This window comes from Bidens hawaiensis, unplaced genomic scaffold (genome assembly GCF_021521415.1).
Source record: "Bidens hawaiensis isolate Kalapana, Puna unplaced genomic scaffold, B.hawaiensis_p1.1 tig00017684_1, whole genome shotgun sequence".
NCBI classification, from domain to species: Eukaryota; Viridiplantae; Streptophyta; class Magnoliopsida; order Asterales; family Asteraceae; genus Bidens; species Bidens hawaiensis.
In genome coordinates, this window is record NW_027492672.1 from 1 (window position 1) to 288,358 (window position 288,358).

Genomic DNA, 288,358 nt, shown 5'->3' on the forward strand with positions numbered 1-288,358 from the left:
GACTCACCAAACGTAAACACATACGAAGTAAATATTGAATAACTCTTAATATATTATAGAGGAAATTTATTATATATCTTCTAATGCTATGAAACCTCTAGTTATCGAATGGATGACATCAATTTCTTTGTTGAAATCAACGTACAACCAAGTTGAAAAAGTAAAGCCCGTGATTAGAATAAATATGAAATATTTATTGAATGTTATTGTTTAAATTCTTCTATTTATATGATGGAAGTGTCTATTATTCGTTCACTCATATTTCTATTTAAAGAAACGATGGCATTCCTTCGAATTCTAGACATGAGGCATTCTAATTCCTAAATTGGCCACGTCTCATGTTTTTTTTTTTCATTTTTTGTAAGTTTGGTATTTTATTTAATTAATTGGTATTTGCTAGTTTGTTACAAGTTATGTAAAATTTCCTTATCTTTCTTAAGCCGATATATTTATTCAAATTGATTCTTCATATCTAAATTTGTTAAGAACTTAAGAGTTACTTTACCTTTTCAACTGCCAGAGTTACTAGCCGTTCGGTGTGCTTTCACGTTGCAAAACGTTAAGTTGATGTGGACCTTGTTAGTGGACTTTAGACCACTCCTCCACGATGTTAAAAGGCATTAAAAATGCAAATGGGTTTAAAGGGTTAACGAGAGATGATGGAGGTTAAACAATTGTATTCTACTATTCTTTTTATCTTTACCATTTGTTTTAATTTAAATTAAATGTATACTATTCACTGTTGCATTTTATTTTTTTATTTCCTTTAAATTTTAAGTCTTTTTATGTGTTTATTTTATTTTATTATCAACTTTTATTTAACGTAAGAGATTAATGAAATATTAATATTATTATTTATTATTTATCATTGTTTTTTAAATTAAATGTCTAATATTATAATTAAAGAATGTGGGTGAGGTAGGCGTTGAGAAAGTTAAATAATTTCTTTAGGGTGATTTGGACTTGTGGAGTGAAAGAGAGAATATAAGTGATGCGGAGGTGAACTTAAGAGCGATTAGAGTATACTTTATGATCAGGCCTGACCCAAAGCATGTGCAAGGTAGACCACTGTGTAAAGCCCACGATGTCAAGAGGCTCATATGTATATGTTTTTAATAAAGCATAACATGTATTTATAAAACAACATAAAGACATATAAAATCTACTTGGTGTAGCGGTAAGATGTGGGTATGAAAGCTGCAGCGCTCAGGCTTGAGTCCTTTTTACACTTATGTTTTTTTATTAAAAGTGGCTAAATTTTGGGTTGGACTTCATCAAATAAAAGTGTAAAACCACGCTCAATATTAAAAGTAACCTATTCAAACTTAACTGTACTTTTTTTAATAACTAATTAAAAAATTAATTAATTATGTTTAATTTTTTAGACCTATTTTATAACTCTTGCAGGGTTCACGATGATCATTGAGCTCTTGGACAGCCACTACTAGAAAATTGGGAAATTGCAACCAAAATTTGCTACCGAAAAAAACGATAGCAATTTTAGCGACCGATTTAGCAAATTTGCACCAAAAAAGCCTAGTTACTTGAAACGGTAGCTAAGTGGTCGAAATTTTTGCAACAATTTATTTTCGGTGGCTAAGCGGTCGGAGTTTTAGCAATCGAGTGGCTAAGCGGTCGGAGATTTTGCAACCGTATCTAGGCGGTCGGAGTTTTAGCAACCGAGTGGCTCGGCAGTCGGAGTTTTTGCAACCGTATCTAGGCGGTCGGTGTTTTAGCAATTGAGTGGCTTGGTGGTCGGATTTTTTGCAACCGTATCTAGGCGGTCGGAGTTTTAGCAACCGAGTGGCTAAGCGGTGGGAGTTTTTGCAAATCGGAGCTTTTACAATTGTTTATTTTCGATTGCAAATTTGTGAGATATCGTGTGTATTAGTTACGACTGTCTTACCGGTAGCAATATGGAAAAAAGTAATCATATTAAAAACTTTGATGGCCAGATTATTCTAGCTGTTGATACTTAACAAGATCCAATTTTGACCGTATTTAAGCATATTACACGGTCAGCGTCTCACACTCGTCTTCTCTCTCTCTCTCTACAATCCACCCCCAAATCTGCAATCTAGGGTTACACCATCACTCGTCTTCACTTCATCAATTTCCACATTCACTCGCCGGAGAACAAGCCTATGCCGGCACTCAACTCCACCATGACTGAGGGCAAATTCATCTCGTGGATCAAATCAGATATGGTTGATATGCATGCTCAAACGTTTTAGGATGGAATCCTTCTGTTATTGTTGATACAAACGGTGAGTCTGCGCAGTTTCACCACCGGATCCAGCAACGGTATCGGTTGCCGGAGATGGACAGAGAAAGATTGTCCAATGCTGTTGATTCCGATTTCCAATCCTAATTTCAGGTCGATTCTGATCCTAATTAGAGTTATAAAAGGTTCGTCAATTCAAATTGTGCAGCGATTAGAGTTATGTAATGTTAATTAACTTTTTCATTTTATGCTAATTTGTGTTTTATGCTGTTGTTTCAATTAGGTTTTACTTATATTTGACCTCAACTTAATCTATAATTGCGTGTTTTAATTATTTTATCTCTTAAGACTGATTAGCTTTGAATTTTAGGTCAATTCGTTCCACAAGTTGATTTAATTGATGTGTTTCTCACTAGATTTAGGTTTGAATACTTTATATGTTCGGTGTATACAACTGCTTTGATGCACGCTTTAATTGGTTATTTGTTGAAGCACATGATAAGTCTGTATACAACTGCTTTGATGGTTAATTAGCGAAGTTGTGGTTGTGATTTAAGTCTGTAACTGATTTGTTTTGCTTATCTTATAAGTTATATGTTGCATGTTTGATGTTGAGTTAGCCGCTTGTATTTAGATTATATAACTAATCATATAAAGAAAGTGACTAGTGATGGACTGATCAATGGCTGGTCAGTTTTGATATTATAGGTTTGTGTGATTATGTGAATTCTACAAGTGTGTTTGTCTATGGATTTACTTTAATGCACAATTTATTTGATTATTTGTTGATTCAGGATATTGATTATTTGTAATGTTTGGTTGGATGTGTAGTTTGTTTTTGGATTATGATCAATAATGATTTTCTTTTTATTTTGCAGGTACCTTCATCGAAACCTTGGTTTATATTATGTACTTGGACGGTTCTGTTCTTGACGGTTGTTATCCATAAATTATTGAATTTGCATATGACATTGCTTGGAGGCCATCAACATTCATCGCCTATTGCATTTGCGAGTTTGTGATGGTGATATCTTAACTTGTCGTGTTACTTTAAATAGGCAGTATATTTTATTTAAACATGTTATTTAGCCAAGTGATAAAGAAGCATGCATTGCTGCCATATATGTAGTGCATTTTAGTTCAGGTACAGTAGTATTAAATATAAATATATATATTTTTTTTATTTACAACTGGCTGAAATTAGGATGTTATTTCAGCTTGAGCTAATTGTGTGCATTTTAGTTCAAGTATGGGTCAAAACTATTTTGAATACTATTTTAGTACATTTTTTTAATTATTATATAGTTATATTATTGTCTCATTTGCAAATTTGTTTTGATATTACTAAGAATAATCAGAGTTGATATGATGTGGCACTCAAGATGATTGGTCTACCAACATAAACTCAATTTACGAGTGGTGCCCGTTTGTTACAAAAGATGATCTAATTCAACAGGTTTGTTTTGAGTTCATTTAATTACTTGTAGTATATCAGCTTTCGTTAGAAAGATAATCACTTATAACTTATTGGCCTGAGTTCATTTAAGATTGGCTCGACTCGAGCTTTTAACGAGTTAATATTGAGTAGGTTTGTTTAATGACTTGTAGTATATCAACTTCCATTAAAAAGATAATCATGTATAACTTATTGGTTGGAGCTTGTTTAAGTTATAATACTTTATGTTTGTATGTCATTGATGAACTTTTATATTACTTTTATTTATATTTTCTTGTTTTGTGGCTCATGAAATACACATATTTGCTTGATAAAAAACTCTATTAGTTGTAACTGGTGCTGACTTAGACAAATATTTTTTAGGTATGGAATAATCAAAAGCCGCCATTAGTATACCTTCTTGACAGTATTGTGAAGAATATTGGCAGAGATTAAATCAAATACTTTGCTTCCCTAAAGGTTAGATTTTTAGACACAAGTAGTGCCTTCAACTATATTTTGTAGGCTTTTAGTGCTGTATTTGTGTAAATTTTGTTAATCATACCCTTTTAATTTCATTCTGTGTGATTCATATTAGGTGACACTACTAGAAAGCTAGGCATTATTTTAGTTTTTTGTTGATTTCGTTCTAATCATCGATCTCGCTAACGATTTAATCTTAGATTTATGTTAGGGTGTTGATTAGGCCACATATCTTAGTTTTTCGTTTCACTTGGTTCTAATACCTGATCTCTGTGATGATTTAAATCCAGATTTATTAGCTTCTTAAGCTTTATTTTATGATTTTTTTCCTTTTTTCTTTTTTTTAAGAAAGTTGGTTGTATATCTTAGTTTATATGATTCACTGTTATTTGTGTTATGTGATATGCTGCCTATTGAAATTCGATGCGTTTAATATCAGATTTAGTAGTTTTATTTTTTTTTTTGCTGAAATTAGGTCAGTTATCTTCATTTATATGATTCTGCTTTCAGATTTTGGCTGTTCGTGTTTACTAGTGTCCTTAGTCTATACTGTTCTTTTTTAGTTCATATTCGTACAGCAAGCGACCAACCGTACAGTCTCCGGAAGTTCAAATTACGAATGTTCTATGCATCGGATATTCAACAACCAAACATTGAAGTATGATTTTTTTTTTTGGTACAATTTCGTCTTCTTAGTCGTTATTTGGTTTATACTTGGCCTAGGATTTCTTGATGCTAAGGTGCTACTGTGTTGTATGGATGTAGCAGACTCATGTTGCAACCACTCTTTAACAACCTCCTACAAGGCCTGTGTAAGCATTCTTTTCTATGCCTAATAAAAACATTAAATAAGGGGTTTTTAATATGATACTTTACAACAGTTCAGGTCTTTGTTAAAAACAAATTGTAACTTTTTAAATCTTGATGATATGGTTTTGATATAGGCAATTCTTATGAACATGTCTAATACAAGCAGAACATGGCACGTTGTGGTGGGTAACAGGTTCAGTTAATAGTTATTATTATGTATAACATGCCTGCATTAAACTTGTAGGTCCTTAGTTCTCACCCAATAAATCATTATCTTGTAAACTTGTTAGAAAGAAATCATGTTTCCCAACATTTGGTAACAAAGAGTTCAACACCAAAAGCAGCGAAGTGCTACTGAGTTGATTTCTATAGGTAGCAAACAACATTTTTTTAGATATTTTGGACAGTTGACTTTTTAAAAGTCAAACTATCACTTTAATGTTTATAATAATAATCAGTTTAGAATTAAAGGTGTGCTTAGTAACTGGTTGTTTGGATTACAAGTCGTTTCAGACAAGTTGCAAGCGGGTTGATTAGATTTTATTTTGACATGGGTCAATTTTTTTTTTTTGCCAAGTTTGGGCTATCTGAAAATTTGTTTAAGTTTTATTATGACATGGATCAATATTTTATTTTCTCATATACAAGGGTATGGCGGGTTGGGTCTCGTGGTTTGGCCCGTTTACAACTCATTTATAACTTGTTTATTACATCCCGTTTATAGTTTGATTATAAGTCAAAGATTCATTCCCGGTTTACAACTCATTTAAGCTCTTTATCTCTGACCCGTTATCAATTGTTTTGTAGACTGAAAAGTTGCACTTGGTTATTAAGGAGCTTGTGAATGAAAAAGAAGAAGTGCGGAGAAAGATGCAACTCTTAACAGGGATGACTAAAGCTATATTATAATCTATGGTTCGATAGGCAATTTCAATATTTTGAAGCTGCGTTAACACACTTTATTTTGAACATTTGGATGTGTATTTGGATTATATTAGACACTTTAATTTGGGTTATTTTTGGAATATTTTTGGATTTTTTTTTTTTTGATAAAATGGCCGGACAAAACACAACTGACCAGTAATAGTTGGTCAATAAAAAAACATTAAGTAGTTCAAAGAGGTCCAAAAGGTCCAAATTGGCAGGTAAAACATTAAGCAGTTCAAAAAGGTCCAAAAGGTCCAAATTGACAGGTAAAACATTAAGCAGTTCAAAGAGGTCCAAAATGGCAGGTATGCAATGGTTTGCAACTGCATTGTGACAGTTGGCAAGACTTGCGACCGCAGCAGCGGTTGCAAGATTTGCGACGGCAGCAGTGGTCACAAGATTTGCGACGGCTTAATGGTTGGTCGCAAAAAGTAACAGCAGTCGCAAAATGGTCGCAACAGAGCAATTGCGACCTGCAGTTTTCCCACCGCATTTTCAGTTGCAAAACGGTCGGAACAGGGCAATTGCGACCGTTTTGCGACCGGAAAGATGGTGGCAAATGCCTAGTTTTCTAGCAGTGAGCGCTGCTCATGGCCTAACAATATAATTTGTAAAGGCGTTTTAATTATTAAAATCAAAATATTTATTATATATATTTAATTATTAAATTCACTCCACATTGATGTAAGTGCCATACAAACATATGAACACCATATCGTTTTCCATCTTCCTACGTTTCTTATAAAACTTTATCTATATATATGCAACGAAGGTTCTCAAATTTAGTATACTATAGCATGTTTGGTTGAATGAAATGGAATGAAGGAAGAATAGAATGAGAGAAGGAATGGAATGGACAAAGGAATGAAATGGATCATTACCATTCCTTTGTCTTGTTTGGTTAACATATGAAAATGAAATGAATAATTACTTTTTGTTGTTTGGTATCCGAAAAAAAATTTATGAATGAAATAAAAATAATAAAATTATTCCTATCCCAAAATATATATTTTTTTAAAAAAATAAAATAAAAATTTGAAATGGCGACGGTGGTGGTAGCTCTGGAGATGAAAATGGTGGTGGCGGTGGCGACGGTGGTGGTGGTGGCGGTCAGGCGGCGTGGGTGGTGGTTGTGGTGGTGGTGGTCAAGCGATGGTAGCATTAGTAGTGATGGTGGTGGTAGGGTGGTGGTGGCCAGGCAGTGATAGTGGTGGTGGCGGTAATGGTCGGGTAGCGACGGTGGCAATGGTTTTCGTAGTTATGGCGACGATGGTGGCGGTGGTAGCTTTGGTGGTAAGGTGGTGGTGCTGGAGAAGGTGGTGATGGCGACGGTGGCGGTCAGGTGGTGGTGGCGGCGACGGTGGCGGCGGAGGAGGTGGTGGTGGTGACGGTGGCGGTGGTGGTCAGATGATGGTGGTGGCGGTGGTTGTTAGATGATGGTGTTGTTGAGAAAGTAGGTTGAAAGAGAAATGGAATGAAAAAAAAGAAGGGAGGTGGGAAGGAATGGTTTTGATGGAATGAGATTCCATGTGTAATGAATGATTTCATTCCATTGTGCAACCAAACACTTCTTATTTCATTCCCACATAATGTATCATTCCATTCCGCATTTCATTACTGCATAACAAACGCTACCTATATGTCTTTGAAGTTTTTGAATAGTGCATTCAATATGTTTTCTAGCAATGTTGTTTTTGTAATTCAACAAAGATAACCCATTTATATTTGTATTTATGATTGATAGTACCCAACCTATGCTTAATTTTGGTATTTGAATATATGTATATGATGAAAGTATAAATATGTTAGATACACACGTTTACTACAATAAACAACTTGATAGCATGTTTATTGTTACGATATTGGATATGTTACAACCTTTTATGTGCTAGGTGGAGAATGAAACCACTAGAGTTGGTAAAGAACCTATGATCACTCTCACTACAGGGTTAAGAACGTCACATTAATATTATTGGATGGTTACTGTCGGCAAATGATAACATTCATAGAGAAAGATAAAGACGTTCATGTTGTTATTATTTGTAATTTTATATTTAACAGTATAACTATAATAGTAATTAAAAAATTAAATCATATGTATATTTATTCTTAGGGGATCGGAGTGTAGCAAATGCTTATAGTGTTACCCATTTATCATTGGTGGCATTGAAGATATACTTTCATTCAAGAAGATGCTATCTTTCCTTTAGCATGGACTTTTAGTTAAGAGAGTTTGGTGAAGGAGAGCTATTGTGGGTAGAATGCAATGACATATACTTTGAAATTTGAATGGCTTCAATGAAGGATTAATCTTGAATTATTAGTAAAGTTAAAGGTTTATTTAATTATGTTTTAATTTAGGTATTTGAATTATAATAGGTTTAGGAAAAGTATGTCTTGGAGAGCAAGTTTAATAAGTCTATAAATATGGTCTAGTTTATTAGTTTTGTTGAAAGAGAGTTGAGAGAGAGTTGGGAGAGAGTCAATAAGTCTCATCTCCATGTATGTTTGATAAGTTCGTGAAGTTCGTTTGTTATGTTCGTTTGATTATATGAAAAGAGTCGTCGAGGGTTGTCACCCCAATATCTCGTGTTCGTTTGTTTGATAAGTTAGTTTGATATGATTATTTGATCCGTCTGGGCCAACATTCAACGGGACATGTCATATGACTATAAGAGAGTTGCGCCTATTCAGGGTTTTCGGTTCGATATATGTATATACATATTATATGTCTACTCAATCTGTAAACTTTTCAAATAAAGATCAAGAGGTTTTTGATTATTATATGATATGAAATACTATTATGAAATTGTGTCGATTATTTGTATTCACCAACAGTCATGATCATTATCTGTATTCATCAACACTTATGCTGACGCATTCTTTTAAAAGCATTTTTTAGGTGATTGTATAGAAGGTTAGAATGATGGAGTCATAAAGCTCAAGAATAGATGGACATATACTGAATGGACATAGACTTCTAGATATCATGACCCTCGATATTTAATTAAACCCGTGTACGAGTTTTTGAAGAAACATGCATGATGTATTTTCAAGATGTTAAATCTTGTTTTGTAATAACTAGTATTGCTTATAATATGAAATCATACTTTAAATCCAACTGTTAAGTTTTCTCCTACTATTCCGTTGCATATGAAGTCGCATGCTCAAGCATGAGAAACTAGGGTGTACACGATATTAATGTATTGGTTACCTACTCAAGTTAATCTTGATTAAAGATGTATGGAGACTATGGAGCATTTATCCATTTGGAGACTATGGAGCATTTACTTGGTGATCGTGAAGTGGTTCGGATGCTATAGATTTCGGTTGATTCTAGGTCAAATATTATCATGTCTCCAGTTTCTAAGAAACCCTCCAGCTACCTTCAATATGGGTTGGATGGGGTTCATAGGAAGAGTCAAAAGAAAGGTGTTGAAGCTATATTGTTTACTACTTGGTCGATGATATGGTAGTTTATGAGTGAGACTTTGTTTAGGCCTATAACACTTAAAAGGAAGAGTGGTTTTTGAAGACATTATCTTTTACTCTTTCTTGTGGATTGCTATTAGGAGGAAACAAATTAATTAGAATTGCTGATTGCATCAAAGTGGTTAAAATTCCCTCTAATGTATTTGTAATTGCAATTTTTTTCGGGCTAGTTTCTTGCTTGCCGTTTTCTTTAAATAAAATAACCGCCTTTAATTTCAATAACAAAAAAACACGACTTTATCTCTGATTAACCCTCATGTTATCGGTACCATAACATTATTTTCGACACCGTTGAGTCAATAAAGATCATTTACAATGAGAATGGTTGTCATGATTTGTTTTTTTTAACTCATAAGCTGACTTTGCTTACTGTCTCTTAAGGCTATAACTTCAAATTTCAACTCAGATCTAGTTATATGTTTGTCTTTGAATGGCATAGTTCCCTTTTCAATGGCGCACACATTTCCACTATATATTTGGTATGCTCTATCATCTGACTAGCTTCTGAATCTAACCGATTGACAACCAAGTCTAAAAAACCATATAAACTCCTTATGACCATTGTGTACTCTACTTGATCATGTGTTGCAACACTAATGCACAGGGGTGAAGTATAATGAGGGCCAGGGGTGCCCCCCCCCCCTGTTTTTTCGTGCGTTAGTGTAAATTTAGCCGTTTTTCGTCCGAAATATTTTATGCGTAGTGTAAATTTGCCTGTTTTCGACCAAAAATTTAAGCCCCCCCCCCCTCGTTTATGAAATTTTTTATACATTTTGAGTTAGACCCCCCCCCCCCCCCCGGCGTTCACGTCCAAGCTTCGCCACTGCTAATGCAGATTACCAAAATCCTTATTGGCAAACTTTCCAGCTTCTCGTTATAAAATGCAAGTCACGCTCACATGTAATTAAGCGCAACTAGATAAAGTTAATCTAACGTGTAGTAGGGGTGGTGAAAGGTTCTCCTTATTTAAACGTGTAAGAATAAATATATATATTATATATTTATAAATATAGCTATCATTATCATTTATATTTTATTAGATCAAAATATTAATTATACCTTATCATATATTAGTTTGGTAATTGTTGATGGGCCATATTACTCTTACTAACTAATAAAGGGTTTCCCCTTGGGTGTATGTATAGAGAGATAAATATTAACATCATAACCCAATAACACACACATAACAATTTTGTGTGTCTCCTCTCTCCTAAACCGGGTTTCTCTCAAGAACCCTAACAATCCTTAACTATACATCTTAAAGGGGAACTTGATCAAGCTGACAACTATGTCGTCTACATCCATACCCTGCTGTGATTACTACTCTTCATGCTGTAACAGGTTCATAGGTTTATTTTTATTCATGTTTTTATTACTTACATGAAGAACTGATCAACATGTGGTATCAGAGTGATGCTGATTAATCAGTCATTCATGTTTTCCCTAAATCTGGAATTGAATCAGAAGACATGGAATAAAACTTGATAAACCCTAATTTTTTCAGTTTCTTTTTCATGTTCTATTACGAAAACAATATATGAAACTGTTTAAAATTGCTAAAAATCATATTTAATAAACCCTAATATTTTCGAAATCTGTTAAAATCATGTTTAAAGATTTCGAGTACAGTTTTTGTATATGTTTAATAATTAAAATTTTCAACGATGTTCTTCGTGTTTATCATAATTTTTTTGAAAATTATAACATATTTTGGTCCAAACCTGGATTAAAATCTGTTAAAGTTATTTTAGGGATATAATTTTTCAAATCTTGAATTAATTAAAAGTTTTGGTATTTTTTTTTAAAAGATTTGAATCTCATTAAAATATAAAATAGATATAACTGTTAATCCTTAAAAGATTTAAACCAAATCTTATTATTATCCTTTTAGTTTTCGAAATCTGTTTAGGGATCAACTAGTTTACGGAATTATTTGTATGGGTTTTATAACTTTTTTTGTGTTTTCAATTTAATTAGGATAATATTAAATTTTGAATTTTAGAGTTCTCGGATTTTAAATTATATCGCCTTATACGGATTTTTTTTTGGAATGGTTTTCCAATCTTCTTCCCGCAAACACGCTAATTTTCTGAAAACTCATTACTTTACCCAAAAACCCATAATACTCGAAAACATATTAACCAAGAACCCCTGTCATCCGAAAACTATAATTTACCCGAAAACGTTATTTCTCGAAATCCTTAATTTTACCTAGAAAGTTGTTACTATTAACTCATTAAAATGTTTTGTAGATACTTAAATATTATAAAATTTTTACAAAACATAAAGGCTTAACTTGAATGAACTTTTGATGTATCACTTCCGCCCAAAGATGATGAGTTACATTTACCATATCATTCAAGTCTAACTGAAAGCTTTTGTTAGTTTTTGCCTAACATAATATAAATGTCTCACTTCTGCCCAAAGGTGATGTGTTACATTTTTATTCAGCAAAACTAGCATATGCATAATTAAAATAATTGTCTCACTTCTGCCCAAAGGTGACGTGTTACAATTATTTTGCACACATACTAAAATAAAATTTAATTTTGCCCAAATGTGATTTATTTTTGGTTTAAGTAGAAATTTTAAATATAGTCTATTAGTTTGATGTTAATAATAGACATATCACATCTTCAATAAAATATAATGATCCTCACATTAATGATCCTTCATTAATCTAATGATCATAAATTTTAATATATATTATCTTAATATCCCATAACATTACTCACTATAATTTTCTTCTCTAAATAGCTATCTCATCCAAATCATCCACTCTAATCTTAATACACAATTGAATTTTGTCTCATAAAGAATTTTAATAACATTTAGCTCTTCTCAATTTTAATTATCCATTAAGACATGATATGACTATCCTACTGCTCTTTCTAATAACAATAATTCCATTGAAAACTAGAGCCTAACAAATGGAATGAGTCAATCATAATGTCTATTACGATAATGATAATCAAGAGCTTATATAAATAAATGCTATCACTAGATTTATTCTTGATTTAGTTTTTCCTAAGACTAATCAAAATAACTTCCAAGATTCATGCACTCCTTAAAAATTCTAACTATAAGGTTAATGGTATTATTGAATACATCATAATGTACAATCATGACCCATAAATTAAGGGCTTACACATGATATTAAGTACAATATTCTAGTACATTGCATACTCAAATTTTCAATAGTACAATTTGGTGCCTTAAGAATCAACTATAACACTCAGAAGTACAAAAGGAAAATGAGTGTGTTGATTAGCAACATATGTACAAGAAAAGAAACGTCTGGTACTGGAAATAAGATGTTATTCAACTCACTACCACTAAAACCAAAAAAATGATAATTCTAAAGTTCATAGACAAAATGCAAGTATTACTTCAGCTCTAAGTTCTCTAAGGAGAAGTCTCATTGCAAAAAATATGCCATTAGATTAGGTATAAGCAACAAGACTATTCATAATTAAAAAGAATAACTTGCTAAAATTGATAGTTGTTTATTAATGATATTTAAGTCTGCTAATCCTAATATTCCCATTAACACATGATTGGTTGAGTCTAGTTCTATATGTTTACCCGAAATTAACAAATAATTAACATCAGTGTTAGTGACAAATTTAAATGTTAAGGTTATTAGAACCATGATTAACTGTCTTCTAATTACGCTTTATGATACCTTAAATATTTTGGAGATTAATCCGAATTTAGTATCAATACTTAAGCTACATTATGACAGTTATGAGGTTTGCATAGCCAACATAAAGTCACTCTTACCTTAAACTCTCATATTATTTGTTACCAATATCCGGATTGAAACATTTATAAAATAGAACAGGATGATACTATATACTTCATAACTTTTGTTATCATGCAAATAAAAATTTAACAAAAGACAAATGAGACCAATAAAATTCATCCATTAAAACCAAATTTCATGAGAAATCATGACATGGTTGATGAGGGTGATTTTTCATAATCTCATTCTTAGTGATTTTAAATCATGTGTTAGATGTCCTAAACATTATTTGGCTTAAGAAATATATATGGGTCCACCAGAAGTAATATTTCACGTACATTCGTGGAACTTATTCAAACGGAATATTCAGACATAATTCTTTTATCATTTAAAAAGCTATTTACTTGTATCTAATCTGACTTCTATAGTCCATGGCTTTAAAGAGATCCATTCATATATACATAATACGATTTCTTCTAAATATGTCCCTAACTTTATTATGACATCTGGACGTTAATGAAATCAAATCAAGTCTAACATATATATGAGAAATTCCCACATCACATACATTATTGAAACTCCTTATGTAGTTTTTCTAGAGATATTAAAGATTAGTGGGAGCCTTAAGTGTCTCAATCATAACTTACAAGATTTGCAAGAGGTGGGGGAGTGAAAACTTAATATTATCTCAATTGCACCTCTTGTACAAGACACGGCTCCATCACAACATTATTTCATCAAAACTTATCTCTTTAGAAACTCCTTATGTTTGATCTGCTAATCACAACATTACAAAAGTTTCATTGTTGCTTAAACGTGAGAAAATTCAGATTTCTTACTAAAATAATCCTCACAAGAGAAACTACGACGAGTTACATCATTAACGTTTTCTCTACTAGAATCTATTGGTCTTTTAATATCGACCCTAAGCATGCTAATTTCCCAAAGGTTTCTAAGGTCAGTGGAAGCAGTAAAAGTCCTTATCATGACTTGTTAAAAGTACAAGATGCGGGGGAAAGAGAGTCATTAAATTTTACTCTAAATTTAACTCCAGTTACACCTCTTGTACACCACACTGCACCAACTCTTACACACTTAGAATCATGAAAATGATAGCAACCTAACCAAGAGCTAATCCTTAAAACCGAAACTTTTAAAATTACCCAATAATCAACTCAGGAGGCCATCTAAGTTTTAAAGCCTACAAAAATTGATGATTATGTAACCTCCCTAACTAAAGTTGAAATGGATGTTAGAAAGTTTAATGATACTAACCATTATAATTAAACATTTAGCATCAATCATAATTGACTCCGTAAGTCAGGCTAACGTTTTAAGATTTGGTAGAATCACCTAAGAGTGTTCATAACTAAACTAAATTACAATACGAAATGTTAAGACAGTAAGAAGCACGATTGATTGTTAAAGGTTATATTCAAGGAGAAACAATTATTAAAAACAATCTTCTTACCTATATTACAAAAGATTTCTTTAAGTATCATTATTGTTCTAGTAGCTTATAATAGTTAAGAGCTACATTAGATTAAAACAATTTTCCCTAACAATCGGCTTACATACTTATTTGTTCATAAAACAACCTAAAGTTATAAACTGAAGGTCAAAGAACATTTAGTCTATAAGTCAATAAAATCCATATATGGGTTAGTGCAAACATCAAAGTGTGATGAAATCTTTATACAATTATTTTCATCAAAAATTAAGTGGATTAATGTATCTACCTCAAGATGAGTGGAGCAACTAAAAACAAACTTGTCCTTATATAAATGATATTCTTCTGACAAGTATATATTACATAAGTCAAAGTATTATTCACACACTTTGATATTATAGATCTCAGAGATATTCCTTACACATGTAACAAACAGTACTGCTCTACTTTAGAGGATAATAGGAACACGTAGATTATTTCCTTATGCTTCATTAAGTAGAAGCCTTATATAAGTTCAAGTCTATACTCGTTTAGATATTACTCAAAATTGCAACACACTAGATATGTCTAGATTAATGTGAAGCACCTAAAAGAGTACTAAGATATCTTTAAAAGAAACGAAAGACTTAATTTAAAAGAAGAAGTGAGAATTCAAACCGGTAGATTACTCTAAACTTTGTCATATTCAAAGATAAGAAAATGTAATTTTCGGGATATATTCTTATGTCAGTAGACAAATCTATCTCATGGAGGAGTCATAATGAACTGATAACAACAATCTAAGTCATAACGACATAATATGCTGATTAATTACAACGTTGTTGTCAATAAATGTTGTTGAACATTTATTAGTGAACTCATAAGTTTTATTAAACTCCATATAAATTATATATTGAAGACTTATTGTGATAAAGTCAGCTAGCATGTTTTCGCAAACAGTAACAGTTTGAGAGGTGTTGCATTAAATTTTGATATGAAATTAATTATTCGCTTATGAACGAATTAAGGAATCTAAATTTTCGTATCGAATACATTCATGATATGCTTAAGGATCCGATAACTAAAAGTCCCACCCAAAAATATTATGAAAGTGCTTAAAATAGTGACGGGTTATTGATGACTATGCGCAACTGCATATCATACTATGAATGATTAAATATTAAATTTCCTTATCAGTTTTGATTTGTATGTCTCTTAATATGTTCTGCATGCATAATGACATATAGACAAATTATTATACAAATCAAACGTTTAAAGGGCTTACTTGAAAATTTTGATCATAACTATTTAGGTTTTAAATAAGGACTGCAGTATGATTAATGGGGGTCTTGAGGTGATGTTCAATTCAATGACTGTATTTCTCTGCTCCAGTTTAAGTTTAAAGCTAAAATGAGTGTTAACTCCTGATCAGGCTTATCTAATACTCATAATAAATGATTACTCGGCCAAGTGAGAGAATGTAAGAATACATATATATATATATATATATATATATATAGGGTAAGGATCCAAAGAGAACCCTTTGCAAATTGAGAACTTTGAGAACCATTTTGGACCACTAAAAACATCTTTAAAAAAAATATTTAAAAAAATCATAAAATAAAAAATAATAAAAATTTTAAAAAAGTAAAAAAACCAAAATTCTTATATTTCATTCCGGTTTCATTAAAAAAATATAAAAAATTGAAAAAAACAAAAAAAAAATGTTGTATTATACACATATGTATAATTTTATATAATCTTTAGTTACGTAATATACACATATGTACAGAATCATTTATCAAAAATTATGCACATGTGTACATAAAAAACATGTAAATGTACATATATGTATATATTATACATATGTGTATATAACTTAGCTAAACCGAGGTTTTTTTTTTATAAAACTGGGATGATAAAATAAGAATTTTTGTTTTTTTACTTTTTTGATTTTTGTGTTTTTTTTTATTTTATGATTTTTTTTATTTATAGGTTTTTTGTGGTCCAAAATGGTTCTCATAGTTTTCAATTTCAAAAAGGTTCTCTCATGATCCTGATCCTATATATATATATATATATATATATATATATATATATATATATATATATATATATATATATATATATATTATATTTATTAATATGACCATTATTATCATTTATATTATATTAGATCAAAATATTAATTATACCTTATCATATATTAGTTTGGTAATTGTTGATGGGTCATATTACCCTTACTAACTAATGAAGGGTTTCCCATTTGATGTATATAGAGAGAGATAAATAATAACATCATAACCCAAGCACACACACATAACAATTTTGTGTGCCTCCTCTCTCCTAAACCGGGTTTCTCTCAAAAACACTAACCATCCTTAACTATACATCCTAAAGGGAAATTCGATCAAGCTGACAACTATGTCGTCTACATCCATACCCTGCTGTGATTACTACTCTCCATGCTGTAACAGGTTCATATGTTTATTTTTATTCATGTTTTTATTACTTACATGAAGAACTGATCAACAAAACGCGCTAAGAAAGGTTCTCAATTGCCGTATGTACACACTACACACCCTAGATGGCTCCCCCCACATTTTTTGCGCTTTGATTAAGTTTGTATAACTTCACTTATGACGCCTTATAGATACCTATAGAACGTATCTAATTAACCATATCTATGTAAATAAAGCAATGGACAATATTTAAGAATTATACATCCATAGAGCTTAGCATTCGGTTCAGAAACGATCGAACATTATACAAGGAAACAATATGAGTTTTGCAACCGTAACACAAGGACTATGCCTTATATTTTGCCATTAAAAGACGAGTTATTTGCAACGGTATCATGTTTTTGCTCATAAACGTGGTCCAGGGAGAGCTCGGGGCCTGTCCCACTCGGTCACAATGTGGTCACGAGTAATCTCTCTGAGTGAGGTGCAACCGCTTAGTGCCATGGTAAGCTCGAATTCATCACGTAACATCTGGAGCACTTTCCTCACTCCAGCTTCACCTTCAGCCGCCAGTGAAAACACCACAGGTCGCCCGATCTGAAAATTGCACAACATCGTTAGAGATTAAAGATTGTAAGATGTTTTAGAAAATAATAGATAATATTCACTTTGACATATCATTTGACTAAAGTTGCTTACTTTGCAAACACTATGGTGTTTTATATGCATTATCTTAAGAAAAGTATACTTGAGGGCCAAAACATTAATACTTGATATGTTTAGTTACTTACAAATATGCCAGAAGCTCCAAGAGCAAGTGCCTTGAAAACATCAGTTCCACGGCGTACACCACCGTCCAGGAACACCGGTACACGGCCTTGTGCGGCTTTCACGACCTCTTCCAAAGCACTGATTGTAGCCGGAACGTAATCCAGCTGGCGGGCTCCATGGTTCGAGACAATAATACCAGCTGCTCCAGCTTGAATAGCTAGCCTTGCTGTACATTGATCACCATTCTAAGCATTAGTTTAACGAAATCGTAAAACAAATGTAAAACAGAACTACAAGGGTTTTTGAATATTGTTCTTACTGTCCTCAGCAGTGATGACACCCTTAACGAGGATTGGCATTGAGGTAATGGTTTGTAGCCACTTCACATCCTGCAACCACACACGAGCTACAAAAGTTACTACTTTCAGGCGCGAGGGGTGTAAACGAGACAAGTCGCTCAATGCTCATATACTACTCGAGGCTGCTCGCTAAAAGCTTGAATTAATCCGGGCTTAAACAAATTCTAGCCTAAAATAAGCTATTTTACTAAACGAGTACTCCAAGCCCGAGCTTCACTTATCAAGCTGAGTAGACTCACGAGGGTAAACAAGTCTATTTTTTTATATAATTTTTATTTAATCTAATAAATATATATATACATAATAATAATAATTATATATAAATTGTTACTAAAGAATACATATAAACTAATAAATAAATAATCAAGCCGAGCTTTAAAAATTACTCGCAAGCCAAGCTTGAGATCTCATAAACTAAACAAGTGAGCTCAAGCCTAGGCAATCTCAGGCTCAACTTGGCTCGTTTACATCCTAGTGAGATCAAGAATAAAATGTTCGTAAAAATATACCTTCCAGCTCAGGGTGCGGTCAATCTGACCAGCAACATAAGAAGCTAACCCAGAATCATTAGCCTGCATTGCAAAGTAACAAATAAGATTAACATATAAGAGTCTCATAATATGTAGTTAGTTTAACTGGACTTACTTCATCCATCTTGCCAAGGTCCAAACCCTCAAAGTTCTTCAATGTCAAGAATGGTGGTAAGGTGAACCTGTTTTTGATGTCAGCTTCACGGCGCCCGAGCCTAGGTGTATCAACAGTAAGAGCAATAGCCTTGAAACCAGCTCTTTCGGCTCTTCGCACAAGTTGTGCAACCACATTCCTGTCCTTGTAGACCTGATATCAAGATCAACAACGTTAATTTGTATATTATTAAGAATATAAAACAGGTGAAAATATAGTGTGAGCATATAGGTTGGGTTGGTTAGTTGGTTTGTTTATGGGATAAAACCGAATATGTATAGACTTAACTAACCAATCGGTTTCAGTTAAAAACGGCTACATTATTTCACTTATTAGAAAAGATGGTTATTAACCGAATATTATATCTTGACATAAAATATTAGTAAGTCTTTCAGTTTATAAAAAAAAAATAAGGGAAAATCACTATACAAAACCTTTTCTACATATATTGTTTATAAAAAAGTAAAAAATATAAATGTTGGTTTTAATGTCATTTTTCAAAACCGAACCATAAAAGTCGATTATAGAAAAGATCATAACCGAACCACCAGTTTATTAATCAGTTTGTAATTTCGATTCGATTTTTTCGGTTATTTGATTTTTGTCCAGGAAATAGTAGTTATACTCACATAAAGCTGGAAGAAACGGATTCCAGGTCCAGTTGAAGCAACCTCCTCAACACTTGATGTTGCCCACGAAGACAAAGTCTAAAAAGTGGACAAAGAATTAGCACATGCACACGTATACTTCCCTGTTGTAAACCTTATAATGGTCCAGTGAGGCCTTTATGTGTCTTGAGCCCAGTAATATTATGTCCGTTTTATTATTTGATCAAAAGCAGGCCCAAATTAACAAGTTGTAGAACGGGTTATGCCCAATCCAAAATGCCCAGTCAACTTAGCATATTATTAAATATTTAAATCTTATCTAAAATCAGCTTATTTTTAATAACAAATTAACAATATTTTTTTTCAACTAAAATTAATCCTTCGAACCGGACACTTATTTCAACCTACCGTCTCACTTTTAGATGGATAAGAACCATATCTTTAGACTACTAGGTCATGGGTTGTAAGCTTGTATAATATATTTTGGTTTTTTAAACTATTTGAGCCTCTTAAAAAAAAGGAAATTACTTTATGCAATGAATATTTGATTTTCAAATTTAAAAAATTTAAATTCAATAAAAAAAAAGTGTGATATCGATTTAAATTCTAATAACAATTAAATATACTCAAATAAGATTTTAATACCCCAAGCTATATTTATTTGCCAATAATAACTAATAGTGACAATTTAAACTTAATAAATATAACTTTCCCTTCGGTTATCAAAGGCAATCATAATCATCATAAATTTACACTCATGAGTATTTCAAGCGGAAATAGGCAAACGTATTTTCCACTGCGCAAAATATTTTAAATGGAAAAAATGCAAATCGATGATATTACGAAAGTGAAAGTTTCCTATGTTACCGGTTAAATTGTCAATGGTCTTAGTTTACTTTGATTTAATAAATATAAGCAAAAACTAGGACCACTTTTGACTTCTTGCCACTGCCATATAAAACTATAAAATACGAACCATAATAGTTCCAGCTGCAGATGCAGCTCTTGCTGTTGCATATTCACCTTCATTCAAACACAAAGAAACAATATTAATAGGAAAACAAAAACAAAGAAACCTCCATGTTCTAATAACATGGTTCATTGAATTTGAAAACATTAACAACACCAAACAAATGTTTTAATCATATGTTTACCTTCAGGGTGAGCCATCTTCTGCATGGCTGTTGGAGCAATCATAATCGGCATCGATAGTTTGAATCCCAAAATCGTGGTAGTCATGTCTATCTTGCTCACATCAATAAGAATCCGCGGCCTAAACCTGTTTCATCAATAAAAACAACAACTTTAAATTCCGGTACGTGTGTATGTATGCGCGTGCATGTAAATATAATATAAACCGAGCTTACAATATTCTTGAAAAAGCATTTCGGTTCTCTTCGAGAGTCCACTGATCCTCAGCACCGGACGCATAGTAATCGTAGACCATCTTCGGCAACTTCTCCTTGGCAATAGCCTGATACTCGGTGACATTCGTGACCTCGGCCATTTTTCTTAATTACCCTAGTAACAAAAACTTGATGTCACGTAAGAAATACAAGACTACTCAAACCTTATATATATAACTAAAAATAGAACTTAAGCATACACAATGAAGAAATAATAGAATTAAGATTGAGCTTGATGAACACTAACCTTTTGGGGAGTTGGAGTGAGTTAGATAACAAATAAAGATAAGTAACAAATATGAAATTATTATTATTATTGGAAATAAAAGACAAAGACATATGGATAAAGTGATAGAAATTAGACAAGAGTGTGTACCCAAAAAATCAAGAAAAATAAAATAAAAAATCAAGAAATGTGGATGAAGGAGATGAGTAATATGAGGTGAGAAATGGAAACTAATCCGATTGAAGGGGAGGTGAGGGGCAATTGGGTGGCTCTCATCCACTTGGTTTACTGTGTGTCACACAATTTTTCTTCATTATCATCTTAATAAGTTAATATTAGTTATTCAAGATTATTGATACCATGTCACATTGTCTTGTACTGTTGGAATAAAGTTACCTTCTCTTTCTCTCTCTAAAAGTCACCATGTTTCTTTCTTTCTTTCTTTCTTTGTGTACCTAAGTCTATATAGTTAACAGGATAACGATTGGTATTAACAAAATATTGAATGCTATATGTTTATACATATAAAGTTAATCCTCATGTACAATAATAAATCTTTGTGGCTTTAAGAGGTAGACGTACGTAGATTTTAACTAGGGAGAAAATCGCTAAATTAACATGGATGATTGTAACCCCTTGACGAAGATGCAAACATATTGAGAGTTTCATGAAAAATGAATACGCAACAATTGCCAATAAGTACCACTTTCCCTTAACAAAATGAATGTCAACATAATGTTTTCTGTGTTTTGATGTTGCATAACATTAAAATTATCGTAGTAGCTAAACAGTAGATGAACGAATTGAGGTAAAGGATAACAAAGCTGAAGAAGTACGTAAATTGAATATTCATTTGTATGTGGGCGTTTAACCCATGTTGCTTTTTTATATATTGCTGCTTAACCCGTAATAATTTATTTTCTTCTATACGGTGGTTTAACCCAAGGTGACTCCTTCTATAGAGTCGTTTAACCCTAATGGTTTCTTGTATACATGTGTTTAGCCTTTAACGTCTCCTGGTGTACTGACAATGAAACCTGAAACAAATTAGGGTATTGAATTACTTTTGAAATTTTCAGGTTTGGGACGGGAATAGAATTTGTAAAATGCTCAATTACTTATTACCCGATTAAAAATTATTATTTATTATTTTGGTGGGAACTGTTAGATGGATTTGATGTATCATATGAAACTTGAAGCATTACTTATTCAGTTACTAGGTTAGATACCTGTGTACAACACGGGTTTAACAAATTTATTTTTATAAACATTTGAAATATAAATAATAATGAGTCTTCATAAACAAATTTGAGTATTAAATATAAAAGGTACAAACATACATTCTGGTTAAATAATATATATTTTTAATAACACATGTATCACAAAACATGCAAAATATTAATGATCGAACAAAAAATAAATATTTGTTAAAAAATTAAGTTGAATAATAAATACAATAATGCGTAATCAACCCAAGTCTAGAATATTGAATTAGTTGGTCTTCTAAAATGGAACTGTACTTCGTCCCTAAAAATTTGTGCAATTTTTAGATTCGTTTGCCAACAGAAGATTTTCTAAGCATTCTACACATCTTGGGTTTTGCATTGTTGTTAGGCAGTGCGGGCCTATAAATAAAGTAGTAAGAATTCTCTTAGAGGTGTTCTTCAAACTTAGGAAAGTAAGTTTTGAACACGCTTACTTCATTCCTGAAAATTTAACCTAGTTGTGATAGCTGAATATTAAATAAATAAAAAATAATGTTAAATATTTACAGGGTCGTCTCAACGTGCCCGGAGACCTAAACCGAGACAAAAATTTGAGGCCCTTTTGAATAACGATTTTTTTGCTTTCCATTTGATAATTTTTAACCCAAAAACCATATCAAACATATAAATCTAACCGCATGCCGTAAATCTTAGATAAATAAAATTAAATTGTTTAAATCACAATATGAATGGATTATTGTGGCCAACTAAGTATTCTTTACTTTTTTTGTGTTCTATTATAATACTAAATCCTTAAACTTATGGTGGTCCTAGGAATGTGGAGGCCTAAGGCTATTGCCTTACTTGGCTAACCCTAGAGCCGGCATTGAATATTTAGCTCCTCATCATTAAAATCATTTCAATTTACCAAATTTCGTTAGCACATTTGTTGTTTTGTTTTATCTGTTGTTTCTCAATTTAATCAAAAAATTTTTTTTGCTCCATTACGTATTAGAGACATTGATAAAAGAATTAATTACATAATTTGATGTGTATGGTAATTAATAAAATATTACAAAATATGATGATCAATGTAGGAAAACAGAAAAACATACTTGGATGGTAAAAATGTTTTACCAAAAGATGCAGAAGAGTTAATCATGTATGTTTTTTTCATCACGTTATGGTATTTATAACATTATAGAATTATGAATCATTTAATGAGTTAATCGGTAATTTGGAAAGAGAACAATTATTTTGAGTATCAATCAATCAATTTATTTTTAAAAGATTACGTGCAATTTAAAAAAATATCTTTAATTTGATTAAAATGTCAAAGGTATGCAATTAACATTAATACTTGAAATTTAAAATTCAAATATAATATGAGGTGTAATTAGAAATATTTAAATCTTTGTTGAATCTTTTTAATTTAAAGAAGTATAATTATGGCGTAAATTACGGAAATAACATAATTAGGAGTTTATGTTTAAATAAGTAAGATATATTGTATGTTTAAATTAGTTGACTCTAATTAATAAGTAGAATGACAAAATATTAAATTATAATAGCTATTTATATATGGTATATATTCTGTTAATTGGGTCGGGTATGAATGTAAACCGAGTTTGTAAAATGAGTGTGGTGGGAGGCGAGAAATTAAGAGGAATGGTGGGCTAGATAGAGAACATGTGACATAAGGAAACCTTTATTTATTAATTAGTATAGATTTGTCAAACTTGTTATTACAACTATTTGTTGTAAGTGATTATTTATTGGCAACATTTTATGGTAATCAATTTTGGAATTGATTAATAGTTGCTTACTCAATGTAATTGACTAGTTATAATTTGTCAAAACCCGATAGATAACCAACTGAATTTTGGTTGGAGATACCCAACACGTATTTTTGATAAACTAACGGATATACCTGAAACCCACATGTTTACCCGATACCCGACGGGTTTGGGATGGGCTTTACTAACTGAGCATGAGTTTGGGAATGCCTGAATTCGTCCAAAACCCAATCCATTGCCATCACTATTAACTTAGCAGCTTAAATAATACTAATTCCATCCTATTAAAATTGTCCACATTTTTTTGTTATTATTTGTTCCATTACAAATGTTCACTTTCAAAATTTATTAGGCAATTTTCAAGTTTACCATTAAACACGCACAACTAACATTAATAAACAATATTTATGGATTCAATTTTCAAGGATATTATTGTCATTTGGTAAGAAAAAAAATAATTTAATCTACATTAAATTTTCAAACTAAGACATTTTAACCGGGACGGGGATTATGTTTTAAAAAGAAAATAATATTTTTTTAATTAATATTTGATATTTGAATTTACGTGTATTTCAGTTTAGACCGCCAACTTCCCAACTGATTCAACTCATTCAAAATCTGTGTGTCTGTTATAAACCAATTCAATAAGTCAAAACTACCCATAAACTTTTGGACATTTAACGAATCAATAAAATTGATGAGTTGTAAGCAAAACTAATGATGGGGCGATCGAAATATGAACAGAATTATATGGAGTGTTCTTGGAGCATTGATTGCAATTTTACTCGGCATTATCCGAATAATAATTCTTTCCTCCTCGGTTCTCCATGCCGTTGTTCTCAGGTTTGTTTTTATTTACTATTACTCTATGCTGTTATATACATGTATATAAAACTAGTAGCTGTAACTGTAATTTAATTGAAAATTTTGAGATTCAAGTGTTTTGAACAAGATTATTGTCAAATGTGCCCTAGGTTAGAACATGTATACATGTCTATCTGCATGCTATTAATCTTTTGATTTGCGAATTAAGTTTCTTGTGATTTTAGGGAAATTTAGAGATACTAGCCTCAACCAAATTAACCATTCGGGTTTCGGTGCAGTTTATTCTGTTAGTTTTTTGGTTTTCGCTTCGGTTTTGGTTAATAACCAATATCAAACTTGGGCTAAAAACTTTACTTTAATATACATGAAATTTGGATATAAGTACATAAAATGGTGGTATATATACAAGAAATGATGGTACAAAGCATGAAATACATGAAATAAAGGTACAAAAACTAGAAATATATGAAAATATGAAATGTTCGATTTGGTTCAGTTAATTTTGGTTAACCAAGGGTACAGAAAATAACCGATAACAGCTTTTCGGTTAATTCGGTTATCGGTTAATTTCGGTATGGTTATTGCTCACCCCTACTTGGAATCCACTTCTGAGTTTGATTTGGATAAGCATTAATAATATTTTTTTTCTTTTTCTCAGTTGTTCTTTGAGCAGGATGCTCGTAGCTATATAGGCGTTGTTGAGGACTGTTGTGATTATGAGACTGTTAAAGAGTGTTAATGGAGCTGTTTTACACCCTTTGTTGCAAGAACTAGTTACTACTCCTTTCTTCCGGTATTATAAGGTATATTTTATACTAAAGATGATGTCAGTTTTCAAAAGGTTGGGTCGATAATGAAGGAATATATATGTTTCGATTGTTTTCAAAATATGTGGGCTCGTTTTATTTGCGTAGTTGTGATCTTTACGGTTTCATTTGTGATAGGTTAAGCTATGGTGTGATTGTCCCTTTTGGCCAAATGATGACATGTGCATATTGATTCATTGCAGTGTAGGTGAATGTCCAAAGGATGATCTTATATGTCAGGAGGGAAATCCAGAGGCTGCTGTTGATCATACTATAGATGCTAAAACATTTAGACTTGACAATAGTGGATAATCCATGTGATGATGAAACTGATACAGGCCATTGATCATTGGGTATATATAAGTTTGTTGCACTTGAGAACTCTTTAATATTGATTGAAATTCTTTAAAATACAGGTGATATGACATGTAAATTTGCAACTGAATCCCGAACGGTACACAGGTTGCACAGGACCACCAGCCAGAAGAATATGGGATGCTGTATATTCTGAAATTTGTCCAAAATGTAAGCACGTGTTCTAATTTTTTACCACTTTTTGGTTTCAGTTAGGCTATGCGAAATGCCATTTATGGAGTTGCAGTCTATAAACAAGTTACCGTATTCCAAACAAGATTTATACCACAGTAATTACGTGAAAAACTGTTTTTCTCTATATCATTTGTCGCTTCAAATTCAGTTGTTTTGGTAGTTGTTCAATAACGAAACCCATAAAGAAACAAGTAAACTGTTTAGTTATTTCATCAAGGAGATAATCAGTAGCTAATATGCAAGTGCTTAGTGATTTCATGTTTCAGTGTACACCATAAACAAAAAAGTAAACTGGACACATCTACTTGAAGTTGAAGTATATTTGTATGCTCGTTTTTTAAAAGTTCGTTTAATGGTAATAAAAATAACTCCTTGAAATCATGTTTTTGTGCAGATTCATCAGGAGATAGCTGCCCAGAGAAGAAAGTGCTATACAAGTTAATATCTGGCCTCCATTCCTCAATTTCGGTCCACATAGCTATTGATTATCTCCTAAATGAGACAAACAATCAGGTTCGTGACCCGTAAGGCTACATGTACTTACAAGATTCAGTTAAAATACAGTCCATTACTTAACACTGCTTAACTAATTATTTTCTGGTTGCAATTTAGTGGGGTCCAAATCTTCAGTTGATGTATGATCGTGTCTTGAAACATCCTGACCGTGTTCAAAACCTATACTTCACACTCCCCTCTTTGTTCACAGAGCTTTAACTACGGTGAACTTTCTTTTGTACCTTTACCAAGAAAAACTTCATTAAATTTTCTCTCATTTTTTGTTTCTTCTCTATATCACAGGCAGCCCCATACTTGGAGGAGGCCCATTATAGCTATGGTAACCATCTTGAAGATCTGAAAGCCCGTTCCTTGATCTGACAAATACTTCACAATCCTAAATTACAAGCTGCGTGCACTCTTCCGTTTGATGAGGCTAAACTTTGGCAAGGCCAAAGTGGACCCGAATTGAAGAAATCTATCCAGAAGCAGTTCAGAAACATAAGGTTTCCCTCTTATGCAACAGGTCAAACCCGAACCGGACCGGACCTGAAAACCATGAAAACTCAAACCCGAGGACTGGACATTTATTGTGTGGGTCGGTACGGGTTGTGTGGTTGTGCCAGGCCAGAACTCAGTCTCTGGTTGGACCGAAATAGTTGGTTTCTGCATACATACAATATGTCAATATAAATATGATATATGGTTTCTGCTAAAATCTTTACATTATATATACATACAATATATGGTTTCCGCCAGAATCATTACGGTATATACATACCATATATCATATATGGGGAGAGTTCATGAGAACTGATAAAACTACTACCAACCAATTTGTATTGTAATTTTTTTTTTCAAATATGTGGCTCATGAAACTACAAATGTGCATCTCATACGAGGTACATATAAGTAGCTTTTGAGCCTATATATTTGTAACTCGCAAACTACATGTATATATTTTTTTATTTTTTTGGCAGATTTTATTAAGATATAAAAAGAATGAAAAAAAAATCTTGTTTAAAAGTGGTTTTCTCAAAGTTTTATCGTATCTTTTAAGTTTTCTCATGATCCCTTCTCTACAATATACATATAGTACAGACACACACACACCAAGCATAATTGTCAAATTTAGTCAATTATTTAAGTAAACTTAATCATCATAAGCTATCACTGCATAAAGGATTAAACATCATCTCCAAAAATTAGTATAGTAAATCCGGGTTGGTCTCGGTCTGGTTCGGGTCTGTTTTTATCTTTTGTTTATAAATTCTTGCCCTTAAGGAAAAATATAATCAAGATGCTGTCTTCCTGTTTGTAACCAAAACTTATACATGTTACGGTGCCCTTATGGATTGTGTAGGGTGTGAAAAGTGTCGACTGTGGGGAAAACTTCAGGTTCGTGGCCTTGGGATTGCACTAGAAATCTTGTCCTCTGTTGATGATAAAAGACAGTCATATTAGTCTGTGATACAGTCATATTAGTCTGTGAGTATCACCTACCTAGTATCAAAGGTTTTCATGAATCAAAGTTTCATTGTTTTTTCTCCTTGAGATCTATATTTATGTTTTACTGGATCACAGCTGCAACTGCAAATGAAGTAATAGCATTGGTGAATCTGCTCAATCGGCTATCAGAGTCACTTAAATCAGTCACGGATATGGGTTCTTCTGCTGATATGGATGTCGAACATTCTGCAAAAGCCAGCCAGTTTGATTCAAAGACAGCGAGAATCATGGATGGATTTGGCAATTTCAGCCTGTTTATAGGTATATAACCCGAGTTTAAGTTATTTATTTTCTTCTAGCGGGTAAAATGAGTAAGAAAGATTCAGTTAAAATGAAAATCGGACACGTTAGTATTCCAATGCATAAAACATCCTAATAATTTCAATAAACATGTTACATTGCTATTGTAAGTTTTATGCATTGCTACCAATTTTGATAGAAAAAACATGTCAAATGACGAATGTCTAGAGTTTAAAAATTCAGTAAGGCCTTTGATAAGTTAAAATTGTTTAATTTTTCAAAAATTTTAAGGGCATTGTCGCCATTTTATACGTTTTCTTGATTAATATTGGTATAAATGACAAACATATATGGATGAGTATATGATAGTTATAAATAACTAGCTTAAAAAAGTTGAATACTTGAGTGACCTCCTTTACATTATCCTTTATTTTAAATTCCATAAAAAGACAAAAAGTGTTTGTGCGAGGGTCCAACTCGACCCTTACCCACACTAAAAGCTATACATTCTAAACCGCATCAGTTTTGACAACACAACTTGCCAATGAGTCTGTTTTTACGACCTCTAAACTTTGGCTTCGGGTGCTCATGGTCTTGACTATTAACTTCTTTAAGTTCCTTTTCAGGTTGAAGAATGTGCCGACCTCACCGCTATTTTGTACATAAAATGCTCTCAATTTTTGAATCAGCCTAAACCAGAGATGAGAGAAAAATTAAGTAAAGGGATACATATATAGAATGTGAATATAGGGGGGGAACAACACATTTAAAGCTGATATGGACTTTAATGGTTTCAAAACTGTGGACATGTAACATGTTTTTTGACCTTTTTTCTTACTTTTGAGTAAGAAAAAAGAAGTTTAATGTTCAACTTTAACATACATTGTAGTGTAGAAGTAGGACCAAACAGCAACAGATTAAGCAAACCTCTAATGCAAGCCCAAACCTTCCTTCTTAAAGACTTAAAAGTATTTGGCTTTTAAGTCATGCTAATGTAGACTCTTAAAACTTAAGGAGTCTTGTATTGGTGTATATCTGTCAATATGAACATGTCTAGACTTTTGGACATGTGAGGCATCATGTGATTGGAAGCAAGATCTTATATACCAAATGTACAAGTACACATCATAGCATAAAATCATTTCAAATAAGTCATTGAACTATATAATTGGTATCATTTTGTACTAAACACTACAAAAAAATATATATATGTAACCAACTCATATTAAATACATGATATCTTTTGTTTAATTAAGTTAATTCAAGAGCATTTTAGACATTTAGTTCCTAATTATTTGATAGAATAAGTTACAATTATATCGTTACAATCCAATGTATATATTATATATATGAAAGATTTGTCCGAAATCTATTGTGAATTTAGGTGAGGACAGTCATTTGTCAGCTATGCGTTATGAGAGTTGTGAAATATGAGATGTGAGTTCATCATGTATGTGGCATGTAGAGAGTGAAAATTTCACATTTCAAATTCAAAATGATGTTTTATGATGGGACAAAAGTGAAATATGGCTGTAGAATGAGATGGAGTTATATGACTGACGTCTACATAGCATGGGCTCATGCTCGCTAGCCTTCTCACACCTTTCCCCCCGGGGTGTGACATGTTCCAGTTCCTTGACACTTACATGGCATGCATGTGCTCACACCCACCCACATATGCCATAAATCATAATACATGGCCTAAAAGGTATAGAAGAAAACATGTAAATAGCCATTTTAAATGAAAAACATATTTAACTTTCTTATAATTATTTTAACCAGTAAAAATACTAACATGTCTATTTGTAAACGTACATATACTTATAAAAAATCATCTCAAGACAAAAATCTCATGATCCAGTTCTAAAACCATGAGAATCCACCTGTAATTTTCATCAAGCGTCAAAATATGTTTTTCAAGTGACGAGTAAAATTGAATAATCATAAACGAATAACCAATATGTAAACAAATTTAAGTGACATCAGGAGAGAAGGTTTCTTTGAAGACGTGGGAAGAACCCGAGAACCAAGGGCTATACCGTTCAGGAGAAACAGTCTAGGGATTTCAAACCGGGGTCGACCGCAAACTGATCTTCGACCATCCAATCATAACGTAACATTCTTAAAAATAAAAAGAAAAAAATAAAATCATTATCAGTCTCACAGTAACCAAAATCAAAATTAAAAATGAGCTATTACTCTTCCGCAATTCATCCTCTCGTCCACCCACTCCAGCTGCAAGGTATACCTAACCCTAATTCTCTAATCATACTCTATACCTCTTAATTCATATCCTAATCGGTCTTTATTCAATCTCAAGTTATTCAATTCAACCTGAATCGCTCAATTACTGAATCACGAACTAAACCCTAGGCTGTACCCTTTATTGTTTCATTTTAGGCCAAAAGTCGGTGGATTTGTACTTTGTGCATTCTCGAGTTAAAATCGTTTCTGTTTGTTTATCAGTTTTACCTTGTGTGTGCTGTAATTCATTGAATTTAGGGATATTTTGATTGCCGCACGAGTTTGAATGTTTAAAGCGCGAATTCCGAACTTAGAGAATCGTTATGGACTTTGCTAGTTAACCTGTAAATGCTATGAATATGCAAAAGTCAGTCGAATTGTGAGTTATTGTAATTCTGAGTTAAAATTGTTTCATTTTGTTTATCAATTTTACCTTGTGTAGCTTCAGTTGGAACTGGATACTGGCATACTGTAATATATATTGAATTTAGGTATGTATTAATTGTTGCATCGGCTCGAATTATTTAAAGCGGGGATTCTGAAATTAGAGAATCATTATGAATGAAGTTTGCTAGTTAATCGGTGGTATTGTGCATTCTTGTAATTCGGAGTTAAAATTGTTTCATTTTGTCTGTCAGTTTTACCTTGTGTAGCTTCAGTTGGAACTAGATACTGTATTCCATTGAATTTGGGGATATTTTTATTGCACTCGGTATCGGTGCTATAGCGGTTTCGGACCTGGAGCAGAATATCATTAAAAATATCGGTACCGATAATATCGGCGATATTTGACCGTTATATCACTGATTTTCCCCCGATATCAGTTTTTTAAGTGTTAATTGTCAAATTTTAGTGTTTAATGTTAGTGTTTTTAGTCTTAATCAATTCCTACTTGCTACAATTGTTAGTGTTTTGCTAAAGGTTAATTTTTTAATGGTAGGAGAGTATACTGAATTGTTAGTGTTTAAATGACTATATATTTATAAATTTTGCTTGATATTAAAATTATCGACATCCCACCGTGATAATCTATATCTCAAATATCGGTCCTTTGACCGATATCTGATATTTTTTTGCATGAACTGCATAGTGTATCAGTTTGAATATTTAAAGCGCGATTTCTGAAATTAGAAAATCGTTATGGACTTTGCTACTTAACTGTGCATGCTATGACTATGCAAAAATCGGTGGAATAGTGCATTCTTGTAATTTAGAGTTTAAATTGTTTCAATCTGTTTATCAGTTTTATCTTGTGTAGCTTTAGTTGGAACTGGATACTGTAACCTGTTGAATTGAGGGATGTCTTAATTGTTGCATTAGTTTGAATATTTAAAGCGTGGGTTCCAAAATTAAAGAATCGTTATGAAGTTTGCTTAGTTAACTTGTGAATGCTATGAAATGGAAACATTTTTTAATATATCAAAATTTTTATCAGTTCTGCAGGGGCATCATCGCCTGCTGTTGCCACTAATGCTGGCAGTGCAGATTGGTTGGGTCATGGCCAAGGATCCAAAGTAGGTTCTGTGTCTCGAATTGGCTCACAGCCCATGTGGATTTCATTGAGTGCGAGTGTTGGTGGTTCAGCTTTGGGCTCGTCTCAGCCTTCTTGTAGACCATGGGAGAGGGGTGATCTTTTGAGGAGACTGTCTACATTTAAGCCTGCAAATTGGTTTGGAAAGCCTAAGGTTTGACGTATATTATTAATCTACTTAACATGTCCATGTGTTCAACATGCATTGCTGGAACTTTTTATAGATCAAATGACCTGTTTTTATACATTTTGTAATATGTTCAAGCATTCAACATGCATTACCTTTTTATATGATTATATCTTGTATTACCACTTTAAGTTTTAAAGTTTATGCTTGAATTCCATTAGATGCTTTATTGTAGTTTTATCTCTCATGCAGGCCGCTAGTTCACTTGCCTGTGCAAGAAGAGGTTGGGTAAATGTTGATGTTGATAAAATTGAATGTGAGTCTTGTTGTGCTACCCTCAAATACGTTGCACCAGATTCATGGACTCCTACAAAAGGTCAAATTTGCTACAATTTATCATAATTTTGTATCCTGTTTTTCATAATTCGTATATCATATGCTGTTAGCAGGTGATAATGTTGGAGAAGAATTTAGCAATCAGCTTGATGAAGGACACAAAGTGATTTGCCCATGGAGAGGAAACAGCTGTGCTGAAAGCTTAGTTCAGTTTCCTCCAACTCCACCATCAGCCTTGATTGGTGGTTATAAGGACCGTTTTGATGGATTGTTCCAATTTCTCTACCTACCAATTGTGGCTGCTTCTACAGTTGACCAGATGAGGGTCTCTAGAGGTTCTGAAATTGACCGCTTTTTGGTTCAACCGCATGCTTTTGTCACAGGGGAATCGTGTTTTAAAGCAGACATAGCATCTGGTTCAGATAATACCAAAGAAGAGGTGTTATTCTTATATTCACGTGTAAGTTGCATGCCTCACTTACTACCTAGATAAACTGATTACTAAGTAAATGGGTTGAAGTTGTGACCTCTGGTAAATTATCATCATTTGTGAGCTTTATTTTTGTTTTACTGATCGATAATCATCTGTGTGTAGGCTCAGAAATTGATAAGCCTATGTGGATGGGAGCCGACATGGGTTAGAAATGTTCAAGACTGTGAAGAACATTCTGCTCAATCGGCAAGAAACGGATGTTCTTACAGTCCCATTACCGATTTTGCACCACCAGAAGACCGACTTCCTATCAAAAAAACATTATCCAAAAAGGGTCCTGATAAGAATGAACAATTGAGAGCTAGATCGCCTTTGCTCGAATGTAGCTTATGTGGGGCCACTGTCAGAATCCTGGACTTTTTGACTGTCAATCGTCCTGCTCGCTTTGCTGCTAATATTAATGATGTTCCTGAAACAAGCAAAAAGATGGCTTTGACCCGTGGAGTAAGTGCAGCTAGTGGAATTAATGGATGGGTTGCCACTGACCCAATGGAAAAAGATCAAAATGACCTTGATGAAGCAGCAACCACAGGGGAAGGAAAGTCAATGTCAAATATTGGAGTTGACTTAGATCTTACAATGGGTGGTGGGTTTTCTGGTGGAACTACGCAGAAAACCGTGGTACCTGAGCAATATGAAGATGTAAACATCGGGAAAGATCTTATTATTGGGCAGCCCACCAGTAGCGAGGTTGGTGATCGGGCAGCATCTTATGAATCCCGAGGTCCTAGTACCCGCAAAAGAAATCTAGACGAAGGTGGGAGCACTGTCGATAGGCCGCCACATGTCACAATGCAACAAGCAGATAGTGTTGAAGGGATTGTCATTGACCGTGATGGTGATGAAGTCAATGACAGTAAACAGTCATCTGGTCCTTCTAAACGTGTGTGTGAGCGTGAGTCTCATGTTTTTGAATCGCATAGACGAGACTCATCCGGTGCGGGCCCTAGCCAAACCTTATATTTTGATATTGAACAAGATGTTCACTTTCATACATCTGCTATCGATTCCACGCGGGCTTCTTCTGTTATTGCAATGGATATGGTTTATCATGTTGATGATAATGATTCAATGGAAAGTGTTGAAAATCGTCCTGGAGATTTTGATGATGTTGATATTAATGATCCTTCTACTTCAGCTTTTAAAAGTCCTGATTTAAACGACCCGTCAGATTTGAATTTGAGTAATCAAGCCCAACAGAGTATCTGTCCCGCTTCGGTTCGGGCCCCGGGTGAGATCGGGCTTAGCAGCACGAATGACGAGGAAGTATTGAATACAGATACCGCCACCGAGCACCGGCGGGATGGTGGTCCAAGCCTTGCGATTAATGGCGGGAGTGTTGGAATGGGGGCTAGCCATGAAGCAGAAATCCATGGTGTTGAAGGCTCGGTTCATAGGACCGAGAGTGTTGTTGGGGATATGGAGCCGGTGGCTGAAGTTACAGAAAACCAAGGGCAAAATGGGGAATTTGCTATGGATCCTGGAGTGATGGGTGATTTTGTGCCCGAAGAAATGGATCAAGATCTGATGTCAAGGTCTGTTGGAAGAGCAGATAGCGGGTCAAAGATTGTTGGGTCAACTAAGGCGGAATCGGTTGAAAGTGGTGAGAAGACTAGTAATATGAATGTTTTAGGGCATGAGCAGAGTGCACACCCGTCTCTTTCTTGTAATGCGGTTTTGTGTTCTGGGATTGAAGCATCAAAGGATGAGGTGACACAGGGTGGAAAGTCTTCCCCAACTGATGAAGGCGGATTCACAAGTTATGCGGTTGCCAATGGGATAGGTAGGTTCACTTTGTCTTTATTTTCCACGCACATATACACATCTGTATGCTCTTTATCCAACTGCACGTATATTAAATATGCACTTTGCCAGCTGTCAACTGTTCTTTAAGACAACTTTGTTACTGTTAAATGGTTTAAATGTTAGTGGTATTTTTGTTTAGGCCCTCCAAATGGAGAAAGCAACTTTGAAGAAGCTGTGGAGTTTGATCCAATTAAGCATCATAATTTCTTCTGTCCTTGGGTCAATGGGAATGTTGCTGCAGCTGGTGTTACCAAAAGTATCAGTTCAAGTTCCAGTGCTGGTGCTTTAGCCCTTTGTGGATGGCAACTGACCTTAGATGCTTTGGATGGCTTCCAAACGCTTGACCCAAATCAGACAGTTGAATCTGAATCTGCTGCTTCGTTGTACAAGGTGTGCCAATTTTAGCCTCATTTTTATAAATATTATACTTGTGTAGGTTGAAGTTCATTACAGAACACTAAATTATTGCAAGAACAAAAAGAACAAATTTAGATCGTGTAATTTTTAAATAAATGTTATATTATTATTTTTTTTAAATTCTACTTCTTACATACATATTTGTTTGTATCTTTATGTACATAAAAAAGCATCAAACTATTTTTTTGTATATGCTTTTAATTTTTTTTAACAATTTATCTACACTTGTGTAGGTTATATACATAAACGATACTAGTTCATTTTTTTTTCTATTTCAGGATAGACGATAGACATTGGATTTCTATCATTTTCTTTTATTTTAACATTTTTAAAACTGGAAAATGAAGGATTCATTTTGTTTTACGTGTTCTCACAATATTTAGTGTTATGTGTAGATCCCTCCCGTACTTGTGTATTGATAGATGTCTTCGTTTATTTATAAAGATGATAATTTTAGCTTGTTTATATATGAAGTTTAGTTTACTTGCTATTTTTCAGTGTAGTGTTTTAATTTAGGAAAATTGGATTTTAATCATCCAAACTATTAACTATTGGCCAATAATAATCCCAACTAACAATATGAATGGTAAATTGTTAATAATCCCAACTTTCAGTTTCGTTACACCTATAACAATCTCAGTCTAATAGTGTTAACTCCGTTAGTTATTTCTTTTAAGTGAATGTGATAATGACCGAATTACCCTTTACATTAAATAATTATAAACAAAAATAAGAAATTGAATATATTTTGGGATCACTTTTGATAACTAAAAATCAATAAAGATTACAATAAATAGCCTGAAATCCACCCACCGGATCTCCTCATCGGAACGCCGTCGGCCATCCATCTGCACCAAAACTGGCCACCGCCACCTGAAACCTGCAACAACTCCACGGTGCGCCCCCAGTGTACTACTTCTTCATCAACAACAGCACTACAACATACATAAAGATTTCCACATAATCCATTCTCTCAATTCGTTAATTAAATCACAAATTGGAGACAAATTGAGTAGTTTATTTTTCTGATTTAGATTAAAAAATGTATCAATCTGAAATTAAAACTGGAATTGAAGTTAAAAATGTATTTTCTCATATCTACCGGCGATTTCCACTGTCATCTATAATTTTTTTCCGGCAAACACATCTATGACGTCACCTTTCTCTCCTCCCAGCGGCTGGTAGTCCTGGTGTTGTTGCAGGTGGGTGGCCGGTGTTGGTGCAGCTGGCCGGCCGACTGCGGTCGGCGGTTTTGTTTTGCAGTCTTTTCGATGAGGAGATCCAATGAGTGGATTTGGGGCTGTTTATTGTGTCAATATTCTTATTTAGTTATAAAAAGTGATTATTTATTATTTATATAATGTAAAGGGAAATATTGTCATTTTAACATTCACTCAAAAGAAATAACCAATGGAATCAACACTGTTAGACTGAGATTGTTATGGGTAATGAAACTGTAAATTGGGATTATTACTGGCCACATTGTTAGTTGGGATTATTAGTGGCCAATAGTTAATAGTTTAGATTATTAAAATCCAATTTTCCTTTACTTTAAAGGTTTGGCAAATGGGCGGTTTGGCTTCAACAAGTATTTCTTTGTTCGGGTCTGGGATGATCTAAACATTGTTCTTAATTAATGTGTTAAGTATGTATCTAAAATATACTTAGTTAATTGGTGAATTTCTGATTTTCGTGTTCTTGAGAAATGGAAGTATAGTTGGTAGTTGGATGTATTTTTGCAAATATGTTAGTTGTGTAAAAACAAAGTGCTAATTATTCATACCTCTACCTGTTGATTGGACTGGTAACCTGGCATGAATTTTTGCAGGATGATCGTCAAATTTCGGGTCGAAAGCACATGGCACAACACTCTCTCAGCAAAAGCCATGGCCAGAACTGAAACTGCCATTAATCTGGTAATTTTTATTATATATCCATTTCACAACTTCAGGACCCCCCCCCCCCCCCCCCAAACCACGAGATTAGAGGTGACAAAATGGTATGGTTGAGTAAAGGGTAAAAAACGGATTATTCTACAAATTATTTATAAATAGTTGGTGTGTCAAATACGATTATAAATTTATAATGTATATTATATTAGTAACAGACTAATTATTTAATTTTGTCAATAAAATTATACTTCGTATCTCAAAAACACTTTCTGGTGACTTTCAGCCATTGTGACCGTTTTCCCTTCTAGATATTTTGTTTTCCCTTTTTCTTATTTTGGTATCTTATCAGTTTAGCATTCATTTTATATGCATATTTGCAGTGCAGCCAAACATCTCTGGTCGTGTTACAAGAAGTTCAAGTGTTGCCTTTTTCTTGGAGTATGTACCTAGACCCCTATAAAAAGAAGTTAAATGGTCTACATTGCACTTCTATCTATTTCAAACTTGTGTTCCTTGTTGCTTATAGTAGTTTATAATAAAGTGTTTAAAAACGCGATAGGAATTTACAGAAAGATATGGAGTCTTTTATATTTTGTATGTAGGAATGACATTGTTAAGATGCTAGACATACATTTGAAGTTTGAATCATCTCCCAGTCCAACTTCATATGGAAATTGTACCAATGGTTGTTCATTTCTATATACCTATTGTTCGGTCCGTTTGAGGGACTAGTTTTGAGACCGAGTTCTGGTGGTTGTCTACAGTCTAGTCCCTGATATTTTGATCAACGATCAATGGGTAGGTTAAGTAATGGTAGTTTTTTTTATTTATGGGTGAAAAAGAGTTATTTTCAGTAATAATTTAATATTGTGTTAATTGTCAGCACGTCAATTTTGTTAAAAAGTTATATATTACAACAATATTCTAATTTTTTAATAAAGTTATTTGATATGATTAAAGCTTTAAGAATATAGTTTTACGTTTAAGACTTTCTTTTCATTTTACATGTTTCAGCTTAGGTTGTTCCATTCGGTTTTACTCGTTTAGTCTAAACTTAATGTGGATTGACCGATGATTTCTTATTGGAAATCTCATGAAATTTAAACGTAAATGCTCGATTGTTGTAGGTCAGTAATAAAATTGTGCTGAGAAATTTTGATGAGTATATCTTGTTATAAGGCATAAGACAAAGATTGCATAAAGAAAACTAAAAGATTCTAGCAAAGTTTACTGGTATTCTTATGTTCTTGGTATCAACATAATATCGTCTATGGTTGAGGTATGCAAAACCTGAGTTCAAGTTGCATTGGTAAAGCTAAAGAGCCGACTCGAGACTCCATCATACCTGATAAAGTTATTATATGTTTGATTTTGGTTTTAGTTTTAGATCCTACTTAATGAGTTATCAACTGATCGATATTAACCAAGCCTTACCTATCACTGTCAGCATTAACCGAGCTGAGTTCCTATCTAGCCGAGCCAGGCTAAGCATTGAGACAGACCGAGTTCCTACCCATTACGAGCCTATCTTCAGCTCAATATTACTTACCCGCCTGTTTGGTGGAAAAATAAGTTGGAAAGTGAATTTTATGGTGTGGTGACTTCTGTCTGGTGGTTCAAATCTAACCCAAATCTCTTTATAGGAGTTATTTTAAATTGTAAAAATAATTCCATCCAAAAAAACCATAGATTTGACAACAAATATGTACCCGGCGTGAATTGAACACGCAGCCTTCTTTCCAAGTCAGACGCTCACCCATTGCGCCATTTAACTCTTATATCAGTAAACGAATGCTGCACTTCCTTGTATGCATAGCTAGATTGTACACCCTGGATATACAATTGTACATATGTTGTAGACAAACTAAATGATCGTTTTAGCATTTGGAAAATTATGGAACAAAAAAACCGATGAAAACGTTTCCTAAAATAAAAATCTTAATTCATCATAGACTGTTTAAACCTGAAAAATAGTTTTTGCCCGAGAATTAGTTATATATTCAAAATTATTGGCCAACGGGTAGCTTAGTACTTGGTGTGGTGACCGGTATCTAATGTGTGACAAGTAAGGCAAGTTTAAGGGGGGTGTTTGGGATTCCTTATCTAATATAAAGACGAGCTTTGATAAAATCGATAAACCCGTGCCTAAATGTTAATGCTGTTGAATTATTAATTCAAAACACAACTAATGATTTGGTTTTGTGATATTATGATCCCTTTGCAAAAAAAAATGTAATAAAAGATTTTAATCGGACCTTTCAAAATATGTTTGATGTATACTTGTCAAAATATGGTTCCACGACACCTATACATGAATCCGTGTCATCCACGGGTGCGGGTTCTAGTAGGCCGGGAAACCCGTTGAGTAGTTTTATTCAAAATTTAAGACACGACAATAAATAGTAAACGTGTTCGAGGTAACATTTCAAATAGCGAGTTCAGTAGGTATAGCATAACATATTTCTTTTCTGTTATGGGTCTCGAGGAATTGACCAATTTTGATATATTAGCTTGGTGGAAAGAAAAGGAAACACAGTTTTTGACTCACGATTGAAAGTCTAGTAGCGTTTACATCGTAGAGGAAGTCACCGGAAATTTGGCCGGAAAGTCGCAAGAAAAGTCACAGGAATTGTTGGCTGGAAAAGTTCATTGGAAAAAGTCATCGGAAAAGTCAATGGGAAAGTCGCTGGAAAAGCGGTCACGGTCAATCAATTGTACTTTTCAACATTGAAAACACTATAAAAAACACAATGAAGAAAATACAATTATATAACACAATTTGTAAAAAAAACCCACTAACTTTTTTTAAAATTTTTATATAACAATACGTTACTCATATTAAAAATAACAAAACGCTTGTTATTATAGTAATTTCTTTTTTGTTAAAAATGTCGAATAAAAAGTTAAGGACGTTTTGAAACGACGAGACAATTGTCATGTGTCTTGCATGTGGAGAGAGAAAATAAACAAATGTGTTATCCTCCTAAACTAATCTCAACCATCAAAGTATAAAATCAATGGACAATACTGTTTTTTTATCCTTTTGACAAAACCAATACTTTTTATTATAACATAACCCTTAATATTATGGATTATATAATTTGTTGGGTTATGTTATGTTGTCTTTTTTTTTTTTTGTAATATTTGATATCTAACTTTTAGAACCATTTACATTGTTTTTGTTATGGCTTATGGTTAATCGACTTGCTATAACCTTCAAACGTGATTAACTGAAAACCGATATAATGGATCAGTTATGGTTATCTATTAACCGTTATATCGGTTATTGCTGTGAGTTGGATCCAAACCGATCCATATGCACCCCTAATCAAAAGAGTAAATAGTTGTGATCAAATAAGTAATTTCATATTTGACCAGTTACAAATTTAGTCAGGGTTGAACTTGCAAACCCTATGAAACTTAAGGGTCTTCATTACTTCTTGTCTCTCTCTATATATATATAATAATATTTGTCCCAAAGGAATTTAATCTTCCATTAATCAATCAAACCCTAGGGCTCGCTATCACCATCACCGCAGGTAACAAAAATACCTAAATGTTGAAACTATGTTGGTATACATACGTACATACATACATACATACATGTGTAATAAAAGAATCCCCTGTTTTATTTTGTAATTTGCAGTAACCAATGGATCCAGCACCAGAACCAGTTACTTACATTTGTGGAGGTCTGTTTCTTTTTTATTTTTTTTAATTACTCTTTATGTTTGTGTATTTTGATATTCTTGATTTCTTTCACTGTCTGTCTGTAATTACTTGAGTTTATATACATATACATGTGTGTGTGATGTAGATTGTGGTCATGAGAATACTTTGAAGGTTGGTGATGTGATTCAATGCCGAGAGTGCGGTTACCGTATTCTCTACAAGAAGCGAACTCGCCGAAGTAATTATCTTTCAAATCTTTTTTTTTAATGGGTAATTTTGGTTAAGTAGCTTTAAATTTTGGCCAGCCTCACAGCCCGCTTGTAAAAGCTTGAGCTAGCTCGTCTATCTTAGCGAGCTGAAATGTTTAATTGCTTGGCTTGTAAAAGCTCGAGCTAGCACGTTTGTTTATAAGTTTTTAAATTTTGTACTTTCTTACACATATTGATATATATGAATTATGAAACAGAAAAAATGGTATTTTAAACGTATGCCTAATGCAGAATTTATAAACAACATATATTTAATGTATTAAAATTTGGGTTGTATAAACAACATATTTAAGTTTGGGCTTTAATTTAATTTTGTCAACGAGCCAGCTAATGAGCGAGCCAGTGAACCAGCTTAACTTGGCCGGGTGCACATTTACCAACGAGCCTAGAACTGATAGTTTTATGAACCACCCTAGTCTTACCTGGTTCCATTGGCTAACATGGCATTGGTGGAATGTCGTGAGGTAACTGGTAACAGGTTCTTACGGTTAACCAAAAAAAAGTGTGGTTTAATGACACAAAATGCATTACTTTTGAAAATGAGACCTTGTTTGTTAGAAAGAAGTGAATAATTGTTGTTTGTATCCCTCATAAGTGTACACATATATGCTCTTCCACTTGTATTTTTTATCACTTAGGAGAACTAAATAGATGAACTCATTCACTAGATACCTACTATATAGTTTTACTTAATTCACAGTCACAGACACAGACACAGACACAGACACAGACACATAGCCAGTTAGAATTTAAATTGCCATTGGCTTAAAGTTGGTTACAACTCGGTGATCCTTAATTTTTAACTTCATTTATGAAAATTTGTTACTGTCTTTACAAGCACAAGAATTTGGTGTTTGCTGGATTTGTTATAGGCACAATATTTTGTATTTACCAGCCTCTTGTATGATTCTAAATCTATGTAGTTTGCATCATCTTTTTATCTATCACATGCCAAAAGTATTCTTAATTCCTTGATTATCTGCTGCAGTTGTGCAGTATGAAGCCCGTTGAAGAACACGCTGCAAGTGAAGCTCACATTGGCATCATCAGTTATGATTGGATTGTCTTGTAATAAGTGTGAAATTTGGATATTTAATTGTGAATAATCAAACTTGTCTGTTTGAAATGTTTGAAGATCCTATGTTAACAGACAGAAGTTATAAGGTATAGCACTGAAATTCGACGATTACCAATTACGCAACATTGTTTCATTTGCTCAAACATTTTGCTTTATAAAATCAAAATCATATTAACTTTCTTTTAAAACGAGGGATGAGATTTTTTTACTGAAAGCTGTACCCCATGTATTCGGTATGGATATCGGTACCAAAAATTTAGGTTTTCAGTACAAACAAGGATATCAATATCGGTATGTTGGTATTTTGTATCTGTTAGGAATACGTTGAAGTTTATTGGGAAATATCCGTATTGATATCTAATAAAATGGGTCCAACCAACTTTTTAAATCATAAAACAATGAGACTTCATCGAGATTTCTGTTGATGATACAATAAACAAAGAAAAGGAGAGGGGGGAAATGGAAAGGTGATTGGTGAAGATTTAACGAATATCTTAACATTTTTGTTGTTTTGGCTTATTTTGTACAATCATTTTTATAAGTTTTATGGGAGATTTAGTATATTCTGATATTATGTTACTTGATTACGAATGAATTTGATATTTTATTTTGGTATTAAGTTTTATTGGTTTTAATTTTGGTTTTGCTTGTGATATTAGTAATAACGGTACCCGTACCAATATAGCCAATTTGGTACCCGTCAGCCGTTGCATACTGGTACTGGTACCGGAACCTAGACCGATTCAACTAATTTGTTATTCGTACTAGTACCAGTATTAGTACCATGACCATTGGAGATTTGAAAAATTACACACACACACAAGCGGTACAAAAGCAGGTATCATACCAATATATTGTGTTGATACTCATACCTTTAATCCCTACTTCTAGTTTTACACCTTACCAATTTATGAGAACACGTAGGGGTGCCAATCGTATCGCGTTGACAGGTTGAGATTCTTTAACTCTAATCCAACCCGTATATTTGTGTCATGTTGACCCATTTGAATTTGTGTCGTGTATCGGATCAACCATTTTATGTTTATTTATGAATATGAGTAATACCTAGTGATTTTAGTAACAATTTTAACAATTAAATACTATTTTTCATAGGAAAACAACATTTAGTTATTTATGAAATATCTAATTGTTTTTGTGTATATATATCTCTATCTCAATTAACAAATTTGGGTTTACATATTTAGCTAAAGATAAGAGCAAACAAATAAAATAATAAATAATTAAAGAATAGACCGTTAGAGTTAGTACTAATAAAATAAAAAGGTTGGAAACTAAGAGCAGATAAAAGTAATTTAAAAAAAAAATTAAAAATGAATAGATATATGTAAATTAAAAATCTAAGTATTTAACTTTAAAATTTAATAACTCGAATCTCTAGAATTAAAATATTAACTACTCTAAAATTCTTAAACATGCTAATGGGTCAACCCACTTTTTAACAGGTCGTGTCAGCCGACCCAAACCTATATTTTATCTTGTCAGGTTCGGGTCGTATTAAGAATGGACCCCTTAACTGAACACCATATACACCTTATACCACTAGCCCTAGATTTGCTAAAAGCACTTTGATAATCATATTAACAGAACAATTAGTATCAAAGGCATCACAAAATTAACAAAACAAAAAATGATTATTTTGATAAACGAATGCGTCACAAAATTTAATTTTATCAAGAAATTCCAAGTTTCTTTTTTAAGACACAGGAGAATTCATAAACCAAATGATTTTGCGGGTCAGGCGGCCTCGCATACTCAGTTGGGCTCTTCTTTAACCCATCCGAGTTCCAATAAAAACCGGAGAATGGTTATTTGGCAACCCGGTTAACAACAATGTCTAGACAAGCCTTTAATTCTCTACACTAACATCATGTAGACATGTAGAGAGCTTATTCTGGATACTACAAATTAATTTAAAACAAAATTTATGACAAGTGTTAAGGTTTATCAAAACCTTGTTACAATTCATACACTAGAAATCTCAAAAAACAATATTGATTTCTAAACCTAGAAATAAATATCCGTGCCAAATGTACATGCACATTATATAATTAAACGACAAACATATGGTAAATGATATCACAGATCATCATGCTGCTTCAGCAAAAGCTTCAGGTGCATCGGCCCTGCACATGCACGTAGCAAATTAGATAATGAAAATAAGAAATAATTACCATTTAAGGATTAAAAAGTTTCACTTCATTTATTTACCTCTGAAATCCTTCTCCAACTTCCATTCTTAAAAAGTTCCCAATTTTCACTGGGGTTCCCACTTCCTTGGATAGTTCACTCAACAATGTCTGCAAGAGATTGAATATTATAAAAATTCAATCACATTAATTTTAGTTTTAATATATAAACGCCAGATAACATACCTTCACATTGATAGTGTCGTTTACAATAAACTTTTGCTCCATTAAAACAACTTCCTCAAAATACTTCCTTAACCGACCTTCAACCATCTTCTCTATTGCCGCTTGGGGCCTACCCGAACTTTCAGCCTGGTAAAATAAAATAATAATCAAACATTTAGATGCAAATATAATAATAACAATAATAGTAAAATACACGGATGGTTCCTGTGGTTTGGTCCAAAATTTGGATTTCGTCCCTAAAGTTTAAAAGTTACAAAGTTACAGATTTAGTCCCCAACCAGTCAACCACCTAATTTACATTCATAAATGGTCCCCAAGTAAGATAAAATCATAAGATTACTATTTTACCCTTTTTTTAAAGTTACACTTTGATCCTTTACTATTTTACTCTTTTAACAGTTACAGTTTAACCACTACACTTCGACGCATTCAGACACTATCTTAGATAGCCTGTTCTATTACCATTAATAATATTATGATTATTTTAATAATTCAAAATCAGAAGTACAGCAAGTTTGAAGAAATTTCACCTGAGATTTGAGAATTTCACGTTCATTCTGAACCGCATCAGAAGAAACATGTTCTTTTGTTAGAAATAAAGGCTTTGCAGCCACCACATGCATTGCCAATTCTGAACCGACACGTTTAACAGCATCCAGTGGAGCATTTTCATCCTCAACTTCAAGTGACAAAATTCCAGCAATACGTCCCAACCCTAGAATAATAATAACATCAAGATTTAATTTTTAGTGATTTGCTGAGTTTCTTGAAAAGCCTTCATTAATTCAATATTTAAAAATGATAATCTTTACCAGGATGAGGACAAGTATGAAGATATGTAGATATCACACCAGTATTAGAAAGTGGCACTGCAAAACCCCTTCTAAGTTTCACATTCTCACCCATCATTGCAGCCACTTCTGTAATTGCATTCTGAACTGTTGTTTCTCCACTTAACTTAGGATGGTCAAAATTGATCTTCAAATTCTGCACATGATGTGCCATTAACCATAAGTTTTATAGCCCAATCACTTAAAACTAACAGGAACTAAAAGCCTCTGAGATGTGTATACGCTTGAGCTTTGGCTCAATTCATATGAACTCGTATGCAATAAAAAAACAAAGCCTTGAGATGGAATCATAAATAAACTATGCTGAAACAAGTAGCCAAGAGGCTAAGATCAACGAGCCAAATAACACCACCTGACATAATTACATATACTTAATGAGACCGGCATACATTATCATCCCCAATATCTCATAATATGCATGGAGCCTAACACCAAAATCTCAACTCCTAAGTCCCAGCATATGCTCAATAACTCAAAAACAACTCATAAAGTTGTGAACTTGATACTTTAAACACAAAGCTAATGTTGTTTCCTTATTGATTCTATTATCTGCTTTTAAATATCATAAATCCATGCAAAACATTTCACCATATTATTAAAAATCTAATTTTGTAAAAGAAAAACCACTCATTCATCGGCATTCCCTTATTAAGTTCAATGGAAATAAGAAATTTAAGAAGCTGCTTTAACTTTACTCAGAATTCTAGATAAGTGCTAAACTTTATAACCTAGCATAACTAAAGCAACTTATGAGCTTGTAAGCAAACCATGAACTAAGGAAAGTCAGAAAACAAATCAGGGTATAGAACTAGGATTAATGTACATCACATGCCTTTCCATCCGATGATTCAATGAAAGTTGCAACAATTTTCATCTTGAATTGTCCCATGAAAATAACATTTCCTCTAGGCAAATTTCAAACATCCAGTAATTTATTTGTCTGTTACTATAATTTGATTGTTTTATGCTATTGTTGTCCACTAAATTAATGTTCAAAACTTCAAATGTTTCAATCTCATGAGATAGAGAGAGTACAAAGTTAGATTTAGATGTATTTTACATATATTGCATTATTAAGGCATACTGACGATCAATAATACATAAATATCTCTATTGTCTCGAACTCAAGCCAACTAAATTTAAACAACATTCGGATGGATTTCATGTAAATAAAGGGCAAACACAATATATTCAAACTAAAAAGATCAAAAAAATTTGATCACATGATGATCAAATCTGAACGGCAAGTCAAATCTCTTACCTCTAAACCTTGAAGTCCAATAGAGAACGGACCGGTCACTTGTTCTGAAGCTTCAGTAGACAGTGCCAATTTGGCCAAAGACGAAGCCTGCAAAGACAATCATTTACATAATCACTTCCAAAACACGCATCCAAAGACATTTATTAAAAAAAAACAGTTTAATAAGACTGACCAGGTACTGAAATATTTCATTTCTTGCAACAAAATCGGTTTCACAGTTAAGCTCAATAACAACCGCCTTTTTATCATTCTGTGACAACGCAAGTAAACCCTCGGCTGCGGCTCGAGACGCCTTTTTCGATGCAAGTGCCACTCCTCTTTTCCTCAGTTCCTTTTGAGCATCCTCTGTTAACATAATCATCATTATATATTCATAAAAAAATAAAAACCGAGATAAAATAAATAAAACAATATTTTTATTTTATTTTTTTTTACCTAAATTCCAGTTGCAGTCGATAAGAGCAGACTTGACTTGTTTAATAGGAGCACTAGTTCTTTCTCTTAACTTCTTAATCAGACTCATATGATCCGAAGGCGAAACCTCACTTGAATACGTTCGTGTAGAGTAACCGTATTCGGAATGTATAGGGACACTCACTCGCCTACATAGAGTCTCAATTGACCGTTTTGCCCCTCTGGAAAGCATCATTTTGTAAAACTGCATATCACGATTTACAGTACTCAATAATAGAGAAATGATATATAAATGTTTCATTACAAATAACATGATAAACCTAATTAGCAGAAACATGAGAGTATGTAGCACTTAGTTTTTTGAAATGATATTCTACAAGTTAACAACCTAAAGAGCACGTGGCTGATAAGATCTAATACGAACAAATTAACATATATGATATGTTGTTATAAAATGAGAGAATTATATTATAATAATAATAATAATACCTGGAGATCGGAGATGAGAATTAAGGAAGGAGGTTTAAGAGAGGTGTGCCGGTGGCCGGAGAAAGTATGTGCGTCAAGTGATTAGAGATTTTGGGGGCTTGATGGGCCTCATGTGGGCTAACTGGGCTTGGGACTGGGCTTTAGTATAATTGATTAGTCGTTGTTTAATTAATAAGTAAGCTTAAGCACAATTATGAAAATCTGAATTTGGAGTTGGATAACGTTTAATAACTTTATTTCTTACTTTCTTCTCTTAACTTTTAAGTTTCGAGTTAAACTGATAAGTCCCTTACTCGACGAAGAAGGTTGAGAGTTTATAAGGTTAGTAAATTCTTTTTTCCTAAGTGCGTCTGTAGTGGGGTGTCGTTCCACTGCCAAATAGGCTTGGAATTTCCTTAACACTACTACGGCTTTTTGTAAATGGGTCGTTTCGTGGCCCATGTCGTTCATGTGGAAAAGGGGTTGCACATGTTTCCCTTATTCACCCTTTGTATTTAATTAAGTGAGGCAATAGCATATTTTCCTTTATTTAAATTTGTTTAACTAATTTTTAACATTATTTAATCATTATTATAAGACGTTCAAGTGCGAAGCACTCTCAACGCTAATGTTGAGTCACTTCTTGTCTTCTCAAGCTAAGAAAAATCAAGCTTAGGCCACCAGTAATGAGAGTTTAATTCTGATATGTGAGACCACAAAATGCCAAACACACAACCCTTATGTCGCTATACGGCTTTATCATTCCATGGCGTTATTGTAACAACGCTTAATTGACCAAATATTTGACCAATAAATGAATATTAGCACAGTGACTGTTGTGAACACTAAAAGTTATTATTTTTTTAAACTTCTTTTTGTTTTATATAAATTACATCAAAAATCAATTCACACTTCTCAAAATTACAGCAATTCATCTTAAAAATTTCTCTCATAGTGCTAAAAAATGGAAGAATATTATTTATCGTCATCAACGACGACTAGTGATGATGGTACGTCTTTGGATTCGCATGAGATTGACGAGACACTCAAAAGTGCGATTGAACTCATGGTAGAGTTTATGGCCACATGAGATGGACAACTGAATATGATTAGTTTTTTAATATTTTCAAGATTTTTATTATTATTATTTATGTGCTTTTTTAAAAAATGTTAATGAAATATTTTATGTGTAAATGTCAATGAATGTGACATCAATTTTTTTTTATCTTTTATATTTATTTAAAAATATTTGAATAATAAAAAATAAAAAAAGGAAAAATAAAAAAAATAATTGGGTAACGAGGGAAGAAACATTAACCATTAAACATCTTTTTGCCTAAAATAAGCTATGTTGAGTTGGCACTATGTGACGAAAATGACTTTGATCACTTTATAAGACATTAATCATTACTCATGGCCTTAGTAACATGTTAAAAATTTCTTGGAGTTGTCAAGTCAACATGAACACATTCCGAAGTCGGGTGAAAAGCTTCATATGTACGTTTAGAACATACACTTTGGTATTAATCTTCCCCCTTATAAATAATCTACTCTGTTAGCACGGTAGATATTAACCATGTACAATCTTACCATTAAGGTAGTCGTCATTTATTTACTTCTCATAAGTTATCACCTTATACAATAATATGTATGCCCTCTAAAATAGGTAGTGGCCACCTTTCACAACGATCTTCTCTTTAAGACGGTAGAAATCACATATATACGAATGTTTATCAAGTTTAATGATGATATTATAACTTGATATCTTCTTGAGATGAATATTTAATTGGGTATAATTACTCAAGAATTCCTTTTTATTACCACATTGACAAAACCATTGAAAGTTTCTTGGAACTTGCATGGATGATTGAAAGTTGCATGAGAAATAATGACAAGGGGTAACTGAAGTAACAACAATTGGTCCATGGGTAGCAATTATGATAAGCAACAAATATGCTGCTGTCACTAGTAATTGTGATGAACTGATCGGAACTGGGCTATCCGCAACAACTTTTTTATGAGTAGCAACTTGGCTATCAACCCTCTATGTATGTGTGCATCAGCATCAAGTTGAGCCATCCAATCCTCAACACTATAAAGAACTGAGTTGTTGCTAAAGGAGATCCTACTTATGATTTTCTTGTTTACAACATATTAATGATAACTGATCGAGTAACTGCTTATAACCCTTTTAACCGGAAATTAAACCTACAACATAAAAGCAAGAAAGAATTTGTGTAATTTTCAATTCATATTGTATTTTTCTATGTGCTTACATGTCATATTTATAGACTAGCAAATTAACAAGCTAACTGAATCATTCATTAACAAATTATATCCTCGTCACCTCAAGTTATTGAACCTGAGATCTACAACCAACTTTAAGGTGACAAAACGTGGAAATGAACACATTAACAATACCATAAAGATTCATGATTCTAACAGCTGATCGATCGGGTATGAAACATGTACCCGACTGGAATGTGATGATGCAACTCAAGTATGGTTATTGAGGGTCATCTTCTGCAACGACCAGAATAAACGAATTCAGTTTAGTAAAAGGAAACCGACTTGTAACAATTGTTTATCATAACTCGAAATGCACTGAGAAACTCACGTATAGATACAGGATCTATATGTACAAAGAAACTTGCAGCAACAATCATATAACAAAACAAGAGCATTAATCCTTTGAAGTAATTTGATGTTCCCTCCTGCAAGTTCAGTCAAAACTAGTCAATATGTTGAAAATAATCAAACAAAGGGTAGGTGTTCAAGAGAATATTAGACATCTAACAAATAGTCAAACTATGTAGGTCAAATTTTGCAATATTCATGAGAAGGAATAATATTTTTAATATTCAAACCTGCAGCATGAAGGCTACGACCAGAACCGTCATAAAAAGAGTGGCCGTCTCAAAAGGTTCAAAATCAAGGTCCATCGGGTGTCCGATTATCCATCCAACAACCACACAAATTGGCATCTGTAAATGAATACATTAACAATGGTGATGAACATTTTAGTCATTGTATTCAACACTTGCCAAAGTTTTAAACACATATTTTAATGGAAAAATATTGCAAAAATATGACCATTTAACAGAGATTAGTATGATAGTATCATTATTATTAAATACTGAAATCACTAATATACTTTATGAACACCTACCACAAACATGGATATTTGTGTTGATGATCCAATCGCTACTCCTAAAGATATGTCCTACAAAAGTAATCAAATTTATAGTAGAAAAGATTAAAATTGTCACCTCTGATTTTAATCAAACTAACAAGTAAAAAATATCAAACTAACAAGACAAAAACACTTACAAATTTGTCTTTCACTGCAAACATAATAGCGCTCGCATGTTCTGCTGCATTTCCAACAATAGGAAGCAGAATAACACTAATGAATGCTACCGGGACATCCATCGCAACAGATGCACCCTGGAACACAGAATCATTGTATGCTAAAATAGGTTAAAATGCCACCTCTGATTATATATTTATAATCAAACTAACAAGATTTGAACCTCTACTGCATTAACCAAGTATTCTGAGAGAATTGAAATGAATAGAGTCAAAAAGCCAAGCCAAATAATCGATTCCCACTTTGAAATATCTGCAAATTCTTCGTTATCTGAACTCGATGTCGGAGTATCCTGATATTTTTAACAATTAACAGAAAGTATAAACATATTGCACGATGCTATACTTTTAGTCTTTATGTAGGTGATCTGTACCTCTTTAAGTGATGCATAATCTTGCTTCTGATTTGTAAGCAGAAAAAAGATATAGATGCAATATGCTACAAGCATTATACAACTACAAAATCTTGAAAGGGATAATATTGATGTCCCAATATGCAATTCGGTGTTTGTGACATGAAGAACAGTTGGGAAAATCAGGGCCATAACTGCCATCAAGAGCAATCCTACATTCATCCCAGCATTTGACTGACAATAAACTTAATTTAATCAATATTAATGATTAACTGATTATACATATTACAAGTATGACGATGAATAGAGGTGGAAAAATGGGCATTTGATAGTGAGTAGTGTTTGGTAGGGGTCGGTTCGGGTTGTGGTTGACTTGAAACACTTTTTGTTGGGCTTGTAAATGAACTGAACGTTCAATATACAGTTCGTACCGTTCGGCAGAAGATAGTTTATGTTTGACTAAACGAAAGAACATCAACATTAAAAAATTTGTTCATTTAATTGAATAAAGAGCATAACACATGCCTCGTTCGTTCACTTGAATATGTTTATGTTTGTTTGTTTTACCTTGTTCGTTTATGTTTGTTAATATATTCATTTAAATTTTTTGGCCCATTACAACTCGGTAAAGTTTTAGTAACTTTCTAGGCCCAACATATTGTTCTTCACGTTACTTTTAACTAGTTTTAGCTCAGTTACGTTTGTTCATCTACGTCCGGTTATGTTCATTCTTTTACGTTCATGAACCGTTCGTTATACTGTTAACAAACAAACATAAACCAAAACAATCATATTCATTTTCTTAGCCATCAGACACAAACAAAAAACCATAATCATTTAATTTTTCATGCTCGTGAAAGTGATTATGGTTGTAAAGTATCGATCGATTATTATTGATAAACAATGACCCTATATATAGGGAAGAATACAACCAAGAAATAAGGAAAGGATATACACAATGAATACAATGATTATCTCTAAATAACTAACTATAATCTATTCCTAACATACATAATAATTGGCTGGCTAAGACACCCCCTCAGTTTGAGCGGGCGGAGGACAGACGCTCAAGCTGGACCGAAATGATTGGAATAGTTCCTTTGGTAAATATATCCGCATACTGCATAGAGGATGGGACGTGAAGAACTTTAATGTGCCCAAGACGAACCTTCTCTCTGACGAAGTGTATGTCAATCTCTATGTGTTTTGTCCTTTGATGTTGAACCGGATTATTGGACAAATAGACCGCTGAAACATTGTCACAAAAAACTACTGATGCGCGCGTTAAAGGAGTGTGAAGTTCGAGCAGCAGATTCCTAATCCAAGTCGTTTCTGCAACCGCATTTGCAACTCCCCTATACTCAGCTTCCGCACTGGATCGTGAGACAGTAGGCTGACGTTTAGCAGACCAAGATATAAGATTGTCACCAAGACACAATAACCCGATGTCGAGCGTCTCGAATCTGTCAGCATCAGAATAGGCAACCAAGTCATGTGAATCAGATCTCATGATCTGTATACCATAGTCAATTGTTCCTTGCAAATAACAGATGATACGCTTCATAAAGGCAAAGTGAGGATCTCGAGGCTCATGCATGAAGAGACACACCTGTTGAACTGCATATGACAAATCTGGACGAGTAAAAGTTAAATATTGCAGTGCACCCGCCAGACTCCGATATAATGTCGGATCCGAAAATAGAACTCCATCTGTAGCACTTAATTTAGATGAAAGATCAACCGGTGTTGAACAAGGTTTGCACGAGGACATGGAAGCGCGGGTGATTATGTCTTTGGCATATTGGGTCTGTGACAAGAAAATACCATTCTTTTGCTGAGTAACCTTTATTCCCAAGAAATGATGTAGACGACCCAAATCGGTCATGGCAAATTCCCTTGAGAGCGTGCCAATAATGTTGTTTAAGAGACGGTCATTAGAAGCTGTAAGGACTATATCATCAACATATAATAATAAATATGCAATATTAGACGGGTCCTGTTGATAAACAAATAAAGACTGATCACAGGTGCTGCTACGAAACCCCTTGAAGGTAATAAAATTAGCAAAACGGGTGTACCCCTCGGTGCCTATTTAAGACCATATAGTGATTTCTTCAACCGACAAACGTGGTTAGGAAAACGTTTATCATAAAAACCCGGTCGTTGATGCATAAAAACCGTCTCATGTAGTTCCCGTGTAAAAAAGCATCCTTTACATCAAGTTGATGAATAGGCCAAGTCCTTGACACAGCAAGAGACAAAACCGTGCGAATAGTGGCTGGTTTGACCACGGGACTAAATGTCTCATCACAATCGACACCAACTGTTTGTGAATTTCCATTAACCACCAACCTGGCCTTATAACGTTCCAACGATCAGTCCGATTTAAATTTATGCCGAAATAACCACATGCAACGAATCACGGGACGGTCATGTGGGCGTGGAACAAGCTCCCATGTTTCATTATCCTGTAATGCCGTATACTCAGTTTGCATTGCATGCAACCAATTTGGATCAGTTAGGGCTTTGGCATAGGAAGTAGGGACCGGGGAAAGGGAGATGGTGTTGTGTATAGTCGAAGGGTTGGACCGTGATTTGGAACGAGTTGTCATGGGATGTTGGTTAGTAATCGGACCGGTTGGCTGGATAGGATGGGGCTGGGCTTGGGCCGAAGCTGGTATGGTGGTAGAGGGGTTGGTCAAAGGTGGTGCAAGACGAGGACGACGCGAGTATGTGAACGGGTATGGGGCCGTGACCGGGTTGGGTGTGGGCAGGTTAATGTTGGGTGTGGGCTGGTTAATGGGCCAATGGAATGTGAATCCAGGTGGGGTGGTGTCGTCCAAAAAATTGTATGAGGTAGGATGATGAGGAAGTGTAAACGGGAACACGTGCTCATCAAAGGTCACATGTCGTGAGATGTGTACCTTGCCTGTGGTAGGGTCGAAGCAACGGTATCCCCGAAAGTCATGTGGATACCCGAGAAAAATACATCGGATGGACCGATGGTGAAGTTTATAAGGCTGAGTAGCTGATGTGTTAGGGTAACACGCACAGTCGAACACACGTAAGTGTTTGTAATCAGGCTGACGATGATAAAGAGCAAATGTAGGTGTGTAAAAATTTAGGCGTTTGGTTGGTAATATATTGTGAAGATAAGTGGCGGTGTGTAGGGCTTCAACCCAAAACGAAGGAGGTAGATTCGCATGAATTAAGAGAGCCCGTATAATGTCGTTCAAGCGGCGAATCATATGTTCTGCCCTTCCATTTTGAGAGGATGTTTGAGGGCAAGAAAAACGGAAAAGCAAACCGTTTTGTTGGGCAAAAGTTTTAAACGCTAAATTGTCAAACTCACCACCTAAGTCGCATTGAAAAGTTTTTATTTTGCGGTTAAATTGGGTGAAGATTAATTGATGGAATCTGGCAAAAGTGGGAAAGGTTTCGGATTTATATTTTAGGGGGTAAACCCACACGAAGTGCGAGAAATTGTCAATTAGCACCATATAATACTTGTATCCTGTTTTACTCGTGATTGGCGAAGTCCATAAATCGCAATGAATAATATCAAAAGGAGCAAAAGTAAATGTATTAGACGAATAAAAAGGCAATCTTTTACTATTTGAAAGTTGACAAGAATTGCAAAGATTGTGACTTTTGTCCTTATTACATTGAAAATTAAAACTACGATTTAAAATATCTAGAACTTGCGCCTCGGGATGTCCTAGACGATCATGCCAAGGTAAGTGGTGGAAAGCAATAAAGGTGGCTTGAGGCGGCAGTTGAGGCGGCGTGAACGTATAAAGATTCCCGGTACTGTTGTGGCGAGATAGTGTCTTCTTAGTTTTGAGGTCCTTCAAAGAAAAACCAAACGGGTCAAATTCGACATACACTTGATTATCACGAGTAAAACGTCTAACAGAAATAAAATTTTTAATTATTTGAGGGCTATAAAGGATGTTTGGGAGTATATAAGTTCGGTTTGGTAAATGGTGAAAGCCGGTACCTGATCCTTTAATTGGTAAAAGCATATCATTACCTAGCAAAATATAACGACATATAGGAGTAGAATCAGGGATAACGATTTTACCTTGGTCTTTAGTGACGTGAGACTCGGCCCCTGTATCCATAACATCTGAGTTCCAAGCCATATTAGGAGAATTAACCTGCATATTAGCCATTGCAGCACTCAAATCAGTTGGGCAGAGGGGGTTATACATGGGCTGGTTGAATCCGGGTGGTGCAAACGGAGCCGGAGAGTAACCGGTGGCCGGAGGGAAGCCGGTGAACTGAACCTGAGGAGCCGAGGGTGGGTCGGGTTGCTTGCTGCCAGACCACTGCTGCTGGGTCGGGTAAGGACATGGTGGAGGTGTCCACCAAGCCCAATTAGGAAAAGAAGACGGCTGTCCCTGATAGGCGGTCCATGGGGGCTGTTGCTGAGATCTGCCCCTGCCTCTGCCCCGGCGGTTGGAAGCCCCGCCTCTGCCTCCGCTGCCACGACGATTATTGGTGGAGTAGGAAGCTTCAGATTGCTGGTTGTTGTTGGATGAAGAGCCAGCTGAAGGCGACGCTACAGTAGCAGCCAAAACTGTATTCTGTGAGCCCTTCTGAGCTTCAATCCGGATGACTTCGTCATTAAGCATAGTGATAGCCTGGTCCCAATCAACACCCTGCTGATTAATTAGAGAAGCAGTGGTGTTATATTCAGGTGGAAGCCTGCGAACAAGCTGAAGAACAAGCCGTGATTCAGAGACGGGCTGATCAACATCGGCCAATTGACTGGCTAAATCGGACAGCCGTTGACAGTAGTCGTCAACCGAGGAACAAGCTGTCAGTGTGAGATTACAAAACTTCGTCTCAAGCGCCGCAGCGCGAGCCTTTTTGTTGCTTAAGAAGATCTTCTCGAGCTTTGTCCAAGCCGCTCTAGCCACAGTTGTATCTATAAGACGTTTCATAAGATCATCCGAAACGGTGCTGTAGATCCATTGAAGAACCAATGCATCGAGTTCTTTCCATTGGGCGTATTCGGGAGATGTGGCGGCTGGAGGGGCTGATTCATCGATATGGTTTAATACCTTATACGCAATAGTATAAAGGCGAAACAGTTTTACTCATGCCGAATAAGTAACCTTCGTTCCGTCCGAAGTCCGGATCTTGGATTGAATGTTCGACACAGAGTAGGCAGGATGAAGAGGATCGGGTTTGTTCGATGATTCAGCCACGGTTTCTTTCGTCATGGTGACGGGGTCGGACGTATCCGGTGAGTATTAGGGTGGGATCGAGAAAAAAAAAATAAGAAGAAGAAGAAGAAGAGAGTAGGTTATCAGATTATGGCTCTGGTACCATGAAAGTGATTATGGTTGTAAAGTATCGATCGATTATTATTGATAAACAATGACCCTATATATAGGGAAGAATACAACCAAGAAATAAGGAAAGGATATACACAATGAATACAATGATTATCTCTAAATAACTAACTATAATCTATTCCTAATATACATAATAATTGGCTGGCTAAGAGCTCGATCGTTTAATTTTTTATGCTCGATCGTTTGTTTGTTTAAGCTTACACAGATGAACACATCCATGCTCTGTTTGTGTTCGTTCGGTTCGTTTGCAAGCCTACTTTTATTCCACAACTTTTAAACTTTCTATAAGCTATTAGAATGCCAATACAATTGCAAAAACCATATTATATCAACAAGATTTTTGGAGATTTTCACACTTTCGTGCGACTTTCGACTCTTTTGAAGCATTCCATTTAAGCTAAGTTTTCTATTTTGACCATTGGATCTAAATCATAACCCAACCCGACCTGTTTACAAGTTAACCGGTCACAGTTAACTAACAATGGCAATCAACTAACCTTGTTAAACATCTGTTCCTTATTATGATGTGTGATGCCTCCACTAAAAAGTGCACATCCGAGAACAAGCAACATGTTGGACAAAATTGACCCTAGTAATGACTGTTGAACGAGGCGTAACATGCCTTGCTTCAATGCAAAAAGTAATATTATCAACTCTGTTGCATTGCCAAAAGTGACATTGAGAAGGCCACCCACTGCAAATCCAAATTTTATATATAAATTAAATGATTACTATGCAATTGAGACCCTTGGAAATTGAAAAACAAACCTGTAGGTACGGTGTAGAAAACCAGTTGTCTGCACAAAAGAAGCTAAATAGTCAAAACATGTTTCTTTTTGAAAGATCATTTTATAAACCATAAAAACAAGTTTATAATTGACATATATTCAATTATATACATAATGTGGCGCAAAGTTATTGAAGATATTAATTTGTAGATAATTACCCGGTGGCCCAACCCAGACGCTCTGCCAAAGGTATGATGCCTAATAAGCTCAACATAAACACCCAACCCTGATATCATAAACAAACAGGTCAAAACAGTGGTAAAACTACAAATTCATGACAAATGGTAGCAATATTTAATAACGTAACTCACTGGGCGATGGGTCAATTGGTCAACCAGCATTGCTAACGGGCCACAAGGTAAGAGTAAACTTAGTTTATCAGAAAAGAAAGCAGTCTTTATACTGGCTAACATTATGTTCCATGTAGAGTTGGTGCCAAAACCTTCCGGCCCGCCTTTTAACAAGTTTCTGGTAGTTGACACGGGTATAGCTCGACTATCATCTTCTAACTCAATCATTGACTTCACACTTGATGATTTCATCTGTGAAAATTCTTATTTTAGAAAATAAAAAAAAGCACGGTTTATGGTGTATGTCACTATAAAACGTTCTGATTACAATTGTTGACTTTTCATATTATCAAGGCATATCAGAATTGATGTATGAAATAAATCTTAAGGGAAAAGGTAGAAGTAACTATAGAATAGTGAAAAACGCATAAGGTATTGTGTTTTATTGATAACTATTTATATAAAAGAAACCTAATCAAATCAACAATAAGCCTATCTAATTTATTCTATCTAATGCTTACACATAGAGCTGTTGACGAAGCGAACGTTCAATGAACTGTTCGTGAACCGTTTGGCGGGAAGTTTGTTTATAAAATAAACGAACGAACATGAACAAACCATTTGTGTTCATTTTATTAAACAAACGAACACAAACACATGTTTTGTTCGTTTATGTCCATTTATTTGTGTTCCTTTATACTCGTTTACATAATAAATAGAAAATAATTAAACATTAGAGTCATCTACTTGATTGTGTTCATTTATGTTTGCTTGTTTGTGTTCATTAACGTTTGTCCATATATGTTATTTATCTTTGTTCAATTATGTCATCTGCTTTCGTTTATGTTCATTTTTAACAAAGGAATATGAACACAAATAGTTGTTTGATTAAGTGTCTGTGTTGGTGTTCGTTTATTTAAAGTTAAATGAACGAAGACGAACATGAACATGTCTTCATTTGGTTCGTTTACTAACAACGCATGATGAATTGAATATAGAGGTAAGAGTAAAAGTTACATGTAAATGAGAATTGAGGCCTCCTAAAATCCTCAAATTGCTGCTGTTGCCCATAGTTTCACTGGCGAGATGGAACTTTGAATGCATTCAAACAACGAAATGATCAACATCAACTGGTGCAGCTATGAATAATCAAACGAAGATCAAATTTATTAGAAATCAATACAATACAATACAACACAACACATTAATTACTAGATACGATCAGATTGAGCAATGTGATTGCTTGATGAGGCAGTTAGGTTAATATATTGATCAAACGCACAACCTTATTATTATTATTTTTGTGTTTGCATGATGAGGCAGTTAGGGTGATGAATGAATGTGTACGTACCTACGCTGAGTTTGATGATAATCACTGACGTTGACATTGATGTCAATAAATCGTTTCTTCTTCTTCTTCTTCTTCTTCTTCTTCTTCAGAATCATGTGTCGTCTTACTTATTGATTTTTAATTTTATTAAAAAACCTTCATTTGGTTTACAGAACAGAAAATATTTATTAAGAGTTTGAATGCATTCGAGTAAGTCTGGGTCGGGTTGACATAATCCATTTTCAGTTTGGTATGTGTTAAAACGAGTTACCGTCCATATGGAGTCGGGTTAAAATGGTTATTTTAGGAAAAATAAAAAACAAAAATAAGTTCACCTGCTATATTGTTCTATGGGGCATTGACTATGAGGCGTTCTGGTGGAAACGATTAGGTGGTGGAGAGACACAACGGTTGTGAGTGGGATTTTTTTTTTCAAAATGGTGTTTATTTGAAAAAAAAATAAGGAAAATGGGGAAAGTAAAAAAAAAAAGTTTTTGTTGTATTCGCAGCTGCCAGCAGTGGATTAGGAAGAAAATGGATTAGGATCCGCCATTGGCAGGAGATGATCAATCATTGGGACCTATTCCTTCTATGCCAGTGGCGGGTTAAGAGAACAACTTTAAACCCTGTTTTTATTCCGTTATCTTCAAACTAACGATGTTTATATAAACAGTTTCAAAGCTCCACTTGTCATCCATCTGGCATCTAACTACTGTGTTCCAGAGTCTCATTTAACGAGGGGAGGGGAGGGGAAGGAGGAGAAAATGTTAAAATATCATGTTCCAGAGTTTTTTTAATGAGAGAATGGGAGGAGAGGGGAGGGAAAATACTAGAAAAATTAAACATACATTCATCCTCCCAAATTGGATAAATTATGAGAGAATATCTTTTTAATTACTAAATTACCCTTAAAACTAATTTTATTTTAGTTTTACTTAAAGGGTATGATAGTAAAACTATAACTTTCTTTTCTTTTCCTCTCAACTCGGGAACACATGAAATATGTAAATTCCTTGATTTTCCTTTCCTTCTCATTAAACTCGGGAACACTAAAAAAAGGATTTTCGTCTCCTTTCTTTTCTCTCCTAATTTCCTTCCCCTCCCCTCCCCTCGTTAAATGAGACAAATCCCTTCAAAGCTTTAACTTGTCCTCAAAGCTGCAACATTTCACATGCCCCCTGCCAAACACCATCAATATATTAAAGACGATTCAGAATCCAGAGCAAACCCGTGATATATCAAAGCTGCCAAACACCTTCAATATATCTTATGAGACATCAAAGTTAAAGCTGCACAACACCTTCAATATTCAAGACCCGTGAGACATTAAAGTTAAAGCTGCACAACATTAAAGTTGTGCATGAATAAATTGTTTTTTTTTTTCAAACTCGTCTTCTACATCATGAAACCCTATCATTGTTGTGCAGCTTTAACTTTGATGTCTCACAAGATATATTGAAGGTGTTTGGCAGCTTTGATATATCACGGGTCTGCTCTGGATTCTGAATCATCTTTAATATATTGATGGTGTTTGGCAGGGGGCATGTGAAATGTTGCAGCTTTGAGGACAAGTTGAAGCTTTGAAGGGATTTATGCATGCATACATTAAAGTTAGATGGCAGATGGATGGCAGGTGGAGCTTTGAAACTGTTTATATATACATCGTTAGTTTGAAGATAACGGAATAAAAACGGGGTTTAAAGTTGTTCCTCTTAATTCCCCAGGTCCCAATGATTGATCCTCTCCTGCCAATGGCGGATCATAATCCATTTTCTTCCTAATCCGCTGCTGGCAGCAGCGGATACACCAAAAGCCTTCTTTTTTTTTTTTTTTTTTTGACTTTCCCCATTTTCCTTTTTTTTTTTTTTGCAAATAAACACCATTTTGAAAAAAAAATTATTGTGAGAGGTGTTAACAACTTTTGTAGCAATCGTTTGTTTTCTACTTGTTGCCTAAATTGAGTAAAACGAATCATCATTATGACGCAAAGATGGGACAAAGTGTCAAATTACATCAATACTCAGAGTAGTTTGGTTTATCTCATTGGATTGTTAAGTTGGTTTGCACTTCGCAAGAGTGTGTTGGGACTTTCAAATGCATTATGCATAGGGAGCTGATCAAACTTAATACGACGAGTTTTGAATGAAGAAACGAGTTGGTTTGGGTTGAAATTTAGTAAATGAGACTCAAATGCACTATAATATCATGTGTTTAAAGATGACCTAATGGATGCATATAACTGAATTAGAATACTTAATTGGTCCTGTGATTGGTGAAGTTGATCAAAAGATGGATTGGTTAGACAGTTGCGCAAATAGTTGCAGTTTGGGAGTCTAAATCGCCAAGGGTGAGCATGCAAAGCTTTCTTAAGCAAGTATACTCAAAATTGGCTGATAAAAGAATTTGAAATTATCTAATTGCTTATTTGCTTAATTTCTTACAATAACCAAGTTGGTTGTTTGACTTGTGTATAAAATGCTAAATCTCAGTTGTAGATGCTAAGTGTGATATAGTGCATGTCCCTTGGTGTGCAAGAATTTCAAGTTGAGTTGAACCAAATGAGCGATAGCAATAGCACAAACAAACATATATAAAACCCCAAATTCAAGAACATTTATATACTACTTCATCTGGTTTCAAACTAACACCAACTTTACATGATCAATTAACTAAGAATCGACAAGCGCTATTCGTGAAAGTTGAACCAACACGAGAAAGGTAAAAATACCACGGTCAAGAATGTATCAAATAATAAGCTTGGAAGTCTCTTTTTAACTGCAACAGGCTCCTGCTTGAGCAGGGGCGCCATCTCTTCCGCCCGATGGACCAGAATTACCACCATAACCGACTTTAATCCCATAAGACTGTCATAAAACAGAAACAAAAGATAATAATTAATGTTAACTAAGATGATTTAAAAAGAAGCACATAAAGAAAAACGACACATGCCTCATTTGACACGTCAAAAACTCCATCCTGAATCTTCTTGTAAATTGTTCCAGCTGTGTTTATAAACGCCTGAAAGCGAACATGTAAATCATAAAAAGAAATTTTCAAAAACAAACAATTAGTAATTTAACATAAGATAATAAATTACCTCCTCAACATTCTGCGCAGTTTTTGCAGAAGCTTCCATGAATACCAGACCATTTTCCTTAGCAAACTGTTCACCTTCTTCAGTACTAACTGCTCTTCTGTGTGAAAGATCACACTTGTTACCAATGAGCATTACAGTCATATTTGCATTTGCATGTTGTCTAGCATCCTCTAACCAACTTGCAAGATGATTAAAAGTTTCCCTCCTGTATTATACACAATATATAAAGTTATACACACCATGTTGAACACATCCCTATTATAATAATCTTTCATAATTGAGTGTGCCATCATTAATTGAAGAGAAAAAACTCAAATTAACTAGTAGAAGAGGAAAATAAGTCTGAATAAAGAAATGTCAAAACATTCAGAGTTAATTCATTATGAATTTAATTTTTTTAAAATGTACTTTTCAGTTTTCTTACTTTAAAATGTGTTGTGTGTGTGTGTGTTAACGCCCAAACTTTCGGTTAGCAAACAAGATTTATAAAAAAAAGAGAGAATTAGGGGTGGCAATTCCCGACATGGCACAAGAATCATCAGGTTTGGGGTTGGCATATCTTACCCATTTAGAAAACAGGTTGTGGTCGGGTTGATCTGTTTAAACAGTTTAGTTAAAATAGTCGACCGAACAACATGTTTAGTTAAACAAGTCACCCCAGTAATCTGTCTATGACCAATTTAACTCATCAACCTGATTAGCACGTTTACAACTTGAATATAACCCGCCAACCCATTTAAATAAACGGGTTAAATGGGTCGTCTTCAGGCTACACAATTTCAAGTGTGTGCTGGTTAGGTTGATGGTTTTGACACATATAAAATATGGGTAGTGTTCGGTTTGAACAATTCAACCGCCAACCCACAGCCCGCCAACCTGACACGATTGACAGACACGTATGAGAATGATACCTGGTGATGTCATAAACCAGAAGCGCACCAGCAGCACCTCTGTAGTAAGACCTGGTTATTGATCTAAACGACTCCTGACCCGCCTGTAATACCAGAAGCAAAAAAGATAAGGCCAGAGATGAATATAAATTTAATGAATAATCAGAATATTACATTAGAAAGAAAAAAACATTACAAGTGTAACAATGAATGTATAAGTACCAAAGAAAGGATATAAGTTAACAAACCGTGTCCCATATCTGCAGCTTTATTGGTTTGTTGTCAACGGTGATCATTCTGGCACCGAATTCAACACCAATAGTTAAATCATGAACTGGTTGGAACCGCTTGTCAGTGAACTGCAGAAGAAGGCATGATTTTCCAACCCCTGTATGGAATAGATTATTAATATTTTCTGTTTCATGGATGATAGCACATATTAACTTATTAATGCAACAAAACTTCTTCATATATGATATAAATGCTACAATCTCTTACTAACAATCATCTATAAATGCTTGGCGTTACAATCCAATTCACCAATGAAATACACAAATGTAGATGCTATTAGGGGTGGGCAAAAACCGAACCGTTAACTGAAAAAAATAATCATAACCGACAAAACAGATCGGCTATGGCTTAGTAGACATGGTTAACTGACCATTCGGATGTGGTTACGGTTAATGTGTCTTCCTTAACCAACTCTAACTGAAACCAAACCTTGTATGATTGCGTATTTCCAAATTTTATACATCTATTACCATTTTTATATAACTCCATTTCTATCTTCGAACAATAAATTCATACTAACCGAGCTTTAAAACACCATAACCAAGCTTCGAACCGGCATATTTCAGCTTGGAAACTTCATTATTTAGCTTGAAACACCATAACCGAACCATTTTCAACCAACACAGAAGGAAAAAAAACACACTAGACATTAACCGAAAGTGAGCCATAACCGGCAGTTAACCGACCACTCGGTTATGGTAATGCAACATACCATAACCGAAGCTCGGTTATAATTAAGCCATCGTAACTGAACCGAACCGACTTTGCACAACCGACCTAGATGCTATAATCAATCAGATTGAATAAGAAATATGAACAAAATGAAAATGAATAAAAATTGAAGAGAGCATAAAACAATTAATTACATCCACTAAGATGATGGCGTGATTCGTATCTAGACGGACATTATACACCACAAGGCGATTAGATCATACATTTAGGGTAACAAAATTAATGACTAAATAATAATAATAATAATACATTTGATAATAATAAATGAAGCATATTACCGGTATCGCCAATGATGATGTATTTGAAAAGGTATGCGTAGGACATGATTGTTTCTTCTTCAGATCTCTACGAAATGAATAAAAAAAAAAAAACAGAAGATGAAATTGAAAGCTAAACTGTTGCTAGTGTTTTTTTTTGGTGATTAATGAATCTGGAATGAAGAAAGGAAAAAAAAATGTAAAAGTTGGAGATGTGTAAACAAACAAACAAACAAACAAAGACGATCCCTGGATTGAGATGCGAATACAACGAACTTTTGGACTCGTGTTTGCTTACCCCGTCAACCTTGACGGATTTTTATAATTGAAGCCCCAAACATCAATAATAATTCAAGCCCCAAATATACGATCTGTAGTCGGGACTGCTATTCAAAAGAGAATTACAAACACGTCAACCTATCACTTTAGTGTAGTTGTTTTAGATGATACATTAATCAAGGTTCAACGAATCGAATTTTGAATATTCGAATTTAATTGAATTGAATTATTCGAATTTTGAAATTTTGAAGTTGGATTCGAATTCGAAATAGATTCGACAAATTCGATTCGATTCGAATTCAGAATAGCTAATTCGATTCGATTCGAAAATGAAGTTCGAATCGAATTCGAATTCAGTCAAAAAAATATATTTCAATTTCAAAACCACTATAAATTTGAGTTTTTAGCAGCAAAAAGTACAAGTCTATAAAATAAATAAATCACTTAAAGTTATCATTGTCCAATTACATTAATTATTTTCCAAAATGATGAACATCTGTTTTTGATCTTTGTAACTCGAAAGATTAATGTAGTTTATCTTTTCATAAGTATGTAAATATATAATAAAAATAAAATGTATAATTTGAATTCGAATTTCGAATCGAATACGAATTTATAAATTCGTATTCGATTACTAAAATCGAGTTCGAACCGAATCGAATTCGAATAACTGAAAATCGAATTCGAACGGTCAAATTCGAATGCGAATCAAATCGAATTTCGAGTTATTCGAGTCCAATTCGAATACTGAACACCCCTATGTTCTGGTTTGGAGTAAAGTGTCATTTTAGTCCGTGTGGTTTGGCAAATAATGCGAATTTAGTCCAAAAAGTTTATTTTTTTGCATATGGACCCTCCACGTTTCCCAGTTCTTGCCAATTATATCCAAATCACTAACCCCGTTAAATTTTATCGTTAAGTCAGGTGTAGACATGTCTTTTCACTCTTTCTTTATTATAATACTTATTTAAGTAAACTGCGGTTTTAGTCCCTCTGGTTTGTCAAAATTTGTAATTTAGTCCAGTAGTTTCAAATTTGCAATTTTCTTCTTTATGGTTTCATTTCACTTGCAGTTAAACCCGAATTTATTAACCTTGTTAAGTCTTGTCGTTAACCCATTTGCGTGCGCTTCATGTGACGATCAATTTTGTCTTTTTTCTCTCCAAATAAACCTCAGCCCTAATTCGCAACCCCTCACGTGAGGGGCTGGGGTGTATTTCGGGAAAAAGGGAAAAAAGAAGGAACAAAATTGCCCCTCACGTGAAGGGCACACTGATGGGGTTAACAACCAAACTTAACGAGATTAGGGAATTCGAGTTTAAATGCAAGTGAAATGAAACCATAGAGAAAAAAATTGCAAACTTAAAACTATTGGAATAAAACCGCAGATTTGGACAAACCACAAGGACGAAAACCGCAATTCAGTTAAATAAGTATTATAATAAATAAATAGTGAAAAGACATTTTACCCCTGACTTAACGATAAAATTTAACGGGGTTAGTGATTTGGATGTAATTGGCAAGAACTGGGAAACTTGGAGGGTCCATAAGCAAAAAATAAACTTTTTGGACTAAATTCACATTATTTGTCAAACCACAAGGACTAAAATGGCACTTTACTCTCCGGTTTGTTTTTCTTTTAGAAACCGGGTTGGGTCTGATATGATTTTGACTTTCGGTGATCCAATCTGTTTTAGCCTACTTAATTTTGCTTTAAAGTATCTTATAAAAAGATTTGAGTGATAAAAGTAATATTAGTTTGAACTTAGGGGCTGTTTGTTTACATCTGAATGGAACCATTCAGATGTTTACATCTGATTCATTCAGACTTCAGACTGTTTGGTTCTAAACAGAAAAACATCTTAATGGTTAAAATTAGGTCTGAATCATTCAGACTTAGTGGTGTTGTTACAGAGGCTCATTCAGATCTGACTCATTCAGATATGAATGAATCAAACAGCCCCTTAGTTTATTTAACTTAAAAATACTTGTACTTGGCTAGTTGCGAGCTTTACGTTTATCGCTCGCGTCCAACCCTTAAATAATATTGAAAGTTCAGACTTGATTCGTTTATCAAGTTATTTAACTATTTTCACTTCTACGTGTAGTTATTCATTCGTGCATTTACTTGATTCTTTTACCATTAAATATATAATAATATTTACTTGACAATTCTATATTTTATGGTAGTGTAAACAAAATTATGATATACAAGTAATAATCAGGGTTGGCTCGTGAGACAGCGAAAACAAGTTAGGGCTTTAGGCCCTCACTCAGTTAAGGCTTCCAAATTAAAAAAAAAAATTATATATAGATATGTTATAATGGGTACAGTAAACTCGAAATAATGTATTGGTGTGGTGGTAAGCTTGGTTGTTACTAAAGTATAGTTTATGAGTTTAAAACTTGTAATAATCAATTTTTTTTCCTACCTATTGTTATGAAAAGGTCCCAAAATCTTGTTTTGATTTAGGCCTCCATATTCGTTGAGCCGGCCCCGGTAATAATAGGTTACGTATAGTCATTAGACTAATCAAGTTCAAGGCATGAAATTGAGGTTTCTAAGCACGCCATGTTCGCGTGATGAGCCTTAACATGACACGAATATTACGTCACACACCCCCATATAAAAGTTATTTTTGTTAGGTATTAAAACTCTAAAGTTCTAAAATTACATATGCATTTTTTGAAGTAAATTATGTTTAAGCTATACATATTTTTAAAGTTAAAAATTTTTGGTGTAAAAAGTACCCAAATTGTTTAAGTTACCACACAAAAACATTATAAAAAAAATAATGTATAAATAAATAAATGATTAAATATGTCAACCCAAGAACCCGTTGGTTGACACAAGCGTAATCTGTTACGCTAAACGTGTTCACGGGTTCAATTCGAAACCGGGCCGAGTACTCTTTTAGACTAAACCCAAAACCGGAATTCAATTTATTTGGATTGGATGTTGGTAGAGAATTATCAGGCTTCTGACCTTATGTCATCCATCAACAAGTAGAGATATTCAACCCAAGAACTGAAAATTTTAAGGATCTAATTAATCAATGGCTATAATTGTATCTAGAATATTCAAGCTCAACCACTTTATATCAGAAACAAATCATCCATTAATCTCAGTCATCAACCACTAACTTGTGGATTTTCATTCATAGTTATCTGATACATGTGATGTATTTTTGTAAAGATGCATCTAAAATTCAAAATTATAAAAGCTGTATATAACAATCTACCACTGGTACACTACAACTTTTCTATCAATGTTCTTAGCCATAAATATGCAAGTTTAGCCTTCTTAACCATAATGAGTGTAGAATCATATGATAAATGTCATATCTTTTCGCTGGATTATTAACCACAAAATGTTGTTGCACCCTCTTAACATTCTCCTGCAGCCTAACATACTCATCATCTGAGATTCCCAACAAAATCCTCTTCAACTTCGGTATTTCACCCATTGACACCCGAACTGAAAATGCATCCCAGTTGAGAACGTCACTAAATGGTAACACATAATGCTGAGATATCAACACGGGCACACACCCAGCGTATATAGCTTCAACTATTCGTGGACTCGCCACTTCATATCCACTAGGACATAAGCAAAACCGGCTTGTTTGCATCATTTCATGATAAGAAACATTATTAGGCACTCTATTGTAAACTTGTATGTCTTGATCTTTGTCTTTCCAATATTGGAAAAGCAAAGGTCTAATCTTGCCATGAAACTGACCGCCTGCAAAGAATGCTAGGGTGGTACGATTAGATGCTGGCAGACCTCCGGTTATCATAGTGGTCTCGCCTCTTTGAAGGTTGATATTTGGGATTGATGCATCTTTTCTTGGATTGAAGTACTCTGAGGTATTTGCATTGCATAGTAGTCGAATCGAAGTGAAGTATAACGAATGGACAGACCATGTTGCTCTAGGCCCCTGCACCATCACAAGAGTCATAGCTCCTTAAAGTTAACATCATTAGCAGCCATTTTATTTATAAATGAATCAATTTCTTTTTCTAATTCAAAATTTCATATCATGTATATAAAGTCTCTAGACTTGTCTATAAATACATGTTTTGTATTAGCTCTTAAATCGGTCAAACAAGGAAGTCAATTTTTTTTTGTAAAAATATTGAATGTCACCATATCAAACTTTGACCAGTTTAAGAGAATTAACAAGTCATTATACAAAAATAATTACAAGTAGGGGCTGCTTATACTAGTTTATGGACTTTTATGTGCAATTAGCCCTTTTAATAAACACACATTCCCAATATGTTGTATGCATGTACTTGGATTGTTATTGCATCAAGTTTTTTTATTTTCTTAATTAACTCATCAAATATTTACAGTTTTCATATAAGTGGATAGAAAGTGTTTGCCGGTTAACCCGCTAGCCCATTGAGACCCATACCAAAAGACACCATATTTAATCAAAACGTGTCCCGGCCTACCCACTTGACAGCTCAAATTTATGCATAGAGGATTTGAACCTACCCAATCATGGCAAGCTAGCATGAAATGGTTGGATCCTAGGCTCTGGTTCCAGTAAGGGTACTTTGATGAAACTATGTGCACATAATCACCAATAACACGCTCAAGGACAGCTTTATCACGGATAACTGGATCGAAAAGATAATCGAGGATCATGGTGACACTAAATGGGAGAAAATACACATGAGCTCGATTTGGGTCAGATGTTCGAAAACTAGGATCTTTCTCTATGAAGTTAAGAAAGACGCCTTCCGTGGAGTAAATGCCATAGGTAGGACCTTTGTGAAATAAGGGTGGCTCTCCTTCTTCATAGATGTATACTTTGAATAGCTTCTCCATAAGCAAGTAACTCCTACACATGAAACATTTTATTTGTATTCTTTTGAACAACATATCTAATAGTAACCTCAACATGATAATAAATATGCTAACAAAAAAATAAAGGTAGAATATGATAGATCAATTTATTTCATCTCTAGTTCTATTGTCTTAAATAAAAATATATTTTTTCTAATGTTTTCGGGTTTTAAAATCTTTGTCTATATATCCATTCTTCTTTGACAATGTATTTGATGTATAGTTTTAGGTGACACGTCAAATACACAATCAAATTTTGAAATATAAAGGCTTGTTATGTTTTGATTGTGTAAAAAACTCGTTTGCATATCTTTATTTGTAATCAGACTCGTTTGATCATGTAATTATAATGCATTAGGGTAATATGGTAAGTATGAAAAATATAAAACATCAAAGTTTAAAGTACTATAATATTACAAATTTTAAAAAACGTAGACAAGTTGATATGTTATATTTTGTAACAAATTTTATATTTTATATATACCACAATTAAAGGACATCTTGTAATCTACTTGTTTTTTGTGTTTTCTACAATTTCAAAATGATATTATATAATCTATTGTAGAAAATTTAGGTAAACACAAAACGAGCCGACAAAGCATCCACGATTCTTGTGAGGCATGTGACATCTCTTGTTCACAGTAAAACTTTCTATTATTTGGGTCTCAGGCATTAATTGCTTTGAAAGTAAAAAAAAACATTTGATTTCATGTTATTATATAAATATAAATCTAGTCATGCTTAGCATGAATTGAATTGTTTTTTTTTTTTTGTTTTTTTTTTGAGTAAACGTATTTGGGAGGCAAAAAAAAATTAGTTATGATTAATTTTTCACTCCTAATATATCTTTGGATAACACTACCTACAAATCCTTTTTGCGGTTCAATATCTTCATCCGAAACACCAATAAAACACGCTAAATCATCTACCACACCAGATTATCCTATGAAAACATCAAAATTTTCTCTGTATCTCTACAAATATTGTTAAAAAAACCTCATATAAATTATTATAAAAAAAACACAAACACATTGTCAAGTAAATTACTTTATTTAAATTGAAGTGTGGTGTATAAAATAACAAAAAAGTGTAAAAAGTAAATAAATAATGTTTTAAAACAAAAGCGTTCCACATATTTATAATTTTACCTAATTACTTTATTTAAAGTAATTTATAAGTAAAAAAATAAAACCGATATACAACCGACTAAGAGCATTTTCATCCAACCCCCTATATTATGTTATGGATGTTTTTATAATGTAGAGAGTGATTTAGGGTGATGTGAACGAAAAGTTTTTATATTTTAGATAACGTAATGATTTTATTATATATTTGAAAAGTTATTGTTCACTACTATAATTATTTAATATATTTTGAAAATGGTGTAAGTGAAAGAAAAAAAATGATAACGATAAATTTATAAAAAATATTATTTAATTAAAAAGAATAAAAAAAATGTAGTATGCTTTAATATAGTTTTTTAATTATAGATAAGAGGTTAAATATAAATGCTCTAAAAGTTAAAACGCATAAGATATATAGTTGAAGGTTTAACAATAACGCTGTGTTCCCAAGTCTTATTTAAAGAGGGGAGGAAAAAGAAAGGAGAAGAAAATGTGAAGGAATCATGTTCCAGAGATTTTTTAAGGATGATAGGAGAGGGGAAGAGAGAGAAAAACTAGAAAATTTAAGTGTATAATCATCTTTTCAAATTGGAGAGATTAAGAGAGAAAATGTGTTTGTATCATTAATTGTCTATTAACTCCTACATTTTCTTTTCCCTTCCTTCCATTTTCATTAAACTCGGGAACACGAAATAAAGTGACACATTTTCCTCCCCCTCTCTTTCTTTTCTCTTTTAATTCTCCTCATTTTCTTTTCTCTCCTTAAATGAAACTCGGGAACACAGTGTAAAAGAAAATATATTAATTGGTCGGCCCCACCAAAATTACAATGGGAATGTGGAATGCCCCTATCGTACAAGCTACAAGGAACACGGTCCTTAATTTATGGGTCATGCTATGCATACACCAGCCCCCTGGTGTGGGACTAATGCTATACGGCTCGTATAGGACCTATACGAGTCGTATAGCCCTAACCTATTGACCTGCGTACGAACGTGTCTGTGTGGCAACTTTTTGCAGTCTATACGAGCCGTATAGACCCTATACGAGCCGTAAAGATTTTCCAGCTCGTATAGCCTATGTAAATCGTCTAACCTATACGAGCCGTATAGGGTCTATACGACTCGTATATACAGCCTGTCAGCATGTACTTTTGACCAGAGATTTTTAATTACTTTCTGGTCTATACGACTCGTATATGTGGTATACGACCCGTATAGACCAGGTATCAGATTTTCAAAAAGCTATATTATGAAGGCTATATTTCAAAAGTTGAGTTAACACGAGCCAAAACATCTACACCAACAAATGAAACTATTTTTATAACAATTATATTTCAAAAGCTTAGATAACTCATGTATGTGTCAACCAAAATGGATTGCATTACCACATCTAAAAAGTCGTTACCCCGAAACGCTCATGTTGTACGTAGGTTGTTATGTATATTTTTATTTTGTAACCAACTCGGGTGTTGTTTTTAATATTTTGTAGTTTTAAAATTGAAAAAAAAACTATACGAGTCAAATAGACCCTATACGAGTCATATAGCCCTATACGAGCCGTATAGGGGCTATACGATACAAAAGAATAAAACCTGACACACTGCTTGAAAATGACTTGACCATGCACCTATACGAGCCGTATAGAGCCTATACGACTCGTATAGAATACCCTGGTGTATGAATAACCAACATGGTGTATGTATAACCCAAGCCTTAATTTATACAGTAATGTTTTAAAACATTATTAATGTTACATTAGTGGAGTTAATTAACATTGAATGCACTTTCATTATATGTGAAAGAAAACGTTCTATGCATAAATTATGTGAACCACCAGCAACGTATATAAATTAAAAAAACTATATAGATATTAATATCAAAGTAGAAAATAATTAAATTACCTGTGAAAAAGGTAAGGATTTCTGTAAATATTTCCACTAGGTACATAATCAGGATCATTTAACGGAGAAGATGAGCTGCTGCTGCTGTTACGGCTCGTGGCGGCGTCTCTTATCAAAACCCGAGCCCCGGCTAGCTCTGCTTCAACCTTCTCCAGGTTCTTGTCTCTCTTCTTGTTTCTCCTCAACAAGCTCTCAGTTTTTAACTCCTCCATCAATTTACTCACCACATTGTTCATCTTCTCATTCTGCTTCTTACACGAATCTGATTCACACTAATTCCACAACAAAAAAACATCAAAATCAATCAAACACAGTCTGACATCTAATCACACATCATTTCCAAGTCGTTCAGATAGAGGTGAGACAACCGTTTTGGCCAAAAAAATTCAATGGTAAAATCAACTGTTCGGATAGACATTAGACGACCATCTATGGTAAAAACAGATGTTCGAACAACCATTTTGAAAAAAATAAATAAATAAAGTTTGACCATCTATATTCAGAACAACGATCAAGATATTGGATGGACGACAACAATAACTTTCAAAAGTTTTAAAAATTTGAACGTATATGGTCAAAACGAGTGTCTGGATTGAGGTCAGAATGCGTTTTGACCAAATATTTTCAAACTTTGACAGCCTATGGTCATGGTCAGAACAAAAGTCCGGATATTGAAACAACACCGTTCTGACCAATAACTTTCAACGTTTTGTCTTTTTACAAAACGCCCATCTTAGTATTGGCCAGCTATAAATTATTCAGGTAATTACTATAAGAAGATGGATAGATAAATTACAGTGAACATGGAGTAGAGTGCGGTGTTAGGGTTTAACCACGGTGGTGGTGGGGGGTGGTGGAGATTGAATGAAGGGATAGAAAGCGTTGATGAAAACGAAGAAGATAACGATGAGAGAGCCAGGCCGGCGGAGGCGTAGGAGACGACGACAACGATAAGGACGGCGAGGAGTGTAAAGGAAATGAGCGTAAATGATTGATTATTAATGATTGATCTACAAAACATGTTTTATTGAATGGATGGATCTGTAGCTAGGGTTTGTGTGTTAGGAGAGAAAGCATGAAATGGATGATGTGGTCTGGTTTGCATGCTATTCGGAACCTTCCGAATGCGTTTAATGGTTTTCTATGGATTTTTTTTAATAAAAGTTAATTTAACAAGTGTACGTTAGCTACTGTTTGATTTTTTAATTAAGTGCTTCGTCATTATGTAAGAAAAAAAATATTAAATTCGTATTCTAATTTAATAAACCTTAATTAATGCGTAAACAACTAATTTAGTTGTACATTTATTCATATTGAATAACTTCCAATAAAAATAAAATAATATATCATATTCTATATAAGTAAATTAATAATTACTATTTTATTTTTAATTTTTCTTTATTTGATAACTTTCCCTTATTCAGAGAAGGATTAAAACTTTTTCGAATACACGAAATCGATTTTTAAAATACCCGATAATACCTTAAATTACCCGTAAAATGCATAAAAAATACCCCTAAAAATGTAACTTTTAAAAAATCCAATCTACACAAAAAACCCCCCGAAAATAGTGTATTCAAATACCCATTTTAGAATACCCGATTCTATATCTGACCCAAACCAGATACATAGGGTACGTTTTTAGAGGCAATATCCGGACCCGAACCCGACCCGAGTATTGGCAGTACCCGACTTTTCAATACCGGTCATACCGGAACCCGGTTTCATACCCGAACCCCGGGTATTTGAAAACCCCAATTTGTGCGCCTCTACTTGATTGCACTCTCAATATAAGTTACAAAGAACAAATGTCCATTGTCTTATTTATGATGTTTAGATGTTTCGTCAATTCCATTACAAGTTAATGAATATTTTTTTTACAAGTCTCCAAGGCTATGCGTAGTGGAGGGCTACAAATTGGGGCGTTTTGCGTCGTGTGGCGCCCAGTTAGCAAGGGGTGAGAATTTGTTTTTGGGGTGTAATGGTGTATGGGCTACATAGTAATATAATATATATATATATATATATACATATATAGATATATCTTACACACACATAAATAATAATAATATCTATATATGCAAACAACATAGACATGAGGGCGAGAAGAACTCCCCGCCCCCGCCCCCTTTTCGCCCATTTATCGCCGGGGGGGGGGGGGGGGGGTTTGCGGTGTTCGCGCCCCATTTCGTCCAAACTTGAGCCCCACTGCACTCGGCCTAATAGTAGATAACACAATCTATAAAGGTCTTTTTGGCACTATTATGAAAGAAATTAATACATCAGGGCTTAAAGTAAATAAGAATAGAGGACAAGGTGATGATAATTTACCAAATATGAAAGGAAAACATCGAGACGTACAAAGACAGTTGTTAGATATTAGCCCAAGAGCATTTTACACATAGTAGTTGTCATGGTTTAAATTTAGTCCCGTCAAAGGATCCATATACGAGTAATCTTGTAACTTAAAATCAACCACATGTACGTGTTTAGCTCAGTACCAACCTGGTAGCTCTTTGATGAAGGCAGGTGAACAAAGATCAAACGTTTCTTCTCCAAAACTGATCCACACCAAGCAAGCATATATCTCCAATAGATCGATACTCGTCTCGATCTACAACCAACAAGAAAACGTTATAACGATATATTGTTGGTGTTAGTTGTTTGTGCTCAAGAGTACAGAACCGATTAATGTTGAAACTCTTAATTCCTCTCTTTTGAAAACACTTAATTAATCTTTTGGTTTCAATTCACAAAATACGTATATCCAATATTCTTGTTCTTCTCAGGTGTCCAAGAGTAGCATTACAGAAGATGCCTTTTCTAAGTAGACTTTTTTTAACGCTTTTTAAACACTAGAATAAAAGTACGTTGGTACCTTTGAAAATGACATATCATAATGATAATTCCAACTTCTCTAATACCCGGCCCATTTACAAAGTGCATGTATTAGTGGATTATACGTGTAATGACTATGTCATTGCCGTCCAAGAAAACAATTTCGATTATAAACTCATTTAGTGAAGTTTGTATCTTTAAGAACATGCGTAGTCAAAACTAGATACATCCAGACATTTTGCGCCATGTGTCGCCTAGTCAGCTTTTAGACATTTTGTAAAAAATGGGTGCAGTGGAAAATGCCTCTAAAACGCCTCTCTCTATCACACAAGACCCTCAAGACTCATGTCATCCTAACGTTATGTATAAAACGTTTCACCAAAAATATCACCCCAAAACGCCCGGGGGCGGTGTTCCCCGACGTTTTGGCTCCAAAACGCCTCATAACTTTGGTCTATCAATGTGGTAAAAACATGATATTGTATTTAATGAATTAATATTGAAGCTTCCAAAAACAATATAATGTGCTTTAGACGAGTCGCTATTGGGCTCCAAAGGCTGAGCTGGCGGGCGCCAAATACCGCAGTGGGGCGTGGTTCTTCGTTGGGCGCCGATGATTTGGTGGTTCAAACTGCTGACACGGAAGTGTGAATTATGTGGGGCCCTCCCCTTTCCAACGGCTCTTTTTACCGTTTGATATATATATATATATATCAAACTAAACCATTTACAATCTCAAACTTTTTATAATTTTCTCCTAAAAATGCCTTCCGATTAATCTTCGACACCCGACTACTACCCTGATCCCGACGTTATTTCAGACTCCGATTCAGGGGATGAGGTAATATTTAGTGCTATTCTAGATGCTACCCGAATCTTAGTCGAGCATTGCGAAAGCTCACAACCGCTAACAAGACGTCCTCATCGACAACGGGATCGTTTCGGTGCTCATGAAAGGTTGATGCAAGATTATTTTTCGCTGGACGCGACTTTTGATGCGGAACAATTCCAGCGGCGTTTTCGGCTGAGTCGCCAACTTTTTTTACAAATTGTTGGTGATTTAGAACGTGATTATGATTTTTTCCAACAACGGGATGACGCGAGAGGTAAGCCCGATTATTCTCCATTGCAAAAATGCACGACGGCGATTCGTCAACTCACGTACGAGACCACGAGCGACGCCATGGAAGAGTATTTACAAATGTCGGAGACAATGGCTCGTGAAGCCCTTCACACGTTCTGCGAATGTGAGTATTATCATTTTTTAATATGTATTTATAAATCCTCTCATTTTAAATGCAAATTTAATAAACTGACATTAAAAATTTAATATTAGGTATTCCTCAACTATATCATAAAAAATATTTGAGGAAACCGACTCAATCCGACATACAAAAAATATACGAGGTGCATGAACAGAGGCACGGTTTTCCTGGGATGCTTGGTAGTCTTGATTGCACACATTGGGCTTGGGAAGCTTGCCCAGCTGCTTGGCAAGGTCAATATTATCGAGGTGATCATGATGGACCAACAGTTATCCTTGAGGCTGCTGCATCATTTGATCTTTGGATATTGCATGCTTTCTTTGGGATGCGGGGTTCAAACAATGATATAGCTGTGATAAACGCGTCTCCTCTTTTCGACCTTCTCGTAAACGGGTTGGTCCCGACACCTCATTTTCCACTAATGGTGTCAACTACGAATACGGATATTATTTAGTCGATGAAATTTATCCGGATTGGGCAACGTTGGTTCATGGCTTTACGTGCCCGACTGATGATAAACGAAAATATTACAAGAAAAAACACGAGTCGGCCAGAAAGGACATCGAAAGGGCATTCGGGGTATTAAAGAAACGTTGGTCTATAGTTAGACATCCGGCTCGTATTCTGCACATGGATAAGTTAAGAAATGTAATGTACACTTGTATTATCTTGCATAATATGATACTGGAGGACTCGGGTAGAGCAATATGTCAAGGCAAGTACGACATTTCGCCGGATCCGATGACAACACTAAACGAAGATGAGAGATTTGCTATTTTATTAAGAACACGAAAAAAAGAAACGAATTTCAGTATTCGAGCGGATTTGGTTGAACATATTTGGAGAAACAAACAACAAAACAGCGACGCCGCCACCGACGACTAAAATTAGTTGATTTTTTTATGTATAAGTTTTTAATTTTAATTTAGTTTGTATTTGATAATTATTGTATTTAATAAATTTGTTAGTTTATTAAAATAAAATAAAAAATTAAGGGGCTTCGAAGCCCCTCACCATTAAGGGGCATCTTTGTATTGGAGCTTTGAAGCCCCTAGTCCCCACGTGACGCTAACGTGGCACTGGAGAGGGGCTTCGAAGCCCCTCACCATATAGGACATCCTTAACAAGTTTTACTTTTTAGTAGTTTAATGCAGTTATATATTCTATGAAGCTGATCATATTATATATTTTCATATACATTAAGAGTTTAAATATGTTTATTTGAATATTATATCTATAGTTTAAAAGAAAAAAATATCATATCTAGCATGGATTTTGGATCTGTTGATCTAGAGTCCTAATCTAACACGTGTATATTAATTTTATAATAATAGCCTTCGGGTCAAAGAGCTGTGTTATCTTAACAGTTGGAATTCCTTGGGATTTCATGGAATAATCGAAAGTCGTATGCAATGGTGTAAATTAAACACTTTAGTCAGTGTACCGTGTTATCTTATGTATGACAGCCATTATTTTATTAAGGGTGTGTTTGGCCTAGCTTCTAATTTTAAGCTTATGCTTATATATAAAACTAGACAGGTGCTCGCGCTATGCAGCGGGAATCACAGACTATGTAATAAGTTTATGGGTGTTTATTATTCGGTTTGAAACCGTAAAACCGTTCATCTTTTGATTTGACAGGTTTTTTTTCTTTAACTTTTGGCCAGTTGTTTTCAACTTTCAAAGGTTCTGTCTTAGTTTTCGACGATAAAAAAAAATGTTACAAAAGGTTTGGCTCACAATTTAATTTAAAACTATTAAAACCAGACCGAAACACACATACAAAAAGTGTATTTTTTTTAACTAAAAAAATCTATGACATTATCATACTCAAATTAAAGATAAAAGTATGCTCGTTTTTATGGTATAATTTCTTTAAAAAAATATTCACATATGAAAAAGTTATTAACGTTTAAAAATCATGAGGGTATTTGGGTTAAAAGTGAAAATTAAAATAAGATTTAGGTAAAAGATTAAGGGTTATTGTTGTAATTATTATTTAAATTTAATTATAATTGAGGGGTGAATAATGTAACTATATTAAATAAACGTGAGTTTTGTTTTAATGTGAGGTGAGAATGACTATTTTGCCCTACTACAAGGTTGTACCATATGCAACATTACATGTAAATCCTTTAAAAAGTAGGGTCTTAATTTGCCCCTCTTTGCTATATTATATATAGTATAGATTAGCTTATAGTTTTTTTTCTGTTATTTGATAAACTCTTTTTGAGTGTTTGGATTAACTTATATTCTATAAGTTAATTATGTGTCTTAATAGTCAATGGCTTTATAGCCTAGTGGCATTTTGGTGGTGGGATAAGGCTTAGGGATCATAAGGTCCTGGGTTCGAATCCCACAAGGGGGTTTTCCCAAGATTTATTGGGTTTCCTCCTGAATTGATGGTTAGGCATTATTGCCTAGTGGAGATAGATATGATCGCGTGGTTCTGCTGGTGACACGATGATACTCCAGTGGTCCGTGAGTGATCCAAATTTGCCGTTCAAAAAAAAATTTATGTGTCTTAATAAGTTGTTAAATCCAACATTCTTTAATTTGTTAGAGTAATAATTACTAATCCACCACCATTTGAGAACAAATGAGTAATTTACACCCTTAAACAAATAAGCTTCTAACAAATTAGCTAAAAACCATCTTCAAATAAGCTTCTTCAAATGGGCTTATATAAGCTAATAAGCATAAGGTTAAAAAGCTAAGCCAAACACCAAGTTAATCTTATTTTATAAAAAAAAAAGCTAAAAAAGCTATAAGCTTTGTTAAAAAAGCTAGGTCAAACACCCCCTAAAAAAATCAAAACCAGTGGTAACCACTGAAAATTATTCAAAGAGGTTAAAAATGATTTATATATAAGCGAGTTGAGTCTAGATCCAAATAGATTATGTCAAATACAGAGTCATGGTTTTAATGACGGAGCTATAAATTTTTTCTTATAAGTTTCTGAATTTTTCGATGTCAAAGTTTTCAAGTCGTGTTAGTTTGGGTCAAATAAAAAGAAAGCACAATATCGTTATAGAGTCAAGTTATTCTACAAATAGGAACAAAAATGAGAAAAATTTGTAAAACTATAGGACATCCTTAACTCAAAATTTGTAAAATTTATAAAACTCATCAAAATAATAATAATAATAAAATCATAACTCAAAATTTAATAAAAAAACAAAAAAAGTAAAAACACAAAAATGTTTCCATCACCTTTCTCCTTTTTTTTTAAAAAAAGGCACAATGGTGAGTGAAAAAAATCATTGCGTCTTTTTTTTTATCAATGTGTTTTGTGTTTATTTTTCTCATTGATTGTGTCTTTTTTCCTTAACATTGTGTCTTTTTTTCTTTATTTTGTGTTATATTACTCAACATTGTGCTATATTTTATGCGGCATTGTATTATATTTTGCGGTCTATTGTGTCTTTTTTTAGTTATAATTGTGTCTTTTGTTCATTTTCGTCACCGTGTCTTTGATCTCAGCATTGTTTTTTCGTCAATTTTTTTAATGGAAATTATGGCGGAAACGTTTTAGTTTTCTAAACTTTTTGGTTTTTATTTTTATTTTTATTTTGAGTTATGATTTTTTTATTGTTTTTAATTTATTTATAAGGAGTTTTTTGTATGGACATAAATCTTTCTCACACTTCTCATTTTTGTCGCTCTTTGTATTTTAACTTTACCATATCATTATATTAATAAAAACATATTGTCAACATTTTTTAATTGGGTTAGAGCATTTTCATCCCATCCTCTAAAATTAGACAAAATGACAAAAGACGTCATTTATTTTTGCATGGTTTTCAATGGACGTCATTTGGCAAACTTAATGACCGAAAACATCCTTTATATTTGAAAACTCTATCACGTTACATCCTTTGATTCTAACCCAGTTAAATTTTCTCGTTAAATCCAGTCATGTGCAAAGCACATGAGGGTAGTTTAGTCATTTTACATATACTAAAAACAAATCAAATAATATTAAAAATAAATCATTATACTAAAACACCCTTTGTTCAAGCTCAAACCTTTTCAAAAAAAAGATTCAATTCATCAACACGTTCACTCTCATTTTCCTCAATCGGTTCATGATCTTTCAAATTACTCAAATTAGCATCACCTGTATCCTTAATCTGTTCCGAACTGGGTAAAACTTTGGCCGATTTGAATTGAATTTTGGGGTTTGAATGAACAATTTCGGAAACCCTAATTCCATGATCGGAAATAAAATTGGGGAAAATTTGTGGGCCAAACGAGTCGTATAACAACGAGGTGGAATTGGGATTGTGGGTATGTGACGTACCGAAGAATATTTGATATGGGTGATCGTCGCCGGAGAATAAGCTGTCGTCTAGGGTTCCGACATGGGTGAGCTGGAAGGGTTTCCGGCGATTAGATGGATTAATATTGGAATTGGGATTATTAATGTTGAGACGACATAGGATGGACTTGATAGATGGGTCGTGGTCGATGAAGGAAGTGAAGGAGTGAGTGGCGGTTGCGACGTTGGAACGGAGGGTAAAGATGAGGGTGGTGAGGAGGAGGAAGGTGAGGAGGTGGTGGTGGATTGTGGTGGTTGTTTGGTGGAGGATTTGGGTGGTTGAACAAAGGGGGGGTTGACGGAGGATGGTTGTTCATGGTGGTGGTAGTGGTGGATGTTGAATTTGTGTTTTGTATTTTTTTTATCTTTTTTTGATTTGGGGTTGTGTTATAAAGATGTTGTTAATATTATTATAATCCGGAATTAGCCTTGTAAAACGACTAAATTACCCTCATGTGCCTTGCACATGATTGGATTTAATGAGAAATTTTAATTCGGTTAGGGTCAAAGGATGTAACGTGATAGAGTTTTCAAATATAAAAGATGTTTTCGGTCATTAAGTTTGCCAAATGACGTCCATTGAAAAACCGTGCAACACAAAGGACGTCTTTTGCCATTTTGTCCTAAAATTATATGAGAGAACTTTGAAAATTACAGGGTGAAGTTTTCAGGCCCAGCTCCGAGAAGCCAAAATTTTTTTTGGGCTGAAGGCGAAAAATATTTCGGGCCGCAAGTAAAATGAGTATTTTCTTGGTTTTAGACAATTTAAATTCTAAATGGGCATATTGGTTAGGTGTAAAAAACTTTTACGTAAAAATAGGCTTAAACATGTTCCAAATGAGACTAGGACCCACAACCTTTTGGTTAATAGTAATACCCTTTGCCACTAAACCAAACTAGTTGTTATGTAATTGAGTTTAAACATTAAATATACATCTTGTTTTTTATAAAAATACATATAATTTAAAAAAAAATCGGGCCTAATGTGGTGTCGGGTCAGGGGCCGTTGACCACCCAGCCTTCCCTAAAGGCCGGCCCTGGAAGTTTTTGAGTGGTTGTGAGTGTAAATTATATTGTGGAGAGAGAAAATATAGTGATTTTTTTTGTAAATTTGGGGAAACAAAGTTTGCTCATATTTAATTTTTAATATTTGTTGAATTATTTGTGAGTAGAGAGAGAGAGAGAGAAAACTGTAATGATAAAAGTGTACAAAAATATTATTTAAAAGAATATGTGAAAGAAATTTAGTGTTTTTTAGTGTAATTATAGAGATGTGAAGAGTGGATGTGTTGAGAATGCTCTATTCTTATTAGCCCACTTCATAATTATTTTTGGGCTTCTCTATTACTCTTTAATTGAGTTGTTGTCTAATTTGTGCGGTTTATAACTTTTATTTATAAATAAAAATTTATTTATTAAAAAAACTAGCTAAATTTTTCATAATCAATGGGTTCTAATATCTGTTTAAATGATAATCGGGTTTGTCACACCCTCAATTTCCACGTGCGGGGTTTTACCGCGAGGCGCGTGACAAACCAGGATCTCAGTCGTTAGTTACACCAAACAACGTATAAATATTTTAAATAAATTTTATTGTCCCATATTTGGGAAAACCATTTCAGAGTTAATGTCTTATTGTTTTAAAGTGCGGAAGTGTAACATAGCGGGAAAGATAAATCCCTAAACAAAAGCAAATAGTCTAAGGCGCAAAACACGCGCATGCCATAACATCATTAATTATAAAGTTTCAAGTTATGATGCAGTGTTTATGAGTGACCATGAATGCAACTCCTATCCGTGCACTTGATCTTAGTGACCTGAGAAAGACATGCTAAAACGGGTCAACACAACGGTTTGTGAGTTCACAGGTTTGAGTTTAAAATAAGTTTGTCAAACAAACCATTAAGTAAGTAAGCATTACAAAAGATAAAGTATGGATAATGTATGCATTAGTAATACCACTAGTTAATTAGGCTAGTAATCATGTTACATTAGTGTAAGTTCCATTGTGAACGAGGCTGACTTGTTAGTTTGTTTGCCACCCACGGAGTCTAATATAAGACTAGTGCATATTGCGTTTCTAGTAAATGAAGAAACCCGGCGACTCCCTCTCTCGAGAGCCCCGAGGGGGTTTGTCAAACCCAGTAGTACTACCTTTCATTACCCAGCCAATGTACAATTGTTAAAGGTCCAATGTGTATGGGAGACTTCAGTTTAAGTTCACTATGTATACATGAGGTATTAAAAAGTCAACAATATCCAAAAAAGTTTTGTATGTTGCATTCTTTCTCCCCCAAATGAGTAAGTAAAAAGAGGGGCAGTGAAACTCACCTCGAATGCGGTTCAAATGAAAGTCAACTGCTTAAGTCAAAGTTGTTCTAGTGCCTAAATCATATAAGCACTATAAGTATTTTCTAAGCGATTCCTAGAACCCTTAGTATCCAAACAATCCCATTGTTTATTAGAAGTTTGACTTTTAATTGACTTTGACCAAAGTTTGATTTTTTGTTGACTTTGACCAATTTTGACTTTTCATTTGACTTTTGACCAAAAGGTCCAAGTTGTTGACCGTTGACTAAAAAGTCCAAGCCTCGATGATCAAATAATAAAATTTGAGTTTTGTTGACCGTTGTCCAAAATGTTGACCTTTGATCAAAATGTTGACATATGGCTCGTTGGTGACTTTTGACCAGTTATCTAGACTTAGAATAATTACATGATATTCCTAGTCACAACTTAACAACAATCATGTAATGTGCACTTAGCCACTTTTCATACAATCCTATAACTAAGTCCAATTTTTACCACTTTCAATACTTCACAAGTAAGACTAAACATTTAGTCAATTAGTTCCAAGTTGACCAATAGTCAAAATCCAATCTACTACAACAACCCTAATACAAACTACAATTATCTCTACTAAACCGTATGTTGATTAATTTGAACAAGTTTTAAGTCATCAAAACTGATTTTTCCAACCAACCAAAATATGTAAATAAATTACCAAATAAGTCTCACATGTACCTTCAAGTATTAGGTACAACATACATTTTTCTGATAATTTTTCAATACTCACATACATATAGAAAATTCACACTCTACAACAACCTATTTTCAATATCTATATTACCACAACAGATTACAAATATTTTCCAAAAATTTCATATATGTCCAATTGATTCAAGACCAATTGGATTGGATTCCTACTGACCTACTTCAATCTATGACATTCCAGAAGTGGAATCACATCATTATCTATTTTCTATCACAAGTTATACAATTTACAACACAGCTAAGAAAATTTCTTTTTCAATCAGGATTGCAACCCGATTTTGTAAATTAATAAAAAACAGTCAAACAAAGTACAAAAATTTTGGTTTCTGACTTTTTGAAAACTAGATTCAAAGTACCTAAACGTAGTATCAAAATTCAATCAAAACTACCATCATATCAACAAGTTATACAACAAACTATCTAGATCACAAAATCTGTCAGCAAGCAGATTCAAACCAAAACTTACAAAAATCATGATTTTTATATCCTTATGATCCTAAATCATAAGTTAAAGTTATCATTGTCCAATTACATTAATTATTTTCCAAAATGATGAACATCTGTTTTTAATCTCTGTAACTCGAAAGATTAATGTAGTTTATCTTTTCATAAGTATGTAAATATATAATAAAAATAAAATGTATAATTTGAATTCGAATTTCGAATCGAATACGAATTTATAAATTCGTATTCGATTACTAAAATCGAGTTCGAACCGAATCGAATTCGAATAACTGAAAATCGAATTCGAACGGTCAAATTCGAATGCGAATCAAATCGAATTTCGAGTTATTCGAGTCCAATTCGAATACTGAACACCCCTATGTTCTGGTTTGGAGTAAAGTGTCATTTTAGTCCTTGTGGTTTGGCAAATAATGCGAATTTAGTCCAAAAAGTTTATTTTTTTGCATATGGACCCTCCACGTTTCCCAGTTCTTGCCAATTATATCCAAATCACTAACCCCGTTAAATTTTATCGTTAAGTCAGGTGTAGACATGTCTTTTCACTCTTTCTTTATTATAATACTTATTTAAGTAAACTGCGGTTTTAGTCCCTCTGGTTTGTCAAAATTTGTAATTTAGTCCAGTAGTTTCAAATTTGCAATTTTCTTCCTTATGGTTTCATTTCACTTGCAGTTAAACCCGAATTTATTAACCTTGTTAAGTCTTGTCGTTAACCCATTTGCGTGCGCTTCATGTGACGATCAATTTTGTCTTTTTTCTCTCCAAATAAACCTCAGCCCTAATTCGCAACCCCTCACGTGAGGGGCTGGGGTGTATTTCGGGAAAAAGGGAAAAAAGAAGGAACAAAATTGCCCCTCACGTGAAGGGCACACTGATGGGGTTAACAACCAAACTTAACGAGATTAGGGAATTCGAGTTTAAATGCAAGTGAAATGAAACCATAGAGAAAAAAATTGCAAACTTAAAACTATTGGAATAAAACCGCAGATTTGGACAAACCACAAGGACGAAAACCGCAATTCAGTTAAATAAGTATTATAATAAATAAATAGTGAAAAGACATTTTACCCCTGACTTAACGATAAAATTTAACGGGGTTAGTGATTTGGATGTAATTGGCATGAACTGGGAAACTTGGAGGGTCCATAAGCAAAAAATAAACTTTTTGGACTAAATTCACATTATTTGTCAAACCACAAGGACTAAAATGGCACTTTACTCTCCGGTTTGTTTTTCTTTTAGAAACCGGGTTGGGTCTGATATGATTTTGACTTTCGGTGATCCAATCTGTTTTAGCCTACTTAATTTTGCTTTAAAGTATCTTATAAAAAGATTTGAGTGATAAAAGTAATATTAGTTTGAACTTAGGGGCTGTTTGTTTACATCTGAATGGAACCATTCAGATGTTTACATCTGATTCATTCAGACTTCAGACTGTTTGGTTCTAAACAGAAAAACATCTTAATGGTTAAAATTAGGTCTGAATCATTCAGACTTAGTGGTGTTGTTACAGAGGCTCATTCAGATCTGACTCATTCAGATATGAATGAATCAAACAGCCCCTTAGTTTATTTAACTTAAAAATACTTGTACTTGGCTAGTTGCGAGCTTTACGTTTATCGCTCGCGTCCAACCCTTAAATAATATTGAAAGTTCAGACTTGATTCGTTTATCAAGTTATTTAACTATTTTCACTTCTACGTGTAGTTATTCATTCGTGCATTTACTTGATTCTTTTACCATTAAATATATAATAATATTTACTTGACAATTCTATATTTTATGGTAGTGTAAACAAAATTATGATATACAAGTAATAATCAGGGTTGGCTCGTGAGACAGCGAAAACAAGTTAGGGCTTTAGGCCCTCACTCAGTTAAGGCTTCCAAATTAAAAAAAAAATTATATATAGATATGTTATAATGGGTACAGTAAACTCGAAATAATGTATTGGTGTGGTGGTAAGCTTGGTTGTTACTAAAGTATAGTTTATGAGTTTAAAACTTGTAATAATCAATTTTTTTTCCTACCTATTGTTATGAAAAGGTCCCAAAATCTTGTTTTGATTTAGGCCTCCATATTCGTTGAGCCGGCCCCGGTAATAATAGGTTACGTATAGTCATTAGACTAATCAAGTTCAAGGCATGAAATTGAGGTTTCTAAGCACGCCATGTTCGCGTGATGAGCCTTAACATGACACGAATATTACGTCACACACCCCCATATAAAAGTTATTTTTGTTAGGTATTAAAACTCTAAAGTTCTAAAATTACATATGCATTTTTTGAAGTAAATTATGTTTAAGCTATACATATTTTTAAAGTTAAAAATTTTTGGTGTAAAAAGTACCCAAATTGTTTAAGTTACCACACAAAAACATTATAAAAAAAATAATGTATAAATAAATAAATGATTAAATATGTCAACCCAAGAACCCGTTGGTTGACACAAGCGTAATCTGTTACGCTAAACGTGTTCACGGGTTCAATTCGAAACCGGGCCGAGTACTCTTTTAGACTAAACCCAAAACCGGAATTCAATTTATTTGGATTGGATGTTGGTAGAGAATTATCAGGCTTCTGACCTTATGTCATCCATCAACAAGTAGAGATATTCAACCCAAGAACTGAAAATTTTAAGGATCTAATTAATCAATGGCTATAATTGTATCTAGAATATTCAAGCTCAACCACTTTATATCAGAAACAAATCATCCATTAATCTCAGTCATCAACCACTAACTTGTGGATTTTCATTCATAGTTATCTGATACATGTGATGTATTTTTGTAAAGATGCATCTAAAATTCAAAATTATAAAAGCTGTATATAACAATCTACCACTGGTACACTACAACTTTTCTATCAATGTTCTTAGCCATAAATATGCAAGTTTAGCCTTCTTAACCATAATGAGTGTAGAATCATATGATAAATGTCATATCTTTTCGCTGGATTATTAACCACAAAATGTTGTTGCACCCTCTTAACATTCTCCTGCAGCCTAACATACTCATCATCTGAGATTCCCAACAAAATCCTCTTCAACTTCGGTATTTCACCCATTGACACCCGAACTGAAAATGCATCCCAGTTGAGAACGTCACTAAATGGTAACACATAATGCTGAGATATCAACACGGGCACACACCCAGCGTATATAGCTTCAACTATTCGTGGACTCGCCACTTCATATCCACTAGGACATAAGCAAAACCGGCTTGTTTGCATCATTTCATGATAAGAAACATTATTAGGCACTCTATTGTAAACTTGTATGTCTTGATCTTTGTCTTTCCAATATTGGAAAAGCAAAGGTCTAATCTTGCCATGAAACTGACCGCCTGCAAAGAATGCTAGGGTGGTACGATTAGATGCTGGCAGACCTCCGGTTATCATAGTGGTCTCGCCTCTTTGAAGGTTGATATTTGGGATTGATGCATCTTTTCTTGGATTGAAGTACTCTGAGGTATTTGCATTGCATAGTAGTCGAATCGAAGTGAAGTATAACGAATGGACAGACCATGTTGCTCTAGGCCCCTGCACCATCACAAGAGTCATAGCTCCTTAAAGTTAACATCATTAGCAGCCATTTTATTTATAAATGAATCAATTTCTTTTTCTAATTCAAAATTTCATATCATGTATATAAAGTCTCTAGACTTGTCTATAAATACATGTTTTGTATTAGCTCTTAAATCGGTCAAACAAGGAAGTCAATTTTTTTTTGTAAAAATATTGAATGTCACCATATCAAACTTTGACCAGTTTAAGAGAATTAACAAGTCATTATACAAAAATAATTACAAGTAGGGGCTGCTTATACTAGTTTATGGACTTTTATGTGCAATTAGCCCTTTTAATAAACACACATTCCCAATATGTTGTATGCATGTACTTGGATTGTTATTGCATCAAGTTTTTTTATTTTCTTAATTAACTCATCAAATATTTACAGTTTTCATATAAGTGGATAGAAAGTGTTTGCCGGTTAACCCGCTAGCCCATTGAGACCCATACCAAAAGACACCATATTTAATCAAAACGTGTCCCGGCCTACCCACTTGACAGCTCAAATTTATGCATAGAGGATTTGAACATACCCAATCATGGCAAGCTAGCATGAAATGGTTGGATCCTAGGCTCTGGTTCCAGTAAGGGTACTTTGATGAAACTATGTGCACATAATCACCAATAACACGCTCAAGGACAGCTTTATCACGGATAACTGGATCGAAAAGATAATCGAGGATCATGGTGACACTAAATGGGAGAAAATACACATGAGCTCGATTTGGGTCAGATGTTCGAAAACTAGGATCTTTCTCTATGAAGTTAAGAAAGACGCCTTCCGTGGAGTAAATGCCATAGGTAGGACCTTTGTGAAATAAGGGTGGCTCTCCTTCTTCATAGATGTATACTTTGAATAGCTTCTCCATAAGCAAGTAACTCCTACACATGAAACATTTTATTTGTATTCTTTTGAACAACATATCTAATAGTAACCTCAACATGATAATAAATATGCTAACAAAAAAATAAAGGTAGAATATGATAGATCAATTTATTTCATCTCTAGTTCTATTGTCTTAAATAAAAATATATTTTTTCTAATGTTTTCGGGTTTTAAAATCTTTGTCTATATATCCATTCTTCTTTGACAATGTATTTGATGTATAGTTTTAGGTGACACGTCAAATACACAATCAAATTTTGAAATATAAAGGCTTGTTATGTTTTGATTGTGTAAAAAACTCGTTTGCATATCTTTATTTGTAATCAGACTCGTTTGATCATGTAATTATAATGCATTAGGGTAATATGGTAAGTATGAAAAATATAAAACATCAAAGTTTAAAGTACTATAATATTACAAATTTTAAAAAACGTAGACAAGTTGATATGTTATATTTTGTAACAAATTTTATATTTTATATATACCACAATTAAAGGACATCTTGTAATCTACTTGTTTTTTGTGTTTTCTACAATTTCAAAATGATATTATATAATCTATTGTAGAAAATTTAGGTAAACACAAAACGAGCCGACAAAGCATCCACGATTCTTGTGAGGCATGTGACATCTCTTGTTCACAGTAAAACTTTCTATTATTTGGGTCTCAGGCATTAATTGCTTTGAAAGTAAAAAAAAACATTTGATTTCATGTTATTATATAAATATAAATCTAGTCATGCTTAGCATGAATTGAATTGTTTTTTTTTTTTTGTTTTTTTTTTGAGTAAACGTATTTGGGAGGCAAAAAAAAATTAGTTATGATTAATTTTTCACTCCTAATATATCTTTGGATAACACTACCTACAAATCCTTTTTGCGGTTCAATATCTTCATCCGAAACACCAATAAAACACGCTAAATCATCTACCACACCAGATTATCCTATGAAAACATCAAAATTTTCTCTGTATCTCTACAAATATTGTTAAAAAAACCTCATATAAATTATTATAAAAAAAACACAAACACATTGTCAAGTAAATTACTTTATTTAAATTGAAGTGTGGTGTATAAAATAACAAAAAAGTGTAAAAAGTAAATAAATAATGTTTTAAAACAAAAGCGTTCCACATATTTATAATTTTACCTAATTACTTTATTTAAAGTAATTTATAAGTAAAAAAATAAAACCGATATACAACCGACTAAGAGCATTTTCATCCAACCCCCTATATTATGTTATGGATGTTTTTATAATGTAGAGAGTGATTTAGGGTGATGTGAACGAAAAGTTTTTATATTTTAGATAACGTAATGATTTTATTATATATTTGAAAAGTTATTGTTCACTACTATAATTATTTAATATATTTTGAAAATGGTGTAAGTGAAAGAAAAAAAATGATAACGATAAATTTATAAAAAATATTATTTAATTAAAAAGAATAAAAAAAATGTAGTATGCTTTAATATAGTTTTTTAATTATAGATAAGAGGTTAAATATAAATGCTCTAAAAGTTAAAACGCATAAGATATATAGTTGAAGGTTTAACAATAACGCTGTGTTCCCAAGTCTTATTTAAAGAGGGGAGGAAAAAGAAAGGAGAAGAAAATGTGAAGGAATCATGTTCCAGAGATTTTTTAAGGATGATAGGAGAGGGGAAGAGAGAGAAAAACTAGAAAATTTAAGTGTATAATCATCTTTTCAAATTGGAGAGATTAAGAGAGAAAATGTGTTTGTATCATTAATTGTCTATTAACTCCTACATTTTCTTTTCCCTTCCTTCCATTTTCATTAAACTCGGGAACACGAAATAAAGTGACACATTTTCCTCCCCCTCTCTTTCTTTTCTCTTTTAATTCTCCTCATTTTCTTTTCTCTCCTTAAATGAAACTCGGGAACACAGTGTAAAAGAAAATATATTAATTGGTCGGCCCCACCAAAATTACAATGGGAATGTGGAATGCCCCTATCGTACAAGCTACAAGGAACACGGTCCTTAATTTATGGGTCATGCTATGCATACACCAGCCCCCTGGTGTGGGACTAATGCTATACGGCTCGTATAGGACCTATACGAGTCGTATAGCCCTAACCTATTGACCTGCGTACGAACGTGTCTGTGTGGCAACTTTTTGCAGTCTATACGAGCCGTATAGACCCTATACGAGCCGTATAGATTTTCCAGCTCGTATAGCCTATGTAAATCGTCTAACCTATACGAGCCGTATAGGGTCTATACGACTCGTATATACAGCCTGTCAGCATGTACTTTTGACCAGAGATTTTTAATTACTTTCTGGTCTATACGACTCGTATATGTGGTATACGACCCGTATAGACCAGGTATCAGATTTTCAAAAAGCTATATTATGAAGGCTATATTTCAAAAGTTGAGTTAACACGAGCCAAAACATCTACACCAACAAATGAAACTATTTTTATAACAATTATATTTCAAAAGCTTAGATAACTCATGTATGTGTCAACCAAAATGGATTGCATTACCACATCTAAAAAGTCGTTACCCCGAAACGCTCATGTTGTACGTAGGTTGTTATGTATATTTTTATTTTGTAACCAACTCGGGTGTTGTTTTTAATATTTTGTAGTTTTAAAATTGAAAAAAAAACTATACGAGTCAAATAGACCCTATACGAGTCATATAGCCCTATACGAGCCGTATAGGGGCTATACGATACAAAAGAATAAAACCTGACACACTGCTTGAAAATGACTTGACCATGCACCTATACGAGCCGTATAGAGCCTATACGACTCGTATAGAATACCCTGGTGTATGAATAACCAACATGGTGTATGTATAACCCAAGCCTTAATTTATACAGTAATGTTTTAAAACATTATTAATGTTACATTAGTGGAGTTAATTAACATTGAATGCACTTTCATTATATGTGAAAGAAAACGTTCTATGCATAAATTATGTGAACCACCAGCAACGTATATAAATTAAAAAAACTATATAGATATTAATATCAAAGTAGAAAATAATTAAATTACCTGTGAAAAAGGTAAGGATTTCTGTAAATATTTCCACTAGGTACATAATCAGGATCATTTAACGGAGAAGATGAGCTGCTGCTGCTGTTACGGCTCGTGGCGGCGTCTCTTATCAAAACCCGAGCCCCGGCTAGCTCTGCTTCAACCTTCTCCAGGTTCTTGTCTCTCTTCTTGTTTCTCCTCAACAAGCTCTCAGTTTTTAACTCCTCCATCAATTTACTCACCACATTGTTCATCTTCTCATTCTGCTTCTTACACGAATCTGATTCACACTAATTCCACAACAAAAAAACATCAAAATCAATCAAACACAGTCTGACATCTAATCACACATCATTTCCAAGTCGTTCAGATAGAGGTGAGACAACCGTTTTGGCCAAAAAAATTCAATGGTAAAATCAACTGTTCGGATAGACATTAGACGACCATCTATGGTAAAAACAGATGTTCGAACAACCATTTTGAAAAAAATAAATAAATAAAGTTTGACCATCTATATTCAGAACAACGATCAAGATATTGGATGGACGACAACAATAACTTTCAAAAGTTTTAAAAATTTGAACGTATATGGTCAAAACGAGTGTCTGGATTGAGGTCAGAATGCGTTTTGACCAAATATTTTCAAACTTTGACAGCCTATGGTCATGGTCAGAACAAAAGTCCGGATATTGAAACAACACCGTTCTGACCAATAACTTTCAACGTTTTGTCTTTTTACAAAACGCCCATCTTAGTATTGGCCAGCTATAAATTATTCAGGTAATTACTATAAGAAGATGGATAGATAAATTACAGTGAACATGGAGTAGAGTGCGGTGTTAGGGTTTAACCACGGTGGTGGTGGGGGGTGGTGGAGATTGAATGAAGGGATAGAAAGCGTTGATGAAAACGAAGAAGATAACGATGAGAGAGCCAGGCCGGCGGAGGCGTAGGAGACGACGACAACGATAAGGACGGCGAGGAGTGTAAAGGAAATGAGCGTAAATGATTGATTATTAATGATTGATCTACAAAACATGTTTTATTGAATGGATGGATCTGTAGCTAGGGTTTGTGTGTTAGGAGAGAAAGCATGAAATGGATGATGTGGTCTGGTTTGCATGCTATTCGGAACCTTCCGAATGCGTTTAATGGTTTTCTATGGATTTTTTTTAATAAAAGTTAATTTAACAAGTGTACGTTAGCTACTGTTTGATTTTTTAATTAAGTGCTTCGTCATTATGTAAGAAAAAAAATATTAAATTCGTATTCTAATTTAATAAACCTTAATTAATGCGTAAACAACTAATTTAGTTGTACATTTATTCATATTGAATAACTTCCAATAAAAATAAAATAATATATCATATTCTATATAAGTAAATTAATAATTACTATTTTATTTTTAATTTTTCTTTATTTGATAACTTTCCCTTATTCAGAGAAGGATTAAAACTTTTTCGAATACACGAAATCGATTTTTAAAATACCCGATAATACCTTAAATTACCCGTAAAATGCATAAAAAATACCCCTAAAAATGTAACTTTTAAAAAATCCAATCTACACAAAAAACCCCCCGAAAATAGTGTATTCAAATACCCATTTTAGAATACCCGATTCTATATCTGACCCAAACCAGATACATAGGGTACGTTTTTAGAGGCAATATCCGGACCCGAACCCGACCCGAGTATTGGCAGTACCCGACTTTTCAATACCGGTCATACCGGAACCCGGTTTCATACCCGAACCCCGGGTATTTGAAAACCCCAATTTGTGCGCCTCTACTTGATTGCACTCTCAATATAAGTTACAAAGAACAAATGTCCATTGTCTTATTTATGATGTTTAGATGTTTCGTCAATTCCATTACAAGTTAATGAATATTTTTTTTACAAGTCTCCAAGGCTATGCGTAGTGGAGGGCTACAAATTGGGGCGTTTTGCGTCGTGTGGCGCCCAGTTAGCAAGGGGTGAGAATTTGTTTTTGGGGTGTAATGGTGTATGGGCTACATAGTAATATAATAATATATATATATATATATACATATATAGATATATCTTACACACACATAAATAATAATAATATCTATATATGCAAACAACATAGACATGAGGGCGAGAAGAACTCCCCGCCCCCGCCCCCTTTTCGCCCATTTATCGCCGGGGGGGGGGGGGGGGGTTTGCGGTGTTCGCGCCCCATTTCGTCCAAACTTGAGCCCCACTGCACTCGGCCTAATAGTAGATAACACAATCTATAAAGGTCTTTTTGGCACTATTATGAAAGAAATTAATACATCAGGGCTTAAAGTAAATAAGAATAGAGGACAAGGTGATGATAATTTACCAAATATGAAAGGAAAACATCGAGACGTACAAAGACAGTTGTTAGATATTAGCCCAAGAGCATTTTACACATAGTAGTTGTCATGGTTTAAATTTAGTCCCGTCAAAGGATCCATATACGAGTAATCTTGTAACTTAAAATCAACCACATGTACGTGTTTAGCTCAGTACCAACCTGGTAGCTCTTTGATGAAGGCAGGTGAACAAAGATCAAACGTTTCTTCTCCAAAACTGATCCACACCAAGCAAGCATATATCTCCAATAGATCGATACTCGTCTCGATCTACAACCAACAAGAAAACGTTATAACGATATATTGTTGGTGTTAGTTGTTTGTGCTCAAGAGTACAGAACCGATTAATGTTGAAACTCTTAATTCCTCTCTTTTGAAAACACTTAATTAATCTTTTGGTTTCAATTCACAAAATACGTATATCCAATATTCTTGTTCTTCTCAGGTGTCCAAGAGTAGCATTACAGAAGATGCCTTTTCTAAGTAGACTTTTTTTAACGCTTTTTAAACACTAGAATAAAAGTACGTTGGTACCTTTGAAAATGACATATCATAATGATAATTCCAACTTCTCTAATACCCGGCCCATTTACAAAGTGCATGTATTAGTGGATTATACGTGTAATGACTATGTCATTGCCGTCCAAGAAAACAATTTCGATTATAAACTCATTTAGTGAAGTTTGTATCTTTAAGAACATGCGTAGTCAAAACTAGATACATCCAGACATTTTACGCCATGTGTCGCCTAGTCAGCTTTTAGACATTTTGTAAAAAATGGGTGCAGTGGAAAATGCCTCTAAAACGCCTCTCTCTATCACACAAGACCCTCAAGACTCATGTCATCCTAACGTTATGTATAAAACGTTTCACCAAAAATATCACCCCAAAACGCCCGGGGGCGGTGTTCCCCGACGTTTTGGCTCCAAAACGCCTCATAACTTTGGTCTATCAATGTGGTAAAAACATGATATTGTATTTAATGAATTAATATTGAAGCTTCCAAAAACAATATAATGTGCTTTAGACGAGTCGCTATTGGGCTCCAAAGGCTGAGCTGGCGGGCGCCAAATACCGCAGTGGGGCGTGGTTCTTCGTTGGGCGCCGATGATTTGGTGGTTCAAACTGCTGACACGGAAGTGTGAATTATGTGGGGCCCTCCCCTTTCCAACGGCTCTTTTTACCGTTTGATATATATATATATATATCAAACTAAACCATTTACAATCTCAAACTTTTTATAATTTTCTCCTAAAAATGCCTTCCGATTAATCTTCGACACCCGACTACTACCCTGATCCCGACGTTATTTCAGACTCCGATTCAGGGGATGAGGTAATATTTAGTGCTATTCTAGATGCTACCCGAATCTTAGTCGAGCATTGCGAAAGCTCACAACCGCTAACAAGACGTCCTCATCGACAACGGGATCGTTTCGGTGCTCATGAAAGGTTGATGCAAGATTATTTTTCGCTGGACGCGACTTTTGATGCGGAACAATTCCAGCGGCGTTTTCGGCTGAGTCGCCAACTTTTTTTACAAATTGTTGGTGATTTAGAACGTGATTATGATTTTTTCCAACAACGGGATGACGCGAGAGGTAAGCCCGATTATTCTCCATTGCAAAAATGCACGACGGCGATTCGTCAACTCACGTACGAGACCACGAGCGACGCCATGGAAGAGTATTTACAAATGTCGGAGACAATGGCTCGTGAAGCCCTTCACACGTTCTGCGAATGTGAGTATTATCATTTTTTAATATGTATTTATAAATCCTCTCATTTTAAATGCAAATTTAATAAACTGACATTAAAAATTTAATATTAGGTATTCCTCAACTATATCATAAAAAATATTTGAGGAAACCGACTCAATCCGACATACAAAAAATATACGAGGTGCATGAACAGAGGCACGGTTTTCCTGGGATGCTTGGTAGTCTTGATTGCACACATTGGGCTTGGGAAGCTTGCCCAGCTGCTTGGCAAGGTCAATATTATCGAGGTGATCATGATGGACCAACAGTTATCCTTGAGGCTGCTGCATCATTTGATCTTTGGATATTGCATGCTTTCTTTGGGATGCGGGGTTCAAACAATGATATAGCTGTGATAAACGCGTCTCCTCTTTTCGACCTTCTCGTAAACGGGTTGGTCCCGACACCTCATTTTCCACTAATGGTGTCAACTACGAATACGGATATTATTTAGTCGATGAAATTTATCCGGATTGGGCAACGTTGGTTCATGGCTTTACGTGCCCGACTGATGATAAACGAAAATATTACAAGAAAAAACACGAGTCGGCCAGAAAGGACATCGAAAGGGCATTCGGGGTATTAAAGAAACGTTGGTCTATAGTTAGACATCCGGCTCGTATTCTGCACATGGATAAGTTAAGAAATGTAATGTACACTTGTATTATCTTGCATAATATGATACTGGAGGACTCGGGTAGAGCAATATGTCAAGGCAAGTACGACATTTCGCCGGATCCGATGACAACACTAAACGAAGATGAGAGATTTGCTATTTTATTAAGAACACGAAAAAAAGAAACGAATTTCAGTATTCGAGCGGATTTGGTTGAACATATTTGGAGAAACAAACAACAAAACAGCGACGCCGCCACCGACGACTAAAATTAGTTGATTTTTTTATGTATAAGTTTTTAATTTTAATTTAGTTTGTATTTGATAATTATTGTATTTAATAAATTTGTTAGTTTATTAAAATAAAATAAAAAATTAAGGGGCTTCGAAGCCCCTCACCATTAAGGGGCATCTTTGTATTGGAGCTTTGAAGCCCCTAGTCCCCACGTGACGCTAACGTGGCACTGGAGAGGGGCTTCGAAGCCCCTCACCATATAGGACATCCTTAACAAGTTTTACTTTTTAGTAGTTTAATGCAGTTATATATTCTATGAAGCTGATCATATTATATATTTTCATATACATTAAGAGTTTAAATATGTTTATTTGAATATTATATCTATAGTTTAAAAGAAAAAAATATCATATCTAGCATGGATTTTGGATCTGTTGATCTAGAGTCCTAATCTAACACGTGTATATTAATTTTATAATAATAGCCTTCGGGTCAAAGAGCTGTGTTATCTTAACAGTTGGAATTCCTTGGGATTTCATGGAATAATCGAAAGTCGTATGCAATGGTGTAAATTAAACACTTTAGTCAGTGTACCGTGTTATCTTATGTATGACAGCCATTATTTTATTAAGGGTGTGTTTGGCCTAGCTTCTAATTTTAAGCTTATGCTTATATATAAAACTAGACAGGTGCCCGCGTTATGCAGCGGGAATCACAGACTATGTAATAAGTTTATGGGTGTTTATTATTCGGTTTGAAACCGTAAAACCGTTCATCTTTTGATTTGACAGGTTTTTTTTCTTTAACTTTTGGCCAGTTGTTTTCAACTTTCAAAGGTTCTGTCTTAGTTTTCGACGATAAAAAAAAAATGTTACAAAAGGTTTGGCTCACAATTTAATTTAAAACTATTAAAACCAGACCGAAACACACATACAAAAAGTGTATTTTTTTTAACTAAAAAAATCTATGACATTATCATACTCAAATTAAAGATAAAAGTATGCTCGTTTTTATGGTATAATTTCTTTAAAAAAATATTCACATATGAAAAAGTTATTAACGTTTAAAAATCATGAGGGTATTTGGGTTAAAAGTGAAAATTAAAATAAGATTTAGGTAAAAGATTAAGGGTTATTGTTGTAATTATTATTTAAATTTAATTATAATTGAGGGGTGAATAATGTAACTATATTAAATAAACGTGAGTTTTGTTTTAATGTGAGGTGAGAATGACTATTTTGCCCTACTACAAGGTTGTACCATATGCAACATTACATGTAAATCCTTTAAAAAGTAGGGTCTTAATTTGCCCCTCTTTGCTATATTATATATAGTATAGATTAGCTTATAGTTTTTTTTCTGTTATTTGATAAACTCTTTTTGAGTGTTTGGATTAACTTATATTCTATAAGTTAATTATGTGTCTTAATAGTCAATGGCTTTATAGCCTAGTGGCATTTTGGTGGTGGGATAAGGCTTAGGGATCATAAGGTCCTGGGTTCGAATCCCACAAGGGGGTTTTCCCAAGATTTATTGGGTTTCCTCCTGAATTGATGGTTAGGCATTATTGCCTAGTGGAGATAGATATGATCGCGTGGTTCTGCTGGTGACACGATGATACTCCAGTGGTCCGTGAGTGATCCAAATTTGCCGTTCAAAAAAAAATTTATGTGTCTTAATAAGTTGTTAAATCCAACATTCTTTAATTTGTTAGAGTAATAATTACTAATCCACCACCATTTGAGAACAAATGAGTAATTTACACCCTTAAACAAATAAGCTTCTAACAAATTAGCTAAAAACCATCTTCAAATAAGCTTCTTCAAATGGGCTTATATAAGCTAATAAGCATAAGGTTAAAAAGCTAAGCCAAACACCAAGTTAATCTTATTTTATAAAAAAAAAAGCTAAAAAAGCTATAAGCTTTGTTAAAAAAGCTAGGTCAAACACCCCCTAAAAAAATCAAAACCAGTGGTAACCACTGAAAATTATTCAAAGAGGTTAAAAATGATTTATATATAAGCGAGTTGAGTCTAGATCCAAATAGATTATGTCAAATACAGAGTCATGGTTTTAATGACGGAGCTATAAATTTTTTCTTATAAGTTTCTGAATTTTTCGATGTCAAAGTTTTCAAGTCGTGTTAGTTTGGGTCAAATAAAAAGAAAGCACAATATCGTTATAGAGTCAAGTTATTCTACAAATAGGAACAAAAATGAGAAAAATTTGTAAAACTATAGGACATCCTTAACTCAAAATTTGTAAAATTTATAAAACTCATCAAAATAATAATAATAATAAAATCATAACTCAAAATTTAATAAAAAAACAAAAAAAGTAAAAACACAAAAATGTTTCCATCACCTTTCTCCTTTTTTTTTAAAAAAAGGCACAATGGTGAGTGAAAAAAATCATTGCGTCTTTTTTTTTATCAATGTGTTTTGTGTTTATTTTTCTCATTGATTGTGTCTTTTTTCCTTAACATTGTGTCTTTTTTTCTTTATTTTGTGTTATATTACTCAACATTGTGCTATATTTTATGCGGCATTGTATTATATTTTGCGGTCTATTGTGTCTTTTTTTAGTTATAATTGTGTCTTTTGTTCATTTTCGTCACCGTGTCTTTGATCTCAGCATTGTTTTTTCGTCAATTTTTTTAATGGAAATTATGGCGGAAACGTTTTAGTTTTCTAAACTTTTTGGTTTTTATTTTTATTTTTATTTTGAGTTATGATTTTTTTATTGTTTTTAATTTATTTATAAGGAGTTTTTTGTATGGACATAAATCTTTCTCACACTTCTCATTTTTGTCGCTCTTTGTATTTTAACTTTACCATATCATTATATTAATAAAAACATATTGTCAACATTTTTTAATTGGGTTAGAGCATTTTCATCCCATCCTCTAAAATTAGACAAAATGACAAAAGACGTCATTTATTTTTGCATGGTTTTCAATGGACGTCATTTGGCAAACTTAATGACCGAAAACATCCTTTATATTTGAAAACTCTATCACGTTACATCCTTTGATTCTAACCCAGTTAAATTTTCTCGTTAAATCCAGTCATGTGCAAAGCACATGAGGGTAGTTTAGTCATTTTACATATACTAAAAACAAATCAAATAATATTAAAAATAAATCATTATACTAAAACACCCTTTGTTCAAGCTCAAACCTTTTCAAAAAAAAGATTCAATTCATCAACACGTTCACTCTCATTTTCCTCAATCGGTTCATGATCTTTCAAATTACTCAAATTAGCATCACCTGTATCCTTAATCTGTTCCGAACTGGGTAAAACTTTGGCCGATTTGAATTGAATTTTGGGGTTTGAATGAACAATTTCGGAAACCCTAATTCCATGATCGGAAATAAAATTGGGGAAAATTTGTGGGCCAAACGAGTCGTATAACAACGATGTGGAATTGGGATTGTGGGTATGTGACGTACCGAAGAATATTTGATATGGGTGATCGTCGCCGGAGAATAAGCTGTCGTCTAGGGTTCCGACATGGGTGAGCTGGAAGGGTTTCCGGCGATTAGATGGATTAATATTGGAATTGGGATTATTAATGTTGAGACGACATAGGATGGACTTGATAGATGGGTCGTGGTCGATGAAGGAAGTGAAGGAGTGAGTGGCGGTTGCGACGTTGGAACGGAGGGTAAAGATGAGGGTGGTGAGGAGGAGGAAGGTGAGGAGGTGGTGGTGGATTGTGGTGGTTGTTTGGTGGAGGATTTGGGTGGTTGAACAAAGGGGGGGGTTGACGGAGGATGGTTGTTCATGGTGGTGGTAGTGGTGGATGTTGAATTTGTGTTTTGTATTTTTTTTATCTTTTTTTGATTTGGGGTTGTGTTATAAAGATGTTGTTAATATTATTATAATCCGGAATTAGCCTTGTAAAACGACTAAATTACCCTCATGTGCCTTGCACATGATTGGATTTAATGAGAAATTTTAATTCGGTTAGGGTCAAAGGATGTAACGTGATAGAGTTTTCAAATATAAAAGATGTTTTCGGTCATTAAGTTTGCCAAATGACGTCCATTGAAAAACCGTGCAACACAAAGGACGTCTTTTGCCATTTTGTCCTAAAATTATATGATAGAACTTTGAAAATTACAGGGTGAAGTTTTCAGGCCCAGCTCCGAGAAGCCAAAATTTTTTTTGGGCTGAAGGCGAAAAATATTTCGGGCCGCAAGTAAAATGAGTATTTTCTTGGTTTTAGACAATTTAAATTCTAAATGGGCATATTGGTTAGGTGTAAAAAACTTTTACGTAAAAATAGGCTTAAACATGTTCCAAATGAGACTAGGACCCACAACCTTTTGGTTAATAGTAATACCCTTTGCCACTAAACCAAACTAGTTGTTATGTAATTGAGTTTAAACATTAAATATACATCTTGTTTTTTATAAAAATACATATAATTTAAAAAAAAATCGGGCCTAATGTGGTGTCGGGTCAGGGGCCGTTGACCACCCAGCCTTCCCTAAAGGCCGGCCCTGGAAGTTTTTGAGTGGTTGTGAGTGTAAATTATATTGTGGAGAGAGAAAATATAGTGATTTTTTTTGTAAATTTGGGGAAACAAAGTTTGCTCATATTTAATTTTTAATATTTGTTGAATTATTTGTGAGTAGAGAGAGAGAGAGAGAAAACTGTAATGATAAAAGTGTACAAAAATATTATTTAAAAGAATATGTGAAAGAAATTTAGTGTTTTTTAGTGTAATTATAGAGATGTGAAGAGTGGATGTGTTGAGAATGCTCTATTCTTATTAGCCCACTTCATAATTATTTTTGGGCTTCTCTATTACTCTTTAATTGAGTTGTTGTCTAATTTGTGCGGTTTATAACTTTTATTTATAAATAAAAATTTATTTATTAAAAAAACTAGCTAAATTTTTCATAATCAATGGGTTCTAATATCTGTTTAAATGATAATCGGGTTTGTCACACCCTCAATTTCCACGTGCGGGGTTTTACCGCGAGGCGCGTGACAAACCAGGATCTCAGTCGTTAGTTACACCAAACAACGTATAAATATTTTAAATAAATTTTATTGTCCCATATTTGGGAAAACCATTTCAGAGTTAATGTCTTATTGTTTTAAAGTGCGGAAGTGTAACATAGCGGGAAAGATAAATCCCTAAACAAAAGCAAATAGTCTAAGGCGCAAAACACGCGCATGCCATAACATCATTAATTATAAAGTTTCAAGTTATGATGCAGTGTTTATGAGTGACCATGAATGCAACTCCTATCCGTGCACTTGATCTTAGTGACCTGAGAAAGACATGCTAAAACGGGTCAACACAACGGTTTGTGAGTTCACAGGTTTGAGTTTAAAATAAGTTTGTCAAACAAACCATTAAGTAAGTAAGCATTACAAAAGATAAAGTATGGATAATGTATGCATTAGTAATACCACTAGTTAATTAGGCTAGTAATCATGTTACATTAGTGTAAGTTCCATTGTGAACGAGGCTGACTTGTTAGTTTGTTTGCCACCCACGGAGTCTAATATAAGACTAGTGCATATTGCGTTTCTAGTAAATGAAGAAACCCGGCGACTCCCTCTCTCGAGAGCCCCGAGGGGGTTTGTCAAACCCAGTAGTACTACCTTTCATTACCCAGCCAATGTACAATTGTTAAAGGTCCAATGTGTATGGGAGACTTCAGTTTAAGTTCACTATGTATACATGAGGTATTAAAAAGTCAACAATATCCAAAAAAGTTTTGTATGTTGCATTCTTTCTCCCCCAAATGAGTAAGTAAAAAGAGGGGCAGTGAAACTCACCTCGAATGCGGTTCAAATGAAAGTCAACTGCTTAAGTCAAAGTTGTTCTAGTGCCTAAATCATATAAGCACTATAAGTATTTTCTAAGCGATTCCTAGAACCCTTAGTATCCAAACAATCCCATTGTTTATTAGAAGTTTGACTTTTAATTGACTTTGACCAAAGTTTGATTTTTTGTTGACTTTGACCAATTTTGACTTTTCATTTGACTTTTGACCAAAAGGTCCAAGTTGTTGACCGTTGACTAAAAAGTCCAAGCCTCGATGATCAAATAATAAAATTTGAGTTTTGTTGACCGTTGTCCAAAATGTTGACCTTTGATCAAAATGTTGACATATGGCTCGTTGGTGACTTTTGACCAGTTATCTAGACTTAGAATAATTACATGATATTCCTAGTCACAACTTAACAACAATCATGTAATGTGCACTTAGCCACTTTTCATACAATCCTATAACTAAGTCCAATTTTTACCACTTTCAATACTTCACAAGTAAGACTAAACATTTAGTCAATTAGTTCCAAGTTGACCAATAGTCAAAATCCAATCTACTACAACAACCCTAATACAAACTACAATTATCTCTACTAAACCGTATGTTGATTAATTTGAACAAGTTTTAAGTCATCAAAACTGATTTTTCCAACCAACCAAAATATGTAAATAAATTACCAAATAAGTCTCACATGTACCTTCAAGTATTAGGTACAACATACATTTTTCTGATAATTTTTCAATACTCACATACATATAGAAAATTCACACTCTACAACAACCTATTTTCAATATCTATATTACCACAACAGATTACAAATATTTTCCAAAAATTTCATATATGTCCAATTGATTCAAGACCAATTGGATTGGATTCCTACTGACCTACTTCAATCTATGACATTCCAGAAGTGGAATCACATCATTATCTATTTTCTATCACAAGTTATACAATTTACAACACAGCTAAGAAAATTTCTTTTTCAATCAGGATTGCAACCCGATTTTGTAAATTAATAAAAAACAGTCAAACAAAGTACAAAAATTTTGGTTTCTGACTTTTTGAAAACTAGATTCAAAGTACCTAAACGTAGTATCAAAATTCAATCAAAACTACCATCATATCAACAAGTTATACAACAAACTATCTAGATCACAAAATCTGTCAGCAAGCAGATTCAAACCAAAACTTACAAAAATCATGATTTTTATATCCTTATGATCCTAAATCATAAGTTAAAGTTATCATTGTCCAATTACATTAATTATTTTCCAAAATGATGAACATCTGTTTTTAATCTCTGTAACTCGAAAGATTAATGTAGTTTATCTTTTCATAAGTATGTAAATATATAATAAAAATAAAATGTATAATTTGAATTCGAATTTCGAATCGAATACGAATTTATAAATTCGTATTCGATTACTAAAATCGAGTTCGAACCGAATCGAATTCGAATAACTGAAAATCGAATTCGAACGGTCAAATTCGAATGCGAATCAAATCGAATTTCGAGTTATTCGAGTCCAATTCGAATACTGAACACCCCTATGTTCTGGTTTGGAGTAAAGTGTCATTTTAGTCCTTGTGGTTTGGCAAATAATGCGAATTTAGTCCAAAAAGTTTATTTTTTTGCATATGGACCCTCCACGTTTCCCAGTTCTTGCCAATTATATCCAAATCACTAACCCCGTTAAATTTTATCGTTAAGTCAGGTGTAGACATGTCTTTTCACTCTTTCTTTATTATAATACTTATTTAAGTAAACTGCGGTTTTAGTCCCTCTGGTTTGTCAAAATTTGTAATTTAGTCCAGTAGTTTCAAATTTGCAATTTTCTTCCTTATGGTTTCATTTCACTTGCAGTTAAACCCGAATTTATTAACCTTGTTAAGTCTTGTCGTTAACCCATTTGCGTGCGCTTCATGTGACGATCAATTTTGTCTTTTTTCTCTCCAAATAAACCTCAGCCCTAATTCGCAACCCCTCACGTGAGGGGCTGGGGTGTATTTCGGGAAAAAGGGAAAAAAGAAGGAACAAAATTGCCCCTCACGTGAAGGGCACACTGATGGGGTTAACAACCAAACTTAACGAGATTAGGGAATTCGAGTTTAAATGCAAGTGAAATGAAACCATAGAGAAAAAAATTGCAAACTTAAAACTATTGGAATAAAACCGCAGATTTGGACAAACCACAAGGACGAAAACCGCAATTCAGTTAAATAAGTATTATAATAAATAAATAGTGAAAAGACATTTTACCCCTGACTTAACGATAAAATTTAACGGGGTTAGTGATTTGGATGTAATTGGCATGAACTGGGAAACTTGGAGGGTCCATAAGCAAAAAATAAACTTTTTGGACTAAATTCACATTATTTGTCAAACCACAAGGACTAAAATGGCACTTTACTCTCCGGTTTGTTTTTCTTTTAGAAACCGGGTTGGGTCTGATATGATTTTGACTTTCGGTGATCCAATCTGTTTTAGCCTACTTAATTTTGCTTTAAAGTATCTTATAAAAAGATTTGAGTGATAAAAGTAATATTAGTTTGAACTTAGGGGCTGTTTGTTTACATCTGAATGGAACCATTCAGATGTTTACATCTGATTCATTCAGACTTCAGACTGTTTGGTTCTAAACAGAAAAACATCTTAATGGTTAAAATTAGGTCTGAATCATTCAGACTTAGTGGTGTTGTTACAGAGGCTCATTCAGATCTGACTCATTCAGATATGAATGAATCAAACAGCCCCTTAGTTTATTTAACTTAAAAATACTTGTACTTGGCTAGTTGCGAGCTTTACGTTTATCGCTCGCGTCCAACCCTTAAATAATATTGAAAGTTCAGACTTGATTCGTTTATCAAGTTATTTAACTATTTTCACTTCTACGTGTAGTTATTCATTCGTGCATTTACTTGATTCTTTTACCATTAAATATATAATAATATTTACTTGACAATTCTATATTTTATGGTAGTGTAAACAAAATTATGATATACAAGTAATAATCAGGGTTGGCTCGTGAGACAGCGAAAACAAGTTAGGGCTTTAGGCCCTCACTCAGTTAAGGCTTCCAAATTAAAAAAAAAATTATATATAGATATGTTATAATGGGTACAGTAAACTCGAAATAATGTATTGGTGTGGTGGTAAGCTTGGTTGTTACTAAAGTATAGTTTATGAGTTTAAAACTTGTAATAATCAATTTTTTTTCCTACCTATTGTTATGAAAAGGTCCCAAAATCTTGTTTTGATTTAGGCCTCCATATTCGTTGAGCCGGCCCCGGTAATAATAGGTTACGTATAGTCATTAGACTAATCAAGTTCAAGGCATGAAATTGAGGTTTCTAAGCACGCCATGTTCGCGTGATGAGCCTTAACATGACACGAATATTACGTCACACACCCCCATATAAAAGTTATTTTTGTTAGGTATTAAAACTCTAAAGTTCTAAAATTACATATGCATTTTTTGAAGTAAATTATGTTTAAGCTATACATATTTTTAAAGTTAAAAATTTTTGGTGTAAAAAGTACCCAAATTGTTTAAGTTACCACACAAAAACATTATAAAAAAAATAATGTATAAATAAATAAATGATTAAATATGTCAACCCAAGAACCCGTTGGTTGACACAAGCGTAATCTGTTACGCTAAACGTGTTCACGGGTTCAATTCGAAACCGGGCCGAGTACTCTTTTAGACTAAACCCAAAACCGGAATTCAATTTATTTGGATTGGATGTTGGTAGAGAATTATCAGGCTTCTGACCTTATGTCATCCATCAACAAGTAGAGATATTCAACCCAAGAACTGAAAATTTTAAGGATCTAATTAATCAATGGCTATAATTGTATCTAGAATATTCAAGCTCAACCACTTTATATCAGAAACAAATCATCCATTAATCTAAGTCATCAACCACTAACTTGTGGATTTTCATTCATAGTTATCTGATACATGTGATGTATTTTTGTAAAGATGCATCTAAAATTCAAAATTATAAAAGCTGTATATAACAATCTACCACTGGTACACTACAACTTTTCTATCAATGTTCTTAGCCATAAATATGCAAGTTTAGCCTTCTTAACCATAATGAGTGTAGAATCATATGATAAATGTCATATCTTTTCGCTGGATTATTAACCACAAAATGTTGTTGCACCCTCTTAACATTCTCCTGCAGCCTAACATACTCATCATCTGAGATTCCCAACAAAATCCTCTTCAACTTCGGTATTTCACCCATTGACACCCGAACTGAAAATGCATCCCAGTTGAGAACGTCACTAAATGGTAACACATAATGCTGAGATATCAACACGGGCACACACCCAGCGTATATAGCTTCAACTATTCGTGGACTCGCCACTTCATATCCACTAGGACATAAGCAAAACCGGCTTGTTTGCATCATTTCATGATAAGAAACATTATTAGGCACTCTATTGTAAACTTGTATGTCTTGATCTTTGTCTTTCCAATATTGGAAAAGCAAAGGTCTAATCTTGCCATGAAACTGACCGCCTGCAAAGAATGCTAGGGTGGTACGATTAGATGCTGGCAGACCTCCGGTTATCATAGTGGTCTCGCCTCTTTGAAGGTTGATATTTGGGATTGATGCATCTTTTCTTGGATTGAAGTACTCTGAGGTATTTGCATTGCATAGTAGTCGAATCGAAGTGAAGTATAACGAATGGACAGACCATGTTGCTCTAGGCCCCTTCACCATCACAAGAGTCATAGCTCCTTAAAGTTAACATCATTAGCAGCCATTTTATTTATAAATGAATCAATTTCTTTTTCTAATTCAAAATTTCATATCATGTATATAAAGTCTCTAGACTTGTCTATAAATACATGTTTTGTATTAGCTCTTAAATCGGTCAAACAAGGAAGTCAATTTTTTTTTGTAAAAATATTGAATGTCACCATATCAAACTTTGACCAGTTTAAGAGAATTAACAAGTCATTATACAAAAATAATTACAAGTTGGGGCTGCTTATACTAGTTTATGGACTTTTATGTGCAATTAGCCCTTTTAATAAACACACATTCCCAATATGTTGTATGCATGTACTTGGATTGTTATTGCATCAAGTTTTTTTATTTTCTTAATTAACTCATCAAATATTTACAGTTTTCATATAAGTGGATAGAAAGTGTTTGCCGGTTAACCCGCTAGCCCATTGAGACCCATACCAAAAGACACCATATTTAATCAAAACGTGTCCCGGCCTACCCACTTGACAGCTCAAATTTATGCATAGAGGATTTGAACCTACCCAATCATGGCAAGCTAGCATGAAATGGTTGGATCCTAGGCTCTGGTTCCAGTAAGGGTACTTTGATGAAACTATGTGCACATAATCACCAATAACACGCTCAAGGACAGCTTTATCACGGATAACTGGATCGAAAAGATAATCGAGGATCATGGTGACACTAAATGGGAGAAAATACACATGAGCTCGATTTGGGTCAGATGTTCGAAAACTAGGATCTTTCTCTATGAAGTTAAGAAAGACGCCTTCCGTGGAGTAAATGCCATAGGTAGGACCTTTATGAAATAAGGGTGGCTCTCCTTCTTCATAGATGTATACTTTGAATAGCTTCTCCATAAGCAAGTAACTCCTACACATGAAACATTTTATTTGTATTCTTTTGAACAACATATCTAATAGTAACCTCAACATGATAATAAATATGCTAACAAAAAAATAAAGGTAGAATATGATAGATCAATTTATTTCATCTCTAGTTCTATTGACTTAAATAAAAATATATTTTTTCTTATGTTTTCGGGTTTTAAAATCTTTGTCTATATATCCATTCTTCTTTGACAATGTATTTGATGTATAGTTTTAGGTGACACGTCAAATACACAATCAAATTTTGAAATATAAAGGCTTGTTATGTTTTGATTGTGTAAAAAACTCGTTTGCATATCTTTATTTTTAATCAGACTCGTTTGATCATGTAATTATAATGCATTAGGGTAATATGGTAAGTATGAAAAATATAAAACATCAAAGTTTAAAGTACTATAATATTACAAATTTTAAAAAACGTAGACAAGTTGATATGTTATATTTTGTAACAAATTTTATATTTTATATATACCACAATTAAAGGACATCTTGTAATCTACTTGTTTTTTGTGTTTTCTACAATTTCAAAATGATATTATATAATCTATTGTAGAAAATTTAGGTAAACACAAAACGAGCCGACAAAGCATCCACGATTCTTGTGAGGCATGTGACATCTCTTGTTCACAGTAAAACTTTCTATTATTTGGGTCTCAGGCATTAATTGCTTTGAAAGTAAAAAAAAAACATTTGATTTCATGTTATTATATAAATATAAATCTAGTCATGCTTAGCATGAATTGAATTGTTTTTTTTTTTTTTGCTTTTTTTTTTGAGTAAACGTATTTGGGAGGCAAAAAAAAATTAGTTATGATTAATTTTTCACTCCTAATATATCTTTGGATAACACTACCTACAAATCCTTTTTGCGGTTCAATATCTTCATCCGAAACACCAATAAAACACGCTAAATCATCTACCACACCAGATTATCCTATGAAAACATCAAAATTTTCTCTGTATCTCTACAAATATTATTAAAAAAACCTCATATAACTTATTATAAAAAAAACACAAACACATTGTCAAGTAAATTACTTTATTTAAATTGAAGTGTGGTGTATAAAATAACAAAAAAATGTAAAAAGTAAATAAATAATGTTTTAAAACAAAAGCGTTCCACATATTTATAATTTTACCTAATTACTATATTTAAAGTAATTTATAAGTAAAAAAATAAAACCGATATACAACCTACTAAGAGCATTTTCATCCAACCCCCTATATTATGTTATGGATGTTTTTATAATGTAGAGAGTGATTTAGGGTGATGTGAATGAAAAGTTTTTATATTTTAGATAACGTAATGATTTTATTATATATTTGAAAAGTTATTGTTCACTACTATAATTATTTAATATATTTTGAAAATGGTGTAAGTGAAAGAAAAAAAAATGATAACGATAAATTTATAAAAAATATTATTTAATTAAAAAGAATAAAAAAAATGTAGTATGCTTTAATATAGTTTTTTAATTATAGATAAGAGGTTAAATATAAATGCTCTAAAAGTTAAAACGCATAAGATATATAGTTGAAGGTTTAACAATAACGCTGTGTTCCCAAGTCTTATTTAAAGAGGGGAGGAAAAAGAAAGGAGAAGAAAATGTGAAGGAATCATGTTCCAGAGATTTTTTAAGGATAATAGGAGAGGGGAAGAGAGAGAAAAGACTAGAAAATTTAAGTGTATAATCATCTTTTGAAATTGGAGAGATTAAGAGAGAAAATGTGTTTGTATCATTAATTGTCTATTAACTCCTACATTTTCTTTTCCATTCCTTCCATTTTCATTAAACTCGGGAACACGAAATAAAGTGACACATTTTCCTCCCCCTCTCTTTCTTTTCTCTTTTAATTCTCCTCATTTTCTTTTCTCTCCTTAAATGAAACTCAGGAACACAGTGTAAAAGAAAATATATTAATTGGTCGGCCCCACCAAAATTACAATGGGAATGTGGAATGCCCCTATCGTACAAGCTACAAGGAACACGGTCCTTAATTTATGGGTCATGCTATGCATACACCAGCCCCCTGGTGTGGGACTAATGCTATACGGCTCGTATAGGACCTATACGAGTCGTATAGCCCTAACCTGTTGACCTGCGTACGAACGTGTCTGTGTGGCAGCTTTTTGCAGTCTATACGAGCCGTATAGACCCTATACGAGCCGTATAGATTTTCCAGCTCGTATAGCCTATGTAAATCGTCTAACCTATACGAGCCATATAGGGTCTATACAACTCGTATATACAGCCTGTCAGCATGTACTTTTGACCAGAGATTTTTAATTACTTTCTGGTCTATACGACTCGTATATGTGGTATACGACCCGTATAGACCAGGTATCAGATTTTCAAAAGGCTATATTATGAAGGCTATATTTCAAAAGTTGAGTTAACACGAGCCAAAACATCTACACCAACAAATGAAACTATTTTTATAACAATTATATTTCAAAAGCTTAGATAACTCATATATGTGTCAACCAAAATGGATTGCATTACCACATCTAAAAAGTCGTTACCCCGAAACGCTCATGTTGTACGTAGGTTGTTGTGTATATTTTTATTTTGTAACCAACTCGGGTGTTGTTTTTAATATTTTGTAGTTTTAAAATTGAAAAAAAAACTATACGAGTCAAATAGACCCTATACGAGTCATATAGCCCTATACGAGCCGTATAGGGGTTATACGATACAAAAGAATAAAACCTGACACACTGCTTGAAAATGACTTGACCATGCACCTATACGACTCGTATAGAATACCCTGGTGTATGAATAACAACATGGTGTATATATAACCCAAGCCTTAATTTATACAGTAATGTTTTAAAACATTATTAATGTTACATTAGTGGAGTTAATATAATTGAATGCACTTTCATTATATGTGAAAGAAAACGTTCTATGCATAAATTATGTGAACCACCAGCAACGTATATAAATTAAAAAAACTATATAGATATTAATATCAAAGTAGAAAATAATTAAATTACCTGTGAAAAAGGTAAGGATTTCTGTAAATATTTCCACTAGGTACATAATCAGGATCATTTAACGGAGAAGATGAGCTGCTGCTGCTGTTACGGCTCGTGGCGGCGTCTCTTATCAAAACCCGAGCCCCGGCTAGCTCTGCTTCAACCTTCTCCAGGTTCTTGTCTCTCTTCTTGTTTCTCCTCAACAAGCTCTCAGTTTTTAACTCCTCCATCAATTTACTCACCACATTGTTCATCTTCTCATTCTGCTTCTTACACGAATCTGATTCACACTAATTCCACAACAAAAAAACATCAAAATCAATCAAACACAGTCTGACATCTAATCACACATCATTTCCAAGTCGTTCAGATAGAGGTGAGACAACCGTTTTGGCCAAAAAAATTCAATGGTAAAATCAACTGTTCGGATAGACATTAGACGACCATCTATGGTAAAAACAGATGTTCGAACAACCATTTTGAAAAAAATAAATAAATAAAGTTTGACCATCTATATTCAGAACAACGATCAAGATATTGGATGGACGACGACAATAACTTTCAAAAGTTTTAAAAATTTGTACGTATATGGTCAAAACGAGTGTCTGGATTGAGGTCAGAATGCGTTTTGACCAAATATTTTCAAACTTTGACAGCCTATGGTCATGGTCAGAACAAAAGTCCGGATATTGAAACAACACCGTTCTGACCAATAACTTTCAACGTTTTGTCTTTTTACAAAACGGCCATCTTAGTATTGGCCAGCTATAAATTATTCAGGTAATTACTATAAGAAGATGGATAGATAAATTACAGTGAACATGGAGTAGAGTGCGGTGTTAGGGTTTAACCACGGTGGTGGTGGGGGGTGGTGGAGATTGAATGAAGGGATAGAAAGCGTTGATGAAAACGAAGAAGATAACGATGAGAGAGCCAGGCCGGCGGAGGCGTAGGAGACGACGACAACGATAAGGACGGCGAGGAGTGTAAAGGAAATGAGCGTAAATGATTGATTATTAATGATTGATCTACAAAACATGTTTTATTGAATGGATGGATCTGTAGCTAGGGTTTGTGTGTTAGGAGAGAAAGCATGAAATGGATGATGTGGTCTGGTTTGCATGCTATTCGGAACCTTCCGAATGCGTTTAATGGTTTTCTATGGATTTTTTTTAATAAAAGTTAATTTAACAAGTGTACGTTAGCTACTGTTTGATTTTTTAATTAAGTGCTTCGTCATTATGTAAGAAAAAAAATATTAAATTCGTATTCTAATTTAATAAACCTTAATTAATGCGTAAACAACTAATTTAGTTGTACATTTATTCATATTGAATAACTTCCAATAAAAATAAAATAATATATCATATTCTATATAAGTAAATTAATAATTACTATTTTATTTTTAATTTTTCTTTATTTGATAACTTTCCCTTATTCAGAGAAGGATTAAAACTTTTTCGAATACACGAAATCGATTTTTAAAATACCCGATAATACCTTAAATTACCCGTAAAATGCATAAAAAATACCCCTAAAAATGTAACTTTTAAAAAATCCAATCTACACAAAAAACCCCCCGAAAATAGTGTATTCAAATACCCATTTTAGAATACCCGATTCTATATCTGACCCAAACCAGATACATAGGGTACGTTTTTAGAGGCAATATCCGGACCCGAACCCGACCCGGGTATTGGCAGTACCCGACTTTTCAATACCGGTCATACCGGAACCCGGTTTCATACCCGAACCCCGGGTATTTGAAAACCCCAATTTGTGCGCCTCTACTTGATTGCACTCTCAATATAAGTTACAAAGAACAAATGTCCATTGTCTTATTTATGATGTTTAGATGTTTCGTCAATTCCATTACAAGTTAATGAATATTTTTTTTACAAGTCTCTAAGGCTATGCGTAGTGGAGGGCTACAAATTGGGGCGTTTTGCGTCGTGTGGCGCCCAGTTAGCAAGGGGTGAGAATTTGTTTTTGGGGTGTAATGGTGTATGGGCTACGATAGTAATATAATAATAATATATATATATACATATATAGATATATCTTACACACACATATATAATAATAATATCTATATATGCAAACAACATAGACATGAGGGCTTGAAGAACTCCCCGCCCCCGCCCCCTTTTCGCCCATTTATCGCCGGGGGGGGGGGGGGGTTGCGGTGTTCGCGCCCCATTTCGTCCAAACTTGAGCCCCACTGCACTCGGCCTAATAGTAGATAACACAATCTATAAAGGTCTTTTTGGCACTATTATGAAAGAAATTAATACATAAGGGCTTAAAGTAAATAAGAATAGAGGACAAGGTGATGATAATTTACCAAATATGAAAGGAAAACATCGAGACGTACAAAGACAGTTGTTAGATATTAACCCAAGAGCATTTTACACATAGTAGTTGTCATGGTTTAAATTTAGTCCCGTCAAAGGATCCATATACGAGTAATCTTGTAACTTAAAATCAACCACATGTACGTGTTTAGCTCAGTACCAACCTGGTAGCTCTTTGATGAAGGCAGGTGAACAAAGATCAAACGTTTCTTCTCCAAAACTGATCCACACCAAGCAAGCATATATCTCCAATAGATCGATACTCGTCTCGATCTACAACCAACAAGAAAACGTTATAACGATATATTGTTGGTGTTAGTTGTTTGTGCTCAAGAGTACAGAACCGATTAATGTTGAAACTCTTAATTCCTCTCTTTTGAAAACACTTAATTAATCTTTTGGTTTCAATTCACAAAATACATATATCCAATATTCTTGTTCTTCTCAGGTGTCCAAGAGTAGCATTACAGAAGATGCCTTTTTCTAAGTAGACTTTTTTTAACGCTTTTTAAACACTAGAATAAAAGTACGTTGGTACCTTTGAAAATGACATATCATAATGATAATTCCAACTTCTCTAATACCCGGCCCATTTACAAAGTGCATGTATTAGTGGATTATACGTGTAATGACTATGTCATTGCCGTCCAAGAAAACAATTTCGATTATAAACTCATTTAGTGAAGTTTGTATCTTTAAGAACATGCGTAGTCAAAACTAGATACATCTAGACATTTTGCGCCATGTGTCGCCTAGTCAGCTTTTAGACATTTTGTAAAAAATGGGTGCAGTGGAAAATGCCTCTAAAACGTCTCTCTCTATCACACAAGACCCTCAAGACTCATGTCATCCTAACGTTATGTATAAAACGTTTCACCAAAAATATCACCCCAAAACGCCCGGGGGCGGTGTTCCCCGACGTTTTGGCTCCAAAACGCCTCATAACTTTGGTCTATCAATGTGGTAAAAACATGATATTGTATTTAATGAATTAATATTGAAGCTTCCAAAAACAATATAATGTGCTTTAGACGAGTCGCTATGGGGCTCCAAAGGCTGAGATGGCGGGCGCCAAATACCGCAGTGGGGCGTGGTTCTTCGTTGGGCGCCGATGATTTGGTGGTTCAAACTGCTGACACGGAAGTGTGAATTATGTGGGGCCCTCCCCTTTCCAACGGCTCTTTTTACCGTTTGATATATATATATATATATATATATATATATATATATATATATATATATCAAACTAAACCATTTACAATCTCAAATTTTTTATAATTTTCTCCTAAAAATGCCTTCCGATTAATCTTCGACACCCGACTACTACCCTGATCCCGACGTTATTTCAGACTCCGATTCAGGGGATGAGGTAATATTTAGTGCTATTCTAGATGCTACCCGAATCTTAGTCGAGCATTGCGAAAGCTCACAACCGCTAACAAGACGTCCTCATCGACAACGGGATCGTTTCGGTGCTCATGAAAGGTTGATGCAAGATTATTTTTCGCTGGACGCGACTTTTGATGCGGAACAATTCCAGCGGCGTTTTCGGCTGAGTCGCCAACTTTTTTTACAAATTGTTGGTGATTTAGAACGCGATTATGATTTTTTCCAACAACGGGATGACGCGAGAGGTAAGCCCGATTATTCTCCATTGCAAAAATGCACGACGGCGATTCGTCAACTCACGTACGGGACCACGAGCGACGCCATGGAAGAGTATTTACAAATGTCGGAGACAATGGCTCGTGAAGCCCTTCACACGTTCTGCGAATGTGAGTATTATCATTTTTTAATATGTATTTATAAATCCTCTCATTTTAAATGCAAATTTAATAAACTGACATTAAAAATTTAATATTAGGTATTCCTCAACTATATCATAAAAAATATTTGAGGAAACCGACTCAATCCGACATACAAAAAATATACGAGGTGCATGAACAGAGGCACGGTTTTCCTGGGATGCTTGGTAGTCTTGATTGCACACATTGGGCTTGGGAAGCTTGCCCAGCTGCTTGGGAGGTGATCATGATGGACCAACAGTTATCCTTGAGGCTGCTGCATCATTTGATCTTTGGATATTGCATGCTTTCTTTGGGATGCGGGGTTCAAACAATGATATAGCTGTGATAAACGCGTCTCCTCTTTTCGACCTTCTCGTAAACGGGTTGGACCCGACACCTCATTTTCCACTAATGGTGTCAACTACGAATACGGATATTATTTAGTCGATAACATTTATCCGGATTGGGCAACGTTGGTTCATGGCTTTACGTGCCCGACTGATGATAAACGAAAATATTTCAAGAAAAAACACGAGTCGGCCAGAAAGGACATCGAAAGGGCATTCGGGGTATTAAAGAAACGTTGGTCTATAGTTAGACATCCGGCTCGTATTCTGCACATGGATAAGTTAAGAAATGTAATGTACACTTGTATTATCTTGCATAATATGATACTGGAGGACTCGGGTAGAGCAATATGTCAAGGCAAGTACGACATTTCGCCGGATCCGATGACAACACTAAACGAAGATGAGAGATTTGCTATTTTATTAAGAACACGAAAAAAAGAAACGAATTTCAGTATTCGAGCGGATTTGGTTGAACATATTTGGAGAAACAAACAACAAAACAGCGACGCCGCCACCGACGACTAAAATTAGTTGATTTTTTTATGTATAAGTTTTTAATTTTAATTTAGTTTGTATTTGATAATTATTGTATTTAATAAATTTGTTAGTTTATTAAAATAAAATAAAAAATTAAGGGGCTTCGAAGCCCCTCACCATTGAGGGGCATCTTTGTATTAGAGCTTTGAAGCCCCTAGTGCCCACGTGACGCTAACGTGGCACTGGAGAGGGGCTTCGAAGCCCCTCACCATATAGGACATCCTTAACAAGTTTTACTTTTTAGTAGTTTAATGCAGTTATATATTCTATGAAGCTGATCATATTATATATTTTCATATACATTAACAGTTTAAATATGTTTATTTGAATATTATATCTATAGTTTAAAAGAAAAAAATATCATATCTAGCATGGATTTTGGATCTGTTGATCTAGAGTCCTAATCTAACACGTGTATATTAATTTTATAATAATAGCCTTCGGGTCAAAGAGCTGTGTTATCTTAACAGTTGGAATTCCTTGGGATTTCATGGAATAATCGAAAGTCGTATGCAATGGTGTAAATTAAACACTTTAGTCAGTGTACCGTGTTATCTTATGTATGACAGCCATTATTTTATTAAGGGTGTGTTTGGCCTAGCTTCTAATTTTAAGCTTATGCTTATATATAAAACTAGACGGGTGCCCGCGCTATGCAGCGGGAATCACAGACTATGTAATAAGTTTATGGGTGTTTATTATTCGGTTTGAAACCGTAAAACCGTTCATCTTTTGATTTGACAGGTTTTTTTTCTTTAACTTTTGGCCAGTTGTTTTCAACTTTCAAAGGTTCTGTCTTAGTTTTCGACGATAAAAAAAAATGTTACAAAAGGTTTGGCTCACAATTTAATTTAAAACTATTAAAACCAGACCGAAACACACATACAAAAAGTGTATTTTTTTTAACTAAAAAAATCTATGTCATTATCATACTCAAATTAAAGATAAAAGTATGCTCGTTTTTATGGTATAATTTCTTTAAAAAAATATTCACATATGAAAAAGTTATTAACGTTTAAAAATCATGAGGGTATTTAGGTTAAAAGTGAAAATTAAAATAAGATTTAGGTAAAAGATTAAGGGTTATTGTTGTAATTATTATTTAAATTTAATTATAATTGAGGGGTGAATAATGTAACTATATTAAATAAACGTGAGTTTTGTTTTAATGTGAGGTGAGAATGACTATTTTGCCCTACTACAAGGTTGTACCATATGCAACATTACTTGTAAATCCTTTAAAAAGTAGGGTCTTAATTTGCCCCTTTTTGCTATATTATATATAGTATAGATTAGCTTATAGTTTTTTTTCTGTTATTTGATAAACTCTTTTTGAGTGTTTGGATTAACTTATATTCTATAAGTTAATTATGTGCCTTAATAGTCCATGGCTTTATAGCCTAGTGGCATTTTGGTGGTGGGATAAGGCTTAGGGATCATAAGGTCCTGGGTTCGAATCCCACAAGGGGGTTTTCCCAAGATTTATTGGGTTTCCTCCTGAATTGATGGTTAGGCATTATTGCCTAGTGGAGATGGATATGATCGCGTGGTTCTGCTGGTGACACGATGATACTACAGTGGTCCGTGAGTGATTCAAATTTGCCGTTCAAAAAAAAATTTATGTGTCTTAATAAGTTGTTAAATCCAACATTCTTTAATTTGTTAGAGTAATAATTACTAATCCACCACCATTTGAGAACAAATGAGTAATTTACACCCTTAAACAAATAAGCTTCTAACAAATGAGCTAAAAACCATCTTCAAATAAGCTTCTTCAAATGGGCTTATTTAAGCTAATAAGCATAAGGTTAAAAAGCTAAGCCAAACACCAAGTTAAGCTTATTTTGTAAAAAAAAAAAGCTAAAAAAGCTATAAGCTTTGTTAAAAAAGCTAGGCCAAACACCCCCTAAAAAAATCAAAACCAATGGTAACCACTGAAAATTATTCAAAGAGGTTAAAAATAATTTATATATAAGCGAGTTGAGTCTAGATCCAAATAGATTATGTCAAATACAGAGTCATGGTTTTAATGACGGAGCTATAAATTTTTTCTTATAAGTTTCTGAATTTTTCGATGTCAAAGTTTTCAAGTCGTGTTAGTTTGGGTCAAATAAAAAGAAAGCACAATATCGTTATAGAGTCAAGTTATTCTACAAATAGGAACAAAAAGAGAAAAATTTGTAAAACTATAGGACATCCTTAACTCAAAATTTGTAAAATTTATAAAACTCATTAAAATAATAATAATAATAATAAAATCATAACTCAAAATTTAATAAAAAAACAAAAAAAGTAAAAACACAAAAATGTTTCCATCACCTTTCTCCTTTTTTTAAAAAAAAAAGGCACAATGGTGAGTGAAAAAGATCATTGCGTCTTTTTTTTTATCAATGTGTTTTGTGTTTATTTTTCTCATTGATTGTGTCTTTTTTCTTTAACATTGTGTCTTTTTTTCTTTATTTTGTGTTATATTACTCAACATTGTGCTATATTTTATGCGGCATTGTATTATATTTTGCGGTCTATTGTGTCTTTTTTTAGTTATAATTGTGTCTTTTGTTCATTTTCGTCACCGTGTCTTTGATCTCAGCATTGTTTTTTCGTCAATTTTTTTTAATGGAAATTATGGCGGAAACGTTTTAGCTTTCTAAACTTTTTGGTTTTTATTTTTATTTTTATTTTGAGTTATGATTTTTTTATTGTTTTTAATTTATTTATAAGGAGTTTTTTGTATGGTCATAAATCTTTCTCACACTTCTCATTTTTGTCGCTCTTTGTATTTTAACTTTACCATATCATTATATTAATAAAAACATATTGTCAACATTTGTTAATTGGGTTAGAGCATTTTCATCCCATCCTCTAAAATTAGACAAAATGACAAAAGACGTCATTTATTTTTGCATGGTTTTCAATGGACGTCATTTGGCAAACTTAATGACCGAAAACATCCTTTATATTTGAAAACTCTATCACGTTACATCCTTTGATTCTAACCCAGTTAAATTTTCTCGTTAAATCCAGTCATGTGCAAAGCACATGAGGGTAGTTTAGTCATTTTACATATACTAAAAACAAATCAAATAATATTAAAAATAAATCATTATACTAAAACACCCTTTGTTCAAGCTCAAACCTTTTCAAAAAAAAGATTCAATTCATCAACACGTTCACTCTCATTTTCCTCAATCGGTTCATGATCTTTCAAATTACTCAAATTAGCATCACCTGTATCCTTAATCTGTTCCGAACTGGGTAAAACTTTGGCCGATTTGAATTGAATTTTAGGGTTTGAATGAACAATTTCGGAAACCCTAATTCCATGATCGGAAATAAAATTGGGGAAAATTTGTGGGCCAAACGAGTCGTATAACAACGAGGTGGAATTGGGATTGTGGGTATGTGACGTACCGAAGAATATTTGATATGGGTGATCGTCGCCGGAGAATAAGCTGTCGTCTAGGGTTCCGACATGGGTGAGCTGGAAGGGTTTCCGGCGATTAGGTGGATTAATATTGGAATTGGGATTATTAATGTTGAGACGACATAGGATGGACTTGATAGATGGGTCGTGGTCGATGAAGGAAGTGAAGGAGTGAGTGGCGGTTGCGACGTTGGAACGGAGGGTAAAGATGAGGGTGGTGAGGAGGAGGAAGGTGAGGAGGTGGTGGTGGATTGTGGTGGTTGTTTGGTGGAGGATTTGGGTGGTTGAACAAAGGGGGGGGGGGGGGTTGACGGAGGATGGTTGTTCATGGTGGTGGTATTGGTGGATGTTGAATTTGTGTTTTGTATTTTTTAATCTTTTTTTTATTTGGGGTTGTGTTATAAAGATGTTGTTAATATTATTATAATCCGGAATTAGCCTTGTAAAACGACTAAATTACCCTCATGTGCCTTGCACATGATTGGATTTAATGAGAAATTTTAATTCGGTTAGGGTCAAAGGATGTAACGTTATAGAGTTTTCAAATATAAAAGATGTTTTCGGTCATTAAGTTTGCCAAATGACGTCCATTGAAAAACCGTGCAACACAAAGGACGTCTTTTGCCATTTTGTCCTAAAATTATATGAGAGAACTTTGAAAATTACAGGGTGAAGTTTTCAGGCCCAGCTCCGAGAAGCCAAAAAATTTTTTGGGCAGAAGGCGAAAAATATTTCGGGCCTCAAGTAAAATGAGTATTTTCTTGGCTTTAGACAATTTAAATTCTAAATGGGCATATTGGTTATGATTTGGGTGGTGTAAAAAACTTTTACATAAAAATAGGCTTAAACATGTTCCAAATGAGACTAGGACCCACAACCTTTTGGTTAAGAGTAATACCCTTTGCCACTAAACCAAACTAGTTGTTATGTAATTGAGTTTAAACATTAAATATACATCTTGTTTTTTATAAAAATACATATAATTTAAAAAAAAATCGGGCCTAATGTGGTGTCGGGTCAGGGGCCGTTGACCACCCAGCCTTCCCTAAAGGCCGGCCCTGGAAGTTTTGAGTGGTTGTGAGTGTAAATTATATTGTGGAGAGAGAAAATATAGTGATTTTTTTTGTAAATTTGGGGAAACAAAGTTTGCCCATATTTAATTTTTAATATTTGTTGAATTGTTTGTGAGTAGAGAGAGAGAGAGAAAACTGTAATGATAAAAGTGTACAAAAATATTATTTAAAAGAATATGTGAAAGAAATTTAGTGTTTTTAGTGTAATTATAGAGATGTGAAGAGTGGATGTGTTGAGAATGCTCTATTCTTATTAGCCCACTTCATAATTATTTTTGGGCTTCTCTATTACTCTTTAATTGAGTTGTTGTCTAATTTGTGCGGTTTATAACTTTTATTTATAAATAAAAATTTATTTATTAAAAAAAACTAGCTAAATTTTTCATAATCAATGGGTTCTAATATCTGTTTAAATGATAATCGGGTTTGTCACACCCTCAATTTCCACGTGCGGGGTTTTACCGCGAGGCGCGTGACAAACCAGGATCTCAGTCGTTAGTACACCAAACAACGTATAAATATTTTAAATAAATTTTATTGTCCCATATTTGGGAAAACCATTTCAGAGTTAATGTCTTATTGTTTTAAAGTGCGGAAGTGTAACATAGCGGGAAAGATAAATCCCTAAACAAAAGCAAATAGTCTAAGGCGCAAAACACGCGCATGCCATAACATCATTAATTATAAAGTTTCAAGTTATGATGCAGTGTTTATGAGTGACCATGAATGCAACTCCTATCCGTGCACTTGATCTTAGTGACCTGAGAAAGACATGCTAAAACGGGTCAACACAACGGTTTGTGAGTTCACAGGTTTGAGTTTAAAACAAGTTTGTCAAACAAACCATTAAGTAAGTAAGCATTACAAAAGATAAAGTATGGATAATGTATGCATTAGTAATACCACTAGTTAATTAGGCTAGTAATCATGTTACATTAGTGTAAGTTCCATTGTGAACGAGGCTGACTTGTTAGTTTGTTTGCCACCCACGGAGTCTAATATAAGACTAGTGCATATTGCGTTTCTAGTAAATGAAGAAACCCGGCGACTCCCTCTCTCGAGAGCCCCGAGGGGGTTTGTCAAACCCAGTAGTACTACCTTTCATTACCCAGCCAATGTACAATTGTTAAAGGTCCAATGTGTATGGGAGACTTCAGTTTAAGTTCACTATGTATACATGAGGTATTAAAAAGTCAACAATATCCAAAAAAGTTTTGTATGTTGCATTCTTTCTCCCCCAAATGAGTAAGTAAAAAGAGGGGCAGTGAAACTCACCTCGAATGCGGTTCAAATGAAAGTCAACTGCTTAAGTCAAAGTTGTTCTAGTGCCTAAATCATATAAGCACTATAAGTATTTTCTAAGCGATTCCTAGAACCCTTAGTATCCAAACAATCCCATTGTTTATTAGAAGTTTGACTTTTAATTGACTTTGACCAAAGTTTGATTTTTTGTTGACTTTGACCAATTTTGACTTTTCATTTGACTTTTGACCAAAAGGTCCAAGTTGTTGACCGTTGACTAAAAAGTCCAAGCCTCGATGATCAAATAATAAAATTTGAGTTTTGTTGACCGTTGACCAAAATGTTGACATTTGATCAAAATGTTGACCGATGGCTCGTTGGTGACTTTTGACCAGTTATCTAGACTTAGAATAATTACATGATATTCCTAGTCACAACTTAACAACAATCATGTAATGTGCACTTAGAACGATGAGATATCGGTTACATCCAAATGAATCTACTAAAATTATTGATAAATGTGATGAAATCACGATAACGAGAATGATAAGTGTTGGGAGATGGTCTCTAGATATCACAATGAATAATGTATAACGAGTAGGTAATACGAGATAAGGATGGTGAAAATGCTAGTCGTGTAGACTTGGAAGTACTATAAGCATGGCAATGACCATGGAAGAGTTTGAGAGTAATATGAAAAAACGAAAAATATGTTGTATGACAACCAAGTTGAGATTGCCATAGGCCGATGTAGCAATGGAAAACGAATAAAGTTGATGTGATCTAGGGGATATATAATTATGTGTCTAACTAGTTACGAGGAGTCCGAATTAATAAGACATGATATGAAAAGGTTATAGCAAGAGAATAATTAATAACTAACCGGTAGTGTAAAGGACAAAATAACCGGTTGGGTCATGGTTATATTTGGCCATGAGATTCACAAAGAAATTGTTGGATCTCTTGGGTTTCATGCGTTGCAATTAGAGGTGTATAGATTTTGGTTTTTTGCTGAAATCGATTAGGGTTGGAACCTATTCTGGTTTGGGTCAACAAAAGTAAAAAACAAGTTATGTTTGAAACTGGTTTGAAGAAAATCAAAGATCAGACTGGTTTCAATCCTAAAGTACAGGTAGGAACCGGTTATTGTTCTTGTCAAACCGGTTCCGGAACCCGTGTTTTTGTACATCTCAAGTTGCAATTAGTATTTTACACTGTTGTAGTAATAAGTATTTGTACACTGTTGCATGTTGATTCTAGAGCTTGGCATTGCCTGGTGTTTAATGTTGCATCAAAGATTCACATTTTTAACCATTAAATTTATTAAAATACCTACTAACAATCAATATATTCAAGCATTGTCTATATTGATATTGATCTTTGGACCATATATCAATATTATATCGGTATTTGTCTTTTAAGCTAAGACCGTATTTCAATAGTAATAGCAATACAAGATTTAAAAGCCCCAACCAAGACCTTGAATTCTCGGAAACCAAATCCGATTCCAAGAAAGATATAAGATTGTTACCCAGAAATTCCTTCCCATAAACTCCAAAATATCATCTAAGACTCCAAAATACATGTTATTGTCAAGGTTAACACTAGATAGCAATATTCCTAAAGACCTTAGCAACATATTCAAAGTCATAACATAATATGTAATCCCTTAATCTCTCTTAAGTCACTCCATTCACATATTGTATTTACCAGAAACTTACATCTTGAAGATCTCCAGCATCTCGAGCACATGATCATACAGATCTTGATCATTCATCAACAATGCACGAACTTCATCTTTCTTAGAAACATCATCATAACCATGACGAACCACCTTCAGTACATGAGGAGCGAACTTAAAAGTAGAAGCACATTTTATAGGAAAAACCTTGTTGGTATTGATATCCCCTCCTCTTTTGTTATGATAACCGGGATAATCACTTTTGTCAAAATCTACTCTCTCCTTCAAAGTAAGACCAGCTTTAGCAGCCAACAAAACAACATTCCACCTGTTATATGGAGTGCCTTCTCTATGTGTCATATGCACCTCACCCCTTTTACTCAACATCTTGCTAGCACTTTTAAAGTAAGCTTCTACCAACCCCTTATGCATCCTGCATGTCACACATACATACTTATAATTCATTAGGCATTATAGACTAAATGATCCGTGTAGTTTGGTCCAAAACTTAGCAGGGTTAAGTTTTTCTCTTAAACCCATGTAACTTTACCATTTTACCCTTATTTCTACAAAAAATAAAAATAAATAATCTGAATCCAGGTAGTCCAACCTCTTTTTATATGATAATAATAGTTATTATTATTATTATATATATATATATATATATATAAATCCGATGAATGTTATTTTTAAGAAGGGTAAAATGGTAACTTTACTTGGTTTGACAGAAAAACTTAACTCTGTTAAGTTTATGGACCAGCAAAATGTTGGTAGGGACAAAATCCATAACTTTGAAACTTCATGAACGAATTCCAAAATTTGGACCAAACCACAGGGACCGTCCGTGTTATCTACTCGCTTTTTATATTTTATTTTTGTTGTAGTGCATGATCTTACTCGATTAATTCGGGATCACGTTCACATAAATGAGGAAAGTGACAAGCATGTGGGAAGTTGAAGATGATGATGTCGAACTTCATGTTCTTTAAAGTGGGATGAGTGTGCATATTGTGGACATTAATCTTGTAAAACAATAAGCAACCTAAGTTTTCCAGCTCCTCAAGGTGCGGTATGCTTGTGCAATGTTTCTTGAGCAACGACTCTGTAACAAATTTGTATGATATGAGATTATAATTAAAAGCATCATTAATGACATAAACGACTACTTAGTAATGCTTGTTATTAAGATTAAATAAATCAATTTTGAAGTTAAGTAAGCTTACTTCTTTTGAGATAGGTAGTAGCAACGATGTTTTCAGCAGTGTGAAAGGCTCGGGCCAAACAAGCAGAAAATGAGAAATCGCCCTCGCCCACAAGTAAGATCTTTTGAGAACTCTTGTAACCATGAATTTGTCTCTCTTTTCCTTTCGATCTGTTCATGTTTCGCTTAAACGTGTGCACTAAAACACACAATAATTGGGAAGTGGTAATTCTTGGAAATTCTTTAATTCTAACACGTCATGACATTCGACTTATGTGCTTGAGTTAGTGATATTATATTAAATTAAATACCAAACCTTATTCGACAATGGTATCAATTAGAATTAACTAATTTACATTAGTATGTAAACCACCCTTACTCCCTTGGTGTTTAAATTGTTTATTAAGTACAAATATGAAGCCTGGGTTCAATCGGTTAGCAGAGAAAGCAAATGAGCAAAACAGACTTGAGCCTAAAAACATGGCTCAACACACTTTTTATTCAAATACAGAAAATTTAACCTATGCTTTAAAAAAACTAGTGATTGGATCAAATACAAACGACTCTTAACGTGACAAACGTACAAATGACTAAGCTAATTATGCTCACACAAGAGTAATTTTAGTTTTTGAACTACGTTAATTCTAGTTCAAAACTGTAGAGTAATAATAGAAGCAGGTCCTGCCCAGAATTGGGCAAGAACCCTAGGGTTTGAAATCAAACAATCCGCGTTCAATTGATCAAAACTAGTATAGGGCTTTTGATCTATGCATAAACACGATCCAAACCATATTTTCAATTACCTCAAACGACGAACAGAAGAAGGAGAAAGAGTTTGAACAGGGTCGGCCGATGAAACGCGATGAATGAGCAATTACAGATCAAATTAATCCAATTATTTATAGGGGTATTGTCGATCATCTTACAAGGAAGGTATCTATGAATTTAATTGCAATAAAACCAACGTTTACGCGGTCATAGCTGTTAATGGGTGTCGGCTGGTTTAATAAAGGAATAACGAGTTAATTTGGGTGTAATTAACGTAATTACAATGACAGTGAGGCCGCCGCGCCTAGCATAATTAAACGATTTTCCAACTTAAATCTTGATTACAAACGGATTTGGACATTCAATTGATTGATTGAGGGTTGATAAGTTGAATATGGGTCGGGTTTTGGTGATGGATATCCATTTGTAATATGGATTATAACAATATAATAAAAAATAATAATTAAAACTCGATAAATGTGGGATTTTTATTAACGATGAAGCCCGGACCCGTAAATGGGTCGGGTAACGGTTACAAATAAAAAAATGGAAAACCCTAATTGTTACAGTATCCCCTACCTTTGGGAATTTCGTCCTGAAATTAGAGAATCAGCAACGAAAAGATGAGGATACTTGAGTTTCATCTGGTCCTCACGTTCCCACGTAAACTCGGCGCCTTGCTTAGAATTCCAACGAACTTTAACCAAAGGAATGCGGCTTCGCTTAGTAACTTTATCCATATGATCCATAATCTCAACGGGTTGCTCAACGAAATGCATAGTCTCATCGATACTAACTTCATCGAGAGGGATGTGGATATTACCCTCGGCAAGACACTTCTTGAGGTTAGAAACATGAAACACCGGGTGAATATTAGAGAGTTCAACAGGGAGTTTGAGACGATACGCAGCAGGACCAACTCTATCAATAATTTCAAAAGGACCAACGAAACGAGGAGCTAGTTTTCCCTTTTTGCCAAAACGAACAACTCCCTTCCAAGGAGAAGCTTTGAGCAAGGAAAAATCACCAACACTGAACTCAAGGGGTTTGCGTCTCTTATCAGCATAACTCTTCTGACAACAACGAGCAGCAAGGAGATTTTGACGGATTTGAGCAATACGATCAGTTGTTTCTTGGACTAGTTCAGGACCAGTGATTTGAGATTCACCAACTTCGTTCCAACAGATCGGAGATCGACATTTACGACCATAGAGCGCTTTAAAAGGTGCCATACCAATACTAGAGTGAAAACTATTATTATAAGAGAACTCGATAAGCGGTAGATGAATATCCCAATTTCCTCCAAAATCGAGGACACAGGAACGGAGCATATCTTCTAAGGTTTGGATTATTCGCTCGGATTTACCGTTAGATTGCGGGTGATAAGCAGTACTAAGATCCAATCGAGTACCCAAAGCGGATTGAAGCGACTTCCAAAAACGAGAAGTAAAACAACCATCACGATCAGATATAATGGATAACGGAATTCCATGATGACAAACAATCTTCTCAATGTAGATACGCGCTAATTGGTCAACAAAATAAGTCTCTTTGATGGGAATGAAATGAGCAGACTTGGTCAGACGATCAACGATTACCCAAATACTATCATGTTGCTTGCGGGTAGAAGGAAGCTTAGTGATAAAGTCCATGGCAATACCTTCCCATTTCCACTCGGGGACGGGAGGTTGCTCGAGTAAACCAAAAGGTCGATGATGCTCGGCTTTCACTTTGGAACAAGTGAGGCATTTAGAAACATACAAAGCGATACCTTTCTTCATACCAGGCCACCAATAGACATAACGAAGGTCAGCGTACATCTTATCCGCACCGGGATGTACGTAATATCGTGACTTGTGAGCTTCGTCCATAATAAATGTTCGAAGATCGTCACGATTGGGGATCCACAAACGGTTAAGAAATTACAACAGACCATTGGGTTTAGTTTCAAGTTGGGTTTCAGCACCACACGACATCTCGTCATACATATTGCCTTCGGTGACGGATTCGTGTTGAGCATCGAGAACACGCTTTTCGAGATCATTTTGAACAAGAACACAAGTAAGAAGTATCGATTTGAATGGCTCCTTACGACTGAGAGCGTCGGCCACGACATTCGCCTTTCCAGGATGATAGCGAATTTCGCATTCGTAGTCGCTAAGCAACTCGGCCCATCGACGTTGTCTCATATTGAGTTCTTTTTGGTCAAAAAATGTGCTGGAGACTCTTGTGATCGGTAAACACCACACACTTCGTACCATAGAGGTAATGTCTCCAAATCTTCAAGGCAAATACGACAGCACCAAGTTCGAGATCATGCGTCGTATAATTTTTCTCGTGAACCTTGAGTTTTCTCGAAGCGTAAGCGATAACCTTGCCTCGTTGCATAAGAACGCAACCAAGACCTTGGTTAGAAGCGTCGCAGAAAACGATAAAATCTTCATTTCCTTCCCGAAGAGCAAGAATAGGAGCATTGCAAAGCATGTCCTTAAGAGCTTCAAAGGCTTCTTGCTTTGACCCCCACACAAAGGTTGCACCTTTGTGTGTTAAAGCGGTGAGGGGCAATGCGATCTTGGAAAAGTTATGAATGAAACGACGGTAATAACCCGCCAAACCGAGAAAAGAACGCACTTCGGTGGGTGTCGTAGGCGGCTTCCAATTCTTAACAGCTTCGATCTTTGCAGAATCAACATGAATACCCTTTTCGTTAACAATGTGGCCCTAAAACTGAACTTCTTTCAACCAAAACTCGTACTTAGAAAACTTAGCATACAATTGCTCCATTCGAAGCAGATCAAAAATGGTATGGAGATGATTCTTGTGGTCGCTTTCGGATTTCGAATAGATCAAAATGTCATCGATGAAAACAATAACGAACTTGTCCAAATAAGGTTTACAAACATGGTTCATGAGGTCCATAAACACCGTGGGTGCGTTTGTCAACCCAAAAGGCATAACACGGAACTCGTAATGACCATAACGAGTACGAAAGGCCGTCTTGGGGATGTCATCATCACTAACTCGGAGTTGATGATAACTTGAAATTAAGAAATACTATAACAACATCGTAAAATTTTAATAAAAGAAAATTTTTAAATATGGTTTAAATCATAATACAAAACTTTGGATAGTCAAACTAACGCTCCAAATGAAAATCCGATAAGGACATTTATATATAGGATGTACCAGCGGCGTATCCACCATGTCCTTATCATTTCTACATTTGTACCGTTATCTCAACTACCTTTAATTATCTATTATGACACACAATCTTACGCATCATGCTTTCCATGCGAGCACATCTATAATTATGTTCCGAACCATAATTATTTTCGTCGTCGGATGGTCCACATGATTCGTCCCATCGTGTGGATTTACAAAGCGTTTGATTAAAAACATGACTTTGAGGAAACAAAAAATTTTAAGGAGTTTTAAATTCATAACACTAGAAAATCATCAATGCATAAATCAATTTCAAAGGTTGTAGTGGATTTAAATAAAGAAATGTCTAAGACACCGCAAGGATATAAGTATTTAAAAATTTAAGAAGGGGTAGTTTATAAATAGTTAAGTTTAATGGAGGCAAAGAAATAAGATATAAGTTGGCTTCAATAAACAATCTATTTAATCCAAAGAAACTTTATTTATTAGATAGAAGATAAATAGTCCAAATGGGATATAATCCAATGCCATAAAGAGGCGTTACAAAACGTAATTAATAAAAGACGAGGAAAATTAAGATAAGTGAGGAAAACAAAAAAAAGCTTCGAGTTTTTGAGTAGATTAATTGACGTGTCTTGAGGCACTATGGGGAGTTGCAGGAGTAGGAGCACTTGAGATAGGTTGATTCGGCATTGCTTGGAAAAACTGGAGCTTGAAGGGTTTGCAAGAGAGTTGTTTAGTGAAAATATGTCTAGTAAACTTGAGCTTGTGATTGCGAGGTTTGGTAGTGTTGGGTTAAGTAAGCTTGACCTTGATTGATGGGAGGAGTTTGAGGGACATGAGGATGATGGGTTTGAGCCTGGTAAGCATGGGTCAAGTAGTATGGTGTAGTCGTAGATTGGGCTTGATGAGCTTGGGTAAGTTGAGGGCACGCATTACGAAGGTGATTTGGGTTTCCACAATGGTAGCAACCACATATGTTAGGAATACCGGGTTGAGCAAGAGGGGTAGGTTGTTGCGGGACAACTTGTGCAGTAGGCGGGATATGGCATGTGTTAACACGATGGCCATAACAGTTACATTGGGTGGAGCGACGGCATAGGGATTTAACCGAGTGATGATGGTTACAAATCGAACATAATGGAAAAGGACCGAGGTAAGGTTTCTTGTTTGAGAAGACTTGCGGGTGAGTAGGACTTGTTGTAGCAAGGTTTTTACGTTTCTTGTTGTGAGGATGAGTGGAGGTAGATGGTTTGTAGTCACTAGCAGAGGTATTAGTGGGAGAAGTTGCATGCACTGACGTTTTGAATTTGGGTCCTTATCCTAGGGATCGCAACAATTTTCTTTGGCGATACAGGCAGCCATACGGTGGTCATGTGAGCCAGATGAACGTTGATGACGACGGTGATTTCTGAGTGGCGACATTCTACGGAAAAATAAGAGTAAAGGTTTATGAGTTGGGGGATCATATGTGTAAATATTTGTGAGGAAACGAAGTTAGTTGAAAATATTAAGTTTTTGTTTGGTTAGTTTCACACAAAAAATATAACGAAATGCATCTAGGGACGTTGGCCTCCCATGAGCTTTCCATGGCAATTTGAATGGCCCAACAATAATTAACAAAAACACATGTGAGTTGGACAACCCATGAGCGTTACATGGCAATTTGGTTGTCCCAACTAATTAACGAATTATCAATGCAATATAGTTTTTTGGCCCGGTAAGCGTCTTTAGCCGACCAAACTAAATAACGAACTATCGAAACAAAATATGGGTAGTCGGAGTATCCGACAAAAATACGAAACAAGTTAACAGATGGATAGTCGGGATTCCCGACTAACCACTTGAAATAACGTAAAAACCATAATCGGAAGGTTACCGAATTTAAGCCACGAATTCACCGTGAATTCGGTTTAAAAAAATGCATATATGAGTGCAACCACTAGTGTGGTTACGGTTGACAGCTTAGGGTGTCAGTCATATGGCATTCATGGGTCTCGCTCGGGTCCATAGGGTTGAGTACTGTGGTCAGGTTATCACCCAGGTAAGGATTAGCGTCTTACCTTTGGTTCTTGGAACCGTTTTGTCAATGCGCAACTCACAGTTTCTCTCCATTTTTCTTATGATACGGACATGCCATATAACCTAGCCCTAAGGAGAACGAGTGAAAACAACATGTGGGAATTCTTAAGGAATTTCCCGCAATTAAAAAGCAATCTAATATTGATTTTAAATTTTAAATAAAAATTTAAAGTTTTGAGGCATAGCCTCGGAGCAGGCATGTGTGCATGACAATAATATAATAAGAAAACTTATCAACTAAGGGAAGGCAGTAACAATCAAATAGAACACGTAAGGTAAGCAGATAAGCACGTATAGGGCTCTTAAACATGTGTCTAAGGCAATCTCTAACGACCTATCTTAAACCTTCGGCTCTGATACCAATCTGTCACACCCCAACCTACGGCGGAAATGCGGGGCGTGGACTGATTGTCACAGCTCGCAAGGTTACTATCAAGCACAATTATAAATTTAAATATCTATTTATTTAATTCAAGTAACACCATTATTCATTAAAAAAAGAAATTCAAAATAAACAAATCATCAAATAATTCAAATGAACATTTAAAGTCTCAAAACAAAATCTTCTAGCATAGTCCTTATACAAGTCTTCTAAGTCCATACACTTCCAAACGATGACCTGCATATGCGTTGAAAATAATATAGTTTGTCAACACGAGGTTGAGTGAGCAACACACCAGTTCAGTTATACATATATAATAAAATACGTAGCTGCAACCCGTCAAATGAGATTAACAAATCAACCAATGAGCAAATAAAATGAGATGTCGAAAAGCACAAAGCTAAATCGACGAGCGTATGATCATACTATTTTCTGAGATTATGTTGGACCTCTCCGAATGCGGTTCACATTGAACACATAAACATATAGCAAGTATGGCATGAGATTAGTTAACACATAAGACAAAAATTGCAGTTTTGTGTATAGATAAAGTGTGAAAATATAATAAGTTACCCATATGTCCCCAAAACAGTATGAAAACGAGTAAAAATGGGGAATGTGGTTCTCACCTCAAAGATGAACAAGGATGGTTGCGATAGCGAGAATGAGGAAACGAATCACACGCGAACGTTAATGCCTAAGAGAGTGAAAGAAGATACTTGAAATGAGGATCTAAATTACGATACGAGTTAAACAACAATCATTTAATATTATAATTATATTATAAGGGCTTATTATTAACTATTATTTGATTTATGAAAATATACTTAATAAGATGTTTCTTTTAGTTTTATAGCCAAAATTACTTGGTATATATACGTATTTATTAACGTTAGTTTTTTTTAAGTATCTTTATATATATATATCTATATATATGTGTGTATATGAAAATGAGTCTTAGAAAAATATATGTATATAGTGAAAACAATTATTAAGAAGTCGGATTTTAGTGAATCAAACTTGTTTAAACATTATTATTAATAATAGTATTAGTTATTAATTACTTATCAAAAGAAAAACAAAGAAAATGGTTTTATTCCAAAAGAAAACGTGGAACAGGAGGATCGAACCTGCGACCTCCGCCCCCACGCTCACACACATTAACCAGCTGGGCTGCCCAGCCATTTGTAACAGAAATCAGTTCATTTAAATAAAAATAGAAGCAGGTCCTGCCCAGAATTGGGCAAGAACCCTAGGATTTGAAATCAAACAATCGGCGTTCAATTGATCAAAACTAGTATGGGGCTTTTGATCTATGCATAAACGCGATCCAAACCATATTTTCAATTACCTCAAACGACGAACAGAAGAAGGAGAAAGAGATTGAACAGGGTCGGCCGATGAAACGCGATGAATGAGCAATTACAGATCAAATTAATCCAATTATTTATAGGGGTATTATCGGTCATCTTATAAGGAAGGTATCTATGAATTTAATTGCAATAAAACCAACGTTTACGCGGTCATAGCTGTTAATGGGTGTCGGCTGGTTTAATAAAGGAATAACGAGTTAATTTGGGTGTAATTAACGTAATTACAATGACAGTGAGGCCGCCGCGCCTAGCATAATTAAACGATTTTCCAACTTAAATCTTGATTACAAACGGATTTTGATATTCAATTGATTGATTGAGGGTTGATAAGTTGAATATGGGTTGGGTTTTGGTGATGGATGTCCATTTGTAATATGGATTATAACAATATAATAAAAAATAATAATTAAAACTCGATAAATGTGGGATTTTTATTAACGATGAAGCCCGGACCCGTAAATAGGTCGGGTAACGGTTACAAATAAAAAAATGGAAAACCCGAATTATTACATGTATGAAGTACCAAAGTTCTAACAGTATACTCAATAAAACTACATAATTAATACACTAATATATATACAAAATACCCAACCATCAACTGATATATATACTAGGTACGAACTTGTCGTTGTCAAGGTGTGTCACATCTACCATGGGCATAAATGCATTGATAGTGATAGCCGAAGATCTGATTATGGTTATGCAACATGCTTTTCACTAAGTTTGCTATGTAAGGCTTGATTTTTAGTTTTATTATTTTTAGTATTGTTTTTTTGTTTATGGTATAGTCTAATATTTGGTGAGTTTATTTTAGTAGTTTATTTACATTGTAGGCTAAGTTAGAGTTAATTCAAAACGGTCTTGTAGGGGTATGGTACTAAAACCCGGTTCTGCGACCCTAAATCTATTATGTTTGGCTTATTTTATTACATGGACTAATACAACGTTATTGGGCTGAGGGGGTTTTGTGGAGGTAACCCTAACTGGGCTAGGCCCATTAGGGTACCATGATGGTGGCCATGAGACTCTATATAAGGAGGTCTCCACCTCCTTATCAAAGGTCATGCTCAATAAGAGCCACCACCACTTTTTGTGTCTGTGAACAAGAGATCCTCAGGATATCTTAGCAGTCACCTCCACACCCCCGAAACCATTGCAGGTCTCAACATTGCAGGTCACCAGGCGCAGCCGCTGAAGAAAAAGATCAAGACGTGGTTCGTTCATCTCGAAAATCCGTGGAAACATCGTCATGGATCAGGTAAGATTCATTTCGTGCTTCGACATTGGCGCCATCCGTGGGACGGCAACGAACTGCCCTACGATCTTCATCTCGGCTGTCAGATCTCTCCCAAGAAAAACACAGATCTGGAAGTTTACAGAAAAAGGCTTCAAAGCTTGTTCTATTAAAGCTCAAAAAGATCCATAGATCTAAAAAGAGGCTTCCAGATCTGGGCAAGAAGAAACGGCCTGATTCGAATGATCAGATCTCCGAATCTGTGATGGTTTTAAATCTGCTCCGGGCTTCAGATCTGTCCAGATCTGATTTACAGATCTAGGTCTAGATTACAGACCTGGATTTTAGGTCTAAAGTTGCAGATCTGACTCTAAAATTGCAGATCCAGAAATTACCAGACTCCCGCCGCCATGTACGCACGCCCGTGGGTTCTCACTCCGCAGCCGTGCATGTGCCGCCGCGGAAACCACCATCTGGGTTTTGCGCAAGAAACCTCCGCCATGCACGCGCACTCACGAGTCACCACTCTATCGCCGTGCATGCGCGCATCAGGCTACGCGCCAAACTTCAAGGTTGGGAATCCTCCTAATATCCCATATGGCTACGCGCCAAACTTCAAGGTTGGGAATCCTCCTAATATCCCATATGGCTACGCGCCAAACTTCAAGGTTGGGAATCCTCCTAATATCCCATATGGCTACGCGCCAAGGTTGGGAATCCTCCTAATATCCCATATGGCTACGCGCCAAACTTCAAGGTTGGGAATCCTCCTAATATCCCATATGGCTACGCGCCAAACTGCAAGGTTGGGAATCCTCCTAATATCCCATATGGCTACGCGCCAAACTGCAAGGTTGGGAATCCTCCAAATATCCCATATGGCTACGCACCAAACTTCAAGGTTGGGAATCCTCATAATATCCCATATGGCTACGCGCCAAACTTCAAGGTTGGGAATCCTCATAATATCCCATATGGCTACGCGCCAAGGTTGGGAATCCTCATAATATCCCATATGGCTACGCGCCAAGGATGGGAATCCTCATAATATCCCATATGACTACGCGCCAAACTTCAAGGTTGGGAATCCTCATAATATCCCATATGGCTACGCGCCAAACTTAGGGGTTGGGAATCCTCATACCATATGCTCACGCATCACATATGCTCACGCATATTACACATGCTTACGCATCACATGCTCACACATGTCACAGTCTACACGCACGCGCACGCAACATCTGCGCGTGGCGCATAACACAAAACCAAAGTCTACGCGCACGCGCATGCAACATCTGCACGTGGCGCGTGACATAAAGTAGCTCGTAAGCCGCCTCACGCGCAAGCTCCACTATTATTACAGCTCATAATACGCCTCGCGCGCAAGCTGTTATATTCTTACAGCCCGTAAGTCGCCTCACGCGCAGGCTTTATTATTCACACAGCTCATAAGACGCCTCGCGCGCAAGCTGTTATTATTCTTACAGCCCGTAAGTCGCCTCACGCGCAGGCTTTATTATTCACACAGCTCATAAGACGCCTCGCGCGCAAGCTGTTATTATTCTTACAGCCCGTAAGTCGCCTCACGCGCAGGCTTTATTATTCACACAGCTCGTAAGTCGCCTCACGCGCCAGCTCAATTATTATTCTCAAAGCTCATAAGACGCCTCTCGCGCGCAGGCTTTATTACTTTCACACGGCTCATAAGACGCCTCGCGCGCAAGCTGTTATATTCTTACAGCCCGTAAGTCGCCTCACGCGCAGGCTTTATTATTCACACAGCTCGTAAGTCGCCTCACGCGCCAGCTCAATTATTATTCTCAAAGCTCATAAGACGCCTCTCGCGCGCAGGCTTTATTACTTTCACACAGCTCATAAGACGCCTCGCGCGCAAGCTGTTATATTCTTACAGCCCGTAAGTCGCCTCACGCGCAGGCTTTATTATTCACACAGCTCATAAGACGCCTCGCGCACAAGCTGTTATTATTCTTACAGCCCGTAAGTCGCCTCACGCGCAGGCTTTATTATTCACACAGCTCATAAGACGCCTCGCGCGCAAGCCGTTATTATTCTTACAGCCCGTAAGTCGCCTCACGCGCAGGCTTTATTATTCACACAGCTCGTAAGACGCCTCACGCGCAAGCTGTTATTATTCTTGCAGCCCGTAAGTCGCCTCACGCGCAGGCTTTTATTATTCACAGCTCGTAAGTCGCCTCACGCGCCAGCTCAATTATTATTCTCAAAGCTCATAAGACGCCACTCGCGCGCAAGCTTTATTACTTTCACAGCTCGTAAGTCACCTCACGCGCCAGCTCAATTATTATTCTCAAAGCTTATAAGACGCCTCTCGCGCGCAGGCTTTATTACTTTCACAGCTAGTAAGCCGCCTCACGCGCCAGCTCAATTATTATTCTCAAAGCTCATAAGACGCCACTCGCGCGCAAGCTTTATTACTTTCTTAGCTCGTAAGTCGCCTCTCGCGCGCAGGTATTATTATTCTCAAAGCTCATAAGACGCCTCTCGCGCGCAGGCTTTATTATTCTTAGCTCGTAAGACGCCTCACGCGCAGGCTTTATTATGCTACAGCTCGTAAGACGCCCCTCGCGCGCAGGCTTTATTATTCTCAGCTCGTAAGTCGCCCCGCGCGCCAGCTTAATTATTATTCTCAAAGCTCATAAGACGCCTCTCGCGCGCAGGCTTTACTATTCTCATAGCTCGTAAGGCGCCACACGCGCAGGCTATATCATTCTCAGCTCGTAAGACGCCTCTCGCACGCAGGCTTTATTATTCTTAGCTCGTAAGTCGCCTCTCGCGCGCAGGCATTATTATTCTTAGCTCGTAAGTCGCCACTCGCGCAGGCTCTATTATTATAGCTCGTAAGTCGCCTCACGCGCAGGCTTCATTATTTTTACAGCTTGTCACCATCATGGGAAAAACCTCCCAAAACTCAGACAATAAAGACAAGGCCAAAGAAAAGGGAAAAAACCGCCTCACACCTTATAAAGTCCAGCGCTCCACCTAGACGCTTGCGCGCCCAGGAGCAACACTGGACTTGGGGGGCTTGTAGGGGTATGGTACTAAAACCCGGTTCTGCGACCCTAAATCTATTATGTTTGGCTTATTTTATTACATGGACTAATACAACGTTATTGGGCTGAGGGGGTTTTGTGGAGGTAACCCTAACTGGGCTAGGCCCATTAGGGTACCATGATGGTGGCCATGAGACTCTATATAAGGAGGTCTCCACCTCCTTATCAAAGGTCATGCTCAATAAGAGCCACCACCACTTTTTGTGTCTGTGAACAAGAGATCCTCAGGATATCTTAGCAGTCACCTCCACACCCCCGAAACCATTGCAGGTCTCAACATTGCAGGTCACCAGGCGCAGCCGCTGAAGAAGAAGATCAAGACGTGGTTCGTTCATCTCGAAAATCCGTGGAAACATCGTCATGGATCAGGTAAGATTCATTTCGTAACGTTATTGGGCTGAGGGGGTTTTGTGGAGGTAACCCTAACTGGGCTAGGCCCATTAGGGTACCATGATGGTGGCCATGAGACTCTATATAAGGAGGTCTCCACCTCCTTATCAAAGGTCATGCTCAATAAGAGCCACCACCACTTTTTGTGTCTGTGAACAAGAGATCCTCAGGATATCTTAGCAGTCACCTCCACACCCCCAAAACCATTGCAGGTCTCAACATTGCAGGTCACCAGGCGCAGCCGCTGAAGAAGAAGATCAAGACGTGGTTCGTTCATCTCGAAAATCCGTGGAAACATCGTCATGGATCAGGTAAGATTCATTTCGTGCTTCGACAGGTCTATTTATATGGGTCGATGTTTCATAGAGCCTACCAGTTTTTAATTGATAAAGTGCCAATTAAAAGTTTCTTCACATCTCTTGTTCTTCATTTATTTTATGTATTGTAATTGAAGAAGATCTTATGACAACACCTAATACAACCATGTCTAAGCCGATTCTTTTGTAAGATCCTTTTATAGTTTTATGTTATTACTAGGTTATTAACCCGTGTATGACACGGGTGAAACTATTGAAATTTTCGAACAAACACATGTCATTTGAAAGGACAGCATAAGTTGTTATATGTTATTCAGGACAACAACATACTTTAAGTTGTAAATAATATTTGTACTAAAACAAATGATTGTGAAATACAAAGATAAACCCAAATAACATTCAAATTACAGCCTTTAAAAACATAATCAAAAGTTAAAAATGTAAAATACATAAGCTATTAAAAAGACTTCCTTATGAACCATATTGATTCTTTATTTGTAACTTTATCTTCCTTTTTTAATAAGAATTTTAACACCACTCTTCGTTTTTGATAAAGCTACATAGAGTTGTCCATGTGTAAATACCGGGTCTCTAAGATATATGTCAACTTTTGCTAGAGATTGACCTTGACTTCTATTAATGGTCATTGCAAAACAGACTACAAATGGAAAAAAAAACTACATTCTCTTCAATTTAAACGAAAGTTTCATATCTGAAGGTGTTACACCACAACGAATTATATAAGTGCAATAACCAGTATTAGTACCTGAAATAATTTTTACTTCAACAAAACACATTTCTCAACTTAATTACTCGTAATTTAGTTCCATTACACAAATCGTTCTTCTGATTCATATTCCTTAGTAACATTATTGTCACATCGACTTTTAAAACCAATCTATGAGTCAATAATTTTGGTCTTTTTGATTTTATTTAGCATAATGTGTTTTTGAAAATTTTATTTCAAATTAAAATCTAAAAAAATAATTGGTATGATCTTAATTAAAAACCAAAAAATTGATTTTTTTATATGGAGCACAACTAAATTTGTTAATTTTGTTGCCAAGTATGGAAACAATATAAATTGAGTAAACCAGATATAAGTAAAAAATAAGGAGAAATATATTTGCGCCTCTAATTAACAAAATTTATTCGTATACACATTTTAATTAAAACATATATTTTAATTGGTTTTAAGAAAATAAAATAGTATGGATAACTGAAAATTATATTTCGTATCAATTCTAAAAAAAATAGAAAAAAGAAATATGTAAACATACATTCAATGTTATCAAAGATTTGTTTATCAAAGAGGTATAATGTAGTTAATAATTAAAATATTAAAAATCGTTTATAATTTTCTGTTACAAGTGCCTAATTTTTAGGTAATAACATATTAATTTTTATTTACTATATATTAGTTAATAAAAAAATTATACTTTAATACAATATTTGTATATAATAAAATTTTATAAACTTTTATTTTGAAAAACATTTACTATTTTTATATATTAAAAATCTTTGTATTTTTAGCTTCTATGATATTTTATATAACCTTAAAATATATATTTTTCTTTAATTCAAAATGTTGATTTAATTATTAAACTATTATATTATATTTATATAGCTATTTTAAGTATGGTATATGGTATATTCTTAAATTTCATTCAACAATTTGAATTTTAAATAAGTAAATATCTATTTTTAATTAAATCAATATGAAATAATTTTTACATTAAACCGTTTGACTACTAATAACAATATTAATTAGATAAATTATAGGTTTGAACTTTCCTTTTTTTGTTGCATATGTCAAAATTCAAATTTATATGAAACTGATTACCTTGAATGCAATTGAAAATAATAATTCTTTTTTAATTAAATAACCAAAAAAATTATGTGTGTTTAATATAACACATATTAACTTTTTAGTATAATCAAAAGTAAATTATTTAAATTTCTTGTATTCATTAAATTTGTCATTTATGCTAATTAAAAATTGGTCAAATATAAAAGATGGAAAGTTTTTTGACATTGAAAACTATTAAAAACTTCAAAAGATTGTTGCAAGAGTGGTCAATTTCGGTTTTGAAAAACAAAAAATAAATAAATGTAAATATTATTATAAAAAACTTACCATTTTTTTATAAGTTTACTAACTAAACAATATACTATTAACTTTTTTTAATTATCACGAAATTATTGTCAAGACTCTAGCATCATTAACTTATTTAACAATAAATTCATTAGATAATTCTTTTTTCAGTTTTATACATTAATCTTGACATTTATGCCTAATGAAAAATTAGTCAAATATAAAAGATGGGAAGTTTTTATTTTCTATTTAGTTTATTAGTTTATTTTTTAATTTCACCAGAATAATTTAGACGAATCGGTAATTCTTGACATTTATGCCTAATTAAAAATTGGTCAATCATAAAAGATGTAAAGTTTATTGAGATTGGAGAATATTAAAACTAAAAAAAAGTAGTCAAATTCGGTTCTTAAAAATAGAAATAAATTAATGTATAAATGATTAGAATGTATCATTAAATTAAAGATGATGAATATTTTTAAAATAAATAAGCAATTATAGTAAATATCTAAGATTTTCTAAATATACATTTGAAATAAGTAATACACCACATATTAAATTGGTCAAATAAATTAATGGTTTTTAATCCAAAACTTATTAACTTTCAAGTATTATCAAAAGTAAATTATTTAAAATTTCCGGTATATATTAAATATGTCGTTTATGCTAATTAAAATTTGGTAAAATATAAAATTTGGAAAGTTTGTTTTGATTGATTACTACTAAAAACTAAAAAAAGATTGTTGCAATAATGGTCAATTTTGAATTTTGAAAACAAAAAAAATAATTGTAAATATTATTATAAAAAACGTTCGATTTTTTGGAAGTTCAATAAATAATTGTTAAAACTTTCAAGATAAGATTCAAAAACTTTAACACAGAGGAAATAAAGATTGTTATTCATATAAAAATGAAATAATTTACATAAATTGTCTAAGCTACATAAAATAAAAAATGATAGAAAATTAATAACTAAAATACATTAGTAATGACCAAAATAAACATAATCAAACTACTCTCCATCAAATACTTTTTCCATGCAATTAGCCAATCTACCAATTTGGGCCGCCATAAACTGAAATTATTTAAAATAAATTAATGTTAGATATACTGAACTATTAAAAAACAAATTAGTAAGAATTATCAATGGATGAAACAAAGCTTGTGTGGGCAGTCGATGTATTTTTAAGTAGATATATTTGCACCGAGTGAGGCCTTCTGAACAATCAAAGATTTATTCTCGGCAAGCCAAACATCATGCTTAGGAATGCAAGGCTTCCTTACATAGGCTTGCATTCTGTTGCTCTGCAAATTATTATTAAGATTAGTAAAAAGTTGTATGAATAATATAGTAAATTAATGAATGTGTTAACAATACCATTTCGTCTTGAACAATCATTTCGATGGACCAATCTTGCCCGGGCTTTGAGTTGTCCTTCAGCCGCCAAAGTTTCAAAATACGCACATTTAGGATACACTCACTGTTAAGAACATTCAATTGGTTCAACATGGTGATATTTGTTGGCTCCATCTTGCTAGTTGTGAAAAATTTTAAAAAACAAAAAAAATCATTTAGGAACAATAACACTTTTAAGCAAAAAAAATGAAAGATGAAAATGGAAGATATATAAACAACAAAAAGTAAAAACCTTGGCACAAATCTAACCGTTTTTACTAAAGAGGCTTTGATGGTGTAAGAATTAGCCTATCAAATGTACGTATTTATACGAAATGAATTATGGTAGACTAAATTATAAAAGGAAAGTATACAGGTAATTGATTAGAAACATAAATTTAGGAAATTTCAAAAATTTTCAAAAAAGTTACAGTAAGAACGAATATAAGGGAAATCATAATTAATGGATTTTCAAATAATATGCAATGTTACATAATTAGATTAGAAATACAGATAATATATTTCCAAATTTTTGAATTTTCTAAAATGCCTAATTTTCTAAAATCCAATGTTACATAATGTAAAAATATAAGTTACTAATTATGTTATTATTTACAATAATTAATCATTAATTATAATACCATGTATTATGTAATGTAATTTATATAAAGTGTGAAAAATAAAACGTTACTAATTTTGTTATATATATGTAACTCAATTGTTAATTAGTAAATCGTAATTATAAGTCAATGTTTACAATAATAAGTCAATGGGTCAACAATGGATTTGTAAGTCAATTGTTATTGTTAAACAATAATAAGTCAATGGATTTGTATTATAATTGTTAAAACTTAATGACCGTAATTAAGGCAGTGGGTCAATGGGTCAATTGGTCAACATCCGTAATTATAGTAAAACTTAATGATTGTTAATTAATTCAAATTTACACCATAATTTATACAATAATTAATTCAAATTTACAAATTAATTACATTCAAAGAAAGACGGGTTAATAATTAATTCAAATTTACAAATTCCGTAATTAAACCATTTCCTTAATCAAATGGGTCATCATTTCCTAAATTTAACATGAATGGTACAAACCTTTACAAGTTTATGAATTTGATAAATTTAAATAAATATAATATTTTAAATCGATAATCTCTCTATATTATATATATATTATCCGTAATCTCTTCTATTGATGAAATATCAAATAATTATCTAAATTATATATTATATATTATCTAAAAAATTAACAAAGGTGGTGAATGAAATCAACCAAAAATAATAAAATATTCAAAATGAAATTTTGAATATTTGGTTTTCGAAACTATAGCTACGATTTTAAAATATTACATTAATTAAAATATTCAAAATGAAAAATTAAACATTAAATGAAAGAGGAAAGATAATACTTTAATAGCATTGATGAATCTTATTTTAATATATTATTGATTTATTTTATTAAGTTGAAAATTAAAGAAGACATTGATATATATGAAAAGTATGAGAATCAACCAATAGGAAGTGAGGATATGGACTTAAAGACTATTGCTTTAATAGTATAGTTAGATAATAACAGTTCCTCAACAATGTTTGACATATGACAACAAACGCCATATGGTTCAAGCGCTATTCAATGCCTAGATCATGTACGATGACTATATTCCTTGTGCTTGCAAGTTTAACCACATGCATCTTTAAAGCCCACACCGAGTGGATTGGATCTCGTAAGCATCAAGTAATGCCCCATCTACGTACGAACTTCGTGACTCAGCATGGCTTGTTAGCATACGCTTGGTGATACAACTTGTTAGTTTAAAACAAAACTGATTGACCATGTACATTAATAACGACATCAACTAGTTGTGACGATTATTGTTTTCTACAACTAGAAACAATGCACCGTGGTAAAATTGTAACAAAGTAAAATTGCAACAGTAGTAAAATAAGGAAGATGCATCAAGTAGTAAGTTTTGTGAAAACTAATAATGATATTTTTTAAAAAGAAGTTACAACACAGAGAAATGAAATACATAACTTATAGTATAAAAACCAAAAAACCACCACTACTTCATCCATGACTCAAACCATGTCAACAACCACTCTGTTGGAAGGCAGAACTTGCAACTGTTGTTAGACCAAGTCTTTTGTTCCGTTTTGGGTTGAGCTGACCCGACCGACTCCAATTTACTATCCACATGAACTTCATCATTCTTTTGAACATAAAGAACCTCATTATCTCCTTTCTCTAAAAGATTTACATCGTCAACTTCATCTTTTAGAAAACTATTATTAACATGATCCACCTTCGTTATCGTTGATACATTAACATGGTCATGAAGTGTATCCTCACCACCTAATACTTGATCATTATTCTTTTCATCTTTATCAGAAAAATGGTTATGGTGATCAGCAGCCTCTAGTAAAGCAAACTTAAAAGTAGAAGCACATAAAATGGGAAAAGTCTTGTTACTGTCAATATCCCCTCCTCTTTTGTTGTGATAACCAGGATAATGCCTTTTAATGAAAGCCAGTTTCCTCTTCAAAGTAAGACCAGCATTAGCAGCAAGCAAAACAATATTCCAACTGTCATATGGAGGGCCTTCTCTCTGAGTCAAATGCACTTCACCACCTTTAGTCAACATCTTGCTAGCACTTTTAAAGTAAGCTTCTACCAACTCCTTATGCATCCTGCATGTCAAACACACATACATATTAATACAAAAAACAATCGGTCAAAAGCTAACGTTTTAAGTTGTAACCATTTAGAAGAGGGGGGGGGGGGGGGGGGGGGCTTTGAAACCTAATGGTCAAAAGCTATCATTTCACCGATATTCGGGCGGTTGACCATATATAAACAATCAAACTTTGAAACTCTTTTAGTTAAAAAGATCGTCTGACCGCTATCCAGACAGCCGTTTGAAATGGTGTGACTATAGATGTCAAATGGTGTGTATATAGCTAGTCCCAAAACCAGTTCATTCATTGGTCTAAATAACAGTGTTGAGATCGATCGAGAAAATCTTATTTGTTGTGTATGATCTTTACTCAATTAACTCCGGATCTCGTTCGCATAAATAATCATAATGACCGGCATGTGGGAAGTTGAAGATAATGACGTCAAACTTCATGTGCTTGAGAGTGGGATGAGCGTGCATGGTGTAGACATCAACATTATGCAACAATAAACAGCCTAAGTTGTCCAGATCATCAAGGTGCTGTGTGCTCGTCCAATGCATATGAGATAGCCAGCCTATAATATGTATGATATCATGTGATCACAATTCAAAACATGACTAACTACGTACTTAAATCCTTAATTAAACGATACTTATATAAGAAGTGACAGATATTGTACGTAGCTTACTTCTACTGAGGTAAGATGTAGGCATGTAGCAGCCATGTTTTTGCCCGTGCGAAAAGCTCGGGCTAAACAAGCTGAAAATGAGAAATCTCCCTCGCCCACAAGTAAGATCTTTTGAGAACTCCTGTAATAACCAATCCGTCTCTCTTTTACATTTGATATGTTCATGACCCTATCTCTTAACCACACACACAATTTGGATGTGGTGTTACATATACAAGTGTACGTCTATGTAAGCAGAATTTAAATTGAAGGTACGTAGATGTAGCGTTAACTTTTTGAGACCTCTTCAACTTCCATGAATTAATAAAAGTTACAACTTACAAGTTAGTGCATGCATCGAAAGCTACCAACTAGTAACTGCTCAAATTCTATTAATATAATTCTAGAAGGCAAAAAAAGCAATAACTTCATTGGTTCCAATATATTTTTTCGTGAACCGCTATCGCTATGTATTATAAACAAGGCCCAACGTGCGGCTCAAAACGGAACCAACATGAGCCCAAGCATCACATGATTAAGGTACATTGAATCTAGAGTTGAGCCAAAGAGAGGTATATATCTTCCTTAATCATCTCCATTATTATAACTTCCCTGAACCGCTTGTTATTGAATAACTTCTCATTCCTACTCTTCCACAGCTTCCAAAAAGTGATAAGGAAAACCGCCCGTATTTTCTCTGGTTTCACGTTATTAGTCACCACTGTTTCGCAAAGTCCAACATACACCTTGCCGAGGTTACGCCTATCGGGAATGGACTTTTTAACCACAAACATACCAAAAGTTCATATTAATTTCGCCAAAGGGCATAATATCATAATATGATTAACAGATTCCAAGGGAGTATCAAAGCGCTCACAGCTCCAATAATTTGGTAATTGCAAACCCCAAAACATTAATGCTTCTTTTGTTGGAATCCTATCAAGCTCCGCCCTCCAAGTATAATAATCGTTACGGATCAAATTTTAAGGGAACCTAGTAGTTCCAAGGGAGCAACCATTATGGCCGAACACCATCATATGTCCTTTCCAAGTCCGTCCTAACGTCTTTAGTGATTAAGGGTACCATATCACTATTATTTACCCATTTCCAGGTATCATTGATGCCAAAATATGCATTAATTAAGTAATTCAAATTAGAATAATGTACCAAACAAGCAAACTACAAATGTTAACCATTACATAAAATGGTTTAAACGTTGCTTAAAGCTAGACTAGCTAGTATAATTATATGATAACAACGTGCCTCCTCAGTTTAATTGAAAAAAAGTTACTGTTAAAATTGATATGGTATTCTAGCTAGACTTGGTTGTTCATGTTTTAGAATCTAGACTATCAACAGTAGTCATTGGTCATTATTCTACCACCAACTTTGGTAACTCGGTAACTTTTACATCAACATTCCTATCTGATCACGCGGGATCACATGCCCTTTTCTTTTCTCTGTTTAAATAAAAAAAATACAAAGGAAATCTAACCTACTCATGAAGTAGCCAGAGTAAGAAAATAATAAGTAAAAATGATTTTTATCTCTTGATGTTTCAATACAATAACCACTTACCTATACGCACTAGTCAAGTGCCAATATTAACCACCTAATCTTTTTAAAAACGGCAAACCTACACACTTCTCTAATCCTGCTTTAAAATCTACATCACGTCGCTGATCACGGAGACCACCCCCAGGACCTCCTTGGCGAGGCTAACGGTGTTCTCTTTTGTAAGAACCACCCAAGGCGGTACATTTTATCCTTCCAGTGCAACGCTTTTTTTACCATAAATTTCCCGTGCAAATATATAGCAGCAACATTGACTTTTTCACCGCCTGGCTCTCCGTGCTCCATCTACGTGTAAACTTCGACAACTCAACATATGGCTGGACTTGGCATACACTACATTATACCATTTCTAGTAATATTTGTTAGTTTAAACTTATGGATCAATCAGGCATGTATATGTTTGACATCAGCAAGTAGCACAACAACTGTACGTTTTATTCAGCATAAAAAACGTAACATTGTTAAAATTGTATTAGCCGAAAACATGAAGAGCAGCAGTAGTAAAATTGGGATAGAGAGATGAATACAACAGTAGTGAGTTTTTGTGAAAATTGAGAATGATTTTCCTAAGAAAAATTACATAGAAGTGGTGTTACTAACAACCACCTTGCTGAAAAGTAAAACTTGCAACTCTTGTTAGACCAATTCACGTGTTCTATATCCATAACTTCAAAAAATTTTTGAAATCAGTCTCTAGAAGATTTAGATCATCCACTTCATCTTTTAAATTCGTCGATACATTAGCATAATAAGGAGCAAACTTAAAAGTAGAAGCACATTTTATAGGAAAAGACTTGTTGGTGTTTATACCCCCTCCTCTTTTATTGTGATAACCAGGATAGTCACTTTTGTCAAAATCCACTTTATCCTTCAAGGTAAGACCAGCTTTAGCAGCCAACAAAACAATATCCCAAGTGTCATATGGAGAGTCTTCTCTATGTGTCATATGAACCTCACCCCCTTTGGTCAACATCTTGCTTGCACTTTCAAAGTAAGCTTCTACCAACCCCTTATGCATCCTACATGTCAAACATACACACATATATTACTACAACTAAATCATGCATGCACAATGCTACAAAACAACAGTCCGGCCTCAGCATGTATCTAGACGGTTGTTTAAAATGGTGTGAGATTAGATGTTAGATGGTGTGTGCATGTTTTGTACGATCTTACTCGATTAATACGAGATCACTTTCACGTAAATGAGGATAATGACCAGCATGTGGGAAGTTGAAGATGATGATGTCAAACTTCATGTTCTTGAGAGTGGGATGAGCGTGCATCTTGTGCACATCAACCTTGTACAACAATAAGCAGCCTAAGCTCTCCAGCTCATCAACGTGTGGTACGCCGGTCCAATGGATCTGAAGTAGCGACACTATAACAAAAATATTGTACGTGCAGTCTTTCTATAATCAGATGAAATTCTTATATAATATGACATTACTATTCAAAGCATGATTAATGCTACAAACGACTACTTATGAAAAGATCGATTTTAAAGCTTACTTCTTTCGAGGTAAGAAGTAGCAACCATGTTTTCAGCCGTGCGAAAGGCTTGGGCTAAGCAAGCAGAAAATGAGAAATCTCCCTCACCCACAAGTAAGATCTTTTGTGAACTCTTGTATCCATGAATTTGTCTCTCTTTTCCTTTGAATGTGTTCATGTCACTCTCTTAGACACACGCACACACAATATTAATTGGGATGTATATATAAGCAACAGTAGAAGATAAGGCAGATATAGCATTCTCTAATGCCTCTTCATCTTCCATGAATTAATAGGAATTACAAGTTAATGCATCAAAGATTCAAAGCTAATAAGTAATAACAAGTGACTGCTCAAATTTCATTATTAATACTAAAGAAAGACAAAATAGCAGTAATTGATTATTTTCAATCAAACTGTGACATCGGTGCCTATATTTGCAATTCATTTTTAAATTGAAGATTATTTTTCATTTACTACATTTATCATTTTTAATTTTATGATGATATGTGTTTATTTAGCACACATAACATAAATCATAATAATATATAAACCCAAATCTTTATAAATAACAAAACTTAAAAGTTATTAACATTAGCTTTGATAAAATGAATGAACTTTTTTTTATTCTTATATAATAACATTCTTTATTTTATGTAACAGAATCTCTATAATCTAAATCTTTATAAAAGTAATTGATTTTTTTAACTTCCAGTTATGAAGTTGTTTGGTATAATGGTGTTACGTTTTTTCATTAATTCTATTAGTTAGGTAATGGGTTATGTATTAGTTTCCACATTTTTATAAAACTATTTCATAGCCTAAAAGGATCATATCACTTATAACCTCTTATTACTAAGATGTTTTTTGTTTTTCTAAAGGTAAAATATCTGCAGTTTGCGGATCATATTTGTAGACATTTGTAGAAAAAGAGGTGAACCAAACATTTGCAGTATGCAAGGAAAAAAGACTGTTTGCTTTTAAACGTATGTAGATTGCTAAAGTAAACTGGTGATGGTGTACGGATGGCGGTAGTGGGTGATGGTGGTGCTTAATGGTGATAGTGGTAGTGGTGGGTGGTGGTGGTAGAAGGCGGTAGTGGGTGGTGGACGATGGTGGTAGACGGTGGTGGTGGCGGACGATGGGTGGTGGCAGTGGGCGGTGGTGGACGATGGTGGTGGCGTTCGATGAGTGGCGGGGGTAAACGGTGGTGGTTGGGAACGGTGGGGTGGTGGTGGCAGAAGGTGGATGGTGGTGGTGGTGGTGGTGGTGGTGGGTGGTGGTGGTGGCGGACAGTGGGCGTTGGTTGGGTGTGATGTTTTAACTCTCTGCAGACCTTAGAAGATCTCAGAAGTTGATGGACTAAAGTCTGCACCAGGAGGAGCTTGCGCAGACGTTTTTTAATGAAGCGTATTCGAGAAAACAAACAGGCTGTAGATGGCAATATATGCGCGGCGCAGACAAAAGAGGCTCCACATACATTTTTCAGAAAAACAAACAACATCTAAGTTTGATCTTAGAACAATGGTTTTCTCCTCTTTTAGTGACTTACACTTGTTAGATCCGAACCTATGACACCCTTGAAGGAAAAACCTTTTGGCAACCAACCACCTGGATGGCTATTTATAATATGATGTGTTAAAAATTTACCGTTAAGATGTCCGTCCGTTTTTATAAACCGATCTTACTTAAAAGTCAACATCAACATAATGTATAAAAAGCGGATGTTCGTGCTATGTTTGACCCTATAAATCACGTAACAAATATGAGTGTTTATGGTCGGTTAAAACCTTGAAATCCTTTAAACCGGTCATTGGTTTGGCTTCTTTTTTTTTTTTACTTTCGGTTAGTTGCTCGGTTTCAAATATTTCAAAATGTAGTGAACGATTGGTTCGCGGGTTTATACCGGCAACCGACCATATGACAACAGATCAGATTGTAAATGTTAAATGCATTTTAATCTTTTTTATTATTAATTATTAGATATGTTTAGTCATATATATTAGATATAGTTAAAATGTAATTGAACATAAATCTTTTTATTACAAATAAGTTGGCTATACAACTTTAAGTTAACCTAATTGCAATATGATTCTTTTGTGATATTTGTTGTTATCATTTCGCGTCCTAGATCTTCCGTTAGTATTTACTATTTATGTGGCTAAAATTATCATTCTTTATTTATGATCTTCTCAAGTATCATATTATGTTGGTGTTTAGTTATAATTGATGGTACATTTAAATTAATATATATTTTAAATTAAATTTATTATTAAAGTTTAAAATGTGAAACCAAACTGGAACCAAGCCGTTGGTAACGATTCGGTTTCAACTTTCAATGGTTGAGTTTGGTTTTGGACGACAAAAAATCAGTATTAACGGTTGGGCTCACAAGTTAAACTTAAAACCATCAAAATCGACACTAAACACCCATACGTAACATATTAATTTATTTAAATTGAAAAAAATTATTACAATATCATATTCAAATTAATGAGAATAAAATGCTCGTTTTTATGATGTAACTTTTTTTATAAAATATTAACGTATGAAAAGGCTATAGTCATTCAAAATCATAGGTGGAAAGTTAGTTTAAAGTTTAAATTAAAAACATAATATGGTTAAAGATGATTAACTAAACTTGTAAGTTGAATGAATTGTGTTTAAAAGACAATTTTACCCTTACTAACACATACCTTATGTGTTAGCAATTATAAATTCCTTAAAATTAAGTATCTTAATTTGCTCTTATTTGATGTATTACGTATATAGTATAGATATAAATTTATAAACTTTGAGGTAAAAGGCTTTTAAAAACTTGGGTTGGGCCTCGACCTACCACTACCACTGCTAATTCAATATTTATTTTAAAAAAGTAGTCAGTTTACCCAACTTCCAAGCAACCGGAAGAAGGAAAAGAAATGAAGACAGCAGCGACGGTAATATTCATCCTCGACGGCGGCGGCGGCTGCGGCTTTGCCACCGCCATCACCGACGGCCTTAAATCAGACCCTAACTCTACCTTCAAAATATCGTTAGTTCTCTTATCTCTGATTAATTACACTATCAAATTTTAAGGTCATCATCTAATAGTATATTAATGTTATCCTTTGGCTGTAAATTTGACAGAAAAGAGTCATTCGATCTGCCACTAGATCGGTACGGAATTAATAATACCAGAGCGTCCGGACACATTACTCACTTTGTCGATTCCAGTGGAGTTAAACAAGTATGTTCGTATCCTGAATTTGTGTAATCACATTCAATTTCTGTTCTTAATTAGGACTACAGCCACAGTTAGTAATTGGATATGAATTCTGAGCTCATACCAGTTAGATTTTGTTCGTTCGTTAAGGAAATGAACTTGTTCGTGAACGGTTCACAAATGAGTACAAACAATTTTGTTTGTTTTATTTGGCTAACTATTCGGCTATCAAGTTTGTGCTTATGTTTTTTTTTTAAGATTTATGTGCATATGTTAATTTTACTTGTAAATTATCACATAATACTTGTATATGTTTTTGTGTTATAGTAAATAATTTTACTTAAATCTATATGATAAGATTAGAAAAGTCGTTAAAAAGCCTCTAATGAACAAACATAAACGAACACGTTATCAAACGTTCACGGACACAATTGAACGAACCTGGATTCTTTTTTTGTTCATTCATTTAGTTAATCGAATGGAATTCCTTTTTCTCGTCCGTTCATTTGTTAGACTATTAAACAAACAAACTTCCCACCGAACAGTTTGTTTACAACCCTATGTGTAGTTAATAATTGTCTTACGACATTGAAAATACATATTGAGCTCGTATCAGTTAGATTTTGTTAAGGATAATTTATTATTTACACTAGTTTAGGGATTATAACTATGAGTTTTATGTTATGTAACCTTTGATCAGGTATCTATCTTGGTTCTGCAAAAGTATGAGCCTCCAATGTTGGCATGTGCCATCAATGAAGTATTGTCTTCATTAGCAGAAGAAGACACATCAACCATGCCTTCATTAATCCTTCCATTCCTTGTAGACTCTTCACAGATTAAACTGGATAGAAAGAAATCACCCGATGAACATATTTATGGCATCCAAATCGGTCAGCAAACTGATACAATACAAGCCTTGGCTAGCAGACATGTAAAAGCACCTTCATCAATGCAGATTCATCATGAACCTTTGTCTTGTGCTCTTCAGTTGGTCCGTGTTTTGAAGACCGCTTCGTTTATTCTCATCGGTCAAAGCAGTCAGCTTAAAATTCGTGTGGATGACTTTGAGGTACTATTCTTGAATAAATTGAAACGTATAGAATGCTAGTTATATATGTTTTGACCTTTTGGTTTTCTTTTTGTAGATAATATGTGAGATAGGAAAATCGTTGGCTAGTGCGGCATCTTTACAGTTTGTGAAAGATAAGGTGACATGGAATCCAACCAGCGTGTTAAAAGAGCACGAGAGTGAGCCATGGCGCGCCCTATATGGCTAGAGTAAGGTTTTATTTCACACACTGATCAGATGCTCTGGTGCAGTTCATATATGTTTTCTGTACTATTGTAATCATAATTGAAAAATCAGACACAAGGTGCACGCTTTTGACTTTAGTGATCACTTGAATTCTGCAATCATTATTGCCAAATGTACCACATACTTAACGACCGAGCTTAAACGATGCATACTTTGTTCGAGCTACATCGTTGGTGTCGGGTTTGACCGCCACCATTTATTTTCACGTTTCATATAAAATGTATAGCATGATCATTTGGATTAAACCAAAACTTTTTTAACGATTGAACCTATTGGTTTTATGAAGAAATAAGAAAGTTTGAACCAACTTTTTAACATAAATTCTAACTAAATAAAAAGGTTATTGTTAAAAATTTACAAATCAAACCAGCAGTCTTATTTTCAATTTGAAAATGCGCAATGTTCCCAAAAAAAATGAATATCTTTGTTTGGAGGCTACTTTTGAATAGGTTACCTAATAAAGGGTTGGATGTTTGGATGTTCGGTTCATAACGTGCCTGTTGTGTTTAAGGCAAGTGGAAACTGCTCAACATTTATTTAACCGTTGTGGTGTAGTCGCATCTGAGGCTTAGAAGTAGGTTCTTACATTAGTTCAATGAACCCCGAATGTGTGCACGTGCCAAAATAGGAAGTGTTGTATACTAGAGGCTGTAGGTACCCCTTAGAGCCACACTGGGATAACATATACAACAAACCTTTCATGTGCTCTATCAAATTTAAGGGCTAATTTTCATTGGAACCAAAATAAATCAGATTTGGGAACTTGAGTATTTTGACAAAACTTAAAGTGTAGTATATGTTACAAGGTTGTTCCTGGCCAAATCCTTATTAAGAACTCAATTTAAATGGTGAGCCAAGAGAGTTTTGGTTCTTAATATAATTGAAATGCTAGATAGAGCGGGCAGCCTTCACCTATGCCGACTATATGCTCATATTGATCATCACTTGCTTTTTCGCAAACCAAATTTTGTATATATACGTTTATTGATAGAGCGTGTCAATTGGGTCGAAAATAGTGGAAGTCATAAAAATAATACAATAATTCTTTAGTAACAGACTAATAGCAAAATGTAATCGCACATCAACAAACAAAATGCAACAACATGTGAATGACACCAACAACAAAATGCAACAACCTGACATCCTGCCATTCAACAAACAACACATGCAAATACTGTGAGAAATATTAATTTAAGAGACTGGAATAATATCATTGAATTGATAATACAATAGAGGGCAACCCAGTATATATTGGAGATAAAGTAGGAACCCTAAGACCAATAGGTGCACATAGAAACCGGTTAACCGGTTTGTACCCGATTTCGTAACCGGTTACTAACCGGTCCAATCCTAACCGGTTACTAACCGATCTTAACCACCTGTTAGTAACCAGTTTATATTATTGATTTCAAAACCAGTTAACCGATTTTTTTATTATTATTTTATTAAAAATCGGATTTTTTCCGGTTATTAACCGGTTCGGACTAATCGGTCAAAAGCGGTTACTACCGGACCCGAAAACCGGTCCAACCGGTTAATTCCCACAAAAAAAACGGTTAGCATATTAACCGGTTAAAGGTTAACCGATTTGTGCATCTCTACTAAGACCTAACTTGGCTCGTGGGCTTAACATATATATTCTATAATACTCCCATACAGTCGGGGGTAGAAAATCGAATGCTCAGATAGACAACAACTAAAATTATAAGGAAATGTAACACACTGAATTTCATAGATTTTAAAAAATAAATACATGATATTTAATTTTGTGACTAATTGTGTAAATAAGCCGATGGTAATTAAAAATATTGAACATTTTAGATATCCAGCTTTTTATACCAACTTAATTCACCAAAAAAACGTATACTTTTCTACCAACTAGTAATTTGCCCGTGCGATGCAGCGGGGAACGACACTTAAAGGTTGTTAATATGTCAAGCTGAGCCGACCCAAGTCTAGCTCGAACTCGACTTGAACTTTATTCCAAGCTGGCTTTGCTAGGCTCCAAATTAAAATCGAGTCGAGCCAATCACATCAGACGTGTTACAATACTAATACACGCGCAACCCGTTCACGAACACATAACCAATGTCCGTAAGCATGCAACTCGACATCTAACGCGCAACTCGTGTAGAGATAGTACACGTGTAAGGATTTAACACACATGATAACCAACACCATAATGCATGAAACCAACATTAAACATGCGTCATTGAAACCCCGTGTTTAACTTACGCCGATTACTCATGCGGGACCCAAATTCAACGCGTATTAAGGCTGGGTTACACGTTTTACCAATTTGTTTTAAAAATTGTAATTATATATATATATATATATATATATATATATATATATATATTAAAAACCAAATTTTACTATACTCACAAAAGCAACTATTCATGAAATGCACATATATGCATAATGTACTTAACTTTACTGCATGATGAAGTCCATTAAATACTCACCCAACCAGCTTCTTTCTTAGGCTATGTGTAGTGAAGAGCTACAAAATGAGAGGTAGGGGATTTTGACATGTGATGTCACGTTAGCATAGAGACGATTTTCATTTTTTGGATGTAGTGATGTTGCAGTCCAAAAGCCCCCCTCCCCCTCACTTATCGCCCCAATATTGCTTGGGGCGGTGTTGAAGCCCAAATTCGCCCAAAACCTCCTTTTGTCACCCCCTTTACGAATAATCTTACGCATTATAACACTTGTGACCCCGCTCCCCCTCCCTTTTATGATGATGATGTACATATATATACTTTTGACTTTTCTTATTTACTTTTAACTTCATATTTACAAGACTTTTCAACATATAATTATTTTTGTGGTTGGATTGGTATATTTTATTTAGGTGCAATTTGTTTCTTTAGAAGTTAAATGTCTGTAGTCTGTGAACCAAACCTCTGTAAATTGTAAGAAGTGGACTGCTTGTTTTTTTAACATCTGTAGGCTGCAAAAATAATTGGTGGTGATGTACGAACTGTGGTAGTGGTTGGTGGACGATGATGGATGGTGGTGGTGGACGATTGGTGGAAGACGATGGTGGTAGGTAGTGAACGGTGGTGGTGGAGAATGGTGGGTGGTGGTAGACGATGGTGGTGTCAGTAGTGGTGGTAGTTGTAGACGATGGTGGTTGCCGACAGTGGGTGGTGGTGTTGATGGACGATGGTGGTGGCGGGCGATGGGTGGTAGGTGGTGGTGATGGCGGACAGTGGGTGGTGGTGGTTGATAGTGGGTGTTGGTAGGGTGTGAAAAAATTGGATATTAGCTTATTGTTTAACACCATAAAAACACTTTTCTGGTCTTAAAAAAAAAACAAACTATGTTTAGAGGCTTATATATGCGCACCCGCAGACATAAGCACGTTACATATTTTTTAAGCAAAAAACAAACGGCATCTTAATCGTAATATAGCAAAATTTAAATAGTATAAAACATACTGATATAATTAATATACTATTATAATAATCTCTCAAACTTCAAATGTTAATACTAAATTATAGGGTTTAATAATCATGTACTTCATAGAAAGCTAAACATTATTGTTCATAAACTCTATTTTCTTAATTTTCCACTACACATTTTATAATGTAACAAAATGCCAACTTTTATGTGAGAATGGGTTACTATTCATGAATACCATGATCCTCCGGGGTACAGACGTGGGGCTTGCTTCCAGGTGATCCGAATTTGACTATCAACACTTCCTGCTTTCTTTAATTTTGTATGGCATAGTTTCTCAATTACTCTTACTATATAATATGCATAAATGCAAATTCATTTTGGTGGCTATAACATTTTTGAAATCAACCGTGTCTACGTTTCCTCTTATTATTATCATAATAGAAGTTGTACATTAATACATTAATAACTTGTACCTTTTACTTAATATTTTAGTATTGAACAATTTTTATGTCAAAACGTTGACAAAAATAAGCACGTTGTAACAGTAAATTTAGTTTTTTTAAATCATAATATATTTAAAGATATAGAAGTAAATAAAAAAATAAATAAACTTGTCAGGTATATAGGTAAAGATTGGGGACAAAAGTTGAAACTATTACTTACATTTACAAATACTTAACTAAAGTTGAGGGGTTATTAATGTAAGTTATTTTCATCGTGTAATATGATTGTGTCAAAAGACCATTATGTCTCCTTAACTACTTTAAGACATGCATCAAGTGTTGTATTTTATGTAATACAATTTGTACCTCTTAACATTTAAGATGTCATTGACTCCTCCATTATATATAGTAAAGATATTTTACAATCACAAAACATAAATACTTCTATGGATTCTAAAAAAAACAAATGTTGGTGGAAGCAAGAGATCACTAGTAGCTGGTTTGAGAACGGGTGGTTCCGGCTCGAGAGGAAGTGATTCGAGGTTGACTCCAACATTTAATGTGTAATTTTTCTAAAAGACTTAAGTTTGAATTATTTAATTTTTTATTTTTAATGAAAGTTTATTTTTAATTTTGTTTAAAAAGTACAATTTGTGTTTTATTTTAAACAAAATATTAGAAATAGTCTATGATAACTGAAAGACGAGCGTCACCACTAAAGCGGGGTTTCTTGATTAATTCAAGGTAGCTATTAAATAAAAATGATATGCCAAGTGCATGATTGGTGGATTCCTATCGATCTAGAGCAATACCACTAGCCCTAGTAGTAATGTTGGTGCCAATAACTATTTATTTGAAATAAGTTAAGTCAAATTAAAATAATGTGCCAAACGAGCAGCTCCATAAAGGTTTAATACAACAAAAAAATGGTTTGAAAGTTGCTTAAAGTATCATTATAATTATTACAAAGCACCTTCCCAAAATTAGTTACTGCTACAATTTGATAGTATTCTAGCTAGACTAATTTGTATATCATGTTCTAGAATCTAGACTATCAACGTAGAGTGTCACTATTTTACCACCAACTAGCTAGGGCTCTTAATTATGCATCTGTATAAGACACAACTAAACATGTTAATATAAAAGGATACACCACATTGTCATGCAACTTTGTCAATTCATGCGTATAGTAGAGGTCATGACTCATGATAGTGGTTAGCTTAGGTCATGCATTGTTACAGGTTTAATTATTGGTTTATTGAAGTTTAAAGACGCTATTTTATTTTGAGACTGTTTAGGTTATTAGAAGAATGAACAAGTTATTTCCTAGTATTTTGTGTTGTTTGTATAAAACAAGTTTTATACTTTGATGATTGAATGAAATGAATGGGTTGATTAAATATTGTCACTTCAATAGTGTTATTGTGTTCTTGGGCAATCCGTTGTGCCCGGTATGTTCCGCCGCCTTGGGCAATCCGTTGTGCCCGGTATGTTCCGCCGCCTTTGATCGGGGTGTGACACAAAGTGACAAAACCCTAGTTTATTATCTAATTACCATAATACCCTTAGGCGTTTTAGTTTAAATCTACCACGGTTGTCATCACTTTTGTACCTTACATAGACACATGTGTCTCCCATGTGTGTGTGATATTACCTTACATACGCGCATGTTTCTCTCTTGTATGTGATATTACTAGGATAATGATGTTATTACTAACAATAATAAATAATAATAATAATTTCAACCTTTTAACGTATGCAAAGTAGTCACTACTATCCCCAACATGTAACGTTTCTGATTTATGTATTCGTATTCGTTTACCTTACTCGAGAATGTAATTAGGATATTTTGTATTATTAAAAACTTGTATTTGTTGGTATTTAACTTGGTCTAGCTTAGTTTACACTCTCATAACTTTCAAACTCGTCAGGCAACTCTTAAAAACTCTTAAAATCGCTTAAAAGGGCTAAAAATCGTATTTGTAATAGTACAAGGACTATTTTTGCCAAAAAATAGGAAAATTATTCCCCAAGATAATGTAACATTCTACTTTTAATATTAAAAAATAAATAAATGTCGTTACTTAAGGATGTGTTTATATTTAGTTGAGTTAAATAAAATAATAGAGTGTGGGCTTGGACAAAGAAAGATGGAATAAGGGATGATGATGGGCCTGTCCATGAGTTTAAGGGTATATAAACCCCTTAAACCTCCCTAAAACCCTAAAACCCTCCATTTTATCTCCTTGTCTCCCTACACACTAAAAAACACACACAAACACCTCATTCCCTTTACGGACAAGATCTAAACCCTAACCAAGAAGGGGTTGTGATAAATCTTTGTTATACACGCAAGAAGCAAGTCTAGGAGCACGTGTTGAGCCAAACCTGCAGCTCGACGTGAACCAAAAAGGTACGTTTAAGTTTAAAGGTTACGTTTTTAAGGTCGGTTTGCCCTAAGATTTGATACGAAGGCAAATCGGGCATTTTTACGCAATAAAAATGTAAATTTGATGTTAAAATACGATGGTTAGTAAGATTACAGGGAAGTCTAGCTTTGATGAGGGTCGTGAGGGTGATGAAGCTAATGAAGATCCAAATGACCAGGCAACTGACAAAGCGGAAACGCCTGAGTGTGACGTAGAGATTGCTTAAAACACATGTGACACCATTAAGTAGCATTATTATCATTAATTCATTTAAATAACAAATACACAAGTGTTCAAGTAAACAAATACAATGGAAATAAATAAAACAAGCATTAAATTTGTCTATTATTTGAATATCATAATTCTAGTGTCCTCACCGATTCATCATCTAATAAGTGCACATGTAGTATACATATAAAATAAAGTCAACTAATTGAATAGTTGGTGAGTTCACACAAGTTTGGTATAAATACGTAAAAACCATACAATTTCATGAAACTTGTGAAATAATATCGCAAGTAAGGGTTCTTTACACTCGAATCAAGGTCCTGAGTGTAAAGAATAAATGAAGGTCTTATCCCGTTAGTACCAACCAACGTACTCGAATCGGGGTCATTTTTCCACTCGAAACAAGGTCCTAAGTGCAAAGGGGGGCGTATGATCATACTTATCGAAGAAATCCATGCACGTAATTTTGAGCAAGTAACAAGTAAGTACACAAGTCCATGATATGAATTGTAGTTTTGTAAATAAATAAGTAAACAATTGATTTGATAGGATATATATGATACCCCAAAATGTGAAAAAACAATAAAAAGGGGACCCCGCCTTACTGATTCTCAAGCTAGATGCATGGAAGTTGCAAGAAACCCCGCCTTCCTGTAATATGTCTAATGGTGTTGTTCGTTTTGTAGATTCAAATCATTTGCACGAATTCAAGGCTTTCAGAATAGTCTTACCTAGTGGGAATATCAATCTTAACCCCGATAGATTGATGTTTCTTCACACACCTTTTAATAGTTCAAAACAAATCTAATCTACTTATAAATTTAGGTGAAAAAAACACTATATACACACCTTGATACTACTAAACTACAAGCTCCTTGGTGTTAACCACCCAAGTAAATAATCATATACATATTATTCAATCTAGCATTTACCCTCAACCTAAACATTAGTATCGACATTTATCTTTAAACAAAATAATAAAAAAGAAATGATAAATAGTACTGAAACATCTTAATCGATAAACTCTTCATGCATTGAGCTTATTCTTTTGGGTGAGGGTTTAATCTATTCATTAAAATTCTTATTTAAATGGAACGTTAAAAATATTGGTTTCAGATAAAATTTATTAAAGGAACAACTCAGGCTTGTAGCACATGAGATTGACTGTGTAAAGATAATCAACATAAGTGAGTCATTTTATGTGGTTTTCATAAGTTTAGTTAGTTGGAGGGTCATGACTATGCGATGTCCATCTACATAGTTGTGAAACTTTATCAATTCATGCGTAATAGAGGTTTTGTTTATGAGTATGCACTGAACACAGACCATGCGAGTTTATTCAATCTTTACGTGTATGTGATGATAAATTTAAGTTTGTACAACACAACTATGCGGGTATCACCACATGGTATGCATATAAAGAATAACTTTTTGTATACTTAATATTGAGAATGCCCACTTTATCAACCCAATCCTCAAAATCTCAATTCTAATCTACCTGTATTTTACACCAATAATCAATTAACATGTGTACTAACTTGGCAAAAACTTTTCCGTCGGGCCATCGGTTTTTCAACATTTTTAAAACTTTGTTTTACCGCACTAAGGCTAAGGGGTATACACTTTAAACATCATTCTCCTCACTCGTCACGCCAGCGCCACGTCAGCTTTCCTCCCATCATTCAACATCACCATTCAACACCCTTCAACCTAGGGGTATACACCCTTAAACACCATTCTTCATTATTCTTCATTTCTTATTTTTCTTTTTTATATAATACAATTTTTAAATTTAAAATATATATTTGAAATTATAACATTTAATAAAATAAGTTAAAATGCATAAATTTAAAAAGTGGAACCGATTACATTAATTAAAAAAATACAAACCATAAACTAAAAAATTAGAAAAAAATAATAAAAAGTAAACATAAAAAGCTAAAAACTAAAACTAAAACTAAAACTAAAAAACTAGAAAGTTGAGTTATATTTTTGGCCAATTTTTTGTTTCAATGCCAACTCAAACTCGAGCTCTTGTTCTTGAAGATGGCTAAGATCTCGCGTTAGAAGGTCGACATCTTTCCGCTTGGCTTCATCTTTCCGCTCAGCCTCCATTAAATGAAGTTTATCCTATTCTATCCCGGTTGTCTTTTCGCTTATTTTTTGCCTCATTTTCATCTTCTAAATTTGCAACTCTCTAAACTTGTAAACTCATCCTTTATAAAATTCAACTTCGGGTCGTCGGTCTATGACGATCGGACTCTTTTTTTTGCCTATGCCTTATCCCTCCCAATCGGACGTTCCGGTTCAGCCGGATCGTCATCGCTAAAATTCATATTAAAATCTTGGTTACAACGGGGATCCGAACCACCCGCACTATAGTCTCCACTTCCGGATGTTTTTGTACGCTTCACCGATTGAACCTCGCCTGACACTGAATGCCACTTCGCACAATGTCGAACAATTTCCCAAACTCGTGGGTAGGGAAAGACATGCTTATGTTTGGCAACATATCAATCATTTGCCTACTTGTAAATATCGGCGTCATTACTACCACTCGTTGGATTATCCTTGGCGTTAGTGTAGAGATTGTTAAACGATCCCACCTTTTTATTCATCTCCCTCCATTTTTCGTTTATGGAACCATGTCTTCAATACTTCAGGACTTGTAAAATTTCATGATAGTTGAGCGTGACAGCCTTCCATAAACTCGAATCAGTTTGAGCATTACCTAATAATATGTAACAACTCGGATTTAATTTATTATTTTATTAACCCTTACCTAACCCGCTTATATGTTCGGGATATTTATCAAAAAATATTGCGTTTATCGAGTATTTTTTTAATTATTTGTTTAGTATATTATTTAATATATAAATAACTATAAAAGATATACATTTTAACCCCTAAACTATACTTTAATCCCCCCTTGTATCCATATCCAAACTAGAGGGACTATTTAGCAAAAATCTGATTATTATAACCATCTAACCCATTAACCCGTTAACCCGTATACCATAACTATATATCTCACTCGTTTCGCATACCCGATGACCCATTTTGCATCTTGGACCACAATTCTCGTTGCAAACTTGGAAAAAGAATCATGTATGATATGCTTCTTGCCATAATCGGCCTTATCAACAACGTTAATTAGGAACTATGATTTGCTTGATACGGATTTCTTAATATACTAAACCGACATCACTCGTTAACCAATATACCTTATAACGATCATAATAACTCGATTAAACATACAAACACCATCTTTATACCAGCGAAAACAGAACCCCCCATCCTTAATTACATTAACATCGTTGTTGGTTCTTGTTCTTGAGCTCATTAGTGTTAGCCATTGTAATCTCAAAGCAACCCTCGTATAACATCATAAAAGGTAGATTATTTAGTGTTTATTCGTCTTTGATCAGTAAACATAAACCCTAAGGTTGATTGGAAAAACATTAACGAAATCAATCAATTGATTATGTTAGGGTTTATACGAATTGGGGTTTTTGTTATGTTAGTATTTAATTTTCAGTTTATGTGTTGTTAACAAGTTAGCCACTAGCCCTGATGGCTGGTGCACCTTTGGTTAAACACATGGAGACGGTTGAGGCCGCGGGTTTGAGTCCCTCAGCCCGTCTTTTTGGTTAATTTTTGTTATTTTTAGTTTTTGTTTACTTAATAATTAATATTAATAATAGAAAATCATAATAAACCTTATTTTTATTAGAACCAACAAGTTTAAGGTGTCGTTTGTCCGAATATTTACTAAAAGCTTATGTATGTATATATATATAAGTATATGTATGTTTATATATATATATATATATATATATAATTATAGTATAAATTAATTTAAAATCTAAATATTAAAGGTTTTTAATAAATAAAATATATTTATAAATATTCTAATTTTATTTAAATAAATGGATAAAACAATCTTTTTATATATTGTAAATATATATTTTATATAAGGATTTTATTTATAATTATGAATATATTTTTATTAGAAATATAGTATATGTTAAGAGTTTAATAAATAAAGAAAAATAATAAAACTGATAACAAATCTATGTGATATTTAATTTTCGCATGAACACACTCGATAATCAAAATTCCGAATCTCTATCTAGTTTTAGATTCGTTTTTCAATTCGTATTTATTTTCCTCAATTATTGCAATTAGGATTTCTCGTCGGTAATTTCTGAAGAGCGGATTTATCGCTTTCTTATCGAATCATTCCCGCTTTGCTTATTTACTAAGGTGAGTACTTCACTCCCCTTTTTACTTATTTTAAACCTTTTGGGGACATATGCGCATTTACAGTATTTACCTATTATATAGTATCCACAATTGCAACTGCTTAATCCTTGTGTGTATATTAATTTAATGCCTAACTTGTTATATGCTTATTTGAACGCATTCGGAGAGGTCCAACATATTTTAGTATGATTATACGACTGTCCTGCCCGGCGTCCAATCTCATGACAATGGCCGACAACTCATTTTTGGTAACCAATGCCCGATTCGCATGGCAACGGTTTAGCCCATTCTTTGTAACCTGTATGAATTGTGTACATGCTATGGCTTTATTTTTTTTTCTCACAAGAACAGTTTGCATATTCTTTTCTATATTATATTGTATTCAAATTAACTGGTGTTTTACTCACTCAAACATGCGTTGACAAAATTATTTCTATTTTATACGTATATGCAGGTTATCATTTCAACTAGTTGCAAGATTTGGTGAAGAATTTAGGATTGCTTACGTTAGAAGAATAAATCAAGACTTAGATTTGTATTTATTGTTTTGTTTAATAAATTGTACGTTGTTGTTTGAATTTATTTGAATATTTAATTAAATTTAATAAATATTGTCATCTTTAATATTGCATGATAATACTTTGAGAACTGTGGTCAATCATTTCACGCCCCGACATTTCCGCCTTAGGTTGGGGTGTGACATAACATATAAATAAAATGTAAAACGTAAACATATTTAAACAATTGGGATCTTTAAAAAATTATAAAATTGTAAACAATACCCTATGATGCATTCTCGCTTTCGCTAACCCAAGCTCTTGCCATAGCGACTTCTTCGGTAGTGTTCCACATGTTAACCTTTTCTCGAACAAGATATTCAATGGTTTCTGGTTGGGTTTATTTAGGGGCCCGCTTTTTCGAATTCTTTTTGTTTCTCGGGTTCAGGTTGGGTTCCGGCACCACCTCTTGTACATTGATGACCGTCGTTCAAGTCAATCAAAAACCTAATTAAACTACCTAGATAGGATAAGTAAGGTATCGTATCCACCAGGAGTATGTGGTCAATGTGATTCGTGTACAGATTTAGTATTATGAAGTAACTGGTTTTTAGTGCTGATCACACAAGCAATTAAAGTGAATTCAGAGAACTAAGTAACACGCAAGTAAACGAGTTCAAGCAATTAACAAACAAATCACACCTGGGAATTCAAGTAAGCAACCTACAGTTATCTCATGCAACCTAACAGATTAATTATTAACGATTAACTAAAGACTGATCAATCAGACAAAACCTTATACATCAACAATCACTTTACACACAGCATTGGTTATCAAACAGTCATTGCCAGTGTGACTCAGTTAAGGGTTCTTGTATGTTTTATTGTATTCAATCTAACCAAACAGTCATATGATCAATTATCTAGCAACTGGTAACAGATCGTTCAGACTAACGTAAACCTAAACCGACCGAACACTCAGAAATACCAAACATTAATAATCATATATCAATAATCAATAATAATACAATAATATTCTTAGTCACATGAGAAAAACTGTAAAGATTACAAACTATACATCCCGGGTGCGATTCTAGGAGATTAGCCGAGCCTTGACATCATTGGATCTTCAATACGGATGATATGAATCATATGTAGGGTCTTGGCACGAGCTATGGTGGTGGAAATCGCCTATTGGAGCTGCTAGAAATCGCCTCCAGGCACCAAGAATGAGATGAAACGAAAGATTAGTCAAAATGCAGCCAAAAACCCTTATAAATATGTTGTTACGAACTCCGGACCGTGGCCCACGGTGGTCCAAGAACCCACGGTATGGTGTAAACTGTTGTTTTTGAGCTGGGTTGACCGTGGGCCACGGTGGAATGCTCAAGATCTTGTTTTCTTCATATCTTTCTCGTTTCAACTCCTTTTTCTTCGCCGTTTTCTCCCATGTTCTCGTAATTACATCCTTTATCTTCTCCTACTTGTTTATTTTCATTTCCAACACTTGTGTAGTGGCTCCGATCTTCCCGAGATATCATTCCATGCTCGTACAAGTCTCTAATTTAGCATCTTTAACGATCAATGACCTGAAATACAAAAGCACGTATGAAGTAACAAAGTTCCTGCAATAAATGATTAAAACTAATAAATAAACGAACTAAAACATATACACATTAACCAACCATCACATCCCCACACTTATCTTTTGCTTGCCCTCAAGCAAACTCTAAAGTAAACATTAACCTCTATCGTAGGTATGTAAATTATCGCCATTAATACTAGTGAGGTTTAAGGTCATACCCAGTTTGCCAGACCGACACTTTTTATAGATTGACATCCCACAAATAAAGTTAAGTGCTATACTAAAAACAATAGAGCCTCCCAGACGAGTGTACTTTGTTTCCAGTTAAGGCATACATGTTCATACCCCTCACACTATCAACACTCCTCTCGGTTTAATATCTGGACTAGCAAAAGATGTGCCAGTATATGTCTCTGCCCTCAAATACCAAATATGAGTCACAACTTAATAAGCTTGCAGGTCAGTCTTATCTCCACCCATTACCCACCGGTTGCATAAAGACTCGGACTAGGGTTTTGCTGAGGCTTAGGTTGGGTGTGGAATAGGCATATTAAGTGACTAAGGTGGATGAAACCCAGTTAAACAAATACACAGACAACTGATAAAAAAAACAAACAGACTGCTTATTACATAACTGAATAAGAAGTGACTTTCTTTTTGGCGTTTTGCTGATTTTTTTTTCAAACTGATAGACAATACACTGAAGCAAATAATTATACAACTCTGACAAACACATATTTACAACTCAACCGAGACATACGTACATTGTGTACTATTCTCAACACTTGACTATATACAACTCGATAACGAACTGAATTTCATCACACAGGGTTAAAATATAATAAAGGCCAAGGCTGAAATGGCGTGAAATTTCTGGTTTAGCAAATAAACAGGAATGAGGTCCAAACGGGCTCCTAGGGGGACAATGTCGGGTAAGGAAATTTATTTAGTGGAGGAAAAGTGTATGTAAAAGTTTTCTAAAGTCCTAATCTCCATACAGGTGGTGGTTTTAAGATCTCGATAAGCATGTGACAAACAAGTTCTAAATCTGTAAAAAAATACCGGTTTCCCTCAATCAATGGTGTAAGACATGTTTCATATCTGTTATATAATATGTGTATTAAGTATAGGGGGCCATCTCACAATATGTCTGGAATAATGGGCTGCCGATATGAAACATGTATACCCGTCCCCTTGACTCGTTATCCCCGTTTAAACGACCCCATTTTCAACTTCTCTTTTTGAAAACATTTGTGAGTAAAACTATCGAGAAGCTGAAAAACCAACCATGACCATAAACCTATAACTTGGCATTAATGACAATAATTAACAGTTAATAACTTTGGTTTCTGAACACTCTTCGAGGTACTATCGGGCTAAAATTTTCAAATTTCCCCCATCCCCACACTTGAGGTTTACATTGTCCTCAATGTTAAAATATTAAAACAATTAATGAACATTTGAGGGACGGGGTTGAAATTGACTTTTTGATTGTTAAGCAATTTTAAAAATTCGGGGCTCAAATGTGACGGTTCTCCTAGCAAATATACAAGTACACTTTTAACATTTAAACTAATAAGACAAAATAAATTATGAAACTGAAATCACTTGATATCAATGAGATTGGAAAAGGACCAGTCGGCTCGCGAACTCTTATAAACACTCGTATACTCTCGTCTCGACCAAGTACCAAACTGACAACCGAACCTGCAAAATCTCGAGACGTGTAGAAGCAAGCTTCTCACAAGTGTAAGACATAGGTCTTTTACGAGTTATGAAAATGATTTTCTGTTAATTTTATTAAAACAATTACCGAGCCAAATTAAGTCATTTCATAATAAATTTTTTTAAACAAGTTAAAATATTAAAAGACCTAACTCACTTTCGTAGGAATCATGATTGCATTTAGCGTATGCAACAAGCCCTGTAAACCTCCCGGTAGCCCGGGAGGACGAGTGGGGTCTCGTGAGGGTTTATAGTGAACTACACCCACAAAGTTCGGTTACAACAAAATATACATGTACCTGGATTAACCACAGCAAAATGAACATGAAAGCACTCTGGGTCGATTAATTGAAACCTCATTTTCTCGTGGTGCGGTATCCCTACACTTAGCTTTTGCTATGATGGTACGCTTAAAATACAATTAGTAAAATAAAAAAAAAATTGCAAACTAAAAATATACAAAATGTACAAATACCACCCTTTTGAAAATTTTATAACATCCCCGGCAACGGCGCCATTTTGATGACCGTCGTTCAAGTCAATCAAAAACCTAATTAAACTACCTAGATAGGATAAGTAAGGTATCGTATCCACCAGGAGTATCTGGTCAATGTGATTCGTGTACAGATTTAGTATTATGAAGTAACTGGTTTTTAGTGCTGATCACACAAGCAATTAAAATGAATTCAGAGAACTAAGTAACACGCAAGTAAACGAGTTCAAGCAATTAACAAACAAATCACACCCGGGAATTCAAGTAAGCAACCTACAGTTATCTCATGCAACCTAACAGATTAATTATTAACGATTAACTAAAGACTGATCAATCAGACAAAACCTTAGACATCAATAATCACTTTACACACGACACTGGTTAAAATGAATTCAGAGAACTAAGTAACACGCAAGTAAACGAGTTCAAGCAATTAACAAACAAATCACAGCCGGGAATTCAAGTAAGCAACCTACAGTTATCTCATGCAACCTAACAGATTAATTATTAACGATTAACTAAAGACTGATCAATCAGACAAAATCTTAGACATCAATAATCACTTTACACACGACACTGGTTATCAAACAGTCATTGCCAGTGTGACTCAGTTAAGGGTAATTGTATGTTTTATTGTATTCAATCTAACCAAACAGTCATATGATCAATTATCTAGCAACTGGTAATAGATCGTTCAGACTAACGTAAACCTAAACCGACCGAACACTCAGAAATACCAAACATCAATAATCAATAATCAATCATCAATAATAATACAATAATATTCTTAGTCACATGAGAAAAACTGTAAAGATTACAAACTATACATCCCGGGTGCGATTCTAGGAGATTAGTCGAGCCTTGACATCATTGGATCTTCAATACGGATGATATGAATCATATGTAGGGTCTTAGCACGAGCTATGGTGGTGGAAATCGCCTCTTGGAGCTGCTAGAAATCGCCTCCAGCCGCCAAGAATGAGATGGAATGAAATATTAGTCAAAATGCAGCCAAAATCCCTTATAAATATGTTGTTATGAACTCCGGACCGTGGCCCACGGTGGTCCAAGAACCCACGGTACGGTGTAAACTATTGTTTTTGAGCTGGGTTGACCGTGGGCCACGGTTTTGACCGTGGGCCACGGTGGAACACTTGCTCAAGATCTTGTTTTCTTCATATCTTTTTCGTTTCAACTCCGTTTTCTTCGCCGTTTTCGCCCATGTTCTCGTAATTATATCCTTTAACTTCTCCTACTTGTTTATTTTCATTTCCAACACTTGTGTAGTGGATCCGATCTTCCTGAGATATCATTCCATGCTCGTACAAGTCTCCAATTTAGCATTTTTAACGATCAATGACCTGAAATACAAAAGCACGTATGAAGTACCAAAATTCCTACAATAAACGATTAAAACTAATAAATAAACGAACTAAAACATATACACATTAACCAACCATCATACATCGTCATCGGTATGAAGGGTTTGATCCATCGCCATCGTTGGAGGTATTCGTTATACTTGATCCATTCGTCTAAAGCTAAAAATGCACTTGGCGTTACCTCCGGGGTAAAGTTGGGATCTGTTTTGGTTAAAATGTGTTTGAAATTGGTTAATGGGTTGAAATATGTTAAAATGGTTTGAAATAGGTTAATGTATTTAATATATATATATATATATATATATATAATTATTACCGTTGAAACGGTCAAAAATCCAAGCCATTACATGTTTGGAGGGCCGAAATACGTAGAATCCCAACTCGTGAGGCGCTCGAAAAAAGGAATGTTTTGTTCCGGATAGGGCATGTGCTCTATGTGAGATGGGGACATAAACGGTTGACCATGTTAATATGGGCTGCTGGGTGGCGACTGTGGTTTGGGAACACATTAGTCGATGGTGTAAAATTCCTCCTATTTATGGTTTAACGGTGAGAGACTTATTGGAGATACACAAGACGATAAGACTCGGGAAAAGAGAGAAATAAGCGTTGTATGAGATTATCATCGTGGCTTGTTGGAGAATGTGGAAAGCAAGAAATGAGAAGATGTTCGAAGGGAAGGAGGTGAAAGTGGATGAGATTATCGGAGACATCAAGTCGCTCGGTTACCTTTGGTTTAAAAATAGATCCAAAAGTAGATAGATTGGTTAAATTAGTGTAAGTTTTAATTTAGGGAAAATTCCTAAAATAACCTATTCATAGAATGCGTTTCCAAGTTTAGCCCTACTAATTCAAGTTTCCAACTTTGTCCCTTTGGTATCTCGTCGCCGACGACATGATAGCGAACACCGACGATGCGTTACTGAAACAAATAGGATAACGACACGTGGCCGGAATCTGTGTTGACGATGCGTTATGTTGCTAACGTAGGGTAGCGGCGATGCGTTATCACTAACGCATCGTGGAACCCTTGTGTTGTCATAACAAGGTAGCAGCAACATAACGCATCACCGCCACCCTACGTTAGCACAATAACGCATTGTCAACCCTATGTTATACGTAACGTAGGGTGGCAGCGATGCGTTATGTTGCTAACGTAGGGTAGCAGCGATGCGTTATCCACTAACACATCGTCGACTACCTATTCCGGCCACGTGTCGTCATCCTATTTGTTTCAGTAACGCATCGTTGGTATTCGCTATCATGTCGTCGACAACGAGATAACAAAAGAACAAAATTAAAAACTTGAAGTAATGGGGATAATCTTGAAAACACATTCTCTAAATGAGGTAATGGGCTATTACGGGAATTTTCCATTGAATTTATGTTAACTTCCCCGTAGCCTTAAATATCTCAATTCAAATGTACCCGTTATTTACACCCATAGTCAATCAACACGTGTACTAGGCTGCCAAAAATGTTTCCGTCGGGGCATGGGTTTTTCCACGTTTTAAAAACTTTGTTTTCCCGCAAATAATAATAAAGCGTTCCTCCTTTCAAACACTCCACTCTCTCTCTCACACACACGAACGAACTGAACCCTAGATCTCCAATCCCCAATTAGTTCTACCTCAAATCCATCCAATTGCCATTACATCTCCACCTAATTACACAAATGCCGTCACCGGCTGCCGTAGAAGACCACTCCAACACCAAAACGGAGGACGAAACGACGGCGTTTCATAAGAAACGATCTCGGCGCGTGAGTTTCGCAGAGAATACATTCGTTCATATATTTCACCGTGATGAAGATCTGGAAACACCTCAGGTACCTAAGCCACATAATTCTCCACTTCAGGACCTAGGGTTTGGTGAAAAGGATAGTGACTCCAAACAGCTTTCGGCTACCGATGATGACGATGACGATGACGATCCGGATGAGTTCGGACCGAATAGACCGTTTTTTCGTGTCGCTGCGTCTCCGTCCTCGGCTGGTAGCACAATATCTGCTACCTCTAATGATGGCAAGTGTTTCTGATTCTAATAATATTATTTGAACTTGATTGTTTAATTAATGTTAATGCTTATAATATAAATGATGCAAACACTGCACAATAATTGGATTGGATGTTGTCATGCTGCTAGGAGTATAAACGAGCCGAGCTCGGGTTGTTTTGACTTACAAGAGCTCGAGCTTAGCTCGTTTATGTGTTATTTATTAATTCATATACATGTTAAGTTATTTTTAGATATTTTGAGAAAATCTTAACAAGCCTAAACTCGGCTCGAGGTTGTGTGCAGTACCTAAGGGGTGTAAACGAGCCAAGCTGCTCGCAAGCTTCTTGAGATTGGCTCGTGCAAAGGCTCGATCAATCCGAGCTGAAACGTGCCTGAGTTCGAGCCTAAAAGTAAGCTCGCTTAATAAATGAGCATGGGCCTAAAAGTAAGCTTGCTTAATAAATGAGCCTGGGCCTGAGCTTCACTGATCTAGCTCGAGCCAGATCGGGAGCCTGTCATTAAAATAATTTCTATAATACACACACACACACACACACATATATATGCTAGACGGATGCCCGCGCGATGCAGCGGGAAATACAAACCTTGATAATTAATTACGTAATAGATTTATGGGTGTTCACTGTTCCGTTTGTAATCGTGAAATCGTTTATTGGTATAGGTAGATTAATAATTCTTATTTTAAACTCAATTTAGTATCGAAGTACATACGAAACCGGAACCTAACCATTGCTAATGGTTTGGTTTTGTTGAGTTAAATTTTCAACGGTCCGGTTTTAATTTTCGGCGACAAAAGTGTTGCTAACAGCGTGGCTCACGGTTTAATCTATACCATCAAAACCGAACCACAAACACATATACGTAAAATGTTATTTTTAACTGGAAAAAAAACTATGATAATATCATACTCAAATTAAAGAGAATTAAATGCTCGTTTTTATGGTGCAGTTTTTAAAATAAATATTAACATACGAAAAAGTTATGGCCGTTTAAAATCGCGGGGGTATTTGGGTTAAAAATGAAAATATAAAGAATATATACATAAAAGATGAAGGATCAAAGTTGTAACTATTCTTTAATTTTACAAAAGTTAATTAAATTTAAGGGGTAAATGTTGTAAATATTTTGAAAAAAATATGAATGCACGTGAGTTTTTATATTAAAAAGACTATTTTGTCCTTTTTTAAACTTGTACCATATGCTTAAAACTTTGTAAATTACTTAAAATCACCGTCTTAATTTGCCCTTCATTGCCATATTATATATAGTATAGATATATATGTTTAATAATGTTATTAAAAAATAATTAATATGTTATATATAAAATTTTAATTGAAAAAATACATGTAAATAATTATAAATATATAAAAAATAATTAAGAAATAGTAAACGAGTCGAGCTCGAGTCTGGAAAACTACTCACGAGACGAGCTTGAGCTTTAGAAATAGAGATCAAAATGAGTTGAGCTCGATCTCGAGCTCTGCGTAAGTTAAACGAGCTAAGCTCGGGCCTGGCTTGGCTTGTTTGCACTTTTTGTACCTTAAACAAGTGACCAACTTAGGGGGGTCAGGTCGCGTGACCTACTTTGGGGGGAAGCTCGTTTAGTAAATGAGCCTAAGCCTGAGCTTCACTGATCTAGCATGAGTCGGATCGTGAGCCTATCATTAAAATAATTTTTAATATATATATATATACACTAGTTTTATCCTCCCGTGTTACGGGGGTTTATTTAAGTTTTTGTTTTTAATCGTTTTGTTATTTTACAATATATACACAAATATAAATCAAAACTGCAGGAATAAATCCCAAGAAATAAGCTATCATCAAACCTAGTTAAGACTATCTAAATATAAAATAAGAGATACAATATTTGAATTTGAATCATTTCTTTGGAGAGAGATTATTATCTCTAATATAAACGACCTTTATTTGAGGCTCGAGCTCGATAAGGCTCGGCTCGTTTTGAGCTCTTTATTGATCCGATCTCGAGTAGCTCGTGAGCAGCTCTGCTCGTTTGCATCCCTACATGCAGCTTTGTATATTATTTCTAATTCACAAATTTAAAATTCCGCTAACTGTTATTTTTCAATCTAATTACCCATATTGCAGAAGATAATTTTTTCGATCCTGTATCGACAAGATTTATTAGGAAAGATTTACTAGACTCTGCTGGTTCAGATGATAACTATGATCAAACATTGGATTCAACTGCATTTTCAATGCATTTCCAAAGCCTTGCCAGATCGGATTCATTTGCGGAGAAAACCCCTACTCCAAATTCTGTTCCTTCCGATACAAGAAGCCACATGCAACTGACACTAGTAAATAAGGTGGATTCTTGTCCTACTAGCGCAGGTTCTCCATCAAATGATATGAGTCTTGTTGAAACATATCATGATAAGTATGACTATGGGAACTTATTGCCTGTTTTGGATCCACTTTCGGCAGAAGACCAAAATGAAAAAGGGTCTGACTTTATGGATTTTAGTTATAATCAAAATAATAGAAGGCCAGGTTTTATGAATCATGAGGAACATAATGAAGATGTTTCTGTTAAACATAATGAAATGCTTGTTGTAGCCAATGGATCTAAGCCCCTTCTCACTGGGGCTTCTAAACCACCAACTCCTAATGATACTAATATGGCTCATCAATTTAATGGTGTAATAGAAAAGGAAAATAGTTCTCCTTCGGTAGGGTTAATATCCCATTTAACCGGTACGCCAAATCACATGCTTTTAAACGGTGTTGGCTTATTCAAGTCTCCAGGAACCGTGACTCCTTCCAATAATCAAACAAGAGTTATTCAAAGAGCTAGTGTTTCTTCTCTACAAAAAAGCATGTCTAAACTTAGAAGTCTAGAAGCTTCTCCCTTTTCTACCGCTTTGATTGCTAAACTTGAAGACTCAAACTCTAGATCTTTATTTGGTCTATCTAAGATGGGTACTTTGTTGGAAAAAGAAGGCACACCTACACAAATGGATAATAATAAGACCATAACTCATGAGGGAAGAGAAAATTCTAGCCCATTAAATGTTGCAGGTTCCAGCATAGAAGAAATGATGCAGGACAGTGATGTCCACAACAATTCAGGAACAAAGGAGGACTTAACAAACTTATCAAAAGATATACAACATGATAACATAAAATCAGTTTTAAAAGAAAGTGATATTTCTATGGGACAAATGAATGCTTCTCTTGTATTAAATGGCAAGATGGATGAAAAATCTTGTCATAAGGTTAGTATTCTACTTTCTTTTTTTTTGCTAAAAGCTTAGTATATTTACTGAATATAATTTGACTCTTGTGTTACATTTCCTTCAGAATTTGGCAGATCAGTTGAACAACGAAAAAGATGATTCTTTGATTGCAGAAAACGTACGGTCTGATGTCAGCCCAGCTGAGCGTAAAAGAAAAGCTGAACATGAAACTACCGACAAGATTGCTAAAATCAAAAAGTGTTCAAACTCTGATCTTGAAGTCCCAAATGCCAGTGAAACGTCAAGCAGTGGTCCTAATTTGGAACATTTGGCTCAGGTTTGGTTGCCAACTGCTAATTTCTGTTGTTATTGTTCATTAATTATCAGTGTTTATCTGACACTCTGTTATGCAGATTCATACAGATTCTTTAAAGATACAAAACTTCTTCCACATTCAGTTGATAAGATGAACTTGCATGCGGTATAGTCTTTTGTTTTTTATATCCTTTGCCACAACTATTGGCTAGCAAACTATATCAAACTTTCTGTCTCTTAATATATTGTGCTGGTTGCTGTTTTTGCAGATTGATCGGATGATTGATATTCTAGGGCAGCTACAGAGATCAGAAACATATCAGCTTCTTTCTAGTGAATATCAATCTAAAGATAAAAGGTAATTTATTTTGAGGTAATCTATTCATATATACATCTAATTATAGTTCCCAGTAGGAATATTCAAGATAAAAGGTAATTTGCATATCAATTCAAAGATTGTTTCATTTTATGTGTTGATTCCAATATTGTTTATAAAAAAATTGCAGAGCAGCAGAAATAAAATTGGTATTGTGCAAATTTGTGTATGAGCAAGCACAGTTGCAGCTAATGCATGTGAAACGAGAGAGGTTACTGGTACTGAATATTCCCAATTTCCCATCTATTTTTCTTAAAAAACATTTTTTTTTATTATTTTCAACTGTTTTATTTGTAGAAAAACATGCAATCACTGGCCTCTGGAATTCAAGAGGCCGAAGCATTAAAGTTGAACCATCCACTAGATGTTCAAGTTATTCATCAGCAGCCTTTATCAGACAAGATTATGGAGACTCAAGAGGTAACTAAACCTTTTTAAATCTGTTTTTAGTCAACCTTATATTGTGACCGCTAACTTTAAACAAAGGCTAGGTTGGTTTTTTTAACGTGTCGACTTTTACAGTGCCGCACAGACAACAAAGTGACTTCCATGATGCAGGAGAGTGAAGATATTAATAGAAGAATTTCCAACTTGACAAAATCTTTACACATATCGTGTAAGATAAAAGATCTCAATCCTGCTGATACTATTGCATTTGCTAATAATTGTTTGACGAAAAAAGCACGTTGTCAGATTATACGAAAGGGTATGCAGGTTTCTGTATTTACTTGACTTACTACCTTATTTTATCATGTAAGATTATAACATGATATTTTTATTCTGATGATGTTTTTGTTTTCAATTTATTACAGCTTTGGACTATAGACGAACGAAAGAATAACAAAGACCATCATGATGTTGTTCTTAACTACCTTGACCTACTGTCTCAAAGGTACTTCGTAAGAACACAATTTTATTTTATTTAATGTTATCATGATGATAAATTTCATTTGTTGCTGATATCAGGATAACGGTTACTGCTGGTCCATGTTATTCCGTTTCTAATACATTGAATCAAAGAAATATACAAAAGGTAAAATCTTATATATATATATGTATACACACACACACACTCACATTTATGTTTATAATTTCTCATATGATTTGATTAGCCTATATATTGTTCACAAACGACCTTGTTGCGTTGTAGTATTTCAAAGATATGGATGCTTCAACGGCATTCGTGTTTGTCTTTGATGCTGCATTATTGCAGAAGCATGCCAGTACAAATTTGGCACACGAAACACAAGTAAGCATTTTAACTAGAATATGTAAAGTTCAAAGTAATATTTTTAAAATTATTCTTTTTATAGATGACTACTTCTCTTTTGGGAAATTTGGTGGATGTGATGAAGGAGATTCAACTTGCAAGATTAGAGCTAAAGAATTTGATTTATGCAAGATTTCACACATCCTCAGGTAATATATGATTAACTTTAATGATTTAAGCAAGATTTCATCATATGACATTCATTGCCTCATACAAAAAAGGTTCTTAGTTTTACAACATTTGTTGACTTGCAGATGAACGCCTTGATTTGGAGCTCTATTTCTTTGATTCAAGCAGCCGGAAAAAGGCAACAGTAACTCTAAACGCTTCATGTCTTAAAAGGTGCCTTGCATCTCCTATTTATTAGTTGAACATTAAACTATGTGTTTATTTTTTTTTCTTATTTTAGCTTATTATTCAAATAGGGGTATCTACCCATCAGAGATTCTTGCATGCGAGATTAATTCATCTCAGGAAAAACTCTCAGTGAGCCTTCAAGATAAAATCATTCTTAATAAATAGTGTGTAAAATGTGTTGTATAATTTATATTTTTAAGTATTCATCTTATGTATTGCATAAAGCAGGTTGTCTGCAATAAAAAAATATGCTTAAAATTAATTGCTATTTAGTATTTACAAGTGGGTTGCATTTGCATAGTTGGACTTAACTTTCCTCATTTACACATGCATCATACTTGAGAGAGCCCCTATTTGTTGGGAAAGTTTCTAGTGGGACTATAAGGTCATAAATGCCCCTTATCTGCACCAAAAGTTTCGTACTAGGAAGAAACATGATTTCAAGGGGAAAAAGTAGTTTTTATGCAACTTGCCTTGCCCTTGTGTTGTTACAAGAGCTATATTATTATTATAATAATAGTTAAATGTACTTTTTGATAGATAAATAAATAAATAAGCAGCTACATGCTAGAAGCAGGAACAGAAATATATGAAAATTAATCATTTTTGGTGTGTTAGATATATGAATTACTCGCGAATAAGCTTTTACATCTAATTATAGTACAAATAATTAGCTCCATGAAACTCTATTGTGTTATATTATTAAATACTTGTGTATCTGTTTATCATATCAAATGCCTTTATATCTATGGCTCTACACTCCATCCATGTTTTCTTATGCTTAATGTTCATAATTTCCCATTAGTTTCAAAATTTCATACTTAGACAATCATATGGAAAGGGAATAACACTTTTGGTGGAAGATCATGAACATTATCTATTGAAGTTTGTAGTATTTATTTCCGGTACGTTTTTGTGTCCTACTATCGAACGTAAAGATTATACATGATGATATACTCATGGCTATTAGGCTATATATATTTAACATTATTGTAGAGTATTAAATACTCTGTCTAATTTCATTATTTTCTATTAATGTTTTTGAAAAACAATGCCCGAGTAGGTTTGAGGTATGACCGGGTAACCCAGATGATACAAGACCAATTAAGCATATTCGGTTTGGTTCTTAATTCTAGGGGGTAAATTCGGGTTAGGTTTAGTCTAGGTAAAACCCGAATAAGATGAGATTGACCCAACCCGAAAAGACCAAGACCAAGCCATCTTATATCAGCCCAGTTTTTGAATTTGATTTTTAAAAATATCAGGTTTTCGGTCTAGCTTGCTTCGATCCAGTTCCAATCAGCTGACGCACACCCCTGTAGTGATATATTACTCTTGAGGCTTTTAAGTTATGTGTCTTGTTGCCTGTGTACTAGATTTTGGTTGATATGACAAGTATCAAAAGTGAAAGAGGCATAATTCATGTATAGGGTAGATAAGGTGACCAAGACATGTGAAGTTTGTTAGGAGGACGACAATACTAGACCAATAACATCCGGGAATAGGTTTGGTTAGGAATAATAGTAAAGAGATGTTAAGGACTAGGTTAGGTTTTTGTTTATACATGAACCTTGGCTTATAATGTAAGTTAAAAAGTCCGTATATTTATTTAACCTAAAATTTTAATATAGTCTGTCTATTCTAATAAAAGTCTACTATTTTTGCGTCAACACCATAGCTCTCCTCACCTTTTTTTCAACCAATTTTCATATATGGTCTTTATTTTTTAAGTTATTTCAATATATGACATTTCAAATTATAGGTTTATTCCAACTAAATCCATTACTACATATAATAAGTATTCTCCATATGGATTGACAAGAGACAATTAGTGAATTTTGAAGTGTTAATTAAAGTGCTTATTATGGTTTATATTCAAAATAATAAACAATAAACATTCTATTCATAATATGTAGAATGAGAACAATCGACTTGGACTAAATTCTGATAATATCAGCGGCTAAGACTTAGCCTTTAATACCTAAAAATACATATGATTTTAAAACTAAAAGTTTTAGGGTTGACCCGAAACCTAGAATTCGGACCCATAACCAACCCGAATTACTTCGGTTCAGGTTCGGATTAGTATTTTCTTGTGTTTGAGTTTCTCGGATCAGGTTAGTTTGGGTTCAGGTACGAGCTTTTATGGGTTGGGTTTCATGTTACGGGTAAAAGTGGCAGCCTTACTTTCAACGATTATAAATAAGAATAACTACATTCATTTTATGCAACTTTAAATCTTCTAATATTCTTTTAACTCAGAATAATCACTATTATTTGAATATTGTTTTAACGTTAGTATGTATTTTTCATTTTCCTGACAATTACATTCATATGAATAAACAAATCATTTTGTTATATTTAAATTTTCGGTTTTTATGTTGCTTGATTATACAATTTTTAATTAAAAAATATAAAATCAATTAAAAATTTATCATACACAGAATATTAATGACAACAAATTTATCATGATTAGTTAATATCAAATTGTAAAGATTCTAAGGATATTTATATCATCAAAGTTCAAGTATATGGTTTTTGAGATAATCATGTTTTTTCATGAGGAGATGTTCTCAAATGACATCATATTAATTGATTAAAAGCTATGATATTTTATGTGTATGAATATTTTTTTTATTAGTATCATGGATATTTATTATCATTTATTTAGAGTTGGTATGTACTTGGAGAACTTTTTTTTGTCACACGGACAACTATATAGTTATATCAAGAGTTATAAACAGACTTGTATGTTACATTATTAAGAGTTGCAAGTAGACATTGACTAAAACTTTTGATTTTTGATAAACAATGTATACATGCTAATACAATCACAAATGCAGTTTAAAAAAAAGTTTTTACCTATTTGTGTGATCTTAGTTATGTAATTTTTAATTTAATTGTAATTGTATTAACTATATATGATTAATTTGTTGACTATATTTCACTTAATAGTCAAAATTTAAAATTTTCAACAATTACCCGTGTAATACACGGGCCTCAAACTAGTAAGGATTATAATATAGAGCTTTATGTAACCTGCTATCTATATATAAACTATAGAAACATAGATTTTATTTCCAGAAAAATAATATTCTCTTAACAACTCATGAGCAACAACTCGATCTAAAACTTTGTGTTGCCACTTTTGCTTTGTGATATTCAACTTGGTATATTTCTAAAGGCAAATATAACTTTCTATGTATACTAAGGGGGTGTTTGGGATTCTTTTTTAAAGCCTCCTTTTTCTATTTTAACTTTTGAAAAAGGTAAAAGGAAGTCATAATGTGTTTGTTAATGAAAAGTTAAGTGGATAAAACCATATTTTTAGTAATGAAAATTATAAAACTTTCAAAAGTTATAACAATGTGACTTTTCCAACTTTTCCTCAAAGGTAAAAAACAAGATTTTTAGTAATGAAAATTGTAAAAGTTTCAAAAGTCACGAAACTGTGACTTTTCCAATTTTTACCCAAAAGTAGGAGCCTTAAAAAAGGAATCCCAAACACCCCCTAATATAAAAATTAAGTCATGTTGAACAAAATAGTTCTTTTAAAAAATGTTAAAAATCAAGAAATAAATAACAAACTTTTATTATAGTTCTAGCAAAGTAACTAGTATTCTTTTGATTAGTGTTTTGATGAAAACTAAAGAAACTTAACTACGATTAGCTAACACAAACCTTTAAAAATATATACTTGCCTATATCTAAAGTGCTCCATCTCTTCATCTCCTCCCCAAAACTCTTTCACTTAGTGGTTCATGATTACCTAACAATGCCCTTTAGGTTTGTTAACTACTATTAACAAGATATACTTTATATTTGCGTACTATTTCTTCCGATAGAATATTAAAATGGGTAACGATACCTTCATGAACGTTTGTGGGAGTTCATGGTGGAATGGAAATTTGTTTAACTAGTAAACCTACTTTTAAATCTACACCTTATTTATCACAAAACTAGAAACCTTAACTATTTAGAGATACAAATCTTTTCATATATCTTGATATAGGCTACAAGCCATTTGATATTTGCTTGTATGGTAAACACGTACATGATTTGGAGGAGCGATTCGATATGACCCCGAGACAAAAGGCAGTTTTAGCTTGTCTCATGGGGGCTCATGCCCAAGATTTTTTGACTGTTGTGCCCATTGAAGGTCTTGGGCAACGGATGTCGGCAGTTGAATACAGAGTCATCCTTAAATACCGGCTTATGATTCCCCTATTTCCTCCAGATGAATTATGCCCCATTTGTAAAAAAGCTTGTTTGGATAGATTCGGTGAGCATGCCCTCCACTGTAAGGAATTGCCGGGATTCAGTATCGTCATGACTGGGTTAGAGATGTGTTATGGGATGTGCTTAGACGTGCCAGGATCTCAGCCAAGAAAGAGGCAACTGTTAACTTTTTGATTGATCCGCGTGAGGGAAGATCTACCATGCGTTCTGCGGATGTTCTTGTCTTTGGCTTGGCAGGGGGTAAGCATGCGTGTGTTGACCTCACTGGGGTGTCCCCGTTGGTGGGGCTGAGAGACAGTGGCTTCGTACTGGGACATGCGGTTTTGAGAGCGGAGTCTAGGAAGGTTGCTAAGCATGAGACATCGTGTTTGGAGAATCAGCACGTGTTCATTCCATTTGCCTTCGACACTTTTGGATCCCTAGCTCCCGTGGCGGTTCGCTTCTTGAAGCGGGTGCAGAAGGTGGTCCACAGTGACTCGCAGAGCCCGAGGAACCAAAGATTTATATTTAGTAGAATAGGCTTTGCGATTCAAAAGGGGATAGCGGCGCAGCTTGTTGCTCGCTTACCCATTATCCAGATGTAGTTCGGTTTATGTTATATATAAAAAGATCAATATTTTCTTGTATAACTAAAGATGCCATGAATGTGGGATATATTATCGAGTTTATTATTGTTCTCAATAGTATATATTATGCTCCTTAAATAAGTCACCATTATTTTATATGGTTCATGATTAGGCATTAGCAACAACTTAAATAATTGGTAGCAACTTTTGCCAATACTAAAAGTAAGTCTGAAAAATTAGCAACTTCTGCCAATCGTCAATAGCAGCCTTGGGTTTTCCTACTAGCGAAGTTTCTACTAATGGTTACCGGTCGATAACTAATGATGGCTATAACCAACAGTTGGCACACCGTTACATGAAGAGTTATGTCATTTCAACTTAAATAGTTAAATTATATTATGATGAAGATTTAGTATACTTAAAAAAGCTTTGGTTTGTTTAGATATATATATAAATTGCAATCTTGTTCTTATTGAACGTTTTGAATTATCCCATAAAGATTTACACCCATAAAATATTTTTGTATGGTTTGATGTTATCGTCACAACACACGGGTTTAGTACCTATTACAAATGGGTAAAACGTTTTGGATGATTGAATCGGCCATGTAGGTCAAAAACGATATGCTTGTCTGATTTCTAATAAAATGAGTTGATCGAACGTTATCCGCCACAAAACATGAGGTGTAAATCCTTGTCACATATGAAAGATGATATTTAAATATATAACCAAAAAGGTCAGCTAAAATGGCAACATCTCAATTCTCAATATTCACCTGCAAAATTAGGAAAAGCAACATCTGACTTTATGAGTTTATGGTCAATCAATAATTAGGAGAGGCAAGCCATGCCTTACGTGAATCATGATAGTTAGACAGGACCCCTTGACGACATGTAAGTATGTAACATGTTGTCTCCCTTACAACATTTCACTTCAAAGGGGGCCATATTTATTACCATCACTCCAATGATGTGTTCTTATTATCATGAGGAGTTGTTCACCCCGAAATTAAGAAAACCAGCATCTGACTTTATGGCCAATAAATAAATGAGGCAAGCCATGCTTTCTTTGAATTATAGCAGCTAGACAATCGAACCCCTTGACATGTATCATGTCAACTACCTTACAAGCATTACGTGATATCTATATGTCCCAAATTGTAGCAAACAATAAAAAGGCCACACATATACGTATTTGCGTTCCTTACAGAGGTTTCTAGCACACATAAATAAATACACCATGTAAAATAGGATGACCGCAACATTGTTTACTAATGATCAACTACCATTTTAGACATTGTACATTTATCCACACCATGTAAAATGAGATAACCACACCGTGTAGGCGATATAATCGTATTGTTATATCGCATGGTGTCTCAAACTTTTAAAAAGAATGTCATAGCCGAATCACAAACCGTCTACAATCATTTTCCGTACTCTTTAATCTCCTTCACTTGGGCCAGTTAAACTAGTGAACAAAATTGGTGTTGGACTGAATTTAGAAAAAAAAATGTTTTTCCTTTACAAATATCATTTACTCCTACAAACTTTGTATTTATTTATTTTATTATATTCTTCATAATTAGTTATAAATGTAAATTTGCATATTTTACTTTAAATAATTATATATGTTTTAAAGTTTTAAATTAGTTATGAATACATTTGGTTTTTAAAACGATTATACCAATAGATCCATAAGATTCAATTCAATAACGGGCACATCATGAAAAACTATGAATAAAACAATTATAGGAATATAATTATATGTAAAATAGTATTATAATGTTTGCTTAAACAAAATTCTAAGACCACCCGTAGTGGGTGCATTGTTGGTTGCGTTGTGATGGATAACGCAGGGGGTACACCGCCCCCCTGCGTTTTGTTAATTTTTTTGACGCGTTGTATATAAAACGCTACAAAAGGCACGAAATCCAAAAAGTGACCGTTGCATATTACCGTTGGAGATATAAAAAAAAATTCATTTCCTATATATTAAACCATTTCATCCCCAATCAAAACTCATCAAATTTATAAAAATTCTCTTTCAACTCTATAATTCCTTACACAAAAGTCACTACATATGGATCTTCCATCTATATATAAACAGTTTTTCGAGCCCGACCAACAAGCCGATGACGTGGAGGAGGAACAGGCGGTTACGAGTGCGATTATGCTCGCGACAAAGTATATGAGTTCCGTTACGGGTGTGATTAGCTCTCCACCCCCCGTTTCAAAAAGAGCATATATCGAACGAGATCGTGCCGAAGCCAACAACCTTTTCTATTTTCATGTAATATTTATTTAATAAAATATTATTGTTATTTGATTATTTTTATTAAAAATTAAAAAAAAAAACAAAAAGTGTAAAAGTGACTGGTACCACGTGGCGCATAATGCTTGGGGGTGGAGAGTTATGACTACAGCCTGTTTTTGTAAAAAATCATAACTCTGACTGGACGCCACGTGACGCATAATGCCTGGGGGTGGAGAGTTATGACTACAACCTGTTTTTATAAAAAAAATCATAACTCTGACTGGACGCCACGTGGCGCATAATGCCCGGATGTGAAGAGTTATGACTACACATGATCTAAAAGAAAATTTTAACAGCAAAATTTTTTATTCTTCATCTTTGTGAGACTCAAATTATTAGGTATAATACACCACCTTTACCATCACATCATAAACGATGGGAGAACAAAAGTCTTAAATGAGTTTATTTCTAATCATATTGATAGTAGATAAACAGGGCCGATCCTAAGGGGGTCGACGACCCTCGGCCAGCACCTTATTAGGCTCAAATTTTTATTTTAATTTAAAAAAATTTATATGTAATTTTATAAACAACAATATGTAAATTTAATGTTTTAACTCAATTACATAACAGCTAGCTTGGTCTAGTTGCAAAGAGATACGACTCGCAATCAAAAGGTTATAAGTTCTAGTCTCATTTGAGACATGTTAAAGCTATTTTTGTACAAAAGTTTTTTGCACTACTCAAATATAACCAAGTAAGTCCATTTAAAAAATAAATTGTTTAAACTCAACAAAATACTTCTTTTACTTAAGAACTAATATATTTTTTACATTCGGCTCAAAATATTTTAATTATTCCCATGTAGATAAATTTCAAATAATATTAAATCACTATTTAACATGGGTTTAAATATATGTAGCTAAGGTAAACCGTTTGACAATTATTTGGTCACTTTTTTTAACATCCATTTTCAACATATTTAACATTTGACTTTCAATGTTAGCCATAAATCTATATACCTATATATTTAGGAGCAGGGGTGAGCATAAACCGGGTAAGATTCACGAGATCCTAACCAATCAGACCCTGTTATTTGCTATATGGTCGGTTTCCAGGTCCTGAGGATAACACTAAACATGTTTGGGTCAGTCTCATGGGTCTGACCCGTTTGTTCACCCTTGAATATATCAATTATTACTTGCAATTAAAGTATTTTTTTAGATACTTTATGATAGTGATAGTTAATAACAAGTAGTTAAAACAAATTGATATTGAATTTTTACCTATATATTTTACATTTCATTTTGAGATGAATAAAAAGTGTCACTTAAACATTACAAAACGAGTTATGATTCTGTTTTTTGGATAGTTGGATGTGTTGGACAAATTGATTATGATTCTGTTTTCTGGAGTTAAATTAGGCCAAGCATTACCAAGAATTTAACAAAATTATTTTCAGAATATTCTTATGAACCTAAATTATAAAATTTATATTACTAGCGAAACCCATCTAAGAGGCTCATAAGCAAGCAATACAAGTTTGAATTTAACTTGAAGGCTTCAAGCTAAGTTCATTGTCATTTTGATAACTTGACAGTTGACATGCCTTCAAACCAAAACTTAAGAGCCTTTGTAAACTTGGAAGTTAAATGAATTCTAGGTCAAACTAGTCAATCTTTTGACGCAACAGGAATTCGGTATTTATACTGTTTGTTATGAACTGGTATGATAATGGCACTCAGGTACCAGTATACCTGATTACTCACTACCCACCGGGTACCAGTATACCCATTAATTTTGTTAAAAAATATTGTTAAGATTTAAAAGTACATTTTCTTACTATCTTTTATTGTTACAATCCAAACAGAAGAACTCAACCCAAAAAACTAGTTTGATAGGTGAGAGAACACATTTGGCTTATAAATCCCACACCAATTGTCATACAACTGATGTGGAACAAGTCTCATACCTTGCAATGGTTTCAGTTCGTAACAAAACACCCTCCTTAAGGGCCAACGTCCTCGTTGGTCATGGCTGGCTCACTCCAGTAGGGGCGGACCTAGCTTAGGAGGAGGGGTAGCGGAGTCAACGTTTTCGCTGGTAGTGTCAAAGAAAATATAATTTGGTTAGTTTTCATGTTTCGTTACCACTGGAAAAAAATAATTTTACCCCTATGTAGTTTAAGCCCAACCAATTTAATACTTAAACCCAACAAAAGTCCACTTAAATTATAAAACCTAAACCAAAAAACCCAATATCTAAAATAATCCTTTTAAGTTTAACAATAAACAGAAAATAAAAAAAGGTTGGATATTGTGAACACAGGCACACCACCGACTGCTCTCTGCCTCTCTAAACTCTGCTCATCACACACCACGAATTCACCACTGTTGCTGCCACCTCCACCTTCAGCCGCCACAAGCCACCTCCTGACCTCACTCGGCCACTCCACCTCCGGCCTCTCCTTCTTTCCGGTAAGATTTCTTGTATTTAGGGATTTAAGGTTATGTTTAAATTGGAATTAATTTGGGATTTAGAATTATGTTTAAATTGGAATTAATTAGGTATTTAGGGTTATATTTAAATTGGAATTAATTTTGGATTTAGGGGGTGTTTGGGATTCCTTATTTTACCTATTTATAACTTTTCATTAAGTTAATAAGTTACAAAAATGTAACTTATGAAACTTTTCCTTTCACAATATATGCAATCCCAAACACCTTATTATTTTTAAAAAGTTAATAAGTTATAAGTTAGTAAAAATAAGCAATTCCAAACACCCCCTTAACATTTAATTTTATGTGTAAATTGAAATTGATATTAGGTTCTTGGTTCAAATTTTGTTTAGGGAACTTTGAAGATGAGTAAACAACCTCTTATTAGCAAACCTTTTAAACGTCAAAAAAAAAAAAAAATGATAACATTGGTTCATCACCAAGTTTAAATTTTCCAACTTCAAGTTCAAATATGGTTGATATTGTATGAAATATGGAAAGAAAAAAAATATTTCATTAACATTGTATGAAATATGGGGAAAAAATTTGAGCGCTACTCCTATGTTTCAAGTCTAGATCCGCCACTGCACTCCAGGCCACCACTCTGAGTCCTCGTTGGTCACGATTAGCCACCACTCCGAGGTTGGCGCTGATACTAATGTTACAAGCCAAACAGAAGAACTCAAACCAGAAGACTAGTCTGATAGGTGAGGGAATTCATTTGGCTTATAAACCCCACATCAATTGCACATACAACCGATGCGGGACAAGTCTCATACATTGCAATGGTTTCAGTCCGTAACATTTATTGATATATTGATTTTTATTAATCCCAACCATTGTCTTTTGGTTACGGTCCCAACTTACGAATTGACTGCTGGTGGTCCCATCTATTAACGTATTTGTTCCCAATAGTCCGCGACTCACAAAACGTCGTTACTTGCAGGTCGCCTGAAAACGATTTTGGCCGGAAAAATCACTTTTTTGACGTAAAACTCAACATGAACATCGTCACCACCACTAAGTGATTCACCGCAGCTTGAGCACCACCAACCGGTTCTGACGATGGGTCTAGGGTTCTGACGGACTTAATATTTAGCGGTTTTACTAAAAACAAATGTTCCGAAATGTCCAATCCAATGTTACAAAGATGCTTGGGACGTAAACGTTAAGTTTTCCTGAACAATATGAGTTTTTCGACAACGTTTTTCGACGATCTGGAACTAACGATGTTAGAATTCTGTTAGTCGCGGACCGTTGGAAACAAATACGTTAAAATATGGGACCGTCAGGCGTCAGTAGCCAATTCGTTAGTTAGAACCAACAACAACTAAAAGATAATAGTTAAGATTAATAAAACCAATACACCTTTTTTATTATATACATATTTGATTACCTAGAGAATTAGAAATACTAAGACTGAAAAGTTGACGGATCAATAGATTACTCAACCCAAAATCAAACTAAACTAAATACATAAAAAAAGAGACGATATTTACATGTATGGTTTGGGTAAACGGGTTGTTGCTACACGGTGACATTAAGAACGGTCTTGTTTAGATTATAATGAACCTACTATCTAGTAAGAATTAAATATTGGTAGTTTAACCGCATGGGAAGTTTCATGCGATCAACCTCCAACATGAGAATTTGTGAAGATTACTCCTCTGATAAGTAATTTGCAAAAATGAAACTGAGAGTGATAATAAGTAGAGAATGAATGGGATGAATACATTTGGAGTTTTAGTCACGTATTATAAAGTGGGAGAATCGAAGGTAATGCCATCCTAGGTTGTTGTCTACGTTCCTTCGAGGGTAGTTTGTCTACTTTAGACATGAGCTTACCCCTCAAAAGTGGTGTTCATGTATATTTTGGTGAAACAGTTTGACACTTCTGAAGCCCTTATGCACATTCCCTTAGGCTACAGTTTGCCTCATAGCGTATTGCTTTGCTATTCAAGTTCTTATCGCCTATCGTATGTAATATCTTCTCGGTTGAAGAGAAATTTGATATGTTCTTTGGTATTATCATTTTCCTTACTGAGGCTTCACATGTTCAAATGAGGCTATACTTGCCTCCATTGATATTACCTCGTCATTAAGCATAAATATTTCAAGTGATAAGTTAAATATCACTTAAAACCATACATGTCTCTTACATTGTGATTTTTTTTAAACTGTTTTGATATCTATTCTAATTCCTTAGTAATGTTCTTATTTGCATCCCTATTTAAACTTGACTTATTATACATTTCACACATATATAGCTTGATTTCAATCAATTCAAGTAAAGTTCATAATTGATGAAGCATGACTTTTTACTCATTTTAGAAAATCTCAAGTCATGGTCATAACCTCATGTGGGTGGTAAATGAAATGAAATGAAATGAAATGTGGGGGACCCATGTAAACAAAAAGTTAAATAAAGAGCAGATGAGAAAGAAGAGGCCTAACCTAACTTTTAAATGTGATGAAAGCTACAAGGCCCCACTTTCCAAACCTGCCTACACACCCTCTTTCTTTCTCTCTCCTTGCACTTTTGCCCTTTTTGTGATATTTTATTTTGGTATTTGTGCTCTCAAGATATCTTGCCCAACATCAGACCAACACCAACCTCACAACCCACCTATTCACCTATTCTATTAACAACATCACCATTTTTCAGAGTTTGATTTTTCAAAGCCTTTCACCTTCTCTCTATCTTGATTTGGATTCTCAAACTTGGTAAGCTTTTTTTTTTTTTTTTTTTTTTTTAATTTCTGGGTTTTGTTTATTTTTGCTATTCAAAAATGGGTTTTACATAAATTTGTTTAATTTTTAATAATCTTCAAGTTTTGAGCTTGATTCATGTCTCTTCCCCTGTTTCTTGAAAAAAAATTAATCTTGGTTAAATTCTTCAACTTTTGTTTGAATTCTTGTTCATTAGCTTGTTAAAAGTTATAATATTGGAATCAACACATCAGAACATATGCAGAATCAATAAAGCTTGCACCTTTTTAATCAAATTGACAAGATTCCAAATTCCCAATTAAATTTCCCATTTTGTTCATCCAGATTGCTTCAAGTTTCAAACTTTACAAGATCTTGCCCACAATCCAATTAGGGTTTTGCCACAAAATGGGTTACAGTTGTGATTACTGCCGTGAAGCAAGAACCATGGTCTACTGCAGATCAGATGAAGCTTATTTATGTTTATCCTGTGACCGAAACGTTCACTCCGCAAACGCTTTATCTAAACGACATTCGAGAACACTTGTATGTGATAAATGCAATTCACAACCAGCATTTGTTAGATGTGTTGAAGAACAATTATCATTTTGTCAAAATTGTGATTGGGAGAGTCACAATGGTGCGAATCCGGGTTCGAGTTCCCACCGTAGGCAGACGTTAAATTGCTACTCCGGCTGCCCGACCGCAGCCGAGTTATCTTCAATTTGGTCATTCATGTCTGATCAACCATCTGTCAATGATTCCAACTGTGAGCAGGAGTTAGGGTTGATGAGTATTGCAGATAATAAAAATGGTCAAGATTTGTTAGTTCCAGTTGAAAATAATGATGCCCAAGATGTAATTCTGCAACAGGATCCGAAAGATTCGACAATGTTTAAGGTAATTTGAGATGGGTTTGTGAAAATTATTAATTTTTGTGTTAAAGTTTGGATCTTGACATGATAAGAATTTAGGGTTTGCATTTGCAGGCTTCTGGTGCAAAAATAGGTGAACAATTCACTGATGTTGGAGTGTTTGATGACTTCAATATGGATGAAGTTGACTTGAGTATCGAAAAATATGAAGTACTCTTCGGTGACGGGAGTAATGATCCCGAAAATCTTTTTGCACAAGATGGTATAGATAGCTTGTTTGGTACTAAAGACACATCTGTTGCGAAGGTATCATAGTACTGATTAATAATTGTATTATGTTGTCATGTTAACATTTTATCATGCTATTAATCATATTATGTTGTTTTAGGAGTCTTCGACCTGGCATGGAAATGCGGTGCAACCGGAGTTCAGTAATGCAGCATCGGGTGATTCTTTAAGGAGCTGTAAAACAGAACCGAACCCGGGTTACGGGAAACAACTGTCGAATACTTCGTTTTCAAGTTTGATCGGGGAGAGTAATGTGGGGGATTATCAAGACTGTGATGCTTCGTCTATACTTCTCAGGGGTGAGCCACCGTGGTGCACCCCGACTCACGATAGCAGCACGTCTTCTGGTATCAGGAACGACGCTGTCCTCCGTTACAAGGAAAAAAAGAAGACCCGCAAGTGAGTCGACACAGTTTTTATAGATTAAATATAGAGTTGGGATATGGACAGGTTGGTCAAAATATTATAATAGTAATCTTAGATTTTGCATAAAAACACAATTTAGGGAGTTGTATGCATTTGGGCCTGTTCAATCTTTAACTAAGTTTTCACTGATTTTGGCCTGTTTGAGATAAAAGCAACCCGAAGTTGCCATTCATTGTACATGTTGAAGCCAGGTTGACCCACAAACGCTTTTTGGGCACATTCTGCCTTGAACTAAATTTTGTTGATTTTTATCTGTTTTAGATCAAAGCAAGCCAAGTCAACCCATTTATAAGTAAACGGGTCGATTTTACATGTAGAAGGGGATCATCCGGTTGACCCACAAACACTTTTGTTAATTTTATAAAGTAAATATTATTACAATAGTTTTTAACTTTTTATATAGTTTGAATAAAAAAGAGTTAGGAGGTTGTATGCATTAAAACAGACTTTGGGCCTGTTCTGCCTTTAGCCAAATTTTATTGATTTTGGCCCATTTGGGATAAAAGCAGTCTAAGTCGACCCGTTTGTAAGTAAACAGGTTGAAGTTTCAAATATCTTATATTATGGTTTCTTTTTGTATCAGATTTGAGAAGACAGTAAGGTACGCTACACGAAAGGCACGAGCGGATGTAAGGAAGCGTGTGAAAGGGCGTTTTGTGAAAGCAGGCGATGCTTATGATTATGACCCCATGAGTCAAACCAGAAGCTACTGAGAGTGTATACATTCTCATATGCATGAGGAAAGTAATTATATATAATTATATATACACATCATCAAGTCTATAAAAGATCACTTTCCTTAAACAATGACAAACACTTGTATGGTTGTCTCCCAGGGTGTTTGCTTGTTGATCAGCCAGGATTATAGACGAATGAAAGCTGATTATACAGAAAATCAAGATTTTCCATCAAAGACCGGATCTTGACAGCAAAAATGAGTGAAACTTTGAGCAAAAACGCAATGTTAATCTGTTTATGCGCGTGTAACTTATTCGGTGGTTAAATGTTAATTCTTTGAAGACGAAACGATCATCAAAACGTGTTGGCTTGGACCGAGATCGATAAAATCTTGTAATATTTGATGTGATTGTTGATGAAAGGCCTTTGTAAAATATGCTTGAATTAGGGTTTGATGCACACATTACCAACAAATGAAGGTGCTGTGTTCTTCAGAGCCCTCGTCTATAACTCATAAATGATATTTTGGACTTGTGTTCAAATTATATCCTTTGAAATTACCCATGTACTCCAATGTTTATAAATAAAAATGCATGGTGTTTAGTTTTTTGTTTATTTATTTATTATTTTTTAAGTGAAGTAAGAAAATTGGGTCAGAACAGTTTGGTCAAAAGGCCCTATATGCGATTTTAACCAAACTTTGTATACCAAATATACAAATAAAAAGTATAGATATAGTTAGAAATCTAAATAGATTTTTGGATGTATGTTTTGAAAGTAGTTCCTTGACTTTGAATATTTCGGTTCATACAATACACCCTACCTTTATGATTTCAATGGACTATGACTAGATATTCAGTTTCAAATGCATACTTGATACTACACTCAAAAAATAAGGATGGTTAAAGAATTTGAACTATAGGAAAACACATAATATTTGGAACTGGTATTTGGATATGAGATTGCGTATAAATTTTCTTTATGAGTTTCGGAAGGGTGTAGTGTAGTGGTAGGTCACTCAAATATCCGAACTTTTGTTTGCCAACATAAAAACCGACTATATTAATGTACAATGTATTATATTCAACTGAAAAGTATTTTAAGTCGGTTTCTAAGTTGAGTTTAAAATTGAGCTTTGGGTAATTGTCATCTCTGCACAGATGGAACATTTGTTCACATAAAACCATAAATGAATATGCTCTACACCAACAGGACGCGTAACAAGTACTTGACGGGCACGAGACACGATTATAAACTAATCTATAGAATATACTAATTTGCATAGTACATCTAAAAGGTACATGTTAGTGTATGAGAAGTGTTTTCACACGATGCATAACTTTTTTAGCTTCAACGTTTTGAGCGAAACCAGTTTGTTCCTTCCAGCTTTGGCTCATCTCTCACAATATTCCAAGCATGGTTGTAAAGACACAATGCTTGATTCTCTTCCTCGTTCAACTCACGTGCACGACTCATCAATTACCAACCACTTCGTCTTTGTCCCGGTAGTTAAATGAAGATTGAGTTGAATGAGATCACACACCTTCTAATCATATGCCAATGAGAATGTAGGGTGTCCATTGTTCTTAAATTTTGCTTATATGAAGTACATGTGGACATGTTTCCAAAATCATTGTTTTTTTTTTGGCGATCCCAGTAATTGTCTTTTTATATGTGAAACCATGCCATTAATTGTTAGATATTCTACAAATCGTTAACCCTAACACAACTTGTATACAGTCAAAGTTATATAACACCAATATAACTTGTTTAACTAGTTTATCTAAACTAGTTGTAAATGAGTTTTCAAGTTATAATTAATCAAATTATAAATTTGCTAAACGTGTTTGTAAATACGTTGACGTATTGTAAAAGAAAGTGTCAATGGGTTAACATGTGGTAAAGTAGTTGCCAAGTTGAGTTTACAAATTATATAGATATTTTTATTTCTAAAATTTATACGAGTTACATGTCGACTAGTTTATTTAGATCTTACGACCCAACAAGGACATGATCGTTTACCAAACAAGTCAAACAGATCAATTTTACACAAACCCGGGTAAACTTAAACTCGAAATCTAATTATTAATTTGTGATGTGTTTCTAGAAATTATATATACAATTAAACCCATAGCAAATTAATATCTCGTAAGCTTATATGAGATTCACTATGTGTAGACACTTTCTTGTGTGCAAAAAAGTTTGTGCATTACACGAAGACCCGACCATATCTTTGGATTCATATTTGATATCTTTGGATTCATATTTGATTCATTGCATCTCTGTTGATTCCATAGATTAGTTTTTACCCATGTGGTGGCCACGTGGGTGTTGGATAGAAATCATATTTGATCCATCTTTCATTGTTTCTTCTTTTTATAATGTGTTTATCATTTGAAGCGTTTGTAAACTAATTAAAATTGAATTGCTAAGTGTTCAAATCGAATCGAGTTTCAACGAGTTCCAACCCGAGCTTAAGCCTACATTGAAGCTTGTTTAACAATCTAACTTAAGTCTGAACTATATATACCTGGCCTGACTATACTTGTAAACCTAAACGGGCAATTACTTATACAAATATTTCGTATAAAGGTAAGTACGTTTTAATTTTATATACGGTATATATATTATAAATATCATTATATATAATCATGATAACATAACTAAACCTAATTGTGTTTATACTTCCAAATTTATTGTCTCGTTTTCACTATATTAAGCTTTACATTGTTATGAATAATGGATTAATGGTCGTCAACCATTTCGTTATGGTGATTATATAATGGATTAATGGTCGTCATCCATTTCGTTATGGTGATTAGAACGTTCAAACCTATGATCATATATATAAACCTTAACGTGATCTCAATAAAGCTTCTATTAACGTTTCTAAATCAAAATATATTATGAAATATGAAACCTGTAAAAAGCTAATGCAATTTTCTTTTCATTTTTCTTCATATTATCATTGAATATAATATAAAACCTAAGTTTAGTAACATGATGTATACATTAAATACATATACTGGTCATAAGGCATTGGCATAGTCACATACAGAACCATTGTCGTTGCCATTGGCCTCCATGTGACAACCATCTCTATTTTCTTATTCATAACTATGTTCCTTCTCTCTCATAATTTGACAACGTTGCTCATCTTTTTAATCTGAGACCTAAAAAAGTTATTTTTATTTATAGTTAGCAAAGCTTTCAACCTTTAAACTGCTAAAAAATTATATCCATTGTATGTATTTCTTTGAAAAAGCCGTGCACATACATCTTACGGATGATTCGTAACAGAGCATCAACCAAGCGCCTTATGTCTTTGAGTTTTAGCTTAAGCTAACAAGGTGTTAGATATATGTTGTGACAACGTATCAACTAAGGTCTGATGAGATTGGAACACTATGGTGTACATACATGTGGTTAAGAATACTTTTATATATTTGTAAAGTCTAAAAATGTACTGTAATACAACAATATTTGAATTTTAGAATTATAATGTACTTGACGGTCATAGTCATGGTTAAACATGGACATACGTGACCCATGAAGTCCCCTTAATGTCCATCGTGACTTGTAATGACTAATGACCATAATGCACACATGGAGAAGTCTTCACAATCCGCGAACACATACTAGGTTACCACTAAAACGTACGTATGAAAGATCTGTTCCTAGTGTTACGAGTTTTGAGTTTATCTGTCCTGTTCAAGTTCGTTTGTCATCCTAAAATCAATCCACCACTGCATATTTTGGTTTGTTTAGTTAATTTGTCCGTTTCCCTGTTTTTTCAGTGTGTTGTCTCAGCATGCAACCAATAAGTCGAAGCAAACAACGTGGGTCGTGGTATACAAGCGACATATGACATATATTGTGTGCTGTGTAAGTTATTATGGTATCTTTAACGGACACGTGGGTGACTCTACATGGCCCGTCACGTGAAGGTTATATGGGCTCATTGAAGTAGGCCCACTTTACCCATTCAATGAACTTAAAACCTTGTTTCTAACTTTTTTAAATTTCGTGAATCATTGTATAAATTGAAATTTCATTTTTGAGTGTTGAAACGGTATTAATTTACAATGATTATAATTGATATAAAAAATATCACATTTTTCAATTTCGACATTAAAGTTATAGTAGGTTCTTTTTTACACGTATATAATTCATACCCTCTTAACTATACTATTAATTTACATACATATATATATATATATATACATATATATATATATATTATTTTTACATGAGTTGAACTCTCATTATTTAATATGTGGTAACACATTCTTTTTAATGTAATTTATATGTTTACTTACTGATTCCAGGAAATTTTTATGTACAATAAAATAAAATAAAACAAAACAAGTGGTTAGTGAACTTAAAATAGCAGTAAAGATAATCAATTTAAGAGCATCTCCAATGCTTCTATGTAACATGTGTTTGGATTTACAAACTAAACTCATAAACAGTAAACCAATATCCACTACTGAAGATGTCACATGAAAGAGAGAGAAAGAGCAAAATATTTGTAATTACAAAAACCTACGAACTCTTTTGTGAGTAAAGACATAAGATAAGAGAGAGAAAGGAATAAAGATTATAAGAGAGAACAAGATGGTGATGATGCGGAGTTGTTATCTCTCACTATATGATCTTAGAGACTAAGACATAGTGTAATGGGGCAACAAGCCCCCTTGTTTGCGATATGAGGCGGCAACAACCCCCCTAGGCGATAAGTGGGGCCAGGGGGGGCGACATGGATTTGTCGCATGTGTGTGTTGTGTATGTTGAAAATAATAAAAAAAAGGGTTATAAAGGACTATAAAACCATTACACCCTTAGAATGAAAATCACCCATCTGTTGACGTTGCGTCACGTGTCGAAAATCGCTTCTATTTTGTAGCCCTCCACTGCATATGGAATAATAAAGCAAGTGTCAACTGGCACTACTAGAAAATGGGTATTTTTGCTACAAATATTTTCTACAATTTTCCCACAACTTAAATTTTCCTACAAATTTTCCACAACTTTTCACCAATAATCAAAAGTAAAAAAGTCTTAACTTTTTACACAAGTTTCCTACAACGTAGCGGCATAAAGCAGTGTTGTCACAATTTTGTCGAAAACATAAATCCATTTTCGACAAATTACTGACAATTAGTTTAATCATTTATTAAATATTAACCGTCATAATAAAAAATCAACATACAAATAAAATAACACTCTTTTGTAGCAAAATAGTCGGAACGCTAATAATTTTGCTACAAATTTGAAATATATAATAAAACCCACATTTTTGTGGCAAAATTGTGACAAAACTGCCAAGTTTGCTACAAGTTTCCGACAACTGTATATTAATTATTAAAATAAAACACTAATAATAATGAAAACACACTTTTGTGGCAAAACGGACAGAATGCTTGTAAATTTTGCTACAAAATTATAGTATGTTATAAAAATCACACTTTTGTTGCAAAATGGTGGCAAAACTTGCAAAGTTTGCTACAAATTTTCGGCAACTATGTATTAATTATTGAATATAAAACTAATAATAATGAAACCCCAATATTGTGACAACATAGTCGGGATGCCGTCAAATTTTGCTACAAATCTACTACAATTTTGTAATAAACACACATTTGTGGCAAAATTGTGGCAATACTAGCAAAGATTGCTACAAGTTTCTCGCAACTCTTGTTATTTATTAAATATAAAAACAAATAATAATGAAATCACACTTTTGTGGCAACATTGTAGCAATTTTTTGCTAAGTTTGCTACAAATTTATGACAACTCGGTATTGTTTATGGAATATAATGATAATAAATAATAAAAACACAACTTTGTGGCTAATTTGTCATAATTCTTGCAAATGTTGCCTCAAGTTTTCAACAACTCTTGAATATTAAATGAGAAAATATTTTTTGTGGCAAAATTGTCGCAAAGCTTGCAAACTTTGCTACAATTTTGCTACAAAACTCTTCTTTATTTTTATTGAATTTGAAATTTAATAATTCATAAAGCATAACTTTTCATAAACTTTGTGTTTTTTATGTTATTTAGTTTATGTTATTTGTTATTATAAATAAATTAAAAAAGGTAATAAATAAAGTTGTAAATGTTCGTTTTGTATGTTTAAACCTATCATCAACACGTGCAATAATGGGAAACATGTGTGTGTATGTGTGTGTGTATGTATGTATGTATGCATGCATGCATGTGTGTATGTAATAATAAATGAGCCCGCACGTTGCGGCGGGAACACATTGAGGATTCGGTCGACATGAGTTCAGTTTGCGGCATAGACGCAAGAGAATTTTAACGGCATCAGAACGTTTTGTGACTGCAATATAGTTTGCTATAGGTTAAATGTTAGTGAAGGTTGAATAAAAACAAGGCTACAAAGACAAAGTGGGTGAGGAGTCAAGGTCAACACAAAACCAGACGATACTTGTTTATATTATTTTTTCGATTGTCTCCCGATACATTGTATATTACATCATGTTGCTCCAGCAACTGCAAACTTCAATTGAGGAGTTCATAGGTTCTATTAACACAACTACTACATAATGGAATGGATGAGGTAATGGAATGAGTTAATACCATTCCATTGAGATGTTTGGTTACAATGTTGGGAATGAAATGAATTATTACCTGTGTTGTTTAGTAGACAAATACGGCATACAATAAAAACGTAGTGAGTGGTAGTGGGTGGTGGAGGGAAACGATGATAGATGGTGGTGGTAGCTGGTAGATAGTAGTGGTGGTGACGGTATACGTTGGGCGATGGGTGGTGGTGATGGGCGGCGTCAATGCTTTTGTTGAGAGGCGACGGCGGTGGTGGGTGGTGGTTGCAATGGTGGGTGGTGGTTGCAATGGTGGGTGGGTGGCGGTGGAGGGCAACGATGGCAATGGTGGTTGTTGGTAATGGTGACGGTGATGGGCAGCGGGTGTGATAATGGTGGCTGGTGGTGCTGATGTTGTGCGCCGGGTGATAGTGGCGATGGGAGGGAGTGATAGTTGGTGGTGATGAGAGGCGACGACAGTTGTGCGTGGTGGTCACGGTGGCGGGTCGATCGAATAAAGTCGTTTTTAAATATGTTAATACTTTTTATATAATAATTATACGAGCGCCGCCACTTTTTTTTGTTTATTATTTTAACTAGGTTCAAAAGCCGCCGCGTTGCAGCGACGTGTCATAATTTCGGTCGGTATCGATTAAATTCGTCACGATACCTACACTAAATAACGTTAACATATTTAAAAAAGAAAACGTGGGCGTTGCAGCTACAAGTCGACACAAATTCGGTTGGTATCGGATAGGTTCGTTATGATACAAGAACTAAACATAAAAAATAGTTTTGTTATCGGCTAGGTTCATTATGGTACCGAAACTAAACTCAAGAAATGAAAAAAAAATAACAACACGGCCGTTGCGGCGACGAGTCGATGTAAATTTGGTTGGTATCACTTAAGTTCGTTATTATAACAAAACTAAATCTAAAAAATATTTTCATCAATTTATTATACTTGAAACTAAAAAAATAACTTATATTTTTAAAGACCTTCAACAAACGTGAGTCACTGTGACCCAAGTAAAAGCAAAACAATAAATTGATAAAAAAAAAACAAATACATAAGCAAAGAGTCGATTATAGGCAGTGGACGTACAAAGAAAGAAGTATAACATAGCAAGTTAGCATAACAATTTGACGATTTTATTTTTTAGGTTCAGTTTCGGTATCGTAAAATATGTAGATGCCGGAACTCTTAGATTTTACCGTCTAAATTCGTGATACACCGCATACCAGAATATCTCTTGTTTCTTTTTAAAAACATTATTTTTATCATTTATTTTTTAAGTATTTCCCCCCAAAATGTTAGATTTCCCTCTAATTAAACACCTCATTCAATCCCACTCCCAAATCCATCTCTCACTCTTGCAAAGGTATGCTATAAAAATCAATTAGTTACTTTTTTGAAGGCATATGTAATTGTCTCACAAGATTATACATTGATTTTGTTCACTTGGATTAATGATTGATTTAGGTTTCTTTATTTCTTGAATATCTTTGTTTTCTTTTTCTAATTTCATTTGTTTTCTCTTCCAGGTCTTAGAATTCCACAAACTGAAATTGGTGAGTGGGTGGTCTTTAATTGATATGAGATTTATTCTGATTTACATGCCATCAATAGATGATTCCCCGCAACACGTAAGTTTCCACCCGTTTTTGTTCAATTTTTTTCATACTCATTTTTGAAGTTTATGTTCAATTTGGTATATGATTGTTCTAATTCATTTGATTAGCATGATATGGCTAGTTATATTTTTGTGCTAAACTAATGAATATAGGCATAATCAATATCTCGATTCATGATACCCTTCAACTGTTTGATGAAATGCCAACGAGCTTGGTTTGGTAGTCATCGATTATTCTTGTTTCCTGATGATTTGATTAACACTCTGTGCCATCTTTTTAAGACTTGCTTATTTGCTTATTGAAAAGCAAAAGACATTTGGCAAAGCTCCTCAAAAAGCTTCAAATTTGATCTTTTCAAAAAATAAATAAACAAGTTTTAGAAGCTCACCTAAACATAAACTAAAGAAACTAAAAAGCTAAGTTCATTTATGATCTAACGAGCATAAAGAAAATGTATAATCTTGAGTTTTGATAGCTAGACCGACCATTTAAAAATGGGCCTGACCCGTTGTTTTTGGCATGAATATTTATAACAATGAAATGCAGAAATGAGCCCAGAATGTTCGTTCGTCTTGGGCCTCCATAATGTTTGGGCTGACCTTGTACTCTTTGACCGACCCATTTTTTACCCGATCTATTTTGTGCCCCCATAGAATAGTGCTTTTATAAGAATTTATTTATTGTTTTGTTTGATACAGGTTAATTGGTGTGGTCGTTTTCGCTTCACACTCGAAACAGTTTGGTTCGAGGTATTAATACTTTTTAACATGGTTTTTCTTGGCTGTTTGGTGTTTGTGAGATTCTAATGCGGGCGGTGATGTTTGACTTTTGTTGTTGGTTTTTGTAGGTGTTTATTTTTGCTCATATTTGCTAAGACCTTTACCCACTCTTTTTAAAGGTATGGTTTGCAAATATAACTTGTGATTGACAGTATTTGTTGTTTGTTTACAATATTTGTGTGTCGTATACATATAATTGAAGATTTTGCAACCTTTAGTATTTATATTTTTTTTTTTTTGGGGGGGGGGACAAAATATTAAATATAACTAAAGATTTTGGACATATTAGTTACTTTTAGCATGTTTGTGTTTTGGGCTTAGTGGTCTAAACGAGTTAAAACTATACCACTTTTCATCTACATTTTGCTCACTTAGGTTTGTTGTCCAACTGTATATATAAAAATTGTAATCCTTCTAGTAACTAGGAATTAGAAAATCTTAATTCTTTTCATGTTGCATTGCATGGTTTGTTTAGGCATTGCTTATAAGGCATGTTGGACCGGTTTAGAAATCATTGTTTTCATGTTGCATTGCGGATGCGTGTATGTGCATTAGTTGATTTTTATGAGTTTAGACATCCGAAATAATTTTATAGATCGACCAGTTGTTAGGTTGACGTGTGGATGCAACAAATATGACTCCAACATTCTTTAAAATTTTAATTATAAGAGCCCATTTTGTTATGTATATGTGTTAATATGTGAAATATCTTTTGGTTCATATGTATAAATTATGCATCTTTTGACAAATTTTAGCTTCAAAAAGTTCAGGTGGAGCTCAAAAAAAGAACAAGAGTCCCGACAAAACATAGAAACCCGTAAGGAACAATCTTCATAAGATCGGGTATAAACAAGAGTATGCTCAACAATCAGACTGGCCAAAAAACAGATGGAAGAAATGATGTCCGCGGATAAGTAAAACAACTTTCATTATGTATTAATACATGTTAAATTTTAACTATTTAGAAATGGTAAATGTTGTGTAGTTTTGTTATAAAATAGGTGTTCTTTTAGGATTTTTTTTTATTTTTATTTCATATTGTATACATTATTTTTTGGTAATTTTTAGAAATTTTCTTTATTTTTGGGCAGTAAATATTTGTTTTTTTTTAAATTCTTTTTTAGCAATTGTCGCAATTTTGTCAGAAAATATTTTCCAAGATTTTGTAGCAAGTTTGCCGCAAATTATAATAAGTATTTGTGGCTAGTTTGTCGAAATTATTATTAATGTTTTGTGGTAAATTTGTCAGAGTTTTTATTGAGGTTTTGTGGCAAGTTTGTCAGAGTTTTTATTGAGGTTTTGTGGCAACATTGTCGAAAACTTTATTAAGGTTTTCTAGCAAATGGCTATATTTGTGGCAAGTTTGTAGCAAGCATTATTAACATTTGTGGCAAGTTTGTAGCAAGTTTTTTTTTAACATTTTTGTGGCAATTTTGTATGAATTTAAATTTTAGTATTTGTCATACTGATTAGTTAATTTTGTTAATGTCATTATTATTAATAATAATTTAAACAAACCAGTGACAAATTTGTCGTTAGCTTGTAGGAAACACTATTGTGGCAAAATTGTGGCACCATTAGCGACAACTAATATTTGTCGTAAATCAGCAGCAAAAATTGTAGCAAAATTGCCAGAAAATAGATTTGCCACGCCTTTTTTTCTCTCAAACCTGTTTTGTCGAAAAATTGTGGCTATGGCTGTTTGCCACATTTTTGCTACAAAAACTGCTGTGACAAATTAACATGTTTTCTAGTAGTGTAGTTACCAACGATCCCTAGCCCAAGTTGTTAAAGTGAGACATTTAATAGCTTCATTTAAAAATGAGATTTTCTCACATATTGTGAGTTTCATCCTGATGGTAAAATAGAGATAATCGGGTGGGAATCGCTATTCTCACATCTTTACCCTTGGCCATGAACCTCCTTTGGATTTTTCATAACCAAATAGGAGGCGATCACTGTCTTGCTTGACGTTTGACTGTTTTTATAAACATTATGTGATTGATAACTATGTTTTCAAGAAACGACAAACCAAACTAGTCGAGTTGTATGGCTATGGCGGGCCGGACCAACCGGTTTGGTTGTTTAATAGTTCAGTTTTACCAGTTTAAACCGGTTTTTTATTTCATCTCAAAACATTAGTTTTTTTTTATAAGTTTAAAATGACGAGTATGTCTAATGATTATAAAAAAACATCTATATCCACACATATATATAAATAATAAAAATTAGCCAATCAATATATTTTACATAATATAACCGGTTTCAAGTTTTTAATCCGAACAAAACTATTAAACCTTTCAAACCCTCAAATCCCGAATTTAGAGCCAAACCGTTTGAATCTCAAGCTAGCCAACTTGTTTTGATTTAAACATTTAGATGGTTTCACTACATTATCAAATATCGTCCAAAAGTCATAACAGACTAATTCGGGACGTTATATCAAATTCCAAGTTTTATTAAATGGTTCCGTGAGGGTAAGTAGGTATTTCTTTTGACAACACTACATTATCTTCAAATTTCAAGATTCCTTATTTGGTTTGCTGACAAATGAATCAATGCCATGAAAAACGAATGGGTAGCTTTCACAATCCAAACGTACATTTTTAGGTAAAATCTATCTACTTATATTCAAAGTTTCTTTAATTATTTTTCTCATTATCACTTGACGTTACGCAAAAACATCTGAATAAAGCTTTTAATAAAATATTCTCATCTCAATCTATACTTTATTCTATTATTATATTTTATTTATCTATCATTTTGACAACAATTATCTCTAAAAATATAAAAAAACTATATTTAGAAATAATATTCACGTGGAATCATTGAACTTGAACATACTTTTTTCAACTATCATAGTTTTATTGACAATTTCATATGGACCGTGATTCGCCCTTCGGTCTGTCTTTCCTTTTCACAAAACCGTCGCTAAACATTCACATCACTCATGTTCGTATAGTCTCTCCTTACCACGAAGAATATATGGGCATGAAGAATAAGTTTAACATAAATCCATCCAGTATAGATTAGATGATTAACCGTGTTAACTGAACATATTTTTTGACAACCCAACTATATGAGTAGTTTATAAACAAAAACCTATATGTTATGAAATCTAGAAACCCGAAAGATCAATTTTATGTTCGCTTTAACCAATAACTTAATCGAACCTACCCATACATCAACATAAATTGTATATTCGGATTATATATATTAATATACATATATATATATGTTTCCAGATTATGTAACACATGCAATGAACCATCACTCATTGGCATAAAGCTAAAGCTCCACTTTCCAATTAAAATTGAACAACTGATCAAACACATATATATATTTTGACCTCTAAAAGATGTTTATATCTGACCTACACTTTAGTTATATAATAATTACGAAAGAGTCATACCTCTATCTGTCTATCATCGTCCACTTAAAAAGAGTTTCGCCATTTATAATATAATCTAGCAAGAAAACCCGCTGCAACTCGGTCAGTATTGCTTAAGTTCGTTACGACATTATGCTAAATCAAAATATAACTTTGCAAACAACCAAAACAACTAATATCGACACACATACAACTTATGATTAAAGCGACACGAATTCGGTTGGTGATATTAAGTTTAGGGAAAATTCCCAAAATAGTCCAAATGAAGAGAGAGATTCCTAAAATAGTCCAAAAGTTTTTTAAATTCCCAAAATAATCTATCAAAAATAATCTCAGTCGTGACATTTGTATTCTTGCCGATAGATTTCCATAACCATTGAAGTATTGACAAGTGTAAAGGTGACGGCATTTTTTAGTTGAAATCTATCTGGGCTGTTATTTTTTAATCCAAATTCATCTCCTCTAAAACCATGGTTTTTCACATAAATCTGTTTGGCCCGTGAGTTTTCTAAAGTCATTGAATTTTGTGTTTTGTTGAAATTCATCTCTCCAAATACATTTCATGGTAAATTTAATCTCCGGAGATGATTTTTAGCAGAATCTATTGGATCAAAAAGTTTGTTGTAAAAAAACATGTTTTCAACAATATTGGGCCCACCTAGTTAATATATGTTCCTTCAATTCATCATTAACTTAAACAACATAACTCACGAAGCATTACACCTGATTCAAATCCACAAGCTACTTCTGAATCCATTGCAAATTATTAAAAGGGAAAATCCTTAAATTGTCAATTTTAATCAAGAGAATATCTCATAGAATAATAACAAACTTTTAAAAGTGTTTCAATTAGGTCACTCAAGCATATTTCCTCAAATTGGGTCACTAAATCTTCAAATCGAGTCTCACTGATTTTTGTGTACGTCAAGAAAAAAATGGAGGATAAAATGTGGGGGTCGGAATTTGCAATATATTTAGTTATAGTTAAAAAAAGTTAAAAAAGTTAATTATTTTAAAATTCAAAAATAAAATATAAAATCCACGCCACCACTCAACGTCAACATAAAAAAAAGAGAAAAATATTTCCTATGTGAAACAAAAAATAACAACGTTAAAAAAACATGTTAAAACCTTTAATTTAATAAAATATAAAAATTGAGTGACTTAATTGAAACACTTTTTAAAGTTAAGAGCCCATTGAAACACTTTTAAAACTTTGTTACTATTTTATGAAGTTACCCCTTTAATCAACTAGCTCAAACTTTTGTCCATCAAATTCAAAAATTCCCAAAATGTCCATGCCATTTACTGTCGGAGACTAACGTAATTTTTGTAAGACGCATGCATATTATAGACAAATAGGAATTGCCCATGCGTACAACATACTGTCGAGCAAACAGGGAAGCAAGCAAATCGTGCGGTGGCGACGGAAAAAGCCTTCAGATGTCCCCGTCGGACATGGTGGTCTGACAACGTTGTCACCGTCGAGCCGACGGTATTTCCTTATTATTCGTCCGACGGTATTCAAAGTTTTCAGGCCGGTCGGTGTCGAGCCTACTACGGTTTCCAGCGTCACAGAATGGAGAAGAAGAGCATTGGAGAAGACTAAGTAGATATAAAAAAAGTAAAAAAAATAACATATGACATTACTTTAGAGTATGTGTCTATTAAACCCAAAAATTATATAAAACTTATCGGTTTTTTTTTTTTAACTTTTTTTGAAAATCATCCACAAAGACTAAATTCGCCGGAAAATTATCGTTTTTTTTTCCAACTTTTTTGAAATTTGTCGGAGGAGATTAAATTCACCTGAAATGCATCCTAGGAGATGAATTTCAATAAAGCACCAATTTCATCTTTTTTTTTTTGAAAACTCACGGACCAGATAAATTTCATTGGAAAACCATGGTTTCTGTGGGGATGATTTTGGATTGAAAAGTATCGGGGAAGACATATTTCAATGTAAAACTCACGTCACCTTTACATGTGCCAACATCTGACTGGTTAACGAAATCTCGCGTCACGAATCCAAATGTTTCGACGGAGATAATTTTGCAAGGACTAAAATGGGAATTTTGAAAATTTTGGACTATTTTGGATTTCTCTATTCTTTTGGACTATTTTGGGAATTGTCCCTTAAGTTTATACTGATACCTACACTAAACCCAAAAAATAAATTAGTACAATGTCAAAACACTGGTTAAGTTCGTAACGTTATCAACACTAAACCAAAAATAAATTAGTAAACGCCTAGGATATTAGTGACTTGTATAGCTTATGATGCTAAAATATAACATATTAAAAACGACATTTATTCAGTCGATAGAACAAGGAAGTTGTTACCGCGAGTTGTCGGTCAGTATCGGGTACGTTCGTTATGGTGCCATAGCTAAACCCAAAAAAATCCATCATATTAACAAATTTAAAAAAAACAAAAACATGGTCGTTACGACAGCGAACCAACACGAATTTGATTGGTATTGGTTAGGTTCATTATGATGCCGGGAGAAAAAGAGAAACAACGAAATCAAATTGTAATGTGCCTAAAATAACTTCAACGCGTGTTTGATTTGTTGATTTTTTTATTATTTAACTAAGATACAACTATTATTTAATATTTAATTACTTCAAATACTAACTTCAAAAATTAGAACTAATGAAAAGATGGAGGTTATGTGATTGAGGTCGGGCTACGTGGTGACCAACATGATACGTATAATGATGATGCAATAACAACTTGTACTGTTTAAATCTTATTTTGAACAATTATGAATAGTGTCCAAATGTGAGTGTAACTCACTTTAATTTTTAATATATAGATGATGTGAACCGACTGACAATATACTAGATAGATAAAACAAAACTTACAAGACAATTAGAGAATTTTTAGCCATTTTATATAATTGAAGTTCCGACTTTTTGTTCCTCTCAACAAATCACAAAAGCAAATAATGAACAACATCTAAGAATAAAATAATGTTGTAATATTCCGAAATTTCTAAAATAATATTAATTATATTATTTAATATTGGTGGGAAAGTTTACTCGGGTTAGTGGAGAAATAATAAAATAACGTAGGAGTTATTATGAGTCGGGCTTGTGTTGGGTTAAGTAATATGGGTAATGGACTTGGATTAGAAAGGAAGAAAGATGGACCATGGGCTCAAGCCCATGACCCATAATATATAAACCATAATCATCCATTAATCCATTCATTTTCACATATTCTATACACCACCCAAAACACACACTTATCTCTCTCTCATCATACTCTCTCTCTCTAGCCGAAAACACCAAGAAAAGTCGATCCCGACCCGAGGTAATGATAGTATGATATTGTAGAGATCCAAACCTGTTAAATCTAGTCGCGAAACGACGAGCCGACACACTAAATCGTTAAAGTTACGAGATCTGGATGGAATCGGGTATTAACCGAACAAAAGATGGGCTTAGGGATCACCCTAGCTCATATATGGATCGAACGGGACGAAAGACGGTGAAAATAGTGGTGAAACAAGCGAGATCTCGCTTTTCCGGCGAGATCCCGGTTATCCGGCGGCGACGGCGCCGGAGAATGTGGTACGAGGTTAAGGTGATGTCAGGGATTGTGTAACATCCTACTTTTGGTTATAATAATAAAATAAACTTCGTCTATTTATAGTGGGTCGTTATCGGTTTAGATAAATAGAATATGAGTTGGGCTAGTGTTGGGTTAAATAGATATGGGTTATGGACTTGGGTTATGAAAGAAAGAAGGAAAGACTATGGGCTTAAGCCCATGATCCCATAAATATATAAACCATAATCACCACTTAATCCTTCATTTCACATATTCCATACACCATCCAAAACACACACTTAAGCTTTCTCTCTAGTCCTCTCCTTACCTAAGCCGAAACCAAGAAGGAAACCGAGCACCGACCCGAGGTAATGATTGTATGATATTGTATAAACCCAAACCCGTTAGATATGGTCACGAAACGGCGAGCCGACACCGTTAAACCGTTTAAGTCACGAGATCCGGATGGAATCGGGTATAAATTGAACCTAAGATGAGCTTAGGGATCACCTTAGCTCAGATCTGGATTGAACGGGGCGAAAACGGTGAAAAAAACGAGTCAAACTCGTTTTCCGGCGAAACCGCGTTTTTCCGGCGACGACGCCGGAAAAGGTACGAGGTTAAGGGAATGTCAGAGAATGTTCTGACATTATCTGACCTAGCCCTAGTTCGTTAACGGAGGATTAACGAACTAGAGGCAATTCGTCAGCTGATTCGCTAAGGAAAGATTAACGAATTAGCTTTAGTTCGTATCCAATTCGTTAAGGGAAAAAGATAATGAATTACCCTTGATTCGTTATAGTCATTCGTTAACAGAGATAACGAATTAGAAGGTCCAATTCGTTACATGGACTGGTTCGTTATATGGACTGATTCGTCAAAGGACCAGTTCGTTAGAGGGTTCAATTCGTTACAGGGACCAGTTCGTTATGACGAACCAATTCGTTAAAGAACCAAGTAGCGAACTAGAAGTTTTATGAAATGACAGAACAGTTCCTGGACTTATAAAAGAATGGTTTAATTACAAAGAAGCCCTTGGACTTTCTAAGTTAGTAAATTTAATGATGATTCAAAATTCTAATGGAAAATGTGTTAAGACAGTTACAAAGAAGCTCTCGACCCCAGCCAGGGGCTCTGCCCCTTGGACCCTGCTAGGGGCTGCGGCCCCTAGACCCCGCTGCCAGGGGCGCTGCCCCCGGACCCCCGTTCGTTGAGGGTTATAATTAGACTAGAAACGCGAGATAAGTAGTGATAGTTAATTGATGCATGTAATTATTATACAGTTAGCCGTGCCCAACTGAAGAAAGGAATAACTATTAACGGTGAACGTAACCGACTTAAGGTGAGTTTCTAGCCCCACTTCCTTGTTGGGGCTGTGTGCATACTCGATGTGATGGTTAATACACTTACCTTAAGTGGTAAGTGTATGCCTTATATGAATTATGTATGATGATTGCTTGACAGTGCATGAACGATCTTCGGGTATGACATGGACCGTCAGGTGGTAGCTAAAGATATGAATGATATATATGGTGTATGATTGATGTTTGAATGAAGTATGTATGATGTATGAGTTATATATGTATGGTATGTAAATAGTACATGAACGATATTCGGATATTGCATGTACTGCCAGGTAAAGGTTGGATGATTAAATTATTATATATGAAGAATGAATGATGTATGCATGTATGAAACATACAATTATGTATATAGAAATGTATAGTATGAAGGTATGGAAGGAATGGAGACTGGACCCTAATAATATCCGAGGATGGAGGGTACCGGACCCTAATAATATCCGAGGATGAAGGGAGACCGGACCCTAATAATATCCGAGGATGGAGGGTACCGGACCCTAATAATATCCGAGGTATGTAGGGTGAAATGCCCTTTATAACGTAAGGCTAGCTATAAATGTGTATGGACGAATGAAGTACATGTTATGTATGTAATACGTACCTTCGGGCACGTATATGTGTATGTAAAGTAAGTTATGTGATTAACTAGAACTCACTCAGCGTAGCTGACTTTTAGTATGCACGCAGGTTAGCAGATTGAGACAGCTGGTTTGAGATGGACACATGGCAGGATTGAAGAGGCTGGCATCCGGAGATTGTCATGATGTTTTGAATGTTATAATTTATGATATGGTTTAAAAGACAAATTATGGATATTTGTAACGAATGGTTGATGTTTTATATTATTCCGCAAAAGTTTTAATTAACTCTGATATTTAGAACTGTGTTTATGAGTAAATCCAACGTCCAAAGTAGGGCACCGGTAGCGGGGCCTTACAGAATGTTCTGACCTAACCCTAGTTCGTTAGCGGGAGCGTAACGAACTAACCCTGATTCGTTAACGGAGACATAAAGAATTAGTAAGTAATTCGCTATGCCCATTCGTTAAGCCGAGATGACGAACTAACCTCAATTCGTTATGTTAATTCGTTAAGGAAAGAATGACGAACTAAGCCCAATTCGTTAAGTAGTTCGTTAAGGGAGAACTGACGAATGAACCCCCCAGTTCGTCAAGGGTTCAGTTCATTAAAGGTTCAGTTTGTTATAAGGGTTCAATTCGCTATGAAGTTCAATTCGTTAACCAAACCATACGAATGAGGTCCAATTTGTTAAAAGGACCAGTTCGTTATAAGGTCCAATTCGTACAAGGACCAGTTCGTTATAATAGTCAATCCATTATAACGAATGAGTTCATTCGTTAAGAATCCCATTCGTTAAGGACTGGATAACGAACTAGAAGTTTGGCAGAATTACAGAATGGTCCCTGGACTTAGAAAAGAATGATATAATTACATAATAGCCCTTGGACTTTGGTAATTTATGAAAGATACCTTTAAAGGTTAACGAGTAACGGTTAACTAACCGGGTAAAGATTCAATGAAGTAACACCGGCTTAGACACTTAAGAATAATTAAGTAAACAATGAGAATGGCCAGAGTAGTATTTAATATTTCGTTTATTAAAACAATTAATCGCGCATAGCTCAAGAAAGGAATAACCACTAACGACGAACGTAACCGTGTTCAGGTGAGTTTCTAGCCCCACTTCCTTGTTATGTTTTCGGGACTGTGTGCATACTCGATGTGATAGTTAATACACTTACCTTAAATGGTAAGTGTATGCTTTGTATGATTCATGTATAATGATTGCTTGACGGTGCGTGAACGATCTTCGGGTATTGCATGTACCACCAGGTGGTAGTTAAAGATATGATTGATAGATATATAATGTATGGATGATGTATGAACGTTATGAATGAATACTTGTCAGTGCGTGAACGATCTTCGGATATTGCATGCATCGTCAAGGAGTATGGTTGTTAGATGAATGATCTGAAGAACGCCTATAGTGTTCGTACGCTACGATATAATTATTGTATTTGTGAAGTATGTGTATACAGGTACATGTATGGTATGTGAGATCTGCGTCTGACATAATAAGTTACGATGGCGAATCCATCTAACTTCTGTTGGACATAGACCTAGCATGTGCTGGCGTAGATAAGGACGGTGGGCCTTATACGTGTTGTAGATGATAGACGTCACGTAGATAAGGATTGCGGACCTTATACGTATTGTAGATAGGCGTCAGCATAGGAAAGGACTGTGGACCTTATACGTGCTATAATAGTATTGTGGTAGCATAGAGGAGGACTGCGGACCTCGTATGTGCTATGGTATATGTCGCAACATAGGGAAGGATGCGGACCTTATACATGTTGTTAATATAGGATGGTATAGAGAAGGACTGCGGACCTTGCACGTACCATAATTGGTGAACATAGGTAAGGACTGCGGACCTTATACGTGTTCACGACCTTGAGTATAGGTATAGACGGTGGACTATGAACGTACTCTCGGTAGACCGAGGCTAGTGATTGTAGGTATGTATGTATGTATGATAGTAGGGTAACTGGTTAAGTATGGATATGTATCTTCGGATATGTATGTATGTATGTATTGTATGTCGCCTGATTAACTAGAACTCACTCAGCGTAGCTGACTTTTAGTATGCACGCAGGTGAATATGTTTAATGAGCTAGTATGAGGAGGGCGTATGGCATGGATTGAACGGCTGGCATCTGAAGATGGAAGAAATGATGTTTTAAATATGATGTTTTATGTTATGGTTTTAAAGAAAAGATTAATGTTTTGTATCGAATGATTAAAGTTAACGTTTCCGCGAAAGTTTTAATTAACTCTGATTTGAAAGAACTATATTTATGAGTAAATCCAACGTCCAATGTAGGGCACCGTGAACGGGGCCTTACATGTATAATGTTATATCAAAATAATTAAATTATACATTATTATATATTATTTTGATAATTACTGATGGATCATACATATACTAGCCAATAAAGGGTTTCCCCTTAGGTGTATAAAAGGGAGAGATTAGATTAACATCATAATGTAATCATACACACACGAAATTCATGTCTCCTCTTTCCTAAAACCCACGTTCCTTTCAATAACCGTAAAAACTATACATCATAAAGAGGAACTCGACCAAGCTGGCAATCATGTCGTCTGAATCATACTCCGATGTTGCTGCTCTTCTCTTTACTTTAGCATATTCATAGGTTTTATATCATATTCATATTTTCTGTTACTTAGATGACTAACTTATCAACACAGCAAAAATAAAAATAAGCTCCTTTTATGATTATCTCTACCAAAGATAGTGTCATTCTAAACTCTTCAAAGCAAACCACTATAAGGTCTTGATAATAGGAATATAGGATCATTGACTTCCTTTTTAGATTTGGAAATCACTATCGAGTCCGACCAAAATATAATCTAATTCGGCTTCTTAGAAACAGGCAACACCAAGTTGATCCACCTAGAAATCGTACACCAAGACTTGCCTGCGATATCACAATTGACCAATATGTAATCTAAAGTTTCCATCTCTTTTCACATAAGGGATATAATAAGGTATTGATGTCAACTCCTTTATCCACCAGATTTTGTATGGACGGTAGCCAATTTACAATCATGTACTCTTCATAAAAAAAAGTTTAACCACTACTTAAAAGTTAAAACCTAAAAGGGAGGATAGAATACCAACATTTTCATTCTCTGTCATAGTTTAGAACGTAGCAAGTAATGTATACATTAATTGCAGTGGCCAGGTGAAAGTAATTGTTTGCTTACTGAAGAAACACTAATCGACCCCGGGCAGATTACGGATAATCTGGGGGTTAAATAGATGTTTCCCACGAGGGGTTAGATCCGGCAAAGATGGTTCTTCTGATAACCTGCAAAACAGACACCGTGAACTCGTAACTGAGAAGGGGGGGTTCCTCCTTGTGACCACCCTCCGGCGTGAGAATCAGACTAGATTGCTCTTGAATATAAGTGTATATTAAGAGATTGCTAGAGCAGATATCAGGTATAAGATGTAAGATACAAGATGAGATTAGATGATCATACCATTTGGGGTATTTATAGCCGAAGGTAGGTTTCCAAGAAGGTATAGCCGGCTGAATAGTATTCCTGTTCTACCAACTGTGGCCTACGCACGTGCCATGCTGGTAGTTGGTGGGTAGGCAGCGACTGACAGTGACCAGGCCTGCTGTGTACTATTCCTTTTCCACCAACTGCTGGCTATGCACGTGGTATGACAGGAGTTGGTGAGTAGGCAGCGGCTAATAGTGACATACAGTATAAGAGCATGCTGCTCGCCATACTGTTGTCAATGAGCTGTCATATCTCTGGTCAGATCTTTTGCCCATACCTCGTCAGGTACAGTACAAAAGATCCTCCAGTATCGTACGGACTGGCTTATTTGGGCGGGAGTATTCCCTCTCCCGCCTTTGTGCGGGATTGTTCCCGGCTTTGCTCATTCCTTCAGGTGACTACTGAAATATTGAGAGCTAAGTGACTTGTGCGTGTAGCCTTGCTGCGCGGGTGGCCTTCCCTGATGGCTTGTATCCGCAGCTACGGGAACAGGCGGAGTACTTCACCATTGGGAGGCATTTCCTGCGGGAACAGCTTGCGTACTGCGCGTAAGGACGTCACGTCTCTGAGCATGGTGGGTCCTGCGGATCCAGTTGGTTTCTGCGCAGACGTCTCTCTTCAAGGTGAGTCCTACGGGTCCAACTGGGCTCTGCTGGGACCTACCTCTTCAAGTCTCCCCAGTCCAATGTTCTTCTCATGAATGTTTAATAAAGTGAGGTGAACTTTTGGACTTAAGCAAAGGGTTTTGAAAAGGGTTTAGTTTTAAGGTTTTCCATGGGGATTCTTCCCGCGGAAGTCCTTATGTCACTTGCAGAAATTCCCGACTTTCCTGCTTGATCTTTGGGTATGATGCGGGTAGGTCTGTAACCTCCTCGCAAGTCAGGAGCATTGAGTCCCACTTGTGTGGATTCTCCATGAGGTTTTGGTAGTTTTGAACATAGTGATCAATTATGTTAAAACCACCAATTCCATCTTGGAGCTTCAAACAATGTAGTTCTCGACGTTCCCGCTATGCGAGGATGTTATTCCCGTTTTCGCAAGCATTGCCTAGAAGATCCTTCTTGGTTTCAATTCCCTGCGGAGCGCTAGGTATGTGAAGGGTTTTGCCTTGACACTGTACCCGCACTCGTCTTACGGTTACTTTACTTCCAAGGTATTCCTGGCGTCAATTCCCTGCGGGTGCTAAGTATGTGAAGGGTTTTGCCTTAACACTGTACCCGCACCCGTCTTATAGTTACTTGGTCGCCGAGGTATTCTTGGCTTCAATTCCCTGCAGGTGCTAAGTATGTGAAGGGTTTTGCCTTAACACTGTACTCGCACCTGTCTTACAGTTACTTGGTTGCCAAGGTAAGGGGTATTTTCCCGCTTACTTTTGAATCTTTTTGAATTTTTGAAATTCGAAAAGTTGGTGAAAGGATAAGAACAGTCCAAACTGTTGAAACGTCGTCCGACGGTTTCTTCTGACTGTGTCAGGACGTGCAGGAAGTTATGGTGACGTGACAGTACATGGTCATTCCAGACGCTTTTTCAGGCGCGTGGGCGCGATTTTTCGGGCGCGTGGCTGCGAAATTAATGGCACGCGTCCTTTCAACAGCTGTTGCCAGCTTGCTTTTTGCCACGTGTCATAGTTTCATTGCACCTGTGATTTCTCTCTCTTCCGCATTAAATTCATCGCATTGATTGCGATTAGTATATAAAGGGGGAGAGGGTCCTTTGTAATCCACACTTTCACTTTTCTCTTCATCTTCAAAACGATTTCCGGCGAATACTCACCTTTTCAGTCAAGCATTCTCTTGAAATCGTTCTCTTCTTTCATACCTGCAAGATGTCTTCTGCTCACGATCTTGAGGCTACAGCCCAGGAGGATGGGGTGTACGCCGAGAACCCGTCATCCACGTCCGACAAGGATGATAAGAGTACTGCTGGCGAGTGCCAGTGTGCTCTGCCTGTCGATCTATATCAGTACATCGTCAGGAAGTTCATGCTCGAGTCTTTCGAGCCTGAGTTTCCTGAACCTCATCAGACGGTGTATGATGCCCCCAGAGGCAAGATCGGGGTATATGCCGCATTCTTTGTCTATGGGAATCTTAGGTTCCCCTTGACGAAGTTTGTGTACCGTGTTCTGGAGAGGCACGGTGTACACCTGACCGAGTTACACCCGATGGCGATCGCAAAGATTCGCCACTTCGAGTGGGTGTGCCGGATTCTGGGCGTTGAGCCCTTCGTCGACCGCCTGATGACCTTCTACTCTTGGAGGTGCATCCAGGGGTGGTATACTCTGATAACCCGGATCAAGGGTTTGAAGATTTGCGCAACCGAGCGCAGTCTTCGTTCATGGAAGCGGGAGTTCTTTTATATCTCCGCTCGCGCCATCCCCCTTGCCATGAAGTTTAAGAATGGGCAAGCACTCCCCAGCCTTCACGCGTCCAACTACCAGGAGGCGGAATGGTTCTCAAAGATTTCCCGAGTCCAATCTCCGGTTTACCGCTTTGCGGAGTCCGGGATGGTGATGCTCGGGATGAGCCGGGTGTGGAAGGATGCGGAGGCGCAAAAGATCCTGATCGTCCTTGAATACGGTTTGAACTCTGCCCCTTACGGTATGCTCTGTCTTCTTTGTTTATATAGGTTTGTCTTCTAACTGTTTTTCTTTTATTTCAGAGGGGAACGACTTGCAGTCGCTCCTGCATCCGCGAGAGGCTGATAGTCCCGCTCGGATGGGTACTCGTGCTCTAGATGAGAACGAGTTGCCCATCCTTGAACAGACGGCGGATCGGTTCGTGGAGGTCTACCCGCCAGGCCAAGAGATCCTGAGCGCCAGGCGGCCAGGTAAGGCGTTATTCAACCCTCGACCCCTCAATGCTGAAACCTCTGCTGGAATTCCTCTAATCTTGTGTTCTGATGAGGAATCCGCAGATGGTCCTCCGTTGGTGCGGAAGAAGGCTGCCGGCGGGAAGGGGAAGGCGAAGGTGGCCTCCACTGCCGATCCGGTGCCTCGGTGTGATTCAGAGACCGAGAGCGAGGAGGTGGCGGGGAACCCTGGTGGTGGTAAGACCACTGCTCCGGAGGCTGCGACGACTGTCACCTCCGGAGAGCCCATGATGACGACGGTGAGCGGCGTAAAGAGGCCGGCTCCATCGGGTTCGTCCCCGCCTGTCCGCACTTTTAGGCTCAAGAAAACCCGTAAGTACTAACTTCCTTTATTTTTGACTTCATAGCTTTCCATCATTAATACTTATCTTCATTGTGCAGGCGTGGATGCTACCGCATTCCAGGGTGGAGCGGGGAGGAGTACCTCCGGACCCATGACGGTAGGCTTGGTCAGCCTACCTGAGGCGACGACCCAGGCGGCTGCGCCTGCTTCAGTTGGTTCAGTTGCTCACCCAGTTGAGCCAACTGTTCCAACTGTGATGACATCACCGCCGGCTGTCAGTGCCATATTTACTGAATCTTTCACTGAGCCGGCGGTTACTTTTTCTGCGGACTCCGCAGCGGCGACCACGGTTGTGAGTTCACCTACGGTGAGTTCACCTCCGTTGGTTTCCACTACCGCGGCGGCCTTCACCATGCCTCCTCCGTCATCGGCAACGACGGCCGATCCTTCAGGTATGCTTGGGGCTTCTTGCCAACCTCTGCCTCCTTCCCAGCTGCCTGACCTCTTGGACGGATTTCCCTTGGGTTCAGGTGATGGGTTTGGCGGCTATCGGCCTGTTGTCGACCCTACAGGTGCGTAGGGCTCTTTTGGCCTTTTTTTTTTTATATATATCATCTTTTCCTAAATGCTTTTCGTTTTTTGCAGTGTCGGATTCCAATGAAGTGTATGTTCCACGCTGGAACATCTGCCGAGGAACAACCCTTCGCACGCCTGTGGAGTGCGTGGAGTGGGCTCGTCACGCAGCTCCCAGTGGTGCGTTGGGGGAAGCAATGGCTAGCTACCAGGAGGGTAGGCTAACCAATGAGCTGCGGATTCTCCTGGCTCGGATGCAGCCGCGCGTCGAGCTGCTTTGTCGTGAAAACGACAAGTTAAAAGCAGCTCGTATTCAAGAAGTAGCTCAGGCACGGGCTGTCCGGGAGGAGAACAAGAGGCTTACCGCAGTGGCTGCGGAAAGGGAGAAGGCCTTCAAGGCCCTCGAGGTTGAAGTTCAGGCCCGTCTCGAGGCCCGTTCCAAGGCTGCCCAAGCTGTTAACGAACAGCTTCGGCTGGCTAAGGAAACTGCACGGAACGCAACTGAGAGGGCCACCAAGGCTGAAGCTGTTGCTGAGCCTCTACGCCTCGAGAATGAGGAACTTAAAGCCAAACTAGAGGCGCTCCAACAGGCTCATGATGCCTTGGCGATGAAAGACGCCAAGAAGCTCCAAGAGATCTTGGACCAGAGGGGGGTGCTTGACCATACTGAGCGGAAGCTAAAGGGCGTTGAAGAGGCTGCGGCTAAAGAAGTGTTGCTTGCCAACCTCAACAAAAGTGAAGCCGAACGCGCCCGTAACCAAGCTCAAGCTGCCCTCCAGGAGGCTCTGGTTGCCAAGGAATGGCTTCTTCAAGAAGCGTTGTCTCAGGTATGTTTAATTTCATTATATCTTTACGCTTTTCTTTGTAAATAGAAAAGGTTTTGATACTTGTATATTTTTTTTGTAGGTTGTGCCTCGAGTCTTCACGGACACATTATACGACGATGCCATGAGCGCAGCCCTCAACGCTTCTCATGAGGATGGGGAAAAGGCCGGCTTCCTGCTTGGTCTAGGGTTCGTTGAGAAAGGCATCCCGCCTTCCAACTTCCCTTTGTATGATGTGGATACTGAAGCTGTTTATGACCAAGCAGTGAATCAGTATGCCGCCTTCCCGCATCCGGTGGTGGAGAAGGTGAACGAAGTTGCTGCTGCTGATGATGGGCTAGCTATCCTTAAAGCTTTCCTTGAACCGCCACGCTCTACTGATGGTGCTGGTCCAAGTGGAAGTGGTCCTGAAGCTTGATCCTGAAGATCCCTTCCCACTGTTAGGATAGGTTTAGCTTGTATAGATTTATATTCTTGTAGACGGGTAGTTACCCGGCCATTCTTGTAATGAATATTATGAAATATAAATCTTTGTGCGGGTAAGACCGCTACTTTCACTGGATGACTTGCTTTATAAACGTTATATGACTTGCTCATGCATACTTTAGTTTAAATTAGCAATTTTCCAAGTGTTTAGAATAAGTTAACCTTTGAACGTGGTAGATAATAGGTTGAAGTTTTGCTTCCTCCTTCGTGATTGTGCGGGTAGGACCGTCACTTGCACTTAGTAGGATGGCTAAACTTTACCTATATCTGACCTGCGTGGAGGTTTTCCTCATCTTTTTAGAAATTTTCTAAGTGTTTAGAATAAGTTAACCTTTGAACGTGGTAGATAATAGGTTGAAGTTTTGCTTCCTCTTTCGTGATTGTGCGGGTAGGACCGTCACTTGCACTTAGTAGGATGGCTAAACTTTACCTACATCTAACCTGCGTGGAGGTTTTCCTCATCCTTCTGTTAGAAATTTTCTAAAGTATTTTGAATAAGTTAACCGTTCGACGCGCGGTTGTCAATAGGTTCGGTTTCCTCTCATGATTTGTGCGGTTAGGACCGGCACTTTCATTTAGTTGGATGACCAAAGTTTACCTATGACTGACCTGCGTGAAGGTTTGCCGTTTTTTGGGTTTATGCGGGTTTTGCCGCCTTCCCCACGCAAGGACTTTCCACGTAATTATGCGGTGAAAACCGGCATATCAGTGTTGAGTAAATTAACCGTTCGACGCGCGGTTGTTAATAGGTTAGTGTTCAGTTTCCTCTATCATGATTCGTGCGGTTAGGACCGGCACTTTCATTTAGTGGGATGACTGAACTTTACCTTTAACTGACTTGCGTGAAGGTTTGCCGTTTTTTGGGTTTATGCGGGTTTTGCCGCCTTCCACACGCAACGACTTTCCACGTAATTATGTGGTGAAAACCGGCATCAGTGTTGAATAAATTAACCGTTCGACGCGCGGTTGTTAATAGGTTAGTGTTCAGTTTCCTCTATCATGATTCGTGCGGATAGACCGGCACTTTCATTTAGTGGGATGACTAAACTTTACCTTTAACTGACCTGCGTGAAGGTTTGCCGTTTTTTGGGTTTATGCGGGTTTTGCCGCCTTCCCCAAGCAACGACTTTCCACGTAATTATGCGGTGAAAACCGGCATCAGTGTTGAATAAATTAACCGTTCGACGCGCGGTTGTTAATAGGTTAGTGTTCAGTTTCCTCTATCATGATTCGTGCGGATAGACCGGCACTTTCATTTAGTGGGATGACTAAACTTTACCTTTAACTGACCTGCGTGAAGGTTTGCCGTTTTTTGGGTTTATGCGGGTTTTGCTGCCTTCCCCACGCAACGACTTTCACACTTATGTATGCGGTGAAGACCGGCATATCCGTGTGGAAAGTTCATAAGTATAAATGTAAAATCATCAGCGTCGATGTTCTAAGGAGAATCATTTCCATTAGAAGTGGCTCTGGGCCTTTTCTTTACAAATTTGGAATTGATCTACATGCAAACTGTGTAATTGAGCTCCCTTCCATGTTGTTGGGATGGGAGTGCCATCGAGCCGATATGCACCTGGTTCGGGATCTCGTTGTTTACGCAGTATGTAGTCTCCAACATTGAAGCTGCAATTTTATTCGTGTTTTCCCCAACTGGGGTTCTACACGCATCAGCCTGCTCAGCGTTCATTGCGCCACGAGGTGCGCGAGCGTCCCATCTCTGACAAATGCTTCGACCATGTCCTTTACGTCTGTGCATTCTTCAGTGTTGTGGTCTTTTGTCCTGTGAAAGTCACAGTATTTGCTCCGATCAGCATTGTGACGATGTCGGATTATTGGAGCCTTTGGCCATGGGAGCTCCTCAGTGGCGAATATCTCGGTGACGATTTTGGTGAGTGGCGTCCATCTGGAGTTCTGGTTCGACTGTACGTTATCCCTTCCGCCTAACCGATGTTGCAAGCCGGATGAGGTGTCAAAGTTTACCCTTGACTGCCAAATGCCTAGCTTCCGCTTTTTGTTTAGTCGGGCGGTAAGGACGTTGTCTTCTCTTGTTTTCTGGGTGTAGAGGTTTGTGCTCTGGGGGAGATCTCTACCCAGTTGCTTCTCCGTTTCCGCAAAGCGTTTAGCTGCTGTCATGATGGCATCCCATGTGGATGGCATGCCATCTTTACCCGTTAAGGTGCGGATGAGCTCTGGGTCGTTCGCGCCCTGGATAAAAGCAGCGCGAACAAGATCTTCGCTAATATTACCCAGACTTAGCATCTTTGAGTTGAAGTGAGTGATGAAGTCTGGCAAAGATTCATCTTCCTCTCGAATGCATTTGAGGATTGTCCATTGCTCTTCGGTATACTTTCTTTGTTGGCTGAAGTGTTGGCTAAACTTCTGTTGGAAGTCTGCCCAGTCGTAGATGTGGTTGACCGGTAGACGATCGAACCACGCTCTAGCTGGCCCAACAAGCGTCATTTGGAACATGTAACACCACGTAGGTTCCGTCCAACTACTGACGGTTGCCCCCGCTATGAACCTGTTCAAATGATCGTCTGGATCAGATATACCATCGTAAGTGCCGATGTTGGACATCTGTTTGGCACTTTTCGGGACGATTGCTTCCGCAATATCTCTTGCAAATTTGGACGTTCCCGCCTTTGCAGCAGTTGGTGTAAATGTTTTGGAGAAGTCACGTGGGTTTCCACCCGCGTTTTTTGGTTTGAAGGTTTCTCCAAAATGCCTTCTCGGTTGGGAGTCCGTTTCCTTACGCTTCCCTTTCGCCCTATGACGAGGGTTTGCGTCACTATCGGATTCCTCTGAATCATCGTCAAAGTACTCTACGAATTCATCAGCCTGTTGGAGTAAACGTAAGCGTTCATCCAACTCAGCTTGGAATTCTTTTTGACGTGCTTCCGCCCACGCTTTAACTTCATCGAGTGTTTGGCGGGGGAGCCTCGTTCGTTGTCTCTCTAACTGGGTATCGGTGAATCCCAGTGAGCGATTATTTACTGCACTTGCCCCAGCTTGGGTAACTGGGGTAGTGTTCGTAAAATTTACTGCACTTGCCCCGGCTTGGGTAACCGGGGTAGTGTTCGTAAAAACTGTGTAGTCGCCGGTATTCCCCCCAGTAGCTGGGGTTGTGGTTACCGGAGTTTCTTTAACCATCTTTCCAGAAGTTTGAAAAAACTGAAAAGAAATAAAGTTCTAGCTTTTATGCACGGATGGCGCCAATGAAGAAACACTAATCGACCCCGGGCAGATTACGGATAATCTGGGGGTTAAATAGATGTTTCCCACGAGGGGTTAGATCCGGCAAAGATGGTTCTTCTGATAACCTGCAAAACAGACACCGTGAGCTCGTCACTGAGAAGGGGGGGTTCCTCCTTGTGACCACCCTCCGGCGTGAGAATCAGACTAGATTGCTCTTGAATATAAGTGTATATTAAGAGATTGCTAGAGCAGATATCAGGTATAAGATGTAAGATACAAGATGAGATTAGATGATCATACCATTTGGGGTATTTATAGCCGAAGGTAGGTTTCCAAGAAGGTATAGCCGGCTGAATAGTATTCCTGTTCTACCAACTGTGGCCTACGCACGTGCCATGCTGGTAGTTGGTGGGTAGGCAGCGGCTGACAGTGACTAGGCCTGCTGTGTACTATTCCTTTTCCACCAACTGCCGGCTATGCACGTGGTATGACAGGAGTTGGTGAGTAGGCAGCGGCTAATAGTGACATACAGTACAAGAGCATGCTGCTCGCCATACTGTTGTCAATGATCTGTCGTATCTCTGGTCAGATCTTTTGCCTATACCTCGTCAGGTACAGTACAAAAGATCCTCCAGTATCGTACGGACTGGCTTATTTGGGCGGGAGTATTCCCCCTCCCGCCTTTGTGCGGGATTGTTCCCGGCTTTGCTCATTCCTTCAGGTGACTACTGAATTATTGAGAGCTAAGTGCCTTGTGCGTGTAGCCTTGCTGCGCGGGTGGCCTTCCCTGATGGCTTGTATCCGCAGTTGCGGGAACAGGCGGAGTACTTCACCATTGGGAGGCATTTCCTGCGGGAACAGCTTGCGTACTGCGCGTAAGGACGTCACGTCTCTGAGCATGTTGGGTCCTGCGGATCCAGTTGGTTTCTGCGCAGACGTCTCTCTTCAAGGTGAGTCCTGCGGGTCCAACTGGGCTCTGCTGGAACCTACCTCTTAGAACATAGGTTTTCACTTTGTCATAGTTTAGAACGTAGCAAGTAATGTATACATTAATTGCGTAGCAAGTAATGTATACATTAATTGCAGTGGCCAGGTGAAAGTAATTGTTTGCTTACTAACTGACTATACATGTCCTAATCATCCCCTATCATGAATCATACCCATGCTTAACTTACTAAACATGAGTTAGAGAGTACGAGTTGTCATTTTCAAAAATTAATAACTATGGGGTATGGAACACTCTCTACTAGCTAGGTTTTCACTTTGCCACTATCATCGTCATATCATACTCAACTCCTTTCTTAACGCAATCCACCTCATCATCATTTACGGTACACATGGACCATACCCCATAGTGGAATCGACGACACACGATCCCAAACACGCAGTTGAAGATAATTTTGGGAATTAGCGAGAAGAATTGATACGATCTCATATATATTAATATATTAATTAAGTTTATATTTTATTTAGTTTCCTTATTTTACTCTAATTGTGTTTTCTTATTGTTTATCTTTTCCTATTTTATTTGTTTTCTTTTCCTATAAGTTGTAATCGTTTCAAGAAGAAAAATAATAAGAAAATTTGTCTCAAGTTTGGTTTATCTTCTTCTATCTTGTTCTTGGAGCATAACCCACTCTACGGGTATATCGAGAGATTGACCATCTCAAATCGATCTTTATCAAAATACATATCCAATTACTAATTTAATAAGGGGGTAGGGAAAATGGTCAATGCAAATTGTGGGATACAGAAAACCAGATTAGTGGGTTTGGCAAGATATTTTTGCCACCAATTAAAAATATCCCGCCATTTATTTATTTTTCACATTTCATTTTCCTCCTTATATTGACGTGATTTACGAAAAAAATATCAATATATATTTTTAAAAATGCTGAAGGTACTACCATTATTTATTTTGCATGACTAAATGTTACATTCTACAAAGATTGAAATATTGAGCTTCTATTTCACACTTTTATACATAATTAACATACATTATTTATGTTGAATAGAATCGATCGGTTTAAAGTAACAAACTACGTAAATCGCATAAACATTTATACATAATGCATGAAAGGAAGACAATTAAAATACTATCTTATATTTCACATTTAAAACATTATGTAGAATGTGAATGTGGTTCAACCACAAAGGAGGTTGTATTGCTTATGAGTTAATATGCGATATGCATATAAATTATGAGTCATGAAGACATGAAGTATTAGGTTTATATTATGGTGATGATATTATTAAGTATTGAATATAATGTTCGCATCAAAATTACAAAGTGGTCAAACTATTAAAGGGCTAACAGCTGTCTTTTTTTTAGTAACGATGACTCGCAACCGATTTCTTGAAGTAGGAGGAAGTACTAAGACTTGATTACTTGAACTCTTAACTTTTCAACTGTTAGGTCAGTTTGACACCAATATGGCAAAAGTCGGCTAGCCACAAATGAGACGTTAACTATATAAAAATCATATACAAATAATTAAATAAATCCACTTGAAAGTAACATGCTTTGAGCATAAGTAATTGTTGGTTAGGAAAAGGACACTTACTCTTAACTCTATCTAGAGATTAAGCTACTAATGTGTTAACGTATTATCAATATATCTTATTTTAATTAGGCCTGGGGTATACATTCATACTCGTTAATTCAATGTATACGCCACATCACTCAGTGTCTCACTTTACCTATTTTTACTTTGTCTCACTTGAAGGAAATTGTTTGACTTCACTTAACATCCATCGGTTTAATTTAAAAAATAATTATTAAATTATTATGTTTGAGTATAGAAGATTTTAAAGTCCATTAACATTTAAACCCGTCTTGCTTTTAACTCTCCTTAACCAATGAAAGGAATGTCTTTCCACTCATTAACCTTTGCCACATTAGTTTTAACACCATGAGGTATACTCTAAAGCCTTATTGTTGTCTAGACTTAAGTAATTAAAAAACGACTTTTTTTTCTTTTTTGTTTAAACCTTTTTTATTTTTCTCTTTGTGTGATGATAATACAAGTTAATTGGTTTTAATAAAGTGATAGGTAAACGGGTAACAAGTTGTGTCGTAACCCCCCTTTTGGATAGCAAAATTGATCTTGTTAAACACAAAGTTTTGGATCTTAGGGGCCAAAGATTTACTATTTGAGACCCGTTAAACCTATTCAGAAATTCTACGGCATCTCGGGCTAGGAAGCCAAATGTATAAAAACGAAAAGTATCAACACATGTTGATTCTCAAGACAATATTTCGCGCGTTTATCAACTTTGCATGATTCTGCTTTTAAAGTCGCCTGACCCGCAACAAACTTGTTGTCTCTGAGCCCAATAAAAGAAGACACTCATATAAGGTCTATATAAGCGAGTTTTCATCTACCCACCCAAATACAAAATGACCCGCAACAAACTCGTTGTCCGTAAGCCCAATAAAAGAAGACACTCGTGTAAGGTCTACGTAAACGAGTTTCCATCTACCCACCCAAATACAAAAATATCAACCGGATGTAAAGTAGACATCCATTCAAATATATAACAAATACACAACGAATAAATGTAGTCATGAATAATAATAATATATTATTATTTTTAGCCATAACTTTTAATAACACAAGACAACTAGCAAGAAATTAAAACTGAACAAAAACATACAGTTATAATAAAAAAAAATTACAAACTTAAAATTACACCACAATTCTATTCAAGAGAGAAAATGTGTGCTCTATGAATATGTTATTTTATTAACAAGTCTAGAACATTGACTTAGACTAATGGTAGATATGAAGTGGGAATCTACAAGACCACAGATCACGATTATACGGTCAACATTTGACAAATCATACATCATTACTCATTCATTTTTACTCAACCTAATCCCTTCAAATGACGTCAATATATCTTATATGTATATTATACATCTGTTTTGCGAAAATTCAAGTAGTTTCGTAAAATAGTTTTACAAATTTAAGATAGAATTTGTCATCTCTACGGTGTTAGAGTGTGGTCTCTGAGAGGATTATGAAAGTTGTTTTTACATGGACAAATAAATTTAGTCGACATAAATAAAATCAATCTGTCCATTTTAACCACCAAATATTTTAATATTTATATTTATATTTTATTTACCTTAACTTATTTGTTATCATCCGACCGCCAACATAAACTTAACGGTGATTCCGACAATATCCTTACGAAAAGAAAATTTTCTAAAATGGTCCATTTATAGAATATGGTTCCAAGTTTGTCACCCCTAATTCAAGTTTCCAACTTTATCTCTTTGGTATCTCGTCGTCGGCGACATGTTAGCTAACACCGACGACTTGTTGACAATGCCGGCTCTTGGGTTGGGCAACCCGGGCGACCGGCCGGGGCACTTAGTTTTTGGGGGCATGAATTTTTTTATATATATATTTTTACTAAACGGGTGCCCACGCGATACGCTGGGAAACAAAAATCATATTAATCATGTAACAATTACGAATGTTCAAAGTTCGTTTGAAAAATTGAAAACGTTTAAACCAATCACCACTTTTGATTAGCTGGTTTTTGAATGTTCAAACCATAGCAAAAGTTCGGTTTACCGTTTATAACAAAAATAGGCCATATAAAACCGGACTGTAAACTTATTATTGAAGCTCAGTGCGTGAAACCAAACCATTAGTAACGATTCAGTTTTAATTTTCGCGGTTCAGTTTTGGTTTTCAATGACAAAAAATCAAACCAACGGGTTGGCTCATGTTTTAACTTAGAAACCTGTTGGGTGCGGATTTTTATCCTCGGAATTGAGCATAACTTGAGGATGTTGACTCAAGCGGTTATTCTGAGGAAGGTACGTTAACTAATTCAATTATCCTATATTATCTAACTGTTACGTGTTAAATATGTTTATAAGAACGTGGATTACAACGGAATACTGCTTGAACTTCGTCAACAAACAAACGTGGGCAGTAACGGCTTGCTGAAGACTTAGTCTAGGGTTTCCGGAATAATCGGGATATCAGTTGTAAATCTCTTATTATATATTGAGCTGATAATATCGATAGGTCACACACAACTCACTTTAGCTACTATTACTCGTTGTATCACTTAGCTCACGATCACTTATTAGCTCCGACACTTTGTATTCACTGATTTCATTATTAATAATATTGACGGTGATAGTTTTCACCGTCCGGGGTTTTTTGTGCCGGAGATCATAATAATCAAGCGTTAATTCGACCAAAAGTTACGTTCATAATCCTTAACCGAAGCAAATTCGACTAAGGATTAAGTTGTAAACTCTTGACCGAAACGAAGACTATTATAATCAAGAGTTTTTTCCCTCGTAATCATATCTTTGTGTTCGATCTTTTTATCATTAAGCACCTAGCCTCACGCACTAATTTGATCAAAAGTTAGTTGTTAATTTTTGACCGAAACAATTTGGCGCCCACCGTGGGGCAAACGGTGCTTTGATCATTATTCATTCTCAAACGAAACCCTACTCTCAATATCCACAACATGTCTTCACAGCCCAAGATTGTTTCATCTTCTGCCGCAGCCTCGGAATCCTCAGCGAAACCTTCCATGCCTCCTCCTCCTTTTGTTGCTGTTATCCCAAAGAAACCTGACAACATTCAGAAGAAAGCTGCTACTCCAGTATTTTCGGGATCGAGACCATCCCCCCAGGATCCCGTTATGGTATCTAATAACGAACTTTTGTCTATTTATAAGCGATTACAGGAACAGATGGATCGCCAGAACAAGACCAACCAGATGCTGGTGAAGGAACTTGAAGATATCAGAAAAGCCAAGAAGCCGGCGGAAGAATTCACGCCATTAATCCCGAGATTACTCCTCCAGGATCCTCAGGATTGGTGCGTCCAGAGTCAACCACGGCGTACAACCCTGGATCCTCGCTTTTCCAGCACTCAGGGTCTACGGGATTGTACTCATCCGGATCCCAAGTATACTTGCATGCATCCCTTGCTGGGCCGTTTCAACATGCAGGATCCTCAGGATTGTCGCAGCTGGGAGGATCCTCAAGTCCTTATCAACAGGCGTTATCCTCAGGATTGGCGCAACAGGGAGGATCCTCAGGTCCTTATCAACAGGCGTTATCCTCAGGATTGGCGCAACAGGGAGGATCTTCAGGTCCTTATCAGCAGGTGGTATCCTCAGGATTTCCACAGCAGGCAGGATTCTCAGGAGTACCTCCATCAGGGTTCTTCAATCCTCAGCAGCCATATGCTCAGACTCAGCAATTTGCGGGGTCCTCCGAGATGCACCAGGGAGACTTCATCCCGATGCAGGTTAACACCTCGACCACTTCATTTGTCACTCCAAGAAATACTATGTTCGGGAATGCCAGCTACAACACCCAAACCGTTCCTCAGAATATCAATCAGGGTAACACTTTCAATACAATTCCTTTTAATGCTAATCAGGGATTTTTGCAGGATGCATGCATAAGTTCAAGTTTAGCCCGAGAGTTACAGAAGCTTAAGGACATGATATCAAATGTCCCTGGTGTAATCCGTCCCATAGCTGAAGTTCCTACTGATAGCCACAAGATATCCCGGTTCGTGCCATCGATTAACGACGTGCAGATCCCAAAACGGTTTCAAACCCCAAATATGAAACTGTATGATGGCTCGACGGATCCTGAGGAACACGTCGCACAATACAGAGAACGTATGGAGATCAATCCAATCCCTATGGAAATCAAGGAAGTATGTCTTTGCAAAGGGTTTGGGTCTACCTTAACCGGAGCAGCCATGAAATGGCTACTGAGTATTCCCCCTAACACTATCAATTCTTTTTCTCATTTAGTTAACATGTTTAATAACCAGTTTTCTTGCAGTAGAACTTTTGAGAAAATGACAGGTGATCTTTATAGGGTTACCCAGAATCCTGGGGAATCCTTGTGAGATTTTATTACCATGTTTAGTAAGGAGTCGCTGGAAATCCCGAATCTAAACCCAGCTTCAGCAGTGGAAGCTCTCAAGTTGGGGTTAGAGAAGGGCTCCTCTTTCTATGATGATCTCGTTATGAATCCATGCAGGTCATTAGATGAAGCAAGAAGGAGAGCTCTGAGGTTTATCAGGCTAGAAGACGACAAGAAAAACTCTAAGGTCGATATCCCGAAGTATGATCAGACGAACAGGAAATTCGAATCCCTGGGAAAGTATTTTCGAGCAAAGCCTTACCACAAGCCTGATAACCCCAGGATTAATGCAATAGATGAAGAAGATGACGAAGAATATCCTAAAATCTCTGAATATTGTTTTTCTGTTGATATTGGTGGATTAATGTGTGCCATGCAGGATTTAGGTGAGAAAGCCAGGTGGCCAAGGAAGATGGAGAAACTAGGAGCATGGAAAAACAAATCAAAATGGTGTGCCTTCCACGAAGACTTTGAGCATTTGACTGATGATTGCATTGCACTCAGAAGGGAGATCAGCTATCTTCTCAGCAAGAGCCACTTGAAAGAGTTACTTGGCAAGAAGAAGGGAAGAGAACAGGATCCCGAGAAAATTCCTGAAAAGCCGACTCCTCCACCAACGGATGCAGGAACAATCATGTTCATATCCGGAGGATCCGACACCTGTGGAACCTCTTATTCTGCGGCAAAGAGAAATGTTGACCAAAGAAAGTTAGAAGTGGCTGACAGGCCAACAAAGACATCTATTCTCACTCAAGAGAGGATTATATCCTTCGATGAAAGTGAAAGAGTCGATGTTCAAGATCCTCATCATGATAGTTTGGTAATAACTTTATATGTGGCTAACCATTATGTTCGCAGGATCCTCATAGATGGCGGAAGCTCTGTCAACATTATTCAATTAGACGTGCTGAAAAAGATGAATATTCCTAAGGATGAGATCGTCCCTAGTTCCTCAGTATTGGTTGGATTCAGTGGAGAAACTAAAAACACTATTGGGGAGATTAAGCTCCCAATATATCTCGAAGGGGTAAATAAAATGCAAAAATTTTGTGTTATTGACTGTTTATCTTGTTGCAATATTATATTAGGCAGGCCCTGGATACACGAGATGAAAGCAGTCCCATCTACTTATCACCAATGTGTAAAACTCCCGAGTCAGTGGGGAGTTATCAAAATCATCAGTGACCAACAAGACGCCAAGAATTACTACACCTCTTCCATGAAATGTATTGCCAAACCCCAGCAGGCGTAGCAATTACAGAAGCCAGCACGAGGCGTAATGGAGGCCAGGGAAAAAGAAATTAAAGAAATACCTCTTTATCCCGAGGATCCTGAAGTCAAAGTGCTGATAGGAACTAGCATTCCCGAGGATATTGAGTCAAAATTGCTCGATTTCCTCAAGTCAAGGCGATCAACATTTGCATGGAAACATGAAGATATGACAGGTATTTCCAAAGATATTATAACACATAAACTTGGAATTGATAATTCTTTCAGGCCAATCCATCAAAAGAGAAGAAAGTTTGCACCTGAAAGAAACATAATCATTCAAGAGGAAGTAGAAAGACTCTTGAAGGCAAAAATGATTAGGGAAGTTCAATATCCCCGATGGTTAGCAAATGTGGTTATTGTACAGAAAAAGAATGGCAAATGGAGAGTTTGCGTAGATTTCACAGACTTGAATAAGGCTTGTCCTAAAGATCCATTCCCTCTACCACACATCGATTCAGTGGTGGATGCTACAGCTGGTCCCGAGATGCTGACATTTATGGACGCATCCTCAGGATTTCAGCAAATCCAGATGGAGCCCTCAGATCAAGAAGATACGACCTTCATGACTCCCACACGTATTTATTGTTATATTGCTATGCCCTTTGGACTTAGAAATGCAGGTGCAACCTATCAGAGGTTAGTTAACATGATGTTCAAAGAGCAACTGGGGGACACAATGGAGGTCTATATTGATGATATGGTGGTGAAGTCCAAGAAAGTTGAAGATCACCTTCAAGATCTCAAGACAGCATTTGATATCCTCGACAAATACAACATGAAGCTGAATCCTTCAAAATGCCATTTCAGAGTGAAGGCTGGCAAATTCATGGGATACATGGTCACCAAAAGAGGGATAGAGGCGAGTCCGAAACAGATACAAGCTATCCTGAATCTAAAATCCCCAGAATCAGTTAAGGATGTTCAAAGGCTGACCGGCAGGATAGCGTCACTCAACAGATTCATATCCAAATCCTCAGAAAAGTGCAAAGAATTTTATGATATCCTGAAGAAAAACAAGAGGTTCGAGTGGACCAGTAATCATGAGGAAGCATTATCATCCTTAAAAGCGTATCTTTCTTCTGCTCCTTTACTGGTAAAACCCGAGGAAGGTGAATCTCTTTCTCTATATCTTGCTGTATCAAATAATGCTATAAGTGCTGTTTTGGCTAAGGATCTCGAAGGTCAACAACATCCCATATATTATGTAAGTAAAAGTCTTTTGGATGCTAAAACCAGGTATTCTTATCTTGAGAAATTAATTTTAGCCCTTATTATGGCATCTACTAAACTTAGACATTATTTTGAAACTCACCCTATATGTGTTAAAACTAACTATCCCATTAAGTCTGTTTTAAGAAAACCAGAAATGTCAGGTAGAATGGCAAAATGGGCAGTAAAGCTAAGTGCATATGATATAACATATGAACCTAGGACTGCTATCAAATCCCAGGCATTAGCAGATTTTGTGGCTGATTTCACCAGTGAGCTTAAAGAAAAGGCAGACTTGGAAGTCCAACAACTTGAAGAAACAAAAGATAAGTGGACTCTATACACTGATGGTGCTTCAAATGTTAGAGGAACAGGTCTCGGGATTCTGCTGAAATCGCCACAGGGGGACATTATACCTCAATCCATATCCTGCGGATTTCAAGCCACAAATAATGAGGCAGAATATGAAGCTTTGATAGCGGGATTACAACTAGCAATCGACATGAAAATCAGGTTTATTCAAGTACATGTTGATTCATTATTATTAACTAATCATTTTAATGGTTCATATACTTTTAGAGGAGAAAGACTAATGAAATATCTAGAGCTAGTCAAAAAACTAGCAAAGTGTTTTGAAATATTTGATATTTCGCAGGTACCTAGGGAAGAGAATGTTGAAGCAGACGCCCTGGCATATTTAGCTTCATCCTTCAGGATACCAGAAGGTGTCAAGATTCCTATCGTACGCATCCTGTGCCCAGCAATAGAAGAGCAAGGTGTTAATGAAATATCAAAAGATGACGAAGATGTGGGAGTCAAGAATCCTGAGGATAATGAAGATTCTTGGATTATCCCAATCAGGAAATATATTAAGGATGGAGTTATCCCCAAGGATGAAAACTCAAGAGCTTTTTGCACAAAGTTAATCCCATATACTATAATGAATGATATATTATACAGAAAATCTCTTGCAGGACCATATCTTAGGTGCTTGGAGAAGGCAGAAGCTCAAGAAGTTCTTCAAGATATCCATGATGGAGATTGTGGAAACCACATTGGGGGCAGAACACTATTCTCCAAAATCTTGAGGACTGGGTATTTTTGGCCAACGATGAAGAGGGACACTATGAATTATTCTTAGAAATGTGATGCATGCCAGAGACATAGCAACATTTTGCGCCAGCTAGCAGAACCATTATATCCTATTATATCCCCTTGGCCTTTTATGAAGTGGGGAATGGATATCATGGGGAAATTACCAAGAGCTCCAGGAGGAAAATTTTTTATGTTGGCTATGACAAATTATTTCTCGAAGTGGATCGAGGCTGAAGCCTTTGTTCAAGTCAGAGAAAAAGAAGTTATCTCATTCATCAAGCGCAATATCCTGACCAGATTTGGGATTCCGGCAGAGATAGTATGTGACAATGGCTCGCAATTCATCGGCAAGAGAACAACTAACTTCTGTGCCAGTTGGGGAATCAAGATGATCACATCAACACCTGTCCATCCTCAAGCTAATGGACAGGCCGAATCGAGCAACAAAATCATCATCAATAACCTGAAGAAAAAGTTGGGGTTCAAGAAAGGAAAGTGGGCCGAGGAACTACCTTTCGTTCTTTGGGCAGATAGAACCACTTCAAAGAATGCTACTGGTCAGACTCTTTTCTCATTAGTATTTGGAGCTGAAGCAGTTATCCCCACATAAATGGTTATCCCAACGGCCAGAGTCACTCATCAAAATCCCGAAGATAATACTCGTAGCCTACTTGAAGATTTAGAGGCGGTAGAAGAACTCCGGGATTTGGCAAAGATCAGAATGGCTTCTTATCAACAGAAGATAGCAAAGTCCTACAACAAGAATATCAGAGTTCGAAGCTTTCAAGAAGGGGATTTGGTTCTACGAAAAGCTTTTCAAAATACTACCAATCCTACGGATGGGAAGCTCGCACCAAAGTGGGAAGGTCCTTACCTGATCGATTCGGAAGCAGGAAAGGGGGCATACAAGTTTTCTACTTTGGATGGTGACTTACTACCAAGGGCTTGTAATGCTATACATCTCAAAAAATATTTCATGTAAGATTTCTATCCCGAGGATAACTGTTATACTAAGCAGTCAAGGTTTGTACTCCAACCTATACTTTTATTTGTTTTTTAATATTATTATTTTTCAAACATGGTACTGACTTAAGCATCGGAGGGGTGTTAGCAAGGCTAACACCCACCCCTCACTTAGAGTTGACTGTTTTGTAGATATGAGGGATTCTCATATGGAATAAAGTTAACAAGGCCTTCGTCTCCAGTTTCTAAGGGCCCTGTCTCCAGCCTATTCCTAAGGTATGAGAGGTTTTCACCTCTTCTAAGGTTAAAGGGATCCTCATTTCTTCTTACGATCGCCTATAGCGCATGTTTATTCGACCATAGTTTGAGAGACGGGGCCAGCACATGAAATATAGTGACTTGTTACCTCGTTATCCTCGGCTATTGGTTTGGACCTTGAGGTTTAAGGGATCTTCATCTCTTCTTAAGACGCCTGTAGCGCATGATTTATTCGGCCTTAGTTTGAGAGGCGGGGCCAGCACATGAAATATAGTGACTTGTTACCTCGTTATCCTCGGCTATTGGTTTGAATCACAAGTTTATGGTAGACGTACCATAATCTAAGGTTAAAGAGATTTACATCTCTTCTAAAGGGCCTCGTCGCCAGTTCATACTTAAGGTTTAAGAGATTTACATCTCTTCTAAAAGGCCTAGTCGCAAGTTCATTTCTAATGGTTTAAGAGATTTTTCATCTCTTCTTAAGGGCCTTGTTGCCAGTTTATTTAGGCCTTGTCGCCAGAATTTCTAAAAATATTTTTCAGGGTAATGCTCGTGTCACAATTCTATTGCTGTATCCTCAGGATTGGGAGAACATTCTAAACAGTGATCTTATTTCAAGGATAAGATGATCTGGACAATTTATAGATTAATCGATACACGGTTCTGGTATGATTTACTATTTGCAAGAATTTTATCTTTTATATTATTTAAAGTTTATGACTTAATATTGGTTTGCTGGTAAAACTTAAATTATTACTATGAGATTTTTCATGAGACTTAGATTTTTCTAAAAATGGAAAAAATGAAAGCATGCCAATATAAGCCATAAAAAGTTGTACTAATATTATAATGCAGAAAAAGATTGTCCGAGTTTCACTCAAAACTGAGCCCATCCACCCGAACTATCATAATTGTTCTAGATGCAGAAAGTAAAAGACGGTTTGGGCTTCGTCCTGAAACCAGGATCCCTCCACCCAAACCATTATCCTGAGCCTACTACCTTGTCCTTACATAATCAAAATAAAAATTGTTCAAAACAACCATTCAAAACACATAAAAACAACCTGGAGACCAGGTTCAAGCTTTTCCACCTTCAGCATCCTCACCTTCATTCTTCTCCAAATCCGTCGCCTCCCTAGCTTCAGTCTCCTTCACATCTTCACAAGCTCCAGCATCCTTAATCACCTTAGAAGTCCCAGCCATCTCATCCTCTTCAAGCTTCTCCCCTCCTAGCATCTTGAGTTATTCTTCCAAGCTGTGGAGTTCCAACACTCCATCACATGGCCCTTCGTTTGTACTTCCTCGGACATCTTGATCATCGGCTCCAGAATGTTGACGGCTGCACACTTCTTAGCATCCTCAAGAAACTCAGCTTTCTCTGACTCGAATGAGGCTCTGAGACCCGAAATCTCTTTGTCCTTCTTTTTGAGCAGCTTGTCCTTGGTGTTAATAGCTTGTAGGAGGTCGGCGAGCTTGGCTTCAGCCTCTCTCTTGGACAATTCAGTATCATGGGGATATCTGACGGTAATTTTCGGCTTTCTGTTATCCCCAAATTAACATTAGTTTTTCTGCAGATTACTATTTTTCAGGATAAAACGAGAATACTTACTGTTCCGAGGAAATTAGCAAGAGCTTGAAGTTTCTCTACAGCATCAGTGGTGGTCATGTCAGCAAAGGCCTCGGTCTCAGCTGAAGTGGTAGCTTTTCTCTTCTATTGTGTAGAACTTTTTTTGCGAGTAGTTGGAATTCTCACCGAAGGGGAAAGTGTCTTTGAATGCTCTTGCTTCACTACAGGCTTATCCTCAATAAGATCGTCCAAATCAACTAAGCAAAAAGACTTTGGCTTCGGCATCCCTACACAACGATTTATCTAATTATTTTCAAGATAACAAAATCCTTAGAAAACCTAAAATCCCTATAATACTTACCAGAGGTCATACTCTCAGCAGGTTTTGCAGCAATCACACTTGTCTCTCCTGTTTCTTCCTCTAACCATAATTCCCTTTCCTCTGCTGGAATCTTGAACAACGCTTTGAGCCTTTTATTCGTGTCCTTCCTAAGCTTTATCAAATCCTCAAACACCACTGTCAAAAAACAAACCATGTTAGGATAAATCATTTGTAAAAAGAAGTTTTATCCTATAGATTTTCTACCCTTATGAACCCATTTAGTAGGCAAATTCATCCCATCAGGAATAGAATCCCGGCGAACGAAGAAGAAATGTTTTTTTCCAGTCAGGATCGCTACCGGACACCTTGGGAACTATATAAACACGGCTGGACTTGGATTGAAGACAATAGCGAAAGGATCCCTGGGTTCGAAGATTATAAGTCGTGGCAATCTCAGGCACACCTTTGGATAATCCATGGGTTTTGTTCAGACGATCTACTGTTGCCAAAACCCTCCACACCATGGGCATGGCTTGTGAATACGAGAATCCGGTCACATCAAAGAACTCTTGTACGAGCGGGGGAAACGGATATGAAAGGCCAATCGAGAAGGGGTAATAGAAAAAGCAGGTCCAGGTTTTAGAAGAAAAATCGGCCTTGACTTTGGGATCGTATGGCCTAAAGACGGTTTCGGCAGGTAGTAAACTCGATACTTTCAAAAACCTAATATCTAAATATTTAAAAAGGCATTGGTCTTCGTCGGTCACCGGAATGAGGCCTTGGTCAACGAAATCATCTGAGGTTGCAAAGGAAAAAGGATTGGGCGCCAGAGGGGTTCTATTTCTCATTATCGTTTAGTCGAAAGGAAGATTTCATGAAAAATAAAGAAGACAAAGAAGAAGGACCGACCTGGCTTTGAATCGATGAAAGAAGTAGTGATTTGAGATTGGGAAATGGTTTAATTATAACCTGGAAGGGCGGTTATAGACTTTCCTCGATCCGCGTACACGTCCTTTCAGTTGGCAGAAGATATTTTGCTTTTCAAAATTTGAAATTTTTACAGCTGTCCCGCCTTATCGGTAAAAATTGGGGGCAATTGTTGGGTGCAGATTTTTATCCTCGGAATTGAGCATAACTTGAGGATGTTGACTTAAGCGGTTATTCTGAGGAAGGTACGTTGACTAATTCAATTATCCTATATTATCTAACTGTTTTGTAGATAAGAGCACGTGTTAAATATGTTTATAAGAACGTGGATTACAACGGAATACTGCTTAAACTTCGTCAACAAACAAACATGGGCAGTAACGGCTTGCTGAAGACTTAGTCTAGGGTTTCCGGAATAATCGGGATATCAGTTGTAAATCTCTTATTATATATTGAGCTGATAATATCGATAGGTCACACACAACTCACTATTTAGCTACTATTACTCGTTGTATCACTTAGCTCACGATCACTTATCAGCTCCAACACTTTGTATTCACCGATTTCATTATTAATAATATTGACGGTGATAGTTTTCACCGTCCGGGGTTTTTTGTGCCGGAGATCATAATAATCAAGCGTTAATTCGACCAAAAGTTACGTTCATAATCCTTAACCGAAGCAAATTCGACTAAGGATTAAGTTGTAAACTCTTGACCGAAACGAAGACTATTATAATCAAGGGTTTTTTCCCTCGTAATCATATATTTGTGTTCGATCTTTTTACCATTAAGCACCTAGCCTCATGCACTAATTTGATCAAAAGTTAGTTGTTAATTTTTGACCGAAACAAAACCGTTAAAACCGAATTGTGAACGCCCAAACGTAACATGTTAATTTGTTTAATTGAAAAAAAAAACTATTGCAATACCATACCCACATTAAAGATAATAAAATGCTCATTTATTTGGTGCAGTTTTTAAAAAAATATATTAACGTATGAAAAAGTTACGGCCGTTGAAAAATCGTCTGTGGGAAGTGGGTTACATCTAAATTAAAAGGAATACATGAGTAAAAATGAAGTTACAAAGATGAGTAAAGATGAAGTTTCAAAGTTATAAAATTTTTTAAAAGTTACAAAATTTGAGAGATTATAACTATTTATATGCATAGTTTTTAATTAAAAAGCTTGTAATTACTTTAAAAAGTAGGTCATTTGCCCATGTTTATTTTTTTTAAGTGAAATTTTTTTAATATTTGTTGTCTATAGAACTTTAACTCAAGATCTTCCATTCCCAAATCTAAATGTTTAAAGATTTTGCATTTGTAAATGGACCACCACTCCATTGGTATGTCTCGTGTATTATATATAGTAAAATATATTATTTACTTTTTTTATATAAAATATTTACAAATCTTAATCATTTTATTAGATATTATCATATTAGGTCCAATCTTTTTTTACCCATAACCCATTTGAGATAATGGGCCTGCGGTTCATTTTAGCTCGGCCAAGGTATTTCAATTCTCGGAGACGGACCTGCTTGTTGACGTAACATAGGGTTGACGATGCGTTATGTTGCTAACGTAGGGTAGCAGCGGTGCGTTATCCAATAACGCATCGTGGAACCCCTGCTTTAAATATTAACGCATCGCTGTTACCCTACGTTAGCAACATAAACGCATCGTCAACCCTATGTTAGCAACATAAACGCATCGTCAACCCTATGTTATGTCAACAAGTCGCCGGCCATGAGATCCGGCAAGTCATCGCTGGCGATATGAACACGAGTGTCAGGTATGGTAGCCCGTCGTTGACGTCGTTAACAAGGACTTATCGTCTTCAATTAAATGGGTCAGAGAAAACATCATCGACGACCTATTCTGGCCAAATTCCGGCCATATGTTGTTATCCGATTTGTTCGGTAACACATCGCCGGTATTCGCTAACATGTCGCAGGCGACGAGATACCAAATGGACAAAGTTGGAAACTTGAATTAGGGGGGACAAACCTGGATTCATATTCTATAAATGGGCCATTTTGGGAATTCCCCCTTAAGATATGGTATATTATAAAGAAGTAAAGATCCAACAAAGAATATTTATACGAGTTTAGGAAATAAAAATGGGGAGTTCTCGGTTAAGTTTTGTAAGCTGTTTTGCTGGAAACAACAACAAATATACCTAGTAAAAATCTCACCAAATAGCGAAGTAATTAGCAAGGTGGGATATAGACAAACCTTACATTTATCTCGAAAGATAAAAAAAATTGATTCCAGAGAGACCCTCGGCTCAAAACCATGCGTATAAAACCAAATAAAAGAAAGGTCACGTTCAACTACTACACCTTCACACAAAAAAAATCAAAATAATAAAAAAACAAAAAATAAATAATAAGAATAAGAATACAATAAAAATGGGTAATAATAATAACAACCATAGTCGTAGTAATAAATTGATAAATAAATATAGTAATAATAGTAATGAATAATCGGAAAATCAAATAATAATTTCAAAAAATCTATACATACTATTAAAGCAAAATGAGGTTTTCACTTGTCAACATCTAGCCCATCCACATCAATGTTATGTCACTAATTGCCTTTCATACTAATGCCAACTCATTCGCTATCCTATATTTAAACTTTAACATTTCTCCATTTTCACCCTAAACATTATTTTTTCTCTTTCTCTATTAGCCGGATCTTCTTTCATCCTCTCCCATATTCTGGCGAATCCATATCTAGATATTTATTAATCGTTTTCCAGTAAGTTTCTATCATATCCGATTGTTGATATATGTATTTTCGGCAATATTATATTTTCTTCCGGTTATTATTTCCTCTAACTTTTTTATTTTATGTTTCTTTTCATTGTTAACTGATTTTATTAAAATCAGTTTAGGTTGGAAATAAAAACGGCGATGTCTATAATATTTGGACGTGTTTACGTTTTTCCGGTAAGTATTACCGGTAAGTTTTTCCGGTTATGTGTTATACCTATAACAATGATTGTTTTATATTTGTTTTGAAGTTTTTTATTTTTCGTGTTTTTTTGTTTGACATGCTGTTAATCTATGTTCTAGATGAAAATTCTGCTAATCCATCGAAGGTATCATTATTTCGTTTTTCTGGTAAGTTACATTTAAATTATCCGGTTATAAATTATAATTATAATCTTCCATGATATCAATGTTATAACAAAACTTTATTATTTCAGGTTATTTACCCGATTGGTTTACGCAAGACTTCATTTAACTTTGTCAATCAAAATCGGAGATACCATGGTTATTATCATTATTTGTTATTTTCCGGTAAGACATTCAAATTTTTCGGTTATAAATTAAATATCAAATGTTCCATAATATCAACATTAATATTCTACTTTATAATTTCAGGTCAATTTCAAGACTGATAGAAGCTCATTTCTCTTGAAATTCTACCAAAAAATCTGAGATACCATGGTTATTCTCACAATTTCGTTTTTCCGGTAACACCTTTAAAAGTTTTCCGGTTATTAATTATAATTCAAAAATCTATAATATCAATATTAATTTTTGATTTTATTGTTTCAGGTTATTGTCCGACTCATACAATATAATTTCATGATTGAGCAATACTTTATAAGATGTATTTTTATTATATATTGGATTATTGGATTAAAATAATCTCACCTTTAATGTGTTGGCCAATAATAATCCCACCTGAGTTATTTCCCTCTGGTAGTCCCACCTTTTCCATGTTTTTTGTTTTATGATCCCCCATTAAAAATATTTAACGGGGTTAAGTTTTTGCTGATGTGGCTAATTACTGGGCATTTTAAATATCTTACATGGCTTTTACTTATTTTTTCCCATCTCTGATTAATTTGATTATTGGATTAATGGCCAACACATTTAACTATATTTTAAAACATAACTTATATTACCGTATTTTGATAATTTACAAAACTATTTTTTTAATTAACCAAATTAACATGACTATTGTAATTTATATAATTTAATTATCCCATTATCACATTATATATATATATTGACTTTCCTTAATTTTTAAGGAAACCGATTTTAAAAATTAACTTCATTTCACCCAAGTCAAATCTAATATGAGTTTACTGATTACTATTTATATGTAATCGTTTTTCACCATTCAATAAGGTAAATCGTTTTAAATATAAAATAACATTTACATATTTATAGTACTTTGTTACTACCATTTATAATATAATTATTCTATTTCCTTTTATATAAAAATTTAAATCTGAACGAATTATAAATTAATTTAAAATCATTTCACCCTAGGGTTATCCAAAATGCTTGCCGCTCGTTCATCGTTCGCTCGAAAATTGCTCGAAAAATGCCTGTTCGATTTCGGCTCGGTTTGGAAGTGAGCCGTTCGAATCAGTTCAGTTTAAAAACAATCCAAGCACGAGCAAAGCCTCGCTCGGTGTAACATCCCGAATTTTCAAATAATAATATTTTACATATTATTTCTTATAATGGAAGGTTACTTGAGTAAATAGATAAATAGTAAAAAGGTAACAAGGGAAAGATAAGGAGGTTAATTAAAGAAAATTAATCATGGACTAAAAGGGAAATATGGGCCTTAGGTCCATCGGCTTAAGGGAGTATAAATACCCCTTAAACCCTAAATCTTTTCATTTACATCCATCTTATCCATCTTATTCTCCCTACACCTCCATAACACACCCAACCCTTTCCATTTTCGGCCGCAACCTAGATCAAGGAACCAAGATCAAAACCAAACCTTTTATTGATAGATCTTTGGGATACAAGCAAGATACACGAATCGAGATCATAAACAAGCTAACCCGAAGCTTAAATACGATTAAAGGTATGTGCTTTAACCTTAAAGTTTATGCTTTTATGATAGATTTTCCATGAAACTTGACTCTAGAGTAGATTGGACTTAGATGTTTCATAAAAATACAAACTTTATGATTTAAAATGAACTTAATGGACCTATGGCAATATACGGCTCAAAGATAAACCCTAGATCTAGCCTAGAACGTTTTAACACTATAAAGGTTCAAGCTTTATGGATAAACGGGTTAGATGAAAGGTTAATGGTGGGTGTTAAACGGATAAAAGGGGTAGAATGAGGTGTTAAAATCTTGTTATAGATCATCATCTAATTATCAGAGCTGAGAAAGGGTTGAAAGATATGAGATGATTTGGGAACGTCAGACCTGAGTTCTCGGCCACCATGTGAACTCGGTCAACATGGGTTTTCGGCCAATTGGAGTTCTCGGTCAACAAGGATTCTCAGTGACGAGAGTTCTCGGTGATCCAGGGTTCTTGGCCAGGTGGTTCTCGGCCATGGGGTTCTCGGTCAAGACCATGGTTCTCGGTCACAGGCTGAGTTCTCTGCCAAAGAGTTCTCGGCCAGACCTCTATTGGATAATGGGCTGACTCCAGTGGGCCCAGATATTGAGCAGATTGGACTTGAATCAACTAAGCTCACACGCTAAGCCCATATCTAAACTAAAACAAACAAGCCCAACTTAGGAAGCCCATTAGTAAACTAAAATACCAGCTTAACTAATTAGGCGAGTAATTAACAAATATATATATTTAACAGTTAGCCGACCTCTGTTAAAGAAAGGAATTACGATAAACGGCAAGCGCAACAGGATTCAGGTGAGTTTCTAGCCCCATTTCCTCGTTATGTTTTCGGGGCTGTGTGCATACTCGATGTGATAGTTAATACACTTACCTTAAATGGTAAGTGTATGCATTGTATGATTTATGTGATAGATATATGTCATGATTATGAATGAAAGCTTGTCGGTACGCGAACTTCGAATATTGCGCTTATAGACAAGGGAGGTATGTATATGAAAGATGAACGTGTATGATATATAAATATATATGTACAACCTATGAATATGTATAAATGACTAAATAAAGTATATGTATGTTATGGGTATGTAAAGACAGTATGTACGAAGATGAAGAAAGAGGGATCAGATCCTAATAATATCTGAGATAGAGAAGTAAAAAGGGATCAGACCCAAATAATATCTGAGATAGAGAAGTAAAAAGGGATCAGACCCTAATAATATCTGAGATAGACAAGAAAGGGATCAGACCCTAAATTATCTGAGATAGACAAAGGAAAGAGGGATCAGACCCTAATAATATTTGAGATAGACAAGAAAGGGATCAGACCCTAATAATATCTGAGATAGACAAAGGAAAGAGGGATCAGACCCTAATAATATCTGAGATAGAATGAATAGTAATTATATAGTATGAAAGTAATATAAAGTATGAACGTATGTATGAAATTATGTAATGAAAGTAAATGAGTAAAGAAATTATTATGTATCTTTGGATGCGTAATTGAAGGTAAGTGTATGTATTGTATGATGAATGATTAACTAGAACTCGCTCAGCGTAGCTGACTTTTAGTATGCACGCAGGTGAGTAGGATGCGACAGCTGGCGTGAGTGGGACACATGACAGAAGAATAAAATCCTGGCATCTGAAGACCTGCTATGTTTTATAAGTTATGTTTGAATTCGAAAAGACAAAGTGAATGTTTTAAGACATGTTATGAATTTATTATGCAACGTTTATGAAATTTTTATATTCCGCGTATGTTTTTATTAACTCTGATAAATAGAACTATGTTGATGAGTAAATCCAACGTCCAAATGTGAGACACCGGTAACGGGGTCTTACACTCGGTTTGGTTCGGTTCATTTTGCTCGAATTATTTTTTATTTATTAGTTTTATATATAAACTTTATGAATATAGATAAAAGTATACTATTTTTTTAATTTTTTTAAATTTCAATCTTTTATGTTGTATTCAAAGTTCAAACTTAAATCATAGCCACTCGTTTTATATATGTTTTGTTGTTAACTTTGAGTTTTATACAATTTAAAGGTGTATCTTTAGACAATTTAGAGTTGAAAGTCTTGAATTAAAGATATTTTGAAGTTTTAGAAATTTAAAGTTGAAAACTTTGTACGAATATAAGCAAAACCAAGCCGAACCAGGCCGCTCTGTTTCAAACCGAACCAAGTTCAAGCATAAAGATATCGCTCGTTTCTTTAAATTCAATCCGCTCGGTTCAGCAACTTTCAAACCAAACCAAGTATGAGCATGTCCGTGTTCGGTTCGTTTCGTGAACAGCCCTATTTCACCCAAGTCAAATTTAATATGAGTTTACCGTAATTGTATATAGTTTTGGTATATCATAACAACTTAATTTGAAATTAACTATCCATAATTTACATAATAAGAAGTTCACTAAAAATAATGTTCCATAATCGATAGATAATAATAAGTTCACTAATTTACATAAATAAGTAAATGGAGGTCTCGAATTTGTCTATGGTATATCTCTATATTTTTTGTATATGATTTAAATTTGAATTTCTAATTAATGTCCATAATAATGGTTTGACCAACATTTACATGGAATATATATCAACAGGTTTCTGATTTAAACCGTATTTTGATTTAAACCATTCATATTAGTTTACATTTTTAGATTTATACACATTTAAGAATCTCATTATGGCACTTTTAAAGTTTGACATTCCTTATTTTTTTAAAAAACCGAATGAACAACATTTTTTATGTTTTTAATTTTTTCCATTTTTATAAACTAATTCCTTAATATGGTTTGACCGAAATAATAACTTAATTAATTCATTATTACAATTTATATGGTTTTACTTTCTTTATTTGTTAAACAAACCGAATGAAGAAGTTATAAATTAAATAAACTTCCGACCGATTTAAGTATTTGACCATTCACATTAAATCATTTTTAACCATTCATATATAATCGTTTTAAATTTTAAATAACATTTACATAGTCAATATAACTTTCAAGAAAAATATCAACATGATTTAAGTACTTTTAAATTTAAGATTTGCACTCGCAAATTATGTAGATATAAAAATTTCATACATTTATTTTGACTATTGTAACGTTTTTAATTAAATATTCTCTTACAATCCATTATTATGTTATTAAGAGTTACTAATAATGTTGAAAATAGTAACCATAAATTTTTTAATGGTCTTTAAGTGAAGCATAATTTATGCATGTTTATACATATATTTGTGTATTTATCAATAATAATAAATTGGAATTTAATTATCATTTGACCGAAATCAAATAATTAATTTGTATTAATTGGGTTAAGTTTGCTTGAAGCCAAAGAAAAAACAGTGAACACATTTTTGATTTTAAAAAATGCATATATATTATGTTGACACTTGAAGTCAAAATATGACATTTTAAAATTAAAAGTTAGACATTTTAATTTAAACATGGTTTGTTAATTTTTTTTTCAAAATGGTAGGTTACTAACTACAGATTTTTTAAGATGGTAATATTTAATTCAAACATGGTTTGTAATAAATGTTTTAAATTGATGTGCAGATAAACACGGGTACTATCTTAGATTAATAAATATTACAGTTATTGATGTGTAATCAATGTCTTAGATAGAGTTCATCTTTTGAATTAAAATTGAGATAAAAGTTTTGTTGAATCGACATTGTAGAATTGTTTTATTGATTTGAGGACTAATTTCCTTTGGTTGCTTATTATTGTACTAATGATATAAGTGATAAAATATTTTAACTTTTCCATTTATCTTTGTTAGTCTTTGTATGTTTTTGTATTTGATTCAAATAAGTTATGATGTCTTATAATTCATGTAAAAGTATCATTTATTTATAAGTACAACATTTGCATTTCATTAAATTTATATGATGTTACATATATATTATGTTTTTAAATATGTTCCACCGTGTGTAACACGGGTACTATCCTAAATCAATATTGGAATCCAATGGTATGTTTCTTTTAAGAGATTTGGATCACTTGAAGCTTGCTAATGTTATAAAAGAAAGGGCACATTTGAATTTGGAAAATGAAGTTAGTGAGAAGGTAAAATGGTTGTTAGAGTGTGAGAACTATGAGTCAAATTTTAATGATCTTCCAAACTCTTTGGAATCTAAAGATAAAATTTAAGGTAACACCAATAACTTAGTTATGTAGTTGATTACTCTAAATTTTTTACTTTCATTGTTTACTTTGTGTTTTTTATTTAAGTTATTAGTTTAGTTCATGACTAGAAACTTCCAAAAACATATAATAAACTTCTATAATTGTTTATTTTGTTTATGGTCTCTCTTTTTTTTTTGTGTATATTTAGTTTGTCTTATTTTAAGCTTGTATTAAGACAATATGAATGATCAATAGTTTGATTACTAAGTTATGTTTATTATGTGTGTTTGTTCAATATGACAGTGAAAAAATATTATGATTTTGATGACCAGTTTGTTGCTTTTTTTTAAAAAGCACATGAATTTCTAATATTGCGGTTATAAAGTTATGTTAAATTTTATGATTTTTTAAATGTTTTCTTGTCAAATTTTATGATTATCTATATTTATATAGTAATTATTACATTCACACATTTTGTTTTTAGTTTTACATAATCTTCTAGATATTAATGTTAACATAAACTCATTATGAAATACATTAACATTTTAGTTTAATACTTAATTAATCAGGTTGCATGGTTTGTTTTGTTTTTCAGGTTATATAGCAAAATGCTTTTGTTTTTGGACGAAAATTTTTTAAGTTCATACTGTGATAATACGATTTAAATATTTTCATAACTTTGCTAATATAAACAAGTTTGTGTAACTATTAACTTTTTATTTGACAATGTTACTCTCTAATATTTTGTTTAGGCCATCTTAATGTTAATATATGGTTGTCTATTTATAAAATTTTATGGTTGTCTATATTGATTTTGTTATTTATCTATTTTCATCCCGTGTGTAACACGGGTACTATCCTAGTATTACAATACTATATCATTTAGCCCTAAAGAAACGGTTGAGCCAAGTCCCTAGGGTCTTGTTTTAACCAAGAACTATATATTTCCCTTAAAAAGCCTTTGACTGTAATTATACGTCTCCAAAAAATCATGCTCTCAACCATGAATCCCCTCATCCCAAGTCAATTTAGTCAGCCTCTACCCATCTTTCCCTCTATAGTAATGTTTTCTACACATCTAACAGGCGTCATCGTATGTTTTCGCTTCAGTTGTCCAAACCATCTCAGTCTCCCATCTCTAAACTTATCTGATATGCAAGTCACTCCTAATCTCTCCTGGAATACATCATTTCTAACTCGATCTAATATGTGCCCACACATCCACTTTGGCATTCTCATATCTGTTATATAGGAAACAAGAGATCATTTCGACGGGTGTTATTTTCCAATGGAGCTGGTGGGTCCCAAGAAAGACAAACATCTTTGTTTGACGGGTTGAGAGGGGTAGAACCGTAGTTCAAAACGAAGGTTGTGTTACTAAAATGAACGGTTCATCTAAATTTTCATTGGTGTCAGCTATGAAATGAGTAGGGCGTCTTCAAGAGTTGCTTAATATTTCGAGGCTCGGGACAAACGTAAAAATGGGTCTATGATGACTATGAAATCACGTTTTTGATTATGTGAAAAATAATTTAAAAATTTTACCAATTCAGTTGCACTTCAAAAGCTCAATATTATGTTTTTAAATATGTTCCACCGTGTGTAACACGGGTACTATCCTAAATATATATTGGAATCCAATGATCTGTTTCTTTTAAGAGATTTGGATCAGTTACAGCTTGCTAAGGTTATCAAAGAAAGGGCACATTTGGATTTGAAAATTGAAGTTAGTGATAAATGTTTTTCAAGATGGTAATATTTAATTCAAACATGGTTTATAATAAATGATTAAAAATGATGTGAAAATAAACACATGTACTATCTTAGAGTAATAAATATTATAGTTATTGATGTGTAATAAATGTCTTAGATATAGTTCATCTTTTGAATCAACATTGAGATAAAAGTTTTGTTGAATCGACATTGTAGAATTGTTTTATTGATTTAGAGACTAATTTCCTTTGTTTGCTTATTATTGTACTAATGATATAAGTTATAAATATTTTAACTTTTCATTTATCTTTGTTAGTCTTTGTATGTTATGTATTTGATTCAAATAAGTTATGATGTCTTATAATTCATGTAAAAGTATCATTTATTTATAAGTACAACATTTGCATTTCATTAAATTTATATGATGTTACATATATATATTTTTTTTAAATATGTTCCACCGTGTGTAACACAGGTACTTTACTAAATCTATATTAGAATCCAATGATCTGTTTCTTTTAAGAGATTTGGATCAGTTAAACCTTGCTAAGGTTATAAAAGAAAGGACACGTTTGTAATTTGGAAAATGAAGTTAGTGATAAATGTTTTTCAAGATGGTAATATTAATTCAAACATGGTTTGTAATAAATGATTTAAAATGATGTGCAAATAAACACAGGTACTATCTTAGAGTAATAAATATTACAGTTATTGATGTGTAATAAATGTCTTAGATAGAGTTCATCTTTTGAATCAACATTGAGATAAAAGTTTTGTTGAATCGACATTCTAGAATTGTTTTATTGAATTGGAGACTAATTTCCTTTGTTTGCTTATTATTGTACTAATGATATAAGTTATAAAATATTTTAACTTTTCATTTATCTTTGTTAGTCTTTGTATGTTTTTGTATTTGATTCAAATAAGTTATGATGTCTTATAATTCATGTAAAAGTATCATTTATTTATAAGTACAATATTTGCATTTCATTAAATTTATATGATGTTACATATATATTATGTTTTTAAATATGTTCCACCGTGTGTAACAAGGGTACTATCCTAAATCTATATTGGAATCCAATGATCTATTTCTTTTAAGAGATTCGGTATAACATCCCGTTTTCTAGTTTCGGTTAATAAAATGAAAATATGAGTTATTACGAGTCGGGCTAGTTGTAACATCCGCCCCCTCGCACCACCTATATTGTCCGCTCTGCCCACGAAGAGCTCACGGATTTGTTTTTGGTTGCCCAGATGGAGACTTCCCAGGAGGTTACCCATCATAGTACTACTTCCACCTAAGCACGCTTAACCGTGGAGTTTTCATGTGCTCCACAGCCAACTAAGCCCAAAACGCGTTAGTGATTGAAGAGGCAGGACATTTACTTATGAACCAAGGATCTCTCTTGTCCACAGCCGGTGTGGGATTTGCCTAAGAGTGGGACGATGTTGTTTTTTCCAAGGGTGTTACAAACAACCCCCCTTTGGACTCATCATCCTCGATGAGGCGTGTCCCATCATCCCGAACGACACAAGAGTGGATTTGATACCACCTGTAACATCCGGACCCTCGCACCATCAATATTGTCCGCTCTGCCCACGAAGAGCTCACGGATTTATTTTTGGTTGCCCAGATGGAGACTTCCCAGTAGGTCACCCATCCTAGTACTACTTCCACTTAAGCACGCTTAACTGTGGAGTTTCTTATGGGATCTGGTGCATTAGTGTAACATCCAGCCCCTCGCAACACCAATATTGTCTGCTCTTCCCACGAAATCCTCACGGATTTGTTTTTGGTTGCCCAGATGGAGACTTACCAGGAGGTCACCCATCCTAGTACTACTTCCACCTAAGCACGCTTAACCGTGGAGCTTTCATGTGCTCCACAGCCAACTAAGCCCAAAACGCGTTGGTGATTGAAGAGGTTGGAAATTTACTTATAAACCAAGGATCTCTCTTATCCACAGCCGATGTGGGATTTTCCTAAAAGTGGGACGATGTTGTGTTTGCCATGGGTGTTACAAACAACCCTCCTTTGGACTCATCGTCCTCGATGAGGCGTGTCCCATCATCCCGAACGGCAAAAGAGTGGATCTGATACCACCTGTAACATCCGGCCCCTAATACCACCAATATTGCCCGCTCTGCTGTAACATCTCAAAATTTCTAAAAAGATTATATTAGTTATATTATTTAATTGTGGTGGGAAAGTTTACTCCAGATAATAGAGAAATGGTAAAGTAATAAAGGAGAGATAAGAAAGTTAACTAGATGGATTAATCATGTACTAAAAAGGAAAGATGGGCCTTAGGTACATGGGCTTAAGGGAGTATAAATACCCCTTAAACCCTAAATCTTTCCATTTCCATCCATCTTATACATTTTACACCTTAAAACACACATATACTCTCCTTATTACGGCCGCAAGCAAGAGAAGGAGATCCGAGACCAAAACAAGCTAGGATCTTGATAAATCTTAATCAATCAAGCAAGATACAAGATCATAATTCATAACCAAGCTAAACCGACAACTAGAAACGCTTAAAGGTACGTTCTTTAACCTTAAAGGTTACGTTTTTATGAACGGTTTGCCTTGAAACTTAAACATAGACTAGATCGGGTCTAGACAAATCATAAAGTTGCAAACTTAAGGATAAATGTGGTCTTAATCTATTCATTAGCTAGGGATCTAGCTAAAATGAGTTTAAAATCGATAAAGATTTAAGCTTTATACCTAAAACGGGTTTTGAAAGTGATAAAGGTCCAAGCTTTATGCTAGAAACGAACTAGATTTAGATAATGTAATAATAACGGGTGCAAGACAGCTTAGATTAATAGAAAATGTGGTTTAAATGTAACGAAATGGGTACCTTAACGGTGATAAGGATGAACAGATGGATAAAAACGATCAGGCCCGGGCTCTCGGCCATTCTACAAGGTCCTCGGTCAACCCACGTTTTCGGTCAATATGGGTTTTTGGTCATTATGAGTTTTCGGTCAAACGATTTTCGATCATGCATGTGTTCTCGGCCATACACGAGTTCTCGGCCAATATGTGTTCTCTGCCTGGAGTTCTCGGCCACATAGTGCTCTGTTGACCTTGGGCCTGGTCAGTCGGGCCCATAGATTATAATGAACAGTGGACCTGATCTAACTAATTGGCCCATATGTAAGACTTAGACAAGCAGGCCCAACTTAGAAAGCGTGTTGGTTAATTAGAACACCAATTCAAATAATTATATAGTTAAGTAACAAACGTATATTTAACAGTTAGCCAAGCTCAGCTAAAGAGAAGGAATAACCATTAACGGAAGACGTAACCGCAATCAGGTGAGTTTCTAGCCTCATTTTCCTTGTTATGTTTTCGGGGCTGTGTGCATACTCGATGTGAAGTGTGAATACACTTACCTTAACTGATAAGTGTATGCTATAGATGTTATACAAGGTAGCTAGTATATAATGCTTGTCGGTGCGTGAACGATCTTCGGATATTGCACGTATCGTCAAGGGTAGTGATTTTAAAGTGGCTATTAGTATGTATGATTGCTATGATGTGACTTGCTTATTATGTAAATAATGTGCTGGTAGGAAGTGGGTATTAGACAAGTTGATGAAAGTGTGATAGAAGTGGCCAGGGTCTAGTAAGGGTGTTAGTGGCATGACGATAGCACGTGGTGGGGTAAGCCTATACGTGCCTTCGTTATTAAAGTGGCATAACGTTATACGTTATTAAAGTGGCATAAGTGGCATAACGTGCATGCGTGATAGAGTAAGTCTATGCGTGCCATCGTTATTAAGTGGCTAAGCTGTAGGGGTAATAAAGTGGCTAAGCGGTAGAGGTAACTAATTGGTTAAGTGGTAATAGGTTAGACAGTGGGTTATGTATCTTCGGATACGTATATGATGTATGTAGTGGTTGTGTGATAAGTTGCTTGATTAATTAGAACTCACTCAGCGTAGTTGACTTTTAGTATGCACACAGGTGATTTGACCAAAGAGTGAGCATGAGGATGGCACGTGGCATGGATTGAACGGCTGGCATCTGAAGATTGAAGAAATGATGTTTAAAATATAATGTTTTGGGTTATGGTATCAAAGAATGGATTTTATTGTAACAAATGATTTAAGTTACGTTTCCGCGAAAGTTTTAATTAACTCTGATTGTAAGAACTGTGCTTAAGAGTAAATCCGACGTTAAAGTAGGGCTACCGGGTTTGGGGCTTTACATCTGCCCACGAAAAGCTCACAGATTTGTTTTTGGTTGCCCTGATGGAGACTTCCCAGGAAGTCACCCATCCTAGTACTACTTCCACCTAAGCACGCTTAACCGTGGTGTTTTCATGTGCTCCACAGCCAACTAAGCCCAAAACGCGTTGGTGATTGAAGAGGCAGGACATTTACTTATGAACAAAGGATCTCTCTTATCCACGGCCGATGTGGGATTTGCCTAAGAGTGGGATGGTGTTGTGTTTTCCAAGGGCGTTACACTAGTGTTGGGTTAAATGGATATGGGTTATGGACTTGGGTCATGAAGGAAAGACCATAGGCTTAAGCCCATGATCCATAATTATATAAACCTTAATTACCCATTTAATTCATTCATTTACACATATTCTATACACCACCCAAAACATACACTTAAGCTCTCTCTCTAGTTTCTCTCTTTTCTCTAGCCGAACAAAGAAGGAAAAATCGATCCTGATCCAAGGTAATGATAGTATGTTATGGTATGAACTCAAACCCGTTAGATTTAGTCGCGAAACTACGAGACGACACCTTTAAACCGTTAAAGTCACGAGATCCGGGTGGAATCGGGTATGAGCCGAGCATAAGATGAGCCTAGGGGTCACCCCAGCTCAGATCTGGATCGAACGGGACGAAAAACGGTGAAAATGGTGCAAAAACACGTTTTTCCGGCAAACCCGCGGTTTCCGGCGACGCCGGAAAGGCGGCGGGTACGGGGAAGGAAATGTCAGAGAATGTTTCTGACATTCTTTGACCTAACCCTAATTCGTTAACAGGGAGTTAACGAACTAGAGGCCATTCTTCAGATGATTCGTTAAAAGAAACTTAACGAACTAGCCTTAGTTCGTATCCAGATTCGTTAAGGAAGAAGATAAGGAATTAACCCCAATTCGTTATAGTTATTCGTTTAAAGGATATAACGAATTAGAAGGTTCAATTCGTTACAGAGGGGTCATTCGTTATAAGGTCTGATTCGTCAAGGACCAGTTCGTTATAAGGTCTGATTCGTCAAGGACCAGTTCGTCATAATTATAAAGTAACAAATGGGTCATTCGTTATGAACTCAATTCGTTAAGAACCAAGTAACGAACTAGAAGTTTGGTATAATTACAGAACAGTCCCTGGACATAGAGAAAGAATGATAGAATTACATAATAGTCCTTGGACTTTGATAATTGATGAAAGATACCCTTAAAGGTTAGCAAGTAACGATTAACTAACCGGTAAAGGTTCAATGAAGTAAAACTGGCTTAGATGCTTAATATTAATTAAGTAAATGATAAGAAGAGCTAGAACCGTATTTAATATATGGAATGATTATACAGTTAGTCGTGCACAGCTCAGGAAAGGAATAACCATAAATGGTGAACGTAAACGCGTGCAGGTGAGTTTCTAGCCTCACTTCCTTGTTATGTTTTCGGGGCTGTGTGCATTCTCGATGTGATAGCTAATACACTTACTTTAACTGGTAAGTGTATGCTTTGTATGATTCATGTATGGTGAATGCTTGACGGTGCGTGAACGATCTTCGGATATTGCATATACCGCCAGGGGGTAGTTAAAGATATGATTGATATATGATGTATGGATGATGTATGTATGTTATATTGATAGTACGTGAACGATCTTCGGATATTGCATGTACTGTCAAGGGATGGTTTAAAGATATGGTTGATATATATATGATGCATAAGTGATGTATGAACGTACGGAAGTTATAATTATGAATGTATAGAAAGGTATGGAAGGAATAGTTAGAAAAGGAAACCGACCCTAATAATGTTGGCGAATGTAGGGAACCGACCCTAACAATATCGGCGAATGTAGGGAACCGACCTAACAATATAGGCGAATGTAGGGAACCAACCCTAACAATATCGGCGATTGTAGGGAATCGACCCTAACAATATCAGCGAATGTAGGGAACCGACCCTAACAATATCGGCGAATATAGGGAACCGACCCTAACAATATCGGCGAATGCAGGGAACCGACTCTAAATATATCGGCGAAGGTTATAGGCAGGAATGCTCTTTGAAACGTATATGTATGAATGAAATGATGTACGTGAGTATGAAAGAAAGAATGAAAATATGTGTGTACGTAAGTATGAAAGTAAATATGAAGGTATGTACCTTCGGGTGCATATGTAAGTATGTGAATGTATCGTTTGTCGTCTGATTAACGAGAACTCACTTAGCGTAGATGACTTTAAGTATGCACGCAGGTTAACAGATTGAGACTGCTGGTTTGAGCAGGACACATGGCAAGATTGAAGAGGCTGACATCTGAATATTTGTCACGATGTTTTGATACTATGTTTTATTTACGTTTTAAATAGACAAGTTATGAATATTTGTAATGAATGGTTGACTATCATTATTATTCCGCGAAAGTTTTAATTAACTCTGATATTTAGAATTGTGTTTATGAGTTAATCCAACGTCAGATGTGAGGCACCGGTAACGGGGCCTTACAAGTTGGTATCAGAGCAATGTTCGAGAGATTTAAGCATCCTACATGCTTAGACTCGAACAGAGGATGGGATTAAAGTAAGAAAACAAAGAAGATGCAAGTTCAAGAATGCCATGTGCCAGTCAAGCAAGCTTAGTAACCGTAAAGTGTATGATTAAATAATGTATATTGATGTTAGCTTAACTGCTAGATAAAGAATGTATGAATGCTAGCTTAATTGCTATGGATATTGTGACACCCGGTAAAATAAAAAGTTTTATTATATTCCATAAACGAGATTAAGACATGTTTAGGCCTGATTAAGTGAAGATTAAGACCCATAAGTTAAATATAGTATTTCAAGCTAAGAATGAATGGAATATATACATTATAAAACATGTGAGAAATGAGACGGAATAAAGAAATTCCGGTGATAAATAACGGAGAAACGAACGTTTTCGGTTAAACATGTGAAAATTCAACCCGACATTCTAGAAAGTGTCCAGGGGTGAATCCATTTAAATATTTTAGAGGATCGAAAACCGAGAACGCAGGCGAAAACGTGGCTCAATTCTGAGTTATAACGAAGCGGGAAAATGCAAATTAGTATTTTCGGACATGATCGTTAAAGCACACGTACCGATGAGCTTGTAAAGGTTGATATTATATCTGTATTTGAGGTTTATTATTTAGATAAAGTAAGTCAAATAGACACCATAAGTTTGGATGAGTTGTTTTTGGGAAAAACAACACTAGTTTTATTAAGTTCGGAATAACACGGAACCGACATTGGGTAACAATCGTCAATAACTTATTAACGGAAATAATAAGTTAACGAGACAAATTTAAGTCGATAACGGAATAAGAATAATTATTTTGATGAAATGTATTTGGAAAATACAACGTCACTTGTAGTAGCGGGTTCGTTAAAACGCACTATATAAGTGGGCCTAACCCCACATATTATTCATTCTTCCACACAAATCTGCAATATTAGAGAGAGATAGTAGAGAGAGAGAGAGGCTAGAGGATTCCGGCAAGGTGGCCGGCGGCCGGTGGTGGTCCGGCGGTGGTTCGCGGCGGCCGGCGGTGGTCCGACGCAGTGGTCCGGTGGCGGCCGAAGCCCGTCTTCTACCCGGAACCATTTTTCGACATCCCGAACGCGATGGTAAGCTCCGTTTGTCCTAGATCTGAGCTTAAGTTCATTAAAAACTCGTTTTAAAATCCGGACAGATTGTAATAGTTTTGCATGTCCGCAAAGATCGGTCTATAACTAAAGATCTAACGATTCGATCATCTTGATAGTTTTACAGAGGGTTCATAACCCATAAATAATCATTTTGAACGGTGGAGATGAAGATCTGAGTTGCTTAAGCTGGGTTTCTAAACCCGTTTTAGTGTTCAGCTCGCTGACCGGATTCTGAAAACACAGCTCTGAAAAAATGTAGAAACCCGGAGATCTGACCATCGGATCGAGCTGAAATTTTTGGTGAACTTTCCTAACATATAGATCTTGGATCCCACCGAAGGGATAGATGATCAGATGGTTAAATGGTGAGTTATAAGCTTCGTAATTTACTAGACAGATTATAGAACGAAAATAGTTTCTTAAAACGAGTTGCATGTAGGTTTTGAGGTATCGTATGGACGATCCGAGACTGGAGAAACGTTCGTGACGCAAAAAAGAACGCGTTGATGTATCCGGATCGCATTGCATGTGGGTTTTGAGTAGATTTCTAGACTCGAACCGTACACGAGGAGGTATATCGTTTATATATTTAAGTGTTGGAAAAGATAGCTAACGAGAGATTAATATAAAAATTGTTATCGGAAATGTTATCGAATATAATTTGGACAATGAAAATCTTATTAATATTTATTAGAAAACCTTTAGTTAATATCGAGTGTTAAAAACAGTACAATCGAGACTTGGACGATTTCGTGTAAATATATGATGTATATATATATATAAGATATTTGGACGATAATATTTAACTCGGATAATCGGTTAATAAAAGATTATTATATTTTACAATATATATATATATATATATATATATATATATATTTGTTATTAAATAACGTCCAAGTTTAGTTTCAAGAATTTAGTTCTTCAACGATTGTTGGAAATAAGTTGTTTGTAATTATATAACATTTTGAAACATTCGATTCGGTTACAATTTTCTAAAACAATAAAAGTTCATAATTTAATAATTTCAATTATTATAAATGAAACACATGAGGATAAACGAGTTAAGTTAGAATACGTTCCTATTTGTATATGTGTTTATGTGTTAATATATTTTGTATTAAACATAGGAATCCAGTTATCATTGGATGACTGTTATTAGGATTTTGCCTCAACTGATTGCGTGTCATCTCGCATGTGTTAATTGTGCCGAAGCAAAGGTGAGTTTCTCAGAAATCCTCACCATTTTAAATTGTTTTAAAAGATTTATAAATGCTTTCGGGGAGGAAACACGTTTGTGTCAAAACACATTTAATTATCTTAACAATTGTGATATTATAAGGGCTCTAGACTTGACCAACGTGGGTTAACGTGGTCGGGCTGACGGGAATAAGTATTCTCTAGAATAAATATTCCGGGAAATTGTGGTTATCGCAGCTGTATAACCATTAACTTTAAAAAGGCATAGAAATATTGATAGATATATCGGGTGACGCCCTGCCTGCCGACCAGTCGCGCTGGTTAAATGTTGGGGGAAAATATTTTGAATTGTTGTACGCTTTGATTATAGGTTTAGTAGCATTACATTTGTTATATTCCTTGCTAGTTTATAACTATCACAAATGTTGAAGAATAAAATGTTATATTTCGAGAATTATCGTGGTAAGACGAAAGATGTCCATTTGGTTTGTCGTTGCAGCGACTATATTCTTTTTAAACAACTTTCGTGTAAGTTGGCCTTGGTCCCGTGGGGTCAAGGTAAAACATAAATTGTGATTCAGTATGGACAAAGAAGTTTTGAGATAAATAAAGTGGAACTTTGTGAAATTACTGGCTTTGTATTAACAAAGAAAAATTGTGTTAAAACGACACTTTCGTTAAGAGAACGGGTTCAAATGAATCTCATGGGAAAAAGACTGGTTTCGATGTGACTTTTGGTTTCATGTCAATAAGGATGAATCAATACTTTAATAATATTTTAACAAAAGAAATTTTGCTTTTAAATATTGTCACGACTGAAAGTCGTCAATGCTATTTTGCTATTTAAACAATCGTTGACTTCGGGACGTATGGGCGGAGTGGTATTTATGAAACCAAAAAAACACTTTGTTTTAAAATATAAATTTTAACATTGAGAACTCACCAACCATTGTGTTGACGTGTATTTTAAACGTGTTTTTCAGGTAAATGAAAAGCTGATGCTTCGTGGAGATGATGTGGGAAAACAGGTGTATTACCTGAATGTTGGACTTGTATTTTAAATAAACCATGTACTCTGACACGTGTAAATTATGATATTTTATAATAAATAAAAGTCCAACTTGTATGTGAATGAGTTGTGTTTGAATACTGATGGCTAAATAGCGTCTGTCACCGCCCAAATTAGTTAATTAAGTCTTCCACTTTTAAGTTAATATTTTTGGGGTGTGACAGATATGAGTAAATGATGACATGAACTGTTTGATTGTCTAATTGTTAGAAGTAGAACTGGTTAGCTTTACTATCCTTGTATTAAATGGTTCCTTAAGTGATGAAGTTTGTGTTTCTTTATAGAATACGAATGGCTGGAGCAAGAATGGTCGTGAGACAAGGAGGTCGTACGAGACGTCGTGGTAGGCCACGTATTGTCCGAGAACCGTCGGTAGAATCAGCTACTAACACTGAGGGGGAAGGAAGTGCAGTTGGTCAAAATCCGAGTAACAACGAAGGGTATCAACTCGACCCTGCTGTTCAAGCTGCTATTGCTCAATCGGTAGCAGCTGCTGCGAAGAACTGGAATCCTGAAAAGTCTGTAGGAAGCCATGCGAGGACTGCTGAGAAGTCTGGGGATAAGAGCAAGAAAGATGATGAAGGAGAGAAGGAGGCCTCGAGTGCGGTTAAGTCAGTGAAGGTTGATGATAGTAGGAGAGGCCGGGGTGGGTGCAACTACAAGTCATTCAAAGGTTGCATCCGCCGAAGCTAACTGGTGTGGGAGATGCAATCGCTACTCTCCAATGGATAACCACTATGGACAAGGTTATCCGCATTAGCGAGTGCCATCCCGACCAAGCCGTGGGTTATGCTACCTAATCTTTCGGTGATGAAGCAATGTACTGGTGGGAGTCAATTGAGCAGATGAAGAGTCCAGAATAGATCAAGGCAATGAGATGGGATGATCTGAAGGAGTTGGTAAAGAAGAGTTTTTGTGCTGATGCGGAGGTTGATGTGACACCCGGCTAAAAATTAGCCTAAACCGCGACTAATAGAATCTCGATTAGTAATAAAATTTCGTCATTATGAGAAAAGTATTCTTTATTAGTGATCTAGACGTTTCAAAGTCAACAAAAAGTGCAAAATCGCCACGTAACGAGCCTGACGTGGAATAACCTTGGGTAACGAGTCAAAAAGTAAATAAATCCTTAACGAGGCTAAATGATCTCAAAAAATTAAAATACTTATTAAAGTAGTCGAGACAATGTATAAACTTAATTTTAGAAGGCTCAAATCACAAAAATTTCAAAATAAGTGATCAAGTGTCGGTGGACAATCCGGTAAGGACCCAGCGTCAACTATTTCTAAAAATTAGTTTCTTAGGCTTGTATTATCAAGAATTCAATTTCGTTCAAAGTCTGACAAAAATTATTAGGAACGGGATTCGTTTGATTAGCTAAAATTCGTTAGATGTTAAAACGGAAACTTAAGATTATTGTTTAAACAGCTACTTACTAAACCAAACCCATTTGCCATCACCCATTGTTTTCTTGTAACATCCCGAAATTTCAAGATAATATTAATTATATTACTTAATAATAGAGGGAAAGTTTGCTCGGGTTATCAGGAAATAAATAAAAGAATAGGAGTTGGTATGGGTCGGGCTAGTGTCGGGTAATGGATGTGGGTTATGGACTTGGATTAATGGAGATGGGTTAAATGAGAATGGGCCTTAGGTCCATGAGATCTCAGGGATATAAATACCCTAACACCCCAAAATATCTTCATTCTATCTTTATCCAAGCACACTTCACACACACATACACTAACTTCGCCGGAACCGGGCCGAGCCAAGGGAAGAATCGGACTGATCCGAGAGTGAGAGAGGGCGACTAGTTGCGTTAGCAAGTAAACGAGATCCAAACAAGCCCAAAAAGGTATGATTCTTGGCCTTTAAGGTTTAAAGATCCAAGCTTTTTAGTGTTTAAGTGACCGAAAATGGTCGGGAAGCGTAGTGGGTGATATTGAACCATAGCAAGGGTGTTAAAATCGCCCGAAATGTTGATCAGAAACCGAAACAGCGGACATCTGGGCAACTTCGCCTTCATCTGGGCAACTTCGCCTTCAAGCGATGAACTTCGCCTGCAAGCTAAGTTCGCCTGATGAACTTCGCCTGCAAGCTAAGTTCGCCTGATGACAAGTTCGCCTGAGGTTTAAGTTCGCCTGATGACAAGTTCGCCTGAGGTTTAAGTTCGCCTGATGATAAGTTCGCTTGAGGTTTAACTTCGCCTAAAGCTAAGTTCGCCTGAGGTTTAACTTCGCCTAAAGCTAAGTTCGCCTGAGGTTTAACTTCGCCTAAAGCTAAGTTCGCCTGAGGTTTAACTTCGCCTAAAGCTAAGTTCGCCTGAGGCTTAACTTCGCCTGAAGCCAAGTTCGCCCGAGGGTTAACTTCGCCTAAAGCCAAGTTTGATTAGAAAATAAATTATCAAGCGATAAGTTAAAGTAAGCTAATACTAGGCCACCAGATTAGATCAGACGAGTATTGATACGTGTAACTTGTACAGTCAGCCGAGCTCAGATAGAGAAGGGATTTACAGCTATCAGAAAAAGAAGCAGAATTCAGGTGAGTTTCTTGCCCCATTCCTTGGTATGTTTTCGGGGCTGTGTGCATACTCGATGTGTTGTTAATACATTTATCCTAAGTGATAAGTGTATGTCATATGTGATATGTGTGATAGATATGAATGATTGCTTGTCGGTACGCGAACGATCTTCGGATATTGCGCGTACTGTCAGGTTAAAAATAAAGGTACGGATATTATATATCGAAGATGTATGAATGTTTCAAATGAATACTTGTCGGGGCGTGAACGATCTTCGGATATTGCACGTGTCGACAAGGGGTATGGTTGTTAAATGAATGAGGTAAAGAATGCCTAGAGTGTTCTTATGTTATAATGTAAGTATGTGTGTATAGGTACACGAATGGCATGTGAGTTCTACGTTCGACATAGTAAGTTAGGATGGCAAATCCCTCTAGCTTCTGTCGGACATAGACTCGGCTGGTAATGGCGTAGTTAAGGACTGCGAGCCTTATACGTGAAGTAGATGATATATGTAAACGTAGATAAGGACAGCGAACCTTATACGTAATGTAGACAGGCGTCAGCATAGGAAAGGACTGTGAACCTTATACGTGCTGTATTTGTAGCATAGGGGAGGACTGCGAACCTCGTACGTGCTATGAGTTAGGTTGCAACATAGGGAAGGACTGTGAACCTTGTACGTGTTGTGAATGTATGTCAGCATAGGAAAGGGCTGTGAACCTTATACGTGCTGGTTTTGTAGCATAGGGGAGGACTGCGAACCTCGTACGTGCTATGAGTTAGGTTGCAACATAGGGAAGGACTGCGAACCTTGTACGTGTTGTGAATGTATGTCAGCATAGGAAAGGGCTGTGAACCTTATACGTGCTGGTTTTGTAGCATAGGGGAGGACTGCGAACCTCGTACGTGCTATGAGTTAGGTTGCAACATAGGGAAGGACTGCGAACCTTGTACGTGTTGTGGATGTATTATGGTATAGGGAAGGACTGCGAACCTTGTACGTACCATAAATGGTGAACATAGGTAAGGACTGCGAACCTTGTACGTGTTCACGACCTTGAGTACAGGTATAGACGGTGAGCTATGAACATACTCTCGGTAGACTGAGGTTAGTGATTGTAGATATGTATGTATGTGTGGTAGCAAGTATGTATGTAGAACAGAAGGGTAACTAGTGAAGTATGGATATGTATCTACGGATATGTATGTATGTGTATGTATTGTATGGCGATCGATTAACTAGAACTCACTCAGCGTAGCTGACTTTTAGTATGCACGCAGGTGAGCTGATTATAGAGTTAGCATGAGGATGACACACGGCATGGATTGAACGGCTGGCATCTGAAGAAAGAAGTAAAAATGTTTTGAATATAAAGTTTTGTGTTATGGTATCAAAGAAAAGATTTAATGCTTTGTAACAAATGATTGATGTTTTATATTCCGCGAAAAGTTTTAATAAACTCTGATTTGAAGTACTGTGTTTATGAGTAAATCCGACACGAAAGTAGGGTCACCGGGTTCGGGGCCTTACATTTCTCATGTGTAATCATTACTATTATGTGGTGGAGGCTCCAATTGTTGACAACTCACCTAACTAATCATTAAACCTTCTAGAAGTAAATGTGTTGTAACATTCTCATCCACACACCATTCACCCCAATTATCACCCTAATCATTCCCTTTATGTGTTGGCATCCCCACCACCACACATATTTCAACCCACTCACTCCCTTTCTCTTTATAAAACCCACAACACACCGATACTTTTAAACACACACAAATCAAATTTCAAATATTAAACACAAACATACATAATCATAATCAATAAATCATGAAGGTTTAAAATCAAGAATAAGATCAAGAAAACTAGGAAGAAATTAAGGAAGAAGAACACCATTATCACACCCACTACACTCTCAATATTATCTTTAGATCTTCAAGAACACAAGTAAGTTTTGTTTATGAGTTGATTTCTTGGGTTAACTATGTTAAATTAGGTGTTCTTGAGTTAAGATTGAGCTTGAAAGTTTGAAATTATGGATGTGGTATGTGTGTATGTATGAACCGTAGGTATGTATGTATGTGTTGGTGGAAGGATTAAACCCACTTACACATGCATAAATTCATATTAAATATCATGCATTGATTGCTAAGTTTGAGTAAAAGTATTGTTGGATCTCTTGATTGTTTGTTATAAACTTGAATAAACTTGATATTAGGATTTGATATTAGAATAGTTTTGGATTAATTAAGGAATTTGGATGGATTGTTGAATTAAGAAATGATATGGCATAAGTTAATTGAAAATAAGATAGGATATATGCTAGAATCAATAGTTGGTACTTGAAGATTAACAAAGATTGTTAAAGTTACTAAATAAGGAAACTTTAATCTAAGAAAAAAAGAAAATGAGATTTCAATGTGAATAATTATAATAGTTGAATTAATAGGTGATTAATAACAACTTAAAACAAGACAGAATGAGTGATTGAAACTTGGATTGGTTAAACTCATTATTTAAATAAACAATACCTTGCTAAAAATAAAAACTTTGTTAAATAGTGAATTAAAAGAATAAAGTGGAATAGATTATTTAGGATGTATGAAACCCTATCAAACTAATTGAATGAATTAAACATAGGATTGTATTTAATCAAAGTGGAAGAATTAGATTAATTGAAATTATCAAATAATAAAGTTACTAAAATGGGAAACTTTGTTAGAACAACACTTAGAAAATTTTATAAATCCATAATCCTTTAATTTGAATGAATGATTAAAAGGTTAATAAAGATGTAAATGACATAAAAGTGACTAGTTACAAAGGTATAGAAAACTGGAATAAGACTTACAAAATAAAAAGGAGTTTTGTATAAAAACTAAAATCAAGTTTTTATTAACAAAACGTGTTCTAATATAGGACACAGGATTTTTGGAAAAGCTCAAAACAATGAGTTTCTCTATCGAACCCCCTCGATTTTTAACTGGAAATGTTTTCAAATCGATATTTAATTGTGTTTTGGGGGAAAAGCATATTCTTTATTATATAGTATGTTCATTAATGTTTTATAAAGACATTTTATTTTACAAATTGGTGTATAATGCAGGATGAGTCTAGTTGGGATAAGTAACAGTTAACCCTACAAAGGGGCACATAAATATTAGTAGATCTATTGGGGTGACGCCCCCCCACTTCCATTCGCGTTGGGTTAAAAGTGAGAATATTTTGAGTATTGTATGTATCGGGTTATCAACTCTGATAGTCATTCGTAATGTTGTATTCTTTACTCGTCTACAACAACTCAATTTGTTTAAGAAATAAAATTCCTATTTTTTTGTGATGTCATGACGGTAGATCATTACACACGAATTGATATCGGATATAATGACAGAAGATCATTTTATGGATGTTGTTTTCGACTCATATATATATATATATATGGACTATTTTATTATAAAGGGAAACTCACCAACACATCGTCTTGATCGATATTTTAATATGCTTTTCAGGTAAATAAATGAAGTATGGAAGCTTCGTGAAGAGCGTGGGAAAATTGTGACGTGTGTTTGAATGAAAAATGTTGACTTTGTGTTGAACTTATAAATTGAATAAAAATCATGTATTATGACACGTGTAATAACTCTGATGATTAAATAAAGTTCAACTATCGTTTGAAATATATATATTTAAAAATAATTGGCTGAAACGACGTCTGTCACCGCCCGAAAGACTAGGTCAAAGTTTTCCGCTGTTTAAATTAAGATTTTCGGGGTGTGACAGTTGAGAGGGTTGAAATGAAGTTTTTGAGTCTGAAGGCGGGTAAGATGATACACCGCGAGTACACCACATAATTCAACCGCATGTCTAGGCTGGTGCCATACATGGTGAATACTGAAGCCAAACGGATTAAGTGTTACATGAGGGGACTGCCGCAGAATGTTCGTGTCTTGGTCAGGGCTGGTAGACCTGGTACTTTTGATTCTGCTGTAGGGCTCACATAAATGGTTTACGATGACTTGTCGGCAGATGATGTGGAGGCGGAAGAGAAGAAAGACAAGAAATGGGTTTAGTAGCATTACATTTGTTATATTCCTTGCTAGTTTATAACTATCACAAATGTTGAAGAATAAAATGTTATTTCAAGAACTATCGTTGTAATATGAAAGGTGTCCATTTGGTTTGTCGTGGCGGCGACTATGTTCATTTTAAACAACTTTCGTGTAAGTTGGCCTTGGTCCCGTGGGGTCAAGGTAAAACATAAATTGTGATTCAGTATGGACAAAGAAGTTTTGAGATAAATAAAGTGGAACTTTGTGAAATTATTGGCTTTGTATTAACAAAGAAAAATTGTGTTAAAACGACACTTTCGTTAAGCGAAAGGGGTCAAATGAATTTCATGGGAAAAAGACTGGTTTCGATGTGACTTTTGGTTTCATGTCAATAAGGACGAATCAATACTTTAATAATATTTTAACAAAGGAAATTTTGCTTTTATATATTGTTACGACTAAAAGTCGTTAATGCTATTTTTGCTATTTAAACAATTGTTGACTTCGGGCCGTATGGGTGGAGTGGTATTATGAAACCAAGAAACACTTTGTTTCAAAATATAAGTTTTTAACATTGAGAACTCACCAACCATTGTGTTGACGTGTATTTTAAACGTGTTTTTCAGGTAAATGAAAAGCGGATGCTTCGTGGAGATGATGTGGGAAAACAGGTGTAATACCTGAATGTTGGACTTGTATTCTAAATAAACCGTGTACTCTGACACATGTGATTTATGATATTTAATAATAAATAAAAGTCCAACTTGTATGTGGATATGTTGTGCTTAAATACTGATGGCTAAACGGCGTCTGTCACTTCCCAAATTAGTTAATTAAGTCTTCCGCTGTTAAGTTAAGATTTTTGGGGTGTGACAGAAGTTGGTATCAGAGCCAATGGTTATAGCAAACTAAAAATTTTCGAGGAAATTTCTAGACTATAACCCAATATTTAGAACAAACGTTTTCCCACTTCATGAATCTAAAATATTTTATAAACAACATTTTCATTAGAAATGCAAAAGAAAATGGTGCATTTAATTTGTTTATGAATAATGTGAAATTTAATTGATAAATTTCTATATATTGTTTAAATATTAATGTTAGTAGGATTACCTTGTACGGATTATGCTACTGACGTTTGATTCACACACTATTAACGAAATACACAGCATTAATAGCGAGTCGGAGAACCGCCTTCACCTACCTCTGTTATGCTGGAAATCGTGCACGCATGTCCATAACTTACTCCCCTACTAGCTTTAGGCTACTTGTCATCTTTCTACGCATGTCGATTTGCATTTGTTATTATTGGCTATCCTATGGCATGTAATAGGTGGATTGAGGATGACATTGTGACCTTACCTCTACCGAATCTCGAGGTTTGTAACCCAATCGTGGGTGTTATACTTGTTTCGATTCAGGTGTTATAACCATTGATGGAGTGCTTGGACCTCTAGTAATTTTCTCTTGTTGATCTAGATAGGCATCGCATGCCTTGGATACTTTGGTATGGAAAATTTAAAAACTTGTGATTGGTGCTGATGCGTATTCACACCTATTTTAGTAGTTATTTTATTTAACCTTTAAACAAGTATCATAATTTCCCAAGTTAAAATGTCACAATGATCCTTTGGCTGATTTATTGATTATTGTGCGAACTGATTATTTCCTATAATTAGTCACCCGGATATAATAATTGATAATGAAAGTTGTTTTATCTATCTTATCCGAGAATAACATAAACGACAATATGCCACTGAATACAAGACACACTTGTGCTAGTAGAAGATATGGATTACCGACCTACTCTGAAGAATTATCTCAATTAATCTCTCGACACGTTAACACTGCTTTAGAATAGTGAAAAAGCCAATGCCTAGTATTTCGGTGTAAATATTCCAACTGTGGAGTGAAGATATGGTCAACTCTGGTGTACACGGGTTACACAAAATAAAGTCCTTGTATGGATTCTAAGAATTGAATTGGTGGATTATGTGATCAGTACTTAATACATGTATCTCTGTGATTAGTACTTAATACATGTATCTCTATGATTAGTACTTAATACATGTATCTCTGTGTAAACTTGTGATGCCTATAATTATGACCCACAATAGGAGAATATTAGAATGATCATGTAAGGTAAATTGACAATTACACTTGATATCACGTAATTGTGAATTTACAGGTACGAGAGAATTCTAGGAAATTCTATGGTGATGACCTATGAGTATAATATGATAATTAATTACTATTGACGAAGCGATTGTAGTCATCAAGTCACCCATCCATTCGTATAATGTTGTGCTAAAACAAAAATGGATTCTCTAATCAGGAGTTATTGAGACAATAATCTAGTTTAAGATTTTGGTGAACCCTTTCTTTCAATCCCCATTGATCATTCCATCATCTATGAGCTTGGTCATTTGTATTTTGCGATGGGCCTTGCACCATGATCGCATTCATAAGTCTTGACTATATTGATTTCTTGTTGTCATACGTGTTGGTTCTTAACCTAGAACAAGTTATGCTTAGTATCAAAAGTCTTGATGATCATATCATTAGGATAAACTCTGTACAAATTCTTTTACGGATTTGGGAGAGTATACTTGACTCTGGTAGATACATCAAAGGGTTTTGAGCATGAAGGACAATACCATATCCTTGTTAGAAAAACCGTCTCCTTTGGAATTTAGGTGTAAGTAGGACATTCCTATTTGTTATACCCAAGATTGAGGCTACACCTGAATGAGTTAGTTCCTTACGAAATCATAATGACTACTTCGCTTAATATCCCAATCTAATACTTCCCCTATGTGCATCTTGTATAATAAGCAACGTTATCTTTATATACGTGTGATACCTAAATGTGATGTAACGACTAAAATAAAGACAAGTAGGCATCGTAGCTCTTGTCGAAATTTTAATACACCCGTTATAAACACGCGAACTCGAACCTACAGGTAAAAGAACTAACTGCGCTACTACCTCAACAATCACTAAACCAGTTTTATGATTTGAGGCACTTTGGAGATTTTGAGTGTACTATCATGTATGGCATACTCGCAGTTGCCCACTAAGCTTCAAAATTACACGTACGGCAAAATTTTGTTAACCTCCGTGTTTCATATTCTCTTCTAATGGACAAAAGATAAGTTATCGTCAACCGATCAATTGTCCATAAAGATTATATGACGATAATGCTATTTTCACAAAATAGAATGTATTATCGGCTTGAAAATGTTATTTAAAGAATTAAGCGAAGAGTGATCATCTCAATTTGGTAGGCCCCTCACTACTGAGAACGATGACGAATATAATCACACCTTTAAAACTCCAAAATCTTGAATCATACCAAAAACTCAGGATCATCATCTAGTAAAAACTTACAACTCAGTTCTCATAGTGGAAACGTCAACCCAAATTCGACGTAAAGTAAAGATTTTGTGGCCTTCAAGAAAAATGTATCCATCCTCAATTTCTTTGAAAGGAATTTCGATACCCTGGACATCTGTAAGACCAAATAAAAATTGTTGGGACTAGAGAACCTAGTTATCGGAATAATGTTTATTCTAAATGCATATGATAACAATCTTGTAGGATCATTACCGTATTGTGTTGCATATTACTGGATTTGAAATGACACGTGGTCATTTTAATAATCCTTGGATGTAATACATTTCAAGTTTTATTTTTTTGTTAACTATGTACTTTTAGACCTTACCCACATTATGAAATTTCACTTGATTTATCAATTGCCCCGAGCAATAAATGCACGATCTTTCGTCTAGAGTTCGTCACCTATGATTTCGTTATTTTCTTCCTTTAGTAATGATAACTAACATGCAGTTGGTACTAATATCGTTACTTGGTAGCAAAATTCCGCAACATAGGATTATGATTAACCCTTCCTTTCGTTAAATTGAACTGAACCTCATTGGTGCTCGCAGCACTCGAGCTTCTCAGTAAGATTGAATCATTTGATCTTACATAGTTATCTCGATTACATTCCAACCTAAATTTAGATCATTAGTTACATGACACGCGTCATGCATATCCATACTAATGCTCAGTCTTGTTCATATGATACACTAAATTTGCGATGTTTAAAGTATTGAACACTCGTTAATTTAGTATCTTTCAATGAATAAGTTGGTCTAATGTAAAGGGACCCCATCTTTGTTCCTGTTAACCACCATTGAATTTACTTTTTTAGTTGTATTGCGTATATACACAAAATTTTGTCATTCTCTCATATAACATCATAGTGTTGCCACTTCAACAAATAATGATGGTTGTTGTTGATCGCAGCGGATCAACTTCTTATTTTGTCTACGCTTACTTGCAATTAAAGATTGAGTATAGTCTCATAAGACTTAGGCTCGAACACAAAAGTACGTGTGAATTACTAATGTTCAAAGGCAAGTCACACTATTCCTTAGCTAGAGAAACATTAAGTAATATGGAACGAATGTGTTATCAGTACAATTTTCAAAGTTATATTGTGACTTCTACTTCTTAGGAAGTTACATAATCGAAGAATCATACTCTGAAGTATTTTGTACTAACAAATAGACATTTGTGAAAATTTGAGCACTCTAATGAAAATGTGTGTTTGGTGTGCTTAGATAGGAATAATAAATATATATTTAAGCATAACCATCATATGTTAAAGGTATTATACAATACTTTTGACACTAGAGATTAAATCTTAATTGGATGCTTGTATTGTGAAGTCATATTAAGTTATACCTAGTACTTATGCTATAATAAAGTGTGATAGTAGTTCACATACAACTCCATGTAATCAGTTGATAACGTATACCATTCCCTGGTAAAGTATATATACAAACCATGTTCATAAACACAGTCACGACAAACTATATACAGTTACGCCGAATTGTATATAGTGATGTTGAACAATGTGAAAGACTTACCTTCCATAATTGATCCTGGTTGCATTCTTGAAAAACGTTAATGAGTGACAACTCTTTGTCAATCAAAGATAGCGTTAAGGTGTTATCCTTTGTATATTAATCAACTTCATATTCTTGGAATACTGTGCAGCGTTTGCAATCGTAATATTCTAAGATCCTTAAGTATTATTGTAGCTACGTCTACAAATTCTTTGACCCTATTGTGACATCATTGTTTTCATAATTTATTTGATTCCAACGTACAATACTTACCAACCCTTCATGGTAGAGAAATGTTAAATATTTAGGTTCTTATGTATAATAACATTTAGCATTTATGTAATACTGAATGAATTTTTGTGCTTAAAGTAGTGTAATAGATTCCTTAGACTCTAAGAGATAATCGTAGGACATAATTATTTACGACTCGTCATAAAGAGAAGCAATATAAAGAGAAGGCGTTTGCATAAATCTCTTTTCAAGACGCGAAATGCACAAAATTGTAGTAGTCCGCTTGAAGAACGATAGCTATCATATCGGAAAAGACTAACTTAGAAGAATAGTAAATATGGATGTGGATATCGGCAATATAAATTTCCTCCTTATGTCAGAGACAAGATTAACCATAAAGAACCAGTGCTCAAACTAGAGGAAAGATCTTGTAGTTTACTTTAATAGACTTATCAAAGTTTGAGTGTGTGCTTACATAATGAAGTAGAGTATGTGCTTATGCACAGCACAGTTGCACTCATAAAGATAACTACTTGACTTATGATCTAGAGTTAATTAAGGATATTGATAAAAAAAACCCACACCGTGATAGTAACTAACGGTGTCATCTCAGGGAAGATGACCATACGATCAAGAAGAGATATTGTCGTTAATACCGACTAAGGATTTTATTCAAATCAGAAACGTGCACCTGGTGACAATAAAGAATTTGAAAATTTTTATAACGGTAAGTTACTTACAAGATAGCAAGTTGAAGCAAAGAATTAGAATGTTATATCCGCTATGCTCAGTCAAATCTCGAGGATGAGATTCCAATAAGATGGGGAGAATGTGACATCCGGTAAAATAAAAAGTATTATTATATTCCATAAACGAGATTAAGACATGTTTAGGCCGGATTAAGTGAAGATTAAGACTCATAAGTTAAATATAGTATTTTAAGCAAAGAATGTTGGTACATGTTTGTCAGTAGTTCATAGTCTAGCATTTGTAATCGAGTCTGTAATGTAATTATGTTTTGATTATGTTTAATTTGTAACACGCGAAGTTGTCAACAAGTTCGCTATGGCGAACTTGTTGAATCAGCGAAGTTATTGACAACTTCGCCAATGGCGAAGTTGTCGTGTATATAAACTGTTTCAGCGAAACAGTTTGGTGTGGATTGTTTTAGGTTTCGTTTCAGTGTTTCACTAAGAGTGTTACGTGATATTCTCTGTAATAGTGACCTCGTGTCACGTGTTTGCTATCAATATAACGTGGTTGGTTTATTGCTCGTGTGTTCGATCTCTACACTCTCTACACTCGTATCTACCTGCGCAGGGATTCCGCACCTGCGTTGTTAGCGACATCCCGTGTACGATCCGTCCAGGAACCTACAATTGGTATCAGAGCAATCGGCTCGATTGTGAGGTTCGGGATTTCACGCGGGTGTAGAAATCGTCTCGTTTGACCTATTCGCGGGACGTGTTTTTGTTGGGATTGAGTTTTGCTAGTGCTTGACAGTCATTTTCAAGCAATTGCATTGATCGGAAGCTGCTGGATTGACGAAATCAGATCTGAACAAACTTCCCTGTTCATCGGGCGAAGTTACCGTTCTTCGGGCGAAGTTACCATTCTTCAGGCGAAGTTGCCGTCGCTGGAATTAGGGTTTTGGCGAAGATATAAGGATTAGCGAAGTTAACCACAACTTCGCTTACCTCATAAGTTCGCCTTAGCGAAGTTATCCGCAACTTCGCTTTTCACCCAAGTTCGCTTATCTCATAAGTTCGCCAGACCTAAGCGAAGTTATTTTTTTTAACTTCGCCAATTCAAGCGAATTTAAGAATCAGCGAAGTTCTCTTTTCAGCGAAGTTAATTTTCAAGCGAAGTTATTCTTAACTTCGCCTACTGAGCTGTTTTAATATTTTTTTAAGTGTTTCAGGTTTTTCAGGTTTTAGCGAGGATGTCGTCAATCAACATCTCCGATTTGGTCAAGATGGAAGTAGAGGCGGGGTCAGCCACTAAGGCCCCGAGGTTGATGAAAGGAACAGACTTCGTGGCATGGAAGGACAGATTCATCCAATACATTAAATATCAGGATGCCAAAATGTGGGTGTGCATCCAGGATGGATATATCCCTCCAACCATGCAATACGAAGGCCGTGACGTGGTTAAGAAGTACAGTAAGATGGAGGACGAAGAAAAGAAAATGTATGAGGCCGAGAGCAAGGCCCATGCAGCTATAACAATGGCACTTCCTCAAGAGGTTCTCCATACGTTCCGAAAGTACACTTCCGCGAGAGAGCTTTGGGATGCTCTTGAAAACAGATTCGAAGGGAACGTGGGTATCCGTGCCTCAAAGATTAAACTCTTAAAGACTCAGTTCTCCGTCTTCAAATTTTTGAAGAATGAATCTCTGGATGATATCATCACCAGATACTATCATCTAATGACAGAGCTTAGCAATTATTCGATTGCCTACCGAGAAGAAGAGATTGTTGAAAAGCTTCTCGATGCTCTCCCACCGAAGTGGGAAATGTACACCGTTCTTATGAGGGAAGACAGAGACTTTCCAAACTATGATTTGGAAACAGCAGTAAACAAGCTCAGAACTTATGAGCTTAATATGGTTCGAAAGGAAACACCAACAGATCAGATACAAGACCCTGGTATGTATGGTGCAAAGGTTAACTCAGGCTCAAGTTCGAGGCCTGAATCTGCTGCTTATTACTCAAAAGGGGAGTCAGGTCCTGACTCTCCTCATGAAGGAAACGTTTCTGTGAACATGAATGGTGATGTATGTTTCGTAGCTGGAGGATCAAGTACTTCAAAGCCTCAAGCATCCTCAAGTGGTTTTTCTGCAAATGCATCAAGCAATAATTATTCCAAGATGCCTATGAGTGTAAAATCTGCTGAAGAGCATTTTGCAGTCTATGCATCATTTATTGCTTCCTACGAAAACTACATCCAGGGGAAGATTGTGGACCCTGCTGTACTGGATGAGGACTACGACCAGATCGATGCTGATGATCTGGAGGAGATGGATTTGCAATGGCAAATGGCAATGATTGTGAGGCGTGTGAAACGGTTTATGAACAAAACTGGGAGAAAGTTTGTTGGTGGTAGGCCCGGGTTCGACAAATCCAAGGTAAGGTGCTATAATTGTCAACAGTACGGGCACTTTGCCAAGGAATGCAGAAATGAGAGGGTTGAACGAGGACAAGGTCGGCCTACACAACACTCTGGAGTTAACAGAGAGATTAACGCCATGTTGACCAGAGAAGCAGGTGAGTATAACTGGAACCTGCATTCAAGTGGTTCTGGTGAGCAAGCGAACATGGCTGAGGCTGAAGTTAAAGAATGTGAGAAGGTTAATGAAAATGAGAAAGCTACTGAAGAAGAAACAGCTTTCATGGCAGATGACAAGGATAATCGCTCCGAGGTAAGTACTAAGAATATTTGTACTAGTTGTGAGAATTTGTCTGAGCAACTTAAAACGATAACTGATCAGTATGTCCGTTTAGATGCTGACTTTAAAACTATTAAAGAAGATCACCATTTTACGAAAGCAAGAGAAACAAGCTATAAAATTAAAATAAAAGCATGTGAAAAAGATATTCAAAGCTTAAAAATTAAACTTGCTGAGAAAATTGAAATAATTGATCTCAGTTATGAAGTTTTAGAGGAAAAAACAAAATTGATTGCTGATCGAGATAAACAGATTGCTGACCACCAGGTGAAGGTGGTGGAACTGAACCGCAAACTTGAGCAGTTCAGGAATTCCTCAGCCATCCTTGATCACCTCGTGAGTGATCCAGGTACCTCTGCAAAGAGGGGAGGAATCGGATATCACGAAGTTCCACCACCCTTTAACCACAACTATACTTTTAATCCGAGTGTTCAGAAATCTGTTGATTTCGAAGTTCCTCAGACAACTCCAATCAAGATTACAAGGGTTGAACCAAGTGTTAGCTGTGGCGAAACTAGTTCGCCTGTTTCTAGCGTGAATATTTCTGTTTCGAGTCCAGTCTCATTGGATTCGGATAAGTTGTCTGAATCTGGTCAGACAAAAGATAAGGTAGGGTTACCCACCGATGGAGATAAAAATAAAGTTTCTAAAAAGAGTTCTCCACTCAATCCGTACGTCCCACCTTATGTGAGACGAACGGCTGGTAACACTGCCTCTACATCCAAACCAACATTTGACAAGAAAATGGAGAGTCGATGTTGCTTTAGATGTAACAAGTTAGGACATTTAGTTGCAGATTGCCCTCTGGAGCCGAGATTCAGAGGTGTGAAGCCAAATAAAACTGAGTATAAGCGTCATTTTGTTACTGCTAAAAATGAAAACTTTAAAAAATGCCAAAATGTAACGAATTCAAGTTTTCATAAAAACAAACCTCAGTTTTACAACCAAACCACAAGATATAACACTTTCAATTCTCAAAGGTTTGGAAGGCATTACACTCAATCTGCAGGGAGATTCTCTAACAGGACTTATAGAAATTATCCTGATGCTAACTTGAGAAAGCCAGGGTACGGGACATATCGATCCAAGACCAATTGGTCTTGGGTCCCAAGATTCTAACTCTTTGTTTTATTGTGCAGGAACAGTTGAACAGGGCTGCCAACAATCTTTGGATTGTAGATAGCGGCTGTTCCCGGCACATGACGGGCAACAAACACTTGTTGCAAGATTTAAAACCTGTTCAGGGAGCAAGAGTTAGTTTTGCTGGTGAGAGCGGTGGAAGGATTACCGGTAGAGGAACTGTGTCGAATGGGAGAATGACACTTGAGAATGTAAACTTTGTGGAGGAATTAAAGCACAATCTGCTGAGTGTGTCGCAGATTTGTGATAAAGATTACACTGTCCATTTCACTAAGAATGAAGCGATTGTATTGAAGCCTGGTTTTCAAATACCAGTCGAATGGATAGTGATGAAAGCTCCACGTGAAACGAATACATACGTGATGGATATGAGGTCTACTGAAATGGCCACTGGAGAATCTTGTTTAATGACAAAAGCAAGCGAATCAGAATCAGAATTGTGGCACAGGAGAATGGGACATATTCATCTTCGGAAGATGAACTTCATTGTCAAGAATGGGCTTGTGATGGGCGTTCCCTTAAAGAGTTTTAACTTTGAAGATAAATGTATAGCATGCAAGAAGGGAAAACAACACAAGAAAAGCCATCTCACCAAGAAGATCAATTCAATTGCCGGTACTCTAGAACTACTTCATATGGATCTCTTCGGTCCAGTGAATGTACAAAGTCTAGGTGGTACTTCTTACTGCTTGGTGATAACTGATGACTACTCGCGATACTCGTGGGTATATTTTCTGAAAACAAAAGACGAGACAACTCAGATGGTGAAGAATCTAATTACAAAAGTTGAGAACGTCATGAGTAAATCAGTTAAATACATCAGAAGCGACAATGGGACAGAGTTCAAGAACTTTGAAATGGAAATCTTCTGTCTTCAGAAGGGAATTGAACATCAATACAGCGCTCCGTATACTCCACAACAGAATGGAGTGGCTGAAAGGAAGAACCGAACGTTAATTGAAGGAGCCAGAACTATGCTGGCAGACTCGAAGCTTCCTGTGATGTTCTGGGCTGAAGCAGTTGCTACAGCCTGCTATGTTCTGAATAGGGTGTTAACCGTTAAGAGACTTGGAAAAACTTGTTACGAGCTTATGCACGGAAGGAAGCCCAACTTGTGCGGTCTTGAACCATTTGGGTCTCCTTGTTCGATTTTGAAGACTAATTCGAAATTTGGTGAAGTAGCCGATGAGGGAATCCTAGTCGGTTTTGTTGTTGGGACTCCCAACAGACGGGTCTTCAATACGTCGACTTGCAAGGTGGAGGTGGTTTGTAACACCGACATTACTAGTTACCAACCGCCAAAACCAAGCAATGGACCTGCTGAGCTTTTCGACTATGTCAAACTTTTTAAGTCGTTTAACGTACCTGATTTGGAAATTTCTGAAGAAGACGAAAGAGCAGTGACGAAGATGATACTTGATGAGGAAGAGAATCTAGTGCAACATCAAATGATTGAGAAATCTCAACCTTCCACATCAAACCCTATCGATACCCCTGCGGCCTCAACGGAAGAAGAATTTATTAATCCGTTTCACTCTCAGCCAGAAACAACCATAGATGAGATCTCTTCAAATTTGGAAGATAATTTGCATGTCGGTGCTGTTCCGACCACGAGAATTCACAAAGATCACCCATTGGAGAATATTATAGGTGATGTGTCCTCTGGTGTACAAACCAGAAGTAGCTTGAATGAGCACACCTGTGTTTATACAAGCATTAAGGAAACGGGTATACTGAACGAATGTTTGTACTCCTGCTTTATAAGCCAAATTGAACCAAAGAATTATCAAATGGCTTTAAAGGACAGCTCGTGGGTCGAGGCCATGCAAGAAGAGTTGGCTCAGTTCGAGAAAATGGAAGTTTGGACCTTGGTTGAAAAACCAAGGAATGTGCATGCTATAGGCACAAAATGGGTGTTCAAGTGTAAGAGAGATGATAAGGGAATTATTGTAAGAAATAAGGCGAGGCTGGTTGTTAAAGGTTTTAATCAGCAAGAGGGTATTGACTACAATGAGGTTTTCGCTCCTGTTGCCCGGTTAGAAGCGATTCGATTGTTTTTGGCGTTTGCTGCATTTAAAAAGATGAAGGTATTTCAGTTGGATGTGAAGAGCGCGTTTCTAAACGGGAAAGTTGATGAGGTTGTGTATGTTGAGCAACCTCCGGGTTTTCCTGACCCAGACTTTCCTGATCACGTATACAGGTTGAGCAAGGCGTTATATGGGTTACATCAGGCACCTCGTGCCTGGTATTCAACGTTATCGGACTACTTGCTGGAAAATGGTTTTGAAAGGGGATTGATTGACAGTACGTTGTTTGTGATGAGAGAAGGATGTGACTTCCTACTGGTTCAAGTCTACGTGGATGATATCATTTTTGCTGCATCAAAAGTATCCATGTGTCAAGATTTTGAGGTTGTCATGATGAAACGATTCGAGATGAGTGCTATGGGTGAACTAACCTTCTTTCTAGGATTGCAGGTTGATCAGAAGAAGGATGGGATGTTCATTCATCAAACGAAGTACGTTCATGATGTGCTAAAGAGATTCAAGATGGAGGACAGTTCTCCATATGACACTCCAATCTGCGTCAATCACAAATTGGGCGCTGAATCAGATGGTGATGCAGATGTGGACCCTACTCTGTATCGGGCGATAATAGGTTCATTAATGTATTTAACTGCTTCTAGGCCTGATATAATGTTTGCTGTTTGTCTTTGTGCTCGTTTTCAGGCAAACCCAAAGGAATCTCACATGAAAGGTGTGAAGAGGATTTTGCGGTATCTCAAGGGCAAGCCGAAACTAGGGTTGTGGTACCCAAAGGGAGGAGACGTTGAACTGGTGGCATATACAGATTCTGATTATGGAGGTTGTAATCAGAGTCGGAAGTCTACAACAGGAGGCTGTCAGTTTCTTGGAGGAAGATTAGTTTCCTGGCAGTGCAAGAAACAGACATCAGTTGCAATTTCAACTTGCGAAGCTGAATACATGGCAGCATCCAACTGCTGCTCTCAGGTTTTGTGGATTCAGCAACAATTGCGCGACTATGGTCTGAATTTCTTACTCACTCCTATTTTAATTGATAACACTGCCGCCATCTCAGTAATTAACAATCCCGTGAAGCACAGTAAAACTAAGCATATTGACATTCGTCATCACTTCATACGGGATTGTGCTGAGAAGAAACTTATCAAGATCGAAAAAGTTGATACACTTGAAAATTTTGCTGACTTGTTTACAAAAGCGTTTGATAAATCCAGATTTCATAACCTAAATGAGCTAAACGGGATGATCAATCCCGAGTAACCATGTCTTTGATTTGTTTAAAAAAAAAAAAAAAAAAAAGTGTCATTATTGCTTAAAATTAGTCGGTAACCTCAGTTTGATGGACATATCCTCGGATATGTTTTGGTCCTCGTTTTCGACTTAGAAAATGAGGATAGCCATTAACCGGAAGACTGAAAGTGACTGGGGCAGTTATGACGTGTATTCTTTCAGTTGCTGAAAATTAGTCGGTCATTCTTAGTAAGAAGGACACATACTTGTATGTGGTCGATCCAGTTGATCCATTGGATCTTCAGGATAGCCGTTTACCTGACGACTTTGACGTGATTGGGGCGATTGAAATCAAATTTTTTTGGGAAATGAAATTACTTTTCAAGTCTATTACTTCGTAAGAAGTTCTTTGCTGTGTTTAACAGAAAATTGATCCAACCATGGAAAATGATATATATACTGATTGTGTGTGCTTAACTAGTGAAGTTATTAGGCTTAAAAGGCTTTAGAACAGTCATTGTATGTCATGGTAATTTTTATGGTGCGTAAAAGTGTATGTGATACTAACTTAAACTACTCGAATTTACGTGGAAACTTCTTAAGAGTTTTGAATGTCTTCACACATATCTTTTCGGATGATAGGCAGAAAAGCGACTACCCAGTCATACACGAGCCCGTGAGTGTTCTGATTCCCGTGAAGAAAGCATTTCAAGACACTGCAGTGATCCAGATTCGGGACTTGCAGTGGTTTAGTACTCCGAAGTCAATAAGAATGTTTGGTTTATAAAAAAAAAAAAAAAAAAAAAAATGTATATTTTTAGTACTTATGAGATATAGAAACAATCAAGACTTCTCAAGTCTGGAGTAAGAAGAGAACGGGAAGCAGACAACGAGTATCTACAAGTTAATCAGACACTATGGGTCGAAGTTAACTCGGGGTGACTTGGGTATAGCCAAATACGCTTTGAGAATAGATAGAAGACATCATTATCTCTGAGTTGTTGCCAACTTAAATTTTTGAGCTTAACTGAACCTTAATCCGTATCACAGAAACGATGAAAACCATTTAAGTTATTTACATGCTTACAACCTGTTTCTCTATGTCATAATACAGCTAAACACGGATCCAAGTGCCAGTCACATAGTTAGTATGATTCCTGTTAGGATCTTTTCTAAAACGTAGTGGTCCCTGACTAGACTGAAATTTGATCCCTTATTTCGTTAAAATTTTATAAGTTTTTCTATTTTTGTAGTAATATTATTTTATTGTTGGTTACTGGGTCTTGATCATTTTTGTTTAACTCTTTTTGGAAACTTATAATCTTAAGTACAAGATTCTTCAAACTTAAAGGGCTGATTTTGAAATTACGGGCGAAGTTGTTGAATTCGGCGAAGTTGTGATTAACTTCGCCTAGGCGAAGTTAAGCGTAACTTCGCCTGAACCAACTCTGCCCTATATAAGGCTATTGATACAGTAACAGTATCATTATTTTCGAAATACCGGCAAACATATAATCAAACCAAAGTATTCCGGCGATCTTGTTATTATCATTCGATTTCAATCTTGTGTTTCTAGTTTCTACTATACTCGTGGTATGTGTTGTCAATTTCATCCAATCTTACTCGCTCGTTATAGGTTTACCCGGTTCGAGACCTCGGGTCGTCGAACCTTCGAAACCAAGTTTTTCAACCTTACGTTACGTGTTCATGGACGAGCTTTTCGTCTTAACACCATTACAATATGTTGTTCTTCATTGCTATATCGTCAAATCGGTCCGAAAACATCGGATCTAAACCATTGAATCTGAACAGTCGGCGTTTCAGATTCAGGCGAAGTTAAGGTTTAGGCGAAGTTATCCACAACTTCGCCAGGAGATTAATTTCGCCTGTGGCGAAGTTATCCATAACTTCGCCTTGAAGCTTAATTTCGCCTGTGGCGAAGTTATCCGTAACTTCGCCTTGAACTCAAGTTCGCCTGTGGCGATGTTGTGATTTGGCGAAGTTATCATCAACTTCGCCTATACCATTTTACTTAACAGTTTTTAGACGAAATTACAGTTGAAGCGAAGTTGTTCCCAACTTCGCCTCACTGTTAAGTTCGCCTGTATAGTTTTAATCACAACTTCGCTTGTGGTACTTAGCGAACTTGTGAGTTGCTTACACACTGTCTAACTTGTTTTGTTTTGTGCAGATATGGCTGCTGTTGGAGGTGCTGGTGGTGATGATGGTGATGAGCAACGACAATTCTTTCCAGCCCATAACCAGTACATCACGTTAGATCCAGACGCACGAGGCGTAGAAGACTACAGGGAGATTATCACGTTTCTCCTGCGATCAAGAGTCTTTCACGCACTCACTAATACACTGCCCATTTCTCTGCCTAACATTGAAGACTTTTGGCAGACAGTGTACTATGATTGCAGGCCTGAGCCTCCGGTGATGCGAGCAACCGTAAATGGTCATAACATACAGTTTTCCTCGGAAGACATACGGTTGGCTCTGCAGTTCGGTGAAGAAACAAGAGATGACCCAACGGAGTTCGTGGCTCCTTTCCGGGATGGAGCTTATTTGAGGATGGGTTATTCGGGTCCACTGGGGGACTCGCAGAGGAGGAAAGGGTTTCTGCTGGATCAATGGCGCTTCCTGATGCATGTGTTGATTGTATGCATGTCCGGCAGGAAGGCAGGAACAGACGGGATGGGCGCGACGATGCAATCGGCCATGATTGCGCTGACTTACAACCGCAGATATTCTTTTAGTCAGCTAATATTCTACGAGATCGATCGTCAGAGACGGGCTGTGGCGCGCGAGCGATTCACTATGTATCCTCGTTTCTTGCAGATGATTTTGAATCATGTCGCTCCGTCGCTACCACAGAGACGCCCAATCAGATACGTCGAATGCGTGATGAAACGTATCTTTGCGCAGTGCCGCACTTCGAGCACTCGTAGCAAGCCTGAGCTGCGTCCCAGGCATACTCCATTATTCGGGTATCTCATCAACCCGGAGTATGTTCCTGCAGGAGGGGACGAGTTCAGAGGTCCGCAACCACATCAGGCGGCAGCACCTCATGCTGTATCAGCTGCGCCTGTTGTATCTACTGTTGTCTCTGCTGCTGTGCCAGCTACTGTATCTCATGCTGTGTCTACTGCTGAGGATGTTGATCTAGATGCTGCTTTTGGTGGACATGGTTTGTTTGATATGGATGTCTCGGGTCCTCAGTCTATGGATGCTACTAGAGCAGCTACTTCGGTAGCTGACTCCGATCTGGACGAAACGTTTGCTGAGGCGAGACGACTTATGGTGTCTCGGGAAAGGACTACGGGTAAGAGGCCGAGAACTGTGGACGAGGATGAGGAAGAAGTTGATGAAGAGGAGGCAGTGCAGATTGTGCTTAGACGTTCAAGAAGAGAACAGAGAGGTATGGGTTCGGGAGCTGGAGAATCTTCAAGGCTGGTACGTTTTGCTCCACCTGCCTTGTCTGGTATGTCTCTTATTCCTTCCACAGCACAGGTTACTGCTGTCGAGACGTCGGCACCAGCAGTTGTGTCTCTACCACCCCAACCGCTTAATCCACCGGTGGTAGTTGCACGATTCGTTGAGTCGACCATTACTACAACTGCAGGGTTACCAAGTGTACCACCTGCGGTCACTTCTGCTACTGATGTCCCGCCAACTCCATTGCCTACATCAGATTCTGAGAGGATTACTTCGCTAGAGCGGATTGTTGCTGAACAGTCAAAGACCATTCAAAGCCTAGTGGAATCCAATCGACTACAAGCAGCTCTCCTAGTTGAACACGGAAGAGTGTTAGATGCCTTCAAGGCATTCTTGGCATCTCAGGGGGAGAAGACTTGTAGGGGTGATGAGTTGAGGACGAAAAGGAGAGAAGATCATGACGATGATCCCAATGCACCTTCCGGTGCAGGTGGTGAGCTGCCAAGAACCTCTCAGGCTCTTGGGGCTTCCACAACTGAGGGGGAGTCTACAAATGCAGCTGGTGACGACGTTGTAGCGGTTGATGATGATGCTGATGTTGAAGATGTGATCGACGCATTGAAAGAGTTGGATGAGGAGGATGATGAGTTTATGATTGAAGATGATGTGTTGCCAGTTGATGAGATCGAGAGGATTGGAGAGCAGATTACGGTTGAAAACGTGTTGGAAGAAGGTGAGATTGTTGATGACTCCGTGGAACATGAGATTCCGGAGGTTGAGAGACCAGGTTTGGGTGATGAGAACGTGGAGGAAGAGGCTGAGTGGGAGGAACAACCGAAATGGAAGGAGGGTTGTGCCCACTGGTTCGTGAAAACGAAGAAGCCGGCGGTCCCTAAGATGTTCAGAAAAAGTTACAATATTAAGGGATACGCGGAAGCCAAGAAAGGTATTATCTGCTGGTTATACGACGAGCAGCTGCGGCTCTTTGTGATCAAGAGATACGATGGCGTTCAGTACTTCCAGAGAAAGTTGAGATCTCTAAACACACTACCAGAATGTGAAGTAAAAGATTTAGCCAGATTGGGATTGGTAAATAGAAGTGAAGACAACATGGCTAGAATCATCGCGAAGATCGTGTGGAAAGAGTGCGTTAAAGAGAAAAAGTTTGAGCTACTGAAACCACAAAAAGGGAAACTTGTCGAAGACAAGGATAGAGGTCTGAGAGTTGATGGAAAACCTTGGATGGTCATGAAGTACAAACCGATCCGGTGCCTTAAAGAAGTACCGATGAAGCTCATGCCCAAGGACGTGCTCAAAGATCTAAAATGGTGGTACGTGGATTGTGAGACAGCTGAGGCGGTAATGGAAGATGAGGATGAACAAGAAGTACTTCGGGTTTACGACCCGATGCATCTTGTTAATCTGTCGCAGGCTGATTTGAAAGTGCTCAACGAGAAGAAGATCTTCTACATTCCTGCTTGGAAGGATCAAGCTAGGAAATATCAACGGGTAGTGTCGGTATGTGTAAGAGAAGGGGCGCACGCGTAGAGGTGCAGATTACAAGACTCAAGATTTGAAGATCAAGATATGAAGCTACTGCCAAGGGGGAGTCTGTTGGTACATGTTTGTCAGTAGTTCATAGTCTAGCATTTGTAATCGAGTCTGTAATGTAATTATGTTTTGATTATGTTTAATTTGTAACACGCGAAGTTGTCAACAAGTTCGCTATGGCGAACTTGTTGAATCAGCGAAGTTATTGACAACTTCGCCAATGGCGAAGTTGTCGTGTATATAAACTGTTTTAGCGAAACAGTTTGGTGTTGATTGTTTTAGGTTTCGTTTCAGTGTTTCACTAAGAGTGTTACGTGATATTCTCTGTAATAGTGACCTCGTGTCACGTGTTTGCTATCAATATAACGTGGTTGGTTTATTGCTCGTGTGTTCGATCTCTACACTCTCTACACTCGTATCTACCTGCGCAGGGATTCCGCACCTGCGTTGTTAGCGACATCCCGTGTACGATCCGTCCAGGAACCTACAAAGAATGAAGAGAATATATACATTATAAAACATGTGATAAGTGAGACGAAATAAAGAAATTCCGGTGATAAATGACGGAGAAACGAACGTACTCGGTTAAACGTGTGAAAATTCAACCCGACATTCGAGAAAGTGTCCAGGGGTGAATCCATTTGAATATTTTAGAGGATCGAAAACCGAGAACGCAGGCGAAAACGTGGCTCAATTCTGAGTTATAACGAAGCGGGAAAATGCAAATTAGTATTTTCGGACACGATCGTTAAAGCACATGTATCGATGAGCTTGTAAAAGTTGATATTATCTCCGTTTTTGAAGTTTATTATTTAGATAAAGTAATTCAAATAGACACCATAAGTTTGGATGAGTTGTTTTTGGGAAAAACAATAACATTAGCTTTATTAAGTTCGGAACAACACAGAACCGACATTGGGTAACAATCGTCAATAACTTATTAACGGAAATAATGATTTAACGAGACAAATTTAAGTCGAGAACGGAATAAGAATAAGTATTTTGACGAAATGTATTTGGAAAATACAACGTCACTTGTAGTAGCGGGTTCGTTGGAGCGAGACACCGAAACGCGATCGAAAACGCGTTAAAACGCACTCTATAAGTGGGCCTAACCCCACATATTATTCATTCTTCCACACAAATCTGCATTATTAAAGAGAGAGAGTAGAGAGAGAGGCTAGAGGATTCCGGCAAGGTGGCCTGCGGCCGGTGGTGGTCCGACGGTGGTTCGCGGCGGCCGGCGGTGGTCCGACGTGGTGGTCTAGTAGCGGCCTAAGCCCGTCTTCTACCCAGAACCATTTTTCGACGTCCCGAACGCGATGGATAGCTTCGTTTGTCCTAGATCTGAGCTTAAGTTAGTTAAAAACTCGTTTTAAAATCTGGACAGATTGTAATAGTTTTGCATGTCCATAAAGATCGGTCTATACCTAAAGATCTAACGATCCGATCATCTTGATATTTTTACAGAGGGTTCATAACCCATAAATAATCATTTTGAATGGTCTAGATGAAGATCTGAGCTGCTTAAGCAGGGTTTCTAAACCTGTTTTAGTGTTCAGCTCGCTGGCCGGATTCTGAAAACACAGCTCTGAAGAAATGTAAATCCCCGAAGATCTAACTATCGGATCGAGCTGCAATCTTCGGTGAACCTTCCTAACATATAGATATTTGATTCCACCGAAGGGATCTATGATCAGATGGTTAGATGGTGAGTTATAAGCTTCGTAAGTTACTGGTCAGATTATAGAACGAAGATAGTCACTTAAAATGAGTTGCATGTAGGTTTTGAGGTGTCGTATGGACGATCCGAGACCGTAGAAACGTTCGTAACGCAAAAACGAACGCGTTGATGTATTCGGATCGCATTGCATGTGGGTTTTGAGTAGATTTCTAGACTCAAACCGTACACGAGGAGGTATATCGTTTATATTTTTAAGTGTTGGAAAAGATAGCTAACGAGAGATTAATAAAAAATTGTTATCGGAAATAACTTGTACAATAAAAATCTTATTAATAATTATTAGAAAGCCGTTAGTTAATATCGAGTGTTAAAAACGGTACAATCGAGACTTTGATGATTTCGTGTAAATTTATGATATAAAAATATATATAAGATATTTGGACGATAATATTATATTCAGATAATCGGTTAATAAACGATTATTATATTTTACAATATATATATATATATATATATATATAATTAAATAACGTCCATGTTTAGTTTCAAGAATTTAGTTCTACAACGATTGTTGGAACTAAGTTGTTTGTAATTATATAATATTTTGAAACATTCGATTCGGTTACAATTTTCTAAAACATAAAAGTTCATAATTTAATAATTTCAATTATTATAAATGAAATACGTGAGGATAAACGAGTTAAGTTAGGATACGTTCCTATTTGTATATGTGTTTATGTGTTAATATATTTTGTATTAAACATAAGAATCCAGTTATCATTGGATGACTGTTATTAGGATCTTGCATCAACTGATTGTGTGTCATCTCGCATGTGTTAATTGTGCCGAAACAAAGGTGAGTTTCTCAGAAATCCCCACCATTTTTAATTGATTTAAATGATTTATCAATGTTTTCGGGGAGGAAACACGTTTGTGTCAAAACACATTTTATTATCTTAACAATTGTGATATTGTAAGGGCTTTAGACTTGACCAACGTGGGTTAACGTGGTCAGGCTGACGGGAATAAGTATTCTCTAGAATAAATATTCCGGGAAATTGTGGTTATCGCAGTTGTATAATCATTAACTATAAAAGGCATAGAAATATTGATAGATCTATTAGGTGACGCCCTGCCTACCGACCAGTCGCACTGGTTAAATGTTGGGGGCAAATATTTTGAATTATTGAACGCTTTAATTATAGGTTTAGTAGCATTACATTTGTTATATTCCTTGCTAGTTTATAACTATCACAAATGTTGAAGAATAAAATGTTATTTCGAGAACTATCATTGTAATGCGAAAGGTGTCCATTTGGTTTGTCGTTGCGGCGACTATATTCATTTTAAACAACTTTCGTGTAAGTTGGCCTTGGTCCCGTGGGGTCAAGGTAAAACATAAATTGTGATTCAGTATGGACAAAGAAGTTTTGAGATAAATAAAGTGGAACTTTGTGAAATTATTGGCTTTGTATTAACAAAGAAAAATTGTGTTAAAACGACACTTTCGTTAAGCGAAAGGGGTCAAATGAATTTCATGGGAAAAAGACTGGTTTCGATGTGACTTTTGGTTTCATGTCAATAAGGACGAATCAATACTTTAATAATATTTTAACAAAGGAAATTTTGCTTTTATATATTGTTACGACTAAAAGTCGTTAATGCTATTTTTGCTATTTAAACAATTGTTGACTTCGGGCCGTATGGGTGGAGTGGTATTATGAAACCAAGAAACACTTTGTTTCAAAATATAAGTTTTTAACATTGAGAACTCACCAACCATTGTGTTGACGTGTATTTTAAACGTGTTTTTCAGGTAAATGAAAAGCGGATGCTTCGTGGAGATGATGTGGGAAAACAGGTGTAATACCTGAATGTTGGACTTGTATTTTAAATAAACTGTGTACTCTGACACGTGCGATTTATGATATTTAATAATAAATAAAAGTCCAACTTGTATGTGGATATGTTGTGCTTAAATACTGATGGCTAAACGGCGTCTGTCACCGCCCAAATTAGTTAATTAAGTCTTCCGCTGTTAAGTTTAGATTTTTGGGGTGTGACAGTAGTGATAACGAATTGGAAAACTCCACCGAATCCGACTGATATACGAAGCTTCTTAGGGTTAGCTGGCAACTATAGGAGATTCATCGAAGGCTTCTCCAAGATAGCCGCACCGCTGACCGGTATGACCCGAAAGTCGATAGTATTCAGTTGGGGTAAGTTTCAAGAAGAGGTTTTTGAGGAGTTAAAGAAAAGACTCACGCAAGCTCCAATCCTTGCTTTACCCGACGGTTACGAGGATTTGTGTGTTGATGCAACGAGGAAAAATGATAGCTTACGCGTCTAGACAGCTGATAGTCCATGAGAATACTTATCCGACGCATGATTTAGAGCTTGCAGCAGTAGTGCACGCTCTTAAGATATGGATACACTATCTTTATGGTACTAAGTGTACTATTTACACTGATCATAAAAGTTTAAAGTACTTCTTCGAGTAAAAAGAGCTAAACATGAGGCAGAGAAGATGGCTAGAGTTGATAAAGGATTACGACTGTGACATTAAGTATTACCCTGGTAAAGCTAATGTGGTCGCTGACTCTCTAAGTCGTAAGAATGAGAAAGTCATTGCAACAGTGAAGTCATACCAGTTGATTATGAACTCAAGTATTTTTGAATAAATCATCAAAGTACAGTCATAGGTGCTGGTAAATGAAGGGCTAGTGAAGAAAGAAAGGATTTTCGGTCAACAGAGCGAGTTTATGGAAAACACTCATGGTGTTAAGACTAGGTTTGACCGTATGTGGATCCCACGTCATGGAGATCTTAGAGGTCGAATCTTAGACGAAACTCACAAGTCAAGGTATTCGATCCATCCAGGATCCAATAATATGTACCAAGACTTGAAGAGAGACTATTGGTGGCTGGGTATGACGAATGATGTGGTAGATTATGTTAGTAAGTGTTGAACTTGTTTACAAGTCAAAGCCGAACATCTAAAGCCTTATGAAAAAATGCAACCTTTGGAGGTACCAGAATGGAAATAGGAACAAATCTCCATGGATTTCATAACTAAGCTACCTCGTACAGCTAGGCATCATGATACCATTTGGGTGATAGTGGACCGTTTGACCAAAAGTGCTCACTTTCTGCCAATACGAGAGGCCATCTCGTCGGAAACGTTAGCAAGTTTGTTCATCAAAGAGGTTGTATCCAAGCATGTAGTACCGTTATCGATCATGTCTCATAGAGATACTCGGTTTACTTCGAGGTTTCGGAAGAAGTTCCATGAATCTATGGGAACGAGATTGAACATCAGTACGGCGAACCATCCTCAAACAGATGGATAGTCTGAAAGGATGATCCAACCCTTGAGGATATGCTACGTGCTTGCATTATAGACTTTGGAGGAAGTTGTGATGACCATTTTCATCTGGCAGAGTTCTCCTATAACAACAGCTACCATTCAAGTATTGGTATGCCACCGTTCGAGATGTTATATGGTAGACGATGTAGAACCCCGGTATGTTGGGGAGAGATTGGTCAGAAAGAGATGGGAAGTTTAGAAGTTGTTCGAGAAATCTCTTCAAAGTTCGATCAGATCAAAGCAAGAATGAAAGCTGCCCAAGACAGACAAAAGTCGTATGCTGATAAGCGGCGACGACCGATTGAGTTTAACGTTGGTAACAATGTGATGCTCTAGGCCTCGCCTTGGAAAGGAATCATTCATTTCAAGAAGAGAGGGAAGTTGAGTCCGAGGTACATTGGACCGTTTAAGATTATGAATCGTGTGGGTGAAGTAGCTTACAAGCTGGATCTTCCCGAAGAATTATAAGAAATTCATTCTACTTTTCATGTTTCTCATCTAAGAAAATGTCTAGCCGATGAAACGTCTCATGTGCCATTAATGGACATTGAGGTTGACGAACAGTTGAACTACATTGAGCAACCAATCGAGATAGTTGATCGCAAGGAAAAGCAACTCCGACACAAAGTTATACCCTTAGTGAAACTGATATGGAAACATCGCAAAGGATCAGACGCTACTTGGGAAGCCGAGGAAGAGATGCGCAAGTTTTATCCAGATCTGTTTTAGTAATAGTTAGGTTTCGGGGACGAAACCTCTTTAAGGAGGGAAGACTTGTAACATCCCGTTTTCTAGTTTCGGTTAATAAAATGAAAATATGAGTTATTACGAGTCGGGCTAGTGTTGGGTTAAATGGATATAAGTTATGGACATGGGTCATGAAGGAAAGAAGGAAAGACCATGGGCTTAAGCCCATGATCCATAATTATATAAACCTTAATTACCCATTTAATTCATTCATTCACACATATTCCATACACCACCCAAAACACACATTTAAGCTCTCTCTCTAGTTTCTCTCTTTTCTATAGCCAAACCAAGAAGAAAAAACCGATCCCGATCCAAGGTAATGATAGTATGTTATGGTATGAACTCAAACATGTTAGATTTAGTCGCGAAACTACGAGCCGAAACCTTTAAACCATTAAAGTCACGAGATTCAGGTTGAATCGGGTATGAACCGAGCATGAGATGAGCCTAGGGGTCACCCCAGCTGAGATCTAGATCGAACTGGACGAAAAACGATGAAAATGGTGCAAAAACACGTTTTTCCGGCAAACCCGCGGTTTTCCGGCGACGAAGACGCAAGAAAGGCGGCGCCGGAAAGGCGGAGGGTAGGAGGAAGGGAATGTCAGAGAATGTTTCTGACATTCTCTGACCTAACCCTAATTCGTTAACGGAGAGTTAACAAACTAGAGGCAATTCGTCAGATAATTCATTAAAAGAAGCTTAATGAACTAGCCTCAGTTCGTATCCAGATTCGTTAAGGAAAAAGATAACGAATCAACCCCAATTCGTTATAGTCATTCATTAAAAGTAGATAACGAATTAGAAGGTTCAGTTTGTTACAGAGGGGTCATTCGTTTTAAGGTCTGATTCGTCAAGGACCAGTTCGTTATAAGGTCGATTCGTCAAGGACCAGTTCGTCATAATTATAAAGTAACGAATGGGTCATTCGTTATGAACTCAATTCGTTAATAACCAAGTAAAGAACTAGAAGTTTGGTATAATGACAGATTAGTCCCTGGACTTAGAGAAAGAATGATAGAATTACATAATAGTCCTTGGACTTTGATAATTGATGAAAGATACCCTTAAAGGTTAGCAAGTAACGATTAACTAACTGGTAAATGTTCAATGAAGTAAAACCGGCTTAGACGCTTAATATTAATTAAGTAAATGATAAGAAGAGCTAGAACCGTATTTAATATATGAAATGATTATACAGTTAGTCGTGCACAGCTCAAGAAAGGAATAACCTTAAACGGTGAACGTAATCGCGTTCAGGTGAGTTTCTAGCCCCGCTTCCTTGTTATGTTTTGGGGGCTGTGTGCATACTCGATGTGATAGCTAATACACTTACTATAAGTGGTAAGTGTATGCATTGTATGATTCATGTATGATGAATTCTTGACGGTGCGTGAACGATCTTCAGATGTTGCATGTACCGCCAGGGGGTAGTTAAAGATATGATTGATATATATGATGTATGAATGATGTATGTATGTTATATTGATAGTACGTGAATGATCTTCGGATATTGCATGTACTGTCAAGGGATGGTTTAAAGATATGGTTGATATATATATGATGTATAAGTGATGTATGAACGTACGGAAGTTATAATTATGAATGTATAGAAAGGTATGGAAGACATAGTTAGAAAAGGGAACCGACCCTAACAATGTCGGCGCATTTAGGGAACCGACACTAACAATATCGGCGAATGTAGGGAACCGACCCTAGCAATATCGGCGAATGTAGGGAACCGACCCTAACAATATCGGCGAATGTAGGGAACCGACCGTAACAATATCGGTAATTGTAGGGAACCGACCCTAACAATATCGGCGAATATAGGGAACCGACCCTAACAATATCTGCGAATGTAGGGAACCGACTCTAAAAATATCGGCGAAGGTTATAGGGAGGAACGCTCTTTCAAACGTATATGTATGAATGAAATGATGTACGTAAGTATGAAAGAAAGAATGAAAATACATGTTTATGTAAGTATGTAAGTAAATATGAAGGTATGTACCTTCGGGTTCATATGTAAGTA

The 288,358-nt window shown here is 35.4% G+C and overlaps 14 protein-coding genes, 1 long non-coding RNA gene and 3 pseudogenes across 20 annotated transcripts; 8 read left to right on the forward strand and 10 right to left on the reverse strand.

Moving 5' to 3' along the window:
* Nucleotides 1-17,321: 17,321 nt before the first annotated feature.
* LOC143554469 (glycolate oxidase 1-like) lies at nucleotides 17,322-21,097 on the reverse strand. Its single transcript, XM_077044215.1, has 10 exons — nucleotides 21,083-21,097; nucleotides 20,797-20,950; nucleotides 20,584-20,708; nucleotides 20,406-20,452; nucleotides 19,451-19,528; nucleotides 18,783-18,974; nucleotides 18,647-18,709; nucleotides 18,098-18,167; nucleotides 17,799-18,004; nucleotides 17,322-17,604 (listed from the first exon to the last, which is right to left on the reverse strand). Exons 2-10 carry the CDS (start codon nucleotides 20,934-20,936, stop codon nucleotides 17,413-17,415), a joined length of 1,113 nt encoding a protein of 370 aa, XP_076900330.1. The 5' UTR covers nucleotides 20,937-20,950; nucleotides 21,083-21,097; the 3' UTR covers nucleotides 17,322-17,412.
* A 3,685-nt stretch (nucleotides 21,098-24,782) lies between these two features.
* Nucleotides 24,783-28,507, forward strand: LOC143554468 (endoplasmic reticulum oxidoreductin-1-like; annotated as a pseudogene).
* Nucleotides 28,508-30,132: 1,625 nt separating this feature from the next.
* LOC143554477 (uncharacterized) lies at nucleotides 30,133-38,014 on the forward strand. Its single transcript, XM_077044223.1, has 9 exons — nucleotides 30,133-30,194; nucleotides 30,645-30,728; nucleotides 32,166-32,415; nucleotides 32,641-32,764; nucleotides 32,838-33,184; nucleotides 33,320-35,000; nucleotides 35,163-35,413; nucleotides 37,269-37,356; nucleotides 37,713-38,014. The coding sequence occupies exons 1-8, from the start codon at nucleotides 30,133-30,135 to the stop codon at nucleotides 37,338-37,340; spliced, it is 2,871 nt and encodes a 956-aa protein (XP_076900338.1). The 3' UTR covers nucleotides 37,341-37,356; nucleotides 37,713-38,014.
* Nucleotides 38,015-40,954: 2,940 nt separating this feature from the next.
* LOC143554459 (DNA-directed RNA polymerases II, IV and V subunit 12) lies at nucleotides 40,955-42,459 on the forward strand. The gene is made up of 3 exons (XM_077044203.1): nucleotides 40,955-41,024; nucleotides 41,150-41,242; nucleotides 42,262-42,459. The coding sequence occupies exons 1-3, from the start codon at nucleotides 40,985-40,987 to the stop codon at nucleotides 42,282-42,284; spliced, it is 156 nt and encodes a 51-aa protein (XP_076900318.1). The 5' UTR covers nucleotides 40,955-40,984; the 3' UTR covers nucleotides 42,285-42,459.
* Nucleotides 42,460-44,241: 1,782 nt separating this feature from the next.
* LOC143554470 (elongation factor Ts, mitochondrial-like) lies at nucleotides 44,242-47,782 on the reverse strand. 2 transcript variants are annotated; one of them, XM_077044217.1, is made up of 9 exons: nucleotides 47,760-47,782; nucleotides 47,292-47,514; nucleotides 47,029-47,201; nucleotides 46,857-46,943; nucleotides 45,557-45,731; nucleotides 45,275-45,459; nucleotides 44,745-44,870; nucleotides 44,581-44,669; nucleotides 44,242-44,495 (listed from the first exon to the last, which is right to left on the reverse strand). In XM_077044217.1, the coding sequence occupies exons 2-9, from the start codon at nucleotides 47,503-47,505 to the stop codon at nucleotides 44,459-44,461; spliced, it is 1,086 nt and encodes a 361-aa protein (XP_076900332.1). In that variant the 5' UTR covers nucleotides 47,506-47,514; nucleotides 47,760-47,782; the 3' UTR covers nucleotides 44,242-44,458. The 2 variants fall into 2 exon arrangements, with proteins under 2 accessions (XP_076900332.1, XP_076900331.1); XM_077044216.1 differs by lacking the exon at nucleotides 47,760-47,782 and having other exon boundaries at nucleotides 47,292-47,520.
* A 2,427-nt stretch (nucleotides 47,783-50,209) lies between these two features.
* On the reverse strand, nucleotides 50,210-51,712 carry LOC143554472 (vacuolar cation/proton exchanger 5-like; annotated as a pseudogene). Its single transcript, XR_013139026.1, has 6 exons — nucleotides 51,272-51,712; nucleotides 51,069-51,185; nucleotides 50,908-50,961; nucleotides 50,606-50,722; nucleotides 50,356-50,452; nucleotides 50,210-50,261 (listed from the first exon to the last, which is right to left on the reverse strand). The product of XR_013139026.1 is annotated as a vacuolar cation/proton exchanger 5-like (transcript).
* Nucleotides 51,713-54,565: 2,853 nt separating this feature from the next.
* LOC143554471 (uncharacterized) lies at nucleotides 54,566-56,786 on the reverse strand. The gene is made up of 2 exons (XM_077044218.1): nucleotides 55,545-56,786; nucleotides 54,566-55,308 (listed from the first exon to the last, which is right to left on the reverse strand). Exons 1-2 carry the CDS (start codon nucleotides 56,407-56,409, stop codon nucleotides 55,295-55,297), a joined length of 879 nt encoding a protein of 292 aa, XP_076900333.1. The 5' UTR covers nucleotides 56,410-56,786; the 3' UTR covers nucleotides 54,566-55,294.
* Nucleotides 56,787-61,825: 5,039 nt separating this feature from the next.
* On the reverse strand, nucleotides 61,826-164,586 carry LOC143554465 (ras-related protein RABB1c-like). 2 transcript variants are annotated; one of them, XM_077044211.1, is made up of 7 exons: nucleotides 164,575-164,586; nucleotides 64,523-64,576; nucleotides 63,470-63,609; nucleotides 63,243-63,325; nucleotides 62,332-62,536; nucleotides 62,184-62,252; nucleotides 61,826-62,098 (listed from the first exon to the last, which is right to left on the reverse strand). In XM_077044211.1, exons 2-7 carry the CDS (start codon nucleotides 64,566-64,568, stop codon nucleotides 62,006-62,008), a joined length of 636 nt encoding a protein of 211 aa, XP_076900326.1. In that variant the 5' UTR covers nucleotides 64,569-64,576; nucleotides 164,575-164,586; the 3' UTR covers nucleotides 61,826-62,005. The 2 variants fall into 2 exon arrangements, with proteins under 2 accessions (XP_076900326.1, XP_076900325.1); XM_077044210.1 differs by lacking the exons at nucleotides 64,523-64,576; nucleotides 164,575-164,586 and having other exon boundaries at nucleotides 63,470-64,032.
* LOC143554478 (putative glycosyltransferase At3g07620) lies at nucleotides 68,042-76,630 on the reverse strand. Its single transcript, XM_077044224.1, has 5 exons — nucleotides 76,374-76,630; nucleotides 75,171-75,279; nucleotides 72,666-72,937; nucleotides 69,285-69,633; nucleotides 68,042-68,721 (listed from the first exon to the last, which is right to left on the reverse strand). Exons 1-5 carry the CDS (start codon nucleotides 76,628-76,630, stop codon nucleotides 68,056-68,058), a joined length of 1,653 nt encoding a protein of 550 aa, XP_076900339.1. The 3' UTR covers nucleotides 68,042-68,055.
* LOC143554460 (putative glycosyltransferase At3g07620) lies at nucleotides 87,468-92,396 on the reverse strand. Its single transcript, XM_077044204.1, has 3 exons — nucleotides 92,092-92,396; nucleotides 88,711-89,059; nucleotides 87,468-88,147 (listed from the first exon to the last, which is right to left on the reverse strand). Exons 1-3 carry the CDS (start codon nucleotides 92,325-92,327, stop codon nucleotides 87,482-87,484), a joined length of 1,251 nt encoding a protein of 416 aa, XP_076900319.1. The 5' UTR covers nucleotides 92,328-92,396; the 3' UTR covers nucleotides 87,468-87,481.
* On the reverse strand, nucleotides 106,896-112,523 carry LOC143554461 (putative glycosyltransferase At3g07620). The gene is made up of 4 exons (XM_077044206.1): nucleotides 112,299-112,523; nucleotides 111,503-111,774; nucleotides 108,139-108,487; nucleotides 106,896-107,575 (listed from the first exon to the last, which is right to left on the reverse strand). The coding sequence occupies exons 1-4, from the start codon at nucleotides 112,521-112,523 to the stop codon at nucleotides 106,910-106,912; spliced, it is 1,512 nt and encodes a 503-aa protein (XP_076900321.1). The 3' UTR covers nucleotides 106,896-106,909.
* LOC143554462 (uncharacterized) lies at nucleotides 115,338-115,745 on the forward strand. Its single transcript, XR_013139025.1, has 2 exons — nucleotides 115,338-115,613; nucleotides 115,703-115,745. It is a non-coding gene; the product is annotated as an uncharacterized LOC143554462 (long non-coding RNA).
* On the reverse strand, nucleotides 123,778-125,601 carry LOC143554463 (uncharacterized protein At4g26485-like). 2 transcript variants are annotated; one of them, XM_077044208.1, is made up of 4 exons: nucleotides 125,156-125,601; nucleotides 124,830-125,034; nucleotides 124,086-124,365; nucleotides 123,778-124,052 (listed from the first exon to the last, which is right to left on the reverse strand). In XM_077044208.1, the coding sequence occupies exons 1-4, from the start codon at nucleotides 125,310-125,312 to the stop codon at nucleotides 123,969-123,971; spliced, it is 726 nt and encodes a 241-aa protein (XP_076900323.1). In that variant the 5' UTR covers nucleotides 125,313-125,601; the 3' UTR covers nucleotides 123,778-123,968. The 2 variants fall into 2 exon arrangements, with proteins under 2 accessions (XP_076900323.1, XP_076900322.1); XM_077044207.1 differs by having other exon boundaries at nucleotides 123,778-124,365.
* On the forward strand, nucleotides 125,031-152,438 carry LOC143554464 (uncharacterized). Its single transcript, XM_077044209.1, has 5 exons — nucleotides 125,031-125,248; nucleotides 150,716-150,873; nucleotides 150,969-151,068; nucleotides 151,745-152,116; nucleotides 152,193-152,438. Exons 2-5 carry the CDS (start codon nucleotides 150,761-150,763, stop codon nucleotides 152,322-152,324), a joined length of 717 nt encoding a protein of 238 aa, XP_076900324.1. The 5' UTR covers nucleotides 125,031-125,248; nucleotides 150,716-150,760; the 3' UTR covers nucleotides 152,325-152,438.
* On the reverse strand, nucleotides 147,004-148,017 carry LOC143554479 (uncharacterized protein At4g26485 pseudogene; annotated as a pseudogene).
* Nucleotides 164,587-173,429: 8,843 nt separating the features above from the next.
* LOC143554466 (uncharacterized) lies at nucleotides 173,430-175,481 on the forward strand. Its single transcript, XM_077044213.1, has 6 exons — nucleotides 173,430-174,079; nucleotides 174,165-174,521; nucleotides 174,625-174,713; nucleotides 174,862-174,949; nucleotides 175,029-175,151; nucleotides 175,254-175,481. Exons 1-6 carry the CDS (start codon nucleotides 173,483-173,485, stop codon nucleotides 175,461-175,463), a joined length of 1,464 nt encoding a protein of 487 aa, XP_076900328.1. The 5' UTR covers nucleotides 173,430-173,482; the 3' UTR covers nucleotides 175,464-175,481.
* Nucleotides 175,482-175,701: 220 nt separating this feature from the next.
* On the forward strand, nucleotides 175,702-176,523 carry LOC143554480 (uncharacterized). The gene is made up of 5 exons (XM_077044226.1): nucleotides 175,702-175,764; nucleotides 175,882-175,980; nucleotides 176,045-176,150; nucleotides 176,256-176,343; nucleotides 176,427-176,523. The coding sequence occupies exons 2-5, from the start codon at nucleotides 175,894-175,896 to the stop codon at nucleotides 176,521-176,523; spliced, it is 378 nt and encodes a 125-aa protein (XP_076900341.1). The 5' UTR covers nucleotides 175,702-175,764; nucleotides 175,882-175,893.
* A 12,047-nt stretch (nucleotides 176,524-188,570) lies between these two features.
* On the forward strand, nucleotides 188,571-191,507 carry LOC143554474 (zinc finger protein CONSTANS-LIKE 10-like). 2 transcript variants are annotated; one of them, XM_077044219.1, is made up of 5 exons: nucleotides 188,571-188,641; nucleotides 188,972-189,526; nucleotides 189,601-189,807; nucleotides 189,890-190,188; nucleotides 190,799-191,507. In XM_077044219.1, the coding sequence occupies exons 2-5, from the start codon at nucleotides 189,035-189,037 to the stop codon at nucleotides 190,926-190,928; spliced, it is 1,128 nt and encodes a 375-aa protein (XP_076900334.1). In that variant the 5' UTR covers nucleotides 188,571-188,641; nucleotides 188,972-189,034; the 3' UTR covers nucleotides 190,929-191,507. The 2 variants fall into 2 exon arrangements, with proteins under 2 accessions (XP_076900334.1, XP_076900335.1); XM_077044220.1 differs by having other exon boundaries at nucleotides 189,616-189,807.
* The last annotated feature ends 96,851 nt before the right edge of the window (nucleotides 191,508-288,358 follow it).

Excerpts from the sequence above, each read along its gene's own strand:
- LOC143554478 (XM_077044224.1), bottom strand. The coding sequence starts at position 76,630 with ATGGAGAATAATCGGGCTTACCTCTCGCGTCATCCCGTTGTTGGAAAA. Across the intron at positions 75,280-76,373 it reads AATGCTCGACTAAGATTCGG|ATCGAGACGAGTATCGATCT; the intron begins GTAGCATCTAGA and ends TGTTGGTTGTAG. Across the intron at positions 72,938-75,170 it reads CTTCATCAAAGAGCTACCAG|TGTGAATCAGATTCGTGTAA; the intron begins GTTGGTACTGAG and ends TTGTGGAATTAG.
- LOC143554461 (XM_077044206.1), bottom strand. The coding sequence starts at position 112,523 with ATGTTTTGTAGATCAATCATTAATAATCAATCATTTACGCTCATTTCC. Across the intron at positions 111,775-112,298 it reads CACTCTACTCCATGTTCACT|TGTGAATCAGATTCGTGTAA; the intron begins GTAATTTATCTA and ends TTGTGGAATTAG. Across the intron at positions 108,488-111,502 it reads AATCCTTACCTTTTTCACAG|GAGTTACTTGCTTATGGAGA; the intron begins GTAATTTAATTA and ends TTTCATGTGTAG.
- LOC143554460 (XM_077044204.1), bottom strand. The coding sequence starts at position 92,327 with ATGAACAATGTGGTGAGTAAATTGATGGAGGAGTTAAAAACTGAGAGC. Across the intron at positions 89,060-92,091 it reads AATCCTTACCTTTTTCACAG|GAGTTACTTGCTTATGGAGA; the intron begins GTAATTTAATTA and ends TTTCATGTGTAG. Across the intron at positions 88,148-88,710 it reads TGCTAGCTTGCCATGATTGG|GGGCCTAGAGCAACATGGTC; the intron begins GTATGTTCAAAT and ends GTGATGGTGCAG.
- LOC143554469 (XM_077044215.1), bottom strand. The coding sequence starts at position 20,936 with ATGGCCGAGGTCACGAATGTCACCGAGTATCAGGCTATTGCCAAGGAG. Across the intron at positions 19,529-20,405 it reads CTGCAGCTGGAACTATTATG|ACTTTGTCTTCGTGGGCAAC; the intron begins GTTCGTATTTTA and ends TCCACTTTTTAG. Across the intron at positions 18,005-18,097 it reads TGTCATCACTGCTGAGGACA|CAAGGCTAGCTATTCAAGCT; the intron begins GTAAGAACAATA and ends ATCAATGTACAG.
- LOC143554474 (XM_077044219.1), top strand. The coding sequence starts at position 189,035 with ATGGGTTACAGTTGTGATTACTGCCGTGAAGCAAGAACCATGGTCTAC. Across the intron at positions 189,808-189,889 it reads AAGACACATCTGTTGCGAAG|GAGTCTTCGACCTGGCATGG; the intron begins GTATCATAGTAC and ends ATGTTGTTTTAG. Across the intron at positions 190,189-190,798 it reads GAAAAAAAGAAGACCCGCAA|ATTTGAGAAGACAGTAAGGT; the intron begins GTGAGTCGACAC and ends TTTTTGTATCAG.
- LOC143554459 (XM_077044203.1), top strand. The coding sequence starts at position 40,985 with ATGGATCCAGCACCAGAACCAGTTACTTACATTTGTGGAG. Across the intron at positions 41,025-41,149 it reads AGTTACTTACATTTGTGGAG|ATTGTGGTCATGAGAATACT; the intron begins GTCTGTTTCTTT and ends TGTGTGATGTAG. Across the intron at positions 41,243-42,261 it reads CAAGAAGCGAACTCGCCGAA|TTGTGCAGTATGAAGCCCGT; the intron begins GTAATTATCTTT and ends TATCTGCTGCAG.
- LOC143554463 (XM_077044207.1), bottom strand. The coding sequence starts at position 125,312 with ATGAACAGATCGAAAGGAAAAGAGAGACAAATTCATGGTTACAAGAGT. Across the intron at positions 125,035-125,155 it reads TACTACCTATCTCAAAAGAA|AGTCGTTGCTCAAGAAACAT; the intron begins GTAAGCTTACTT and ends AATTTGTTACAG. Across the intron at positions 124,366-124,829 it reads CGTGATCCCGAATTAATCGA|GATGCATAAGGGGTTGGTAG; the intron begins GTAAGATCATGC and ends TGTGACATGCAG.
- LOC143554465 (XM_077044210.1), bottom strand. The coding sequence starts at position 63,691 with ATGAAGAAGTTTTGTTGCATTAATAAGTTAATATGTGCTATCATCCAT. Across the intron at positions 62,253-62,331 it reads CTGCGCAGAATGTTGAGGAG|GCGTTTATAAACACAGCTGG; the intron begins GTAATTTATTAT and ends GTTCGCTTTCAG. Across the intron at positions 62,099-62,183 it reads TTTTTGACGTGTCAAATGAG|TCTTATGGGATTAAAGTCGG; the intron begins GCATGTGTCGTT and ends GTTTTATGACAG.
- LOC143554464 (XM_077044209.1), top strand. The coding sequence starts at position 150,761 with ATGAAGACAGCAGCGACGGTAATATTCATCCTCGACGGCGGCGGCGGC. Across the intron at positions 150,874-150,968 it reads AACTCTACCTTCAAAATATC|AAAAGAGTCATTCGATCTGC; the intron begins GTTAGTTCTCTT and ends TAAATTTGACAG. Across the intron at positions 151,069-151,744 it reads ATTCCAGTGGAGTTAAACAA|GTATCTATCTTGGTTCTGCA; the intron begins GTATGTTCGTAT and ends ACCTTTGATCAG.
- LOC143554480 (XM_077044226.1), top strand. The coding sequence starts at position 175,894 with ATGGATGCTTCAACGGCATTCGTGTTTGTCTTTGATGCTGCATTATTG. Across the intron at positions 175,981-176,044 it reads ATTTGGCACACGAAACACAA|ATGACTACTTCTCTTTTGGG; the intron begins GTAAGCATTTTA and ends TTCTTTTTATAG. Across the intron at positions 176,344-176,426 it reads AACGCTTCATGTCTTAAAAG|GGGTATCTACCCATCAGAGA; the intron begins GTGCCTTGCATC and ends TTATTCAAATAG.
- LOC143554470 (XM_077044216.1), bottom strand. The coding sequence starts at position 47,520 with ATGCAGTTTTACAAAATGATGCTTTCCAGAGGGGCAAAACGGTCAATT. Across the intron at positions 47,202-47,291 it reads CGACTGCAACTGGAATTTAG|AGGATGCTCAAAAGGAACTG; the intron begins GTAAAAAAAAAT and ends TTATGTTAACAG. Across the intron at positions 45,732-46,856 it reads TTGGACTTCAAGGTTTAGAG|AATTTGAAGATCAATTTTGA; the intron begins GTAAGAGATTTG and ends CATCATGTGCAG.
- LOC143554471 (XM_077044218.1), bottom strand. The coding sequence starts at position 56,409 with ATGAAACGTCTTATAGATACAACTGTGGCTAGAGCGGCTTGGACAAAG.
- LOC143554466 (XM_077044213.1), top strand. The coding sequence starts at position 173,483 with ATGGCTCATCAATTTAATGGTGTAATAGAAAAGGAAAATAGTTCTCCT. Across the intron at positions 174,714-174,861 it reads TATCAATCTAAAGATAAAAG|AGCAGCAGAAATAAAATTGG; the intron begins GTAATTTATTTT and ends AAAAAATTGCAG. Across the intron at positions 175,152-175,253 it reads AGATTATGGAGACTCAAGAG|TGCCGCACAGACAACAAAGT; the intron begins GTAACTAAACCT and ends CGACTTTTACAG.
- LOC143554477 (XM_077044223.1), top strand. The coding sequence starts at position 30,133 with ATGGCATGCATGTGCTCACACCCACCCACATATGCCATAAATCATAAT. Across the intron at positions 35,001-35,162 it reads TGCGGTTGCCAATGGGATAG|GCCCTCCAAATGGAGAAAGC; the intron begins GTAGGTTCACTT and ends ATTTTTGTTTAG. Across the intron at positions 35,414-37,268 it reads CTGCTGCTTCGTTGTACAAG|GATGATCGTCAAATTTCGGG; the intron begins GTGTGCCAATTT and ends GAATTTTTGCAG.